The 243,640-nt window shown below is 45.0% G+C and overlaps 2 protein-coding genes and 1 pseudogene across 6 annotated transcripts in view; all 3 read right to left on the minus strand.

Moving 5' to 3' along the window:
• Positions 1-5,243, minus strand: part of Lypd6b (LY6/PLAUR domain containing 6B) — a 159,049-nt gene extending 153,806 nt beyond the window's left edge. For 3 of the 5 annotated variants that reach the window (XM_029474296.2, XM_029474295.2, XM_021157011.3), the window contains exon 1: positions 5,162-5,239. The gene's annotated coding sequence lies outside the window, so the exon portion shown is untranslated. Of the gene's footprint in view, positions 1-5,161 lie in introns of all 5 variants that reach the window. The other 2 variants (XM_029474297.2, XM_085830758.1) reach the window with 2 other exon arrangements.
• A 12,402-nt stretch (positions 5,244-17,645) lies between these two features.
• Kif5c (kinesin family member 5C) lies at positions 17,646-175,771 on the minus strand. The gene is made up of 26 exons (XM_021184624.3): positions 175,274-175,771; positions 120,458-120,548; positions 111,903-111,976; positions 102,448-102,552; positions 97,523-97,571; positions 97,216-97,271; positions 96,410-96,497; positions 93,135-93,259; positions 90,668-90,772; positions 90,168-90,316; positions 80,492-80,640; positions 69,339-69,511; positions 65,000-65,068; positions 62,729-62,935; positions 60,324-60,470; positions 57,569-57,757; positions 53,999-54,116; positions 51,795-51,871; positions 51,144-51,253; positions 48,715-48,816; positions 48,438-48,498; positions 43,576-43,647; positions 40,577-40,681; positions 35,536-35,752; positions 34,144-34,260; positions 17,646-21,271 (listed from the first exon to the last, which is right to left on the minus strand). Exons 1-25 carry the CDS (start codon positions 175,397-175,399, stop codon positions 34,151-34,153), a joined length of 2,874 nt encoding a protein of 957 aa, XP_021040283.1. The 5' UTR covers positions 175,400-175,771; the 3' UTR covers positions 17,646-21,271; positions 34,144-34,150.
• Positions 111,118-111,669, minus strand: LOC147005926 (large ribosomal subunit protein eL21 pseudogene; annotated as a pseudogene).
• Positions 175,772-243,640: the final 67,869 nt, after the last annotated feature.

Consider the following 243,640-nt stretch of genomic DNA (forward strand, 5'->3'; position numbering starts at 1 on the left):
GCATGTGACTCTCTTTGTAAAAACTCTGAATCGATCTACCAATATACAAGAAGCAATTTTAGCAAGTTCACTGAATATAAATTCAGTATACCAAAATAAACCACATTTCTATATAGTGGCTGAAGCCCCTAAAACTAAATACTTAAGGTATAGGCAGAGCCAAACCTTATATACAAAACCATCTTTCCTAAAATCTATAAAACATTCTGATGATAGAAACCAGAGGCAAATGACTGGTTATTTATGGGTAGCAAGACTCAAATATTATAAAATGTCAATCAATTTACGGATCGCCTACAACCCCAGGGAAAGTTTTATAGATAGCGACAGGCTGATTCTACCATTCATATAGAGAGGCAGAGGAACTAAAGAAGCCACAACGACCATGAAAAAGAACAACCCTGGTGAACTAGGCTGCCCACTTTCAAATGTTGGTGCTAGCAACATGTAATCCAGTTGAGTCAGGGTAAGATTTACACATAGTAGGCAGGATAGAACCGATGGTTCCAGAATCAACTAATCTTTATATTTACGAAATTTTATTTAATGCATTTAATATTTAAAATTATATATATACATATATATAAACTGTACTTTAATCATTACATTTATCTTTGTTTGTTTGTTTGTTTGTTTGTTTGAAGGTCTAAGAACAACCTGCTCGTGTCATGAGATACCAGCATGGTACCAGGAATCAAACTCAGGCCATCTGGCTAGGCAGCAAGTAGCCTTACACGCTAAGCCATGTCTCTGGTCCCTGCTTGATTTTCTTTTGAAATAACCAAGAAAATTGAGTTGGGAAATGTTGGTCTTTTTAACAACTTGTGCTAAAATAATTGGGTTTATACATGCCCAAAAAGCCTTTGGTTCATTTTTCACACCCAGTTCAAACCTTAACTCAAGCTAAATCATAAACCTAAGTGCAAAACATAAATGGATGAAATTTATAAAAGAAAACATGGACATTATTAAGACTTTGAGCACATCAGATAAATTTTATGTAAGGTCTTGGTAAAGGGATTACTTTCCCTATCAAACAAGATATCATTATCTTATCATTTTAAATAAGGTTCTTTAAAATACAGAAAAGGATACAGGTGTCTGAAGCATCAAAATTTATTTTCTCACTGTTTAAATAATGAGTCCTGAGCATGAATGAGCACATCTGTAATGCAGCCAAACTCCCTCTGTCTCTGCCACCCAAACTAAACAACTCTGGAGTGAACTGATGACAGGAATGGCCCTGATTTCCCTTCGCTCATGTCGCTCACAGTTCTCAGCTCATTTCTCATCACCTGGTATTGTTTTGCAAGTCACTATAGGAACAAGGTAAGATATAACAAAGAAAGTCTGTTTAAAAATAAATAAGTAAAAGAGTAGGGGTTGCGGAGATGACTCTGTCAGGAAAGAGCTCACCATTCAAGCATGAGGGCCCGAGTTCAAATCCCCAAATTCACACAAAACAGCCAGCTTCAGTGCTGTACACTTGCAGTCCCAGGGCTGGGGAGGGAGAGACAGGCAGATCCCTAGGGCTTCTTGCCTCATCAAACTAGCCAACCCCAGGCCAGCAAGAAACCCTGTCTCAAACAAACAAGATAGATAGAACTGTGTCTCACCAACAGTGTGCAACCTTAGGAGGAATCCTAAGGCTGTCCTCTGGCACACACTTGTGCACATTGTATGTGCAAGCACACATACACACACACACACATAAAAACACACATACACTTTAAACGAAAAATTAAATGTTCTAAGGAATTTAACATTTAACCCACCTCTAGGCAAACATTTATTCTTTTTTACATACCAAACCATACCTGCTCACTCAGGCAACAATTCTCTGCAGTAAATAAGAGAGAAAACTTCCAGCATGGTGGCCAGTTGTTTCAGTGACACTTTCAACCTGGCTCTCAACCCTCCTCGTTACATCCACGCTCAGCATCCAACACATTGTCTAAAACATAAATGTCTCCTCCTGGGGGGCTGTAAACTCCATAAGAACAATGACTTTCTCATTTTGAAGGATTTTGGGTTTCCCGAACTTTAAACAGTATGTGGCGCACAGTAGGTGCTTACTGCTCCTTTATTGAATGGATACTGGTCCCAGGCTTGAATCGTTATCACTTCTCTCTATTTCTGCACAGTGATCCTGACAATAATAGCTGAATGAGCTGGCCCTTCCCACCCACTTTCTCCAGGATTACAGATAACTCATCCTTCCAACTTCTGGACTAACTAGGTACTAAGGAGAGAGGATTATGGGAAGTCGCATGTCAGATTTCACAACAGAACACCAAATGTCCACTGATGTCCACCATGTCCAATGGAAACAAAGAGCATCATTCACCTAGCACTTCAATAAAAAGAGGTTAAATAAATACTTCAAAGCAGCCCTAGAGGTTACCCACTGAGTTCAGTATCCGGAAGCCTATTCACCAAGCCCTGGCCTGTTAGTTTGAAGGCAGGTAACAATGCTGAAACCAAGCCATGGCTTTGAGCAAGGGAGTGCTCTCAGAAAGACTGAGAAGGCCCTGGGCTAGGGTGGGTCGCTAGGGGAAGACCATAGACATCTGTGAGATTTCAACTACACATGGCCCCTCCTGGAACTCTTCCAAGCCATTACTACTCTGTAAATGACAAGGATACATAGAAAACTGTCACTCATCCTAAGGGGCATGTGGACAGCTTAGAAAGCCCTTTCCGGGTTTCATGTGTAAGTTTTCCAACAAATCACACCACACTGGGGTCCCAACGAAGGGTGCCCCTGTCTTTCCTGCTATGCCACACCCAGTTCTTTCCCCACCTCCCCCAGCCACAACCTATACTTTTCCTATTGAATTGAACTCTGGATTTGCAGGAGGCATGACTGGGTACCCACCCTTGCCTTGGTTCTTGCTTGCAGATTTCCAATGGTGCTAGATGCAGGGCTCAGGGAAGATGAGCCCCAGATGCAACTCAGAAGAATATCTGGCAAAAGAGTCCACAACCCCAAATCTGCTGTTGGCCAAGGGGTAGGCTGCCCATTCCAGCCAACGGCACATGGCCAATGACAAGAACTGTAAGAAAAATTAACTGCTCTTATTATCTAAAGGAAGACAGAGAAGTGAGCGCTGTCCTTTCCTCTGCTACGGATGCAAAGAAGGCAGTGGGATTCCCCCCTAGAGATCAGGGAAAGCTTAGAGAAATTTCTAGAAGGCAACCTATAGCTGTAAACTCCTTCCCTTTCCCCTCCCCCAGACATCCTGTGGAAAAGGTAATGTGACCTAACTAAAGCTGCACACACTAAAGTGTGACCTTTCATACACCCTACCCTGTGACTCAGACAGTACTGATACTGTTCCATGGCCTGCTCATCTCCATTTAAAGCTAAGCCCCACTTTCCTAGGGACACTTCACATTGTTCTATGTCCCCAGTGAGACAACCTCCAACACGGCTATCCTCACATACATCTTTCCTCAGAGCATCCACCCGCACTCTTGGCAGAGGCTCTGGCATACACTGGGCATTGACCAAACGTGGAATGACTGAATGAGTTAAGCACTAAATAAAAGCTGGCAGACTGGGCACCCAGGTTGTCCACACTGAGCAAGGCCTCCTTGAGGTGTCCTCAAAGAAAAGCAGACACGGCTCAACACACAGTCCTATTTTTGTCTGCCCAGAATCGAAACTGCTTCTTGAAAGCTGGCTTTCACATCGCCTATGCTTGAGGGAGACAGGTCCATCCCAGTAGCTGAGTTAATCCTCCACAGCACTGGTGGTATCTGGGTAATACAGATCCAATCCTCTTAGGGAAACCCACTCTTGATCTGCTGAGATGACTTGAACTTACTATGGTCCAGTGCTCCAGGAAGGTCTGCTGAAGGATAGAATAACGGAAGAGATCTCCATCTCTCTCTCTCTCTTTCCCTCCCACTCTTTGTCTTTACTCAATTTCCTTCAGTGGTAAGCCTGAAGATATGGTGCCTGCTCTAAGGACATGTTCTACAAAAGAACATGTCACCCTAGTGGGGAAAGTGCCCCTGAGGAGAGAACTTGTCCTGAGAGCTCATAGGAGTGATAAGATCTAGCTACACTGGAAACTGCAACCCTCAGACTTTTCCTTTGGAGGACTCAGCCAATTCCTACGTTGCTGCCTAAGACAACTTTCAAGTCACCAAACCCTAAACCCTAAGAAAAGAATTCTAACAGTTCACAATGGCAGGAGCAGGCTAATTACCCCCTGCTAGAAGGGGGACACTGCACTGACCAGTCTTGAGCTTAGCAGCTAGGAACAGCCCCGCCAAACCCACCCCTCCCCTTGCTACTATAGTCAGCTTGTCAGAAGGGTGCCACAACCCTCCCAGACACACAGACACTACCACACACACACACACCCCTCACCCCCGCCACGATGTCTTCTATTCTGAAAGATGCCCGGGACCTCTGGAGAGAATACTTTAACACCTGGGGACTAAACCGGGAGGAAAAACCCTCAAGCATCGTGCTAGGGACCCCATGGGCATCAAATAATTTAAGGCATCTGATGATTATAACACCTATATTATCTTTTAGGAAACAGGCTCAGAGAAGTTAAGGAGCTTGCTCAAGGTCACAGAGCTAGTAATTTAAACACCATAATGGACCACGCTTCCCACTCCATCACTCTGATCACCAGGCACCAGGCACCGGGAAGAGAGCAGCACCCTTTCACCCCACAACACCCTCGGGCACACAGACCAGCGCGGACTTACTACGTAGGTACCCCCCTAGAGTACCCAGCCGACCCCGCTTCACCGAAGCCTACGTAACTAAACTAACCAATGTGCTGGTTAGTGATTTAACAACAAAGTCAAAAGCCAGGAAGGGGAGACGGCGGCCCCCGCGGGCCGAGCTCAAGCGCCGCAGAGGGAAGGGCGGGAGCTGGCTCGCACTTGGCGGTGCGGTCGGGCCCCAGCCTTAGCCGTGGCCTCCAGCCCCGGAGTCACCGGGAGACCCATGCAGCTCCCCGAGGCGCCCGCTCGGCTCCCCCATCCAGATGTGGGCAGCTGCGCTCCCCTGCTGCTCGGAAAGTCCCCGTGCTCCGCTGGGCGTTTCGCAGTGCTCGCCGCAGCCGCGCGCCCCTCCCAGCCCCTGCTCTGCGGGCTCCGCACGCGGCCGCCCCGCAGAGCTCGCCCGGCTCACCTGCGCGGACGCGGCCGGCGGACCGGCTCCCGGCGCCTCGCTCCGCTCCGGGCCTGGGCTCCAGGCACCCGCTCCGGGCTGGCGGTGGCTGTGGCCGCGCGGGGCGGGGCGCGGATCCTCCCCGCCCCGAGCCACCTGGGTCGTCCGGGAGAGGCGGGCCGACAGGTGAGCGCCGCACGCCGGGGAGCCGCCCGGGTTCCCCGCTTGGGGACGCCGCCTGGGTCCTGCGCCCGGTGGCACCAAGCCCAGTGAACGCGAGTAGGTCGCTTATTGCACCCGTGCAAGGAGGAGCTGTTCCCACCTAGCCTGGCCGGCTGAGAAAAGAGCGCAGACACCACGCGGAGCAACTAGAGTGACACCGCAGCCCTTACAGAGTGGGGTGCAAGAGTCACTCCGGGTTGAAAACGATAAGGCAACGAGTGCCACTGACTTGAGAAACAGAACTTGGGCCTTTTAGACCGTTCGGTCGTACCCCTTCCTTGCTTCACCTACCCCTCAAGCGATGACTTTCCCTCTTTTAGTAAGATAATTTCCCGCAATGTCCTCCGCAACTCTGGATTGTAAATCCAACCTAGTTCCTCTGTAGATAAACCCCGAAAGCCTTGTACAAAGTCAGGGCAGCCCAGGGCTCTGTGAATAGCAAAAGAATGCCAAAGTATGGTCCCCAGGTCAAACTGGCTCTAGTGTTACTCTGTGTTGTCATTTGAAAGCAAGCTTCCTAGATTTCAAGTCACCCACCCCCCCCCCCCCCGCGCCCCGAGACAGGGTTTCTCTGTGTAGCCCTGGCTGTCCTGGAACTCACTTTGTAGACCAGGCTGGCCTCGAACTCAGAAATCCGCCTGCCTCTACCTCCAAGTGCTGGGATTAAAGGCATGCGCCACCACCACCCGGCTCAAGTCACTCTTTTTATCACTTTCCTTCCTAACACTTCCAAGGAGACAGCTGGATTATAGACCTACACTCTCGGGACGCCCGTGTAAATGGTCAGGCACATCTCTAACTTAGAAAGAGGTCACTCAGAGAGAAATTCACAGAATAGGATGGCATGTCTGTCAGGCTTGCACCAGTGGGAACCAACCCAGAGTTTGGACAACTGACCCAGGATGCAGCAGAGTTGACTCTGAGGCCCAGACCTGTCTCCAAAGAGAGCATGGTGGCCTGGAGGCCTGAGGAGCTTGTCCAGATGCAGATATCCGATAGAAAGTAGGCATGGGGTGACCACTCTAGAGACTTCTAACCATGGGCTTTGCAGGTCAAAGGACAAGGGACACCCAAGTCACAGACTCTAAAAGAGGAGAATTTTTTAATTTTTCCACTTAACAGACAGATGATCTTAGCACATATGCAAGGGGTATTGTGGTGTAGCTTTCCCCACTGGTTCCATTTATGGACTCACAGAGAAAACCTACCCAAATCTGCTACAGAAAGCAATGCTCATCTTCCAAGACCTACAGAGCCAGTCATTCCAATAACACCTTTAGGGCCCTGCCATGACTGCATACAAAACCTGCAAGGCAAAGGCTGAAGGCTCTCTGCCAAGGTGACATCAGGAACAAGTGAACTCCTCCATCCCTCCCCCTGACCACAGGTCCAACACAGTGAAAGCTTGGCCCCCTCTTTCATCAGCGGATCAGACATAGGAAGTGTTTCAGATCTGGTGCTCCTTGGCAGGACTGATCACACTAGATAGTCCATCCTGGAAAAGAGTTACAGAGGATGCCACACCTGGGTGTGCCTAACCACAGCTGCGACTCCCCCATGGCAGGTATGGAGGCTGCTGTCCCAGGTTGGAGCTGAGGCAGGGCCTGCCTAATGGGTCACCAGTGCAGGTGGGGCTGAACAAAGAAGCCGCTCCAGGTCCAACCCAGGAGAAGTAGGCTGAGCCCTCCTGATGTTTTGGTTTCAGTCAGTGAAGCGTGTGATTTAAGATCCTGTGTTGTGTGTGTGATCACGGATGGGCCAGCCTTGTAAGTGATGCCATCTGGAGAGGCTGCAAACCTTCCAGAAAACACAAGTTCTTCTCTAGAGCCTGCCCTTCCCTTTCTCTCCCTACCTGCAGTATTTCTTCCTTTTGTTTAGTTTCAGACACACACACACATGTTTTTCTTTATTATTGAGACTTTTGTCACGTACACAGTGAATCACGATCATATTTGCCCCTAATTCCCCCAAGTTCTCCCCCAGTGTTGCCCAATCATTTCATGTTTTTCTTTTCTCTTCTTTTTTTTTTTTTTTATAACCCACTAAGTCCAGTTGGTGTTGCCCTTGTGTGTATGGGTGTGCAGTTACACACGGGAGCATGGGAAATCTGCCAGTGGCCACCCATTTTAAAACAGAAGAATATTTCTCCCTCCCCAGATTCCAGAGCCCTTTAGTAAGGAATGGGGCTGGGAGAGCACCTCCCATACCTGTTTTGGCTGGATTAGTCTTGTGTGGGGTTTGTGCAGGTAACCACAGCTGGTGTGAGTTTATGAGCACAGTACTATGTCAAGGCTGGAAGTTTGCATCATACGATGCTCTGCTCCAGCCTATGGCTCTTAGATTCTCTTCACTTCCCCAAGCCAGGAAGGAGGGTGTAGACGAAGATGTCCCACTAAGGTTCTGCCTCTTATTCTCAGCATCCCGACTAGTTGAGCATGTTTCTATTGTGATGATGATGATGATGTTAATTTATGTATTTTATTAGTGGTCTGTCTCCATGTATGCCTGCATGTCAAGAGAAGACATCAGATCCCATTATAGATGTTTGGGAGCTGCCATGTGGGTACTGGGAATTGAACTCAGATCTGGTAAAGCTGCCAGCCACTGCTTAACTGCTGAGTCATGTCTTCTGACCACATTACTTCATAGGATATTTCTTCTGCTTGGAAAATATGAAGCCCCCAGGCAAGACAAGATTTCTGCTGGAAACCCTTTGCTGAAAAGTAGTTTGTAAGATCTGGAAGTCTGGTGCTGCTGCGGGGGGGGGGGGGGGTGTAAATAAGGCCGAGGGAACATGTGTGCGCATTTGCTGGTACAGTAAACGGGGCTGTCTCAGAGTTTCATTGCTGTGAACAGACACCATGACCAAGGCAAGTCTTATAAAGGTAAACATTTCACTGGGGCTGGCTTACAGTTTCAGAGGTTTAGTCCATTATCATCATAGTGGGAAGCATGGCAGCATCTAAGCAGATATGGTACTGGAAGAGCTGAGAGTATCACGATTCGAGGTCAGCCAGAAGGAGCCAATGTCTTCAGCAAGCAGAGAAAGAGGCTCTCTTCTGCACTGGGCAGAGCTTGAGCATAAGAGATCTCAAAGCCCACCCCCACAGTGACACACATCCTCCAGCAAGGCCACACCTACGCCAACATTGCCACACCTCCTAATAGTGCCACTCCTCATGGGCCAAGCATACTAAATCCACCACGTGGGCCCCAGCCACACTGTGGTGGTTCTGGCTAACAGTGCAGAAAGCCCACTTATGTCTACTAGATATTAAAGATCTGGAGAAAAGGACAAAACCACTGAAGGGCTTGTGAAGATTCTAGGATGAGGCAGGTAAAAATCGCTCTATTTGCTATTACTCTTTCTGGTGCCTAGGAAAATTATGATGCGCTCCATTCTGTTTTCCTCAATGTCGGGTTCTCTGATGGAATAATAAGAGAGAAACTGAGGCTGGGGGATGGCTCCATCTGTAAAGTGTTCGCTGCATCGGCTTGAGGACTTGAACTCAGACCCCCAGCACCCAGGTAAAAGCCGGGCCTGGTGACATTGGGTCTGTAACCCCAAAGCTGAGGTAGGAGGTTATAGAAACAGAAGCAGGAGGAGTCTGGACTAGTCAGCAAGCTCTAGGATCAGTGAGAGACTCAGTCACTAAAATAAAATAAACTAAGATGGATAGTAACTCATGGAAACACCCAACAGAGACTACTGGCCTGGGCACAAGCACACATGAGTCTCCCCTCAGCATGAACATGTACACACACACACAAACACACACATACAGTAAAGTATGGATGGACAGAGAAGGTATCTAAATAGGGACGGAATCTTTTTAAGATGAGCCCTAGGAAACATTTACCTTTTAGATTCATGCATACATTAATACTTTGTTATGTCTATGTACTTTTGGTTTGGTTGGTTGATTGGATGGTTTGGTTTTGGTTGAGACAAAGTCCCTCTGAATAGCTTTAGCTACCCTGGAACTCTCTATATAAACCAGGCTGGCCTAAAACTTGCAGAAATCTGCCTGCCTCAGCCTCCCAAGTACTGGGATTAATGGTGTGTGCACCAATCACACTCTGCTCTTGGTACATTTTTTTTTTTTAAATTGAAACTATGTGTGTAGAATTCTGGGCACTGAGTTAATTATATTTAATATGGGAGTAGTATAGAGAAACAGCCAGAAAGATTCAGATCAGAAAGAGGCAAGAGTCTAGGATTTAGCTTCCATGACTCTGGAGCAGAACATTTGAATTTAAATGAAAAGTTAGGAGATGGAAAACATAATGATAACTAACCCTAAGGGAGTGGCTACTTTGTGCCAGGCACTGTCCTAAATGCTTAGTCTTAGCCCAGAACCCTACACCCTGCAAATGGATTCAGTGTGTTGAACTTCTCCCCACCCGCACCTCCCGCCACTTTTCAATCCTTCTCTTAATTACACTTAGCATCACTATTGGAAGAGTTGAAACTCTTCATGTGACAAGTCTATGAAAGGTGACACATGCTAGCTACACTCTGAGGATATGTCAACACTGACGTGGGACTTCAGGGAAGGGGAGGAGACCAGTTAATGCCAGGGACTTGTATGATCCCCACCACCTGGAGAACCACTTTCTTCCCATGCTGGCTCTGACCTAAGAACTGAGCAGGCAGACTCAGCAGGAGTAATTATCAAAGCAACCTTTCCAGGGCTCCTGAGAATGTCAGCTCCTGAGGGATCAGAAGAAAAAAAAAAATCCAGAATCCTCTTACTGACTGTGAAACTCAACACATGTATCAAGGACAGGCAAGGATTGTGCCTTTCTTAAGACTTTTGATGTTTGTCAGAGTCCTGATGTAGCAAAAATAAAAAATTTGAAGTCACCTTCCTATAGTGTTTTGGGCATACATCTCACGTACTAGGGCAGCATGCAGAATTTTCAAGGTGGCATACTGTAGCTCTATACCCTTGAGGAGACTTTAAAAAGATGAGGGTCTCCCCCTGCTAAGGCTGAGCTGCAAACCTGCGTTACCATATCTTTCCTTCTGTCTTACTCTTCACAATCCCACTGGGGTCCAGAGTGAATTTGCTTGGCTGGCTAAAAGTCCAGCATCAGGCAACATCCTTATCTTTACCTGAATTCAGAGCAGCACCTAAGCATGAACTGCCAACCCAGGGTCTGCTCACCGAATTCTTGGCTAGAATAATATTCAAATGTCTTTCGGGGTTTTATGTGTCTTCTTTTGAGGTACCAGCAGTGAGACCCCAAGGCTCGGGAGAGCCCTCTCCCACAGAGCTGCATCACTAGCCCCCAGGGTCGAGTTCCTCGGCCCAGGAATCAATTCTTGAGCACTTCGATTTATGTTGCTTTGGAAGGCAACCCAAACACACTTATCATCCCCTTAATTGAGCGGGAAGATGAGAGACTGTTTACCAAACTAGTGTGGGGGAAACCTTTTGTGTTAAAAAACAGTTCTATAAGTGACTTCTAATACTCTTCCTTGGGGGCATTCACGGCTGGCTCCTTCGGCTACAGAACTCTTCCTCGCACCATATTTTCCTCGCAGCACTGGAATGTTCTAAGTTGTTTCACCGAGTACTGTTTCCCGGTTTGCAATTTACTCTGAGAAAATGAATGCTTTGTCTTATTTCCTACCATTCCCCAGTTCTACCGTACACACGGTGGGCACTTGTCCTAATGTGCTTTCTGTTGCTGTGATAAACACCATGACCAAAGCAGCTTGGGGAGTTTATTAATAAGTTTATTTCAGTTTATAGTACAGTTCATTGCCGAGGGATGTCAGGTCAGGGGCTATGAAGGAACACTGCACACTAGCTTCCTCTCATGGCTTGCTCAGGTGGCTTTCTTATACAATCTAGCACACCCACCCAGCGACGGCACTTCCCTATGCCACCAGTGATCTATCTTAGTCCTTCAACAAGAAAATGCCCCCTCAGACCTCTTACCCGCAGGCCAATCTGATGGAGACACTTCCTCAACCAAGGCTCCCTTGGCCCAGATATGTTTAGCTTTGTGTCAAGTTGACTGAAACCAAACAGCACTGTGTTCAGATGTTTGTGGAAAGAATAAGTGCTTGCACTTTTGCAACTTTCTAAAGTTCCCCACATGTGGAACTTACCTGCTCTTATGTGAGGCAGCTTGAATCTGAGGCTAAGAACTGATCTGAGAAGGAAGTAGGGTTTGAACTCAGTTTCCTTTAATCCCAAGCTGCCATGTGGCCACATGAAACTCTAGTTAAGAATGTAGACTCTGGCGCCCACGCCACCACTTCCTGTCTCTGCTGTCGGGAAGCTCACTCTGTGCTCTTCCCCTGGTCCTTTGGAAAGGATTCCAAAACACAGCATTAACTATTGAGTCAGGCTTGGTATGAGAACTTTGCCACGAGGAGCTCAAGACCGAAACATTTGATTTACAAAGGGATGGGGAACAGCTACTGGAAAGCTATTCTTTTAAACCATCTAGAAACTGCTCTCAGTCCCAGGATCCCTGGCCCATAGAACACACGCAACAAATGACCACAGCAAGGCAAATTCACAGCACGGATGTCCATCTCCATACGACTGGTCATGTCAGAGAAGCTTCCAATGCCGGGGTGTTTCTGAGATGCAACCAAAGCTTTGATCTTGCTGTGCAACGGTTTGTACAAAACAGACCCTGCCTGGACAGCTCTGCCTGCCACATGCAGGAAGTGATATGTAGGAAGTGGCAGGGGCCATGTGACCTGAAGAGAACATGGTGGTTCTGTATGCTCCTCCTCTATCCTGCTGTTCCGTTATCTGCCAGAAGATCCTCAAGTGGCCCCTACATACTTACTGATGTGTTAAGAACTCCTCCATTTATTTGCTCCATGTAAATAAAGGAGAACCACTTTGAAAGACATTGTTTATTTTATTTACAACTCTTAGGGGAAGTTGGGAGTAGCATTCAGTAATAGCTACACTCTGAACCTTTGAAATAGGCCATAACAGAAGGAAGGGCATGGACAGGTTCCTCCACCTGCTGCTACCCCGGGTTTCTCATAGGTTTCCAGAGATAACACATACAGGACAAACTCTGTGGCCACTGTTATCTCCTATTTATGCACAGCAGGCCCGTGGACACAGCACAGTGGGCTGGTGCAGTGTAGGGGGCAACTTCTTGTGTCTGCAGAGTCTGGAAGGGAGTCCTCAGGTACCTACCTGGACTTGCTATAGAAAAATTCTAGATTCTGGCAGAAGCCGAATGTGCTTTGTGTGCAATTTGGTTTAATGAGTCCTGAGTGTCTCTAGCTCCCTGTAGGGAATTTGCTAAGCTCCTTCAAAAGCCCCTGGGATTTCATCTCCTGGCATTAACGGTGATTACCACGATTCTTCCTCCATCCATGGGAAACAGCATGGACTTGGCCCATTATCCAAGGTCAGGACTCGACTCCTGACAAGCTCTCCAGCGTGAAAAGCCTCAAGGCACAGCGTAGAAATGAGCCTGAAACCTCACCACAGTTACTTACAGGCCATGGCATGCTCTCCACCCATGTAACATCTGAGCTGCTTTTCCTCTCAGGAAGGGAGGGTGGAGAGGTTCCCACCCCAACCCCAACACATACGCCAAAACTTAATTCCAGTGTGATGGTATACAGAGCCGGGGCCTATGGGAAGGTGTCTTAGTCACTATTCTACTGCTGGGAAGAGAAACTATGAGCAAGGCAACTCATTTTTTTTAAAGCATTTAATTGTGAGGTTGCTTACAGTTTCAGAGGTTAGTCCTCTGAAGGTGACTAGGTCCCCAAAATGGAGCAATCTTGAATGAGATTAGCTCTCTTCTGAAAAGGTCTCCAGAGAGCCCCTGTTCTGTGGATGTTAAGACACTGTGGTGAGGAACACTGTGGCAAACAGGCAGAAATGATACTGGAGAAGTAGCAGAGAGTTCAATATCCTGAGCCGTAGACAGAGAGAGAGGGAGAGGGAGAGGGAGGGAGAGGGGGAGGGGAAGAGGGAGAGGAGGGGAGTGGGGAGGCGGGTGAGGGGAGGAGAGTTGAGGAGAGGCAAGGCGAGGCGAGGAAGAGGGAGAGGGAGAGGGAGAGGGAGAGACAGAGACTCTGGGTTTGGCATGAGCTTTTGGAAACCTCAAAATCCACCCCCAATGACACACTCTCTCCAACAAGGCCACACCTTCTAATCCTTTCAAATAATGCCACTTCCTGGTGACCAAGCATTTAAATATATGAGCCTATGGGGGCATTCTCATTCAAACCACCATGGAAGGTGACTAGGTCCCCAGAATGGAGCCCTCATGAGTGAGATTAGCTCTCTAAGGAAAAGGTCTCCAGAGAGCCCCTGTTCTGTGGATGTTAAGACACTAGAAAAGTCAGAAGCATGCAATTTGGAGGCCTTCTTCACCAGACGGCAACCACACTGACATCCTGACCGTGAACTCTCAGGCTCCAGCATAGGGAGGAATAGACGGCACTGTGTATGTGACCTGGTCCCATGCCACTTCATTATAGCACCCCAGATAATTAGGAAGGAATGAGAGCCTCAAGACAGAGGGCAATAAAGAAATTTAATTTCATTGGGTAGAAGCCTTTACCAGTTCTTCTATGTGTTGGGGAAATACATGGAAGGCAATATAAAAAAGTGGAAATGTTTTCTCCCAGGTTGTCTGCCCCAATAGCGCTCACTTATATTTAAGAAGCACCATCACAGAGTACTTTCCTATACACTCTCATTTGACCCCTGCAATCCAAATAAGTATACAGTGGACAGTGAGCTAAACCTTTATGATCTGGGTATGGACATGAGATCTTTGAGCCTGCAATGTCAAATGCTTGATTATTATTCTCTAGCTGGTCAAACAGAAACTGAGAGTTAGCTCCATGGTGGAGTCTGTCTTCCTTTGGGCTGTGGAATAGCTCTGCTGAATCACTGCTCAATAACCTATACTCTAGGAATATCTGCTGTCTACAAGGCCTTTGGAGCTAAGATCTGGAGCTGTCTGATGAAGTCAACATCCCATCAGCCAGACACTCTATGCAGCCCTTGCCAACCCTTGGCAGTTCATCAGAAAAGTTCCCATAGGCCAGGCCCGGGTAACGGGAATCTATGGCTACATGGGGAGCTTTAAGGGAGCCCCACTCTGTTCCCACCCCTTCCTGTAGTTGGACTTGCGTGTGCATGTGTGGTATGATTGGCATGTTTGCTTTTTCTAAAACTTAAGCTCTAAAATGAAACCCTATTAATCATTGTGACAGGCCAGGGGGTGGGGCAGCAGCTCTCAGCAGGGGTTTCGTGGGCTGCCTCTAGAGGGCCTCCCACATCCATGGTGACAAAAGAACCACTATCCAGTACCATTGGACTTTCTTCAGGAGCCTGTTGAGGTAGGGCAAGCATGTGTTGGTCCTCCTGACTTAAGTATAAGTTAAATACTTTGTCTTGAAGAGAAAATTTACGCATAATGTCAAATTTTTACAGACATACAGTTAGCAAGTTATGACAAGGATTGATGCACGACTAAGTTATGTGTTGAGATTCTTCCAGGGACAAGGGTGCTGCTGGAGTATATATTCTTCCTTCCTAGAGCTCAGGTCTGAAGGCACCCTTGCATCCCACTCCATATCACCCCAAGTAACCCTGACTGGTTGAAGTGATTCAGACTATGAGGTCATCACAGTCTGATTCCTACGGAAAGTTACTGAAGTATGAAATTTTGTATCTATCCCTAATAAAATGTTCCTGAGGCCAGTCGCTGGTTATCGATCTGTGCCACACACACACACACACACACACAATCGTTGTGTTGAAAGGCAGTGTTATTAGCTGTTGAACACACAAGCCTTAGAAGCAGATTTTAAATCCTGCCTCCTCCCCTTGCCAGCTGGGAGAACTTGGACAAGCTATTTAACCTCTCTGTGCCCTTTCCTCACCTGTGAAAAGAAGATAACAGTGCCTAGCTCATGGGGTTATTAGGGGGATTAGATGGATTAATACATGTAACGCACTTAAAATAGTGTCTGGCGCCCAGCCAGAATGCTCTCCAAAACTCATTGACTGCTTACTGTGGCTTTCTGGGTATTTTAAGTTCCTGATGCTGTCACATGCCATCTAAAACTAGCTCCGAGATATCCCTAATTTACACATTCTGTAGGAATAACATTTTGCTATGCATAAATCTTCATAATAGCTGTACTATGAGAATCTTTTAAGAGTTCCATCCTGGGTATGGTGAGGGGTTAGGAAGTGCTAGGCTATTTGGGACTTGAAGATGAAATAAAAGCACACCTTTCACAAGGGATGGAGAACTAATGCAGAGCCCAGCCTTTGCCATTCATGGCGTAGTAAGAAAAGGCCTCCAACAGTGGTTCTGAGCCCAACTAATCACACAGAAACTGTTTTCTTTGCAGTCTGAAGAACCACCTAATGCCAAGGAGAAAGTACCAAGCCCACAGCTCGAGGCCTCTTGTCAGGGCTCCCACACTGTCATCTCAGGTGTCAGAGCAATGCCTCCTCCCACTTCTGTTCAGTGTATTATGTCCCTAAGACACATTACAAGACATGGCTGTCATGAATGTCACCAAGGCAGCACTGCTCATGTCACCAGTGACTGCCTTGGCAAATCGCTCTTCAGTTCACGATGTTCTGAAGATGCTTCAGCTCAGAGCTTCTGGGGAAAGCTTAGGGATATCTCAGAGCCAGGGATCAGAGACCTGGAGAAAGACCTCATCCTAAGGACTGCCATGGTAGCCCCACTGCACTGCAGGACCTTGTTCCTCATGTGTGGGGTCATCTTGCGAACACTCAAATGTGCTTGGCGATTTGTTTCTTTCAGAGGACTGCTCCCCATCTTAAACAAACAAGGGTGATGTTAACCACACCCATCTCTTTCATCAATGCCCTATCTGGACAGTATCTCTTCTGAGTTGTGTGCAGAATAATTTCTAGATAGCTGGACAGACATCATAAAAGCACGGTATTTGTGGGGCCCACCATTACCCTCACTAGGCATTCATTTAGCACTCCTCTTTTCCATTTAGATATTCTTTAAGTCAATTTATTATCTTGTATGGGTGATTTTCCTGCATGTAAGTCTATGAGCCATGTGCGTGCAGAGCCCTCAGAGGCCAGAAGAGGGCATCAGATCCTCTAGGACAAGATTTAGGAAGGGTTGTGAGTCACCCTATGTATGCTGGTAATTGAACCCTGGGCCATCTGGAAGAGGAGCCAGTGCTCTTAAATTCTAAGCCTTCACTCTAGCCCCATCTTTTCCATTTTTAATTGATTAAAGCAGAGAGGCTCACTGTCTGGCTCCCATACACCATTAACAACAGCAACAAAGATATTTTACACATGGAATTCCAGTTGTGGTCACATGACTCCAGTCACAGGAGGCAATGAGTTTCTTGTTTTAAAAAAATGTGATTAAGCAAATAATCCGGGGTCCTGTCATTGGTTATTCTCCAGAGGCCTCAGACTCTAGTGTCATCTCATGAGACTTCAGATCTGTACCTTAAAACTAAAAACCAACACACAGCAGGAGCACAAGTGGCCCCCAACGTTCTCAAATGATTCAAGGAGGCCTTCAGCATAGGCAGGACCTTTGTTTTCTCAGATGAAGGACGACAGTGTTCCATGCCTGCCATGAGAACAGGCGCTTTTCTCAGGCAGTCCAAACTCTCACCTGCTTGCTGTTTTGCTGAGTCATTGGCAGGTACCACCACTGCCAGGGTAAAGCTTCTTAGCCACGCTTTCCCCTAGTATAGCGGAGACACTATGAAACCATGAACCAAAATAGAAATCTTCCTCCATTAATCCTGCCACTCTGATGGTGGTGAGAAAACACACCTAAAAGTCCATATCTATTTTTTAGAGATAAAAATAGAATTACTATAATTTTAGTTTTACTGTGAAAGCAATTTTTTGTTTGTTTGGTTGGTTGGTTGGTTTGGTTTGTTTTTTTAAAGGCAGGGTTTCTCTGTGTAGCCTTGGCTTTCCTAGAACTCACTGTAGTTCAGGCTGGCCTCAAACTCAGAGATCAACCTGCCTCTGACTCCCGAGTGCTGGACTGGGATTAAAGGTGTGCACCACCACTGCCAGGATTGGGAAAAAAAAAAAAAAAAAAAAAAAGCACATACCTAGAGGGGAAAAAAACCCTCAACAACAAAAAGCCAGCAACAAAAAAGAACAAAGCTTTGACTTAGGTGGTTCATCTTGGAGTGGCTTCTTTCAAAACATGCTTCATTCCAATACACACTTCCTGACTTCATGTCAGACACCCTGCTGGGGCTCAAATAAGGACACCAGACCAGTCAAAGTTTAACTCAGTTTTATTGTCCAGTTTTGAGTATTTTCAAATTATACAACATGCAGTCTGCCAGAGTATCCATACATCTTCATTTTAGAACCTAGGAGATAGCCAGAGTTTTCCGAGGGCCAGGGAGGGTTACTTCCAGATCTTTGGGGACATTTCTATCTCACAGGATAGCTATTTAAATACACATCGCCATCTCCCCCATCAAACCACAGAAACAAATTTGTCCACAATTTTTCTTAATGAAATCTACTGTACAGAACATAAAGCCCAGAGAACAGACATCTGCAGTACACGTGACACTTTACACACTAGACAGATAGAATTCTACAGAAAGCCCTATTCCCCTTTTGTCTGCACACATGGGAAGTGTTTAAAAGCTGATAGACAGTTCTCAGTACATAAGCAGACTTCACAGACCAGTGTTGCCTTTGGCAGTTACCTGGTCTTACTCAACAGTTGTTAGGAAGCAGTTTTAAACAGTGGTGGTTCTTTAGCTTGCTCAAGAAAGTCAGAATGGGACAATGGAGTAAAACCTGCCCAATGACAAACTTCTGCCAATGACAAGCGTCCCCCAATGTCTTCTACCCAGAGTCCCCATGGTGCCTGCCCTACAAAGGAAGGGGGTGACTGAAGCTTTATGATCCTTTAGCTATTCTTCTAGGAAAGAGAAGCTGACACAAACCCCATTCCCTCAAGCTCTCGTGACGCCTTGGGAGCATACTGAGACGGAAAAATCACATCTCTGTATGGACTTGGAGGCTTCAAGGTGCCACTGGATCTACATTCTAGACAAACATTTTTAGCCCTTCATTTATTACAACACTTCTATGAATTCTTCACCATGTGATTCTCCATCTTTTAAAAGGCTAACACCTCTGACTGTTTTACCTGACGCCCACTAAAGCAAACTGCTCAGCATTTGAAGAGATGAGACCTACATTCAGGATTCTCTAAGGAGCTGATCAAATGCAGTCGGCGTTATAAGCCCAACCATAACCACTATCTTCAATAACATTCTTAATCATCACCCCAACGGCTGGCAAGCGGAGGTTATTTGTCTAAACCATCTGGCTGCACTCCTACGGCATCTCAGAGTAAACTTTCAAGAAGTAGGCATGAGATAGTAAATTATTCAGAGAACACACATTGGCATACATTCCAGCAATGTGAAACATGTGACAAAATGGAGCCATCCACTTGGCTGTTCAGAAGTGGGATTTTTACAGCTAGAATATAGGATGTAACAGCCTGTCAAACAATGAAAACTTTATAAACATGGCCTTTTAAAAAAGCAGACTGAGAGCACACTGTTCTGATAAAGGAATTAATAGACAATGTGAGATTAGGGATTGCTTGAATAAACCACATGATCTGTTCCAATGACATGCCTAGCTTTTAGTCACAGTGTGAGAAAATTCGATTAGAGGTCTTATAAAGACTGGCGCTAGATGAACTGACTGGCTGATCAGCAACTAGCAGAATTATCTCTAAAAGACATCAAAGCCAACTTTCTCTGTGAATAAAAGTACAGTGAATTTTGTAAGGCCCTTGTAGAGATCAAGTAATGTGAACTACAAACGAATGCTGCCTTTTAAAACTTGAAAGTGCCCCACAACTCTTCAGAAGTAGAAAATGGGAACCTAGGGGGAAAGTGCTTTAGAAAGAATCTAAAATCATCCATTTTACAATGGCTGCTAATGAAAGCCAAGAATGAGGTATTACTGACCTGTACCCAATTTCTAAACACAAGTCTAAAAGACAATAGCAGGTCCTCTAGACAAGAAGCATTCCATTGGTAGCCCTCTTAAAGGCCAACGTTTCAGTTTCCGAGTCAGAAGCAAACATAGGCAGCAAGCTTCTAACCCGGCATCAGTTGGTACTGATGGGGTTTGCAGACTTGCCCTGCAAAGGACCCCTCCATCAGACTCCAATAGCAGCCAACAGTGGCAACAACATGAAACAAAGTGAACACAGGTAAACACAAAATCATCTTTGTAAAATAAATACTTCAATAGAACTTGTCTTCTTTTCACACCTAATTAAAAACAAAACACTGTTATAAAGGGCAACATCTAACAAATAAGTTAAGTCAAATCAGTGTTAGGAAAGGTCTATACAACAGAATCCGGAAGGTAATATACACAATCCTCAGCATTTCCCACAAGCATGTGCATAAGCACACACATTAACTTTTTCTACCCCACCCTCACAGCCTTGAGAAAGCCTAGAGTCTCCCCTTACTCCAGGGGTACCAGCTTCAGAAGACAGTGCGAGCTCACACTTCCTGGGCACATAAGATGACAGGATGGGTCATTTCTCTGAGATGAATGGAGATGTTACTATCTAAACCACAAATTCATGAAAACAAATAGCAGCACATAGTAGTGACTCACTGAAGCCTGTCAGTTTCTCTTGAAATGCTTGACTACTTGGCAACTGATCCTTTTAGTATGCCCAACTGGACGTAGTCACCTTTCGATTCATGGATCTGAATAAAGTAATAATTAAATATACAAAAAACAAACAAAAAAAACCCCCAAACAAATAAACCCCAATCTAGTTATACTGATTTTTCCCCCCTAACTGTGCCTCAAAGAAGAAAAAGCCTATCTGGTGCCAAAGAAAGAATTCAAATCAGCAGTTTGCAATGATAGGTTACAATAAAAACAGACAAGGCATAAATCTCACCAATGACTTTCCCCTGAGGGAATTCTTTTCCAACTACTGTATTGACGCTGGATCTCTTTAGGAATATCTCCTCAAGCACGCGATGGTTTGCTAGAAAAAGAGGCTAGCCCAAGGCAGGTTCCAGGGCATCCGGAGGAAGCTGTGAGGAGGGGAGGCAGCCCCATCTCCACTCACCCAATTCTGCAGCATTTTCAACTCTTGTACAGGAATGATGTTCAAACAACTGGGCTGGCCAGGACTAGTCACTGCAGGTTCACCAGCGAGCAGCTTGGAGGTGAATTCTACGACTCTTCGTATTTTCATAGATGTGTCTGAATGAGCAAATTCTACACTGCTATTGTCAAACTGTTTTTCTGCCTTGGAGGAATCTGCTTTGCATTTTAACAGGTGCCATACTAAAAGGTCTATTTTACAGATCCAAAGATATGACCAGGATATTTAAAATGCTCTCTGGGGTTGGTTTTGGAAAAGTGTTCAGAATGAAAATTTTGAACCCTATAGCAGCACTTTTTTTTTGTTCCCTAAAAATATAAAGTAATGTGTTTATTTTACAGGAAACCAGACAGTCGAGGCAGAGCGTGGTCACTGGTTCCACTGCACTTGATTGTCCCTCTAGGATGGTACAGCAGGGCGTTCCATTCCAAGGGGCCAGTGCACTGCAGGGGCCTCCAGAGACCACACAACCCCGGAGGCTGAGAAGTGGCGAGGTCTGAGCAGGAAGTGGGTATTGCATAACCCCCTCCTTCCAACTTCTTAGGAGAAGGATCCAAGCACGTATCTGTGCACACAAATTCTACACAGCGCAAACACCTGAATCTGGTGTACTATAGACGGCTGGGCAAGCAAGTGTAAAAAGAAACGGAAACTGTATAGGAGGAGACAGAAAGGAACTGGTGACTAATACAGTCCTTTTCATGCTACGTGGAGTCATATCTGTTGAAAAATGAAAGAGAGAACACAGGCATTAGTGGTCAGCAGATTCACTCCTCAGACGTCTGTTTCAGTCTAGACATTTTGAGCAGAGCTGTCCAATACAAGTACAACTCGAGCCTCTTATTTTATTTCTTTCAGAATCTGCATTAAAAGGTAAAACTGAAGGGAAAACCTAATCTCAAGGATACATTTTTGTAGTCCAGTATTAAAATACGGCTTCAATATGTACGAATGCTGCTATTCTTCACAACAGTGTTGCCACTGAGGGACTGGCACATACTCCACCATGCGTGTGCTCAGCCTGGTGTCTCCCGCTCGCCCTCACTGCTTCTCAGTTGAGACTTGGCTAACATGGTGGATAATAGAGCTTCCTACATCCTGCATCTAAGGATTTTGTCCTGACACAGTCACAGTAGTCTCTTCCAAAAGTCAGTACATTCTGAATCTGTGTGCCATCGGAATAGCACAAAGCACTTCCTGTCCCAGGGGACAATCACACATCACTCATTAACCAGGACACACATCACCAGGCAGGTCAGGCATGGTCCTGACCCAGGCATTCTAGAAAGAGAGAACTGATTTGAAAGTGTGTTCCACACCAATGGCATCATGAAGATTTCAGTACAACACCCGCTTCCAGTTTACTCTCAGTAGAGGTCTGTCCATCTGACCTTGGGCAGGTCCCCAGGATGGGAGTCTTAGACCTCTCCTGATTAGAAACCAGCCCTGAGTCATCTTCCACTAACTCTTGTAAGCTTGACACTCAACACAGCAAAAGAGTCAATCCCTGGCAGCATCATGGGGCCCTGACCCATCTGTAATCTGTCCTGTGGGTTTCTGGCAGAGGTCCTGGAACCCTTGGGCTGAAGGGGTGGGGAAGGAACCCAATGGGCAGGCACAGCCTTGTCCTAGGAAGCCTAAGGAAGTGGAACAGGAAATATGATGGAGCCAAAGAAAAACTCATCTGCTCCCGAGTCTGAACGAGACTTCATAACCTGACACACTGTACTACTTCCTGTTTGCCTCCAGCCTCTGTCCACCTGTGAGGCCTCACAGCCCTGCCACAGTACTGTCTCCAAGTTGTTTCTCTACAGCCTCCTCATTCAGAATAGTGGAAGCAGCACCACATATTTTGTGTAAATAAACACAACATAAATTATGCGTGAATACAAAAAAAGGAAAGAGGAGCATGGAACAGAAGAGAAACCTGGCAGGTGAGGGGACAGTTCGTGCTTTCTAAGAATAGCCATTTCTCCTGGACCCACAGAGTAAATATGCAGGAATCTCAGTCTGTCATTTCCCATGCTTACAACCATCCTGATTAAAGGGAGTAGAAACAACCTTTGATGATAATCTTGTATTTTTAGAAGTTACAGAGAGATAAAGCAGTTTATAGGGAGGACGCGTCTCACATTTGACCTTTCTTGAGAGTTTGTGCTTCCTGCTGAGTGCAGATGACACAGTCATTTACAATCTACTCTGTGCTGAAAACCAAAGGAAGGGTTTTGGAGAGCAGCACCGAGATCCTACTTCACCTAAGGGTTCGTTCCTCCAAACGCACCACCCCACTGGGCAAAGGGATTGGTCTTCCTGGGTACCTGCAGGCAGGGAGGTGCTGGCTGCAGACCTTACTGGAGACTATGGCCTACAGCAATGACAACAGGCAACCCATGTTGACACAGGAAGCATTCAGCACACAAATGCTGTGGCCCAGCCTCAAGAACTCAGCAGACCATGAAGGGAGGAGATTTCCACTAGAAAGATGGTATTCAAGTCCCACACTGCACCCCCGCCCCCCAGTACAAGTTCCAGCACATTTGGGCTGACAGCTTGAAAGAAACGGGAGCCACAATGGAGGCTTACTTTATTCACTTCAGGGGCAGTGAGAAAGGTGGACTGTGACAGGCTGCTGAATGGAAAAGCAGAAGATCTGCTTCTGTTAAGCTCCTTGCCCAGGCCTGTAGAAGAGATGTTCTCTCACCCAGCGGTCAAGAGACCAGGCAGTGCACTGACCCGAGGCTCAGCCAATCTGCGGCCAGCAATTCAGAGTGGGGACATGTGGCCAGATTTAAAAGGAAATAAAATCACCTTGCTCTAGAAGGGGCGGAGAAGGCTGAAGAAAGAAGCTAATTATACACAGAAGGGTTTTGCAAGACAGATTTGGACTCCAACCCTCAACGTTGGCTTTTGAAACTGCTTGCAGTAGATTTAAGCTTAATCCAAACAGTACATAGTTTTATCTTTCCCTTCGCCTTTCTACAGTTCAATCCCCATTTATAAGAATTACCAGTTGCCTTTGCTTATCGTGGCGATACAATCTGCCACGGAGGAACCGTTCCGCATTTTTGACCAGGAGAAGTGCATAACCCAGACTACTGAAGCAAGGTCTTCCTGGTGCCACCGAGTCGCCGTCTGAGTTCTGGGTGGTAATCTCCAGGCCACCAGCACTGCCCACCTCAGGTCCCTCTGTCCTGGTCCCTACAGACACACTATTTTCCTTTTGACCTCACAACAACTGTAAGATTAGTACTCTAAAGGTCAAGTTTGGCTAAGTTCTTGTCTGAGTTTCCTTTAATGCCTTCCATATTGTCCTGTCAGACTCCTACATAAGGACCCTTGTATCCCTTGAATCCCTTCTCGCAACAGCCAAGAATCTTCTCTGAAGTGATAAGGGTGGCTGCTGTCTTCATATACTCCAGGCAAGGCCATGGAGAGCACAAGGCCATGGAGGCACAAGCAGATCCAAGAAGTAGCTGCTATCCATTAAAGGAGACAAAGAGGTCTACGAAAATGTAAAATAATGCCAACTTGCTGAGGGTTTTTTTTAAAAAAAGAATCTTTCCTTAAAAATGCTGGTTATGCCTGCACTCATATGCACATACCCACATAAAGACATGCAGACACATAACTAAATAAAAATCAATTGCTTATAAAGTAAAGGGGCTAGAGAGATGGTTCAGTGGTTAAGACCACATATTGTTCTTGCAGAAGACCAGAGTTCAGTTCCCAGCATCCACCTTAGCCAGTTCACTCACCCATCTGTCATTCCAGATCCAAGAGATTTAAATCCTCCTCTGGCCTCTGTACTCATGTGTACATTCCCACACACAGACATACACAAAATTAAAAATTAAACTTTTTATTAAAAAAATGTTTACTTCTGGTAACTTATGTAAGTGAATCATTCATGTAATGTTTTAGTTTTTAAATTGTATATGATACATATGACAAATAGATACTAAAGCCTCTGGTACCACTGATCCTCTCGAAGGATACACAAGGTATCCAAAGTCAAAACTTCAAGAACGGGCACACAGAAGCTCCAAGTTCCTAGTCTCAGGCCCACCTTAGTTTGGCCCTTCTGTTTGGAACACAGAATAAGAAGCCCTGGTTAGGTGGTGTGAGCATGCGCAGAAACAGCAGCGAAACAGGACCAGAGGCTGCTTCTTCTACTAACCACTGACTCTCCTGTGGACCCACGAGGTAACTGGAAAGCCGGATGAAAACATGGTGTCTGGGTCTTTTGTGCCTTCCTGCTTTCTTTTTTTTTTTTTTTTTTTTTTTTTTGGTTTTTCGAGACAGGGTTTCTCTGTATAGCCCTGGCTGTCCTGGAACTCACTTTGTAGACCAGGCTGGCCTCGAACTCAGAAATCCGCCTGCCTCTGCCTCCCGAGTGCTGGGATTAAAGGCGTGCGCCACCACGCCCGGCTGCCTTCCTGCTTTCTTTTGCATCCTCCACATACCTCTTCAGTTTGGCACGTTAGCTGCTCACAGAGCCCGTCTAACCTAGCTCATCCCCTTTCAAGACTAAAGGCACAGCGATGCCATTGTCCAAATGGAGTTTCAGGAAGAGGAAAACCCACATGATAACCCTCACCCCCTAACTTCCTACCCTGAAGCCCTGAAGCCCTGGACCCCCTTTTGCTACCTGAAGGCAACTTTCCATGAGGGTCTTGATGGCTATATTCTGAAGTAGAAGTGACCATCTTCTGAGAAACGCTGGGCCCGCCAGCAATAAGGGCCTCTGTGGATCTCCCTCCAGAACCAGAACTGACGCAAACCAGACCACACCTTGCCCAGGACCTGCCCATCTCTGCATACACCTCTCTCCTCCTGACCCAGTTCTCCCTGTGTGTAAATGTACAACTTATGCCAAGAACCCTGAGGAGGCAGTGGGACCTTATTTGTCCCCTTTCCTAGTGTGGCAACACTGAATAAATCTATCTCTGACTTTTATCATTACCATCTCTTTGCCTGGTATACCGGGAAGGTGGTCTAGCCTAGGGTACCAGGGCTGCCAGTGGAACCCGAACTTTTACCCTAAAAATCTGCACTTTTTCTCTGGTTATGAGGCTTGCAAATGCCTGGTCTAGGCACACAGACCCTATACCTTAATTTCACACTGACACACTTGGTCCTCCACGGACCTGTTAAGTAGCTGCTGACCACACAGTGGCACAAAGACAAAGTGACTTGGCCAGAGGGTAAGAACCAGGCTCAGACCAAAGAGATCCAGCACCACCTCGGTCGGAATCCAGTCACTGTTTCTGCCTGTAGTGAGCTCCTTGAATGATGAACCTTGCAATCATCCAGTTACCAATGGCTAGGGTTTTAGAGCAGCACCATGAATGGTCTGGAGGTTCAAGAGGTGGGCTGCACCTGTCTGGAGGATCCCTGCATGCCATCAGTAAGACTCAGTGTCACAGTCTCAGGGGCTAAGCTGACAGCCACATCTGGTCTGCCCTCCCGCACAGTATGATCCATTTCTGCTGGGAACAAGTAGCTGTGTGGGCATCTTGGGGACACACAAGATAATTTACTTGTGACTAGGTGTCACAAGGGGAGACAGTGAAGAGTCACCCTAACAGTGGAGCAAGACAAATGGGATTCGGGTGATTAAGACAAAAAGTCACAGATGAAAAGACAGGAGAGTGAGACAGACAAGGGCAGAGTGAGTGAGCGGCCTTTTGGGAAGCTCAACCCAAAGCCAAAATCCTGAAAGGAAGGGCTTTGGTGTTGGAGTAGCCAAGTGCTTAGAGAGGAAACGCCATTCTGCCTGGATGGAGGAAGGGAAGCAGTAGAGAAGTTGGGGGGGGGGGGGGTCTGAGGAGGTTGGAATTTCTTCTGATCAAAGGAAGACACACTCATACCATAACTGCGCCAGAAGTTTATGGCTCCAGCTTCAAGTGTATTAAGATGATGAAGGGTGGGAGCACTGGGAACCAAGAAAAAAATGCAAGAGAGGCCTGCATTAGAAATACTGACTTTCCTCTCCCTGCTGAATATCTGGAGTCTCCCTTGCACGAGCCCAGTTTACTGTGAGGAGTCTAGAAAGCAGTGTGTGCATTCTATGTCTATGGCTCCATCAGGGCAAGGCCAAGGTCTGTGCTGGAACAGAGGTGCACTGGCCAGGCAGCCCAGCAGTCAGGATTTCAGGATAACTACTGAGGCAGCAGACAGCAGTGAGCATTTGGTATAGCTTTATTGTACATCTCTTTGCATCCCGTTACCCAGCATGTAAGGATTTACACTAATAATTCATAATTATTTATTTTATTCACATTAGGGATCCTGAGGAAGTAGAATCTATATAGGACAGGTATCCTTCAATGATAGTCCATGGAATGTCACGTGGAACAAAGGCAGAGGGTCATAGCATGACCCCTAAGCTCCTCTGGAAAAGGCAGGCTAACCAGGGGTTCCTGTCAGGCTATGGAAGGGGCTGCTCGAGTGCTTTCCTTGTGTCTCAAACATAAAAGCAGAGCAGAAAAAAACACTTATTTGTTTCATTAAATATATGTCCCAAACACTACATGAGTCTCTGTAGGATACCATTATGGTTTCCAGAGATGGCACCAGACATTTCACCAATGGTCATACCACCCTACACCAGACATTTTATCAATGGTCACACCCTACACCATATACCTACAGCCTCACACTTGATTTTTCTCTGACCTGAACTGTCTCCAGCCTAGCCACTCAAAAGGAACGCGATGCACTCCAGACACAAGAAGAGGCATGGCGTGGTTCTAACAGAAGGAGTGTGACACCTTGGTCCAGTCAAGGCACATGCAAGCGAGGGCACGTCAGACTCACAACGGAAGCATACGGTCACACTGCACGTTTCTGTTTATTTTCGATGAAAACTCAATTCATCTTTTGTTAAATTATGATACGGTTAAGTGGTTTGAATTTCTGACTTGTGGTTTTGTTTTAATGTCATTTTAAAATTTGTTTTGACTTTATGGCTGTGTTAAATATGTAAGAACAGGGAACGTGTATTGTTTTGAATTTATAAATATTTAAGTATTGTAATAAAATAAGTTCAACAAATGTTGGGGACCTCTGAGAATTGTATTTCTTAGAAATATTCTTTTACCAGTCATGTTTAAGAAAATCTAACAGTTAAATATAAGGGAAATATGGGAGATAAATAGATTTTACCCACCTCTATATAGCTGTAGCTCGATAAATATCCCCTACACACATGCATGCACGCACGCACGCACGCACACACACCCTTGGGTGGAGGTCAGGGCACACATTACAGACAAATGTGTTGTTGAAGTGCTGCTGAATGTGAATTCAGCAATGCCCTTACAGTGCCATCTGGTGGATACATTGGAATAAGTCCTCATTTGCGTTGCCAATGCATTGTCAAGAAAAGGAGCTATCTCCAGGGCCCTCAGAACCAGAGAGCTGGATAAATATTTAACTGGGTGTCTACACTCAGTGTGGAGCCTCAGACAAATACTCCATGCTCCCTGAGAGGACCATTTCACACTGTCTCTCTTCTCAGGCCTACAGCCCTTCTCCCCTCCCTCACTGCTGATAATCTATGCTTCTTACTTGGAAAAAAAGGGAGGCCCATAGCAAACACAGAAGTGGATGCTCACAGTCAGCTAGTGGATGGATCACAGGGCTCCCAATGGAGGAGCTGGAGAAAGTACCCAAGGAGCTAAAGGGACCTGCAACCCTATAGGTGGAACAACATGATGTACTAACCAGTACCCCGGAGCTCTTGACTCTAGCTGCATATGTATCAAAAGATGGCCTAGTCGGCCATCACTGGAAAGAGAGGCCCATTGGACACACAAACTTTATATGCCCCAGTACAGGGGAACGCCAGGGCCAAAAAAAAAAAAAAAATGGGAATGGGTGGGTAGGGAAATGAGGGAGAGGGGGGAGGGTATGGGGGACTTTTGGGATAGCATTGGAAATGTAATTGAGGAAAATACGTAATAAAATATATTAAAAAAAAAAAGGGAGGCCCAGTGCTGAGCAGTTTGACCTCTGCCTACCCCACCTACCTTCCTGCTGCATCTGCACCTCCACCTCTGCCACCTTAGCTGGATGGATACCACCAGTTGATAACTGGAAACAATATCATCTGCTTTTTGAGATAGACACCTATGTCAACCTACATCCTCCACATCTCTGGCTTCCATCAAATGTAACTTACAGCTGCTGTCTCATTCCTCACTGTCACTATCATCAGCACCAGCAGCCACTCGCCATCCAGCTCCACACAGACTGCCTAAAGCTGCCCAAGTTCACCACCATCTGGCTTTCACCAACTACCTAGTCTCTGTCTCCCTGGAACCTTACAAACTCTTATTCAGATCTTACCCTCGTGCCACCTCCTTTCCATGACCTACTTGTCAGTTTTCAGGCCAGTCCACCTTCCACTCTTCCCTCTACCCTGGACTCTAAAACATCAGACTGTAAACACAATCTGTGGAGCTTCACTCTCTAGGCCTCTGACTCTGGACTCTGCTGAGCTCTAGACTCTTGCTCACCTGCTGTGGAGCAATTTCCTCCAAATTTAAAAGCTCCATTCTTAAGACTATGGAAGGAAGCAACCCACAAGTCTCAGGAAGTCCCTGAAACTGACCAGATATATAAGCATTCCTCCTAACCCAGCAAAGTTAGGTAAGTAGTAAGGACTACAAAGGAGATTCACTTTCAGTGAGGCAGATGTCTTTGAGCTACCTACAAATCATGCAGAGGACCAGGGTCCCAGCAGGAGTGGGCTTTCAGTGAGGCAGCTGTCTTCGAGTCATCCTTGTTCTTGTAAGTAACCCTAATGAGTCTCATTGGTTTACCAAGATAAAAATGGGAAAAGAACAAGTAGTAATCACTTGCCTTTATATTTGCCCTATTTTAAATGAGATGGAGGTATTGCCTTGCCACCTCTTATGGACGGGTACAAGAATGCAACACAGGCTGTTGAAGAGCACTTTGTGGGATCCACAAAGATGGAGCCCATGTAAGAAGTCAGCTAACGAGGGAGAAGAGAACAAGGTAAAAGTGATTTAAAAAAACAAAACAAAACAAAACAGCCCTTAGGTCTAACCATTAATACAGGGGAATGGCTCAGCATGTGCATGGGATCCTTTAGCATGGCCCGTGCCACCGGGTGCTGGTGGTGCACGCCTTTAATCCCAGCACCCAGGAGGCGGAGGCAGGTGGATCTCTGAGTTTGAGGTCTACCTGGTCTACAGAATGAGTTCCAGGGCAGTCACAGCTACACAGAGAAACCCGTGCAAGACCATGATACCCAGGAACTATCTGCCTCTCAGCTTCTTGAACTGGGAAAGATTTCTACACAGGCCATAAGAAGGGCCTGTCACGGCCTGGCCTGTAAGGCTGTGGGGCATGCGTGCAGATGGGAGCAATCTGAGTCCTGTAGCAAAGAAGCAGCTAAGCTAAGTTTCTTGGGACAAAAGCTGGGAACCAGAATTGTCAACATGACGGAAACCAATGTCTGATGGACTGGCTCATAGAGACCATTCAAACTCAAGGTTTTCATCAGGTGAGGTCCTCATGAATATGAGGGACCAGAAGATGATAAAAGGACAGGTGCCTGTCAATAAGAGAATTAGCTTGGGTCTGGTGGGCCTGTTTAAAAAAGAGACTGACTTAATGGGGACCCCAGGAAGAGCTGGGGGCTTTGGTGGCTTTGGTGACCCTTATGATGTAAGAGAGGCTCTGAGATCTGAACACAGTCAACACGTAAACTGGGTTCATAAAACACAACAGCAAAATCAACAAAGATAATGAGAAAGGAGGCAAAACAGAGAAGGGCACTGCACGGGCCAGCAACAAAAGCAAGATTTGTGTTAGACAAATGCTGTGCTACTGGGCTTCTAAAAGGCTGAGCAGGAGTTCACAAAGGTCATACCACATACTAACACAGTATCATGTTTGATTGCTTTTTAAGACAGAGTTTCTTTGTGAAACTGCCCTGGCTGTCCTAGAACTCACTTTGTAGACCAAACTGGCATCAAACTCGCAGAGATCTGCCTGCCTCTGCCTCCTGAGTGCCAGGATTAGAAATACACACCACCATGCCCAGTTTCTAATGTTGCAATTTTGAAGAAATAATTTGTAAATGTGATGAGATCTTTTTGTACTGTATTAGATCTTCTTAAGGTCCCTTTTCTAGTATGCCCTTAGCCACTTAAGACTGGTGGCACTACTTGAAATGGATGCCAATGGTCTTTTCAAGGGCTCTGCCTACTTCTGTAAAAAAGGCTTCGATATAGAACACCAACTCTTGAGTGTCTTACAGATGTATAAAAGCATGTGAGAGAACAGTTAAGGCAGCTGCTGAGCACACAGGACGGCATCCTGCATGAGCAGGAGACAACACTCCTATAAGCCAAAATACTGTTACATAATCACAATGAAAAATCTCAGTGACAGCATTGGGCTAACTCTCTAGTTGTCATCGGCTACAGAGAATTCCACCTCCCCACCCCATCCCACCCCAAACAGGGAAAACTGGCCACTGCGGCTGGCTCCATGCCAGAACTAAATGGTGAGACCTGACTGGCAAACAGGGTGCATGCGTCGATTACAAAACAGAGAAATCGGGCTGGGACTGAACTGAGGCTTCCCCCCTTGCTGGCTGGTTTTCATAATGCTGCAAGGTGCTCTGCAGGCTGTTGCGGGAGAATCGTCACCACCAGTCCTTCTGGACCCTGCATGCCATGCTATCAAAGTGCCAAGCAAGAGGTGACTACAGGTACAACAGCAGCACAGATGATTGGGGTACAACAAACTGCTTTCCAACTAGACTTAAACCCCACTCTATAGGGGAGAATTTGCTTCCGGTACTGTTAGAGACAACAAAAATCTGAGGCTGGGGATGTTCACAGGCCACAGTGGAAAATAGCTATCATGGTTTTATTAAAGATATGTGATGTGGCTGTCAAGCTGCTTTCTAAATATCTGTGCCAGTGGATCACTGTTGCTCTCAGAAGTTGGTCATAGAGGGAAACTTCCTTTCGTAAATGATGGCACACTACAGAAACTCAAAACCTCTGGTGGAGCTCTTAGTGACAACATACCGTTGCTGTGATATGGTAGCTTAATGCTTGGCATTAGATAGACATCTAGGTCACCCCTTCTGAAGTTCTGGGTCAGAGAAGTTGTGACTTTTCAGTCTCCAGTATAAGAGGTCAGACCAGTGACAAACAATCAACCTTTGGTTGTGTACACCTTACACAAAATGTTGAGTTTTAAATCTACTGTGGTAGCTCACACCTGTGACTCCAACACTCAGGAGGCTCAGGCAGGCAGCCTGTTGTGAGTTCAAGGTAAGTCTGGGCTACATAGCAAGTCCCAGGTCTACCTGGATTTGGGTAGGTTTGGCAGAGTTTTACTGAATTCCATGAGGAGGGATTTAAAACATAGTCTGGAAGCCCTGGGTCAGTGTATTTACTAAGAACTTGTTGGAAGGTCAGAGCTCACAAGGTGCTTTTATCAAATGACAAACTACACACTGCATGTTGCCCAGACTGCTAAGTATCCACCCCATCATCCACTCTTATTCTCTTAAAAGCATGACTCTTGTTGCAGTCTAAATCCCTCTCCCGTAGCCTATGCTTGATAAACACTTGGTAGTGAACTGTTAGGAGGTGTGGTCCTTGAAACCTCTCCCTATCCCTTCTTCCTGCCGCCTTCTCTGCATCCTGACCCTACATGATGTACAGTGCTCCTGCCTCCAGGAACTAAGCTTCTTCTACCACCGTCCCCTCTGTGACACTGAGTCTTCTAAACCAGGAGTCAGAAAAGATCGTTCACCCATTAGGTTACCATTGCAAGGATTATGCTCACAACAATAACTCCCTTTTGGGGTACCAATGTACCCAGATAAAGCTGCCTTTTCTAGTCTCCTATGTGGCCACATGCCTCTGATCCAGGCATGAGGATGTAGACTTCAGTTTTGCATGGGTACTCTGAGGGAGGCTGCTGAGGCCAGGAGAGCTGCCTTTGTCTCACCCTGGCTTCTTCTTGGGATACAACTCCTGGAAAGAAGACATGGAGCTGAAGGTCTAGCAGAAGTCATTCTGGAGGCCATGAGGCAACGCTGAGGAAAGGAGGCACCCACAGAGGACAGAGTCTAATAGTCTGAGATTCTGTGGTCTCTACAGACCTTACTAACTATACCCAGCCCTTGCACTTCCTGCCCATGAGAAACTATCATTGTATATGAGCCCTGCTTACTACAGAGAAGTAGGTATTACATTTTTGCTGGATATCAAAACCACTGGCCACTCTTGGTAAAAACAGAGAGGTCTGGGTAGGCCCCACTCCACTAGTAGCCTGGCCTGTTGTCCTTTACCCACCTAAGCTGGTACCTTTATTACTGTTGCATTGTACTGAACCCAGGTCCCTTACATGCTAAGTGCACACCCCACCCCTGCTCTCTGCCTCCAGCCCACACAAGAATTTGAGGCCTTTTTTTTTCCTAAATAGCCCCAAATAACCACTTTTCAGATTTTGTCCTTGGTCCTGACAACATGCAATCAAAAACAATTCAGTAATATCCAATTTGATTTTATTTCAGACTAGAAGCACAGTTTGGACTTGAATGGATGACTTACAGCCCAACTCACTGTGATACTCCTAGTGTGTTGCCCCAGTGCAGACTGCCTAGGCCTGCCCTTTGGTTCCCACTCATCTGGCCAGACATTGGCTAATTCCTGGCTGTTTATGTAAAGCTACACAGAAGCACCCTTCCTGAAGCCTGCAGCTGGGCCTTAGTAATGCCGTCATTCTGCCCTGGACCATTCACTTCAAATGCCGATTCTAAAAGCACTGGCAAAATCAGTTGCTCTGGATCACCAAGGCATGCCTTGATTGATGCTCCCCTGCTCTGTCAGCTAGCCTCCCTAGTGAGGGCTCAGAGCCCAGGAGTCACTTTGTGACCATCCCTTCCCATCTACACACTCCAAGTCTGCGGTTTTCTGAGCCCCCTACTATCCACTGCCAGCCTGACTGGGAATCTTTCTGTATTCGGTTACTAGGGACAGACATACCACTTCCTCTTTCTCTTCCAAAAGCATATCTCTCTTTTACTGTCAGAGCAATAATGAACATCCGAGTGGTAGGAACTTAAATATAAACTACACATTCTTCAAACCCCCACTTATCGAGGCTCACAATATTGATAAAAATATGACTCGTAACCCACTCGTTGTATCCCATTCCTGAGACTTAAAGCCACCCCTTACTTCTGTCTCGCTTTGTAGATTCAGCTGCGGAGGGAAGTCCCACAGACCAAACCCCAGATGAAGCACTCATCAACCCGAGAGGTGATCAGGCCATGCCTGGCTCAGAGTTGCACCAGCCCAGGAACCTGTGGCTAGAGGATGCTTTGGTTGTATGTGCTGGCAAAGCTAGGCCCAGATTTCTCTTACCTGGATCCCAGCCCTCTTCCTGGAACAGAGATGAACATATCTCTATTAGAGAATATGGCTAAAGGCCAGGGTGGGGTCTCAGAGTGTCAAGAGGGCAATGCCCCTAGGTAGGCCCCGGGGCTGCTGCAAAGAGAAAATACCCCAGGCTGCAGGACTCACTCTGCGTTTATTTCTGGTAGTGAGTAGAGTTTGAAGAGCCACCTCCTCCTCCTCCTCGGACAGCATGGACAGCTGTTGGAGATGATGCTGGATAATGTCCTGGGCGGATGGGCTTGGCTATATCCCAGAGAAAGGAGAGAGAAGAACGTCATTGGTGACGACCAGTCATGTGTTTATCAACATGCACCGCTTACTTACCCCAGACCTTCCTGGGCATAGCAGGTCTGGCCTCTGAGAAATAAACTAAGGGCACCCCACATAATTCAGGGAGAGAGAGAGAGAGAGAGAGAACTTATATATTAATAATCCTATTATTTTTTCTTTTTAAAAAACAAAGATTCTTTTTTTCTTTAATAATTTATTTATTTGTATTTTATGTACATTGTATATCTTTATATGCAATGTACATAATTTGTATATTTTTGCCTGCATGTATATCTGACCAATGTGTGTCAGATCCCCTGGAACAAGAGTTACAGACAGCTGCAAGCTGCCATGTGGGTGCTGGGAATTGAACTTGGGTCCTCTGGAAGAACAGCCAGTGCTCTTAACTGCTGAGCCATCTTTCTAGCCTCTAATCATCTTATTTTTAAGGGTGAAATTTTTAAATAAATAAATAAATAAATAAATAAATAAATAAATGCTAGAAGCAAGGGATTTTGGTTTTTATCTGCAGTAGATCCATAGTTCCCTATAGATTTCACAAGAAAAGAGGCCACAATTTTCTCAAAGGGTAAGAAACTGAATAAATTCAATGTATCACTAATCTAAGGGATTTTTAAGGTGGAAACACAAAGGGGCTGTCTCACAATATAGCTACAAAACAATATCTTATGGGAAATAATGTTGCAAGTTAATAAGGATGCTTCAATTAAAAATAACTCTAGACAACACCTGTAAGTCCTTTTATCCCTCTGGCTTTAGCTTGGCATCTATGATAGAGCATCTACGGCCACTATTCCTATTTGAGGAAAGCGCCCAGCTCCATAGGCCTTGGGGCTTGAACTCTAGCCCACCATTCAGCTTGCAACAACAGTACTCAGTGTTGCTGGCCTGACTCTGCAGTTATTTCCAAGCCAGAGGATTTCCCTGAAGCAGACAGATGGTATTCTTCATGGTCCTGCTGCGAGATATTCATAAATTATACTATTTCCAAGAGTGTGCCTCTGCTTACAGCCAAAAGCTCCAGCACAACTGGCTTCTGAGGCTCAGCACATGGTTCTGAAGAGCACCCTATACTCAGGAGGACAGTGGTGTCTGAATCTCATGCTTTTCCAGGATGAACACCAGGTCGCCAGGAATTCCAAGTCCCACTGGTTCTATCCTATCCTTTCAGGTGAGTGAAATCCCAAATAAGGTCACTGTTACTCCTATCCCTTGGTACACACATACCGATCTGAGCCGAATGTGCCCTCCTGGCCATGTTCTTGGCTCGCACAGCCTCCTTGATGCGATCCACTTCCTGCTGGTAGCGCTTTCGGTCCCTCATGGCATTCTCCTTGGCCTCTTTCAGTGCACTCTCCAAGGCCTTGACACGTTCTGCGGTAGCACGAAGCCTCTTCTCCAGCTTGGGGAGTTCACAACGCAAATCTGCATTGTCCCGAACCAGCTGCAGCAGAAAGGCAAAGAAGCCAGTTTTGAACAAGGCTGTGCTACTCCCTGGCAGGACAAGGACATGGAAGAAGAGACAAACCTGATGAGCAGCCGGACCATCACCCTACTAGGTTGTCTTTGATGGTCCATATAACTCCAACTCACAGGAGCAGTAATAAGGGGGATGCATTAAAGTAGAAGCCATGTCCAGCCACAGGGCAGGTGTATTCTTGTTTGAGTGTGTCTGGAAAGGGAAGAGGCTATGAGGAATTTATTACTCTAGGATGTACTTGTGAGCTGAGAAATTCCAAGTCAGTAAATGGGCACTTTTCAGAGTCCTCTGTAGACCTTGCAGATCACGGTCTGTACTGGCATTGGGTTAAAACCTAGCTCAGACATATCCTGAGGCTCGAAGGAAACAGGAGGGGACTGTTTGTTCCTTTTGACTTAGGACCCTAGGTAATGGAGGACTCCAATGCCAGTGCTACCATTCCTGCCATCTGACTTGGTGGAAGGAGCTGAGCCACTCCGAATCTTGGGTGTTGCCTACATAAAATGAAAGGACCATAGTGAGATAGTCACTTAGAAACTGCTCCCACTAAACAGTATTGATGCTTCACTTGAACTTTGCAGTAGTTCACTGTCATTGTCAACACAAGCCAATTTAGAAGCACATACAAGGTAAGTTATATGTCTCTGAGGACATTTCCAAAGTAGTTTAATGGAGGGAGAGACTCTCTCCATGCTCCATCATCAACGTGGAGAGAGTCATCCCAGAGGCTGGGGTCTCAGGTTGAAGGAAAAGGGAAAAGAAGAAAGCTGGATGAACATCAGTGTTCATCTTCTCTGCTTCCTGAAATGTCCAAATATGAACAAGTTCCTACAGCACAGCCACTAGCCAATTTCCATCGTTCTTTTCCCATCTTCAGGGTCTCTACCCTCAAGCCATGCCCTCAGGCCTTTCTCCCTTGACCTCTTTTTTGTCAGGTATTTGGCCAAAGAAATGAAAACAGTTACAAACCCAGATGCGGGAACCCAGAGTAGGAAGGCATCTCTGTGAGAAGCCTGCTGGGCTTCTGGGACAGTTTATGTGAGGAACGTGGAAGAGCCCTGCCATAGACCTGCAGGTTTAAGGGGCCCTCTGGGGCCATAAACACAGCTTAGTGGATTATTCTCGTGGGAGTTTGGAGAATGCCAATAGAAAGGAGGACAGTGATGGCCAAGCTCATGAAGTGACATGAGCATTATAGACTCTGTTGTGAACCAACCTAAAGAATACTCATGTTATAACATGAATGGCAAAAAGAAACAGAAAAAAAAAATCTAGCTGTATTCTCTGTGTATTGTATCCACTCAAAATGTAGCCTTGCCCCACTGGACTCCAGCAATAGTGATCTGTATTCTCTCTCTTGAAATCTTAAGCAGAGCTAAATTCAAAAGTTATGGACAAGTTAATTTGGGAAGAACATTTCAAGAGAGTGTAAGATTCAGGCTGTTGCATGATTATTGTTCTTTGTTCTTAGATTTACCGTGACAAGGAGTGGAAAGGTCTAAAAAGTTGAAGTCTGGCAAGGAAAGGAGCTGCAAAGGTTAGCGCTGGTACAAACAAGGTGGCTGTAATTGTTAAAGGGATTAAAGCCATTAAGGAAAAACTTCAAACACTGGAAATGGGAAAGAAGAAAAGTTGCCTTTAGGGAAAGATCCTCACCATACCCACAAACATGGTTGGAAAACTTTCCTTTGAAATAGAGTACTTGAACCAAGACAGCTTCTCGGGCACACTGCTCATGTAGGGCCACATAGGGAAGTGTTTCTTCAGGCTCAGCCTGGAAGACACACAAAGAACATTGTAGCTGGGGTCCATGAGGCAAAGCTACATTTTGAGTGGATAGCAGAACTTTGTATCATTTACAGGATACTAATTTTGAAGGCATGTAACATACAAAGCAGAGGGGAGGTGTCACAGAAACTTGCAACCAGTTTCCAAAGAGCAATGTGCATTACGGAAAGATTAGCTGTGTGGAACTTATGAGTGAGTTGTGCATAAAGCTGTGAAGGTGAAGCCTAAGCTTCCATAGCTGTGCAGGCACTGAGTACAGCCAGTCCAAGAGAGGGCCCACAGGTATCCATGGCAACAGAGTGTGAGGGATGGGGCTACACAAGCCTGCTGGAACATAGATGATGCTATCACAAACCCAAGATGCTGGAAATGGAGCAGTAGGGTTTGGTGTTTGCCCTGCTGGGTTTCTAACTTGATTTAGTCCAATCTTTTCATGCTTTTCCCTTGTTTCTTCTTTTAGAAATGTTGACTCTGAGCCACAGCATGTTAGAAACACACGTACCATTTTGTTGGTTGTGTTGTTCCCAGGCAGGTGCTCACAGTTGAAATATTACCTTGAGTCTCAGGGCAAACTCCAAACTTGGGCTTTCAAACAATGTTGGAGTTGGTAAGACTTAGGGGATTCCTGGAGGTTAACTAAACGCATTTGGCATCATGAGATGGCTACAAATCTTTAAGGACCAGAAGTGTAATATTTTGGTTTAAAGGTGAGCTGGAAAGTCGGCTTAGTGTTTAAGGGCACTGAGAATTTTGGTTTCTTAATATATATATATATCAGTATTATAAGACTGTGCTTTCGCTTTAATCCCAGGCGTGGGGATATGTGTGAGGCTGCGCCACAGCAGCTGATTATGGTGTGCCTTGTACTCTAGCAGGGGCGTGATTTTGCCAGGGGCAGATAGTTCCACAAGTATGTGATGTTTGGAATTCTGGGAGCTTTTCAGAGGATATATCAATGCTAGGGCCCCGAGAAGTGTGTGGGTTGTTGGGTTTTTGCTGGATGTTCTTGGTTGCGATTTGTTATGTAGTCATGTGCAACTCACAAACAACAAGAAGAAATTAGATGTCCTGACAATGAAGAGTAAAGTTTCCAAGGAACTTGATACCCCTAACCAGCAGGAAGTAGTCTAACAACACCTCCTTTCCCCTCTATCCTTTCTTCTCTCCCATCTAGTATTAGGGGGCTGAAAGAGCGAAAGAAAAAAACCCACAAAGTAGCCACAAGCCTGGTTACAGCCAGTACCCAGGGTTTTGCACTTAAACTACAATTACAATCGTTGGAATCCAGATGGATCAGGGAAAGGATCAAAAATCAGAAAAAGCTTTATCAAAGCAAGCTACGGCTGTTCTGGCCTGTTTTGCTTATGCCAGCAGCAGCTCCATGCCTGGAAGATTTGGCTTTTAATAAATATTCCTTGAATTCATGAATAAAATAATGAGTTGCAGAGCCAGATTTCAAGATGCCTGGCAGTCTTTGCTTCTGTATTTCTCATTATCAATTTGCTTGAATGATTTCACTATATTGATCTGCCATCTTCTCTCTGGGGAAAATGCCATCACCAGCCCTATGGAAACAGATCTAGCATGTCAAGAGAAGTGACATGTAGCCAAAAGAATTAGACCGTTTGTACCCCATACCAAACCCTAAAGAGGGAAGAGTCACAGACATGCTGGCATTTATAGAAAGGAGGGGCAAATGGCTTACCTAAATCACTGGTTTACTGGACATACTTATTCCTCTCTGTCACACTGGACAGATGTCAGAACAATGATTCTAAGGGACTCCCAAGATGGCTGAGGTGGGATTAGGACAACAGAGCTCAGAGGATGCTGGTTCCAGTCTCTGGGTCCCACCTGCCTTAGTCACTGTTCTATTGCAGTGAAGAGACACCATGGCTACTGCAACGCTTATCAAAGAAAGTGACTGACTGCGGCTTGCTTACAGCTTTAGATGTCAGTCCATTATCATCATGATGGGGAGCATGACAATATGCAGGCAGACGTGGTGCTGAAGAAGGAACTGAGAGTTCTACATCCTGACCCACAGGCAGCAGATGAAAGCTTAGGCCAAGAATGGGATTTTCAAAGCCTCAAAGTCCACTCCCAATGACATACTTCCTCCAATAAGGCCATACCTATATGCAAAGAGGCCTTCTAATCCTTCCAAATAGTGAGCCTCCCAGGTGAGGAGGCATTCAAATGAGACCACAGGGGCCATTTTCATTCAAACCACACCACAGCCTGTGAAAGGAAGCAAAGTCTCCTTAGATGTAAACTGAGGGACCTGCCTGATCAGCAGATGCACTCTATGGAGACTTCTGCTCTACAGAGAAGCCCAAGAGATGCCATGGGAGAGTACAAGGCCAGTCAGTATCCAAGGGTAGACACACATACATGGGGATATATGAGTATATATTCTTGCCTCATATGTGTATGTGTGGGCACATGTGCAGAGGTCAGAGGACATCTTGCAGAAGTCAGTTTTCTTTCTCTACTCTGTGGATTTCTTGGGACCAAACTCAGACCATCAGTCATGCAGCACATGATTATGTAATGAGCTATCTTGTTAGCCAGAGGATGTTTTTCATATATAAAGGAAGTTACTGAGGCTACAGGCATGGGCTTATTTTTTTTCCTGTTCTGTTTATTAATTCTTTTAGAACATATACAATGTATTTTGATCACATCCACCCCTCACTCCTCACCCTAACTCCCCCTAGATTTAGCATCTTCTTATCACTATGGTGCCCAGACTGGTCTTCAATACTGAAGCTTGACTGATCACCCCCCACCACCACCACCTCCTTAGTAGCCAGGAATACCTTTCCTGCAAAGATCCAGGGATTTTTTGAAGACTGCATTTTTTTTTCCAGCACACATTTTCTTTGACCACGAACAGACATCTGACATCAGAACTGTTCTCCCTGTGTTGCAGGCAACCAGCCAAAGCTGTGCCGGGAGAGAGCAGAGGCCGGGCCAGGGTGCCGAGGGCTCACTCACCTGCTTGTGCACCTTGGTAAGCTGTTCCAGGTTGTTCTCCAGGAAGGAGATCTTCTGCTTCTGGGCCGCACTGCCCCCTCCATCATCGCTGTCCAGCTCCACACTCTGTATCCACACATGACAGTCAGTGGTATGACCCGCTTCCCCTCCCCTCCCCAGTCACCTACCCAGTGTTTAAGATACACTATTACTTCTGAAAAAGAAAAATCCTCAACACCCAACACCTCCCCCCAAAGGACAGTCTGAAAGTGAAAATGAAGAGCAGTTGTCAAAGTCTCCAATCAGGGGACATCCGATACATTTCCCTGCTTTCCACCGAAGTGTTGTGAGGCCGTATTTTAGGATGCTGGAATAAGATTGCCTTCAGATCTGCTTTTGTATGCTGCACACGCATTTCTCTCTAACGAAATGTTCCTCTCCCCTGCAGATAAAAAGATTTCTCTTTTCAAAAGAAAAAGGCTCACAACTTATTATGAAGATCCAGTGTGAAAATAAGCATAAGGCTCGAGTTCAGCTTAGCCATCAAGATCAGATGAGAAATTGCCAAGCCTGTCAGCCAGCGCCATTGTTGCCACTGGGGGAGCCTAACGGCTTCTGCTTGTCTCTTAAACACCCAAAGCTATGCAGTTCCTGAATGAGTCAGGCTCAGCCCCATCACAGCAGCCAGGTGCTGAGAAAATCCTTCCGATTTATCAGATCGTGAAACTGGCGGCCGCTCCATACTCTTGACAAGCAAGGTGCCACAGATAAATTGGGAAATGCATGTGGAAACACAACCTGACATTCAAAGACAGCAAAGCATGCCTGTCTGGTGGAACAGCAGAAGAAACCACCCTTCTTCAGTAGAGTAATTGTTTCTGCCATCAGCTCAGCCCCCAGCAGGAACTCTCAAACATGACTGCGAATCAGGAACCCCGGGGCACTTACTAAAACTCAGAGTGCTTAGCCCACCTCCATCTCTGAGTCCAGCTCTGTGGTATATTATGTATTTAAGCAAATTCCCAGGTGATGCCAATGCAGCTGCCAGAGGCCCATAGAGCAGAAATCTAAAGCTAGGTCATCCTTAGGAAGTTCTATAAAATGAAGTCAGGAGATTCTGACTCCACCTCTCGACCTTCCTCTGGATAGCACCCTCCTCCCGCCAAGGTGCAGGGCTCTTCTTCACTGGTCTCCTAAGCTGGCATCAGGCGCACTTCCAGGCCATCACACCTATCCTGGCCTCATCCTCCTGCCTGGTGCAGGCCCCAGGGTAATATGTGCTTTGTAGAGTGTGCTCCTCATACAATGCACTAACCATTGCCACCCAGGCTTTGTGCAGGCTTTGAAAATCTCCCAGGAGTCTCTGCCTTTGCCTTTTGCATTAGCAAGATTTCAACTTGCTAGAGTCATGCTGTTGTAGCTTGTCAAAAGCCCCTCACTCAATGGGCCTCTGGCAGCTGCATTGGCAAAGACCACAGAGACCGCCATCGCTGCAAAACGCAGGAGGATTTTACCTATCCAACATGTTGGGGAACCCCTTCTCAGCACGCAGGCCAGAGGAGAGACCCAGAACAAAGAAAGAACACTTTGTATACCTTTGTAAGGGCCGGATATAGGCACCAGGGTAGTTTGGCTTATTTTAATTGGTGTAGCAATAACCCTTTTAGACATTGGTTGGTTTGTATAGGGTGACTCTTACTTTGTCTGTCCTTGTATCTTTAGTGTGAGGCGGGGCAGGGGAATTGTTAATCTTGTTTTAGAAGCTAAGTAATTTTGACCATTAAAACTATGTTTCTATTTATTTATTTAGTCAGCCAGCATTTTATCTGGTTCTGTACTTGGCCTGCTACTACAGCTTGGAAAGTCCTTTTGAAGGGGGAAGGTACTGGGTAGTCTTGAATTTATTTTGGATATTACAGTGCTGCCGTCAGAGGTGCTTGCCAATTGCACACTGCTTCCTGCTGGGCATGCACTGCACTGTTCAGCATCTCCTTGAACTTATCCCTCGTAGATTCTAAGCACAACTGGCTGAATCTCATCTCCCCGGGCTCCACCTTCTCCTCCCTCCTCCCTGACGACACTAGCCCATCAGATCTGGCTTCTTTCCACTCTGCTGACATTCCCTGCAAATGCTTCCAGCTCGACTCTCTCTGAACTGTGGGAAAAACCAGTGCTTTCTCTTTACCAAGCAGGACACACATCAGTGCTATTAGTTCTGTCCCTCTCACACCTGCTTCCGCCAATCATTCCCTTTTCACTCTATCTGACCTTGTTTCCTTTGCTCCTTCAAACACACCCATGTGTACGAGTACACACGGGTGTGCTCCCACCCAGCCGTGTGTGCCTTTACTGAACATCTGTGCATGCTTTAATTCCTTCCTTTAACCTGCCCGTGCCTCTTCTGCATTCACTCTTCTCAGTTAAGTTTCTGAGCTGAGCTATTGAGTCAGCAATCTGGAGACTCTCTAAGATCACGTGATTCCGAGACCTTGCAGACTTATGCCCAAGCCTTTTCAGTCCCGCAATCACACCCAAGCCTAGATTCACACCTGCAATGCAGGGATGCCAGAACCTACTGTGGTGGCTAGGAAAACAAGTACATTATGAAGGGTCTGGAGTTCTCAATACTAACGCACCCCACACACTGCATAGACAAACCTGAGTCTCTGTCCATCTCTCTTTTGTACGCTAGGGAACCATGTTGTCTTCTGAAAAGAATGCCAGACTTTTCTGGTCCGAAGCAGTGATTTTCACACAGTGGGGCCAGAAAAAATATATGTCATCATTTTAAATAAAGGCCAGCCAGGGATAACATTATAACTTCCTTTTGCTAAGAAGGGAACTCAGATGGCAAAATATTCTGAAGTGATTTCAGCCAGAAGCACATTCTTTTAATAAGGTTTTCTGGCATGAGGCAATTAATTTTTAAGCATAACCAGCCTTAATGTAAGCAAGGGATGATGCTTCACGGGCTCCAACTTTTCTCCTCAACTTGTTCAGAAATAACAGACAGGACTCACCTTTTTCACCCGGGTGGTCAAATCTTGGACGAAGAGTTTGCGCAGGTTATGAAGGGTCTGGAGTTCTCTAGACTGGAAGAGATTTTTGCACATAGTCAGTGGGGTGACAGACTGAATTGCTGCAGCGTTTGCTCGAGATGTCGTTACCCTCCCCCCTGCCCCGGTGATGTTGGAGCTGCCATTGATACTGTTGCTGCCGTGGTACCATCTGTGCCTTGCCCACTCTTCAGCTCACACGGTGCAGGAACTGGGGAACTCTGACTACTGGCTGTAAGCCAGAACACAGCCAGCTCCTCTACTCTGCTCTCAATGGAGCCAGACAAACATTCCTAGGATGTTACCTGCCAGAATAGGCTCTCCTTTTGGTTTGGTTTGGTTTACTCCCTATATAAATATTACACTTCATACCAGCATGCAAAACCAAAGGTAGCCATGATTGATCTGCACTGGCTGGGACTTCCCATGATTCTTCACCCACCACTGCCCCAGTCCACAAGTATGTTTCCTCACATCAGCAACTCAGGGATGAGCAGTTCCCAGACTCTCCACCTGGTGGCGCTGGGCAAGTCCTGGAACTTCCTGTGCCTTTTCTCATTTTTGAGATGAAGATTCACTGGCACTGAGACTAAATGGGAAGACCTAGAATCTCTTAGGACAATTTCTGGCCTCAGTAAGTGGTCAGTATGATGGCTAATATGAGCTCACAGCCCAAGAGCCAGCAACTGCAACTTCCTCCTTCATTTTGGATAATTTTCTATGAATGAACTTCTAAGACTATGAGTGAGGAGACAAGCGCCTGAACCAAACCTGCTGCTCTTTGGTAACAAAACCAGAAGATCTAAACGTTTCCTTCTATTCAAGTCTTTGTCTACATACATACATACATATGTACATGTAAGTATGTATAATTTATATATATATATATATATATATATATATATATTTTAGTTGGAAATACTATTTTCTGTAGCTCTGACTGGTCTGAAATTCATGCCTATGTGCATACATAAATGCAGGTGCTGGAGGGTTTGAGAAGGGGGCATTGGATCATGTGGAGCTGAAATTACAGGTGGTTATGAGCTGCCCTGTGTGCATCCTGGGAACTGAACTCTTGATTCTTGATATTTTTTTTTACACAAGCATGCATTAGTTTCATGTAAATTATTTCCTTATAAGTGAGGAGGAGACAGAGAATCTTCAATGTTTTCATCTGTATAAATCGACCTGATGTCAGGGGATGAAAATTACACAGGCTTAAATTAAAAAGGTTGAAACAGGACCCAGAGTTAAAGAAACACTAAGTTCCTTGGAATAAGGTTCCCTGTTAATTTAAGACCTTATTACCAGATCCAATTCTGTGCTGAAATAAGAAGCACCTGAAGTCAATTGCATCCTTGGCTGGGGTAAATTGGTTTCTGCAGGAAGCCAAGCAGGCCTGGTCTTATGACTAATGTGCACACAGTCTCATCTGTGAGTGAGCCGAGTCACAGCATAGGACCAAGACTGCAGGTCAGTGCTCCCCAGTATCCAGCCTGCCCCACACCTCTGCCAGAGGGAGTTCAGTCCTAGCATCCCTTAATGTTCACAAATGCCCTGCATGCTGTCCCTCCACCTCAGATCTCTTACTTCTGCCCACTCTGTGATCACAGTTGATATTTTCTGATGAAAAGCACCACCATGCAAAAGGGAGGCAAGAAGTCCTGACCCGTGTCCACGAGCCAGGCCTTGCTTTGGGACACAAATGCAACCTGAGAGTCCTGCGCTGGCTCCTTCCTCTCATCTTTAACCGTTTGGCAGGGGCGGTCAACACATTTAAGGTGGCTGACGCTGCTGTCCTTCAGCAGCTGTCACTTGAGTCCCTGCAGCAATGACCTTCCCTCCATCACATTCATAATTATTTCTACAACCTCCAACTTCCCTCAGGCCTCTTCCCATCAAGACGCTACTGACTTCCATGCAGGACCTCAAGGGTAAGCTTCCTATCATGGCGGAGAGTGAGGCTAGCACCTGAGAGGAAGTCCGTGTGGCACGAGGTGGGATGAGGAGGAAGTGCTCAGTGTCCTGCCATCAGCATACAACAGCATAGATGGCCAGTCTGGAGTGCGGTTCTCAGAGTCCAGTCTGTGGGCAGCGTCCTACTCCTCCCCACCGTGCTCAGGAGGCAGGGAAGGCTGGCACAGGAGGCCTTGAGAACAGAATGGACAGCCAAGGACAGCAAGAGCCTGTCTCTGAAGAATATCTACAGCTCAGCGTGGGAGGAATCCAAGGCTGAGGGCAAACGCTCAAGTCTAAAGCAGCAAACACTGCAGCAATCTAGTCCTGGATTTGGGGGGGAGGGGTGAGGGAGAGAGGAAGAGGAGCCACCACATCAGTGGATCTGTCCTTGTGTGGGGGGTGGATGGGCATGTCCGTAAGTGGGGGGCAGCCTGTGAGAGCGAGTGTGTGCAGGCACAGCCAGATTACTGAGAAAATAAGTAAATGAGCTTGTGGGAAGGATTGAGGGAGAATAACTGAGTAGGTGACAGAGGCTACTGAAGAAACGTGCTGTTTACTACACACTCGAGAGCCTAAGACAGCAAAGGGGGCTGCCTGTATTCATCCTACTCCCAGGGAAAGGAACAAGAAAGGGTAGGTGTGTGAGAAAATGAGTAAGTCAGGATATGAGTGGGGAAAGACGGGGGCATGTAGGGGAGAGAGGGAGAGGGAGAGAGAGAGAGAGAGAGAGAGAGAGAGAGAGAGAGCGCATTATGGTGTGTATGTAAAAGAGTGTGTGAGATTGTGTGTGAGAGAGAGATTCTATGTGCGAAAAAGAATCTCAGTGAAAGTAAGAAAGTGTGTGTGTGTGTGTGTGTGTATGTGTGTGTATGTGTGTGTATGTGTGTGTATGTGAGAGAGAGAGAGAGCGCGCATTATGGTGTGTATGTAAAAGAGTGTGTGAGATTGTGTGTGTGAGAGAGATTCTATGTGCGAAAAAGAATCTCAGTGAAAGTAAGAAAGTGTGTGTGTGTGTATGTGTGTGTATGTGTGTGTATGTGAGAGAGAGAGAGAGAGAGAGAGAGAGAGAGAAAGTATATGTGTAAGAGAGAGATAAATGTGTATATGAGAAAGTGTGTGGAAAAGAAAATGTGTGTGAGATTGTATGTGTGTGTGAGACAGTATATGTGAAGAGTTGTGTATAGGAAGGAGTGTGTGTATGAGAGAGAAATGTGAAAGAATATGTATTATATGTCAGAAAGAGCATTGTGTGTATATGTGGTGTTTGTGTGAGAAAGTGTATGTGAGAGATTGTGTGTGTGAGAGGTGGGGTGGGGCCCATGAGAGTGCAGTGTATGAGTGTGAGCCGTGGCTGGGGCTGAATGTACATGCATAGGTCTGAGCATCTGTGCATATTGGTCTGTACGTATGAGGAGAGTATGAGAAAGGCAAGCAAGTATGGGTCTGAAATACACAACAACTTGTGTAAAATGAACAGAATGCTTTTGAATAAAAAAAAAATCACTAGTGAGATGCAGCTGTGTGTGCGTGTATAGGATACATATGAACACCGTATGAACAATCCGATCCTGTGGCCAAGCCCAGAGGACATCACAAAAGTGAGTATGTGGCGTGCTGACAAGCTGTGTGTGCAGTTGCATGTGCCAGCTTTGTGTGAGGACAGCAGAGACACAGAAGGTAAACATGGGTGCACGGGTGTAGCGGTGCACACGGGGCACAAGCACAGAACATTTGGAATTATCACACAGCCAGGAGGGCAGGAATCTAGTAACCTTTCAATGTTCGCTATTTCTCTGCACTCCCATAAGAACATGCAGTTATGCACGCGTTGCTCTATTAGACTATAGAGATGAAGTGACTTCATGGCTTTGTGTCTGTTTTCCCTATAGACATCACCCTTGAAAGGTCCAACCTCCTGTCAGCACAGGCATCTGACCCCTGTCCCAAAGGCTTGTGTCCTCGTTTCTCTGAGGAGCACTTTGTACTGACCCAGGAGCTGGCATGCAGCCTCAGTTCCAGATGGGAGTAGCCATCTGCCTACAGTCTGAGTCTCCAGGTTGTTGTGGATGGGCTCTGTCCCGTAGACTCCCGTGACACGTGAGTGGGACCAGAAGGCACTGCTGAATTGAAACGTGTGCAAGCCTAAACACATTTTCACTGTGTTAACACTGTTAGGATGGTTTGTGATAAGCCACAGCTGTGACGTGTGACCAAGCTGCTACCCTGCACAGCCACCAAAACCAAAGCTGCCAGGGGAAGCCAGCAGCTATAGGCATAGCAAAGAAACCCAACAGTAATTTCAAAATCGGAGCCCCTTCAGAGGCAAGCAGAGCCTCCTGCTCTTCTTTCTGCCCCTCCCCCATCAAGGCACCTACTCTGGCACTATCCTCGTGAGCCTGCCTTCTACCCGCCCCCCCCACCCCCCCCCCACCCGCATCACCCAGTTGCACACTGATGTCCCTGTTGCTGCCACAAGTCACTGCTCCTGTTCCTCCCCTCTGCTCAGCACCTAGAGGACAAGACCTCTCTACAGTGTGTACTGATCAGCCATCAGGACAAGGGCCTGCCTCCATGCTCGCTAAATATCTGTTCAGAGTGGAGTGGAGTCACAAAGTGCAGACACTGCTTTACGATGGAGCTCAATTCTTATTCAAGTATCTCAGGATTACAACACTAATAACTGACTAAGTATCCAATGGATTAATTCTGTTAAGAAGTAATTCTACAAATCCCAGTCTGCCACCGAATGCTTAGTCTAAATGCTCTACAGGAAAGGGTGTGTGCAGATAAAATTTTAGATTAGACAATTCAGTAGATGACAAACAAATCAGGCCTCTGGGAGTGAGCTGGGTTGGGGAGTGACTCACCACAGTCTCCTCCAGTCCCTTGAGGTCCTCCCTGGCTTGCTCCCTTTTGTCATTGAGCAATCTGAGAGACAGAAAGGAATCGTGAGCCACTGAGGCAGCAGCACCAGAATTGGAGCAGATGCAGTTTGCACCTCAGGCATACCTCAGCAAGGAAGGCTAGGCAGAGAACAGCCCAAGCCACTGCTGCTTTTAACAGCAGGAGTCTCCAGGGCTCCACTAGGGCTGGTCCTGGGGGGGGGGGGGGGGTGACAAGTCAGGGAAGGGTTAAGGCACTCACAGGAGCTTCTCCAGTTTCACTTCTCTCTCCTGGTCCTCTATTTTCAGCTTGTTATAATCAGAGCTGAGCCTCTCCTGTTCCAGTTGCAGTTTCTGATTCAAACTGAAATTGAGAGGAAAAAGCAATATATTCCAGGTCAGCTTGAACTTCTGAGTCATCCGCCGAAAGCACTGGTTCTCTTCCAGCCCCATTAGTTCTGGGCAATAAAGGCAACAATTCCGGAGGATTTTGAGGGATCAGAGAACAACTTCACAGCTTCTTCTCTGCCCGAGTGAAAACTAATTTCTGGGGAGCAGCTCGGAAGCATGAAATGAAACAAAGGCTTTGCGGTTGTATTTATAGTTTGTTTGTGTGCAAGGGCTCTGTGGGGATATAATGACATTGGAGAAAAGATGATGCTTGAACATAGAGAGGAGGGAGGGAGGGAGAGGGAGAGAGAGAAAACGAGCCCTGTTATATACACTCTGCTGCTATACACACTCAGAGAACAGCTGTATACTCAGTAACTATTTGGCCATTCAACACCATCCCCCCACAAGTGTCGGAAGCTGTCTTCCATGGAGGACGGCAGCCGACATGGGGGCAGCCCTTGGACTACGGTTTTGTGGAGACAGAAAGTCAGCATCTGGCTGTGCTGGTCAAATTTATGTCAATTTGGCATGAAGTCATTTGGGAAGAGGGCTCTCAATTGAGGAACTGCCGCCACAAGATCTGCCTGAAGGCAAGTCTGCAGTATTTTATTGTTATTATTGATAAATGCTATGGTAGGAACAAGCTCTCCGAAGAGGTGCCATCCCTGGGCTGGTGGTACTGGGTGCTGTAAGAACGCAGGCTGAGCAAGCCATGAGGAGCAAGGCAGTAAGCAGCACCCCTCCAGAGCCTCTGTCCTAAGTTCCTGTCCTCACTTCCCTGGATGATGAACTGTCAACTGTTTAACTTGAAATAGATCCTTTCCTCCCCAAGATGCTGTTGGTCATGGTGTTTTCTCCAGCAACAAAAATTCTAAGACAGGAGGGTCTATTCCACTTCTGCCCCACGCCAGTGCTCATAAAGTCCTTCGAGAGGCTGAGACCACAAGACTGTGTGAAGGAAGCCAGAAGCACCAAGAGCCCAAGTCTAGAAAGCTCCCACAAGGAACTCATGTACTGACTTATATTATGTTCTCGCTATCTCCCTTTCTTTCTTTCCTTCTCTTTCAGAACAATGTCTTGAGGGATATTAATCAGAATTGTGTCCAGGAGAAGCTCAAGGGGTGTTGGAATGGGAAGGCGTAGAAGGGGTGGGGACAGGGCATGCAGAGGCCTGTCCTCAGACAGGCTGCACAGAGCCAGCACACCAGCTAGACTCCCACTTCCCTCCTCCTCTTCTTCAAGATGCAAATGCTCTTGCAAGCAGCTCACATACTCTGAAAAGATTTGGATCAGTAGCCTGGAGAATTAAACGCTTAGCTCCAGTCTGATTCCTATTTAGCCGTGTGACCTTAAGTAAATAATTCAACCTTGCTTCCTATATCTAATTCTTCATCTATAGAAAGAAGCAGTGGTGATGGTGGGAGGGTGGTAGGAGGGGTAGTGGAGAGGGTCTTGCCCTAGTTGGGGAGGGAGGGGCAGTGGGTGAAATTCTCTTCAGTATACATATTTTCGTTATAGTAGTATGCCTTTTAGGGGAGCATTTAAAAGGCTGTTCTGCAAAGGGGTTCAGAGACTGCCAAGAAGATCTACTATGTAAAGAGTATAAAGAACCCTAGAATAAGATCCCCCCCAGAAGCAAGTTTTGTAACCGGGGGACTTGTGCTACAGAAAAGGAAAGGGTACTGTGGAGCAGGGGGCTCCCCAAGGACTCTGAGAAGGCAGGATGTGGTCACAAGGCAGCATCCAGAAGTAAGTTGCAATGATGTCATCCCGATAGCAGCAGGAAGGGTTTATTGCCATCTATCACGCACAGACTCATACTGGCACAGGTCTTTGAGATGTACACACAGGTGACCAGGTGGCTACAGGTGCATAATCTGTTGGGCTGAAGAGGCCACAAAGCCAAACTGCTTCTCTGGAGTGTTTATTAATTCCTGGAGGAGGAATAGTCTTGTGGGTTTTTGTTTGGGTTTTTTTTTTTTCCTTCATACATTCATTTAGTCTTTCCGGCTCCTGGGTGTGTATCTTCCAAGCTGAGTCAGCCCTGAACTGGCTGGACTGATATGAAGGGGCAGCTGTCTTTGCATGCCACCTGCTGTACCAGAGCACTGGGGGGGACGGGGGGGGAGGACTGGGCTCCAGATGGGAGAACAGACCTCAGAGGCAGCACCACCCGGGCAGAACCCAGAGTCCAAGCACAGAGACAAGGGGCCCTGGCCAAAAGCCATGTCCTTTAAGTCTGTCACCAAAGGCTTGCCCGTGCCCGCCTGTATCCCATGAGCCCCCCAGCCCACTCACTCCCGAATCTCGTCAATGATTCTCTGCTTCTCCTCAATCTCATCGCGAAGTCTGGACAGCTGCTTTTGGTGCGCTTCCCGGTGACTCTCCATCTGCTGCTCCAGAGCTTTCTGCAAGCCAGGCCAGGAGAAATGTGGCATCAACTAGTCGGCACTCTGCCCCCTCAGTGACAAGCCCTGGATCCCTATCTACCTCCCTCAGATGTTAAACCCCCAAATTAAGGGTGATTCTGGCTCGTGTGCCCAAGCCTTGCTTCATTTGTACAGCAAAGCCCATGGATCTGTCACAAAACTGAGTGGGCCCCAGAGGCAAACCAGCCCAACGATGCACAGAAAGTCTGCCTTTGCCCTTCTACCCCCTCTCATCTGAGACCCGTGATTTTCCCAGTCAGGCCAGTCAGAACACAGCTTTCTTACTACCTGGGTGACTCCAGACAAGTCACTTAACCCCTTCAGGAGCTGGAAGCACAAAGACATTAGTGCAGGGTAGATGTATGCAGAGACACTTCTGGCTTCCTGCACAGTCCCATCAGCATCTTGCCGCTACATCAGGCCCAGCTGCATGGAAGGCCCAGTCATGGGTCCCATTCTCCCTGTCTGACTGACATGCACAGGTCTGGGGACAGCTGATTCCAGATGTGCACACACTCACCTTCACCTCCTCAGCATCCTGCAGCCTCGTCAGGTGCTCCTTTTCCTTATCTTGGAAACTGACTTCGTGCATTTTTTCTGTTTCAAACAGTAAAAAGTGACTGGAGTTTTAACTTGCAGGGCTTGTACCCCGAAGCAAAAATTCAGAAAACAAAACCATAACAGCACAGTGCAAATGCCAGCACGGAGTAGGGGGAGCCTGGCAAACACCCAACATCTTGGGTTGACTTCCTTTGGCCTGTCTTAGTACTTGGGACACCGAGTGGATTGCATCCCTAGGGAAAGGAAGGGGTTGCCTGGAAGCAGGCAGACCCACCTGGCCTCTGGGAGCCAGCCCTGAGGGTGCAGATTATAAAGCCCCTGTGAGCTTGAGGTGACATCTGGATTCATGTCACCTCGAGGATTCCACAAGGAGTTAATTTACCTCCCAGGAGTAGCTGTTGATTTTCTAAGAATCTGGAGCAGGAAAACAACCTAAAGATGAAAACTAGGGAAACAAATAAACTCTAACACTTTCTGGATTCACCAGGGGGCCCCAGGTGGGCAGGGCTGTGACCAGCACTCCTGTCTCTGTGCTCATGGGGTTCCCTGAGCATGTGTGCAAGGGCATCGAGCTGTGTACTGGTAGGTGGGGTGGGGAGCAAATGTCGTTTGGGCATTGACATCCGATTCATCATTTCTCTAGTCTATTTTACTTTATTTCAGGCCTTTTCTGTTTACATTTCTATTACAGTGTCCCCATTGCAGCAAATATATGCAAGACGGGAAAATGAATGCTTTTTTTTTTTTTTTTTTTTTTTTTTGTCCAGTATTAGGTGGCATGCTTTACTCCAAAATCCATTCCTTACCACAAAAATAAAATGTTACAAAGCTATGGCAGGGCCCTTTCTTCTTAATTTGCCTTTAGACCTGATGCAGCATGTATTTATCCAATAAATAGCTTGAAATGAAAATAAAAGGAATGAAATAATAACATCATCAATCCCACTGCTCATCAGAGTGATTTTATTTTTAAATATTAATTTCTAAGAATACAGGATCCATTTATCTTTAGTAACTGCAATAAAGATTTTATCCCTAACACTGTCATAACCATGGACACACACATACACACACACACACACACACACACACACGTGCTGTCTCAGACATGAAGACTAATAACCTATTAAAGTCTACTGAACTTTTAGATATTTTAGGTGGTTTTCTTTTCTCCTCTTCTCTGCATTCTTGCTTATGCTTTTCTGATCTAAAGCTTTGTGATGAGGGACTGGGAAAATGGCTTAGTATTTAAGAACACTTGATGTTCTTCCAGAGGACAGAGTTTAGGTCTCAACATTCATATCAGGTAGCTCACAAATGCCAATAATTCCACCTACAGGGCACTGAACACCCTCTTCTGGCTCCCTCAGGCACCTACACACATCATCATCATCGTCATCATCTTTAAAAATATAAAATCAAACTCTGCAATAAATGCTTAAAATTGGAGGCTCAAATGGCCTGAAGAACTGTTACAATTATCACATTGTTCTATAAAGAACTGATCTTCATTTCAGCCTTCAATCTGTGTGACTGCTCTCATTCTGCACACTGCAATGTTCTTAAACCCTGTCCTGGTTTCTGCATTCCTGATGGCCACTCAATATTTGCTTATGTTTACTCGGATTTATTAAGTGTTTCCTGTGTGTCAGGTACCACACAGCTAAGAGAAGAACTTGTTCAAAAGCCTAGCACTTAGTCCAAGTACAGAATCCTGAGGAAGGGCACAACCTATAGGGTTCCCCATAAGACAGAATTTGCATTTCAGAATCACCCCTGGGACACAGCAGAGTGACCAGTCCAGAGAAGACGGCAGTGAGACCCCTCAATAATACTGATTTAGCCACAATCACTAACTAGGTTGTTCCAAGGCAATCAGAACAGAAATAAGCAGCACCAGAGACATATCTGACAAGCCCAGGGACAAGCTTTGCAGAGCAAGAGGCCAATGGGGTTGGAAGGAGAGGATGCTGGCCCAGTCAGCTGGGTGGACAGAGGAAAGCTGGGAGGCAGCAGACACACAGTGGGGTAACATGTGTTTCTTTCCGTTATGCTGCAGTTCCCAGAAACGCTGTAGCTGAACAAAACTAAACATCAGACCTCAGCCAGCTCCAGACTGGCTCAGGCCAAGTGTCTGACAGCAGCAAAGGAGTCAGTATTTACCCTGGGCCCGGAGCTTGGCCAGTTCCTCGCTGAGGGAGTCCTGGGACTCTTCCAGCTGCCGCCTCTTCTGTTCCATGTTCTGCATGTAGTCTGTCAGAGACTTGATCTTGGCTTCATGCTTTGAAGAAGAAGACAGAGCAGAAGGAAAGGTGAGGACCTAGCATCTGATTATCTCGGCTCGTCTGGAGCTGTCCAACTGGAAAAGACATGTTAGAGACCGCCCCAAGGAATGGCACAACATTTCGTCCTTTGCCTGGGACTCAGAACTGAGGACCAAGGGAGCTCTCTGTCTCTCCCATGTACTCTGCAGCTCGCTGCCAGATGCTTCCAGATGCTGCGTGGCCATGTCCTTGTGCTTTCCCACTTGTCCCACATGGAGACCAAAGCCCGCCCTGGTTTCCTTCCTCGTGGTAAAAGCTCCCGAGCTAATGGTGTAGCTCCCTATTAGAGCACCTGCCCAGTGTCAGCAATGGTCTGGATTCGAAGGGAGCATCAGGGGGAGGAGGAGGAGGAGGAGGAACATCCAGGACTGAAGGCCTCTCTCTTTGGACACGTACCTATAGATTCAAACAGCACATCTGCTCTTCGTCTGTCCCTCAGAGACAGTTCAACTCTGGTCATTAGAGACTTTGCACCTTAAGGTTTCCTCTCTGCCTGTACCCTCCCTCCACACACGCACACGATGCCCTGGGTGACTCCTTACTAGGTTTTGTCATTTTCTCACAGCCCCTGGCTTCTGTTTAACATCACTGGCTTTTTGCTCATGACAGTATAGATACTTAATAAACACCAGTGGAATGAGTCAAGAAATGGGTGGGAGCTCAGGGGCTGAACAGGCATCATGTGACTTCTAGACAGATGGAATATGCAGACTGCTCCCCCTAGATCTGGGGACTCAGGTCTGGGCAGGACGACCCAGTCGAATGAATCCCAGTATCTAACTACTCCTCGGCAACCCAGTTGGAAGAGCTTTGGAAGGGATACGATATGAACAAAGAAGGGAGAATTTCAGTGAGGAAAACTCTTAGTTTTCATAAACCACACCAGAAAAGGAAGAGGCAAGGTTTCTGACCGAAGCAAAGGCTGAGTCAATGGCTTTCTGTATTGTGGCAGAGTGGGGAGTGCACTGGCTGCTAACTTAGGAAGGCTTTCCCGACTTCCGAAGCATCCTAGCTCTCATACACCAGTCAGTATCACCCCAAGGCCGGGGACCCCACACTTGAGAGTGAGTGCTGCTCCCCCTCTCCCTGGCTGCACTGGCTCCAGTGAGCAGCATCCACAGCCTGCGTCCTTGTCTAGGGAGTACTTTGAGCTCTGCAGACTGAGTCATGCCCTTGTCTACGGACTCTGCAGGCTGTACCGTCTCCTCCTCGCTCACCCACACAGGGCACAGCTAACCTGATCCAAGTAGTCCTGGCAGGGTACGGTGTGCAGGCGGGATTTGGGCATGGAGCTGCTCTGTCCAGCTGGACAGAGAAAGGGCTGGGCTCTGCCTATGGCTGACTTCAGTCCCCATCTGTTGGGAGTAGGAACAGCCCCCTAGCTCACGCCATAGTCTCAGAGGTGACCTAGAGACTAGAGTTGGGCTGTACTTTCCTCTCAGGTTTTATAAATTATAAACATGTCTTGCTGCAAATTAAAAAAAAAAGTTCTTGTTGCTAATGACAATATAGTTATAAAAAAACATACCAGCTTACAAATTAAGAGGCGTGTATGTGTGTGTGTATGTGTAAGCTCTGTTTTTGTTTTACCTTATTTTATATAATTACACTTTCCAAATGCCCAATTTTTATGGATTTTTGTCAGTGTTATGTAATATTGTTCCACATAACTTCATCATTTGTCTATTAACAGGTATTTGGGTAATGTATTGTACAATAATGTCAAATAATAGTGCATCCAGTAGTTTCCCTGTAAGCTTTTAATATTTTAATCAGAAAATTATAACGCCATATGACATTTAAAAATGTCATCTCCATTACCAATGAAAAATAGTATATATAAAATTACTGGACCAAATGATACTTCCGGGTTAGGGAAATGTACAAAGAGTAGCCTTCTGCACAAACATAATGGCCTACATCTGAATCTCCAGAAGGCATATAAAAGCTGACAGTGTTGGCGTTTGCCTACAGCCCCAGTACTGAGGACGGACAAAGACAGGTGGGTTCCAGAGGATTGTTGGCCAGTCTAGCCAAAACACAAGCACTAGACTCATCATCATGAGCATATATAGCAGTCAGGAAAAGCAGCAGAAGAAAGCACCCAAAGTCAGCCTTTGGTCTCCACATGTGCACATACATGTGAGCACACCTATATTGAGCTCACACATATAGAACACCAAATAGGTATTATTTTTCCTGGTTTTATATTTTACCAGTGTTTTCAAAAGGATTGCTAAATTATATCTCATCATGTTTATCAACATTCTACCACATACCAGCACGAAATAGCCCTTTAAATAATATTTCACTTAATATAAAAACAACCCATAGAATCCATTTTAGACAAGTAAGTTGGAGCTCTTTCTGTTACTGCATAATACGTTTAAAGCCATAGCACAATCTGATGCCCTCCCGCTTGGCACTGTTAGACATGCCAGTCCACACTGGTACCCATTTCCCCAAACGACTCAGGTATGAGGTGGTGAACAGTACACACTGGTACAGTTTCGGAAATCTCAAACCCAAATGTAAGCTTACATGTCCGTGCAGCCCAGAACTGTCCCATGGTCCTCTGAGCTACCTTCCTGAGAGGGAAACGCCATTCCAATGGGGAAAGAGCTGGCTTGTTAACTCATCAAGGACACATGCCCTGAGCTTGAGAAACCCAGACTTTACCATCGTGTATTTGGCAAAGTATTTAATCACAATCATACCTTTATTTGAAAAATAAATAAATAAATAAATAAATAAAATCTCCCTACAAAACTTTTTAAAGATCATGCAAGAAAATGCACATGAAATGGTTATGTTGTGTGTACATGTGAAAAACAGTGCAACAGCACCTGCCACCACCACCAAGCGTAGTTTCTACCCATACATCTTATACTGTTCCCATGGTAGGGATTTACAGATGTAGGAATCTTCCCGAGCTAATAGGAGACTTAAAGATACATCATATATGCTCAACTACAAAGTCACCCATGAGTGGGCAGAGAAATAGAGATACTTTGAAGACAGAAGCCTTGAGGGATTTGTGTAATTTACACAACAAAATCTAGGTTTAAGGATAAACCCAGAGACCAGGCTTGGTAATTCACACCAATCACCCATATTCGAGTAGGGGGTGAGGGGTGGGGCTGAGAAAAGAGTTCAAGACTAATCTTAGACTACAAGCAGCATCAGACCATCCCACTACAGGAGGAGGATGAGTTCAAGGATAATCCCAGCTACAGAGTAGAATCTGTGTTTCAGAAACACAACAGGACTGTGGGCTATCTTAAGGTCCACTCATATAAGGCCGAGTGCACTGGCTCTCCCTAGTACGCACTATTAACCCCGAGAAGGGCACCGGGCCAGGGGCAGACCTCAGTGGATGCTCGTGGACAGGATCAAATGGATAGCCTACCTGTGAGATAAGCAACTGGCACGCTGCCAGCTCGCGCTCACTGGCATTCATCTTCCTGTTAGAGTCCATCTGGGCACTCTCCAGCTGCTTGCTGCGGTTCACGAGAGACTTGACCTCCGACTTCATCTTGCTAATGTACAGGCGTGCCATGGTGAACTCCTCCTCAATGACCCCGTTCACATCTGCCAGCTGAGCACAGAAGGACACATCAGAGGTTTGTGAACCCTGACCATGGGTCCCTGAGACAGCCCTAGCTTTTGGGCAAACATTGTAGCCACAGGGGAAGCCAAAAACATACATGTCGAAGTCACCATCAAGTCCTCAGAGATTGCACACAAAAGAGTTCCCATCAAAACCCACATCAAACATGCTCCTCTGTTAACCATATACTTCCTTATAACCGATTTAAGGATAGAAAGGATGATACAAAAAGAAAAACTACTGAAGAATTTATAAAGGAGAACCCTCCTCAGAAGCCTCACCCTGCATGTCTACAACGGTGACCCAATGTCCCTAGTGGGGGCCCTTCATAATCTCGCCTGTAGAGAAGTTCCACCCAGCCCTGCAATTCTCTTCTCCACACTTTCCGTAGTGGTGAGGAGCCTGATGTCTACGTGCAATGGCTGGACTATAAAAGACTTTTGCCACACTCTTCAAACAGAACCTCTAATGCCAGAGAACGCACCAATTGCCCAGTGCCTCCTCATGTGAAGATTTCCATGCTTAGCCATCTGCGGCTACCCATCTTTTCCTTTGCCTTTTTGGAGCTGCCCTTCCAAGTAGACAGTAACCTACCTAATAAGATATCTAAGAACAAGCCTAAGTTAACATTGACAAGAGATGGTTCTGACAGAATTCCTGAATGAGGTATATCTGGCTTCTAACTTTCAGAACTCCACTGGAAAACAAAAATGGAGACAAGGTATTGGGTTAGACCCATCTGCTAAGATGCATGGTATACAAGCTGAACCATACAGAAAAGTAGCTTTGTGTGCACTATGTTTAACCACCAGAGGGCAGCCTTGCACCTTAGGAAGACTATGTCCCAGCAGAATCTAGCCCAGGAAAGCCAGCAATTTCTGATGTTCGGTGTCCTCCCACCAGTCTCCTCTCTACCCCTCCCACCTCTTCAAACGTTATCACTGCTGTCATTAAGTCACATATTTTTCTGTGTAAACATTTGAGAGCTGAGAGAAAATGATATTGGGTATGAGCCCTAAATATTGGTAGCAAACATGAAGTAGTTTTGTGTGCCTGTATTGTGATTTTTAACCATATAAGAATTCAATAATACCTAACAATGACTGCAGCACAATACTAAGTGAACAGCAAGAAAAGCTACAATTATCAGCTGTGAGTCCCCATCATGGAGGCCCTTGCTAAATGTAAGTTGGGTTTGTGACTGAGATTTGCCTCCCGATACTGCTCCCCATTCCATCCCTCCCATAATGTAACAGCACAGATACACTGGCAGCCTTTGTCATTGGTCCAGCATGGAAGGAGGCTCTCTGAGAATACTGTGATCTATAAGTGAGAGTCATCGATGAAATTAACTAGGGCATCTAGTGTCTGGAACCTAAAAATAATCCCAAAGCATGCAATTAAGTATTTAAAAATCCTCCCATCATACTTATGATTTCCGGCAAGAAGGACCTTTAATGGCGCAAAGCAGACAGGCTTTGCATTCACTAATGTGTTCCTCAGCTCAGTGTAAGATCTTAGCATAAAAATACCTTTTCTTATTGTTATCAGCAAGAGGTGCCAACGCCCCACAAATCAGCTCCATGAGGTCCTGCGAGCCTTTAATCAGCCCCAGGTCAGAACTACACTGCTCAACAGCAACATGTGGCTCTAAACATTAACCGTCAAGCACAGACCAGCCGAGCTGGGACTTAAAAGCTTAACCTGGCAGGGCCTGAAACTGTTGCCTTGCAGCTGCCCTAAGGCTACATAGATTGGGAATTTCTGGTATATAGTCCCCTCTCCTGGATAAAAGTGGTTAGTGATACAGTACACTGGATGTAAATGAATAAAGACTTGACAGCTGGTGTTACAGCAGTGATCTTGGTACGTGAGGCAAAAGCGTAAAGATATGAAAATGAAAGTAGCTAAGGATGGGCAGAGAGGAAACACAACAGTCGGGTCCTGTGGATTGTGGAGCCACTGCAATGAAACAAAATTGGGTTTTCTAACTTTAATAAGCCACGAATCATCTTGTTAAAACACAGAGTCCGATTCAGTATGTCTGAGGTCAGCCTGGGGTCTAAATTGCTAATTAGCCCCAGGTGATGCAGATGACCCTGAGTAACAAGGCTCAGCCTCCTCCTGTTACACATAATTAAGTGTGGTTTACTCTTTCAGCCCCTGCTAGCTGCCTCTTTCAGCTGGAAGCTTTCTCAATTCGGTACTGCTTGGCTAGAGAATTCTCACTGCATTGGGTTGGGGGCTGGGGAAGGGTGGGGACTGAGACCTGGCCTGCAGCTTCTCCCAGCTGAGCCCCAGTGTGAGAGCATTGCAGGTAAGGCTAAAGAAAAAAACCAAGTCACACAAAACCAACCAAGACTGGAAGATGCTCCCCAGATCTGAAAGGCAAACTGTTCCTCTCCATCCCCTCCCCCAGCCCCTGCTTCATGCACCAGCTCTCCTTTTTCAGCATGGCCCTGGTGCAGAGTACAGCGCTGAGCCTCAGGTGCTGCAGAGCTTGACTCGGATCACAGCAGTCAGGGCAGGGACAGAGAACACAAGCCTGGCTTACAGTCTTCACGTCGTTGGTGCCAATGATTCCACCGATCTCCCCCAGGTCCTTGAGTAGCAGGTTCAGGATCTCTGTGGCCCTCTTTTTCTGGTGGTTACTAAGCTCTTGCAGCTGACTCAGCTCTCGCTGCGTGGTTGTCAATGTCGTCTGGAAAACAAAGTCAGCCACAAGTTACCAAGGTGGCCCATGAATTTCCACCTGTGACCTCCCGAGCTCAACAGCCCATGCCAGACCCAGCTCTTTAGTCACTCCTCTGATCTCAGTGGAAAAGCTCTCTGAAGGCTGACTGCTGCTTAGCACTTGGCTCTGATACAGGAACTTAGTTCAGAGATGTTACCTTGTAAAACCAGATATGTATTATTATTATTATTGGTTATATCGACGCTAGCGAAGTGAGTTACTACTGTAAATGAATGCAGGGCTCACTGTGTCAAGGTAAGAACTGACTCCAGCAAACTGTCCTCTCACCTCCACCCATGAACCATGGTACATGAACATAAAAATAAGTAAATTGTAATAAGGCCTTTTAAATACATAAGAGGTTGGAGAGATAGCTCCGTCTGTAAGGTGCTTGCGGCACAAGCATGAGGACCTAGGTTTGACTCCTGGAAGCCGTATCTGGGTCTGGTGGTGCGCCATTGTTATCCCAGGACTGGAAGGATTCCTGTGGCCCACTGGCCAACAATCTACCATACTCTGAGACTGTCTCAAAAAAACGAGACAGAGCACACTTTAAAGAAGGATGCTGAGGGCTGACTTTGGTCTCTACCTGTACACACTAGCACAAAAAGAGGCCCTACGTTTATAGGATTTAACTACATTTTCTAACTTACCAAAGGTTGTTTCTCCCCCCCCCCTGTTCTATTTCAGGTTCTCCCGCTCCATGCTCAAACAAAAATCTCCTCCCTGGGTCCCATCCAAATACCCTGAGTAATGGGGTCTGGAATCAATAGCTCAGACAAACATTAATGAGGGCAGGTAACAACTTAGAACATCTTCTAGTCCTCAGGGAAGCCAAATTAAATACTATAATTCTTCAAAATTACTCAGGTTCCATAGCAGAGCTTCTTCATAGCAGCAAAAGCTCGATTTTCTCACCAAACTTTGTCAAATTAACCTCTTTTCTATCCCCCCACCCCGATTGTTAGCAGGAAAAGCAATGTCTTCTTCACTCGCAGCAATGGAATCGTACCTCTTCTAGCATCTTGGTACCAACAGCCTGTGCTGCAGAAGGGAGTCCTCTACTCCCCGGGCCTTGCAAGTTAATTCAAAGGCATTTGCAGTGAGTCGCTACCACTTACTAAAAATAGTATATTAAAGCAGTCTGATAACAGTTGTTCTGACACAAAACGAGAAGCGTACTATAGAAAATCTTGCCTTGCTTTCAGATGCACAACACAGAAGGGACAAGCTGTAGGAACCCAGGGGGACACTAAGTAGAGGCAGAGTGGCAGTCCTCTCAGTGAGTCTGCAGGGACTTACAGTCCATCAGCACTGCCAACTATTTATTTCACCTTATTTAATACCACAGACACAGCAGCCCTGTCTCCTGGAAACCATTAGGAAGGCCTTTCTTCCCCATGCAGTAGGATGTGGGGAGTAAATAGCACTTCCTGTCCGCTCCACTGCCAGCAGTCAGTGCTTTCCTCCCCACCTGCTCTGAGTGCCCGGGACTGATTTTCTATTAAGGTTTCTATTATGGCACAGTCCAGGACACCGGGACCTTCAGGCAGAGACACCAAGGACACCAGGCTATAGCCACTTAATTTCTCCGTGAGCCATCTCCAGGCATCAAAGGGCATGGCATCCGCCACATCACCAAATGCTCACCGGCCACAGCAGACTGCCTGTCACTAGCCCACCAAGTAAAACCCACAGCAGCTGTCTCTCAGGGAGGAACCAGAAATACAGCGATCCCTCGGCTGGAAGCCAGTGAACAGGGCTAGCTTACCTCTGTCCTCCCGACTAGGACAAGAGGCTGGGAAGTCGGGGAACACCATCATTCAGCAGGATGTAAACTGTGGACTGCTGAACTCCTGGGCATCCGGCATCCCCTGCCTCTGCTCTTTAGTAACAACACTTTCAGTGCTATTCAGTGACCACACACAGAGGTCCTTGCTAAGTGCTTTATGTAAAGCGTCACAAACACACAAAAAGTCAAACTTCTCACTAAGCTTTTCCTGGATCTAGCATCTGCATTTTACCCTTTCCAGAAAGCACTCTTGCTGATGTCATCAGCTTCCTGGGTGTAAAGCAGCTGTGCTGGGTAGTCTGTGGTGAAGGGACTGCAGGAGAGGCCTCAGGGAGCACACCAAGTCTTACACAGATAAGCACTCAGCCAACTGCCTTCCCAGCTAAGTCTGTCAACAGAGAAGCCCCGCCCCCTTTAACACCATTGCTCCAACCGTTTTCTGGGCCAGCTCATCAGTCAGTTGCTCGTTGGCCCTGGTCTTGTCCTCCACTTCTTGTGACTTCTGGTCGTAATTGACAGCCAGCTCCTCCAGGGCCTGGAGGACTTCTTTCACTTCGTCTTTAGCTGCCTCATTTTCGATCTGGAGGCGTGTCAGCTCCTCCTGGATCTTCTCATAGTCCCTTCTCGTGGAAGCCAGGAGCTGGGGCAAGGAGAAGGCCAGGTGAGTGCACTAATTATATGTCAACGGCCTGCGCTCTACCTGCACAAAGCAATTTTAAAACTAGATCCGGGAGAACAAGTTGGGAGCAGTCAGATTGTGGAGAACTCTCACTATGTGTTACAGATGCTAAACACATTTTCAAATGTTATTTCAAAAATCTTTTCTCTTTTTTTCCTTTTAAGAATTTTATGCTCTAAGTCAGACTGAGACACACACATACGCGCGCGCACACACACACACACATACACGAGCGCACCAGGGCACTACAGCTGGTTAGCTTTTTCATGTTAAACAAAAGATGGGAGAACTGCTTTTAATGAGTGGCAGTACACTGGCAGAGCCGCTGGAAACAGGGCCACAATTTCATATTGTATTTAAGTTGATTTCAAAATAACCCAGACAGTACTTGAAATGAAGTTACTTTCCTTTAATGTTTATCAGAACTGTATAGAAGAATATACCCTATAATCTATACACATGGTAAAATGAGTTCCTGGGTTTGTGGATGTTTCATGTAGCTGTTACCATTGTTATTTTCTGATTACCTTAATGGACGTTTATCATTTTGCAAGGAAAAAATGTTAAAGTTTGAATGGTAACAAAAGGAATTGATCCAAGGCAGTTGAACCACTCTTGGAGATGCAGAGAACATGTGGAAGCAGACAACAGAAAACATAAGTGGCCTCAGCCACAGCTAAGGTGTTAACCTATTAAATAGGGTTCACATGACTCCAAAGACACAGCCTGCCTCCCTGCAGAATCACAATCTTTACATTGGAAAGATGATGGGAAGCAGAAAGGAAGGAAATGGTTACAGTGCTCCCTGGGTGTGGGGGACTGAGACTGGGACATCGATCTCTGCCACCTGCCGGCACTGTATGAGCCAACCAATGGCACTTTAGCAACAAGGCATCTTAAAGAACAAAAGAGAAAAATACTTAGGTGATCTCAGCAAGAGAATGCTGTCTCTGGTAGATCGGCTGGCTGTGCTTGGCTTGGGTTCCTGTTTGTAAAATCCACTGCAGAACGGTGCAAAAAAGACATTTATGGTAGAAATGAATGCCGGCGGGGGGGTGGGGGGGGGTGGGGTGAGGGGGAAGGGCGGAGGGCCAGCCTGAAACCAGGTGGCCTCCTTTTTAGTGTACCAAATACAGAGTAGCAGCACTACGGCCCCAGCTGTCTTTCCTCTTTGATGGTCTACTTTTGATTTTGCTTGTGTATCCCGTGTAGGATAGAACAGGGGGACACAGTCTATGCTAAAACACACACCAGCCTTTTGCAACTGCCAGATTACAGAACCAGCCTAGGGGCCCATCAACGGACGACTAGGTAGAGAAAGTATGACAGACATAGACGGGATGAATGGATGACGGGCAAATCTCCAAGTAGGTAAATATATGATGGGTAGGTCGATGACAGACAGATGATTAATAGATACATAAATACACACAATGAAGTTTTATTTAGTAGTAAAAAAATAGGAGATCATGTCATTTGTAGGAAAGGATCTAAGACATCATCATGATAAGCAAAATAAGCCAGACTCAGGAAGACAAATGCCACATACTTTCTGTTCTATATGGACTCTTGAGGGCTTGGGAAAGGAAGCAGAGAAGCAGGAGAGGCCGGTGAGATAGGAGAGGCTAACGGGGTGAATATGATTAATTATACTCAGATGCCAAAAACCATTCTGTCTATGAGGCTGTTTGTAGAGGTGAAGTAGTCTAAAATAACGGTATGCTGCTGCACCGAGACTGAGCAGGCCCCACCGTCACCGGGACAGAGGTGTCTGCCTGTCCCCCAAAGACTAAGTGCGGCACAGAGCAACCCTGAGGCTAAGAGTACTACAGAGTCAGGAGCTCGCTGGCTACACATTGCCACAACCAACCTTTAGCAGGCACTGAGAGGAGGGCGACCAAGAAATCTCCATGCGCTTTAAGGTTTTAAAAAAAGGTCATTTGCAAATTGTATTTCTAGCAAAAAGTAATTGAGAAGAAAAAAAAAAAAAAACGTCTGTAAAAAGGAATTCATTGCGCCTGTTACCTCATCCTGATCCAGCATCTGTCGCTTCAGCTTTTCAGCCAGCTGGCTCTGCTGGTTAATTTCATCATCCTGAAATGAGACATCGTGTTTAATTTTTAGTTAGTTGTGTCGGTTTTGATATCCTGGTTTCCCTTCCAGAATCAGACACCAAGAGGCCAGTCCCGAGTTCACTCATTAGATGGGGAAAGTGCAGCAGGGGCCATTCCAGGAGCTTGGTAATCTGTGTATTTCGTCATGGAGAGTTCTTTCTAGGAAAGGTAACATCTGCCTGGAGAACTCAAATCCTGCCCATGCAGAAACCAGGGGTCTTATACTTCGGGAGTGAAAGGGACGACAGAGACATCCTTCCCCAAATAAAGATGTAAACTGGCCAGCCCATCTGTGACCAGGAATGTTGCCAAGTGACGTGAAGAAAGGGCTACTACACCATGCCCGTTTACTTAGAGCAAAACAACTCGAGCTTCCGTGGAGTTTTCTCCAATAGACAGCCCTCTTGACTGCAACCAATAGTCTTGCCAATTGAAAAGCAAAACAAGCAAAGAAGTCCTGCACCCGGCTGGGTGAGCACAGAGGACAACAGCAGCTCTCTTCACTGCCACTAGGTGTTGCTATTGAGAAAGCGAGAGTGCTCTGCCTGCCTCTCTCTCCCCCACCAGCAAGCCACCTCCAGTGAAGGACAGGCAGGCAGAAGGCTTGAGGCGGAACCACTAGGGAAGAATGTGGCTTTCCTGCACTGTTTTCATGATTTCAAAGGAAATTTTAAGCACACACAAAAAAATGACAATGTGGCTCCAGCCTCACATCTCCTTTCATTATAAAAGTCCTATTGGAATGCCCGTCTCGGCTGGCACCCCCAAGCAGTCAAATAACAGCTCAGTGTATTTCATTGTCTTTGTGTCAGGTCCTGCCTCGGTGTTTTCCTCATTGAAGGGCCCTTCTCCTGCACTTTGGATCCGTTTCAGAGGTGAGGTGAGACAGGTGAGTGGCGGAGCCTGGTCACAGAACCTGTTTGCTACAGACATCTGCGCCATGTATGGTGGAGTCTACGCCAGCACCGGCATGGGATTAAGCGGATGGTGCTCTTTGGAGAGCACCAGCACTCTCTCACGTCTGCAGGGAAGGCTCTGCACACCCTCGTCCTATGTCTCTGGTCTTTCCTATATACTTGGTCTCACTACTATGCTCAGGAAGCTCATTTGCACTGAACTTTATACACCAATGTTTCTTCAATGGCTGAATAAAATATTGATTATTTCCCTCCTTGCCAAATCCTTCTGGCAAAAAGAATCAGAGAAATTACAGCACAGCAAAACTGCCAAGAACTGGCGCTTGCACAGCTAACTCACTGTTTTCTAGGCCATGTTTTTCTTCAGCTTCATACATTTAGCGTGTCAGTTACAAGGACCAATTTTATATTTCTGCTCCTCAGCACAAGAAGAGTAAAGAGCTTAAAATAAAAGACCCAAAAAGTTCAACCTCATCACTTCCCCGAGGCAACAAAGCAAAACAACCCAAAATCCACAACTGCCCCCCAAGGGACGGACAAAAATAAGAAGGGACGGGGTGATGTGACTTGAGCTTGCACACTGCACTCTTGGCAAAGCCTGAAGATGTAGCCTTCCTCCCCAACAGATGACAAGCTAAGATGTGATGAGAAACCATCCAGAAAGTTACAACAGAGCTCTCCGAGAAGACAAATCAGTGCTAGAGACGCCTTCAAGTAGGCTTGCCCTTTATGAGGGCAACTTTCTAAGGAATTAGTGTTGTCTATCTGATTTCACAGTAATTTCCTAGGCCTTTCTGAATAAGGTGTGCTTGCTGTACTTTCTGCATGCCGAGTGTATCTCTCAGGACATGTTTAAGCATGCTCACTCTGAGATAAAAGATTTCAAGGCACTTTTCAGAAATTAATTTTGTACTTGGATTTTTCTTATACATGAAATGATACAGTCACCTCCGTTGTCAAAAAGTCACCAAATCTGGATATGTTTTTTGATAAACAGTCATTAGTACAGTGTGTAGTCAACTTACAGTTCTTGAATTTACTGCCTTCCGTGAGCAACACAAAGCCACCGTCTATATTTTTGTTCTAGAACCCAGCCCCCCCCCCCCCGCCCCACTGTACTGACAGCCTTTCACGGCCCCATATGAGGTGTCTTCTACATCAAGCAAAGGGAACCCACAGAGAGGACTGATGAGAACCTGGTATTTATAGCATACTGTTATCTACCTGGGACTTTTAGTCTCCATAACAATCTTTGAAGTGACATCTGTGAGCCCTCAGTTACAGATAAGAATAGTGTACAGGTAAGCATGGGCATCGTCCCTGCGCCTCTTATCATTAAGCTGCAGGTCTACTACAAAGTGCGAGCTTTTCCATCAAGGATCAGGACCTTGCGTTTATCTCTTCTTAGACCCATGAGGAATAGCACAGAGGGATTTGGAGAAACTATGTAATCTTTCTCCCACTGTGTCCTAGAAAGATGTACTGAGCTTAACCAGTTCCTTGGTTAAAGGGCTAAGGCCAAAATGAAGTGAGAGTGGGGTTCAAGGTCATGAACTAGGAAAACTTGTTCCTGCTCTATCAACTACAGGCTGTGAAAACTTAAGAAAGACATGCTATCACCCAGCGAATGCCCCACTCCATCCCAATGACTTCAATAACTGATGAAGACACTGCGTCCCAACTCATGCATTCTCAAAGGATCTAAACATCTAAATCATTGGACGTATGGGGCTTTCCTCTAGAGTCTGAGAGGTCACGTGAGAATAACGGCCAATAAGACACAGTCAAGCGGTTCACAGATGGCTGAACAGTAGACCGAGAGCTTTGATGTCCTCCAGGGCATCACCTCTGTGCTCCACTCTCTCCCATATCTCTCAGCATGATAGAACCAATTCTGACCTGCCATCCAAGAATCTGTACATGTGGGAATCTGTAAAGTGAGGAAGAGATTGCATGTGGCTTTTCCTAACTGTTGAAAACAATAGCAGTTCTTTGGAGAAATCAATACGTTTGCAAAAACTATTAACTTACTATTGATCTACTTTTGCATTGAGGTGTTGAGTACAATACCCAGGTTTAAAAAGGCAGGCGGGGGGAGGGAGGGACTCAGCATGAAGGGCAAAGTACCCAGTTCTCATGGGTATCTTCTGAGATGTGTTTGTGGAATGGTAGGGTCACCCTGCTTTAATGTTTGGGTGACATATAACATGAAGAACCACAGACAAGCAGAGGGGACTCCTCAACCAGTCACATTCAGCTTGCAAAGGTGACAGCAGACTCTGGGCTGTATCCCAAAGACAGAGCCCTGTAAGATTAATGGTGACATTCCCAGAACAAAACTATTACATCTGGGCCAGAGGTGTCCCCATAGCACCAAAGCCAAACCACCCCAAGAAAGATTAAACCAGACTGAAAATATCAGCAACCTTGATGAAATGAACTGAAAGTGCTTAGGATATCCCAAGGGCAATACGCCAGCATCACAGGGTGTACTGATTTAAGATTCTGGGCCTCCGGGATTCCTAAGTGGACCTTTACATCGATAATGGTCTGCAGCCTACCTCAGCTCCAGGGGGCTGACTGCACGTGCCACCTTCAGTCTTTGTGCCAGAGTGAAGACTACCAGTCTCTGGCTAGTGTATACAATAGGCACACAGGAGCTGCTTTCTGAGAGAGCATTGACCCCACGAGGCAAGGGAAAACAGGATAAAAGCCTACCATCTCTATCTTCATTTTGTATCTCTCTTTACTTTCTGCCAGTCACCTGATCAACTCTGCAGAGAAGCACGTTAATCCTCAGGGAGGGCCTATCTAAAACTCCATGATACCTAACCTATCGAATCCCCTTTCAAGGCACATGGTACAAAGAGTAGCCAAGGCACTTTGCAATGTGTCCTGTCCCAGAGTCCCTCAAAGGTACCTGAAGGTCTGTAGCTGCTAACCCAAACCTGTAGTGCCCTTGCATTCCAATAACAACAGACCCTGGGAGACACGTTATCACAGGGTGAGAGCAGTCAGTTAGGAACTGACATGTCCACACAAGCAATAGTTCTTGGAAGCATCCAGTAGAACCAAAACTGAGGCAATCCCCACACACTGCCTACCATCCCAATGTCTCCACTGTTTAAACGTAATGCTCAGGTCTGTGCCCTGCAGATGGGGTTGGGGTCATGGAGCCCCTTCCACATTCTTCCCCCTGATGTGGCAACACTATCAACTCTTGCTCTTATCTCTTCACCATTAGGAGATAACTTATCTCGTTAACTGGCCCACTGGGGCTGAGTGGCGTCTCTCGGGCCCACGGAGATGGGGCTCCTGCTCTGAACCACAGACCTTATCATCTAGCTGTCGGTACAGACTGGTGATCTCCTCGTCATACTTCTCTTTCTCGGCAGAGATGCCATCCACAACAGGCGTGATGTTGTCTATGATGGGTGTGTTGTCGCAGGGCTCTAGGCTCTTCTGGTCCTTGGCGCTGATCTGTTCATCCTCAGGTACAGCTTCCCCTGAGAAAATACAGCAAGCAGGATGCTGAGAACTGAAGACATCAAGCATGCAACCCTCCAGGAAGAGCTCTAAGAACAGTCGCTCCCAGTGCAAAGACACAGCAGACACAACAGAGAGTCCTTGTGTGGAGCTAACGTCCATTCTTTCTGCTTGGAAAGAAAGGTGTAGCTAATCGGCCACTGTTAGACCAAGAATGCATGGCAGAAATCAAATGGCTGCACTGGCCGCAGAGCTGATCCAACTGCTCCAACCCCAGCACTGCCTGGGAGCTCCTGCATACATTTTTCCTTTTGTGGAGAAATGCATTAGTGCTTTACTAGAATCATATTCTCTCTAGTCACCGATTCAAAGGGAAATAGACCTCTGAGGCACCCTAATTACCAATTAATTATGTTACTGTGTCATTAGTAGAAACAGCCAAAGCAAGGAACACAGCGCCACTGTTTAACCAGAACGCTGTGGGACTCCACTCCTCCCAATCTCAGACTCTTGGGAGCCAGTGGAAGTTAGGGCAACCTGGACTCAAGGACTGTATCGGTCCTTCGAGATCAGGAGCTCCACCACTGCACTCTCCCTGCAGGAAGCCCAAATTAATTGGCTCTGCAGGAGAGTTCAAATAGAATAATTTCTTGTGATGTCAGGTAGTCTCAGGGAAAAAAAAAAAGGCAGCCAATCTGGAATCTCCACACCACTTCTCAGTCCACCGAGCAGGGTCTGCTGGGCCTTCAAAGGAAGCACTCAATTTGACAATGCTGACAGGGGAAAAGACACGGATTTCAAGCTGGCCAGGGGCTGCCCCATCAGGAAAATCATGATGCAAAGACAGAATGTAGGAAACAGATTCTATGGAAACCACACAGCCTGACTCCATCTTTCAGCTTGAATACTTGAAAGCAAACCCACACCAAAGACAGTTCTCCACCACAGTGTAGCCAGCAACTTCACTCCAGCCCCTGAGCCTCAGGACACCTCAGACCTCACTCAGCTTCTCAGCTTGTAATATCTGTTCTGCAAACATTTCCCAGGAAACTGCCCTGAGCCAAAAGTCGGGGAAAGGAACAGTATATTTCATGCCTCCAGGAACCCACCTGAACACAGCGCACATTATCTCAGTATGCACAAAACACTGGGGTGCCCTGGCTTTAAGGCTTGTGTGCAGGCTTCTGCGTAAGCAAAGCTAATGCCAATGACTTCACTTTTGTATCAATTTCATCTAAAGCAGTAACAGGAAGCAAGCCCTAAATAAGCCATGCTTCACTGCAGGTAAAACAAAGTCTCCTTGTGTTTCCCTGTCAACTGGACTACACGCTATGTGGGAGCGTTCCTCTAAAATTATTGACCTGAAATAAAACCAGATCATGGTGACCTCTGAGCTGAACCTGAATCAAATCAGTATATCGCCCAGCTCCAATCACTGGTTCAAAATGTTCATCAACAACGTTAGTGTGAGGAATGAATTTCACTCATTTAAAGAATCTATATTCTCTACAGCCCGTTAAACCCATGGGCTATCAGAGATGCAAGATGGATGACGAGATGGATGAACAGACAGATGAGCGGGTGAGTGGATGGATGAAGACACAGACATAATTTCTAAGCACCCAGATAATTCAGAATGAGCCCTCGCACACTCAGGAAATGCACAGCATATATGAGAACCTTTTTCTCCTTTCTAATTCTGTTCTTAAGAATCTGACGCTGGCATTTGTGAAAGTCCTGCATATGGTGATTTTTTGGATTTTTCAGGAATAGTTTGTAAAATCTGGGAAACACAGCAACCCACTATTAATTTGACCTTCCTGCTTCAACCCGATGAAGGTGAAATTCTGAAATGTACTGACCTGACCCAGAAACCCTCCAAGCACCACCAGATTACCCACAGACACTCGCTGCAGAGAAAGAGATAAGACCCAAGACATTTGCAAGAGATGTATTCCCTGCAAGCTTTGGTTCCAAATGGCTAAGACAGGCAATGATATCTGTAAGCAAGATGAACTAACGGCTGCCCCCACCCCCTTTTAAATTCATCTGGGCAGACAGAGGCCAGGGATTAACTCCTGTGACCTACCAGTGACCTGCTCAAACCAAGTCCCAGATCTGATTCCCCCTAAAGCTGTCTTCTTCTGACAGCATCATTACTGAGGGGTAGGTGAAGCTCTAGGTTGCAGAGGTCCAGAAAGCTGACCCTGCTGCTCTGGTCCCCTTGAAAATGATCAATAGACTCTCAGAAACATCTCTGTGCTGCAGTGGGTTCCTGAAGCCGTGCTGCACATGTTCACAGGTCTGATTACTCGCAGGCATGTAGCCTGCTTAGCTTCTTCATTTGCTTTCTGTACAGAAGAGGAAGCAAGGCTCCTTTCATCATGAAATTGCTCTAAAGATGCAGGAAGACGGAGGATGTCAGGAGCACGGCCAGCATCACAGTCTGAAGTCCACCCCTGCTCTCTGAGGAGTGTGCAACTATGCATGCTTGGCAGTTCAGATATTCGTTCTGAGTCTCAATTAATTTTTCTAGCATATTCAAAATACCTTAGTGCCCAAGCGGTCTTTTACAAAGTAAAATACCAAACAGTTATGCAAGTCCATTTCAGGGTTATTTTTATCATTATGAAAACAGTGTTTGGAAGCCACAGCAGCCTTTCTGGTTTCTCCTGAGCACTTCTCTGAATCAAAGCGTCAACACATCTCCCACAAAGCTACATGTAAACAGCAAGCTCTCACCAGTTCATATTCTAAAGGTCAGGCAGGCAGAATTTTTTTTTTTTTTTTTTTTTTTTTTTTGCAACCACCATTCAGACAGAGCTGAACAAAGCAGCCACACACAGAAGCAAAGGCAGCACAGCTTCAACCCAGGGAGGAACCAAACACCACTGCCCTTCAAAGGGCAGGGGAATGACTTCCAGAAGCGACCCTGGTAACCACGATGTCCGGCTCACACCGGTGTCTAGGGACTGTAAATTCCGAACACCATGCAAGAGCTGACACCAGGCAATCTGTCTCCATGGCAATCTCGCCGTGTTAATCGAGAATATTCCCTGCACTGCAGTGTACTCCACGAGATGATTATGGAGTAACTGATTGTAACAGAGAGGAGGGCTGCAAACCAACCCTGGAGGAATAATGCCCTCAATCAACCAGGGAGAGAGAGAGAGAGAGAGAGAGAGAGAGAGAGAGAGAGAGAGAGAACGAACCAAGTGGAGATTAGCGGTGATTTTTATTTTCACTCTGGTTTATTAAAAGCAGATTTCTTTTAGTCCAGCCCACGAGGCTTGTATCTGCTGCCTAAAGAAGAGCTTCTAACCTTGGAAAACGTCTGGTGTCCTACGCTGAAAGGCCTCCTGTCCTTAAATAAGCATCCTGGCATTTACTATTGTCAGCTGTAATTACCTTTAAGGACTAAAAAGATCTGTGTTTACACAGGAGCATTCTGTTGGAGCATACCTATAAGGCTTGCAGAACCTTCTAATTATAAAACGAAAACCCCCAGAGAGCATAAATAACATTTCTGAAAAGTGGGGGTTGGGGGGTGGAGGGGAGAATCTATCAATTTCAGTGGATGAGAATGGCAGACTGAAAAAAAAAAAAGAACAAAAACCCTCATTAGGTCTATTAGTTAAAAATTCTAAAATGGATTTATTTGGACCTTTTTTTTCTTTAGGAATACTATTAGACTGCCAGGAAATCATTAAAATTTCACACATGAAATAGCAACAAGCTAGTAATTCTTTTCCTAAGTTGAGTCCCCAAAGCCTCTGGAGAACACAGAGAGGTAATTGCATTTTCTCAGCCACTCCAGGGCAGGGATTTGCAGGTCACTCACAGCTTCCACCAGAAACCACTGTAGATCTGGCAAACGAGGTGTTTTGTTTTAATACCAATTAAACGGGCCTAGTGGCAAACCTATCACTAAGCAATTTCTGTATCGAAGACACTAAAAGGAGATCTTTAAGTTGCCAGATGGGCAGGAACAGCTGGCAACAAGACGTCATTATATAAATGTGAAGTTTAAAAAAAAAAAAAAAAAAAGAAAGAAATCATTCCTTTATGAGGCTGTTTTGCATACAAATAGCATCCTTCACACTCTTCCTAAAAATATTGCAAGCAGCCTCTGCACCCCCTAATCCTGTCTACAGCAATTTCCTAACGCACAGGCTAACCAGATCCCGCGGCCTTCTTCACATTCATGGCCTTTTGAATAGGCCACATGGTTTGCTGAGCAGTCAGGATTTCTATTAGTTTAGCTGCACTCTCAAGGAAGGAAGAACACATAGCAAATTAGACATCTCGACTGAAATGCTAATTCCTGTGAGCTCACACCTATGAAGCCGAAGAGGGGACCAGCACCTCCCCCAGAGTGAATCTCAACAGGCACAGCGGTCCCCTCCTGAAGTTCCAGCACTGGGCAAGCTGAGGAAGGAGGATCAAAGGTCAAAGCCAGCCTGGACAACACAGCAAAATCGTGTCTCAAGAAAACCAAACCAAAGAAAGCATTTACTGTTATGATTTCCCCAGACAGCATCAATGGGAACCCACTACACTCACTGTATACAGTTGTTCAGCAGGAGAGACTGTGCAGACACACCAGACCACCTTTCCCTGACACCCCAACAGCTGGATTTTTGGGTCTTTTTTTTTCCCTGACACGAACCTCTGTAAAAATCTTGATATGCCTTAGCAGGTAAAGATGCCTGCAGCCAAGCTCATCACCTGAGTTCAGTCTCTGGGGCAGAAGAGTTAACTCATGAAAAGGTGTCCTCTGAACTCGCAAGTAAAGTGTGACAGGTATACACACACACACACACACACACACACGCATGCAAATAAACACGTGTCATCTGTAAAAATGTAAGTTGGGCAGTAATAATTAGCACACAAAGCGGCCATGGATTTGAAGAAGAGCTGGGAGGGATGTGGGAGGGGCTTGCAGGGAGGGATGTGGGAGGGGCTTGCAGGGAGGGATGTGGGAGGGCTTGAAGGGAGGAAGGGGCAGAAGAAATGATGTAAGAAAATTATAATTGCAAAACTAAAAAGTGCTTTTTAAATTTTAAACTTGGTTCTCTTTTTTTGGTTTGATTTCCCACTCCCGTTTATTTTTCTTAGAAATTACACTTATATTCACATATCCTTGCTTCCCCTCCCCCCCCCCAAAAAATGGAGTTGGAAACTAGAAAAATGAAGTTTTGTTTCCCCTTTCATGACTCTCTTTGAGGCAGGGTCTCTCTGCCACCCAGGCTAGCTGTAACTTGGAGTCTTCCTGCCTCTGCCTCTAGGATGCTGGGAGGACAGGCATGAGCTGTGAGGCTGGGACTTGATTTACTTTAAAATTTACACGTAGGTGTTTACTTAGCGCATGTCCATACACGTACATATATGTCATGGCCTACTTTTGAGGTGGATCATAATCTACCAAGTCAGATCTCTCCTTTCACCCAGGGACTAGACTCAGGCTTTACCTATCACACAGTTAAAGTAGCCTGCCCTTCACAGACTAGGCCACATAAAGCACGCTATGCCCACGTCTATCCTGGTCCTCCAAATCTCCAAAGTGCTTTGGGAAGCAAACACCTGAAAGGCGGCTATCCTCTGGTTGCTCTCCACTTCAGCCGTGTGTGCAGACATGTGCGCAGCATCTTTGGATGCTGTGTTCCCTTTATATCTTTCCCAGGCCTTCATTCCATTTAGGCTGAGCAGAGTTGGTTGCTGCTGCAGCTGCCACTGCTTGCAACCAGAGGACAATAACTGGTTCATTGCAGGAAGCCATGGCTGTGAGGTGACTCTCCCCATTCCTTCCTTAATAAAAGGTGTGTTCGGACAGTGGTGGCCCGCACCTTTAACTGCAGCACTCTGCAGGCAGAGGCAGGCAGAGGTAGATCTGAGTCCCAGGCCAGTCAGAGAACCAAAACCAAAACAAAAACACAAACAAGAAAAGATAGGGCCTCTCCTTTGTTCTCCATGCATGTGTAGAGGGCTAGTATGCCTCAGAAGCAATGCCAGAAAGAATTAGGCTTGCAGAATATACGCTCCAAGTCACAGGTCCTCATTTGAGATCCAAGGCCCAACTGTATGCAGGGGAGAACAGCCCAGCTTGCAGTGCTAAAGGGGCTGCCATCTCAGACTCTCGGAGCTGCTATGGCAACGCAGCACAGGATGTGGTCTACCGGGCAACAGAACCATTTCTCCTAACTCGGAAGTGAGAAGTTGGAGGTCTGTGTGTCGACACAGGCATCCTGTTCTTGGATGGGGTCAGGGAGTTCTTCTGGGTTTGCCGATGACACCTCTTTTTATCCTCAAATAAGCAGCAGCACAGTCTCATGGGGTGACAGAGGCAACAGTCCTCAAGAAATAGTCACCTCTGTGCTGGCTTGCCTTAGTTCACCTGATTCAGAGATGGGAACCTCAGTTGAGAAAATGCCTCCATAAAAATGGACTTCAGGCAAGCCCATTAGACATTGTGATGGACTGTATATGCTTGGCACAGGGAGTGGCACTATTAGGAGGTGTGGCCTTGGTGGAGTAAGTGTGTCACTGTGGGTGTGGGTGGGTTTAAGACCCTCACTCTAGCTCCCTGGAAGTCAGTCTTCCATTAGTAGCCTTCAGATGAAGATGTAGAACTCTCAGCTCCTCTTGCACCAAGCCTGCCTGGATGTTGCCATGTTTCCACCTTGATGATAATGAGCTGAACCTCTGAACCGATAAGCCAGCCTCAATTAAATGTTGTCTTTATAAGACTTGCCTTGTGTCTGTTCACAGCAGTAAAACCCAAACTAAGACAGACATTCTCTTAATTACTAATTAATGTGGGAGGGTCCATCCCATTGTGAGTGGGGCCACTTCTGGGCTGGTGGTCCAGGGTTGTATGAGTGACCTGAACAAGCCAAGGAGAGCAAGCCAGTAAGCAGCACCCCTCCATCACCTCTGCCTCCTGGTTCCTGCCCTGTTTGAGTTCCTGCCCTGACTTCCTTCAGTGATGAACTCCAATGTGAAAGTGTAAGCTGACTAAACCCTTTCCTCTGTCAGCTGCTTTTGGTTATGGTGTTTCATCACAGCAGGAGAAATCCTAACTAGGACAACTCCCAAAGAAACCAACACCCAGTACCTCAGGATCTGTGATTTCAACATGTGTCCTAGAGGGAACCTAAACTCACAGTGTATAGTAGCAATCAAGCTTCTAAGGCTGATACTTGGTCCAGGCGGAGGTAGGAGGGGTTAGACCTTAGATGAGCCTCTAGATATGTAACAGGGCATGCCTCTTTCTCACCTGTCACCACCAACTGGGTTAGACATGTGTCCTCATTTATCCATTTATCTGTCTGCACCTGATTTGTAATTGATTTCCTCCTGCCTTGCTTTGTCACTGTATTCGCTGTGATGGCAACTGCAGAAGACCAAGCATTCACGGGCACATATGTGTGCACACACTTCTTCCTTGCTCTCTCACAGCTGGAATGGAGCAGTGAGGCTTTTAAATTATACGCATACCATGCAAGGACAGGAGTATCTTCCATGCGGAAAGTACCCATCGTCAGGGCTCCTAGAGCGTGTTCAGATCCTAATGTAGTCATATCAGTACCCAAGGAATACTGAAGTAAATTAAGTAGCTGCCTCCTAAAAGTTTAGATCCAACAATCTATCCCATAATTCAAAAGGAACTTGGCAATATCCTGCCGTTCTGGTATGAGTCGGGAGAGCTGACACTGTGTCCGTCACAGTTTTCTTTTCCACATGGCTACCATGCCTCAGGAGTCAGGTATAGGGAGCCGAGAGTGGTTCGGGATAGCACCACTCGAGCCTCCCCACTCTCCCTCACTGCTCTCTGATCACCTGTAGTCTCTCCCATCAGTCCATGCTCTCTGCACTTACAAACCATTGCCTCCAGGAATGTCACCTTTAAAACACAAACACTAGCAGGCAAGGCCAGGTTCTCTGCAGAACACCTCCCATCCAGCTGCTCAGAGGTTACAAGGCCACAGGCTGTTGGGAGGAGTCTGTCAACTTCTACTTCCTTTCTTCCCTCTCCACTCTATCACCTAGAGAAGCCTTGCCTCAACCTATGCCTTCAACCACAGAAAAGATCAGTAATACTCAAGTTCCCCTCTTCCAGTTATGAAGACCCTCAGAACAACCTTCTCGTAGGACCCTCCTGTGGATGTTTTCTGGACACCCCAGGCTTCCTCTTTACTGCTCTGCTCCCCAGTCCGGCTCTTTTCCTGTATTTCTAGTCTAAGGGAACAGTTCTGTCTTCCAGCCAACTTAGCCAAGACAAAAACCTCAGAACCACCTTGACGCCGTCTTCCCTGCATGGTTAGTCCTCACCAAACCCTGCAAATTTCTGTTTCAATACCAATCCAATTCGTTCCATTCTACCTCCTATTTTTCAGTTTAACTGCCTTCTCCCTGCCTCTACCACACCTTCTTCTGCCTACCCCAGTCCTTTCTCCAGCACGACCTTTGAGACCTTCAAAACATAACTCTTCTGAGGTCTTCTATACCTGAGTGGCTTCTCATTGCTTGAAGAACAATTCCTATATCTACCTGCCAAGTTCACCCAAGACCACTGCTTCCCCAGCCCATACCCTACACTGGTCTTCCGCTCTCACCCTCAGTTCCACAGTCAATTCAGTTCCCCCCACAGGAAGCTGGAGCTCACCTTAAATCTCCTGTTTCACCCAGCTAACTGATCTCTCCAGTCAATTCTCTATATTGTTTATTCAAGGAAGCCCTTGCTGGCTTCTCAAAGTGGTTAACTGCCTGCTATAAAATCTCTGGACACACACTTTCTTTTCTTGGTGTGTAGCATAGACTATTACCATACATGTATTGACAGTGTCTGAAAGTCCCCTTACATTCAAAGCACAGGTCTCACCCAGCTGCCCAGATTCCATGTTCAGCACACAATTGTGTAATATGCACTTATTGTAGGTCTGTGATATACCAGAAACTATGCCTTACTTTCCCCAAATTATTTAGCTTAAGGATTTATGTAGAATTTCACCAAAAGACTCATAAATCATACTTTTTAACAGCCAGTTAAGGTGGTGGCATATAAAGAAGCCAATAGGATGCAGGACCCCAAAAAGACGCTAAGCAGGAAGTCAGGCACACGAGGCAGAGCAGATTCCACAAGGTGGCCCTGGGTATGTGTTGGAGAACTGGACTGCTAGAGTCGGGCAAGAGACGAGAAACGATTAAAACAAGGTTATTGTCCAACTCAGAATGCTTCTAAGGCCAGTGAGCCAACGTCACACCAAAGGGCTTTACTAAGTGACCGAGTCACCCCACAGGGAACTGACCCGAAAGGATTCCAGAGCCACCACAAAGCTTCCCATAGCCTCCTCCCATCCTGATTTCCACACACCCGACTCGGCTGCTCCTGCCAAACTGCAGGGATCATCATTCAGCGCAGGTGCTGAGTTATTCAATTATTCTAGCAGCTTTTGAAACACATGTGTAGCTAGAAATGCTTCCAAAGAGAAGAAAATCCTGTTATTTAGGCTACTAGGTCAGATTTTGATCCTCTCTTGAATTCTTGTTTGCCACGTAATTGCTTCTCAAGTGAATAAGTAGCTCGTTGATACCCAATCCTTACTAGCAAGGAGCAGCAACAAATACCATCACCAGCAATCGGCTTCCAGCTCACTGCGCAGCTGCAAACAGACCCTGCTACCTCCAGACCAGCTCAGCAATCCCCAGGCCCCCTCTCTCAGGGCACCACTGGCTGCAGTAGCTGCTGAAATACACACACCACAGGGAAGCAAGGGATCTGAGGAACAAATGACTTCTAGCTATTGCCATCCTCTGACACACAGCTCCAACTTGCTTTGCTTCCAGATTAAAAGAGACTGCTACCATCTGAGCTCCATCATGATGCTAAAGTCACCAAAATAATGTGTCTACCCGGAATCTGGAAGCCACCCCGGACACCTCCCCCACAACCCACCCACCCACCTCACGCCAGCTCTAGGAGATATTTTCTCCTATAGAGCAAACCAAAGAGACGGAAGAAGGGGGCTGAAAAACTGGTCATGAAGCAGGCCTGTCAGGGTCCATCTTAGCAAAGGGTCTCTTCAGCCCACTATGTCTCACTCTGAGGAACTGAATGGCGAGGCAGGTCAGAAAAGGCACGTTCTGGCCAGAGGTGACATTTACCCACAAGTAAATGGCAAGACTGAAGCAAATCCTAGTTTTCATTTAGCCAAAGCAATTGGTATTAGAAATAAAAGTCTCAGAAGTGCTCCTGTAATATGAAGCCAGGATCCCTGAAATGAAGGACAGCAACATGTAGAAACAGAGCATCTGAAACAGACTCTAGCCAGGCTGGGGAACTGCTCTCTCGGAAAAGCCCTTGATGCTCGACGCAAGGACCAGAGTTCTATCCCATGAGGACACATAAAAATGTCAGGCATGGTGGCATGCGCTTGTAATCCTAGAGTTGGGGAGGTGGAGACAGACGGATCCATGGGGCACACGAGCTAGTCTAACCTAATGGGTCAGCTCCAGGCAAAGGAGAAAGCCTATTGCAAAGGAGGGGGATAGTTGTCCTGGGTATAACACACATAGCAATTCTCTAGCCTACACACACACACACACACACACACACACACACACACACACACCTCCAGATACATGTATACCCCTACACATACATATACACACAAACATGTACCCCCTCCCCGCACATGTGCACCCCTCAATCCACACATGTACACATACACACTTAAAGAGATTAATTGAGCGACTGATCCCTGTCACTTGGTCCACCCCACTGTGCACAGGTCACGGGATGGAATGAGCTAGGCCACAGTGGCCAGGAATAATAAAACTTTAGTAAAACAAAATAATAAAACACTTGCCATCACAGGAACTGGAAAGGCTTGACTTCCACAGTCACCCCCCTTTCCCAAGAGTCCCCCAAGATGCCAACCATCCCAGGAAGGAGGAAGCATATGCCCCTGCCTCCTCTCCATTCCGCTCGCTCTCACCGTTCCTCCACCTGTTCAGCTCCATCTCCAGATGCTGGAGGACACTCTTCAAGGCCTTGTTCTTCTCTTTCTCTTTTTCATATTTCTTTTTCCACTCTTCTGCTGTTAGTTCCAAGTTCACAGAGACTGTATTCTTGATGGTCTTTGCTCTGGGATTAAAACACAGGGAATGAATTCCGAGAATAGCCATTAGCCCTTACTGATTTTATATAACAAGTCTCAGATTCCCTTCACATCCAAAAGGAACTGGAATGGCAAAGACTTCCTGTGGCACCTACCTACAGCCCTCAAGCGGCGTCACTGGCAATGCTTACTAGAGCTTTTTAAAAGGACTTATTTTTAGTATGTGTGTGTATTTCTATGTATGCATGTATATGTGACTGTATGTACAGGTGAGTGTGAGTGGGAGTGTACACACATGCATGCACACGCCTGTACCCTTGGGGACCAGAAGAGGGCACTGGATCCCTGGGGGCTGTGAGCTATCTGACTGGATGCTGAGGTCTAAACTCTGGTCCTCATGAGAGAACAAGCACTCTTAACCCCTGAGCCATCGCTCCAACCTCACACTGTTATTTCTTGAGGCTCCAGAGCCACCCTTTCCTCTTCTCCTTCACAGTTCACAGTCCAATGGACTTTCATTCAGATTGTGCCTCAGGGTTCCATCTTGTCTAACTTCCTCTGTGTCCTCACAGTCTGTCTTCAAGCCGTGGGTTAGATAGAAGCTTACCCCGGTGTTCAGCATGTTTAAGCATTCCACAGACTTCTGCCAGACTAGTCTTCTAAATAGAGTTCCCAATCAACTCGGTAAACACTTACAAAACACTAGGAACATAGCAAGAGGGATGAGCAAAGTGCCCCACCTCTTACAGTTTGGGGTTTCTTATGTCAGGGACACAAATTGAACAGTCAGCTACTTCTCTTAGTTGCCTTTGGTGCCTAGAACCAAAGTGTTAGGCACATGCCAACACATGGCTATAAGGTAGGTGGGCCACATAAGTGAGAGAGGGTGACTGGGGTCACCATGACTTCCTAATGATCCTCTCAGCAAAGGCAAGCATCAGCACACGAGAGTTAAAGGCTGGTTATTCTGAAATCATCTCACTGTATAAATAGCCAGAAGTTGGGATTTTTTTTTTAAATATTTGTATATCCAAATTTAGAATGTCTTAAAAATAACATAATGCATGACAAACATGTCTCAAGGGCACCAATTTTATTTAACGATCTCGTAGGGCACGTGGCTTAGGGGAGTGATGTCATGTGCATGATAGACAGTCAATGAAAGGAGAAGCTGGGAAGGAGAAAAAAATCAGCATCTGCATTAGGTGAGATTAAACAAAAGGCTAGGCTCACCTAGGCCTGCACAGAAACAGACAGGTTCAGCCACACCCAGGAAACAGTAAATTCCTTGCCTGTTTGCTCCCTGCTTGTTAAGCAGGCAAAGCTCAAGTGAAAATACATGGTGCTCTGTCTTCTTGCCACTGACATTCTCATTTTAATCTCCAAACAATTCTAGGACTGTCATGTTTGCTGCTACAGCTGATGTGTGATCCAGGTTAATTACTGTTGTCATCAAATGACATTTGGGACATGATTTCTATTTTGGTGCAAGTAATTCAACCGTCCTCCCCAGTGCTACAGATGCCATTGCAAAATTAATTTCTAGAGCAGACAACTAAATAACCCAACTGTTGAAAGAGGAGTTAAATGATATCAGTACTGGACTCATGAAAGAATTAGGATAATTCTCATTTGCTGTACCTTGAGGCTGCTCTCCCCAGAACTGCCTCAATTTTAATTCTTCAATAGCAGTAATTTTATTAGTACTTTAAGACTTGGTGCAGTCTGGCTTTCTCACCCTGCCTTCTAACATCCTCAGGCGGTGCTATGGCGGTGTCTGGGCTGCAAGCACAGGCATGGCTGTGTCCCCTATTATCAACTTAAGTCAGGAAGTAGGAGAGGAAAAAAAAAAGCCTCATAGCTAAGATGCTTGCTGTCACTGAAGGATACAATTTAAGACCACTGATTTTATTTAAGTCATAAATAGTGCCCTGAAGACTGCAAATGGTACCAGAGAGAAAAAGATGGAGCCCCTGTGCTGTCTCCAGGCAGTGTTGCTCAGAGACCTATCAAGTCTATTGCAGGGTAACTTTCTGAGATGCCCAGAAAATTCTTTTTCTTTTATTTCTATAATAAGCTGGGGCAGTGAAGCAATGACCCACTCAACTTGAGCAGTTTGCCAAGTCTAAGAAAGGTGTGGAAAGGTGCTGGGAAAGGGGGCGGTGTAATGCCTTCATTAGTAAACACGGTGAAGCCTCAGAAAGAGAGCTTGAAGACAAACCTTACTTATGGGAACTGTAATGACCTGTGCTCTAGAGCAATCCAGCTTACAATGAGCCTGCAGGGAAATGCGTGCCTTGTGCTCATCCCCTCTGTCCTTTATCCATCATCTGCTACCCACTTCCTTACTGGCCTGGCCTGACTACAGACCAGAGGGAAGGGAGCCACTGTAGTGATGCGAACAGGGCCCAGAGCTAGGCAGAGACAACAGAGTAAGAGGGGATGGAATAGAATACAACCCACTCTGGCCTGGTGCTCAAGCCACGGTAGGAAAACACTCTCACACTGGGTCCTTATAGAATTTTCTCTGCTCCAGATGGGACTTGAGCAAACTTGAACCCTGAGGCCAGGGGATGGAGAAATGAGCTAAGAAAAAGAGAGATGACTCTACCAAAATGGCTCCATAGATTTAAGTTATCTCCCATATCTTAGAGAGAGAGAGAGAGAGAGAGAGAGAGAGAGAGAGAGAGAGAGTGTGTTTGTGCGCGCGCGCGCGCACGCATGCGCGCGTGCACACATGCACGCACGTACATGCATACATATGAATATCAGTACTTAGAAAGCCATAATCCTTAAAGTGATTACATAGCCTGAATAAATGATCCAGATAGAAACTCACACCACTGCCATCTGATGTATGGGAAGTTCTCATACCACAGAGCAGGGACATGGTCCTTTCAATGTACAGTTAAAAACAAACAAACAAAACAAAACTCCACATAAGAATTCTATTCCTGATGCATCATAGGTGAAAATGGTAAAATGTCTAAAGCAAAATACTGAAAATATCCTCAAGACCTTGTGTTAGGTAAAGATTTCTTGAATACAACATAAAAGAAAGAAATTGACTATAAATTTAAAACTTCCCTCACTAAAAAGGCATGTTTTTAAAACAGGAGAAGGTACTAAAATACATATAGATAGCAGTTAGCTGGAATAACTCCCACAAATCAAGAAGGAAAAAGCAGAAAAAGACTTGAATGGGCAGTTCCTGAACGAAGTGCCAAGATGCACTGCAAAAAGAACACTAGATCCTTAGTTCTGGGGGAAAGAAAGGGAACTGAGGAGATGCCTTTCTGTGCCCACCAGAAGGGCTACCAGTGAGAAAGGGCAGCGACCTTACCTGACCTTACCTCTGACTGCCTGCTGTGAGTATAGGTCCTAACTGTAACTTTAGAAAAGTGGTTTGTAGCGTCTACTATAACTATGCCACGCCCTGTGACTCATATCTACACTTATCAACAGGTATGTCCAACAGGCCACAGACACTGTAATGTTATTGACAATAGCCCCTAAACGAAAGCAGTCAAACACCTACCAACAGTACAATGAATACATTCAATAGAATACTACATAACTATAAACACTAAACTGCTGCACCCAACAGTGCGAAATAATTTCCAGATACAGTGATGCATAAAGACAGCTGTATGAAAACAGTACTGTGTGGCCTTACACATGTGAGGTTCAAAAGCCTTACATGCCAATGCCAACCATGCGGGCTGAAGTCGTCGGGATGTGGTTACTCTTGGGCACAGAGCCTGGCTAAGCAGGCGCAAGAGGCAGGCTTCTAAGTCAATGGGAGATGCTTACGTGTTTGTGTGCATTTGTAAATGTTTATGACTGTATAATTATGTTATGCTCCTTACTATATATATTCTATAGTAATAAAAATGCATTATAGAAATAAACTTATATAGAAAGGCAGCATCTCTCCACCTATATGCAATTTCTGGATCTTTTGTTTTTCCCACATATTTACTGCCTACACTCCTATATACTTAGACATGATAAGTCAATACAGAACCTGGTGTCAATGACCCAGATATGTGTCTTTTAAATATATATATATATATATATATATATATATATATATATATGTATATATATACATATATATAAGATGTTACATATATACATATATATATATGTAAATCCCTAGGCTGAGTCTCATTTATTTTATGTTTTTTAAGGATTATTTATTTTATGTATATGAGTACACTGTAGCTGTCTTCAGACTCACCATAAGGGGGCACCAGATCCCATTACAGGTGGTTGTGAGCCACCATGTGGTTGCTGGGAATTGAACTCAGGATCTCTGGAAGAGCAGTCAGTGCTCTTAACCGCTGAGCCACCTCCCCAGCCCCAGATATGTGTCTTTATTGTCCAGCTTAGCTTCCAAAAGAATTTCAGTTAGTTCACAATCACACATGAACTCAGTAAGACACCAGGAACTGGGAAAGGCTCTAAAAGCCAATTTTATAATTTTGTCTGAAGTCTAACAGTCACGCATTGCTTAAAAATAAAGTTTATTCAGAAATGCATCAGGAAGCATTGTACTGCCTCGAAACAAAGTGTGATAATCTAATTAAGGTAGATTAGACCCCACTAGTGTAATACAGTCTCACATGATGGTTTGTTGTTATGCAAACAGCATGGCAAGAGCAGCAAAGTCCAGTCATCTGGGGTGGGGACACTGTCTCAGACACAGGTGACCTTTGGAGCTGTATTTACTCCTGAAGTGGTGAGACCCTGTGATTAACCCTAATGTGTGCTGACACGTTTGCAGATTTACAACTGGCACTCATATGAACAGCTCAGCTCACAGCACTGAGCAAAGTCCTACTCCATGGCTCCTTAGGGAAAAAGTCCTTGTTCAATATTGTTTCAGCCCTAACAGAAGATCCACTTGGCAAGAGGTAACCTACTGTGTGGATGCTATTATCATGGTGCCTGTTTCCTGTGTTGCCTTGCTGCGGAGGTTCAAATATCATTTCAGTAGTGTGTCATCTGGGTTTGCCTGGGTATTAGATCTCTTCTCCCTCCAGGGAGGAAATGAAGCTGGGGATTTTTGGGTTTGTTTTTGCTTTTTTTTTTTTTAAGACTTAAAGGTAACACCTTGGGGAAGAGTGTTATAGGTGTAGCCAACAGTGATCAGAGGACCAGCACACCTTCTTACATGTGGAGGCAAACGCCGATGTGGTTATACAAGAAACATCTACTGTGAAATGAGAAGACAGCCACCTTTCAGCTCTCAAGTGTCATCACCTTTCCCAGCTCCTTCAGGCACTCCATCCCAAATGTCCAGTATGTGCATGAAGAGGTACACACTTAGGTTCTAAGAGGACTAAGCATGTCTCCTTCAAGAGGCTGAGCACTCCCACCTAACACTCTTGAAGGCATTCCCATCACGTGCACTTGAAAAAGGCCCCCCTTGCCTGTCTCCCCACTGATCTCTTCTTGTACTTATTCACTGGCCATCGTTCTAAGTGACAAGCATACTGGATATCTTTTGAGTCTCTTCTAACTACTCTGACCTCCTTAAGGAGCCAGAAGATGCTTGCTCCTGGTACCTCTCGCTTTGGCATCTTTCCTTGATCTCCAGGTGTTCCAGAGAGTACTCATATTTGAATAAGGAGACTCTAGACAAGCAACCTCGCACCCTCAGTGCATGGGAAAAGTCTGTAATATATGCTCTACACAGGAAATGTTAGGAGAGGAGGGGAGAGAGAGTAAGGGAGAGGACTGTGGTCTCTGCAGACGGTAGTCCAGTATCCCATCTCCATCTATCTGGGTTTATTGGGGAAGTTGGTATGGCAGAGGGCAAGGGGGAAGGAATGCAGAGAGAGACAGAGAAGGACATACAGCATAGTCTCCTCTTAGTTTTCTAAGGAACGTGGCTCATGTGTCTGTGGGGGCCACAAAGCTAAGTCAAGTCCAAGCAGCCAGCTTGAAATGCAGGAGCGAGTGTGTTTTCTGGTCTTCAGTTCTCCCTGAGGAACATCAGCTTTTGCTCATCAAGGCCTCTCTCTGAATGATCGGAAGGGCCATGCTCATTACCCAGGGTCATCCACTTGACTCAGTCAACAGAGCGCAAACATTAGCCCTCTAAAAACACAGACGGCAGAGGCAGGCGGATTTCTGAGTTCGAGGCTAGCCTGGTCTACAAAGTGAGTGCCAGGACAGCCAGGGCTACACAGAGAAACCCTGTCTCGAAAAACCAAAAAAAAATAAAAATAAAAAAAAAAAAATAAAAACACAGACGACAGAGCAATAGCTGGATTCATGTTTGATTAAAGGGCTTAGCCATTTGGGTGCATCCAAACTTCCGATCTGCCTGAGTCTCACTGCTGTGTAACAGCTACACTTTCCTCGGAACTCATTTCTGCTCCAGGCCTCCGAGGAAAAGGTTAGTCACGAAGGAGGAATTAAAGCTCTCGTGACCAGTGAAGAACAGCATCTCTTCCTCCAAGGGCTATGGTTACCCGCTGGTGTCCTAGCAACAGGTTCTCTAGCAGAGATGACTGAACCCTTGGTTTCATGTCAAATGCACCAATGTGTGCACCTTCGCAAGTGGCTCACTCTGCCTCTGCAGGTACATTGTTCTCACACTCTTGTGACATGAATTTAAATGTACACTACTCAGTCTCTGCTGGGTCCAACTGTCACTGTGACAGGTGGCTTGATTAAAGTGGCGGCATGGTTTCCTTCTGAGAACACTGCACACCAGGAACACAAATACTATCACTCTCCCCGAGTCACCAACCCCCTCTCACAGTCAACAAAAAAAACAGACTGAATTATTCTTGCTGGACCGAGACATACTGATCTGGGCCACCTCCGCCTCCGCCAAACCAAGGCACATGAAACAGACTTCGAAGATCATAGAGTGATTTGAGTTCACACATCTGAAAGTCACAAGTATCTTTTCTGAAAAATGCTAGAAAAGAAAGTACTAGGAAGAGAGTAACTTAAAACTAAAGAATAACATGCTGGAACATAGAAAAAAAATCAACAAAATGTTTTAATTGGGCTTTCTGATTCTCAGGTATCTGGACTACCTGTTGCTCTGATGCTGGGCACTCAGAGAACTAAATGGGAAAGCTTGATCAAATAAGAGTCCATCAGGGTGTATTTCCCCTGAGAATGCAGTACTAAATCTAAAATCCTAACACAGGCTGCCAGGCTCTTCCCAGGGTGCTTCAGGCACCTGTGGACACTGCTGAGTTTCTACAACTTCAAAGCACGTGCTGTGATTAACTCAGCACATCAGTGCATTTCAGCCCAGCAGAAATATACACCTCCTCTGTGTCCTCAGGAGAACCACAGAAATCATGCCGCCCACAGTTCTGCAACAAGAATAAAATGAGCACTGGTTATCTGGCACTTGGGACGTAACCTGCAGCTTTTGGGTTCAAAGTGCTTGATCTTATTATTCTTTCTTAGCTTTATATATTTGTTATATATATGCACATTCTACCTGCATGTATACCTGTGTGCCAGAAGAAATCATCAGATTCCATGACAGATGGTTGTGAGCCACCCTGTGGTTGCTGGGAATTGAACTCAGGACCTCTGGAGAAACAGCTGAACCATCTCTCCAGCCCAGTATTTAATCCTGTTCACTCTGGGATCTCATGTCTAATCTGATGATCAGATCCATGTCTGCTGTATAGTGAACCTGAGGCTCGCTTGCTTCACTGTTCAATAAGCGTGCACCTACTGACCACTGCACTCGTCCCATGCTGGAAAGCTGACGTCGTGCACTTCAGGGTCTGGTACAAGAAGCAGACCAACTATTTCACCTAGAAACATATTTGATATTACATTTTATCTCCTGGAATCCTAAATTTCCTGTAGTATTTCTTTACCCATTAGTTCCAGACGTGAAATGCTGTTTCGTTCAAACTGTCTTTTATATTGCAACGCTGCTCCTTCTTTCTAGTCTAGTCTTACCCATTATCTTTCCAACAACCCTCAATACTGCCAGAGTATTTAAGGTGAGCTTGAAGTCAGTGATAGCCTCCTCTGTACCAGCCCTTAGGCAACTCATATCATCCTCCTCCCATAAGTCTTTGGAAGGAGCCACTTCATCTCTACGGTAGAGAGATATGAGGCTCGGAGAGAACTAAAGAGAGAGTGGATCGGTGGCCAGGAAACAAAGGTGTCACCTTGCTTCAATGCCACTACCTCAAGCCTGTATCAAATCAAAGAAGTCATTTAGGAAGAAGCAAAGGACCCCGATCCTTTAAGAGATAGATTAATCCTACAACGTCGCAACACAATTATTGTTTAGGCAGCCCACAGCCAAAGAATCCTATGTCCTGTTGAGACTCAGAAAATGTCTACGATGTGCGATGCAGTTCAAACAGCTGTAGCAATTTTCCATAGAGCACCCATCCCCATTTGAAATGACTTCTTGGGCATTACCATTCAACACACTCCCAGGTCTAAAGCAGGGGAACACTGGGAACCCCACTAACACCTGAGGCAGTAAAGGTGCACAGAGACAGATCAGCAGCTGTTCAGCACTGAATGTAATAATGATAGGAGAATCCACACCAGCACATCTGTCTGGAGTCAGCACAATGAGCATCAACGATGCTCAGACTATCCAAGGCCACAGTATCCCAAGCTTAGGTACCCAACACCCAAAAACACAGCTGAGAAGACAGGGTCTGGAAACTGAACAAACAAGACTGAAGAGGTCAGCTGTGGCAGCGGGGTAAGGTAGGTGAAAAGAACTGTGTCAAGAAAGACAGGAAAGCCAGGTGTAGTGGCACAAGCATTTACTCTCAGGACTCAGGAGGCCGAGGCAGGCAGATCTCTGTGAGTTCAAGGCCAGCCTGGTCGACAAAGAGTCCAGGACAGCCAGGGATGATTATACTGAATAAACTCTGTCTAGAAAAACTGAAAAGAGGGTGGGGGTGGGAGTAAGGAAGGTAAGACCCACCGACACATATGAAGACTGCTCTAGCTCCTTCATGCTTGCACCAGCTAACGTTCAGAGGCAGGGCACATTGACTCTGGCCTTTCAAACAGTGAGAATGTGGTCATCCCCTGCACTTTCCTCCACACACACCTCATGCCTCCCACCCTCAGGGTTAATGCATTGGGTTCCTTTCCTCCATTATGCACACCTCTACTCTGCCTTTATCTCAGTTTCTGATTGCTTTCCTGAATAACGTTGAAATGAATTTCAAATAACTGGAGTTAAAAGTGCTTATCAATCTTGAGATTTATGGATGCGAAATCCTATAGAGCTAAAGGTTAGGCTTTGAGTCCACAAAGAACAAAAGTAGCTGCAACAATGAGTTGGGTGTTTTGTTTTGCTTTGATCAATAGCATTCTTCAGACAGGCACATTCCTGACCACTACTGAAAAAAAAAAATGCAATCCCTGTTGCCTCCCTAAACAATGTCTCAAGTTTATAGGTCACCTGCTAGATGCAACTGAATAATTATTGGCCCTTTTGACCATTGCTCCAAGCCATTCACACCTATGCTCCACTACCTAGCTCAGAGCATGGCTTCTGAGACCCGCCCACACACACCTCTGTCCAAACATCAGCGTGGACTTGGTCTCGGCTTCATTGAAGACTGAAGGAGAACAGCAAATGACAATGGTGGTCCTACAGTTCCCACCCAGAGAGTCCTGGAGAATCCGAGTCATCTTGCTGTCCCGGTATGGTACATGTGTTTTCTATTTAAGAAAAGAAGGAGTATTGGTTTTGACAGCCCATTCAAAGAAAAACTACAGAAGCAAGCTGGCCAAACTTAGAAACACGTGGAAAGAGAATTTGCAGCCAGGTCTTTGGATCTTGCCAAAGACTATCCATGCTTTGACCCGTGTCACAGGAAGTTAGCAACACCATTCATACTTCCTGGTGGAGTGGAGCACCCAGCAACAGGCACTCCAGCCAAGAATCTCTCCTCCAAAGAGGAAAATAAATGAGCATCTGGGATGTGTGGCAATCCATCCCAATAAGAATACATAAATCCCAAAGGCAGCGTCCCATAATACTATTTAATAGATGGTGACAGGATTACTTACTGTCCCTTCTGCCAAGGCAGAGATCACATTTCCAAGAGCAGACAAAGACTTGTTGATATTTTTAGCTTCATCAAGAACAGCTCCCTCGGCACCGGTTTTGCTGACCTACCAATGGACAGAAAAAGCAGTGAGGACTGTGTGAGCACAGAGCAGAAAATCGGCGCGCAGAGGGGCAGCCGCAGGCCCTGCAGAAAAGCAGGCAAGGAAGGTAAGAACCACCCCATCCAGCGGTCCCTGGAGCCGGAAGCGGTCCCCCGAGCCGGAAGCTGAGGATCTGATCTCCCCCGTTGTCATTTTCCTCTCAATTGGGCTTTAGTGGAATGGCTGAAATGGCTCAAGTGGGAGAACTGCAGATACTTCCCTGGGGGACATCCATCCAGGAAACCAGGCTCCAGAAGTGCTGTCACCACTGTGAGCTGGATCCTAGGGGACTGAATCACAGCCTCTCAGTTACATGGGGTCTGGTGCAGCACAGTGAGGAAACCACTTATGAGCCCAAATTCCAGGCAAAAGACTAAAGAAGTGGGGACGGGTGTTCTGACTGTTCCTTCTCTACTTTTTTTCCAGTAACATGGAAGGAGGCAGTGGGAAGCAAAGAACGGAAAGAAGGGGTGTCTAAGATGCAAAAGGCTTGGGGAGACACACAAAGACAAAGATGTGTGTGTGTTACACTATAAATTTGGTTTTTCTTCTATAGCCCACTGTACACGGTGTCTCCTCCACTGCGTTAGTACAGATAATTTCACATTTACAGCACTTAATATAGATAGAGAGGTTTACAAACGCTGCCATTTTTTTAAAGGAGGGGAGAGGATTCAGTAAGATTTGTCTTGGTTTTCTGAGCAAAAGCAGGGTGAACAGCTGCTCTCCAAAAAAGAAAAAAAAAGGAAAGAGGAGAAATAACTTTAAACTGAACGGTGATGGACTCAAATATATATATATAAAGGAGAGTCCCTTCACTCCCCAACAACAGAGGGGAATGTTGTCCAGGAGCAAGGTTCTGAAAAATAGTACAGACTTCTTCTGCCCCAAAAATGTGGCAGGCAGAGACATCATGGGGTAATGGGCCACAAAAATCAGCAGCCTGTGACAGGCAGTTTTAGACGATCTCTAATTTGAGCATCTTAACTCCATGAAATATTCAAAGCAGGGACCATGCATCACCTTCCGCGGCAGGCAAGGACAATGAGCCCCAAAGATACAATTCTAGTACCCTAAGGGAAGAATGGCACTTTGGGGTGATGGGATGGAAATCCCAGAGCTCTGGTCTCAGGACAATACACTCATATGGACTCATCCATGGGGAAAAGAAAGAAAAACATGAATTAAAAACCAAGCAGGGACACTTGAAACACCTCATAAGTACCCTTAACAAGCAGCAGCAACTGCCAGCAGGAGGCAGCTACCAGGTGTATTTCAGCCCTAAATAACTCATCGCTACATGGCTCTCTGTATGGGCTTATACCCAGCATGGCAGTCCGTCGAGTCAGTGGTCCGTCTACAGCTGGACAACATGCTCCCTTCATCCTCATGAGCGGCTGAGAATGTAACCAGTCCACACACATAACATTTTGATGCCCAGCCAAGTAAGAGGACAATTCAAAAACCATGACTTACGGGGACGTTTGTAGCCATAGTTAGGGTTCAGGAACTTAGCAGTGTGAGGCCATGAGTGGCAATCACCTGTATAGCTAGGGAGACTGACAGCACTTCAGGACCTGCTCTGATGAGAACAACCAGCTGATGTCACTGATGATGGCAGAAATAGAAATTGTGCATGTATGCTGGCTCTATGATGCTGTCTACAGGGGTTGTGCCCGCCAGAGTATGGCCATGGGAACATCCCCTGGTGCTGTGGAAGGGGCTGGCATGGGAGAGTAGTGATTCTGGATGTGGTCTTAGCCGGTGCCAGGGAGCATAGAACAGAGCCCAGGTGTGGAAAGAATCACAACAAAACCAAAGAAGCCTTTCCAACCGGATGACCCAAGGTTGCCCATATGAAAGGTCACCTGTTACTTCAAACCCACTTCCAGGAGAATGGAAACACTGGCAGAGCCCAGGTTCCAGACCTTTCCTCAGCAAGGCAAAGGTACAGAAGCAGGGCCAACCATGTCCCAGGGGTAGAGCCCTCCTGAGCCTACTGTATGGGGTCCATGAAATCAGATGTCTCCTTCCATCCTAAGGGTGCCCATCCCACCTTTGTGCAGCTGCCTTGCGAGGCTAAGTCATACTAACACCTGCTTAAAGCCCTAGGCTACCAAGCATCAGTGACACACGTGCCTCTGATGGGAACTGGGAATTCTTAGCCCACAGGACAAATGAGAATGCAAAGAAACATGATAGTACCATGCCTCAACACTTCAAACTTCTTTAAAACCAGGAAGTAAAAGGCACAGAACTTCTACAACTGTACACCTGAGCAAGTAACAGGGAGAAATTACAGATAATATAAATAAGAACCAATTACCTTTTCACTCCCAGCCAAATCAACCAAATACAGCTTCCCGCTGAGTTTTTTTTCAGTCTCCACATTCTCTTGCTTAATATTAATCAGGAAGATACTGTGACTCCTAGAGCTGTGTTCGTTCATGTCTGAAAAGGAAAATAAACGGCTTACTGCTCCACAGAGAGCACGGCAGCACGGGCAGCAAACCTCTAGTCTTTCAAAACACAGCCAATCATGTCACCCCACTGCAGCTCTCTGCAGTCGGTGTAGCCAATTTGGGGACGTATCTGAGGCCACTGTTTCTTCTTTTAAAAAGAAACAAAACAAAAAAACAAAAAAAATTCAATTCATTGTAGAGAGGGCAGACTTATAGTGCCTTCAAGTAACAAAGGAATTAAGAACTCTCAGGGTCGGCCAGAAGCCCTACATCCCATACCCCACTCTCTCAACCACCAAGAAGCTCACAGCTTCCTTGCTGGTCCTGTGGAAGCCCTGAAGTTTATTACAGTGTAGTGCCTGATACAGTTTGTTCTGCCCATGTGTGTAGCCTGAACTACCAGAAGCTTCCTTCAGGGAAGATTAAGACACACTCCTCTACAACCCATATGAAACAGCACTGGCCTCCCAGGTTAAATGGTCAGGATACCAAGGAAAACGCTTCCCCTTACAGCAGACCCAGTAAAGGTCCCAAGCAACTTTCACCATTCCTCAGAAAACATCTCACCAGATTGTTTAAAAAAAAGAAAAAAGAAAAAAACCTCTAAAGAGCCCATTTTATTTTTATTTTATTTTATTTATTTATTTTTTTTTTTTTGGTTTTTTGGAGACAGGGTTTCTCTGTGTAGCCTTGGCTGTCCTGGAACTCAGAAATCCGCCTGCCTCTGCCTCCCAAGTGCTGGGATTAAAGGCGTGCACCACCACGCCCGGCTTTAAAGATTCCATTTTAAAAGGTCACAAATAAATAAATTTAGCAATGCTGCATGCTAGAAAAATCAACACGTAAAAACCATTTATGCTTCCATTCCTGACCTAAAAATATTAAGAAGATATTGGGGGCTTTGGGGATAGCATTTGAAATGTAAATGAAGAAAATATCTAATAAAAATAAAAAATAAAATATTAAGAAGACAATTTATTCACATTAGCAATAGGAAGGATAAAATAGAAATAAACTTAAAGAAAATGACAGATTTGTAGGCAAAAGCTACAAAATGCCACTTACAGATATTAAAGCAGATAGAGATGGATGGGAAACATAAGCTGTGATCATTTATTTGAAGATGAAATGGTGTTAAGATATCAAAATTGGATCTGCAGAGATGGCTTTAATAGCTAAGGCTTTGCTGAGCAAGCACGAGGACTGGAGTTTGGGATCCCAGAACCCATTTAAAGGCTGGTCAGGCATGGCAATTATCTGTAACCCTGGTACTGCAGAGCAGAAGCAGAGGGGGCTCAGAGCTAGCAGGATGAGCTGGAACTGATAAGGACTGTGTCAGTAAAGAGGCTGCCTCAACAAAAATAAAACGTGACGATCCAGCCAAAGGAAGATACAACATCAACTTCAGGCGTACACATACATACACACAGGCACACAAAGCATGCACATATGAATGTGGACCAGCCCACATGTTATCCTGCTTATACACACCAGACATTCGTACACATACAAAAAAAAAAGATGTAAATTAAGCCAAAATAATCTATCCAAATACAACTGTATAAAAATCTCAATGATATTATCTACAAAAGCAGAAAAGTCTACCCTAAACTTTTAAAAATCTCCAAACTCTCACAGCATCCTGAATCGTCAAGCTGATCTTGAAAATTAAAACCGGAGCTGGGAGATGGGACAGCCTGTGAAACACCTGCTGCAAAGGTCCCTGAGTTTAGGTCTCAGCTGCGGAAGGTGGAGCATTGTGGCGACACACGGTAAGATGTTGCCCACAATGCAAATAAATGGACTTAGCAACAGAGCACTGTTAAATATACTCACCCCACTAAAATAGAAACCGGAGCTGGTACGATGACTCAATGGGTAAAGATGCTTGCTGTCAAGCCTGGCATCCCAGTACAATTTCCAAGACCCACACGTTAGAGGAAAACTTTTGGGAGTAGGTTCTCCCTAGCTTCCATGTGCATATCTACATAGCATGCGTACACATGTAAGCATGCACACACGCCCACTTGCGCACACACATGCACACATACAAATAATGTGGAAAAAACCCTGACAGAATGCTAAGGACACTAGTAACATTCTACATGCTCAGCTCTGAAGCAGGTACACTGTAAATAATTCATGACTGACAGCTTAGGAAACACAGCAAGAAAGGTTTGTTATGTACATTTGAATTTCGGGCAGAACAGCAAGAAGCAGTGTTTCCTACACTGCGTGCAAGTCTAGGTCAGCTCTGAAAATTGATGCATATATAAGCATCATTTCACAGGCTGTGGGGTATAGAAGAGGATTCTGAGTCACAGAGCTGGAGCCCATCCACACAGGAGCTTCAGACCTGCTCCTAGAAGGGTCTAGACCAGCCACCAACTACTGCTTGAATCTCTTCTATACAATACCTTCTCTCCCTTCCTCAGCAGCAGGCTTTTCCAGGGGCAGCTCCCAGGCTTAGAGTCCTGACAGTTGGTCAAGCCTGCATGCCTAGCCTGCAGCACATTGCATCTTCCTCAACATCAGAACCCAGAGCATCAATGAACTGCAGCCCACGCATCCTCTCCTGATTTTTTTTTCTCTTCCGAACTTGAAATTCTTAGTTCCTTCAGCTCTGTGTGAACTTACACTCCTCTGTCCACATCCCTCTGAAAGGACAGTGCTAGTCAATTTAAGGAGCCTCTGCTAAACACGTGCAGCTCCCCGGGTTGAGACAGGCATCTTAGCTCATGTGAGTGTGCCTGCTGTGAGCTCTCCTGCTTCAGGGACTCCTTGGAAGCTGCCTGCTCTGCTCTGATGCCCTCTTTGCATTATTCTCCCTCTACAGAGGTAGAACTCCAACTGTTTTTCCTTGTGTTTGGCATGAATTTAGTAGCTTGGATTTTCTTTCTAAGACTTTGATCAGAACCCAAGGAATCTCAGGCAACTCTTCAAGACCTCAGAGTGCTGCATACACTCACGCAGCACAGGGCCTGGGATCTGCCTGCTCGCTGCTCTCTGCTACCTTCCCCACATCCTCATCACCCAGCTGTCCTGCACAGAGGGCAGATATTGCCGTGCTACGTAACAGCATAGACATCACACACACACACACACACACACACACACACACACACACACCCGCACTTACTTGTCACAGCCACATGTCGGTTTGCTTTGCCCTCATCGATCACGTCCATGACCTCCTCCGGGCTTGACACAAACCTCTCGGTGCACCCCTGCAAGAGTCAAAGGTAGAGCAGGTCAGCCATTACAGCAGTTGCAAAGCAACAGCATCTCAAAGCAGCTAAGCATCCTTTCTCCCCCTAAAGGTACAGCTAAACAGAAAGGCAGTGATGCTGACCAACAGTGCTTCCCCCTTGCCTGGGGCTTGGATTCTACATTAAAGAGAAGTATGAGCCAGCCCTGGGAAAGCTGGATGTAAAGCTGGAAGAAATGCTTTTTAAGCTCATGTTCATACCCTGAAGCAATGCTTTCAGGAGCCAGAAATTAAAAGAAGAAAACTTATGAGAGGGGAGGAAATGAGAATGTACTGCCTCACCCTCCATCATTCATCATTTCAGCACAATAGACAAGGCTACAATAGACTTCTGTGAGGTTCAGAGCATACACCATTGCATTCAATCCCAAAACCTCTTTTAAATACTAAATAGTAGTACTTAAATAATAGATTTCATAAAGAGGGCTGGGTATAATAGCTCATAACTTATACATGAAGCACTGGATTAGATTCTCAGCAACTAATAATAATAATAAAAGTAATTTACATACAGGAAAGCTACAGTTGAAGAACCTAAATACTGGTTGTTGGTTTTTTTATACTTATATCAATGTTATAGATAACTATGCCTTTTGGATACTCTTTATAGCATCTCATGCAGTATTTGCACAGTGACCAGAGAGAAGTTAGCTGCATTGCCCCAAGTCTTTGCATACCTTTACATAGGGGACTCTGTTTTTGTCTTCATGAACTGCCAAGTTGGTCTTGGACACTGTGGTGGTGAAAATGATGGCATGCAAAGAAGGAAAGGGAAGTTAAAAACCCTGTGCTCCAAGAAGAATAGCTATGGTTACAGACGAGAGGCAAGTTTAAGCTGTGGTTGGGAAGAGCGCACAGCCTGAAGGCAAACGTCACTCTACATTTTCATCAGCTGTCCAGGCAGAAGCATGCTAACGCATCTCAAACCCCCCCACCCCGGACTTCAACTACAGAGCAAGCACAATGCATTCAGGTGGAACTCACCATCAAGCAAGTCCCTTATTTTGTCCAAGTAGATCTCAAAATAGGAAACCTAGATAAAGAAAAATTGAAATTAAAATAGAAACACCATACCACATTTTAAAACCACCACTATCAAACTCATGAAAGCTTTCTCTGTGACCGAGAAGAGGGGACACTGAGGGAAAGGTCAGAGTCCTGAGCACAGAGCCGAAGCCACCCCTCGTGTGTTCCTCTTGCTTGGCCATTGTGACCTACCTATCTGTCAACCATGGACCATTCTCTAGCTCTACACTTCTGACTCGTCTGGTCCCAGGTGTTCTCTATATCAGCTGCTAGATAGCCTCTTACAAGAGAACCCAAGTTTAGCCTTGGCTGAATATCAAGCCCATGTCCATGTGTGGTAACAGCCATAAGAGAAAACATCCTAAACAAGTGTTGGTCAAACATAGCAGACTTCACCCAGCTGCATGATGCCACACCCTTGTCAGATCCACGGGAACAGTGCATGAAGGAGAGGCTAAGGATGCTTGGAACAACAGGAGTTCAGACAGGTAGCTGAGAAGGTACTGATGAAGACACCAGGTTTGGAGTCTGGGATGGACTGGAACAAATGTGGTTTAATAAAGACTATTGGCCAGGTGTGGTAGCTATGCCTATGTCCCAGATTAGAAGGCTGAGTGAGAGGATTGTTGTGAATCTAAGGCCAGACGGGGCTACAGAAGAAATTTTTTCTCAAAAACCAAACAAAAGACGATTAGACTGTGGAAGGAAAAGGAAGCCTTCTGAATAATCATGCTTAAGCTTTAGCCGACCCCACAGATATCAGTATCAGCTACAGAAGCACGGAGCCCTGGAAACTACCACAGTTCCACTGCATCAGAGCCTCAGACACCAGAACCCAGAATCAGCGTCTGAATTCCCGGGTGACTGGTCTGATAGCTGAACTAATGCGATGCTTAAACTAAGAATGAGTTCTGAGGAATCTAATGTACACATGGCCTCAATCTGGCAAATGAAGCTGTTAGTCTTTGAGATATGAAAAATTCTTTCCAGGATTTTACACACTGCCTATATCAGACTATTTCCTCCCAGATAAAATTTCCCCCATACTCATAAGCACCTTTGCAAAATAGGAAGATATGCAAAATGGAAATGCAGGGACAAAAATGGAGCAGAGACTGAAGGAAAGGTCATCCAGAGACTGCCCAGCTTGGGACCCATCCCTGGCACAGGCACCAAACCCAGACACTATTACTGATGCCATGCTGTGCCTACAGACAGAAGCCTCTGAGTGGCTCTACCAGCAGCTGACTGAGACAGATGCAGATACTTACAGTCAACCACTGGACTGAGGCCAGGGACCCCTATGGAAGAGTTAGGAGAAGGACTGAGGGTAGCTGAAGGAGATTGCGACCCCACAGGAAGAACAACAGTATCAACTAACTGGACCCCTCAGAGCTCTCAGAAACTAAGCACCGACCAAAGAGCGTTCATGGGGCTGGTCTTGGCCCCTGCTACATACGCAGCAGAGGAATGCCCTGTCTGGCCTCAATGGGAAAGGATGTGCTTAACCTTGTAAAAACTTGATGCCCCAGGGAAGGGGGAATCCTAGCAGGGTGAGGTAGGTGTGGGAGCATCCTCTCAGAAGCAAAGGAGAGGGAAGAGGGGTGAAGGGGGGACCTGGAAGGGGAGAGGGCAACATTTGGAATATAAATAAAATAATTAATTTAAAAAGGAACAAAAATATAGTTGTGAGCTACGTGATAATATTAAGCAACAGACCACATGCACGGCAGCAGTTCCATAAGATCGCATTGCCTAGCGATTTCATAGATCCCTAGATTTGCCTGTTATCTATGAGGCTTACAGAATGATACAACTATCTTACAACACATTTCTCTGGATATACCCCATCAGTAAGCCAGCCTCGATTGTCGCTGTACAGCTGTAAAGCTGGGCTGTGACTACCCAGGAGAAACTTCAGGAGTGGACCAACCTTACCTCTGATCTGGAGAATGTGAAGGCCCCTCTGCCCTGACACTAAACTCTGTTGTAGCTCAGCCCTGGCCTGTTATCTTGTGTGTGCCTTCATCTAGCACCACCCACTGGCCCAGTTCCCAGCAGCTTTGAGATTCCTACTTTGAAATCTACAAGCAGCAGCTGAGTGTCCTGGCACCTGCTCCTGGGTACCTGTACCTCTACTAACACCTGTCTGCTCATCTGCCCAATGCACTACTACATCTCTCTGGTCGTCTAGGGCCTCACACACCCAAGGCATGCACTGTACCACTGAGCTATCCCACCAGCCCCTAACCGTTCTTTCTAACCTTTCACGTTGCCACACTCACCTCTGTGCAGTCCTCAAAGCCCAATTCTAGTCATCTCTAGCCAGGCTCTCCTGAAGCCGGTCTCATTCTGGTGTCAGTCTATTCCAGCTCATAACTGTCTGACTGCCATTAAGATTTTCCACTACCCCTGATACTTTTTTAATGTTTTTCATACATGCACACAATGTATTTGATCATATTCAGTCAACTTTGGAGATCCTAAACATGTGATTTTTACTTCCACAAATTACAGAGAAAATCAATTACATCTAAAAAGTAGCCATGAACCATGTACTGCCAAGCCTGGCAATTAAAATCCTGTTCCTGTTTAATACAGGTTAAAACCGGATGCTGGTGTATTCGACTTTCTTGAGGTGTCAGATTTCATTTTATTATTTCAAATGCTTTGTGTGGCCAGGCAGAAGGGAAACCAATAGGCATTGTTCAGCAGAAAAACCACAGCACGATCAGAAATAATGTTCAAAACCCCCATGGGACACATTAAGGAGCAGATTTTCAATATTGCCTTAACCAGATCCTTTTGGTTTAACCTGTTAGCACATAAGTTTAGAATGCAGACACTGCTAACCTGTCCACTTAAAATTCTTATTAAGAGAAAATCAAATGCAACTAGGAAATGCACAATGGGAGCCTGGACGGTAAGACTTGATTCTAGAGACTGAGGGAATATTCTTCCCTTCCCCCCACCACCATTTCAAGCCAGCGCCATTCTTAATCGTAATAAGATTCTGACACAAGACACTATTTCCAGGGCAGTAATTGGTTTAATATCTTATTCAGGATTATCACTTAAGACCTCTACAGCAGTTTAAAGTGTGTCAGCATAAACAGCCGTAAAGAAGCACTAAGCTTCTAAATCTTGATCCCATCAAAGCAACAAGCTCTGTATGCTCAGACTTAAGGAAGCCTGGCGAGGTTGCTTTCAGCAACCGAGAGACCTGTGGTGTACCGGATGTAACTCATAATTGCACAAACAGCTTTTTGAAATGTAAATTTAGGAACAGCTTGCTGTAGAAATAAATAAGGGGAGAGGGTTAAGGTTTTTGATTGCTGCATTTATTTATTTATTTTGTGTGGATGTGGGAAGGGCCTGAGCCCTGGTGCACAGGTGGAGAAAACTTGTGAGATGCAGTTCTCTTCCACGTGTGATGCTCAGGGACTAAACTTGGATTGTCAGGCTGGGCAGGAAATGCCTTTACCCACGGAGCCATCTATCCAGGCCAGAAAGAAGCCTAATACAATGAAAAGGGTACCAAGTATCAGTTGGTGCTAGGGTCTACTTGTAACTTGGCCCATCCGTCTGTGTCTGAACTTCTGCTCCCTCATTACTCACCCACTGGGTCATGTGTACCAAGGTTCAAGCCTTCAGGACAGCCTCTCCACTGAGCTATCCTGCCTTCTTAGAACAGCCTCTCTCCTCCCTGCTCTGCAGCCCCTCTAGGCACAAAGATGGAGAAGCAGACATTGTGTGTATCTGGGAGCACAGAAGCAGGGCAGGGACTGCTCTAGGCTGGCAGCCATCCCCCTCCCCAGGAGATGGCAAGATTGGAAACCTAGAACATTCATCAAGGGGCTGCCATGCTGCCCAAGACGCTCAACAAAACAGAGAGCAAAATTTAGACTCAAAAGGCAAGTGAACACAGAGAAGAGAGGGGTACAAGGTAGTGTGTTTGGTGGGGTGTGTAGAAATATTAAAGATTTACACAAGAACGATGGTTATACAGTATGAGAAATAGATTAATCTAAGCTCCACAAAAACGTGTTTTTAAAGGATGAATTTTATGCCATATGAACTATCTCTCTTCTTTTTTTAAACTTAAAAACAAAGGAAAACCCAGGGCTGGAATTCCCTAATCTCCACGGCCTGTTCTACACTGGTCACACAGTCGCCACCTTATGACATGCCTCTCTGTTTAAACAAGTAGCCTTCTGGAATTTACAAAGAAGTCCAAATTTTATAATTCAACAGAAATAATAATAGAGTAGAGGTCTCTCTTTCAATTCAAGTTTAAGCAATATTAGCATTTCTGAGTTAAAATAAAATAATAACAAAGAGGAAGAGAAAAGAGGCAGGCGAATTGCCTGTCAACACTTCCCAAGGCGAGATGAACGTGTCATTATCCAGGGTGCATTCCTTCTGAGAACCACACTATTCATGACAGCATTTGAACTTGTGGTAAGTTTAGCCCTGGTCAAAAAAGTATTTTCCAAGTTTCTTTGGCCATACAATGCTTTTCTCTGGCAGCTTCCCTATTGGTAACATAAGAGATTATGTTCCAGGGAACTCACATGGGGATCGGTGTCCTGACCCCCACACATACATATTCATGGACTATCCTCAGAAATGCATTGAGAAAAGGGGAGAATCCAGGCAATGGGTATAATGATTCCATCCTAAAGGGGGCTTCTATGTTTTTATGTTCCTATTGCAAGCATTCCAAATGCTTGGTATTGACTGAAATTAATAAACAGTGTCTATTTCGCACAGAATGACACTTGATGAAAAAAACCATCCTGTATAGTTATATAGGAGGAGAAAGACTATGTAATAATACTTGGGGCCTAGTGGCCTGTCTTGTTCTTAGTAAAAGCACTTACCTTGATATGAAACTCCAGGTTCTCGTCCATGGAATAGATGTGATCAAAAATATCATGTGCAATCCTCGGAATGATGCCCATAAGCTGAGGATCATGCAACTTCCCCTATGAGTGAAAGATACAGAACAGTCAGGAAGTGCTGGGAAGCACGGGAGAGGAGTGAACGGGGCTCTGCCTTTTTCAAACAATGTTGTTTAATCTGTAAAACTCCAAGTTGAGTGTGTGGGTCATGTTTTGTTTGTTCCTGCACAACAAACAGAAGTTTCTAGAACGATTGGTAGATAAGGCTAGAAATGGGCATAAGTCCTGGCTCAACCTAGGGCTTGTTAAGCAAAACTTACAAAACAGAAAGCACACGCACACAGGCATGCATGCATGCACGCACACACACACATGCTGTTGGCTTCCCGAGGAGCTTCCCTCTGTTGCCAGCAGAGTACTCTCCTGGCTATGGGGAGGGGGGTCTGTCCTGGCTGGAGCAGGGAGGCCATCTCCCCTCCTGTGTGAATCCACACACAGAGAAGCAGTGAAACTGTGGGAAAGAAGAAGGTGGGAGGTGAACAGGCACACTTTAGTTTAACCTGCAATAGTGAGAGATTGGCCAGAAAACCAGTCCAGATAAGCTAATCCCAAATCAGATCTGCTGGAGAATGGATAGATCCAACCATTGTCCAAGATTTTCTAAAGCACTTACCCTCAAAAATACCTTCCTCAGGAGCATTTTACAGACCGGCCAAGAAAATCCATTCCAGTGATCTCATTTTGAAATCTAGAATTCTCCAACTGAATTGTTCTAAATATGTTTTTTACTTCTTTTAGTATTTAAATTGACTTGAAGGGTATTCTTATATTCCTTTTTCCCACTCTAATTTTACCAAACAGGTGGAGAGATAAATACTCTTTTTGAACATTACTAAATACACTTTTATGCCTAGAATTTCTTTTTTCCACCTCTGAGGGCTGTCAAGAGATGCCATGAGTATTGAGATGTTGATGCCCTGTGGGAGGGAACGGAAGAGACAATATCCAACAATTCCCACTAAAGGGATTCTGATGTACTTAAAGCCATGGCTAGGTTGTGTACCTTAAGGTACACAACTCCACAGAATCTTCTCAATCTCCCAGTGAAATGACTACTCAAGTCCTCTCCCAAGTGTTAAACAATCTATCTGCCACAAACATAGCCTGGAGATCTACAGTGATGGTGTACCTGAAGAAGATTTTAGACTTTTGGGAAGTTATAAAACTCTAGAAATAGTAACACAAAAGCCAGTTTTCTCCTCAGTCCTTGGAGACACCCAGCAACCTTTACAGATTCACACAGACACCTGGCCCACTGCCATGCACTCTGGTCGAGTCAGCTTGACAGGACGAGAGGCTTGGAAGCTACTCACGAGGCAGAAGAGTTTCACAGAAACTCACTCCTGGAGTCTGGCATCCTCTCTAACCCATACATTAATATTCCATTCCTGCGTATGGATCCACATGCTCTCTTTTAGTATTATCTTATTATAAGTGCCTTTTAAGATTGAATTCTGACATAGCTAAGCCTTCACCAGTGTTCCAACAGTCCTAGAAGTCCTTGAGCAGACCATGGGCTTAGAATTCAGTAAGAATGTTGCTATTCAGTGACTTTCAGAATTGCCTCTGGTATTACACTATCACTTTGAATAAAAGCTAAGTCACTGCCCTACACAGGAATTTACCATCATCTAGGAAGAAGGAAGTTTGAGACCTAAGGAGAAAGCAGAGTAGATACTTAGAACTATAGATAGCTGAGTTATACCCATACACACATATTTACAATGGCCTAAGGGAAAGGTGGACTATACAATAGACTAAAATAGGAACTATGGCAAGGGCACAAAGCCCTTGACCCTGGCTTCTAAGATTAAGTGAATCTTAGGTGGAGCTCTTGTTGATCCCAGTTGTTAACAATGAATTCTATCCAGGTGGTTCCTGTTAGACCTTCTGTGTTTGCATTCCTCTGTTTTATGTAAGATTCCAGTAACCTCTTTGTACCTTGTGAATATGTCACCCAACTTCCTTATTGTCTTCTGCATAAAAAGTCTAATGCTCGATTTGACAAATTACATTCAGATTCTACACAACCTCTCCTGTGTGCATCTGTCTGTCATCTCATCCAACGCTTTGCCCACCTGCCCCAGAGACCCGTTCCATGCAGACGAAGGGATCCAGAGGGTCTGCAGCAGTCCACATCTGCCCAGTCAGCAACCTTTACAGATTCACACAGCCACCTGGTCCACATCTGCCTGGCCAGAAATCTTTACAGATTCACACAGACACTTGGTCCACATCTGCCCAGTCAGCAACCTTTACAGATTCACACAGACACCTGGTCCACATCTGCCCAGTGCCCTGAAGGCCAACCACTTTCCCCTCGATTAATCCTCTTTCTCCTCCAGGTCTTCATCACATAGTACTCTCCTAAAAGGAAATTCCAAGTCAACATTTGAGTTTCCAAGAGCAAAACCCCATATGGACAGAAGCATTAAAGACATGCCACCAAGCACTTGGTATCCCAATTTCTCAGCACATCTGATTCCTACTCCCTTCTCTACTATAAGCAAAAGGAATGCAGAATTCAGATATGCCTGGCTACTCTCTCATCTGGCTCTTCTGGCATGCTGCCCTCATCTATCAAGAATGATAAATCAAATGATGTATTGTGTGTGTGTGTGTGTATATAAATATTTTTATTAGATATTTGCTTTATTTACATTTCAAATGTTATCCCCTTTCCTAGTTTCCCCTCCGAAAACCCCCTATCCCTTCCCTCCTCCCCCTGCTCACCAACCCACCTACTCCCGCTTCCTGGCCCTGGCAGTCCCCTATACTGGAGCATAGAACCTTCACAGGACCAAGGCCCTCTCCTCCCATTGATGAGTAGGCCATCCTCTGCTACATATGCAGCTAGAGACACAAGTCCCACCATGTGTTTTCTTTGGTTGGTGGTTTAGTCCCAGGGAGCTCTGGGGCTACTGGTTAGTTCATATTGTTGTTCCTCCTATGGGGCTGCAAACCCCTTCCGTCCTTCTTAGAAGGGGGAACAAAACACCCATGGAAAGAGTTATAAAGACAAAGTGTGGAGCAGAGACTGAAGGAATGACCATCCAGAGACTGCCCCACCTGGGGATCCATCCCATAGATAACCACCAAAACCAGACACTACTGTGGATGCCAACAAGAGCTTACTGTCAGGAGCCTGATATAGATGTCTCCTAAGAAGCTCTGCCAGTACATGACAAATACAGAAGTGGATACTCACAGTCATCCATTGGATGGAGCACAGGGTCCCCAATGAAGGAGCTAGAGAAAGTATCCAAATGATATATTTACACTGTGTTTTAGTTTGGTTCTAGACACATTAAAAATGGGGTTGGCCTAACACTCAGGGTTTACTGCATAAAATTAGTGCAGAGCTCAATAGAATATACAAAGTGTTCCCTGCTACGGGAAGGACTCAATACATGTTAGTGTATAACATTCATCTCCTCATAGGTCCTCGCTGAGTTGGGGTGGGGCTGACTTGACCTAAGAAGTTATAAGACAACGCCCTCTTCCAGGCTACTACCTCACAGTATCTTAGGAAAACGGCACCAAATACCTGATCACATTTACATCACATAGGTCATCATAAACACCAGCAAACAGACCACAGCCATGAGCTCTACACTGCAGAAACTACTGGCAAAAGAATCCCTAGGATTAAAGGACAGATTTTCTTGTAGTTAAATTGTACTACCCCACTCAGCCAATCAAGTCTTTTCAACAAAACCTCCAGGGCTCTTGAATAACCCATGGTAACCCATGGCATATTCTTCTCCGTGGTCCACTACCAGAGAATGACTGGTAATCTAAAAGTCATTTATACTTTACTCAAATGTGTTTTCCTAGATGGTTCTCTTCCAATAGACCATCTTTTACTGATTCCTGACTTAAAATCAGCCTGCCAAAAGTGTGTGTGTGTGATACTAAGTAGGATAGGCATTTGCTATGGCAAACATATATGCACACATGGAACATATGTGTGGTATATAGGAGGGGGACATATATGTGAGATATGTGTCTATTGTATGGCAGTGTGAAAAGAGTTGTATGTGTTTGTGTGTGTATGTGTATATATATGTATATATATATGTATATACATATATAATGTATTTGTGTGTGATGTATGTATGTAGAGGATGTCTGAACAGTAAGTATATGCTCTGTGTGACATATATGGAATGTGTGTGGCATATATTTAAACATGTGGCATACTCCTGTATAAGTAGATGTGTCTGTGTCTATATAATGTATGTGGGGGATGTGTGTGATACATGGAGAATGCCTGTGTGACATATATGGAAAGTGCATGTATACTATATACGAATGACTATCTCTGTGTGTGCATGTGTGTGTACGTGTGCGTGTGTATGTGCATGTGTGTAAAGATCATACTGCTTCCAGATGAAGCATATATACACAGATACAATGTGATTACCAGGCTATGAAAAAAGGTGAATTCAGTGATCATGAAGGCCCTTCCAGCTGAGGTAGTAAAGATGGATTCCTTAGGAGCCCCCAGAGTGTGCAGGATGATTGAGATCTAGGCTGGGCAGAGGCTCTGGACAGCAGGGGTGAGCTGGCAGCAACAAAAACAGGAACTGAGAGCAAGCATGCCCTATCCGAGATAGGCAAAGTACACTATGGCTCAGGGATGAGAGAGGCACAGTAAATAGGGTGGTTAAAAGAGAACAACACATCGCTCCACCACTCCACCGAGGGAATAAACAGGACACTTTACAGCTGTGCTCTGTACAACTCTCTCCAGAAACTTTTCCAACTGAATGCAGCCTTCCAGGAGCAAGTCCCGAAGGAGAACCAGGACATGGTCCACTGGTCACTCAACAAGACTCTGCGTCCTCTGCCGTGGTCTCCTGGATGTGCACAGTTTCCTCAAACACTGGAGATGGGAAAGCAAGAGGCCAGCAGCATTTGAGCACCATGTAGTCTTCATTTTGTTCAGAATCATTAGGAAGGTTTGTGAGGTGGCTGGAGAGACCACAGGATTCCTATGGCTTCCAGATGTCCCTCGAAACAGGAAGAAAACCACAAGGTGTGTCCAGCCATCTCTCTCAGCAGCTGAGTACAGGGATTCATCCCTTCCAAGCAACAGACCAAGTAGTGAGACAAGTTGCACCCTCAGCCTGTCTGCAGCCAGCCACCCGACATCCTCTCCACCGACCTGCACATTCTCCTGAAAAGTCCACCTTGCATGATGGTGCCTACCATCCTCAGGACCAATACTGCCCAGTGAGTCCTATTTTACCTGAAAATCCCCCTTAAATGCAGTATCATGAGAAGCTAATCTTTCCAGTGTGATGGAGGATTATGTGTTATTCTCTTTTAACAGAAGATAAGGGCAATACCACTGGATATCAGACCCAAAATTGGGGAATTAGAAGAAAAATGCTTTAAAATGTGACAGTCTGCTCACTTGAGAGCTAGCATCCCTTCTGAATGCTTTTGAAAGAGCTCTGTGTGTATGCTGAATATATAAATCCTCCTTTCAGAAGACACAATGCCTGCAGAGCATTTCTATTTAATTGTGTTCCAGGATCCTGAACTTCTGTTTCCTACAGTCTACATCTTTAGCTTGCAGCAATCCCCTTCCCCTGGCTTCCGCTTAACAGACCCCCTACCCTCCTCCTGCCTCTCAGCACCCACAGAACAACAGGATCCAGCATGGGGGCTGGGCAACACGAAAAAGGGTCAGCCAACTCCATCCAGCATCAGGCGAAGGTCACAACAAAGAAAGGTAACTCATGATGACTGACAAACATGCATAGGTGACAGAATCTGGGGAACTCAGATGACAGAGGCATGGAATGCAGCTCCTCTGAGGTCCCTCAGGAGTGTGCTCCCCCAAAGGCTCAAATGTCCCCACAGCAGCACAGGACCGCCACAGTCTTCCCCATTAGCTACCCCCACTCACTTTCCTCCAACATCTTCCTCTGCAGAGCAGTCTCTCTCAGTGTCTACAGTTTTTATGACACTTAGCCAAATACTTTACTTTGTCAATGATAAATTAATCCCAAAAGCTTAGAATTCATTTTTGTAAGCATTCTCTAATAGTTCGGCAATTTAAAATACTAAAGGGTTCTTCTTCCGTGTTACATAACACCTTACTCGTTTTCCAAAACCTAAAAACTGATGGGTTTCCTCTTGAGATCCTGAAGGAATACTCTCTCCCTCTCCCTCTCTTTCCTCTCGGTCAGTCCTCCATCCTCGGTCTTCAGCAGAAGTGGAGCTGGGAAAGTATGCAACTACAACTTCACTAGTACCTGCAAGGTCAAAGCCCTTGAGAGAAAAGGAGGCGGGCAAAGTCGGGTCACGGCAACACCAAGACCAGGTCTTCTGGAACATACTGCTTAGGGAGCGAGGTGCGTAGACAACTCGCTAACATAACCCATGTGCTGGGCACATGCTGTCCTGATGGAGAAGAGGAGGCAAATGGGCCTCACGTTTCTTTAATTTGCACAGTCTCCAAACCACTTGGTCTTCTGCAAAATGGGCTAAAGAAAGTCAACACAACAGAAATGAGATCCCCAGCACCCCAGCCCACACTCCAATCAGTGCACAGAACATCAGAGTGCCAAAGAATTTAGCCCCGTGCCTTTGAAATCTCCTCTTCAATAGGAATGATTCATGAGCTAAATCTATTCTGCAGCAGTTGTCTCAGGGCTGCTCCCAGGAGGGATTCATAAATGAAAAAACCTTAGTTTGAAGGATTAAGGATTCATCCTACCCTGCTGCTTATAAGCTGAATTCTCCAAACTTACTCTGTGGTTCCATTTCATATAATAACCTCCTTCTCCTCTCCTCTCCTCTCCTCTCCTCTCCTCTCCTCTCCTCTCCTCTCCTCTCCTCTCCTCTCCTCTCCTCTCCTCTCCCTCTTCTCCCTGCCTTATGTCATCTCACCTGTCAGGTAGGCCTGGCCTCTAGAACAGTAGCTTTCAACCTTCCTGATACTGAACACTTTAATATATATTGTCCCTTATGTTGTACGGATCCCAGCTATAAAATTATTTTCATTGCTACTTCATAACTGTAATTTTGCTACTGTTATGAATCATAATATAAATATCTGATATGCAGGATATCTAATGTGTGGCCCCCAAAGGGATCAGAACCCACAGGTTGAGACCTGCTGCTTTAGACAAATTAACCAGCACCAGAGACCTCAGGAGCTCCTGGTGAAAAGCAGAAAAGGGGGCAATAAAGAGTTCCTGTTTAGAAGCTAGCCTGAAGCCACAAGCTCCCAGTGAGAGCATGAGTGAGGCCATCCCTTCCACTGGTTACTCAGTCCTGCTGAGTACCCGACCAGTTCACATCAGAAGGGGCACATTGGTTCATAGTCATTCAGGCTGTGGGCCAAGTGGACTGGGACCTACTGGAGAACCTAGCCCCAAACACACAGGGTGGGCAGAGCCACCACACTGGTACTGTTTTAACAAATACTTTATGGGGCCTCTTCTCAGTGACAGCCACTTTTAACATGTGTTAACAAAAACTAACCAAGGCTATGAGCGTAGCTCAGTGGCAAAGTGTTTGCTTAGGATGCATAAGGCACTGGGTTCAAGTCCAGGCAATGAAAATAAAGAAAAAATCACAAAGATAAAAACAAGTACATGCAATGAAAATTCCTTGAAACTATGCCGGGGCCAAACAAACACAGAAGTGGATGCTCACTGTCAGCTATTGGATGGATCACAGGGCTCCCAATGGAGAAGCTAGAGAAAGTACCCAAGGAGCTAAAGGGATCTGCAACCCTATAGTTGGAACAACATGATGAACTAACCAGTACCCCGGAGCTCTTGTCTCTAGCTGCATATGTATCGAAAGATGGCCTAGTCGGCTATCACTGGAAAGAGAGGCCCATTGGACTTGCAATCTTTATATGCCCCAATACAGGGGAATGCCAGGGCCAAAAGAATGGGAATGGGTGGGTAGGGAAGTGGGGGGGTATGGGGGACTTTTGGGATAGCATTGGAAATGTAATTGAGGAAAATACATAATAAAAAAAAAAAAAGAAGAAAATTCCTGCTCTGGGAAATTGCAGTTTTTGCTAAATTCATCCAGTGCTACAAAATCTTCAGTGTTCAAAGGAAATGGAAAAACCACAATCGTGACAAAGTTAGAATTTTGTGAAATCATTCCATCTTAAAGATAAATTCATATATACAGACACCTAGATAGATTCAAACCGACAGACACCATGCAAATCAAATAAAAGTCTGCTTATGGTCCAAATTTGGTCTAGAACCCAACCTCTTTAAGTCTCTGACCTATAGGGTTTTGGTTTGGTTTGGTTTTAATTTATTCTTAAGAGACTGCCTTCCTCAGAGGCCCTCCACATGGCAAATGACCAAATGCTTTTTGCAGCAGGTCCTGTCTGTTAGGGTGAACTGCAGTTCATAAGACTCCACACCACTAATTACCTATTCATAATGGTTGTAGCAGCAGTGGTGTGTGTGTGTGTGTGTGTGAGAGAGAGAGAGAGAGAGAGAGAGAGAGAGATGCTCTGAGGCTCTAATCCAGGGCCTCCTGCAAGCTAGGAAACTTCTGGAACACTAAGCTATAATATCCCCTATATCTGACTCTTTTTTTTTTGTCCTGGTGCTGGTACTTTATTTTTTGTGTACATTAGGCCATGAATTCGTATGGAATGGGCTCCAGCAGCTCAGGCTCTTTTCCGTTAGTCCTCACAGAGTGTGCTTCTCTGCATGGCGTAGGCTGGCGCTTCAGCCAAACCCAGGTGCCCTTCTCTTTGGCTTCCTTTTTCTTCTGGTCATTCTCTTTCACCCGCTTCAGGAAGCTGTCCCTGCTCTTTGAGTGCTTGATGTGCTCAATCCACACATTGATCCTCTTGGCCAGAATTTTGCCCTTAACTTGCTTGTTTACAATGATGCCCACGGCATGCTGGGTGACATTGTAGACTCCTCTGGTTTTGCCGTGGTAGCACTTATGGGGCATTCCTTTTTGAACAGTGCCCATTCCCTTGATGTCTACAATATCATCCTTTTTGTAGATTCACATGTATGTGGCCAAAGGAACAATGCCATGTTTCCTAAAAAGCCTAGAGAACATATACCGGGTGCCTCTCCTCTTTCCCTTTGTGTTCGTCATTTTGGCGAGTTACTGGAAGATGGCTGCGGCGGCCAAAAGCTATCTGACTATTTTTTTAAATGAAATTTATTTCTTCACTTGGACAGACAGCTCAACCAAGGTTTTTTAAAAACTAAATTCTTGAGATTTTACTGCTCATTGGCACTTTAAAACTCCCCAAGGACAGGAGAGTCTGGCTGAACCTAACCACCTCTGCTGTCACACCCATCTCACGCTTTGCTGACGCTCTCGCACCTCAGACACCGACAGTGCAAACTTACCTCCATGGTATGAGTTTTTCCTGATGAAGTCTGCCCGTATGCAAAAATTGTCCCATTATAACCCTCAAGGACATCTGCAAGCACAAGAGAGATGAACATTAATTCATTATGCTGCTCCTGCACTGGCCTTGGTTGTATGATGTAAGGTTGCAGTTCCTAATGGCCCATCTCTGTCTTCTTACACAAATGATATGTGCCAACTGCATGTGCTTTAAGTATGATTGTGAAATAAGAAAAGAAAGGAGAGTCTGCTGTCTTACAAATAAGAAAGGGACTCTCATTTCTGCAGACTGCGGGACTCCAGGGGAAGAGTCTTTTGCGGCTACATGAAGCTTTCGCCTAGGTGTTAGTCTCTTGAGATTCTTGGGGAGGAAAAGCCAGCAGACTTGCGGTTTCTGGAGATTAGAATAGAATGTGGTGCCTGAAGGTTTGGTCTCGGTCAGCCTAACTCTGGATCCTTTGGACCATTTCCCATGAAGGCCTCACGGAAGTCCCATCACAACAGACTAGAACTAGGGGAGCGAAAGGCACCACACTGCAAACCGAGCTCCAATCACCCTGGAAACTAGCAGGCCTGACTTAAATTTAATGCCTCTGGTTTTCTTTCACTGCCTCACTAGGAGGATAGCCTGGACCCATCAGCATCAGGAATTTCTCTTAATTACACAATAAGTACACAGTGAAAGCTCACACTCGAGCCAGGCTGGCTTCGGTTTCACACAGGGAGGAGGGGAGCCGTGCTGGTGGGGGCTGCTTTATGTTGCAGAGCTGAAGATCATCGGTGGGAATTCTTTCAGAGCAGCAGAGGTGATTAAAACATATTCCCTCCTGCCTCCCCCTCCTCTCTACAACCATCACAGAAAGGGAAACAATGCATAATTAATATCCTTGACCCACCACTCTGCACCAAGGGAGGAATTCTTAATGTGGTTGACGGTGAGGGCAAGAAGTGCCCTGAATAGAGGATGCTACTTGGGGCCATGTGAGAAAGTGTGCCAGCCAGTCACCTCCATTTATTTCAGATTGGGGTGGTTCCCTCTCCTCTCTGAATCTTATTGTGCTGGCTGTGGTGGTGTGTGTGTGTGGGGGGGGGGGGTGGTTTGTTTTTCTTGCTAGGTTTACAAAAGGAAAAAAGGAAAATAAAAACATACCTATTTTACTATTCTGAGATTGTTACAATATGACTTGGGATCAGAGAAGAAAAGCATCGAGTTGGGGGAAGGGAGCACTCACATATATCTGTCTTCTACAAATGGTTTTTGAAAGCGGTTTCCCTAGTAACAGCAGAAAGAAGAGAGAAAAAACTGAAGAAGTCAGTGTTAGGGTTAGAGGTTTAAGCTTCAGTTTCCATGAAAATGTCAACTCCCAGAGAAAAGATCCCCCTGGGGCTGGGGTCACAGTGCCAGCTTGGTGCGCCTCCACACTAGCACGAACATGATGAACATGTACTTTGAGGGACCCAAAGAAAGAGGTTCCATCCTACAGTTGAGATTTTAAAGTTCAATACTCATAACACAAACAACTTCAGGCAGTTGGAAGGCCAGGCACTGTCACAACAGAAAGCTTTTTATTTACTGGAAACTAAACACCTCTCCTCAGACTGAAGGCCCTTCCTCCCTTCACACTCCTGTGTATGTAGTGCTCTAGGATTTACTGGTCTCGGCCAACATCCATCCAGCTTCTGACCTCGCTCCTTTCTTCTGAAGTGTGACAACCTGCCACACCCTAAAGGAAGCTGACTCCAGAGTCTAAGTCCAGCCCACACTCCTTCCTCTGCCATCTTCCTCTTCCTCCAGCATCTCCATGAGGTTTCAGGGCTGTTTTCACTGAGCACAGGACACAGTCTCACCAAGCAAGTTGTTTACAGTCTCTGTTCTCCTGTGCTTACAAACTGAGTCCCCGCATAAAGTCTGGGATCGACTGGGAGAGTGTTTCTTTAGAGGGCACAAACACTGGCTTCAGTCCTCAGCAGCCCACAGTCGAGGAGTGATGTCGCATACCTATAATCTCAGCTCTGATGAGACAGAAACAAAAGAATCAGACTTCAAGGTAAGCCCTAGCTCTGTGAGGGCCTGAGGATAGCCTGAGCTAAATGAGACCCCATTTTAAAAAGGGGGCAGGGAGGGAACATGCCTAAGTGGCATTGGCTCACAATTGGGCTGAGGTACTGATAGGCATGTGGGAGTGTACTCAGAGAAAATCCCTTCTCTTTAGTATGTCCACACTGAACACAATTTCCTTGCTTTTTTTTTTTTTTCATAGAGAGCATACAGAACCCACGAAAGCACATTCTGATTGGCCTTTAAAGTACCCAGAATCATCTTACACGTAATAATTTTAGAGAATATCCTGGACCAAAATTGAATGCAGCCGATGTTGCCCTCTATCGACTCAATTCTGAACTAAAAGATAATTTTAAAACATAAGGTCCTAGCCGGGCGGTAATGATGCACACCTTTAATCCCAGCAGTCAGGAGGCAGAGGCAGGAGGATTTCTGAGTTCAAGGCCAGCCTGGTCTACAGAGTGAGTTCCAGGACAGCCAGGACTACACAGAGAAATTGTCTATTTTCTCAGATTTGAGGGGGTGGTGCATTTGTTTATTCCATGTGTGTTTTATGGTTAGTGGGGAGTGCCGGCAGAGAAAGCCATGGGTGAACAGTGCAGTTCAAGGGCTGAGAGAGAAGCCAGCACAGGCTGCTGAGAGAAGACTCGAGCACTGGCTTGTGCTGGGCCCTGTGCAGAACCACATACTGCCTCCGGGACCAGTTCATAGCTCCCAACCAAAAGGCCTGCAAACTTCCATCACAGTAAATGGCTGATGGTTCCTGGGCTGGAGAAACACATTTGCTTTAATCTCTTCGGAGCAGAATGACTGTTTCCACACACAATGCTCTTCCAGACAGAAGCATCCTTTGTGACGGTGTCTGGCATGATGGGAGCCCCACACCTTTCAGGCCAGTGTCCGTCTATCCAGCAGCCCAGCAAACCCAGAAGCTTCTACTGCAGATGACAAGCGGCATGTTATCTCCCAAAGGGGAGGGGAGAGGACAGAGGACACTGGCCAGCTCCGGCTACAGAGTTCAGAAGCTCGAGCATGCATGCATCCTAGGTTCTGCTTACAGCTGAGCCCAGGTCTGACAGGAGCAGAAATGAGTGCTTTGTGAATCACGGATCTGGGAACAGTCCTTCACACCTATACATCGGTATTCCTAAGAGCCTGCCCAGCCTACTAACCCTCCCAGGGGAGAGGGTGTTGTGTCAGGGGCACTCACTAGGTTTCTGACAACAGCTAAAGGCTGTTCCATTGGGATCCCAAGGTTTGCCAGCAAACCAAAGAACTCAAGTTGCCCGTGCTTGCAGAATAAAGACCCAGGCTCCAGGCACCAAGGGCAGGAAACACACACTCCCATCGCAGTAAATGGCAGACAGTTCTGAGCTTGAGAAGCACATTTGCTTTAATCTCTGCTGAGCAGAGTGACTATTGGCACACACTGACCCCTCCAAAGCCTCTGCATTTCAGAGTGGAAGCTCACCCACGACTGACCAGCACAAAGCTCTGAGTCCACAGTAACTGTTCTTTCCCCTCTACTCTCTTCACATACTCATTCCTTCCTATCCCTAGCACTTTGGCCTGTTAGTTAATAGTCCATATGGCCTGACTCTAAAAGAAAGGAAAGGCAAAATAGCTCAAAGCGCAGGCAGTCGGCAAACTAGGTCTCAAGGCCCAGACCCACTCACTCCTCTAGATCTGGCCAAAGCGCTTTATTCTCCACACATCAAATTTCACTCTAATATGGTAGTGAAAGTAGTGTTCACACCTCATCGCTTTAGGATGCGACATCTAAGGTGCTCGAGAGCAGACATAATACAGAGCATACAGAACAATGAAACGGATCTGAGTGTATCTTCCTAAGCTTAAAGCTTTTCAGTCTGCCCACGTGGTCTCTGGGATACAGTCTAGCATGTCCACCAGAGGGATGCAGACTGCCTCTGGCAACCTCATTTGCCACTGTGTACTCAAAACCTTACACCACTCCTTCCGAACTACCCAAGCGTGCCACACCATTTGTATCTTCAGGCTCTCACAGTTCCTGCTGATACTACGGCTATTATCTATAGTCCTCGGGGCCCAACCTTTCAAAGAAGCTTTCCTCAGTTTTCCACTCCCTCCCTTCACCCACCAAATCGGCACAAAGTGGCAATCCTCTGTGTGGTCCTGGCATGGTACACACACCCATCTTAACCTACATAGCCTAAAAGCATGATAATGGCATATGAAATGCCTCTCCTATATTGAGAGCTCCCAGCAGACAGTCTTAGATATTTTGATGACTCCAGTCCCTAACAGTGCTTATCAGGTGATAAGCACTTACTATTACCTGTATACATAAATAACTGTAGCTTAGAGAAATCAACTGGAAAAATTTTTTTAAAAAATAAAATAAAAAGCGAACAAAACCAGCTCCTCTAAGCATTTGTTCAGTCCACAATTGATTGCTTTGGAAGGCAAAGAAGGTCCAGAGTGGCTCCTGCTGACAGGCACACGGTTACCAGGATCTCAGCAATAATATCTGGTAACCATGGAGTTTAATGCCTAGGCACCCACAGGAGCCTTATTTGCCGTGATTATAGTCACAAACCTTACAACCTCTTCCTACAGAGATGGAGAAATCTTCACACTCTTTCAGCCAACAGTTTGAAAAACACAACAAAGATGCAAGTGTAGGAAATACCGGGACTCTAAACATCTTTTTTTTTTTTTTTTAAAGATTTATTTATTTTTATTATATATAAGTACACTGCAGCTGTCTTCAGACACTCCAGAAGAGGGCGCCAGATCTCGTTCCGGATGGTTGTGAGCCACCATGTGGTTGCTGGGATTTGAACCTCGGACCTTTGGAAGAGCAGTCGGGTGCTCTTACCCACTGAGCCATCTCACCAGCCCTCTAAACATCTTAAATCAGGCTCTGTAAAGGTCTCAATAGACAAGGAGACAGAGCTCATCAGCCTATGACAGCATCACGAATCAGGTGACCATGCTGATCTTCAGAGTCATTTGATTCACATCTTAGTCTCTTTACCCCATCCCAATCCCAACTGAGGCAGGGCTCTGATGACAAGAAGACCCAGTGGCGCTCCATTGTGTACTCCAAGAAGGTCTTGCTTATGGATGTATGATTTACCTTACTGACACAGAAAGGAAAGTCATTTGCTCTCACAGGAGCCTTGGAGGTTACTTTTAAAAGTTCAATCAGGTATCTGTCAAGCCCGGGAAGATAGAAAGGGCCCACGAAAAAGGAGAGGTGAACAGGTCTTAAAAGGAAAAGTGGATAGAAGAAAACAATATGAAGGAGAGAGGATACAGGGATCTGAGTCTTTAAACAGGGATGGAGATAGGAAATGAAGAGAGAGGAATTGGGCAAGGTAAGCTAACCCAAACTAAGGATATGCAAAGAACCTCAATAGCAACCTACTACTTTGGAAATTGATTTAAAAAAAAACAAAATTAAATACACACACACTCACATATATACACACAGAGTTTGAACACAGATAACCTGCATGAGTTGACAATGATCCCCCTATAAGACATGAATTATTAAATGAAATCTCAGTACAAAGTACGGGATAGCTCACTACAAGTTATTGCTCAGGGAGGGTCTGAAGACCCTGAAACAATACAGGCTTCCGACTGTTCTTGGTTATGCAGCACAACCAGATGATAAGACCTTCTTGCTGAAGACACCAACGCTTTGGCTGTACAACATAGAGAACTCAGCTGGAAGCTTCCTCCCTGCTGGTTAGCTTGATAGTACCAGAAGGTGCTATGCAGGCCACTGAGGGAGAAAAGGCATCAACGCAATGCCTGCAACCTCCATGCTACAACACCAACTCGCCAGGGAAGACTCGCCTCCGGTACAATAGCAGCATGAAGTTATATGGATAATCAGCTCGTCTTGGCTTGGATTTGAGGCCTACTTCGTAGAAAGGCATTTAAGCCTGATGCTGTAAACCTGTGCTTTGTCCATAGCTCAGGAGGCCATCAGCCCTAGGGAGAAACATATTATTATGTGCTAACAAGTCCTACCATGAACCTGTCTTGTCAATAGTTATGCCTAAAGTAGAGACTTGGAGCTGATCAAAGTACTGAGAATAAGTACTTTGTATAAGTACTTTGTATAAGTACTTGAGAATAAGTGTCTCTGGGAGTAACTGCTCTGCCTTCGATGGCATATCTAGCACCCACGTTCCCAAAGAATGGGGCTCAGAATACAACTCGGGGAGCCAGAAAGAGCTGGAGAGAGAGTTGCTGTGAAATGCTGTCTTCCAGACACGACATGACCATTCCAGCCATCAACTCACTGCAGCTGTGAGATGAGCCAGCATTCCAACAAACATCACTAATTAAAGTCAGGGTTCAAAACAGGGGTGGGAGGGCAAGAAGTAGTGAGGGAGACATACTGGAAGTATGTGGGGTGGGGCGGGGGGGAGTTGAGGATTTCTCGGGAGAGTGGAAGGAAGAAGTTACAGGCACAAATAATCAAGGTGTATTGTTTCATGTATGAAAAGAATAAATAAGAGTCTATTTCTTTAAATGTTTAACAAATGTTCCCACTAGGCCTTTGTCATCCTAACAATTTCTTTTTAAGAAGAATAAGGTATTCTTTATTGCTACCAAATGAGTACATTCACATTATAGTCATCGTGCCCTAGAAACGTCTGCTTATCACATGCCGAGCCCTGTTCTTCCAAAGGGTTTTCTTTGTAGATCACCATCTATTTGGGGTAGCAGGTTACCTAGAGTTGGGACAGATATTCACAGAGACTGCTTCTTCTTAATTTAGTTTTTAGCTGACACATTAAAAAAAACAAAAAACAAAAAACAAACAAACAAAAAATGTCCACATTAACAGGGATAAGAATGTCTGTCTGACACCTCATATAAGAAAATACATAAGAAAATATCCAAACACTGAAAGAGACCACACACTAGTGAATGAAAACGCAAAGGCGATTACTATTGTTTGTTAATCACTGTTGTTTTTTAAATGGAGTGCATCCATTTCTAATTACATTGGCACAGAGGTAGTTGGATGTATTTAAATGGCCTTCATGCTTAGCACAGCATGTAGCAAATACTATTTGCTTCCGATAATAAAATTGAAGAGAAAAAAGGATGGGAATTCTGGCACATGTGATTAATCTTACTTTAATTTAAAAAAACAAAAACAAAAAACCTATGTCCACGCTCAGCCACAGGGGGAAGGCAGGCCTGAACAGGAGAAAGCCCAGGAAGACACACTTCAAAAACAGAAACCACTCAAAGAGAGGCAGAGGAAGCAAAAGACAAAAACTACGGCCCCCTGTCCACCAAAACTGTTCATCCTAAACAGCTAAAATCTAAGCTTATTTTTTGTTGTTAGTTTTCTATAATAATCTCGCAGAGAAGACCTTCAAAATTAATTGATGTTTGTAACAAGAGTGTGAATAAGCATACACCTTAACAGGGAACATTGCCTGCTGACGTGAGCCTCCCACACAGGTGTCCAGGGTCAGAATTCATCTAGCAGATGTACCAGGCCTGAATCTCATGAATTTCAAATAGGTTAGTCAGCCCGGCTCCCCGAGAACAGCAGATCGAAAGCTGCAAGATGCTTCTGTCTTTTAAACCCATGGCTGCCTGTATGGGTGGCAGCATCAAGACCTTTGAGCACATGGCTGCCGTGGCATTCCCATCTGAAGGCGAGGATTTGATGGAGAAGAGCAGGCACGCAGGAGATGCCCCTCAGCCTTGTCCAGATGGCAGGCCCCGCCACAGCATGCTCCAACCTGCTCCTGCTTTGAAATGGCAAGAGAGAGCAATGTACAAATTGCTTCTTCGCCCTGCTGTTATTTTGACACAAATCCTCCAGGGCCAAGGCCAGTCCCAGTGAAAAGAACTGATCTCTGCGGCACAAAGGCAAGCTTGAAGCTACCTGTTTGGAGGAACACATGTCGGGATGTGGTAGGATGGCTGAAAGTGGTAGGATGGTGAAAATTGAAATTAAGGAATCCTGTAGAGCAGACATGGCTGCACAGCTACCTCAAAGGGGGGACTTCATGACACTGTAGAATACCCCTTGGTGGCAAGAGCAACCTTTCATCTGTAAGACTACATTCTCTGAGTTATTAGTAAAAGAAACCAGCCAAACATGTACGGCTAGAGCATGGAGCAATCCATTTCCTCCCTCAAGCATGAGAGGAACACTCTCCCTGTAGTCCCCTGAGACCATGACGGAAATTCTGTGACTCCGCATACCTTGCTTTGTGAGCTCTTAGGTAACAGAATAACCCTACCAAAGAGGTGGCAACAGTAACAGAGAAAACTAATGCAGAGGTTGAATAACATGACTGAGGTCAGTCACAGCAAGGCAGGGCTAGAGCCAAGACAGCAATTTAGTGTTTCCAATTAACAGGCCTCTGCTTACAGTGGAGGCACACTGATTGCTAGGCTGCGAATGTCACTTAATGTTTTCATTAGTGACATCCCAGGAGGAAATAAAGGGGCACTTACCTTTGACAATCTGCTTTGCACAGGCATTGTAGACCTGCTCCTGGGTTGTGTTGGGCGGCAGCACTCGGTCAAAGACATACGGCTTCCCTTGCTGAAAGCAGATGAAAGAAAGGAATGGAGAAAACACATTAGGGGTTTGGGCCTAAAAAGCAGTAGTTAAGCCACAGGCAACTACATCGCCAACCCAGTTTTTAAGCCAGTCCTTTCCCTCACCACAGAACCTTTTACAGCATGAGCCACAAATACACCACACACACAGATGCTGGACGTCAAGGGCCTTGAAGGCACAGAGCTCTAAGTCTTTATCCACTTATCTGGATAAAAAAGTAGACAGGTGGAGCAAGTAGCTGATAGGCAATGATGTTGACACAGGAAAACAAGCAGTGTCCAGATATGCAGTAAGGTGACAGAGATGACAGAGCTGACCACAAGCAAGGCCTTCCTTGACCGGAGAAGTCTCAGCTCAGAGCATCATGGAAAGTTCAGAAAGGTCGATATCAGGAAAGAACATTCTAGGCACAAGATGAGTAGACAGCAAAGGGTCTGGTATATTCAGGAAATGAGGGGATACCACAAGCCCAGGGCAAGAAAATCTGGAGGCAGTAGGTAGGGTACTGCAGGACAAATAAGTAACCAAATAAAACTAGCCTGTGTTGTGTTTACTGGAGAGATGACATGATCAGATTGAAGGAGCCATTGTTAGTAGACACAGAGCACTATCATCCCGCAGAATTCAGTTCCCTGTCATACAGAAGCAATGTCTAAACTGGATGGTAGCTTCCAAAACAAAGGAGCCCTTCTATGCAACAAAAGAAGAAATGTGAGGGAGAGTGGTTGTCTAGAAGTTTGGCTGGCAGCTACATACGTAAACTTCAGAGAAACTGCTAAGTCAGGGGAAGGGAGACCTCTACCACAACACCAGATAGCTCCCACTACCTGTCATTCCCTATTCAGTAAGGACTAACTGGTATCTCAATGTCAGGCACAGCAATGAACACTGGGGTGTGGGGGAACACACCTCTGCCAACAGTGCCAAGGCAAATCAGCACAGCCTCTCACACAGCCTGGCCCACAAATCAGAAACAGAAGGACAAAGGACAAGAAAAGAGAGAGGAGAACTAAAACCACACCTCCTACGAGTCAGGGACAGGCTGACTCCTCGAAGAGACAACTACTCATCAGAGCTCCCAGAGAAGTCATGCTACATCTATAATCCGCCTACAAAGACACTCAGGCCTTTGGGCAGGCTAAATGGTCACTCATTCATCCCATGGCTACAGGCAAATGGAGGTGAAATCCCAGCTCTAGGTTGTATGTTTGACCTTTAGTTTCTGAAAACAGAATTGACCTAGCCAGGCAAACAAGTTACATCTAATTTTACCTTAGAAAATTGAGAATTTTTATAAAACATAAAAAAGAGGGGCGGGGACTAGGTGAGCCTCATTCACAGACATAGACCTACAGCCATTCTGAAAGGAATGGTGAGAAGGGATTGCTTCCTTAGTTTCATTCACAGTTCTGTACTTGTTTTGTACTTTAGTTAGTGAACCAGGTATTTATTTGGTTGAGTAACCAAAACCTATTCCTCACCAAAATACTCAACTAACTGTCTGTCTTACTAGCCTTATTCATTTTCATATTCAACCCATATCAGGGACTGGAGAGATTCAGTTAGGTTAAGAATGAATATTACGACTGCTCCCCAGAAGACACCATATCTGAGGCATCCCAGATCTGCTGCGCTCAAAGCATTTGGTAAGAATCTTCCAGAAGTCCCACAGCTGCCACTGGGAACTCAGTGGACTTGGGGACCCATCAAACCCAAAACTCCCACCCACCGAATACCACTCCCCTTCCACCCATCCCCTTTTGCTGAGACAGACTGCTAGCTAGTCTGCTCCACTGAAGATACCATAGCCAGAGACATCCCAGGAGATGTACTGTACACAGGGCAACTGAGCAACTGATCACCAGCTTGTCTGCTCCTCTGAAGATACCACAGCTTGAAGGCATCCCAGGAGTTTCTCTCTACACAGGGCAACTGGGCAACCAACACCACAATCCAAAGACCCCTGGTGGGCATGCAGAGTAACTGACCCAAAGTCATGCAGTAAACAGAAAGCCTCCCTGGAGTTCTGCTGCACACAGGGGAACAGAAACCACAGTCCATTGGCCCCCCTGGCTTCACACAAGACAACAGCTTAAGTGCCCCCTCTGAAAACCCCACAGTTGGAAGGTCCCACAGGAGGTCTGGTACAGCCAGGACCACATGCCTACCAGGAGACCTGAAGCAACTAAGAGACAAAAGAGTCAGACTCCAGACAGAGTCACCCAGAGCAGCAAACACCAGGGATAACCAGATGGTGAGAGGCAAGCACAAGACCATAAGCAACAGAAGCCAATATCCGTGGGCATCATCTGAACCCGGTTCTCCCATGACAGCAAGCCCTGAATACACCAACACACCTGAAAATCAGGAAGGTGACCTAAAATCCTAGAGATAATAGAGTCCTTTAAAGAGAATATAAATAACTCACTGAAAGAAATACAGGAAAACACAGATGAACAAGAAGAAGCCCTAAAGTAAATCCCTTAAAGAAATACAGGAAAACACAATCAAACAGGTGAAGGAATTGCATAAAGTGGTCCAAGACCTAAAAGTGGAAGTAGAAACAATAAAGAAAACAAAAATGGAGACAACTCTGGAAATGGAAAACTTAAGAAAGAGGTCAGGAATTACAAATGTTAAGTATCACCAACAGAATACAAGAGAAAGAAGAGAGAATATCAGGTGTAGAAGATACCATAGAAGAGATTAACACAACAGTCAAAGAAAATTCAAAACATAAAAAAATTCCTAACACAAAACATCCAGGAAATTCAGGACACAATGAAAAGACCAAATCTAAAAATAATCAGAATAGAGGAGAACGAAGATTCCCAGCTCAAAGGACATGAAAATATCTTCAACAAAATCATAGAAGAGAAGAAAACTTCCCCAACCTAAAGAAAGAGATGGCCATAAAGGCACAAGAAGCCTATAGAGCACCAAATAAATGGGACCAGAAAAGAAAATCCTCTCGTCACATAATTATCAAAACACTAATCACACAGAACAAAGAAAGAATATTAAAAGATGCAAGGGAAAAGAGCCAAGTAACATACAAAGGTAGGCCTATCAGAATTACACCAGACTTCTCAACAGAGACTATGAAAGCCAGAAGAGCCTGGTCAGAAGTCACACAGACTTGAAGAGAACACAAATGCCAGCCCAGGCTACTATATCCAGCAAAACTCTCAATCAACATAGATGGAGAAAACAAAATATTCCAGGACAAAACCAAATTCAATCAATATCTATCTACCAACCCAGTCCTATAGAGGATCCTAGAAGGAAAACTCCAACATCAAAGAAAAGACAAGATATTAAGCATCTCACAACAAAGTCAAAAGAAGAGAACCAGAAGCACATAAAGTCACCTACAAAATCAAATATAACAGGAACCAACAGTCATCTGTCTTTAATATCTCTCAATATTAATGGACTCAACTCACTTATAAAAAGACATAATCTAACAGACTAGACAGGCAAACAAGAACCAACATTTTGCTGCATACAAGAGACACACATCAATAACAAAGACAGGCACTATCTCAGAATAAAAGGATAGAAAAAGGTCTTCCAAGCAAATGGTCTGAAGAAACAAGCTGGAATTGCCATCCTAATATCCAATAAAAACAGACTTTCAACCAAAAGTTATCAAAGGTGATGAGGAAAGATACTTTATATTCATCAAAGGGAAAATCTACCAAGAGAAAGACTCAATTCTAAACATCTATGCCCCAAATGCAAGGGCACCCACATTCATAAAAGAAACTTTACTAAAGCTCAAAACACACATTGAACCCCATACAATAATTGTGAGAGACTTCAACACTCCACTCTTACCAATGGACAGGTGATTGAAACAGAAACTAAACAGAGACACAGTGAAACTAAAGAGAGGTTATGAACCAAATGGATAACAGATATCTACAGAACATTTCACCCGAAAACAAAAGAATACACCTTTTTCCCAGCACCTCATGGTGCCTTCCCCAATATCAATCATATAATTAGTCACAAAACAACCCCCCAAAGATACAAAAAGATTGAAATAATCCTATGCATCCTATCAGATCACCATGGCCTAAATAACAGCACCTAAATAATAACACCATGGTCTTCAATAACAGCGAAAACAACAGAAAGCCCACATACACATGGAAACTGAACAACTCTACTCAATAACTTGGTCAGGGAAGAAATAAAGGAAGAAATTAAAGACTTCCTGGAATTTAATGAAAGTGTTGATACATAATACCCAAACTTATGGGACACAATGAAAGCAGTGCTAAGAGGAAAATTCATTCACTAAGTGCCCTGGTAAAGAAACTGGAGAGATCTTACACTACCAACTTAAGAGCACACCTGAGAGCTCTAGAACAAAAAGAAGCAAACAAACTCACCCAACAGGAGTAGACAGCAGGAAATAGTCAAACTCAGGGCTGGAAATAAACCAAATAGAAACAAAGAGAACAATACAAAGAATCAACAAAACCAAAAGCTGGTTTTTTGAGAGAATCAACAAGACAGGTAAACCCCTAGCCAAACTAACTAAAGGGCCCAGAGGCCATATCCACATTAACAAAATCAGAAATGAAAAGGGAGACATAACAACAGAAACGGAGGAAATTTTTTAAAATCATTAGATCCTACTACAAAAACCTATACTCAACAAAACTGGAAAATCTAGATGAAATGGATGGTTTTCTAGACAGATACCACATACCAAAGTTAAATCAAGAGCAGGTAAACTATCTAAACAGGTCCATATCCCATAAGGAAATAGAAGTCATTAAAAACCTCCCAACCAAAAAAAAAAAAAAAAAAAAAAAAAAACAGCAAAAAAAAAAACCCAGGGCCAGATGGATTTAGTGGAGAACTCTATCAGACCTTCAAAGAAGACCTGATACCAATAGTCCTCAAACTATTCCATAAAATAGAAACAGAAGAAACACTACATAATTCATTCTATGGATCCACAATTACTCTGATATATAAACCACACAAGGAACTAACTAAAAAAGAGAACTTCAGACCAATCTCGCTTAGGAATGTCTACGAAGAAATACTCGATAGCCAGGCAGTGGTGGCTCACGCCTTTAATCCCAGCACTTGGGAGGCAGAGGCAGGTGGATTTCTGAGTTCAAGGCCAGCCTGGTCTACAGAGTGAGTTCCAGGACAGCCAGGGCTACACAAAGAAACCCTGTCTCAAAAAAACAAAAAATAAAAAATAAAGAAATAAAGAAATACTCAATAAAATTCTTGCAAATTGAACCCAATAACACATTAAAACCAACATTCACCACAATCAAGCAGGCTTCCAGGGATGCAAGGTTGGTTCAATATATGAAAGTCCACTAACATAATCCACTATATAAAGAAACTCAAAGAAAAAAAATCACATGATCATCTCCTTAGATGCAGAAAAAGCATTTGACAAAATACAACACCTCTTCATGTTAAAAGTAATGTAGAGATCAAGAATTCAAGGCCCATACATAAACATAATAAAAGCAATTTACTGCAAACCAACAGCTTTAACCAACAAATTTAACAGCAAATTAAATGTAGAGATACTTAAAGCAATCCCACTAAAATCGGGGACAAGACAAGCCTGCCCACTCTCCCCATATCTATTCAATATAGTACTCAAAATGATAGCTAGAGCAATAAGACAACAAAAGAGATCAAGGGAATACAAATTGGCAAAGAAGAAATAAAAGTATCACTTTTTGCAGATGATATGATAGTATATATAAGTGACCCCAAAAATTCCACCAGAGAACTCATAAACCTGGTAAACAACTTCAGCAAAGTGGCTGGATATAAAATTAACTCAAATAAACCAGTAGCCTTCCTTTATATAAATGATAAGCAGGCTGCGAAAAAAATTAGGGAAACAACTCCCTTCACAATAGTCACAAATAATATAAAATATCTTGGGGTAATTCTAACCAAACAAGTGAATGATCTGTATGAAAATAACTTCAAGTCTCTCAAGAAAGAAATAGTAGACCTCAGAAAATAGAGAGATCTCCCATGCTCATTGATTGGCAGAATTAATATAGTAAAAATGGCCATCCTACCAAAAGCAATCTACAGATTCAATACAATCTCCATCAAAATACCAACACAATTCTTCAAAGACATGGGAAAAGCAATTCTCAAATTTATCTGGAATGGCAAAAAACCCAGAATAGCGAAAAACAATTCTTAATAATAAAAGAATGGCTGGGGGAATCACCATCCCTGACCTCAAGATTTACAACAGAGCAATAGTGATAAAACCTGCATGGTATTGGTACAGAGACAGACATGTTGATCAATGGAATAGAAATGAAAACTCAGAAATAAAACCACACACTTACACACACTTGATTTTTGACAAAGAAGCCAAAAATATACAATGGGGGGGGGGAAGTATCTTCAGTAAATGGTGCTGGTCTAACGGGCTGTCTGTATGTAGAAAATGAAAATAGACCCATATTTATTACCATGCACAAAGCTCAAGTCCAAGTGGATTAAGGACCTCAACATAAAACCAGATACATTGAATCTAATAGAAGAAAAAGTGGAAAAGAGTGTTGAACTCATTGGTAGAGAAAGAAATTTCCTAAACAGAACTCCAGTGGCTCACATTCTAAGATCAAGAATTGATAAGTGGGACCTCATGAAACTAGAAAGCTTCTGTAAGGCAAAAAACATAGTCAATGAGATAAATCAGCAACCTAAAGATTGTGAAAAAATCTTCACTAACCCCACATCCAATAGAGAGCTAATATCCAAAATATATAAAGAACTCAAGAAACTAACCTCCAAAAAGCCAAACAACCCAATCAAAAAGCAGGGCATAGAACTAAACCGAGAATTCACAACAGAGGAATCTAAAGAAATGTTCAAAGTCCTTAGTGAGCAGAGAAATGCAAATCAAAACAACCCTGAGATTCCACCTTACACCAATCAGAATGGCTAAGATCAAAACCTCAGGTGACAGCACATGTTGGTGAGGATGTGGAGAAAGAAGAACACCCCTTCATTGCTGGTGGGATCGCAAACTGGTACAACCACTCTGGAAATCAATCTGGAGGTTCCTCAAAAATTGGAAATAGATCTACCTGAAGACCCAGCAATACCACTCTTGGGAATATTCCCAAAAGATGCCCCACCATGTCACAGGGGCACGTGTTCCACTATGTTCATAGGGGCCTTATTTGTGATAGCCAGAAGCTGGAAACAACCCAGATGTCCCACGACAGAAGAATGGATATAGAAAATGTGGTTAGAGAGCCGGGCGTGGTGGCGCACGCCTTTAATCCCAGCACTCGGGAGGCAGAGGCAGGCAGATTTCTGAGTTCGAGGCCAACCTGGTCTACAAAGTGAGTTCCAGGATAGCCAGGGCTATACAGAGAAACCCTGTCTCGAAAAACCAAAAAAAAAAAAAAAAAAAGTGGTTAGTTTACACAATGCAATAGTACTCAGCTATTAGGAACGAGGACATCCTGAGTTTTCAAGGCAAATGGATGGAACTAGAAAATATCATCCTGAGTGAGGTAACTCAGACCCAAAAGGACATGCATGGTATGTACTCACTAGTAAGTGACTATTAGCCAAAAAAAAAAAAGTACAGAATTCCCAAGATACAGTCCACAGAACTCAAAAAGGTCAACAAGCTGAAGTGCTCAAGTGAGGACACATCAGTCCCACTTGGGAGAGAGAAGAAAGCAACCACAAGGAGGAGAGAGGGAGGACATGGGAGGGGAAGGGGGGAACCTGGTCTGGTATCGGGTGGGGGGAAAAGGACTGAAACCCTGAAGACCAGTAGAAAGAATGGAAACAGGCAACCTCGGAAGATAGGAGGTTGGGGGAAGCCTCTAGAATGCACCAGAGACCTGGGAGGTGAGAGACTCTCAGGACTCAAAGGAAGGGACCTTAGATAAAATGCCAGACAGTAGGGAGAAGGAACTTATAGAGTCCACCCCCAGTAGAAAGTCAGGGCATCAAGTGAGGGATGGGGTTGCCATCCCACAGTCAAAACCCTAATTGTTCCTATCTGAAAGAGTTACAGGGATGGAAATGGAGAGGAGCCTGAGGAAAATAAGGTTCAGTGACAGGCCCAAAGTGGGATTCAGCTCAAGGGGAGGTCCTGACACTAATACTGAGACTATGGAGTACTCACAAAAAAGGGATCTATCATGACTGCCCTCTAAAAGACCTAACAAGCAGATAAAGAGTCAGATGCAGATATTTGCACCCAACCAATGGACAGAAGCTGCTGACCCCTGTGGTTGATTTAGGGAAAAGCTGGAAGAAGCTGAGGAGGAGGGCAACCCTGTAGGAGAACCAGCAGTCTCAATTAACCTGGACCCCTGAGATCTCTCAAGCACTGGACCACCAACCAATCAGCATACACCAGCTGACATGAGGCCCCCAACAAACATACAACAGAGGACTTCCAGGTCTGTGTTCATTCAGAGATGATGTACCTAACCCTCAAGAGAGTGGAGGCCCCAGGGAGTTTAAAGGTCTGGTGGGGTGGGGATGGGGGTGAGGACAGGGGGCAGGGAGGAAGTATGGGATGTGGAACAGTCAGAGGAGGATGGGCCAGGAGGGGAATAAAATCTGGAGTGTAAAAAAATTATTATTATTAATAATAATAATAATAGAATGAGTATTACCCTTACAGGGTACCCAAGTTCAGTTCCCAGAACCCATGTCAGGAACTTAACAATAATATGAAACTCCAGCTTCCTGGGATCTAAGACCCTCCTCTGGCTTCTTAAGTCACCAATACTCAGGTATACATAGCCACACACACACATACACCAACTCATAAACACTATTTAAAATGATTTTTAAAAAATTTTTTTAATTCAGCCGATACCAGGAGAGTAAAAAGTAAAGCTAAGCATTTACAGAGGGCTGTGGGTAGATCTGAGTGGCAGAGCTCTTGCCTGGCACACACAAGGCCCTGGGGTCTGTCACATGCACTGAAAACACAGGAGAATAAATATTTACAGAATTTGCCTAAGTCGTCCACTGAACCCTCTAGAAACTTAAAACAAATTTCCTGTTTCTCCTAGCTTCGATGGAGCACCAGCAAGGACTGTGCTATCTCCATGGCATGACCCTGCTTTCAGTTTTAGAGAAGATATATTTAATGAAGCAGGAAAAATGATCCACTGAATGATGGTGTACGGGACACACAGAAGGGATGCCCCAAGTTTGTCTTCCAGCTTAAATGCTTGCTGTAATGTGGTATACTTTCCTTTAAGAGAGATGGAAGACAAGAATTCATTATTCCCCTTTTAAAATATTATCAATTATTGTTGTCAAACAGCATGACACTTTTAAATGACCTAAAGTTAAATCCCCCAAAGCAACTGCCTGCAAGATTGTATGGCTGGGTTGACGCCGAGAAAGATAAAACTCTGAAAATCATTAGTTACAGGAACCATCTTGTCAGAGCTAGCACGTTAGTTAGAAATGTACACATTTCAATGTCCTTCATGCGCTCAGTAGTCTATACAGGCTTTTGTTTTTAAATGAACCTTAAAGTATTAAAAGAGAGAAAGATTAGAATGTTGTTGAATGTTTTCAGAGAACTGATTTGTACCAATTATATATACACTTGCCCCCTCCTCTCCTTTCCTCTCCCCTCCCCCCACATTTTTCTACTAAGAATATCTCACAAATTCTGATCAAAACAAGAACAGAGGCCCTTACCCAGAATCCCCAAGGAGACAAGCGTCTAGTGCTTCTGGTGCTGCAATGGCTGAGAATTCTGTAGGCAGACAACGAACCCACCTACTTGACCATTTGCAGCTAGAGGAAAAAAATTCAAATAACATTGCTGTGTAGGTGCTGGACCCTGGCAATTGGCCTGGATGGGGCCACCACCCACCAGCCTCTGAAGACTCGTTTCCCTGCAGGTGTCCTCTCAGCACATGGCCTCTCCATCCTCTCTGACGACACGCCAGAGTCCTCTGCTGTCATCTCTTTCAGACAGAAGTAGTCAAGAACTGGCCTAGACCCAAGCAAGCCTCTTGGTTGTGTGCTTGGCTTTTAGGAAATTGAAATGTCTATCTCAGCCTTCATCTAAAATTGAGGTTCAGGAGTTCCACCTACTAGAGAGTTCCACCACTAATGAGTGCCCCTTAGCCACCCAAACTTCACTAGAATAAAGAAAACCATCACGCTCTCCGTATCCAAGTATCCCAGCAATCACCCCGATAATTACACGCAGTATATTTATAAGGCTCAGTGTATGCCAGACATCCCATCTGGGATATAGCCTGAATCGTTATCAATTCGTAATATCTATACCACACAATTCTCTCCATCAATCTCTGATATGAAACAGCCAAAGCCCCTAGCCAGTCCCCTTGTTGTTCTTCATCCCTAATAATCCATTTCTATCACTGGCCAAAGTGAGTATTCTAAAAATAAGATGACATCACTTCCTCACTTGATACCCTCCTGAGGCTCCTGTTCCACTCACACACTAGACTCTGCCCAGGGCTGCCTGCACTCTCCCCTCTCCTGCAGTGTAGCCCAGTGGAACCTCCTGCACCCTATTCACTCCCTTCTCAGTCTTCGTTATCAACCTCCCTTCCCCTCACAGTCCTTTAGCTCAAACCTGCATTTGGCTACTCCTTATGAACTGCTGTCTTAATTTACTTTTATGTTTTTGTAATAAAACATTATGATGTAAAGCAACTTGGGAGGGGTTATTACATCTTATAGGTTAGAGTTGGTCATCACGGGGAGGTAAGGCAGGAGCTCGGCAGTAACCTGAAGGCAGGAAATGATGCAGAGGCCAAGGAGGATCCCTGATCACTGGCTTGCTCCCTGTGACTTACTCAGCCTGCTCTCTTATACAGGCCAGGGCCACCTGCCCAGGGGTAGCACTGTCCATGGTAGACTGGGCCCTCTCACATCAACCATCCTGGAGAAAATGCTCCCGAAGACACTCGCACAGACCGATCTGATAGAAGCATATTCTCAGTTGAGGCTCCCTCATCTCAGGTGACTCCAGTTTGAGTCAAATTGGCAAGAAGCCAACCAGCACGTTCTTCATATCTCATATTCTTCATCCTTCAGGGCTTTCATGGTTCTAATTCAAGCAACCCCACCTCACATTGACATAACCATCACCTAAAAAATTGGTTTGCTTCATGCCAAGGAGTGTAGCACCCATTTCCAACCAACCAAATGGTTTATTGTAATGAAAGTATCCCACTGAAACAGAAGTTGCAAATCCTAAGCAGACAGGTAAACCCACTGAACCTCATATGAGGGATCCGGGTGGCACACTCCACACTCATCACCAATAGCGAAGCTTGCCACCACTGTCACGAAGCCTCTATGCCCTGCAGTGCAACTGCACAGGCGCAGAATACTAAAAAAAAAAATGACCTACCGGGATCACATACAAAAAAAACATTAGCAGATGGTCCTTACACTTCTCTAGTTAAAATTAAAAACAAAAATCATGCCACCAGAATTCCTCTCAAGTTGTTGAGAGCAAAATGTCTGCGAACCATATGGCCTGCCTATTAATACATTGACCTGTTACCCAAGAACCGCTCCCTGCCTGCAAGCAACTCAGCTGCGAAAGACAAAGGGAAGAGGATGTTCCAAAGATGAGTAACAAGAATAAGGCACAGAAAATGAATTGATCTTATAAATATATTATTAAGAAACCCAGGAACAATCTTAAAGACTGAACAAGAGTTGTGACCAACAGTGGCCATAATCTGAATGCTTGTTTTCCCTATCTTCATTAAGAGGGATGGAAAGGCTACTGTTCCCACTGAGAGTCGCTGGTTGCTGAGAGCAATCATTAGTCACAGGTGCTTGGATGACTTCATTCCCGAAATTGCAGGAAGGGAGTGCAGGGGAGGATGAATTCTTTCTACTTCAACTCACTTGCTCCATGCTGACCGTCCGAGCCGCCCATTTACGCTCCATCTCACTCCTCATGAGGACTTTACAAGATATTACCGTCCGTGTGTCACAAAGTGGAAGCTCCTTTCAGCTCTGTGCTCTGCAAAAGTACCTCTGCGACTTTGATTTGCCAGTGTTCTTTCTCTACACAGTGCTATCTTCCTAAGAGATTTTTTTTTCTCTCCTGAAAGCAGGAGAAGCCAGTTTTTTTGTTTTGTTTTGTTTTGTTTTGTTTTGTTTTGTTTTGTTTTGTTTTGTTTTTTGAGATTAATAGGAAAGACTGAAGTAACTTGATCAGTGTGGTAGCAAAAGACAATAGGGCAGTTCAGCGTTAGGCATGGGCATGGTACTAACCTGGAGCCAGAGGAAAGGACTTGAGAACTGCCAAGAAGTTGGAAATGCAAGAAAAGCAGGTAACCATGCTTACGGCAAGGTCTCTTACCAACAGAGAAAAGCAAGACCGACATACAGACAGCCGTCAATCAGAGGCAAGGAAAAAGATGTAGGCTTCATATGAGATAGTGAGAAAAAATATTAAGAAATACTCTGGAAGTGTTCAGCACCCAAAGGTCCTTCACAAGAAGAGGCACTGGGAGAAGCAGCTAGGTAGGCAGCAGATCATACCTGAAGAGGGCAGCCAGGTAGGCAACCAGTGCATGCCTGGGGTCCAGACTCCGGGCCACTCCCTAGAACACTAAAATCTCTGCTTTAAATTGTTCACACTCTAGGAATCAAGGAGACAAAAGGTGTGAGTCTCTGGCCCTTTCTTAAAATACTTCCTCGTTCTGTTCCCAGTCAACTGTAAATGATTTCTGAGTACACACAACTAATTGGACCAATGAGCAAAGAGCCAGTGCTGTAGGCGCTTTAATCCAGCCGAACATGTGCGGCAGCCTTTGATCTGCTTACCCTGACCATGCCCATCTCCATGAGCCTGCACGAGACTCAGCCAGCAACATCCTTTAGCCCACCTCCCAGGAACCTGAAGCTTGGCACTGTTTCCAGAACAAGACAGATAGGGCCTGTCATGGTTTGAATAGGCTTGACCCAGCGAGTGGCACTATTGGGGGGTGTGGCCTTGTTAGGGCAGGTGTGTTACTGTGGGAGTGGGCTTTAAGTCAGTCATCCTAGCTGCCTGGAAGTGAGTATTCAGCTGGCAGCTTTCAGATGAAGATGTAGAACTTTCAGCTTCTCCTGGTCCATGCCTGCCTGGACACTGTCATGTTCCTGCTTTGGTGACACTGACTGAACCTCTGAACCTATATGCCAGCCTCAATTAAATGTTGTCCTTTTAAGAGTTGCCTTGGTCATGGTGTCTGCTCACAGCAGTAAAACCCTAACCAAGACAAGGCGGAAGTCTAGTCAGCTCTGCCTCACTTTGGAAGCTACTGTCTACCCTCCGAAGCACTTTCTTCCTGTGGAAAACAAACAGAGGGACAGGTGTACTTGTTTCTGAAAATTGTATGGGTTTGGTTTTAATTGAAGAACTCTAAAGATACCCACGATTGGGACATCAGGAGAGCGTCATATTAGCGTGCATGAGGAGAAACTGAACTATGAAGAGCTTTCCTAACAGTCTGAAAGGATATACCCAAAACATTAGCTAAGAAGCCCTTCCTTGGTCCTTAGGCTAGTATTGATGCCCACATTTACCAACATGAATATAGTCACCAGAAGCTTGAGGAGTTGTTTGTTAAAATGTAATTGCCGGGCTGGAGAGATGCCTCAGTGATTAAGAGCACCAACTGTTCTTCAGAAGGTCCTGAGTTCAAATCCCAGCAACCACATGGTGGCTCACAACCATCCTGAATGACATCTGACTTCCTCTTCTGGTCTGTCTGAAGACAGCTACGATGTACTTACATAAAATAAATAAATAAATCTTTTATATATATATATATATATATATATATATATATATATATATAATTGCCACACAATAAACTTCATTCCTTTGTGCAATACAGTGCAGAGAACATTCAAGTCCTACATTACCATCTAAGTCCAGAGCCTTCCTATCACCCCCAGAAGAACCCCTTACTGGATTAGCAGTCAGTCACCCCAACACTCTCCCTTGTTCTAGGCAACCACTAACTCTGCCTCCAGACTTCACAGAACTGCCTGTCGTCAGTATGTCACATAAAAGGGGTCATAGTGTGTGGTCTTCTGAGCAGCCTCCCTCACCGAGGATGTTTCAAGTTCCATCCACAATGTATCATGGCTTCATTTCAAGACCAAACAATATTCCACTGGATGGATATACAATGCTTTATGTACCATTCATTAACAGATGGGACCACTGTGTTGATTTTCCTTGGGGCTATTATGAATATTCACATACAAGGTTTTGTGTGTTCCCTTTGGGAGTGTATCTAGGAGTGGACCTGCTGAGCCATATAATAACTCTACATTTAAGTTTAGCTTTGAAGAACTGGCAAATTATCTTCCAAAGCGACTGAGCTAGTTACTATTCCCGCCAGCAGTGTATGCAGGTTCTGGTGTCGCTATAGCCTTGCCAACACTTTCTGTTGTCTGTCTTCTTTATTATAGTTCTCCTGCAGAGCCAACAGAAGCCACAATTCAGGCTTCCAGTGAGCATCAAATACAACTATGCAAATAGAGGATCTACCACAGAGCCTGGTGCTGGAGAAGACGCTCGAGATGGGAACAGTGTTATTCTCTATTGCAAGGTTTGAGGCCTGATGACCAACTTACACCAAGAACCGAATTGCACCAAACTTCCCATGCCATGAGCCTACACGGGAGAGATACAGAAAAGTGAAACTTTCCCTGAACCTGCTCAGAACTTGGCACCCTGTTGCCCTCTTGATACCCAAATCATATCTTGATATGGAATCATATTTTGGGCTCCCACAATCCCACAGGCCCATGACTCCAGGCCTTAAGGCTCAGCTCTTAAGAATGAGGAGGGGGGCACAGACACAAAACAGTAGCTTTTTTCTGAGAACAATTGTCTACATTATTTCTGAATAATTAGTGGCATGTTCAGTTCCAAAGCCCATGCAGGGAAGGTAAGGAACTGGGTCTGACTCAGGCGCTCATAGACTCAGTCACTTTACTCTATAGCTTTGGGGGCTTCGAGACACATGAGCAAAATACCCACTGCCACCGTGAAGCAGAGTTCTAGGAACCTGACTCCCCTCCCAGTCTTTACAGACTGGCCTGACCTTCCACTGCTGGCTCCTGCATCCCTTGGTCTGTTGGCTGTGCCAGTTGGTGGTGCTCTTAGAACTCCTAACGAACAGGCTGGCAGGGATGTCTAGGCCTCCAACCCAGCAGTCCTCAGCCTGACAGATAAAACTGGGGGGTCAGTGCTTCAGCTGTCTGAGCCAGGATTGGTGTGAAGGGGTCACCGGGTAGGTATTCCAACTGGCCCCTAGAGTTCCACGTGCTCACAGTAGCAACTCCAAAGAGACAACCCCAGGACTTCCTTCGCCCCCTGCCTTTCCTCTTTCCTCTTCAGGGTTTCTTGAGTTCACCTCTCAAAGTACTCTGCATGTTATTCTGGTTTCCCCCTGTGCTTCGAGAGAACCCCAACTAAGGTAAAACCCCAGATGCCTCACTCCCCTTTGCCTTTTACTTTACACCTGCGCTGGGTGCAATGGGAATTCAATGGGTGCCAAGTAAAATCACTGCCAAACATGTGGCCATTTCCCAAGGTGCACAGGCAAGGTACGGAAGTGAAGAGGGGAGGAGTGGAAACTCCAATCATTGTTAAGATCCACTGAGTCGATCCAGTGCAATGGCAGATGGCTGTAGTGCCAGCAATTCAAGAGGCTGGAGCGAGATCACCTCACCCCAAGATCCAGGGCCAGCCTCAGAACACTGCAAGATCTTGTATCAAGACAAAAAGAAAAAACAACATCAACCAGTTTTGCCCTAGACCCTGGGGGTTGGGGGAAAATGTGACTTTTCCTTCACAGAGGTGCTGGTCACCTGCCAAGCAGGAGACATGTAGGGCCACACCTGCCCAGAAGACCACTAAGCCCTAATTCGTACAAAAGCGCCCCACTAGCTGCTGAGGGTCCTGGACTAACATGGTACTTGGGCACCAAGGAGGCTAGAAGTGGGATGCTAGGATCTTATTATAGGATGTAGGGGTAGGAGATATGAGCTGTATCTCTTTGAAAGTCTACATTCTCCTTCCACCAATGCTAGATTTTAATAGTCCTAGGGGCTCCCTGTCTTCCTCTACCCATTCATCTCTCTTTACTGTTCATCTACCCTCTTGTTTGTCAGGAAGTTGACAGAAAGTTCCCAAGGCAAGGGGAGGAGGGCTCTGCACATTAAGGCAAACTCCTAGTAGTGACCAGCAGCTCGTTCATCCCCATCCTTGTCACACCTTCCCAGGGCCTACCAGTGTCTAGCTGCCTAACAAGAGGACTATAAAACCAGGCTATCTTCTCCACTCCAGCTGCATCCTCTCGCTTCCCTGCCTGCACTGGGACCACGCTCTGAATGTGGCCAGAAACACTAAGCCACAGAGCATCCACACTGCTGTCCCTCCCCACACTGGCTCTCTGCCTTTAGGAAGGTGGCTGGGGCCCGAGCTGGCTGAAGCCAACGCTGCTCCCAGGAGAGTCAATAATGAAGCAGACATCCACAAAGCAGTGCCCGGCTGGCTCCCAGTGGAGTTGGCAAGGCAATGCCCACCACTTCACAGACCGCAAGGGAACAAAAGCAGCAGACAAGAATGAATCTTGTAAGCCTTCTTCCTGCAGGAAACCAGGCTGCAATTCTCTCCCTCCTGCCAAACTCCCTGCTGTGTGGACACACAGGCCCTGTCAGGATCGTAGACAGCTATGGAAGAATATTCTTGGAGGCTCATTGCCAGAGCGATAATAAAGAAACACAGAATTATCGCCTGGCTAACAGGAGAATGGAAACAGAAGGATGACTTCTTTTAAGGAGAATAATGAAAACTGTTTCAAAGACATGGTGATGTTTTGCTTCCAATCAAAGCAAACCGCACTCCTTCCTCTCCCACCTGCCAGGATGCAGAGGAGAACAGAGGAGGTCGGAATGACTGGTCCTTCCTCTGAAGCTTGTGCCTCTCATTCTAGTGAGCCAAGACACTCACCTGTGCTTTCCATTTTCCCTGATAATGATGAATTTGTGTAGCTCTGACACATGGTAATAGTAATGGGAGGCGGGAGTCTCTAATGTTCTCATAAGTAGCTTCTGCCTCAGGCATGGGAAACTCCAGAGAAGGCAAGCTTTAGGCTTCAAGGGTTCACTGTTCACTGAGTATGTACACTCGGGGAAGGGAATACAAATCTCTGCAGTGGTTACCTCAGTAGATCTGGTACCAAGTCAAGTCTGTGGGAAAATCATTTTTTTTCCCTCGGAGGAGAGGCAGAAATTTTTTTTTCATTAAAAACAAGATGGAGACATTATTTTTGCCAGATACACAATAACAGGAAATGTCTACCTTCCTTTGAGGGCATGGCGGCCTCACAGGAGCTGCCAGGGCCAGCAACACATACTCAGTCTGAGGCTGCTGAGGCCTGTGGCGGCACACACAGCAAAGCCATGTGGCTGCACACGTGACGCTGATGTGAGAGCTTGTGCCCAGACCATCACCTGAGCAGCTCAGCAAGCCACACTGCAGGTGACCAGAGAGGAGAAATAGTCCTTACTCATTTTCTCACTGATGGGAAACAGCTCGCATAGTAATAATTCCCCAGCATGCCGGATGACAGCTTTACTGTCATGGTGTGTTCAGGTGCCTCATTTCTGGTTGCTTTTCTGAGCCGTGGGACAGAAACGTTAGCCTCCCTTTCTGAGAAAAAGGAATGGCTTCCTCAGACGTGTGGAAGGCGGTAAGGTGAGCTTATATAAGCACCAGAATTCTGGTTCCATGCCAAGCCTCCCACCCATAAGACCACCCATAAGAGGCATTTTGTCACTGTTCCTCCAGGATCACATATATTCCTCAGCTATGGATTTGCTAAGAATTTCACACATTTGACCAAATCTGTGACCTTATACAACTTATCTCTAGGCTCCTCCTCTATAGAACATGAAAGGTAGAATTCCTCTGGCTCTAACATGCTGTGATAATAGAACATGTCATGTTCAGAACACGACAGGGCATAACTCAACGCAATAGCTTGCTCTTCCTGTTAAGATAACTTCATAGTTGCAGAAAGAAGTCTCCTATGAAGATGACACCAACTAAAACCAGCAGAAATTAGCAGGCTCGGGCAGCTCTGTCTTGATGGCTAAAGGTACAAACAGACACACAGAGACACAGACACAAAGATACACACACACACACTTACACACAGTGAGGCTTCACGGATGCTCAAAAGGGAAGGCTGATGGATATAAACTGTATGCAGGACTTCTGTAGCTAATCGCATTTAGGATGGAAAGGCTGAATATGGGCAGCACGAAGCTTAGACATTCTAGCCCAGTGAGATGGCATCCTCACTCAGGAGACAGTAGGACACTTGGGTCCTCAGTGCAGTGGTACAATGCCCAATCAACAGATAAAGTAGTTAAAGCCCCTCTCCCTGCAGAAATCTCTATTAACAAAAATCAGTGTCCCTGAATAAAAACCAGTTTTCTAAACAAAAACATCCGAGTCCTCTCAAGAATGGACAGATCATCAGCCTTTTAAATTATTTTACCTTTTACTTGATGACAAAGCACTTCATATTCCAATGCTTAAAGTACTAGAAAGGCTAGGTGGCCACACACAAGAGAAGGCAAAATTCAAGTCCGCCCAGTACTCTCTGCCTTGCCTGTCTCTTTTCTGATCCTGGACTGGACTCCTTGAAGCACTAGTGGGTTAAACAATGTATCATCAAAATCAGAATTCCAATCTTCAGCCAGGAGCAGCATTTCACTTGGCAGATTCATTTCATTATCAGATTCATTGGTTAACAGAACTATGAAAAACCAACTGTTTGCTTCTGAGCCCCAGCCAGCATGTTGAAACTGTCGTCTCCCTGGATGCCAGATACTGTGTAGACCAGCTCGGCATCTTTCTTCTGACCACCCTATCTCAGTCACTCGTTCTCCTTCTTGTCAACCCAAGTTCCATCATGTCATCATGCTCTCTCTCATTCTGGGTCATCTGTTTTGTTCTGTCTGCTCTGGAAGCACTTTAAAGTGTATCTGTGGTTTCAGCCATAAGTCTCAAGAGAAGACACACAGTCTACCTCTAACTCAGGGCTCCAGACCCCTATTATTGTCAGACAGAAACAGATATGATTTATTATGCAAATAATCTAGAGATGATCTGAAGTGTAAGACATGTGTTGTTACTTGCAAACACTTCATGATTTCACACAGAGGACTCATGGATCTAGGAGGTTTGAAGTTTAAAAGGTACCTTGAAGCCAGTCCTGCACGGATGCTGAGGAGAAGCTGTAGGCTGAAGAGAGAACTCAACTCACCTCTCCATCTCCTCCGCCTCTTCCTCTTTCTATCCCTAGTCGCCTAGGCTGACACGGTCAGGGCCATCTTCTGCACATCAGGGTCAGAGTGGTCCCTCATGCCTCTGGTCTCTCTGGCTCACATTTCAGCTACTCCTACTATTTTTTGCCAAGCCACCGCACAAGCCTTCTAAGTGGTCATCTGGTCTCCCTTCCCTTCAGTACACCCCTGCAGCCTTTTCCAAAGGCGTCTTCCTTGGCCAGGGTGCTCAACAACTTGCTGGGATGTCTGCTGTGTGCCGCCCCACAGCCCACTGAGATGCTTCTCACTATTTGCCAGGTGGGTTCTTGCCCATCAAACATCTGGCAGTGAGCTTGCAACCTCCCTGCTGCCACCCCACTGCTTGCATCTTCCCCTTTAATTTGAACGTCATCTAATAGCTTGACCTTGTCTGTCAAAAATTCAGCCCATCCTTTAAGACTCATGCCAAATGTTCTCTTTTCCAACATAAGGATAACGTCTTTCTTTGAGACTCTTTGTCCCTCCCTCTTCCTCTTCTTAGAAACCAGTGGGATACATACTGCTCAGCTGTGTGACCTCTAGAATTGCTGTCATGTGTTCACCTAACACGTATCCTCTCTGTCCTTTGAGCATCCACAGCAGTCCTCCTCCAGGGGGTCTCTAATCACAGTCTCCTCCAGACAGCAGGCATCTGGAAGCGCTGTGTAGTGGAAAGAAAGCAAGACTCTGGGTTCCAGCACAAGGTAAGACAGGGCTGACATTGTATCAAGCACGCTAGTCCCTCTGCTGTGAACCACACTTTCATGTAATTGCTACTCTGCATTTTACAGGAAGCAGTTAGATTCAGAGAGCCCATGGCTTTCCCAGGGTCACGAGCCTACATCACTTGCTTCCCATGTTGGTTTGAGAACATGTAAACAAGGGACAGTCTAACGGAACCCTTCGGTTACACTCACTTTTAAGTGACTTTCAAACCACTGATCGCAGAGGTTACACAGCTGAGCACTGTATCATTTGTCTCCCCATAGCTTTGCTCCAGACAATACTTTGTATGTGTGGGTTGCGATGACAGCTGTTGCCTGGGTCACTTTCCAGAAACTCAAAGGCCACTTTTATGAAATCACTGATTCTTCTTTAGGCCTGCACAGGGATCTGGTAGATAAATAGACAGAAGTAACAACACTGAGATGAAGATATGGAGACAGGGCCAAGGTTTACAGGGACATCATGATCTGGTCACTGAGCAAACCAACTGCTCCATTTCCCAATGCCCCACTTCATACCATCACAGCAGCATACAGAGGCCCAGTCACCAGCCTCACCTAACCTAAGGCCCTGTCATCCCCTTTGCCTAAGGATGATCAGAGCCTGAAACTTAGGCTTCACTAGGATGCTTCTCTCCGGATGTCACTTCATCCATCACCTTACTTCACCAGCATTCCAAGGAGATCCTTTTTGCCTTGTGCCAATAACTTGTTCAAAACTACCCAGGCCCCCGTCATAGCAGTAAGGAAACCATCTGAGTCTAGTAACAAACCATCTTTAAAGGCGTATAAAGTCACTGTAGATGTTGCAGAGCATGTTACCAACATCACAATTTGTTTCTTGGGGCTGGAGTGATGGCTCAATGGTTAAGAACCCTGCCTGTTCTTCCAGAGGAGCAGGGTTCAAATCCTACTACCCATATGGCAGCTCACAACTGTCTTTATGTCTAAGATCTGACACTTTCACACAAACATACATGCAGGCAAAACACCAATGTACATAAAAAATAATATAAACATATAAAAATAAATTATAAAGTAAAAAGAATTTGTTTCTGACCTCACTCATCTCTGAGTGGAACCTTGCAGTGTTTAAATATTCATTACAGACTTTAAATAATATAGTCATTTCCAATGTCACTCCAAAATACTGCCAATAGAAAGTCTATGTGCCAAAAGGAGACTTCCATCTTGAATAACTATAGCAAGGCTCTAAGGTGAATATTAAACACCCATCTTAAGACACAGAAATTAGAGGTCAGAAATAATACTTGATTGACATTGGCACAGTAGAGCAAGGAACAGCGGCAAGAAAGTCTGATTCAGAGCCCACAGTTTCCCAAAGTTCTAGACTTCTGACCACACAGATCAAGTCCATTGCATTTCAATTCAGCACTTCTGCGTAGATAACTGTAACAGGGAGTTTCTGCCAGGTTGTACCATGGCTCTAGAGGATGTGACAGCAGAACCAAGGCCTGAAGGCTGGCCAGCCTGAGAAATCAAGGGCAGAACGTTCCAGGCCCAGGTAACAGGAAAGGAGCCCTACTTAAGGAACATTTGATCTGCTGCAAAGTGCATCACTCCATCCAGCAACAGCAAGGCCACCTGGTAGGAGCAGGTGGAGAGCTCAGAGGGCAGTGCTGAGATGCCCCTCAGTACATCCTTCAGTGATATTCTTTTAAGCAAAGGAATAGCCTGCTCTGGTTTCTATTTGCCACTCTGTGACGGCCTGATGCTTGGGAATAGAAACTATAAGATAAAATAATCATTAAGACCAATCAGGAGGCAACGGTGGGAATCCTGAGAGAGCTGGGCAGTTTGGCAAACAGAGGTGACTGGGTGGGGTTGGGTGGGAGACAACGAGGCAAATACAACAACAAAGAACCGTGACACAAGCTCTTGTAGAAACTAGGAACCTAATGAATTGGTCACCATGTTGAGCACAAGTCACTATCATTCTAGCATCAGTGCTGACTGGGACAAGAAAGGCTGTCCATCTTAATCTTACACATGCTATAGAGATTGTCTCTCTTCTTTCCACCTACAAGTTCAAGTGTGTCAACAGGAAACAAGGAAGAGAGAGAACCAAGAGATACCACAAGTTGGCAAGTTATATTCCTACAGCAATGAACCTCATATCATCACCTGTGATGTGACAGGGATAGCAGGTCAACTCCCTAATATAGTCAACAGGTAGGTGGCAATCCATACCCAGCCCAGTGTCTCTGACTCCAACACCCATTTTCCTTTAGCCACAGTCTGTGCAAAATATGAAGTCCTCTCTATAGTCAGAGAGACCTTCACAGTAGCTAGAGCAGCCCCAACCTGGCCAATATATTTTTCATACCACTCTGCATGCCAGATCTTAGCTCAGTTCCATTTTGTTTGGCAAGTTAGTCGAAGTACAAGTCTCTTTATCATTTGACATGTAGCTGCTATGCTCCCTGGTCAGGCAGCCTGCTAGATTCTAGGAAGCCAACAGTGAGGAGACAGTTCCCAGGGACCAAGTGTTCAGGGTCTGATGAGAAAGGCAAAGAAGCAGGAACGAGAAGCACATACTTCAAAGCTCTATAAATAGGTGACAATTCAGACGGTGTTTTTAAGGACTTCACTGCTTTCGTGCCACACTGGCCTCATTATGTAGATAACTTCACAGATTCGTTCCATTGTATTATTCTGTAATAGTGCTGTCTAATGGAAAAAGGTGTCAGTTTTAAAAATGTGAAGTCTCACATGAAGTAAGCTTCTATTTTGAGGAGGCATTCAGGATGTTGGCAGTGCTAGGCAGCACTTTCAGCCAGGGGCGGTTATGATGGAGGCTACAGACAGAGAGGGGACGACAGTGATGGAGAAGGCTAAGCAGGAGCTGCTCTGGAACCTAGCATGAGTGGGGTGAGCTAAAGAAACAAGCTCACTGAATCCTCGGATGATCCCACGGACTAGCTAATAGGATGCCCACCTCACAGTGGGAGAAACTGAGGCTCGGGTGGCTGTATGATAAAGTTGTTATCTAATTATGTGTGGCATGGAACATTCCATTCTTACCTCTTCTGTTCTGCTATGGTCAGGATGGACCTTTAATGTGATGAAAGGGTTAGAAATCACAAGCAGGGCCCGTGGGCCCAACTCTGTTCTGTGTGGGACAGAGTCACTTTGCAGGGTGCCTGGTGCTTGTTCAAAACATTTTAAAGTTAAGCTGAGATCACTGCTCAGCATCTCTCCTAATGGTAGAAGAAAAGGTCTTCACGGTCCACGTAGCCTGTGAGGATAGGATAAAGTTCCAGACATTTGGGTCTTGGGGGACTCAGGAGAACTGTGGTGTCTGAAACTGCTTAGCAACCATAAACTCCTCTTCTGATTCCTTCTCTGTCACGCAGCCCACCTGCTTCAAAGCCCTCTTTCGAGTGGTACTCCTCTCTGAGAGGACATCTTGCACATGGCAGCTAGGACTTTCTACCTAGTCTACGCCCAACCAAGTTACTGGGAAATGAGTATGGATAATAATTCTAAGACAGTCATGTAAGCTGCCTAGAAAGATTTATGTCCATCCCTGGTAAGTCCATGGATGCCTGTTCCAGATCAGTTCCACATCTGTGACTGTGGACAGCACCGATCAAAGCTGTGGATGGCAACAGTAGCAGAAGAGACTGAACAGGCTGGACAGATCTGAGATCAAAAGAATGACAAAACCTCCAATCGCGCCTCCCAGTCTGCGGATGATGGATTGGTCTCTCCATTAGTCAGACGAACATTGATTTTTAATCCGAGAGGGTCTGCTGACCCAGAGACTCTTTCATTTCCTGGTGAAGCATCTGAACAAGGTGGCAGGGTTGGGTACACAGTATTCCCCTTCCTTCCCTCACTGTGGGCCACTCAGACACAAAAGCCAACCATGAGTCAGATCTTCAGAGGTTTCCACTCCTTCCTGCTTTCTTCCGTCTTCCACTGATGTCATGGGACTTGGTTTGAGGTCAAGAAGCCCCAGACTTGGAATCACTCATGGAAGCCACCCCAGACCCAGACCCAGACCCAGACCCAGACCCAGACCCAGACCCAGACCCAGACCCAGACCCAGACCCATCAGATTCCTTCCAAATGACACTACTCCCACATTGGGAAGAAAACAACACAGGGGAGCGAAAACAAACCAAGCTAGACAATAAGAGACCTTAAGTTCCTCGATCAAAGCTTGAAGCCTATCATGCAATGAACAGGGTCCATTCCAGGGTGCCTTAATGTCACTGTGTCTAAAGCCCTTGACCTTCACAACCCCCAAGGTGAAGCCCCCAATATGACAGTGGCCAGTTGCCACTCACAGGCCACATGTCCAAGCAGATCATCCCTGTGACGAGGATCGCTGATCAGCTCCAGGGAAGGAAAAGCTCTCTGAAGCAACAGTGGACTAGTGGGGAGATTTAAACTGATACTTTGCAAAGACTGGCTTTCCTCAGAACCGCTCGACTCTCTAGTGTGCAGAGCCTTCCTTGGGAGAGGCCAGTCAGTTATAAGAGTATCCTTCCTGGGACTACACAACGACCAATGAGTGTGCACTGAGTTCCTTGTCTCTCATAGCCATTTGCATCCCTCCAGGCAACCAACCTCAGTCCCCACTGTCACTTTCTGCTGGGTTATTTAACATCAAGAATCGGCTAATATTTACTTTCAGAATTTACCAGTAAAAGAGGTGTCCTGCCCCTCTCTCGGCTGGCCTCAGAGACGGCCTCATCCTTCTCTCTGTCCTCCTACCTCCTTGCCCCTGAACTCTTCTCAGCCTCTCAGGGATACTTATTTGCACCATATTCCTCTCAGTTACCTAAAAGCATGCACACTTCTGTAACTCTAAAATACGTAAGCTTCCCATCTGCCTCTGCTCCACCATCACACACTCTAGATCCTATCTCCTAGCCAATGGTTCTCAACCCTTCTAATGCTGTGGCCCTTTAGCACAGCTCCTCCTGGTGTTCTGTAACTACATATAACTCATTCTACACTTCACCTAATGGTTTCTTTTTTTTTTTCTTAAATATTCATTTATTTATGTTATGTATATGAGTGCTCTGTCTTCATGCACACTAGAAGAGGGCATCAGATCCCATTACAGATGGTTGTGAATCACCATGTGGTTGCTGAGAATTGAACTCAGGACCTCTGGAAGAGCAGTCGGTGCTCTTAACTGCTGGGCCATCTCTCCAGCCCCATCTAATGTTTCCTTAAATTGTTCTTCCTTAAATATATTGCCAATGGAAATTTCACATGACTATCACCAGTGAAAATAATTAGGTGCTACAATGGGAGACATTAAAGATGGACACAATGCAAACAATACAACATTAATGAGTGTAGCTTCCTATCGCGGCTGAACATGGACTCCCAGCCTCGGAGTCCTTTCCTTCTATAAAGAGGGAAGTTCCAAGGAAAGACTAAAGATTATCAGCAAGCTGAGGGCTTATCCCTTTGATACATTCACAGGGCCTGAAAGAGAAATCAAAAGGAGTCTCTTTCCCTTTATGTTCCCATGTTACCTAAGGTCCCATCTATGTACTGCTTAAAATGATCAACCATCAAGACCATTGTCCATGTGTGCTAAGGTTTCCCTCCTTTCCCCCAAGGTTTTTAATCAAGAGTTTTATGGTTATACTTTCTTCAATGGTTAACTGAATGCCTGAGCTCCATTTCACATACCCTTAGGAAATGAGATTACAGACAACATTCTGAAACAGAAGAAATAATGAATACTCTACTGTCAAAAACCACAGAACCACAGCACTCCGTACAGGCTGGAATCTACACTTACCCCAGATGGGGCCACACATTGGGGCTGGAGCCTGGAATGTGTCCAAAGCCTGTGGTCACCTCATTATCAATAATAACAAACTAAGACAAGACGGGATATGCTACCTGTAGTTCCGGCATTCAGGAGGCTGGGACTAAGACAAGCCTGGGAAGCATAAGCAAAACCTGGCCTCAAAAAGAAAAGCAATAATTACTACTGATGATGATGATGATGATGACAATGATCATCATCATAGGCAACTCTGAGTGACTGGCATCCACTCACCTCACATACATACTAGCTAGGCCTCACACAACCCTGAGGTTGTCGCCATGTTATTCTCAATAAGAGGCCATCATTTATAGAAGTTAAGCCTGTCTGCAAGTGGCAAATTCAGGATTTGCACAAAATCTGCCCAATTCCAGAGCCTGTGCGCTTACCTCTTCTACTCCTCTGACTGCCACCCAAAGCCATTTTAAACCTCACAAACTGCAAAATAATAGCCTGCTGCTCTTAAGCACAATTAAAACAATGGGTTGGGACAACAGGAACACTGCTCAGTGTGCAATTAAACATAATTACTGGTGTCCTCTAATTGTTTGGGAAAATAAGTCCTTGGCTCTTGACAAGCTCTAATTCCGGAGTGTGCCGAGGTGCTAGCCCTCACTGAGATCTGTACACCTCCAGCAGCATTTACCATCATCAGATCTTGCAGTGGATCCTACAAAGGCTCAAGGGCATCCCCAGTGTGTGGCTGAGAATCAAGTCAACCGGAGCTGGGGTGAGATGTAAGCCATGACGCTCAATCTTTCCTTTTACAGCTGGGAAAATAGAAGAAAAAAAAGATACAACTTGCCAAGAACATACAGAGCTCTGTGTTGTAGGCAAGCACTTGAGGCACTGCGGGGATTACAATGAGCCAAATCCAGACATTCCAAAGATGGAAGCCAGGCTCCGCTATCTAGCATCTGAGTGACTGAGGCAAGTCACCTAACTGCTCTGAGCTCAAGTCAGGATGGTAATAAAAGTAGACACATATTTGTGTAGTTACTGTGACTAAAGGACTTGATGCGTCTGAAAACCTGGAAACCTGCGTGCATGAACCTGGTGCTGCCCCTGGCCATGCAATTTACTACCTGGAGAGCTTAGAGAAACTTGCCAGTTCTGTCAAGGCTAATAAGAGTAATGACAAAGGTTCAGAAAGGAGGCTTTTGAACCTTTGTTGTTTTAATTCTACCTGAATGAGTATGAAAGGTGGCAGCCTTGCTCCTATGACCAGACTTCCTGATTCTACTAATGGGATTCCAAAAGAACAAACTCCAAAACAGCAACATGAATGAGAATTTATTTAGCACGGACTTTGCACAGAGCAGCAAGTACTACCTGACACAAAAAGAGATTTCCAAAGGACTTCACCTAGCTACCTTGGCAAACAAAAGGTCAGAAATGATGTTGCCTTCTTTCCTGTTTCTCATGGCAGACATCACCCACCAATCACAAGCGAGAAGACACTCCTGATAGCTCACACGTTGAGTTCTGGAAATGAAGGCCTAAGCAAGCAGCCAGAGAATGAAGCCTGGGACTAAACTGCAGCATCCAGGTTACTTCTAATTCAATTCCTTTGATAAGACATTTGACTTGAAACAGTTAAGGATATGCTAAGCAATCCATCTTGCGTGAGTTGCAAAACAAAGATACAAAGGGTCCAAATTAATTACTCTGTCCATTGAGCAGAATAATAGTGGTGCGTTCTCCCCTATGGCTTACATGCAAGCCAGAAACAGGTTTATCTCCCAGTTAACAGTAACAAGCCTGGGGGACCATCTTGAGGAGAAGGCTTTAAAACCAATTAAAGGTGATTGGTTACTGCCATAATATTCATGCCACTGTTGCACTGGGCATATCTTGCCAGCCGGTCATTATTGTAGCTCACGGGGTTCACAGCTAGGTGAGACTACTGATGCTTTTCTTCTCCGGTAGCATGTGTAGAATACACTTTCCAGAACACGTATAGAACACTCTCGAGCTCTATGACAACTAGCCAGTAAGAATAAAGCATCCAGGTTGGTCCAAGCTTGAGTTCTCCATGTTCTATGACTCAGCAAGAGAGTGTTATCATCAATTGAGAGAATTAGTTGGATCGGTGAACACTCAGAGGGGATAGAGGGCATCCAGATGACCCCCACCCACCGCCATGAGGCATGGGCAGGACAGAGAACTGCTAAGATGAGTAAGTAAGTGAGGGAGAGATGGGAGAGAAGGAGAAGTGGAACAATGTGTGTGACGAAGAGAGGCGAACTGGAGACAAAAGGGTGGTGAGGATCAGCCTGATGTGAGCAGCCTACACTGCCACCTGAGGCCACGGTGAGGTCCTAGCCCATACTGCCCCTTAGGACCATGACCGAAGCTATGGCCCTGCAGCAGTCAGTGTCTAAGGTCTATGACACCACCAAAGGCCAAGAGAACATCCCTTTTTCTGCACTGCCACCGAGGGCCATGTTGGTGTCTGAGAACTGCAGGCCAAGAGAACATCCCTTTTTCTGCACTGCCACCAAGGGCCATGTTGGTGTCTGAGAACTGCACAAAGCGGGCCCCACCCCTCACTGGCTGCAGCACTCAGGAGAGCAGCCAGCACCTGTCCTCAGCAGCACCATAGAGCAGGCCCTGGTGGTCAAAGCATTGACTAAGCCAACCCTGAGGGCATAATTTAGGGAGAGCTGGCTGGCTGACCAACTCAGCAACCACCCAGACCCAGATCAAGGGCTTTAAGTTGGTCCACTCCAACACCTACCCCATCTGTGAACTGCTGGAGTAGGGCCGGTAGTCTCTCTATGACACAGAACAACAGCAGGATATCTGAGAGGAATCCCTTTGAGGATCTACTACTGATAGTATAGCAGAAGCCAGAGGCCCTGAACCAGACCAATGATTCACTGCAATAAACATCTGCAAGTGCAGCTATTTGGACAAAAGGGTATACTTTGTGACGCACTGTAACATACCACAGCTCCCACAGGGAGATGGTTTTTGTGTTGTTGTTTTATTTTATTGTTTATTTTCTTTTAGTGGGGAGGTTTCAAGGGAGGAGGGGCTGTCATGGAGAATGGGGAGGTGAGTGGGTTTCAGTTGCATGATGTGAAATTCACAAAGAATCAATAAAAAGGGTTTTTCTAAGAGAGAGCGAGAATATGCAAGAATAATGGCAATGGCCTGCAATATGTGGCTGCTTCCTTGTGCCGTAGATGACAATTAACACAGAGACCACAACTGCTCAACACGCTGAGAACTGGAGACTGTAGAGTATTCATCCCTAAATGAGACATCTTCATAGATCCCCTCCCCAACATGGTTCCGGGATTATAGCAGAAGAGGGGGCAGAAGAGCCAGAGGGAGTCTGCAGCAAAACAATATTTACCAGATGACTTTTACAAAGCTGTTATTCCAAAGAATTATTTTCCAGGCAGGACCATTGCGTGCATGAGCCCACAGCAACTGTGACTTCATACTTAGGACCTTCACAAGGTCAAGCCAGCATGTACAGAGGAGGAACTCATGAAGACCCACCCTCATCTGAGAAGCTATTGGCAAGTGATCGATTCTGGGAAATTCGGGGGTAGATCTCTTCAAAGATGTGGGCCCTAAGAGGTTACCCAGGCTACAGTAGAAGATCCCACAGCCATGGGCATACGGGCAGCACTACGTGGATTTAGCGAGTATTAAGGCAGACACGTGCACACACCTGGACACACACACACAGCTGTCAGCTGATTACTACCTTACAGCCCAACATTACCACCAGGTCCTTGCCTGTCACTCGGAGAGGCCTCTGGGTGAGCATTCTCTTATCCCTAACCCCCTCCAGCCATACTGTAAAGGGGCGTTTCGTACAGCTCTGCCCCCCATCCTGTTTTGTTTGTTTTATCTTAATGTATCTTGAGGATTTCCCCCTAGATCACTAGTCTAGGAAGTTCTGCATTTGGGAATTTACCCACTTACAGATTAAAATTATCTCTTAAATGTCTTTCTGCGCATGTAGGCTTTTTGCCATTATTCCCTTAGCGACAGAGAATAGCAACTAGTTTCAGAGCATTTACATTAGTATGTGTAAACAGCTGAGAGATAACTTCAGGTATACAGAAAGATTGCATAGGTAATATGCAGATGCTTCCCTTGCATATAAGGAACTCGACTGTGTGGATTTTGACGTCTGTAGAAACAGGACAGAGGAGGCATTCAAACCCACCCCCCACATCTGTAGACGGACAAATGTGTTATTACCCAGGAGGTAAGCATCTTCATGCTGATTTATTTTTAATTTACAAACAAGTGCATTCATATGAACGGCTCCACTGGATGCCTCTAACCACATACATCCTTTTGTAATAATCACCTCAAACTATGGTCCATGTCTTTTCTGATCAGCTTCATGTCAGCAATTACTCACTTTTACTTTCGATCGCATTTGGCAACGTGGAGTTGGTTTGGTTTGGTTTGCATCTTATAATACAAAGAATCCCGTTCAGAACCAGCCATGAACAGGAGACATTTCATCTCCAGCCAAGCTCCCTGCCGTACCCTGCCCTCACCAAGCGCCCTGCTGCTACCCAACACCTGTACTTCCCTCCACCATGAGCCATAAGCAGCCTCTGAAATGATCACTTCCTCCCAAGTCTGTAAATTTGAGCTCTATTTCACTGTTACCAAGCATCTCTGGATCTACTGAGAAAGAACCAACTAAATGTTTGTTAAAGTCCTTTCCCAAAGCCAGTTTATAATTAGAAAGCAGAAGTGTCATTCCCTGCTCCAGGTTGCTATGGAAATGACTGAATGCAAATGTCATCTCACAGTGACAGTCACTGTCAGAAAGGAGGCAGGATGCTTGCAAAGAGCCAAAGGTGCCCCTGAGGTGGGAAAGACACACAGGGGCCTGCCTCAGCCATCTGCCTCATGTGGTGGAAAGAATATTCTAAGAGTTGATTTAGAAAAATTTGGGGTGAACAGAAAGCTTACTCGGGACTCACATGAAACCATCACAGATAACAAAGGCATCCCGTGAGGGCCCAGACCACTGGACTGTGAGCTCAAAGTAAGACGATGAGGAACGGGGTACTCAGACCAAGTGTCCACAGTGATTATGTAGAGTGCTGCCTCCATTCAGTCATGAGATCGGGAACCGTGCACGGGGTGTGAGAGAGAGTGGAATCGATCTCGGGGTTCTGGAGGAAGAGATCCCCATGGCTTGGGCCACTCTGCTGGCCCCACTGTTACAGAGCCTATGGGAAGGCAGGTGAGGAACATGAACTGTCCAGATTGCTGCTTACAAGCAATGCAGGCCTCGGACGTCCTTCAACAGAGTCACAAAGCCTCTCGCCTATTTCACCTGTGTCTGCCCACGAGCTCAGAGTGCAGGGAAACTTAACCATAAAGCAGTCTGGAATCAGAAATAAAAATCAAAGCGGGGACAGTAAGATATAGGCTTTCTATGCTTTGTCACGTGATTCCATTTTTAAGTTTTAAACATCACTGTGTCAAAAAAAAAGTACATAGATCAGCAATTTTCAATTCTTAAACCAACTACTCTCACCATCTCACACACAGACGTTTAGTATAGTTCCCTACTGCACCAGCAAGGCACGCACACGGACACTCCCAGCACACAGGGAAGTCTGAATGGTGCCTATTGGTCGTTAAGGTAAAAACGAACTCTTCAAAACAATACTGTTCTCTCATCTCATTTTCATTTCTAGTAAATAAACATGTGTTTGGTTTATGAAAGATATAATACAAAGCAGTGGCAGACGGTACTCATTTCCCATTGCCAGCATAACAAGTTACCACACATCCAGAGCTTCAAAGCAATAATCTGAGCCGAGGACCGAAGCTTGATCCTTAGAAGCGGACATGGGGCATGTATGTGTCACCCCTTCACTCAGGAGGATCCCTGGGGCTTACTGGCCAGTCAGCCTTGCCTAAATGGTAAGTTCCAAGCCAGTAACAGATCCTGTCACAGAAAACAAAGTGGATAGCTCCTAAATGACCCAAGGTTGACCGCTCGCCTACACAGACACACAACACACAGACACCACAAATCTATGATCTTATAGTTCGGGTCTCACACACTGGTCCACAGTCTGGCCCAGGTCCTGCTGAGCTAGTATCAAGGTATCATCAGAACAGCATTTCTTTCTGGAGGCTCTAGAGGGCTACTTCCTCCTTCTCTTTGACAGTCTCTAGGCCCCCCTCTATCTTCACAGCAATGGTTTAACAGTTTCTAGGTCCCTCTTCTATCTTCGAAGCAATGGTGGCCCTCATTTCCTCCTCACAACGGTTCAAGCTGGACCCACCTAGTAATCCATGGTAATCTACTTGAAAGTAAGCTAGATATCAGCTTAATTCTATCTGCAATATTAATGTTTTCTCAAAAGGGAACATAACATATTCCAGTTCTGGATTAGGAATTAAACATGTATGGAGACCATTATTCTGCCTACCACAGAGAGGCATCTCATGAGCTACCCTATCAAAGACCTACATCCATATGCATCTCATACAGTGGCTCTCAACATATGGACTGCGACCCCTTTACAGGTAAACAACCCCTTCAAAGGGTTGCCTAAGACCATCGAAAAACAGAGATATTTGCACTACAATGTATAACAGTAGCAAAAAATAATAATAATTTTGCCTAAGACCATCAAAAGCCAGAGACATTTGCACTACAATGCATAACAGTAGCAAAAAAAAAATAATTTTATAGTTGGGGGTCAACACAACATGAGGAACTGTATTAAAGGGTCCCAGCATTAGGAAGGTTGAGAACCACTGAACCAACAGATGGTTTGGTGGTGACATTTAACATAAATCTGCCCATTCTGTTTCAAGTAAATTAGCCAGATTGGACAGAATTGCTTTTTATAGGGTTTTTTTTACTCCAGATGCCTGAAAGCTTCTATATCTCCATGCTAAAAGAGGTTCACCTTCTAATAGGAGAGAGAGAGAAAGGGAGGGAGGGAGGGGGAGAGGGAGAGAGTTAGTTTTGATATTCTCTGGTCCTTCAAAGGCATCATGGGAAATCTAGTACTTGACAGGGATCTATAAACCCCAACATTCCAATACATGCACCTGCTATGTGCTGATTTGCAAATCATTCCTTAGGTCATAACCAGTATCCAGACTAAATTTATGTCAACTTGATACAAGCAATGGTCATCTGAGAGGAAGGAGACTCAATTGAGAAAATGCCTCCAGAAAAGTAAGCTATAAGCAGACAAAGCTGTAGGGCATTTTCTTAATGGGAGAGGACCCAGCCCATTGTGGATGGCTGGTGGTCCTGGGTTCTATAAGGAAAAAGGCTGAGAAAGCCATAGAGAACAAGTCAGTAAGCAGCATTCCTCCATGGCCTCTGTCTTAGCCACTGTTCTATTGCTATGAAGAAATACCAGGACCACATCTTATACAGAAAAGCATTTAACAGTTTTGGAGGCTTAGTCCAATATCATCATGGCCAGGAATATGGTGGCAGGCATGGCATCATGGTGCTGGAGAAATAGCTAAGGGCTACACCCTGATCCACTGACAAAGAGGGAGAGAGGGCATGGCATAGGCTTTTGAAACCTCAAAGCCCACCTGCAGTAACACATTTCCTCCAATAAGACCACAACCCCCAATCCTTCTCAATCCTGCCAGTCCCTGGTGATAAAACCGTTCTTATTCAAACCACTACGGCCTCTGCACTGGCTCCTGCCTCCAGGTTCCTGCCCTGACTTTCTTCAATGATGGACTACAATGTAGAAATGTAAGCCAAATACCCGCTCCTCCTCAACCCACTTTTGGTGACAGTGTTTCATCATATCAGTAATAATCCTAAGAAAACTAGCATTCTTCACAAAGGGTGCATGAGACAGACAATAGGGAATATCAGACTATTAGTGTCATTTCATGAAACCAGCACGTCAGTTATGTATCTCTGAGCCCGTGTGCTAAGCTGTGACCTGAATTATTTCTTGGGTTTCTTAGTAGAATAAATAATGGTACCTAAAAACAAAAGGGAAAGTGAAAACAGCTACACTAGAAGAACTATTCTCTCAAGAATCCTGGCTTTTGGAAGCTGGGTCCTAAACGGCTGTTAATTCTCAGCTCCTTCACTGTGGTTGTCTTTTGTTCCAGACAGTTCCAGTGAGGCTAGGTAAGGGGATGATGCTGTAAGTATTATTATCCTCTTTCAAAGCATTTGTCTGGAATTCTCTTCTCTCCTTGAATAAAATAGTCAAGACATCACTGTTATGATGTTCCAGAGAGGAATGGCCTGAGTGCTATTGACCTATGTCAAGACAGGATATACCACACTACAACAGAAGCACCCATATTTCAGGGATGTGTCTCCAAAAACACAGGCCTTGAGGTCCAATAAACCCACCCCTGGAGAAATGAGGGAAGTCTGGCATGCCTCTGGCATGGCCCCATTGCTCCCTGTTGGCAGGCTCAGAACAGGTCTTGTTTGCATCACTTACACCAGCTAATCTCTAAGAGAGCTCACCTCAGGCTCTCTGCTCAGGAATCTTGACCATGTTATTAGGAAAAAGCCAAGAAGCCACCACAGGCTCCAGGGCAAGTCTGATCTGTTAGAAAATACAGTATATCTTGTTAGAGATTAAGGTGCATCTGTCCCCAAACTCGGATGTTGAAGTCCTAACCAGTGATGGGGTGTGTGGGGGGGGGGGGATTCCCAATGCAATAAGCTTCCTGTATCCTTAAAAGAGAAAGGGAGAATTACCAGATCCCCCTCCCCTCATACACACACACACACACACAGTGCTGGGGAAAGGACACATGAGAAAGTCTTTAAACCAGGAAATTAAAAAAAAAAACTTTTGCCAGGCATGGTGGCGCACACCTTTAATCCCAACACTTGGGAGGCAGAGGCAGGCGGATTTCTGAGTTCGAGGCCAGCCTGGTCTACAGAGTGAGTTCCAGGACAGCCAGGGCTACACAGAGAAACCCTGTCTCGAAAAAAAAAAAAAAAAAAAGAAAAAAAATTTTTTTTAATTAAAAATCAACTTTGGTACTCTGACTTAGGCTTCCAGAACAGAGAGAGAATAATGTTCTGTTGTCTCTGACTGCATGTTTTGATAGTGAAGCAGACTAATAGACTAATACAGTCAAGTCCAAGGGGTGCCATTCCCTCCCCAGAAGGGCAGGCCTACTAACTCACTTCAAAATTGAGTCAAACTCCAGCTTTATCTGGAGTAGAAAAGGATTTCTGACTGTTAAACAAAAGCCAGCATTCCTTGGGAACTTTTGGAACCGGCTCCCATCTGCCAAAAGGAGTCACTTCCCTTATGTCTGGCAGAAAGGACATATGATCCCACTAACATAGACCTGTGGCTGTATATCAAAGCCTATGTAGGCTCCAGCCTCCCTCAGTCCCCATACACAAGTACTTGTCATGCATTTGAAAGTTCCACTCTGGCCCTTCTCACCTCAGACTCATGCTCTCTACACTCTCTGTCCCTGGCTGCTCCTGATATTCTCGTGTGTGTGTGTGTGTGTGTGTGTGTGTGTGTGTGTGTGTGTGTACACGTGCGCACGTGCATATGTGTCCATCTGTCTTTCTGCAGTATTTTCTCTTCTCTTGCTTTTCTTCCTTCTTTCACAGATAGCCCAAGCCGTGGTCAGTCTGCTTCTTTTTTTCTCTCTGCTCTGGACTCTTCCAGATGCCCCTGGCTGCTTGCTTGCTCTTTCTTTCTTTCTTTCTTTCTTTCTTTCTTTCTTTCTTTCTTTCTTTCTTTCTTTCTTTCTTTCTTTCTTCCTTCCTTCCTTCCTTCCTTCCTTCCTTCCTTCCTTCCTTCCTTCCTTTCTTTCTTATCTACAATAAAAACCTTTCTGTATCATGAAGTGGGCATGTCAGCAGTTTCTTTACTGTGCCCATTCACATACATATACAACCTAAATAGAACTGGGTTTCAAGCCGGGTGTGGTAGCGCACACCTTTAATCCCAGCACTCGGGAGGCAGAGGCAGGCGGATTTCTGAGTTCGAGGCCAGCCTGGTCTACAAAGTGAGTTCCAGGACAGCCAGGGCTACACAGAGAAACCCTGTCTCGAAAAACCAAAAAAAAAAAAAAAAAAAAAAAGAACTGGGTTTCAATGCTCTATTATTTTCTACCATCAGATTTCTCAGAAACTACAAAAAAAAAATGAAACATGAATATTAAAATAAGATACAGAAAGCACACAATATCTGTAAAAAACAATTTACAGATTCAAGACAAGACCAAGCAAAATCACACACACACTCACTCACACACTCACATACACCCTAGAACTAATTATAGGTTAGTCCTGGAGTGTGCCCATACCTAGGAGGTACGGTTGCAGCTGGGGCCAAGGACAAAATGGCAAAATGCTGAGCCAATGTGGCTTTCTGGGTGTGGATTTTATTAGAATAATTCACAACTTATTTTTGCTACAGTTTTTAAACTGAAGACTGCTTTAGGATACATGCTTTTAAATTTTTCCCATTTATTTGTGTGTGTGTGATGCACACACATATGATGTCCTTCAAATTCAAGACTTACCCACTAAGCCATCCCACCTGCCCCTTGTTACATAGTCCTTTTAATTTAACTCCAATTCATCTTTAGAATTGAATTGATAAGCATGGAACTGAAATAATTTAACCCACATCAGACAGTTATTCAGAGACAAATTGGGAACATTTCTACTTTCCACATTTTACTCTCATGAATATGTTTACTGATCATAAAGAATATTTTATAATTTACATAAAGAGAGTAAAACAGAGTTAGAGAAAGGGCTTCATGGTTAAGAGTGCTTTCACGGACCCAAGTTCTAGTCTGGGTAGCTACATCAGATGGCTTACAGCCACCTGCGACTTTCACCACAGAACCAATGCCCTCTCCTGTCCTCTTGGGCACCTGAAGACCCATGTACATTCATGTGTGTATACCCACAGAGGACATACACACAAATGGAAGAAAAAAAATAAGAAAAAAACAAGCAAAATAAAATACTCATGATCAGTGAGAGATACTTCAACCCCTTTCTCTGCTCACCTCTGTTCCCTAAAATAAGCAAGCTAGGACAGGCCACCAACTATCCTTTTAAAAAGCATATTAGAGCCGGGCGTGGTGGCGCACGCCTTTAATCCCAGCACTCGGGAGGCAGAGGCAGGCGGATTTCTGAGTTCGAGGCCAGCCTGGTCTATAGAGTGAGTTCCAGGACAGCCAAGGCTACACAGAGAAACCCTGTCTCGAAAAACCAAAAAAAAAAAAAAAGCATATTAGTTGATTTAAAATTCACTCTGAATCTCAGACTTTGTGGCTCCGAGTGATTTTATTATGGGCATTGTATGTATGTTTATTCAGATGTAAGCACTGGCTGACATCAGCCCGCACTCCTTGGGAATGAAGCTAATAGCTGTGGAGCCGTAACAGTTACTCAATGGTGCTGCTCCCTGCTTATGAGGGGAGCACAGGGAACAGGCATCCAAAGGAGGAAGTCTCTTATTCTTTTCTTTTCAAGGCAATTTAGGTAAATTATAGACATTTTCCTTTCAGAGTAGAGGACTATCAATAGAATGTTAAGTGTAGCTCATTTATATTAATGTCTTCAATTTAGAGCTTTCTTGGTCTCATCTTCCTTTATGAAATCAGCCTTCAGTTGAAATTAAAATAATTTTTAAGATAGGATATTGCAAACCAAGAGAGGAGTGTTTGTGTGTGGGTTCCAGGTTTGAGTAGAAAAGGAAATAATTTCATAGCAATCATCTCCTGTGCTTAATGAATCTGAGTACATTCAATCTAAAACAATGTGAATGTATTCAGTATAAAGGAATTCTTATTACTTGGAAATGAAACCACTTTGCCAAATCTGTCATGTTCTTATGTTTCATCTTCAATGAAACTATTCAGTGTCAGTGTTCTCTCTGTGTGTGTGTGTGTGTGTGTGTGTGTGTGTCCCAATGTGCCTGTGTGTTTGCACAGCTCTCTTACTACACAGTGTTATTTTGGATCGTAGTTTTGAAGGTGTAAGTCCATAAATTGGCCCTATTGTTTTTGGGGTTTTGGTGGTGGCAGAACATGGCCAAGAGAAAGGAAGAGGCAGGGTGGCACAGACTTCTTTGAGGACACAATCCAGTGACCTATGATCTTCCAGTTAAGTCCCACCTCTTACTGCTTCTACCATCTTCCACAAAGAGCCACACTGGGAAGTACTCCTTAACCCACAAGCTTTTCTAGAACAATCTAGAAGCAAACTGTAGAGTGGAGAAAATGGACTATACTCCTTGAGGAATATCTGTATTTCCAGGTGGATCCTGTAACAGGGAAGCACACATGTATCATGCGTGTGCACATGGCCACAAAAAAAGAAACAGAAGAAACTCTGCTTCCCTCAAAATGTGGGGACGGAGCTCGGCGGGAAAGCATTTACTGCAAATGACCAAGGTGTGGAGTCCAATCTCCAGTTATTAGTAACAATAAAAAAGGCCAACAGACATAGTTTGAAGCTATTGTAGAGGAGACATGGCATATGCTAGATACCAAACTGGACAAGTCTCAGCCACAATGCAAGAACCTCCCAGGGACATGTATACCATGAGCAAAGCATTATGTGGAATGTGTCTCAGTTACACATACACTGTTGCACATGATTCTGGGACCATGGTGATCTATATACAGTTGCCAGTAAAAAAAACAACTGGATCCCTCAGCTACTTGGATTACATGAGATTTGCTCATCCTTTTGACATGAAGTCAAAGGCATCCAACAGGTGAAAGTCACTTGGGACTGATGGGAAATTGATGTTCTATATTATGCCGTCAGCCATAAAACTATGGAAAGCAAATATGAATTGTATCCTCCTTCCTGGGAACCTGAGGGGCCGAGGGAGGCAGCACTGAAGAAATATCTTGTGGAAGTTATTCCTAACCCAGGCACAAGGCACAGCAGTACAACAAGCTGGCCTAGACAAATTTCATTTCCTCAAGGCCACTTTGAAGACCTTGCTGTCTGGACTCTTACTGCTTCCTCCACATCGGCTTCCCAGGCCTGGCCATCGGCAGCTCTGCTGTCCTTTGGACATGGAGTGGTCAGCTGCCCTTCTTTCCTTCTCTGGGAAATGCTGACTGCATCCTTCTTTTCTCTTTATTTCCTTCGACACCATTTAGTTTGTATCTTCATTTAAAAGTAGTGATTTAACCAAAGTGCTAGATAACATTTTCACAAGCCAATTACTTGACACAACTAGTACTCAATGTGATAGTTAAGAACACAGAGAAGGATCTCTGGGTTTAAGTGACTAAACCAATGGAATAGAGAGCAGTATTCTGGGAAGGGAGGGAGGGAGGGAGGGAGGGAGGGAGGGAGGAAGGGAGGAAAGAAGGAAGGAAGGAAGGAAGGAAGGAAGGAAGGAAGGAAGGAAGGAAGGAAGGAAGGAAGGAAGGAAGGAAGGAAAACAAAGGCCTTCCAATCACACCCTCTACCTCCTACACTGCCTGGACCTCTTCACGTGCCTTCCTTCTATTTCTCTGACTCAATTCAGTTGGTTCTGGCTGCCTTTGCAGACCAGGGCTTGCCAGTGGCGCCCACTAGAAGATGGGACTAGTATACGCTCTCTTCCAGGACTAGAGTGCCGGTCTGGTCCCTACATGACACATAACCTTCAAAATGTGGAGTAATCTCTTCGGTGTTGTGTAGTGTGACTCCACCCTCCAGCAACATGAATTCCCACCTTGGTCAGCATGGCACACACCAGGTCATCTAGTAAAGCGCTCCCATGGGTGCTGCTGGATACAAGCTAATGCTTATCCAGTGCAATGGGAGAAACAACCGTATCTGAGGATTTGTGAGAAAAGCCTTGAGGTCACTGCAAATATAAATGGCCATCTCCACTCTGTTCTGTCAGCCATTGGGTACTGGGGATATGGCACAGTGATGCCCCAAATCTGTCCTTTTATATTGCCAGGATGGGAACTCACACATACACACCAGCAAAGACCAGGAGAGGAAATCCCTATGGATTTTCACTAGACCAGTGCCATACCAATCACCCTCTCAAATGATTCAGTTCCTTTACCTCAGACGTGGATTTGCTGCCAGACGGGCCAGTCACACATCCCTGAAGGCTGTAGGAATCAGTAGAGCCTTTGCAGAAAACAATAGGCTGATAGTTAATAGGATCGGATTTATGTGCTTGCCGCACTGGACCCAGGAAATCTGCTTCTGGTTAATGAATTCTGTAGAAATAACTGAGCTACTGAAAATAGCCCCACGCATAGAGCCGCTCAGCAAGTATGATCTGAAGTAAGTGCAAGATGAAGAATTCCATGCCACAATACACAGACAGTGAGCACACTGCTATGGCAGCCCAGTGGACATTAAGCAATCACTGAAAAGTAGCATTATAAAGGTATTATACCACATATACAAGTAACATGGGTAACTTGTATAACCAGGGTTGGTGTAAATTTTTTAACAATAACAAACCAACAGGAGAAGGGAGGATAGGAATATTAAATGGCAAATTTGCGATGATTTTTGCAGTGCCTGCATTGCCCTTATTGTGGTTTTCCACCATTTACAAAGAGGATCGATCAATCCTGCACTGATCCAGATACCAGGGGCCTGTGGGGAGGGGAGTAAATTTTCAACACTTAATTAGATTCCTTCAAAAAGCTATGCAGCCTTCTTCACTGTCAAGGCAAGCTCTTCCAACAGATGCACACACAAAGAAAAGGCACCAGAGAATGACAAATGGTTTCCTTGGCTTCCCACCAGTCCAGTTCTGCGTCCCCCACATCCTAATGGACGCTTTTATTCCACTCGTCAGAGTGACCTCATTAGAAGTCACCATGCTAATGGAAAATGCGGTTTCCAGGACAAAAGGTCTCATCATTCCTACATCAGCGACAGCGACAGGGCCGGGACAGAGGGTACAGGGCAGATTCCAGTCACTGTGGTGCTTCTCACCTGGAAATTGCAAGCAAGTCTCCCAGGGAGGCAACCCCAGGTACTCTCAGCTTACAGAGCTGTACAGGCACAGGCGAGGACCTAGGCCTGGAGTCCCTGCTGAACACTGGCTGCAAGGCTAATGCAGGGCTGACCACAGAGCCAGGAAGCAAGGCAGTACGGTGGCATTTCCTAGGATCCATGGGATTCAGTCACATTTTCGTGCTCTCTTTCATTGTTAGTCACCAGTCCCCAGAAATCTTATCCTTAATAGGGGCACCACCGTTGGGCTGCTGCTCCCAGGACTTCTCAAAAGTGACCCTCAGTCTCCCAGCATTATGGGATGGGAAGGGACACCGATGATTACAAACTGGAATGTAGAAAATGGTTACAGAGAACTGCTAAGTAACTAGAGCCAAGTTTATATTTGCAGAGTGGATTCCTCAAGATGAGGGACAAAGTGTTGGTCCCTCAGCCTGCTGTCCCCAACAGAGAACCAAGTGTTCTCTCTCTCTCAGCAAGGCTTCTCTAGACAGGTATTTACAAGGTTCATTTTTCCTTCCTGTTGATGGCAGGGCTCACAATGCTTAACTGAGCTGAGTATACAATAGGCCCTCCATACACCAAAGAGGAATGAAATCCTATGATTGCAAAGTCAGAACACTGTGCCTAAACGCTAGGGCAGTGTTATCCAAGAGAACTAATGATAGGCCCAGATGCAATCTTAAATTTCGTATTAGTCACATCTTCATAAAGCAAAAATAAAGTCTAACACATTCTACCCAAAATACCCCTGCAGGGTGTAATGTGTCTTATCCATGTTAACGATGTCTTTTACTGCGGGTTTTTTGTTGGTTTGGTTGAGGGAAGTGCTGTTTTATTGCGGTTTTGTTTAATACTGTTTTCAGTGTCTGGTATATATTTTGCAACTACCAAACATCCCTACATGGATGAGCAGTATTTCAAGTTGGTCAATAGACGGGATGTGACCAGTGGCCACCAGACTGGGCAATGTACAAAAAACCTCTTTAAAAATGGAAACAGGGCTGGTGAGATGGCTCAGTGGGTAAGAGCACCCGACTGCTCTTCCAAAGGTCCAGAGTTCAAATCCCAGCAACCACATGGTGGCTCACAACCATCCATAAAGAGATCTGACTTCCTCTTCTGGAGTGTCTGAAGACAGCTACAGTGTACTTACATATAATAAATAAATCTTTTTTAAAAAATGGAAACATTTTTGAGTGACAATGAATGTATTTAACATCAAATTCCCCATAATCTACTTGGTACTACTTTATATTTGGTTTATATAGACTTTGGAGTTGGGGGACAGGTGCACAAAATCACTTGTGTGTGCCAAAGTCAGAGATCATCTCAGGATGTCTTCCTTTGGGGTGCTCTCTCTCTCGCTCTCTGGTTTTTGTTGTTGTTGTTGGTTTGGTTTGGTTTTTTTTTTTTTTTTTTTTTTTTTGGTTTTCGAAACAGGGTTTCTCTGTGTAGCCCTGGCTATCCTGGAACTCAGTCTGTAGACCAGGCTGACCTTGAACTCAGAAATCCACCTGCCTCTGCCTCCCAAATGCTGGGATTAAAGGTGTGCACCACCACCGCCTGGCTTCTGAGACAGCCTTTTAACTGAGCTTGGAGTCACAGGTTTCTAGATCAGCCAGCCAGAGAAAATCAGAGCTCACCTTTCCCTGCTCGCCACCAGGGCTAGGAAGTGACAAACAGGGATCTATTTTCCCCTTTGCAGGTAATTTTTGGACAAATATCTAGATATCAAAAAAATATATAAAGTAAATCTTGAAGGAAGCCTTTGCCAAGAGCCATGTGTAGCACAGACATTCAGCAAGCGCATGTACAAGTAGCTTCTGTTTGTCTTCAAGAGTAGGCAGGATGCTGCTGCCTACCTGTCTACACAGATAATGGGTTTTGTTTAGCACTTTAGAAAGAGCTACACATTTTTCTTCTAAAGCCAATGTTCCTCTCATATATATTGTAAACATGAACTTATTGGATGTTATCATGAATTTAATGGATCATAATGATAGCAACAGCGATCCAGGAATACCACAATCCCCTTTAAAATTCAGCCGCTCCTTTACTTCACCCTTCCATGGGGATCCCATGACACACATGGTATGTGTCGTGGCCTAGGTAGAATCCCTGCACCCACCATCCCAACACAGACATAAAACTCAAGGTCAGCTGATAAGGATTAAACCCTCCTTTTCTCACCCCACCACCCTCCTCCCCTGGTGTCCAAGCCTACATGAACTTGACTGGGCCTGGAATTTGTGAGCTGCTCTGACAGCCAGTTAACAAGGAGAGAGAAACAGCCCAAAGAGCTAGACCCTGTAGAGGTCAGTTTACCTCAGTTTCCCACAGAAAGTCAAATAGAGAAAGTATTGATTCAGAACCTTAGCCATTGAGAAATCAAGTCTAAGAGAGGTCTAGACACCAGTCAATCAGATGGGCATCTGTCCCTCTCTCTGCAATACGTGGCAGCTGAAGAAACAAAGTCCCTCCCCCGGCGACTCTCCCAAGTTTCTGATGTCAGAGGCAGCAGTTTTTTGCCCCAGTTCCCAGGTGGAAATCAATAGCCTCTGAGGAGCAAGGTTCCAGACAGGTTTTGAGGAAAACTACAGGGGAACTTCCCCCAGAGAATTAAGCAGACAGCTCCAGGCTCCTCCAGAGGCCAAGGGCAAACCAGGACTGGAGCAAAGCCAGGTACTGAACCTGGGACAGGTCCCTGAGGCTTGTCAGTCTGGTGCTGTGGAACCAAGAGCTTCATAGAAAATGCTTCTAAAATAATATTACTGGTCTGCAGGTCCTAAGAATATTACCCTGAAAAGTGTCAAAACATACATTACCTGAATGTGCTTTTCTCCATTTTTCTTGTCTTTGAATGAGAAAAACAGAAACTACTGAACTATTTTCTTTATGTGCTGCACCAAATTTTGTTCTCAAATACCCACTTCACCCCTTGGAAATGTGTTTCCCAATATCCAACTCAAACCAAGGATGAAAAGATAAGATGAAAATCTCTCAAACATACCTGAATGAGCCTCTCCAAATCCCTGATCAGACCAGGCTGAGGACCACGGCTGGAAGACAAACAGTGTGCATTTGCCTGGCCCTGGCTATTCCAGAAGCTGACTCAAGCCAGGAAGTGTATGCAGCAGCAAGGCAGGGTTATAGAGTATGGCGCTTTTTCAGGTGCCTTGCGGAAAGGCACCACCAGCCTTGCTTTGCTTGATTAGAAAGGATAAGGTTGGCAGAGCTGGCTCTGGAAGTTTGATTAGCCCTCACCGCTGGGTGCATGGTCGAGCCTCCACAAAGGCTGGCTCCTTGTAGAGCCCCCACTTGTTTCAAGGTGAGGATGGGAAGAACATTTCTCTCTCTCCAGTGGAATCAACAGTACCTGCCAATCCAACCCAAGCACACTTTCGAGAAGAATTTATGAGGCAACGGGTGCTTGTCAGCGGGGAATCGCTGGTAGGATTTTAGTTACTATGGTGTTTCCACATTACATTATAGGCTCCTGACTTTTTAGAGATATGGAATGAAGTTTGGGGATTGGCGTACATGAAATTCAAGATTTCTGCTATAAAGGAAGGTTAGGAGGGGTCAGGTGGAATTGGCTACTTGGTGATGATGGTTAAGGTGGTCCAGGAGCACCTAGGAGTGGACCTGATTATCCTCTCCTCTCGGATGTACGTTTGAAATTTTACTGTTTTTTTTTTCTTCTTCTTCTTTAATAGTAGTAGTGACCAAGGAAAAAGAAAGTAATGTCCTCTTCCTAAGGCCTTTCTGATAGGAGTGTTTGATCCCCACTCAATGCCCCACTTCCCAGAGCTATCACCAGCCATCCAATGTCAGCACAAGAAGGCCAAGTACACCATCCTATTTCTCTTTAAGACTACAATCTTGGCCTCTATCTCTGTCGACCTCAAGAGAAAGATTTAGCTTTTGATCACCTGAAAGAAATAGCATCCTCTGGGATACTGAAAATGATGGTAGACCTCCTACAAACGGCAATGGTTCACACTGAAAGTCTGAAGACAGACAGTGCGGCGCTCTGGATCTAGGGGTTAACAGTGCATGACGAAGACACGCTCTGGTAAGAATTTAATTTAGCACAGACAGGACTGCCTGATGAGACAAACTGGCAGCAATTCCACAGGGCAAGCAGGGAAGCGAGACTGTAAGACACAGGACAAGATTCTCCATCCCGGAGCTGCTCCCTCCGCAGACGGAGGATACACCTCAGGTCAGAGCTAACCTGTATGCCACAATCTCAACTCCAGAAATACACTTTACAAAAATAACTGGGCAAAGTCACAAAGAAGGCTGGTGGGCTAAGGTGGATAACATCCATTTATAATGGGTGGAAAACGGAGAAAACCCCTCAGAACGAAGCAGTTAATTGATTAGAAAACACTGAAATCATAAGCAGTCTTCAAAATGGAGATGTCGGAAGTCTGCCACTTAGTAAGCTGGGTTCTAGAACACTCGCTATAAAACAGAATGTGTTTTAAAACCAAGTATACAGGAAGGAGAGGTATTCACAGGGAAGTGTTAAGTGGTATTTTCTGCTCAGTTGACAATGAGCTATTTTTGCTGCCTTCATGATTTTCATGATCTGACTTTTTTCAGTGAGCATATATTTTAAAAGCACCCTCAAAAACTATTAAAAACTATTTTCTTTTCCTTTCTGGGATAGAATCTCACTACACAGCCCAGGCTGGAGATGTTCCTGCCTCAGTCTCCTAGGTTCTAGGATTGCACATGGGTACCACCACATCTAGGTCAGAGAAAAGCTAGTCATCACAAGTGATAATATCAAAGCCATGAATGTAGCTAAGGCAGGAAAGGCATGTTTCCAAAGCCAGAGAAGTCAGGAGTGTGTCTCAAGCAAATAAGCACAGGCTCAGGTTGGCCAGCGGGGCTGTGTTTGCACAGACATCCCACTAAGCACCTCGGTCCCTGGCACCCTTCCATGCCCTGAGAACAGGGTGGATAAGCATGTCTCCTTGGCATTCATAGGGCTTTCAATGTCTCCAATGGGAGACAAGTAGATATTGTGCCTGACGGGGAAAATATAGGGAAAGGGCTAACCCTTCCTTACTGACAGGGAGAGGAAAGTTGGATTGGTCAGAGTACCTGAGGACGCGCTGAAGGAGCAGAAGCAAATGGGATTAGATGCTTGCAGGGAAGCAATGGAGGTAGTCTCTGGGGCATGAAGGTGTGAGAACCTGGAAGGAGGGGAGGGGAGTCACTGAGTCAGGATACAGCACAGCTGGAACATGGATGGAGAGGAGGTTTTCAACCTGTGGGTCATAGCCCCAAGGGATCACCGGAAAACAAAGACATTCACATCACAAGTCATAACAGTAGCAAAAATAGAGCTATGAGTAGCAATGAAAACAAGGTTATACTTGAGGGTCACCACAACATGAGGAACTGTATTAAAGGGCCAGGGCCAAAGCTTTGGGAACCATTGGAGGGAGGGGAGAGGCTGGGCCGGTGAGTTAACTCAGGAGGAGCATCTGGGTCCCTCCTGCAGACACCAAGTATCTCTGAAAGACCTGTGGTCTCCCACGGTGAGTCGGTCCCACAGGAGTACAGAGAAGCAGCCACTAGTTGGCCCATACGGGGAATGATTTCTGAATGCTTCAATACCAGCCTCTGAGTCTGTGGATTAAGTGCCTCACACCATGCTACCCCTGAAAGGAACTGCTCCCATCTTTGTCTTCCAAGTGAGGAAGCCGGAACTCAATACAGGCCAGCCAATTTCCACGCTAAGAAATGGCAGATCTGGGCAACCCTCCCAGGATGACCACATATGTTTGGGGCTAGAGACGCTCGAATGGATTTCATCTGTTCACTCCCATGCTCTCCATATTTACAAATGATCACAAACGTGTGTAACAATTTCTACTAAAAGAAATTTAGTTGATCTGGAATAAGTGGGAAAGGAGTGTGCTTTCTCAGCCACAGAAATAAGATATTTTTTAATTATTTAAAAAAGCCAGAAATAAGATGGAATTGGACCCATCTGGTAAAAAAATTGTTTTTTTTTTACCTCAAGAGAAACCATTTGGGAGCAGGCCTTTTTCTCTTCTTTCTTTCTTTCTTTCTTTTTCTTTTTTTAATAAAACACAGGTGAAACATGAGCCAAGGACCAGTGGGAAAATATAGAGGAGTGTTCAAACTTTAAATAGGGGGGATGGAAAGTGGAAACATTATTCTTAATATGCAGAGTTGGGCCATATGAATGCAGGTAGACAGAGGAATATCGTGATTCCCACGTTATTTAAAGAAACACAGAAATCAGCATTATGCAGACTTGCTGCCAAGCCGGGAGAAAGAACAACTTCAGTCAGAATACATTTACAAAGTGACGATGCAAACTACAGTACAGCAGACAAAATCACTTAAATAATCAAATACATAAATACACAAACAAGCAACAACCTCTGCCCAGGGAACTTATAATGCAGCAGGGGAAGACACATACACAACACACATGCAATCTGCACAGAAACTTATAATGCGGCAGGGGAAGATACACACACACACACACACACACACACACACACACACACGCAGTCCTGAGAATGATCGCCTAAAATGAAGAAGCAGCTAGTGACGCCTGTAACCACATGGAACGTGAGTTACCTTCACAAGTAAGACGAAGACTGGCTACTCAAGCAGAAGAAGGGGATGAACAGATGCCTAAGATGCAAGAAAGGTGTTCAGAGGAGAGCCAAAGTACGACAAGAACCTGCGGGAACAAATCTAACTCTGGAAAGGAGGGGATTTATACAGGGGACAGGAAACCTGGGCATTTTCTTTGAGCCACACAATGACCAGTTCATTTCAGCCCATTACCCTGTTACACAATTCTCTCTAAATATGAGAACACTAAGGCCCAGAAAAATTAAGGCCACTTGGGGAAAGTGCCACCACTAGCTAGGTTATCTATCTTAGTTTCTAATAGTTAGGTTTCTATTGCTGTGACCAAGGCAACTCTTATAAAGGACAACATTTAATTGGGACTGGCTTTAGTTTTACAGGTTCAGTCCATTCTCATCACAGTAGGAAACATGGTGGCATGAGAAGAAACTGAGAGTTCTACATCTTGATCCACAGGCATCGGAAGGAGACTATGTGTGATACTGGACATGGCTTGAGCGTAGGAGACCTCAAAGCCAACCCCACAGTGACACACTTTCTCCAATAAGATCATGCCTCCTAATGGTGCCACTCCCAATGGATCAAACATTCAAACACATCAGTCTATGGGAGCCAAACCTATTCAAACCACCACGGTGTCTGTACTCAGTTTTGCCTGACTTTCCAGCTGCCTCTACTTGGTTCTTCATTATGAAGCACCAACTGTATTCCTCCCTGGGAACAGGGAGTCCCTCTGAGGAGTATATGCCAGCTTATAACTACGCCCCTGAGTTCGTGCACTCCGATCTTACATGCCATTTTTATAGAAAATTACTAATCTATTTTCAGGAACTAAAAGCATCTCTGAATTTAGAGCACAGGGGATGAAGGGCTGATACATTGAGACTCTACTAGTTTAGCATGCACTTAAAGTGACTGACTAGGCTATTTAAAACTTTGGCTTATAATGTTACCACTTTTAGACAGGAATGCAAAATGGTCCAACCACTTTGAAAAAGACTTTGGCAGTTTCTTACAGAATTAAACATATAGTTACCAAATGATACAGCAATCCCACTTCTGGGCATTCAACCAAGAGAAACAAAAATGTATGCTCACACAAAATCTATATGCAAAAGCTTATAGTGGCTTTCTTTATAATCACACAAATTGGAAAAAATCCAAATGTCCTTCAAAAGACAAATGGGTAAGCACTACGGTATATCCATATACACAATAAAAAGTTATTGTGCAAAACAGCAACAAGCCATTTATATATGGATATATACAACAGAAGCAAACCACAAAGAGTTGCTAAATGAAAAAAAAAAAAAAAAAAAAAAACAAACCCAAGAAGATAGTTAACATTTTATGACAACCTGGCAAAAGCAAAATTACAGAGAGGAAAAATAATGAGTGGCAGATACAAGGGTGAATAGTTTCATTCTCTCTCTCTCTCTCTCTCTCTCTCTCTCTCTCTGTGTGTGTGTGTGTGTGTGTGTGTGGTGGTGTTGTTTTGATGAAAATACTTGATATCTTAGTATGGAGTTATATGGTAGGCAGATTAATGTTCCTCAAAGATGCCCACACTCCCTAGTCCCATTATATGTTATATGACAAATGAGACTTTGTACACAGAATTGAGTTTGATAACTGTCTTAGTCATGGTTTGCATTTATGTACAAAACATTATGACCATGAAGCAAGTTGTGGAGGAAAGGGTTTATTCAGCTTACACTTCCACATTGCTGTTCATCACCAAAGGAAGTCAGGACAAGAACTCACTCAGGTCAGGAACTTGGAGGCAGGAGCTGATGCAGAGGCCATGGAGGAATGCTGCTTACTGGACTGCTTCCCCTGGCTTGCTCAGCTTGCTTTCTTATAGAACCCAGGATCACCAGCCTGACTCACAACAGATTGATCACTGCCTTGATCACTAATTGAGAAAATGCCTTACAGCTGGATCTCATGGAGGCCTTTCCTCAAGGGAGGCTCCTTTGTCTGTGACAACTCCAGCTTACATCAAGTTGATACACAAAACCAGCCAGTACACTAGTCATCTAACAACATGATAAGAAAACCTTAGATGATCATGAAGTGGGCCTACAAACCACTGACTTCTCCCACCAATTTTGAGTGAGCAAAGCTATAGCTTCTACCTCCCTCCAGCCAGAGCACTGCCCCACCAGCAGTTAGGTTTGGACTCTTAAGAGACTCAAAATGGAGAAAACAGCCAACCTACTGGGTTTCTGACTTGTGTAAACTGACAAAATTAATCTGGGTTATGCTAAGTCCCTAAAGTTGCGGCAACTTGCTACTAAAGCAATACAAACCTAAAGGAAGATTCGTCAAACACTATTTTCAATTAGAACTATACTCTTAACAAAGTTCTAGTGCTGAATAGTATTTTAAATTCCTACTTTGAAAGATCAATAAATAGAGTGGACCAAAAGAAAAATTCTCAAGTACTGTCCCATCTCTTCACACCTCAATCTCCAGGCTTTGTCAGGTCCCTTCCTGTTCTGTCCATCAACTGTGGAAAGCTAATGCAAGCGACTAGGTCCCAAGGTCATTCTCCTCACCCATGGTCAGTTCTGGGTTTGAGACTGACTCGGAGACTCTCAGAGATGACACTGTCTCAGGGGAAAGTAGCCGTGTGGAGCAAGGCCTACATTCTCAGGACCGCAAACACAAGTACCCAACAAGAAGAAACTGAGGTGGGAAAGGCCATATTAAAGAACCAGTAAGAACTGGCCAACCCAGAGACCTTTCATCAGTACAGGCGCTTCGCAACCGAGAGGCAGAGCCCCCAGTAATAAGTGACTCACCAGGATTTTAGCAGATAATGAAGGTGTCCTCTGAGAAATCCTCTAACTCCAGTAATTTTCTCTGAAGAATTAATGCGATACAAGAAAAGGGCCCTTTTCTAGTCATGAGCCTTCCCCTCCCACTCTGGCTCAGCACCAGAGTCAGTAGCTCTCCTAAGCTTCAACAAGCTGAACATGGCATTTTTCCTCCAATTTTTATAGTCATTTAAGTATAATTAATTAAGTATAATTAATGTTCTCTGAGTATTTGTTTGCTATAACTATTTCCCACCTCCTGTTTATAAAATGAAGTCAGTGAGGTAAGTTACTCTAACAAAGTCAAGACTGGAGGGATAGTTTAGTCAGGAAAGTGTCTACTACACAAACGTTAAGACCTAACTTAAACCCCTGGAACCCACATAAGTTGGCGGGTGTAACAGCGGGCACTTGTCTCTGTGGTCAGCCTGTCCTGCCAGATGGGCAAACTCCAGGTTCAGTGAGAGACCCTGCCTCAAAAAATAAGATGGAAAACAACTGAGGAAAATGCCTCTGTCTCTCTCTCTCTCTCTGTCTCTGTCTCTGTCTCTCTCTGTCTCTCTCTCTCTGTCTCTGTGTGTGTGTGTGTGTGTGTGTGTGTGTGTGTGTGTAAAATATAATAAAAATATATTAAAGGTTCCCAGGCTAACAAAGAAATCAATAAATGCTGCAATACCTCTTATGGATAAGGCCCTAGAGCAAAACCCGGATGGGCCTTATCTCTACAGTAGCTAACAATATCACTAGATATGTAATCAAACTACTAATAATATAAGGTAAAACAAATGAGGTTATAGACAAAACAAACATATCTGTAATGGTTTGAATAAGAAATGTCCCCTATAAGGCTCACGTATTTGAATATCTGGTCTCTGGTTGGTAGGGATGTTTGGAGAGGTTATGGAACTTTTAGGAGGTGCGGCCCTGCTGGACAAAGTAGTGACTGAGGACTGGCTTTGAGAGACGGTTAGAGCCTCACCCTCACTTCTGGCTTGCTTTCTGCCAAAGTCTGTGTGTGAGGAGGTGCTCGCTCAGCTTCCTGCTCTAGATGTCAGCTCTCCTGTCTCTCCCCTGACGTTATGGACTCTCCCTCTGGAACCAGAGGCCCAAATAAACTCTAACAGAAAGTTTTCAGTCATGGCTTTCTATCACAGCAACGGGGAAAGTAATGACTACAATATCGTTCGTTCAAAGTAAAGAGACAGACAGGGTTGTGGATGGAAAAGTCAGGGCGGAGGAACAGCAGAGGGGAAGGATTTGCGCGGAAGCTCCAAACAGAGTGTGCGCATGGTGAGGAGACACTTCCAAGACTGCACATTTCCTTAAAGGGAAACTCAGAAATTCCGCCTGACCATCTTGATGTACAACTCCACAAGAACTAAACAGGACTTTAAAGGGGAGGAAAAAAAAGATCTCTGCTTCAAAACTAAGAATGACCTGAACTAACAGCTAACTCCACCAAACATCCTCCTTCACTTGTGTCTGCAGAGAGTGGAAGTGAGACTTCCGGGCAGTTCTAAGTTCCACGTTCTTGGGATAGCCTCACCACTGAGATCAATTCTACCCTATAATTGAGTCATACATGCTGCTGTCAACTTGGGGACATTCCACATGATGTTTAAGAACCATACATACTGCCAGGCTATATTCACATCTACATTGATAATTAGTGAGGGGAAGGGTCCCAAGGCCATGCCAACACAAATCTTAACACTTATTATCTCAGAGTGGTCTGTACTCATGGACCAAAAGATGCACACAGCAAGGTTCACAGCAGCCGCATCCAGAAGAGCCCCAAATGGATGCAGGGCAATTGTCTCTCAACAGCTACTTACTGGGCTTGGTGGCTCACACCTGTACTCCCGGTACTGTGAGGGCTGAAGCAGGAGGATCATGAGGTCAAAGCCAGCCTGGACAACAAAGCTAGACTCTCTTCAAAAATATCTAAGGAATAAGTAAGTTTTAGGCATATTCATATAGTGAAATACCACTACAAACAAGACCAATGTGACAAGCATTGCCAGAAACATAACAGACAACCTACTGTAGGGTTTTACGCTGAGAAAAAGAAGCAAAACTAATGTGTGGATTCAGAAATCAGAATATCGATGCCCTGGGGTGTTGGGGTCTGAAGATTACACTGAAGAAAGCTCTAAGATCCCGAAAATGCCTGTTTCTTTGAAAAGTCATCAAGCTAATGGTTAGTGCTTTTCTATGATGCTTTATTTCACTAAATTAAAGTAGTAGGATGAGAAAAAAAACCCACCTTACAGTTGAAATGCAATATGTGTATATTCACATCCATAACTTTTTGTTAAAGTATTTGTGTATGTTTGTTTTAACTTAGTATTATTTGTGTACACTTAGACTGGAACACTCACAATAATAGGGTGATAAATAGTAATAAAAAGCTAAGGATCTCTGCTTTGCACAGGGTATGTATTACTGATCCTTGTAGATGAGGAAGGTGGGAGAGGAGAAGGCAGAGGAAGGAGAGGGAAGCAGAGGTAGCTATGAGAAACACTTCAGGCCCTTTAAAGCATGGAGAGAGAAAAAACAAAACACAAGGTCACCAGAACATTTTCAGGCACTGAGCAATCAGTACTGTAAAAATTGTTACAAGCCAAGAGGGAGGGACTAGAAGTCCCTAGCAACTGCCACTCTAATTGAACCACACCTCACTGAGGAAACAGCAGATCAGACAATGATGGGATCTCAGTCTACTTGTAACCCTAGCTCCAGGCTGCCATGGCTATCTCACTAACCCATATATGCCATTAAGTATAGAGTTCCCTCATCAATAATTGTAGTGTACACCTTTTCTGCAGGTTAACCCTAAGCACAGAGGAGGAAATCCCTTCCCTTCCCCATAGGTCAGATATCAGAATAAGTGGTTGCTCATCCAGAGTATTCAGAAGTCTGCGTTTTCCTATAACTGAAAACGGGAAGGAAAAAGATCATAGTCTGCAGGGCGTGGGGGGAGCCTTCTTAAACATAATGCAAGATGAAGCCCCCAGGCCAGGGCTTGGCCTCTAATCCACGATGGTGGAAAATATAACTAGCACCTGCTGGTCCAAGACCTTTGCAGCGACTGCAGCAGACAACCTTGCCAAAGATGCTGGGGACAGACTAAGTGAAGAACCGCAGGGTTCGCTCTTGAAAAAGGCTAGGTGTCCTCTAGCTATACACCCAGAAAGCTGTCACCTGTCAATCACTTGACCTAAATACAACAGTCACTGGGGGAATGGGGGGAGGGGGTAGTCCGAGCATGCTCAGTGATGGAGATGACATCACTTAATCAATGCTGGAGACGGGAAGGCTGCATCAGCAGCCTGGAGCGGGATGCCAGGAACGTATCAGTGGGGACCTAAAGGCTCGCATTAACTCAGTCCCTCTCCACGCGGCTCGAATACAAAAAGGGCACCATGGGCCACACACTCTAGGGAGAGCAGGTTAAGAAAGGGGGCGCGGACAAGACTAGTTTATTTCCTTTGGTATATTCCCTTAAGAACTGTAAGGGAGTATTCCCTCCCTTTCCCGTAACCAGGCTGCAGAGAAGGAGCTAAGTTGGGGAAAACACAGTGGGAGGAACGGTGGGGAAAGGTGATCAAAAGGGAGACCCTGGATTTGCTTAAGTAACTTCTGCTCTTGACACAGAAGGGTTATTTGGGAACTCCCTCTCTTAGCAGATTGGAGACTCTGCTCTCCATCTAGAACGAAGCATATGAGTCTATCTGCAGACACTAGGGAGAAAGAACCTGGTGGGGGTGGGGGTAGTCCACAGAAAGCACAAATCCAGGACAATTGGGATGATAGGAAGCAGGAAACATAAGAGACCTTCCAGAGACACCAAGAGCACTCCTCACCTTCCACAAGGGAGCAAGGTGAAACCGCCTATGTAAGGCCCAAGAGATTTTGTTTTTCTTGCATCTTTCCTTCATACCTTTTTGACTAAGGTCTTGAGACAAATCGAACCCTGGAATGCCTGGATGCATCTGTGGGTTGTGGAGCTGACACTTTTGATCAAGACCTGGGTATCCTTACTTGCTGGCAAGCCTAAACACTGCCCACGCGGCGGCTAGAGTGGGAACAATAGGCCCACCCGAGCCCCCACCCGCGAACAATGGCGGACCTCGCACTCCCCCGCCGCCCCGCGCCACCACCGCCGCGGGGGAGTCACCGGGCAAGGGCTCTCTTAGGATCCACCCGCGAACCCAGCCCCGCTGGGATGTCGGAGGTAGCGTCCGGAAGATCCCCACTCAGGCTATGGTGCAAAGCCGGAGGAGGGGCAAGACACCAAGGCCACTTACCCCGATCACCACCGTCTCCTCGCCTTTGAATTTGGGGATGAATTTGTCCCCGCGGAGAATCTCCGCTTCGTTGAGGGGCCGGAACCGGCACATCACTTTGATGCTGCATTCGGCTGGATCCGCCATCTCGGGCCGCGGCAGGAGGGGGCACAGGGATGGGGTGGGGGGCCCGGTTGGGCAGCACCACCGAGGAGGCCGCGAACCAACCGCTGCCCGCTGCTAGGCCGCCTCCCGCAGCTTCTCAGCAGGTCATCTCAAGCCTGCGCTGGATGCCCCGCAGCTCCGCCGCTGGGAAGGAGAGCAGCGTATCAGGTGGGCCGCCCTGCTGCTGACCTCCAGCCCGGTCCTGCGCCCCCGGCCCACCTGCCCGCGACCACGAGGCGGGCGGACTAGGCGATGCTCAGGGAGCAATCCCCGCCCGGCTCAGACCTCCCGGGCTCCGTCGCGCTCAGCCATCCTGCATCAGCACCACCGTGCTCCGGCACCTCCAGGCCCGCCCCTCTGCCCCGCCTCGGCACGGTGACGTCACTGCAGAGATCCGCCTCACCCTGGGTGTAAGCGCGGCGCATCCCGGGACTTGTAGTCAGCCACTCTACCTGCAGGTGGGAGAGCAAGGCTTGGATTAGCTTGTGAGGACCACCGGGAACTGCAGGACCAATGGGGCTCCACAAGCCAAGAACAGAATGGAAGTCGTAATTAATATTCCCAGCTAAACTCTATAAAAAACCAGGTCACATCTTTTCCTGAAAGAAAAAATACTCATCAGCACAGTGTACAATTGAACAGCCACAGAGCGTTTCCCTGTGTTGTAGAGTTTTTGCAAGAGTCCTAGGGAAAGCAGGAAGGAAATGATATTTGCATGGAAGCCAGTTATAAAGGAAATGCTTGAACATAGGTAATTCAAAATTGTTCATATCCGATCAAAATCAAGGATTTTATCACTGCAAAACTAAGTCAGAAAACAAATTCACACACCCACGTATTTAGCATGCTACTTTAGAGCTTGAAGATTGAAGCCGGTTTTTTGAGTCCTAAGTCAGGAACATCTCCGTGTCGCGTGGCGGTGCATGCGTGGAATCCCAGAATTCAGAAGGCAACTTGGGACAAAAAATCCCAAAAACAAAAACAAGAAAAAAGGAAAAAGAAAACAAAAACAAGAAAAAGGGGGAAAGAAAACAGGATCTCTCGGTTATAAGCAATCATAGATCAATTTCTAATGATGTTTAGAATCCTGCAGAAATGAACAGATTGTATAGAAGATCAAATCTAAGACAAGTCTAGGTTCTCATACTCACGTTCTTTCTTCTTACTGTAGGCTCTCTCCTCTCCTATAATGTCCATGCTTACAATCTAACAGATTCTAACTGCTTGTGACTTCTTCCATTCCACTTGTCCTGCTTTGTTTCTGATATTGGCTCAGGGCCATTTGCCCTGCCGAACTGGTCCACTCCCATCCATCAGTCAGTAAGTATCTTGGGGGCCCTATGGAAGATGATAGGAACATGGCCAAAGCCACTGAAACAAATGGAGAGCTTAGAAGAGCACAACTTGTTTTGCTATATTCAAGAAGCTATTAAACTGCCAAGCCAGAGAACAGGCAGACACTAGGACTGCCTTAGGAACCATGGTCTCTGTACTGACTCTGTTCTTACTCAAGACCCATTCCCACCTATCAGCAAACTAAGTGCCAACAGTCTGTGGATATCATTCTCCAATTTAGATAAGGATAGATGGGTTTTCAAAGAGTTTGAAACCTATTAGGCTAGGTCTATGCATGAACTGGGGTTAGCCTAGCATCTACCTCTGGCACAATAACCTAGAGTCTAAAGCTTTGCAACTCTATGAAGGAACCTCATGGCACGAAGTTTCCTGAAAGAAACCTGATGTATTCCCACCTCCCAGGGAGGTGCATTCGCATTGGTCAATAGCTGTGCCCATTGGACTTTGTCAACACTAACTTTCAATCCTAAGACTTTCTACAGAAGGATTTCCCAGATGGCCTGCAGCTGGTTGTCCTTACTTATTGTTCCAGTGTCCTTTCTGCATCACTACATCTAGACAGTGAATTCCTCCTTGCCTTTGCTCCATCTGAACACAGAGTGCAGAGTAGGAAGCACACTGAGTGGGGAACTCGGCTGAGCATGGGTCCTTCCTCTGCCACTGTGGCCAGATATTTGCTTTCCTTCAGACCCAGTTTCCTATTCTCTGGCATTACAATAGCAATATTGCCTTGCAAATTTTTTTTTTAACGAATTAAAAGCAGTATTATTTGTAATGTGTTTAGTATGGTAAAGCATTTAGTGTGTGTGTGTGTGTGTGTGTGTGTGTGTGTGTGTGTGTATTATAAGCCAGATCTTTGGTAGTATTATTCTTACTGGGTACTGAATAAATGATTGTAAATAACAACTTCTTTAATTTTAGAAATATACCTATTGCATACATCTAGTTGTACTCAAGAGTCCAAGTTTCCTACCTACCCAAAAAGACAGAGGCACGGAAGTGAATGTTCTAAACCATTGTAAGCGATACCGATTTGATTTTCTCTCCTCCGCACAGCTGATGTAGAGAAAAAGAAGTCTCTGGGGCTGCTTTCTCATCTGCATCACACTAAGCAAGTCTCAGGCTCTGGCCCGCAGACCCCTTGTTCTTTGGGAAATCTGTGTCAAAACCTGCTTGAGAGACAGTGGGGTGTTTAAGAGGTGGTTTAGTCATTAGAAGGGGTTCAGAACTTTGTCACAGGAGTAAGCCCTTGCTCTCACAATACTAGATTATTTACTAGATTAATTAATACTAGATTAGTTACCATGGGAGTGTTCACTACTAACCACATCCAACTTCCTCTGCTCTCTTTTTGGTTCTCTCTCTCATTCACCGTGTGACCTTGCCCACAGATGCTTCCTCTGATTGTCCACCATGTGTGAAGCAGTGAATGGTCCTCACCAGAAGCCAGGAAGATGCAATCCCAGGTCTATGAGACAAGTCAAACTAATTTTTATAAATCACTCAACCTCAAATTGTTACAGCAACAGAAACAAAACTAAAACTCGGTATACCGGTGATAACAGTCTAATGATTTCCTTGGGCCCACTAGGGGATGTGCAGAACCCCATATACACTCATTTCTTTGAGAGTGCCTGAACTGTGAATAACCCAGGCTGCACAGAGATCCACCAGTGGGCCAATGAGCTCCCTCGTTGCTCATTAGTTCATATCTTCAACCTATTCTATTCAAGCAAATAACCTTGTTTGTTACTTCCCAGTTGCTAAGATTAGTATAAACTGAGCCCATATCAAGGAAGTTATCATATGAATCCTATTTAAGAGGTCACAAGATACAGAAAATAAAGTGTTCAGTGTGTCTGAGAAAATGGGCCAAGTAGGATTCAAGAAAAAATATGAAGGCCACCAGAGTAATGAGAAAATTTAATAAGCTTAACTACATAAAAATGTAAACTTTGGAGCCTGGAGAGATGGCTCAGAGGGTAAAGACCAGCTGTCACCCTAATGACCCGAGTGCAACCCCTCTCACTCACAGTGGTGGAAGGAGAGAACTGACTCCTGAGAGTCGTTCTTAGACCTCCACAGGGGCATCATGGCTGGCACACACACACACACATGCGCACACACACACACACACATGCGCACACACACACACACACATACAGAGAGAGAGAGAGAGACACACACACTCACACACACACAGAGACACACACACACACACACTCACACACACACAGACACACACACACAGACACACACACTCACACACACACACGCACAACATGCATAGACAAAGTAAAGAAATTAAACATAACGTACAACCTTTATGCATGAATGATGACAACAGCAGCAACAACAAAAAACAATGCAGAACAAAAGAATTGTTAAATGATATATGATATGGGTTATCATATATACAGTATATAAAAAGAACTCCTGCAATTTACAACCAAAACCAAACAAGTTTTTTTTTAAGTTGCCAAAGGAATTGAATAGACTTTCTCTGAAGATGTACAAATGACCAATGAGCGCATGAAAAGATAATCATCATACATCATTAGAAAGGAAACAGCAAATTAAAGCTCTAAGAGTCATCACTTAAAGCCGATTAGGATCATTATACCGCAGGAGAAAGGAAGAGAGAGGAGAAACAGGGCAACAGACAGGGAGACAGGGAGGAGGCGGGAGAAAGAAAGCATTCACAAGATGAAGATGAAGAAATCGAATCTCCTGTGCACGGTTTTTGGGGAAGAAAAAAAAGGTAGAACTATTGTGTAGAACAGAATCAACCCCTCAAAAATATAAGCATAGAATTACCATGCAGCCCAGGGGTTCTATTTCTAAGGTCATGTTCCCAGTCAGCTCATAGTCAGGAATTTGTACAGCAGTGCTCAAAGCAATGTGACTCACCAAAAGATGAAAACAACCCAGTGTTCATCCCTGACAAATGTATAAACATAAAGTGAAATGTTGTTGTCTTTGTTTTGTTTTGTTTTTTGTTTTTTGTTTTTCTAGACAGGGTTTCTCTGTGTAGCCCTGGCTGCCCTGGAACTCACTCTGTAGACAGGCTGGCCTCGAACTCAAAAATCCACCTGCCTCTGCCTCCCAAGTGCTGGGATTAAAGGCGTGCACCACCACGCCCAGCTTGTTGTTGTCTTTAAAAGCAAGAAAATCCTGACACATGATGCAACATGAATAAGCCTTGGAGATTCTGTGTTAAGTAAGATAACCAGTGACAGAAGATAACGGGCCACTTGGGGTTCCTGGGTCCCCTCCCTGAAGATACCAAAAGAAAGCTGAAAGTTCTTATAGAAAATGGCATCGTTTTCAGATACCACCTATACGCATCTTTCTGTGTACTTTAATTCATCTCTAGGTTACTCTTTTTTTTTAACTTTTTATTGGTTCCCTATGAATTTTACACCGTACACTGCCATCTCACTCATCTCCTCACCCCTTCATTCCCACCCTCTCCCCTTATAATCTCTCCCCTCACAAAGAGAAAAGAAATCTCATCGTGGAAGCTTTAGCGTATTAGTGTGTCCCACACTATACCCTTTTGTCCTCACTTCTTTGTTTATAAATGTCCTTTGGAATGAGCCATTGGTCTGGTTCTAGGCCTCTGGCTTCTGCGACACTATCACAGAGACTCCTCTCGGATATCCTGTTGCCTTGTCTCATGGAGATCCTTGCAGCTTTGGATCTGTAGGACCAGACACTTCCTGCATTCCAGCAGTTCATAGATGAGGTATATATTAGAATGGACTAGCTCAGAGCCTTGTATCTGGACCTGGGAAGCATCTGAACCAGTCAGCCTGCCAGCTCTCCCACCATACCACCAGGGTGAGCTCTCCAGCACAGCCCCTGCTAGCTCATTCAATGCCCCAGCCACAAAGGGGCAGAGGAAGCTATCCCACTCTCTTGCCATTGGGGCTGAATCACCCTCACCAGCGGGACCAGCTCTACTTTGCTGTCCAGGTAAGGTACAGGCTGAACTCTCCCATGTACTGCAGCAGGTGAGGGGCAGGGCCAGCTCTCCTGCTCTCATGCCCTCAGGGCCAGCTCTTCTACAACACCCAAATGAGGGATAGGGCCAGTTCTGCACAGCCCTTAGACATCAACATGGCTCTAGGAAGCACCCCAGACCAGAAATGCCTGCCTGACCTTTGGTGGTAACAGACACTCCCTACTGCAGAGCCACAGATCTAGACATGTCCCTCAGAGGCAGCATAGCCAGCATCTCACCATGGCCTTAGGAGGCATCACCAGCTATTCACATCAGTTTGTTCCTCACTACCCTCAAGTCCCCAGTTCTGCCTCTCTTCATTGTGCCCACATCCTTTTGCTTCTCTTTCTCTTCCATTTCTCCACCACTTCCTTGCTTATGTTATTGGTGCCGAGGGTCGCTGGATATCTGAGGTCATCTCAGGAATGGTCTCAGGAGTGCTATGTCCCACCCAAGCCATGTGGCATATGGAGGTCCACCTTGCCTGGCCTTCTAGGCCCTGGATTAATGGTTGGTTTATGTTTGCTCCTTCCTATGACCCTATGGCTCCAGACTGGTGGTCATCTCCGGTTTACTCCTCACTGGAGCCCTCTAGGTTACTGCCAATGTCTACTTCAACATAAACTACACAAATAGTTGAAAGACTGTATTATTCAGCAAACAACAGGAAGGAAAACTCTGCACAGCTTAATGCACACAGTTCTCGAGTGTTTTCCCATTGTAGCTAGACAGACATACAGACAGAGACATCATGGATACAAGAAGGAGCAATAATGCTGTATGACTTTATTTCTGTGAATACCTAGAATAGTGTTGGTTGCCAAGAGCTGGGGATGGGGAGGGGCAGGAAGTTATTTTTCTTGTTTGGTTTGGTTTAGGTTGGGCTGGCTTTTGTTGGGTGGTGGTGGTGGTGGTGGTGGTTTTTGGTTTTTCAAGACAAGGTTTCTCTGTATAGTCCTGGCTGTCCTGGAACTTACTCTGTAGTTCAGGATGGCTTTGAACTCAGAAAGCCACCTGCCTCTGCCTTTTGAGTGCTGGGATTCACCACCACTGCTGGGCAGGAAGTTATTCTTTTAAAAAGTAAAAATGTCGCTGGGCGTGGTGGCCCATGCCTTTAATCCCAGCACTCGGGAGGCAGAGGCAGGCGGATTTCTGAGTTCAAGGCCAGCCTGGTCTACAGAGTGAGTTCCAGGACAGCCAGGGCTATACAGAGAAACCCTGTCTCAAAAAAACAAAACAAAAAAAAAGTAAATGTGATGTGATATGACAAGAGAGAGAGAGAGAGAGAAAGAGAGAGAAGAGTTTCTGTTCAGTTTCATTTCTAGATTTTTTTTCCTTTTGTACTTTGTTCCATATACAGCTAAAGATCAATATATCTTTTTTTAAATGATTTTTTTATAACATGGGGGCTCCATAGGTCTCAGAGTGCAAGATGTCTCTCAGACCTTTGCCTGCCCCCTTCACCTGCTTATCCCCATCCCAGGGTAGCCTATAGAAATCATGATTCTCTTCCCCAGGATGTGCCTGATGGTTAATTTTGATTGTCAACTTGACAGGATCTAGAGTCACTTAGATGTCCACAATCTGCTGGACATGAATGTGAGGGGGGTTTAATTAGGTTAACTGAGGGGAGACAGCCCACCTTGAATGTGAGCCGTACCATTCCATGGGCTGGAATGGTACTGAGCTGAACTGTGGGGGTGGTAACTGAACACCCACCCCCCCCCATAGCTGCCCCCATCCCTAACACTGGATACAATGTGACCAGCATCATTACACCTCTCCTTCAAGATGCTTTTGTCAGATATTGTATCACAGCAGCAAAAACAAAACAAAATAACCAGTGCAGAAAATTCGTTGTTGCTAGTGGCAGAGACGTTGCTATGACAAACCTGGCCATGCACTTCATAAGCACAAAAGGCATGAAGAGGTTTGGGACGTTGAGCAAGAAAACTAAAGAAGACTATAAGCAGGGCTTGATTGGCTATTCCAGTCAGGGTTTGAAAGGGCAGAGTTTGAAAGGGAAAGGTGGACAGTCAAAGGCCCAGCTCATGAGGATTTGAGAGTTGGATAAGGACCCTTTTGGGAAAGATGCCAGAGGACATTCCATCACATCTTAGCAAAGAACCTGGCTACATTCTACCCACGCCCTGAGAACCTGAGTGACACCGAATTCAAAATAATAGACTAATTTCTTCGGCAGAAGAAATTTCAAAACTATGTAACATTTAGGCTATGGCATGGCTACTGCTCACTGCTCCTCTTCAGCAGAGAGAGAGAGGAAAAAGATAAGAAAAATATACTGGGGAAAGGTATATGAGCAAGTTTAAAATTGTAGACAAGAATATGTAAGCAAAGCATCTGTAACAGTTAACGAGATAGTCACGATTAAAGAGAAACCTTCACGGAGATACTAGGAAAGGTACCCAATTTAAGGAAATGCAAATTCATTTGCTAGGGGGAAAATGGAGCAGATAGTGCCATTTAAGGGGTTCTCTGTTTAGAACAAAACAAAACCAACTACTTATACAGAAAGAGGCTACTGCAATGATAGTCCAAGGGACAGGCTACACCTGAAGATGTCAGCTCTAGTATTGTCTGTGTAGTGCTGGTTCTACAGACGTAATAAACCCAAGAATAAAGGGTTCATGTTTGACAGTGGGTCTGACAGTAAGCCACTGAGTTCAGTATGTGGCAGTACTGAAGTACTTGAAAGGAGACCTTGAGAAGCCACCCTGTGAAACTATGAGGGCAAACCTAAGTTGCAGTGGATACCTGGGATTTTGGAGATGCCAGTACCATGGGATGGACTCTGAGAAGAGCTGCACGCATCAAGTGGAGCTGGCCAATGGGAGAAGCTATGTGTGCTGCAAGCAGCAGAACCAGAGGAGTGGCGCCAACCCCTTTGTAACCCAGATGATTTCATCACATGCCCCAGGTGGCTGGCACGAGGCTGTTGGATTTAGCATCTGTCTTGCTGGGGTTGTTTTGGTTTTGTTCAATCTTCCGATGCTATGACTCCCATTCTCTGTTGTCCCCAGACCTCTGATGGGGTGGATTCTGAATGAAGATTAGACTCTCAGGAGACAGGCTTCAGTGAGGCAGCTCATTTAATTGGGGGGAACAAGGGCTATTTAAACCTTTCAGAGACGAGTAGGGGCTATAGTGGTGAGTGTACATACATCATTAGCAGGGGCCAGGGTGCTGGGAATGCCTCAATTGCTTAAGGAGGAATTCCATACATGCTGCTGGACATGGCCTTATAAGGGGAAAGGAAGTTTTAACCTGGCTACAAGCTATGTGACCTCCTCTGGTGGGGCAAAAGATGGGGGCACAAATCTATGTGCACTAGGGCAGAGCGGGAGTGATCCTACTCCTGTCAATCTCAGGATGAGATTTTCTGGGTTTGAACACACCTCAACCTCACTCTTGCTTTAGGCTTCCTCTGCAAAGCTCCATTGATCCCCTGGCCCCACAATTCCTCTTAGGAATAGTAGATCATTGTCCTGTTAATTTCTTTGTTTTATTTTGTTTTGTTTTGTTTTTTATTACCTTGACAGAAGCTAAATTTGTCCTAGAAGAGATAACCAGTTAAGAAAATGCCCCAGTAAGATTAATCTGTAGGTGAGACTGTGGGTCATTTTAGTCATTAGTGAGCGATATGGAAGGGCTCACTAATGTGGGTGGTGTCACCTGTGGGCAAATGGTCCTGGGGTATATAAGAAAACTGGCTGAGATAGCCCATGAAGAAGGGGAAACCAGTAAAGTAGCATTCATCTATAGCTTCTGCCTCAGTTCCTGTTTCCAGGATGCTGTCCTGAGTCCCTGCCCTGACTTCGATATGAAAATATAAGAAAACTAAACCCTTTCCTACCCAAGTTGCCTTTTGTCATGGCATTTTATCATGGCAATAGAAGCCCTAAGACAGCCGTTGTGTTTAGAAGTATATAGTCTATTTTTGATTATACAGGATTGTACAGTTAAAGGATTGCCAGAGTCTTAGACTCTGCACTTTTACTGTGAGGACTTTTAAAGGTAGATTGAATGCATTTGCTTGTGAGATAGCCATGAGCCAATGAGAACAAGGAGTGGAAGGAAGACGGGGCTTTCATGTGCCATGACTGCATGTCAAGTTAATTCAATACTTTGCTTTACATGCTGTCTTGGTTATGATGCCGTGGTTATGATCCATTCTCTTCACAGCAATAGAACACTAAGACAACCCAAAGCAAAACAAAACAAAAACAAACAAGCAAACAAAACCACCAAGGAAGCAAACAACCCCCCCTCAAAACTATAACAACAATAACAACAAATCAATAAGACACACACACCAAAGTATAAAGTCTGTTTTCTATTGGCCGAGCTTGGGGTCTGCCCCCAGTGAGGTTGATATCTTAGTGACACTGCATTAGGGTCTGCCCCGGAGTGAGGTTGCTATCTCAGTGACACTGCATTAGGGTCTGCCCCGGAGTGAGGTTGCTATCTCGGTGACACTGCATTAGGCAAAACTGATTTTCCCCTTTCCCAGCAGATGTCAGTTGCAAATAGCGTCTTGGCTAAGGATGGGGCATCGTGCCCAGTTCCTCTTCTCTGTGCTGGGAATTTGTCTGGCTTGAATTTGTTCCAGTCTCAGTCTGTGACTCATATGTGCATCAGCCCTGTTGTGTCTGAAAGATGCTATTCTCTTGAAGTCACTCACCACCTTTGTCTCTTACAGTCTTCCTGCGTCCTCTTCCAAGTAGACTTCTGAGCCCTGAGAGGGAGGGATTGAAACAACCATCCCATTCCTGATAGAACCACCCCATTGCTGATACAACCATCCCATTCCTGAGTGTCGAAGTCTCTTGCTGCATGTTCTCCAGTTGTGGGTCTCTGTGTTAATTACCATCTATTGCAAGATGAAGCTTCTCAGATGAGTGTGGGGTGCAATAACCCAGCTGAGTGTATTGGGTGTGAGACCCTAGGAGAGAGTAGTTCTGCTGGTCAGAAGGAGTCACAAAGGAATCCTCTCTCTCTCTCTCTCTCTCTCTCTCTCTCTCTCTCTCTCTCTCTCTCTCTCTCTCTCTCTCTCTCTCTCTCTCTCTCTCTCTCTCATTGGCTTCTAGGAAAGCTTCTCACCCCCACCTCCACCCCAACTCCCCGAGACAGGGTTCCTCTGTGTAGCCCTAGCTGTCCTGGAAATCAGGCTGCCCTCAAACTCAGAGATCCACCTGTTTCTACACCTGAATATTGGAATTAAAGGTGTATGCTACCACTGCCCGGCTGAAAACCTTAAAAACAAATAAAGCATAAATGACTCACATGGTATTTTGATCAAACCACTGATCTGGCGGCTAAAATTCAGTTTGACCAATAAGTAAGCATGAGAGAGTGCATTGGTGAAGCACTGTGGGTCCCTTCCATGATCTTAGTTATTTGGACTCTGAGAAATTTTAAAATTACAGTGTAGTTTTAAACATTTCCCCTCTTATCAGGGTATTTTGCATTACTATAACAAAGGTCTGGGGCAGGCTTACTTCAGTTTTTAAACAATTATTTTTGCTCAGACCCTGGAGGTATAAAGTCACCTGCTAAGGGTCCTTTTTGCTATCAGAATCTTGATGGGGTACCCAGCATCACATGACAAGAGGTGGAGAGGGGTGTGTGTGTGTGTCTGTGTCAGTGTGTGTCTGTGAGTGTGTGTCTGTGTACTGTTCCTTCTTCATCCTCTTCTAAAGCCACTAGGGGCAATCATGATGCCTCCACCCTAATGGTCACCTCACTAAACATCACAACTAGATAGGTAAGTTCTAACTGTGTTTATATTCATACTAGAGATTAAATTTCAACACCTATATCTTGGAGGACACTCAACCCACATCTAAGCCATATAACCTCAGTGATGAAATTTTTATTCTAAATATCTCCACCCCCATAAGACTCAATATCCCACAAAGATATCAGGAAGAATGGCAGGTTGGGGCAAGGGCAGAGGACTATGTGCCACATCACTAACTACCTGAGACCCGCATGGAAACAGCAGCAGTGTAGCATATTGAAGGAGAAGCCGACCTGGAGCACTGGGGCTATGACAGGATGTCAGAGAATGCTGCTCAGCAGGGCTAAAGCAGTGCTTAGGAGTACACCACTGAGGAGATGTGCTGTTCCCTAAGGGAGGGATACAAACCCAATACCTGTTTTCCCAAACCTATTACTGGAAGGCATGCCAGTCATGGTGAAACACACCTTTATTCCCAGCACTGGGAGGCAGAGGCAGATAGATCTGCCTAATTGAAGGCTAGCCTGAGAGAGAGAGGAGTTCCAGACCAGCCAGAGCTACAGAGTAAAACTCTGTCTAATGCATACACAAACAAAAGAAACAAACATCTAATACTGGAAGATGATCCTGAGAGGAACAGGGCAAGACAGCACTGTTGACAGGAGGGGAGGATCCCCACAGGTCTGCCAGCCTCCCCTGTCATCTCTCTGCTTCAGGACCTGGGTTGTGCACACTCCTGACCCTGCTCACAGGGTCAGCTCCCAGTCTGTCCATGTCTGGAACTTTTCTCTCACCTCTCTAAACCCCAGATATTTAAGAGCCTATCAGATGGTCTGACATGGTGTCATCTGGAGCCATGAAAACATCCTGAAACTAGACGGTGGTAATGGCTGAACAGCGTCATGGATATTCTCGACGCCATTGAGTCGGGGGTCTTACGGTGGCTTAAGATGGTACGTTTTATGATTGTTTTACTTACTGCAGGGAAAGAACTTAAGAATACCTCACTCACTCTCTGCATCTTCCTCTGACGCAGAGCCTAACCACTGGCAGCCTCACAGTGGCTTTCATGGCAAATGCTCTGTGTGCATGTCTTGGTCCCTTTTGTATATTGTGGGAATTGTGAGCTATTTGCATGCTTAATAATTATTTTCTGAATGACTGGTCTATTTCCATTATACCAGTTCCATGGCAAGAACCAATGAACACCCGGGGAACCTGGAGGCAGTGATGCTAAGTTATATAGATGGGACCTTGGGCACAGGGTCCTTTGCTTTTCATTCCAAATATGCTGTTAACAAATTCTGTTGAGATAGTCTATTTTTTTTCCAAAAAAAAAAAAAATTTAGTCTATTTTTTAATCCCATCTGCTGAAATGGTACTAAAAATATCTATTCTGGATATACAAAGATTGAAAAAGAAATATTTGGAAAAAAAAGTACTTTGGAAATAAAATCTTTAAAAGATTATGAAAAGATTGAAAATTTCCCAAGAAAATTTGAGATATAGGAGGAATTATGAACAGATGTGTGCATACCTACATACATACATGCATGTATTTGAATATTTACCTGTATATACGTATAATGCATACAGCTTTCTTTCTGTCTCATTTATGATCATTGTGGAGGAGATATGACAACAGGACATTTTGTGGAGTCCGTTCTCTCTTTCCTCCTTTGTGTGAGTTTCCTGGGATAGAACTCGGGTGAGCACCTTTTACATCTGAGCCACCTCACTGGCTCCTCGTGTCTAAAGTTGGGTTAACCTCATACTCATTATACAGCCAAGGGTGACCTTGAACTCAAGCTTCTGCCTCCCAGGTGCTGCTGGAATTACAGGCATGAGCTGCCACAGCCGCCGCCGCCGCCACCACCGCCACCACCGCCACCACCACCACCACCCTGGCTCAAAACAAGCTTACACTAACATAAAGTTGTTTTTGTTCTTTAACTCTAAGGCCCAGCATAATGCAATTCCATAAATGTTGTCGCATTAATTCATTCACCATTTCAGCCTTTCTACAAATGTGGGTTTTAAGATGTTGGAAAACGGATCCAGGGGACCCTGCTCAAAAACGCGTTCGATGTGAAGGCTGAAGGCTGCCTTGGGTTTTGTTCATGGTTAAATTCAGTGTGATTTCCTTGAGGGCCACTTGTCCACCCTTGGGCTTCTGGATTTAGCAAGGCCTTCCAACCACAGGGATTTACAGGTGCCTTCGGAGGTTAACGAACTGAGGAACTCACAGCCAGCACGAAAAGGGCCTCAAGCAGACGGGACAGATGGCCCCTCGTCTCGCCTCACCTTTACCAGGAAGACTTGCACAGCCTGAAGCTTCATTGTTGAGATGAAACAGAAAATGGAGAAATATCTGCATTGCTCAGACAAGAGCAGTCGCACTTTGAGTGACTTGCATCTGATAGAAATCAAGGCCAAAGCATGTGAGTTTTTTCTACCCTCCTGATAACCCTGCTTTATCAGAATCATTTTCCAGCACTCTGCCTCGTTCTATTCAACCCACTCCTAGAGAATAGTTTCTGTCCCCATCTCTACTGCCAGTAAGAACTGTAAATTGAAGCAATTATCTGGATTGTTCAAGGAAAAAAAAAGCCTCAGAAATTCTTCTGCCTGAGTGATCCAGGTAATTGCTTCAATTTTCACGTCAGCTCCTGTCTTGGCAGTCCCCAGGATGGCCATTTAACTGAAACCCTGGGGTCTGCAGGATACCATGTGGGTCTAATCATTTCTGATTGCCCAGGCCCAGCCCCATTCTTATAAGTGTGAAAAGGAAAGCTCTGACCCCGGTGAAGATCAAAACCAAAGGAGCGGATGAACTAGTTTTAAAGATTTTTTTTTTAAATCCCTTTAAAACTTGCAAAAAACATGTGCTATCATAGATTAGAAAAATCTGTATGTCTTTTAAATTTTATCCTCAATGAGGAAGAAGGGACAACTATCCCACGCCAGCAGTGGGTGTGGGAGAGACCACTTTTCTCTTTCATGAGGACTGACACATTAGTTGAGATTTTACTGGATTAAACCCCTTAGTGTTCTAACAGAAACAGAATAAAGGCTATGGAAGAATTAAATGGGGGAATCATTGGTTCTAAGAAATGACAGGAAAAGAAACGTCCAGTTTCTAAAATGTGAGTAAAAGGCACCTGCAAGAGAGCACTGGCTATCAAGGGTGCTGGAATTACAGGAGGTGAAAGGCACCCAGACTCTCAGGGATAACCCAAAACAGTCAAATTTCTCTAATTTGCTCAAAACCCACTTGGATACAAAATTGAACATTGGTACTTCCTATAAAATCCACTCACAGGAAATCACTAAGAAGATCAGCTTTCCTAAACTGAACCACAGTTGGTTAAAGAAAGCAAATTGATATATCTGTTATACTCCCCACATCAAGCACCATAAAAATTCACTGGAAACTTCATATTGCTGAGTTTCTCATGCCCTGCAACCACAAGGAGTCCTTTCTCCTGTCATCCCTATGTGACTCCTTTCTTCTGAGAAGAATCCTCCCTGACAGAGTCAGTACCCAGTGGCCCAGCTCCATGTAGGTCCCAGGTTTGTGGCCCAATTATAATACCATGCTCTAAAAGACAACGTATGCTCTCAAGCAACCAATCAGCATTCTGTCTCCTAGATGGTGGGAGGAAGAAAGGAGAAGCATGAGTCTCTATTGCCCACTGTGGTGGTTTGAATATGCTTGGCCCATGGGAGGCATGCCCTTGTTGGAATAGGCCTTGCTGGAGGAAGTGCATCACTGTGGGGATGGGCTTTGAGGGCTTCTAGTTCTCAAGCTCTGCCCCCTTTGGAGTCTCCTGGCTGCAGTGAATCAAGACGCAAAACACTCCACTTCTTCGTGCCAAGCTTCCCGCCATGATGATTGTGGACTTAACCTTTGAAACTGTAAGGCAACCCTAATTAAATGTTTTCCTTTATAAAAGTTGCCCTGGTCATGGCATTTTTTTTTTCACAGCAATGGAAATTGTAACTAAGACGCCCACCATGAAGATAATGTGGCATCAACAGCAAACCGACTCCAAGTACACAGTCACAGACCCTGGAGACCAGTGGGGGTGGGGCTCCCCAGAGAGTATCCTTTTCTTTTTTAAATGATAAATGAGCTGAGGTTTTCTTCAGAGGAGGTCAAGGGGAAGCACACAGTTACAAGGGGCCTTTTGGACACTTGTGTTTGTCATCTGTTGCTGCTAACAAGTCACCTCAGCTCTCCAGGAAACACTTGCCGTTTTTAGGTCAGCAATCTTGGACCCTTGTAGCTCGGTCCTGTGGCTCAAAGCTCTGCCATACAGCTAGGCTGTAGGCGTTTTAAGGCTCAAATGGGGGAAGAATCCACTTCTAAGGTGCTTCATGGTCATTGGCAAGAAGCTACTCTTAGTTCCCCCTTATGTGGGTATCCCTCAGTAGTAGGCATCATTACAGTGGATAAGAAAATGGAAACCACTTTCAAGTTAGTATAAGCGTGTCATGGTTTAGTGGACATTCAATGGAAAGGCTTCCAGAGAGTGAGTAGTCAGGGGGCTGCCCACTGGGAACCATTTAAACAAGCAAGCACATACTCCTGGATCTCTTACACAGGATGGAGCATAGAGTAGAAGAATGAATATGACTTTGAACCAAAATACACCCTTTCCTCCAACAGCCTCGGTCTGAAGTATAAGCTATAGAAATATATCACCATTTAAGCAATATCATACTCAAGACAGCAGTCATAAAGGAAAATAGCAATATATACACCTCATTAAAAATGGAGTCCTATACATCAAAGTCCATACTAGGGAATAAATTTTAAAACTCAGCTGAAGAAGGTTTTCTTTTTGTAACATACATAACAAAGAGTCAATACCTTTAATAAAGAATTCTTACAAATCAATATGACAGTTGTAAATGCACAGGAGAAAAGCTAGCCTGGTGCACTAAAACGCAACACACAAAAGAATTATAAATTACCCGGAAATGCCTGGAAAGCTATTTGGCCTCATTAGTAACCAGGGGAATGCCTGTTAAATTGGCAAGGATGACAAAGAATAATAGGACTGTGCACTCCAAAGTAAGCAAGGGAGGCAGCCTTCACTTGTCCTACTGGTAAGGAGGTAGATTTGTGTGTGTGTTTTCTCTAGGAAGGCAACATAAATCTGAACTTGACACATGTACAGATATGAACCTCCTTCGGTCAGAGGCAGAAGCATCAGGGTATGAGCATGTGACCCACCCCCAACCCCAAGGGAGACAAGAATTGCAACATTATGTAAAAACATCTTGGAACTAGAGTTGGAAATTTTGCCAAGTCTTAGAGAGCCTTGAAAAGCAGGTGGAGCTGCTGGGAGCTTTGCCGGGCAGTGGAAAGCCCCTGGGAGTTCATAAATAGAATACACAGGTTAAAAACAAAACAGAACAAAAAAAGGCCCTAAACATTATTCAAGCCCTCTAGGAAATATTGGGATCTAGAAATAACATTTGGAAGACGTTTTCCTCTCCCTAATAGAACTCTGGCCCTCTCTCCTTGGTCTCACAATCTCTAGGCAAACCATGTTTAGTATTCAACCTTTGGGCTCCTTCTGACATTGACAGATGATGCCTATGGCCTTGTCGGCTGGATAGCATCATGCCAGGCCCAGAAATGGAGATCCCAAGAACTCCAAGGATGGAGAGTCCTAAGCCATGACAGTCAGTCAAGGGTCTTTGGGTCCCAAACAATAGAAGTATATGTAAGTTACCTAAAACAAAAAAGCACAGGAGTAGATGATACTCTTGAAGAGTTTTAAGACTAAAACTGCAGCTAGAGTCGGAAGTGAACTGGATTCAGGGAGCTGGGTGCCACAAAGTTTCTCCTCATCTGATCTTTGCTGCTTGCTGAGTGTATCCTGTCTTCCTCTCTTCTTACGTATGGGCTCCTTGCCTTCTCCAAGCAGTTCCACAGAAGATTCAGCTGCCATCCCTGCCACTTGGAGGGTGACAGAAGCTCATTCCCTCTGTTTTAGTGTCTCAGCTCAGGGCCAGCCAATCAATTCAGAACCAGGACAATGTCATCTTCAACACTCATGGGTGCCATAAGTGACCCAGTAATCTGTGGGTTGAACAGAGGAGGGTGGGGAGCCATGAGCCAGGAAGGCAAGTCCTGGGACACAACCATGCTGTTGATAACAGTGAGACTTAGGGAGTAACCTTGTCCCCTGGAATCCTCCCTCAGACAGACGCTGGGGCAGTCAGTGCTGTGTCCTCTACAATGCCAGTCAGTCCTAACACAAGCGAGTGCTCCACCTTCTAGATCTAAAGGAGTCCCGAAATGGCCACAGCCAACCTATGCTGGCAGGTTCTACTTTTACCAGCCGACTTACTTGTCTCTGGATGGCCAGCACTGGAGTGTGGCGTTAGTGTGTTTTTCCATGACCTGTTTTCATTTTGAGAGGAAAAGACCATTGGAATACCAAGGAGTTAACTAAATAAGATACTCTGAACTAACCCAGAAAACAGATGAAGTTGGATGATACTTGAAAAAGCCAACCCTGTCATCATCAGAGAGGACTGCAGACTCTGCTCGTGTAAGCACATAGTTGTGGGCAGTGCAACAGCTTGCAGTCATTTGGCAAGTATTCTCAGGCCTGTGTAAAGGACCCCTTACTCCTCCAGTACTTACATCAGCAGTGGGGGGCTCCACAACTCTGATTAACGAAAACTAATAGTCTGACCTGTTTATTTGTCCATTTTTACTGGCATTCATTTGGCACCTCAGCAAAACCTTAGCCCCACAGCGAGTTCTACTGTTTCACAGTGTGAGCTCTATGCTATAAGCACTAGGCTTATATGTTGATATGTGTAAATATGGGCATAGCACATTTACGTATAGGATAGAGATCTTGTTCTAGGGTTTTGAAAGAACCGCTCATTCGTTCACTCTTGGCTTATCTGTAAAGTTTCTCCTAAGTGCCAGCCACAGTCTTAGGTGATCAGATGGGCTCCAAGCCAGATGGAGCTAGCTAGCCAATAAACCCAAGAGTATAGGACATGCTAGCCAAGCAGTAATAAGCAGTAACTAGAGTAAAGACGTAAGGAAGGTAAACTGTCAGTGAGGAATGGGGTTCTAGTCTAGCTCAGGTGATTAGAACTTCAAAGGATTTGGAACTAAGCTCCAACTCTTAAGCTTCAACATACATATATACACAAATCATAAGAGAGGGAGGGATGAATGGAGAGAGGGGATTAGGAATTGCCATGTAGTCAACCACCCCAAAAGTTGACTCTGCATGTGTGTGTGCGTGTGTGTGTGTGTGTGTGTGTGTATGTGTGTATGTATGTATGTGTGTGTTCCTGTGCATGTGTTCATGTAAGTACGTACACATGTGTGGTATACACACATGCTTGTGCATGTGTGAGCCAGAGGTCAAAGGTCAATGTCAAATGTGTCCTGTTTCCCTCATCACACTCCACCTTAATTTTTGATCTAGGGTCTCTCAGTGTACCTGGATCTCATGGATCCAGCTACCCTGGCTATCAAGTGCACTCCAGGGATCTGCTGTTTTCACCTAACTCTCAACCACTACACAGGGCTTGTTTGTTTGTTTGTTTGTTTGTTTGTTTTGATACTGGGGATCCAAACTCAGTGCTTAAGCAGTAGGTATGTTTTTTTACTCACAAGCCATCTCCCCAGCTCCTTAAACAACTATTCATCTCTCACAATCCACAGGCTATCTGGGTAGTGTTGCTGACCTCTGCCAGGTCCCTCGAACATGGGCTCAAAGCTTTGGATGTCTGTCTGCTGAATCTGATGTGATCTTGGCTCCACAGGGTTGGCCAGGAACACCCTCATGCAGAGTCAGAGACCCAAGGCTGTCTAAGACAACTGGGCAAGATAACCAGTGAGCATCCACTTACACATTTACAATTTCTCTTGCCTCATAGTTGATAACCTTGATCAAATCAGGCCACATGACCGAAGTCAGATACACTTAGAGGAGACTAAAATATTATATAGCAAAGAATGTGACTATAGAGTATAGGCTGAATTGTGGTCTCCCTCGAGTTCATAAGCCATGAACCTCATGTGACTTCATCTGGAGACAGGGTGTGTAGGAGGGAATGACATTTCACTAGGTTGGTAAGTTTAGAGTCCTTTGGGATCCTTTGTGGATCATAAGTTCTGACAGTCCTGGAAATTCCAATTCCCCTGACACAGCCTCCTGAGTAGCTATGGTTATAGATCTGAGCCATCAGGCTCAGCAAAGTTGTAGTCTTTTTTTTTTGTTTGTTTTTTTTTGTTTTTGTTTTTTTCGAGACAGGGTTTCTCTGTGTAGCCCTGGCTGTCCTGGCACTCACTTTGTAGACCAGGCTGGCCTCGAACTCAGAAATCCGCCTGCCTCTGCCTCCCGAGTGCTGGGACTAAAGGCGTGCGCCACCACGCCCGGCCAAAGTTGTAGTCTTAATCCAATAGGTATATTGTTACGGAAAATGAAGAGAGAAAGAGTTCTCTACCCATGTGAACACAATAAGAACATTTGTTACAGGAGAGGAAGATGACCCTCACCAAACTAAACAACTTTGACCTTAAACTTCCAGCTTCCAGAACTGTGAAAGAAAATCACATTCTATTGTGTGAACCCTATACTACTTTGTTTCTTTGTTACCATAATAAAACTCCCTGGGGGGCTGGTGAGATGGCTCAGTGGGTAAGAGCACCCGACTGCTTTTCCAAAGGTCCAGAGTTCAAATCCCAGCAACCACATGGTGGCTCGCAACCATCCGTAACGAGATCTGGCGCCCTCTTCTGGAGTGTCTGAAGACAACTACAGTGTGCTTATGTATAATAAATAAATAAATCTTAAAACTCCCTGAACCAAAAGGAGGAAAGAATACACTGAGTCAAGGCCGGAACTCCAGGTGGGAACTTGGAGGCAGGAACTGAAACACTGATTGGTCAGGAATGCTAATTACTGGCTTACTCAGCTACTTTTCTCATACAGCCCTGCTTAGGAATGATACCGCCCACAGTGGGCAGGGCCCACCTACCTCAACTAGAAGTGCAAAAACATGTCCCACAGACACACTCACAGACCAACATGAGTTGGGCAGTTCCTCCATTGAGGCTCGCTAGTCAGGTGATTCTGATTTGTGGAAAGCTGACATTGAAACCATCCATCACTGGCTTTCTTGACATCTTGTTCTGGCAGAGTGAGCTCACTCAGATAGGTGTGGACATAGGGAGGTCGTTCATCTTCATCTACTTCCAAAAAGAGTGAGGGGAAGACCCTGGGGGTGGGGGGTGGGGGCACAGAACATCGGAAGGGAGAGAGAAACAAGGGACAGAAAAGGGAGGATGACTTCATTTAAACGTGAATAATTGAAAATATAAGCAAAGCCTTCCTTCTCTTATCTGGTAATCAGGTTTGTGACTTACTTGCAGTCTCCATCTGTGACCAGACACAACCAGACGGGAAAGAGTCTTGGAACCAGGGACAGAGAAGGAGCCTGGGACTGGCTCACCCTGTTCCAAAAATAAATGGAGATGATTTGGAGACATTCCATGCACGGAACAAAGAGTGTGTGAAAAGCTATGGTTCTGCCTGAGGACTCTCATCATAGCCTATTCACTTTCTGTCTCAAAATGACAGGCAAGCTTTAGGATTAGATGTATTTAAGAATATCTTTCTGAGTAATGGAAGCAGACAAAGAGACACACAGCCAAACATCGGGTGAACAGAGCCCAGGGAGTCTTGTGGAAGAGTTGGGGATAGAACCGAACAAGCCAGAGAAGTCAAAGACACCCCAAGAAGACCCAGAGTCAACTAACTTGGGACCACTGGGGCCCATTGAGCCTGGAGGAACATGGAGGAGCTGGACATAGACCCCCTATGCACTTGTAGCAAATGTGCAGCTTGATTTTCATAGGCACTCCCAAACAAGTGGAGCAGGACTGCTTCCGTCTCTGTTCCCTGTCATTGGACTCCCTTCCCTCTTCATGGACTACATGGTTGGTCCTCAGTAGGAGAGGATATGTCTAGTCCTGCTGGGACTAGATGTCCCAGGGTAGGATGGTACCCAAGGCTCTGACGGGGAGGAGGGTGATGGGAGGAGGGGTTTGTAAGGGTGGAACTGGGAAGAGAGGAGGAAGGGGGCTGTTATTGGGTTGTAAAGTGAATATAAACAAACAAACAAATAAATAAATAAATAGAAAAATTATCTTTATGTTCAATAGAGGATACTTGTAGGTTTCCCTACCCTACAATATCAACAGAAAATGGCTCTAATGAGAAAAGCTTCTTTAAGATACTTTGGCTTGAGCTTTTACAAGATCTTACAAATGAAAAAAAATATTCATTTACATATTTTGCTTTAGAAAGTTGTACTTCATACCACTGAGGAGTGTTTTGTGTGTTGGGGGAGAAGGTTTGACTGGGAATTGAACCCAGGACGTCACACATGCTAATCAAACATTTTACCACTCAACTATGTCCCCAGCCCTCTCTAAGGATGCGTTTTTAACTAAAGCACAAAATAAAACACACACAAATGTAAACCCAGTGTTACATCCTTTCTATTATGAAGGCCATTAAGGTAAGTAACACATCGTTCCCACCTTCCTAACGTTTACAATCTAATAAACACACAACTGCAGAGGCGTGGGCCAGGCAGAGCATTGCGAATGTACTCCTCTGCAGTAAATGTGGGACTTTCTTCTGTGCATTCAGAGGAGTGAACCTGTGCCAATCACAGGAGAAAAATAAATCCTAGCAGGTGACAGGCAGTGTCTAAGAGTAGGGAAGGGAAGACAAGCCCATAATTGACCTACTGGAAGAGAAGGCAAGTCTGAGAGAGGCCCAGTTCTAATTGGAATTTTCTGGAAGTTGGGTGCCAAGTGGTCAGGTGGTAGTGGATCCCTATCATCTATTGCCCAGTGAAGCTCGCAGCCTTTCCTCCGGTCTGCTCAGGCATTCAGATTAGGAGAACGGGGCCAAAGGAGTGACTATTGCTCACCAAGGCATGAAGGCTCTGTGCCCAAGGCAGGTTTCCTTAGCTCTCAGGGTTGTCTGAGTAGCTCTCAGGAACACCCATTTGTGGTGCCTCCTCCAGACCTGCAGGCCTGCCTGACTGGGGGTTTTCTCTTTGGATGATGCAATCTGCACTTAGGAGCCTCTGCAACTCCAGAAAGGGGGCTTTCCTCTAGTGGGAAAGCACTGTGGAAGGACAGGACAGAGGTACACAAGACACACCAGGCCTGGAGTCTGTGGTGGGGCAAAAGTGTATGCTGCTTGTATTCTTGTGAGCATGGTTCCTTAGGGAGTGGAACAGGACCCAGAAGGAGGCAAGGAAGGGTGTGGCTCTTCAGGATCCTACCCTCAGCCTGCCCCTTGAGGAAATCCTAAAATTGCATCACTTTGAGGTGTGGCTTTCTATCTTGTGTGGTGTGTGCTGCTTTATTCTTAGCTCTTCAGAGGCAGGTAATTCATTAGAAAAAGAAAAAAGTGTGTGTGTGGGGGGGGGGGGGAGAGTTGGGACACATGGCATCCAGAGTGGGGGACATACTCAGTTGAGAGAAGGACCATCCTGTATAAAGAGCATAGCATGTCCAGAGCTTCATCCACTGGTACCAGTGGAAACATGGAATGCCTTGAGATGACAGCCAACAACTCCAGATCTATAATTCTTGCAGGTTTGATAGCAAATCCAGATGAGGCAGAATAAATATAAAGTGTTCTCTGTAAACTTGTTTCTTTGTTCAGAGAACAGTTGTTAATGTAGGATCTCACAACTGGTCAAAGTACAGAGAGTAAAATGTTTGTGGTGAGCTCAGCAGCAAAGGGGCATCTGGATCATACCCCTCCCCAAAAGCTCAGAGACAACTGAAGGAGAGGAATAAAAAGATCATACAAGCAAGAGCGAATGGAATGGAGCGAATCAAAACAGTGTCTTCCAGGCGAGACAGGACTACTGCACTCATTAACTCACATCAGGTATGGTTACCTGCATGAGACCTGCATAAGCTCAAGCCAGTAAATATTCATTAGCAGTGGGGGAGGGGCTCGCCATCCTCACCCCTAGCTGAGAAGCTAATGACAGTGGGTAGCTTCTGAGAAAAAGAGAGTTTCTTTAAAAATGTAGTCCCTGGTAGGGGGACCATTCTCCAGTGGATGGCCTCACATAGGATGAGTTCATAGGCTGCAAAAATTGTACTCAGTGGGTTATTTTTTAAAAAGGCATAACATTGGAAGGGAGTTGGAGAAGGAAGAGGTAGGGAGTGGGTCTGAGATGAGTTGGGGGAGAAATGAGAGTAAATATGATCAAAGCACATTGTGCACATGTATGAAATCATCAAAGAACAAATGCCTGGTTTTTAAAAAGACCGTTTGGGTAGCCATGAGTACATCATATCCATCAGGGATAAACATGATGAGCCTCCTGGAGCTTAGGTCCTCCTGCCAGTTTAAGTCAGGGACACAGAGCACGCAGTCATGTAAACGACAAACTGTCATCAGTAGAAGACATCAGAAAGGGGAAAGATAGTGAAACTGGTCCCTGCGCTGGAGTCATACTGAAGGATATCTTGGGCAGGGGCCATCACACCAAGATGGTGGAAGAATAAACACCAGAATTGGGTAAAACACTTAGAAGGAAAAGATGGGTCCAGATAACGAGAGCAACTCATGGGTGATGCCAGCAAGTGAAAACAAGGACAGATAGGAAAGAAGACTGAACCGTGGTGCTTAAATGGTAAAAGCTATGGTTCGTATCTAATATCACCTGTAATCCCAGAACAAGGGAGGCTGAAGCAGGTGGATGGGGAGTTAGAGGCCAGCTTGGACAACACTGTGAAACCCTGTCTCAAAACAAAAGACAAATGCTAATGCTATCCCTGATGGAGACCTGACACTCATCCTCTGATTCTCACCTCTGACTCTCACCCAGTCACATGTTCTCAATAGATCCTGACATCTGTTAGGTGTTAGTGTCCCGTAGATCTTTTGGTTTTAGGTAGCAAGTATTTATTTTATTGCTCACCCACAAGGTAAGGTTATTCTTTTTTGTTGTTGTTGTTTTGTTTTGTTTTGTTTTGTTCTTCGAGACAGGGTTTCTCTGTGTAGCCCTGGCTGTCCTGGAACTCACTCTGTAGACCAGGCTGGCCTTGAACTCAGAAATCCACCTGCCTCTGCCTCCGGAGTGCTGGGATTAAAGGCGAGGTAAGGTTATTCTTTGCCCAAACATCTTTCAAATGTGTCCTTAGCAGTCATCCTGGATAAACCACTTGACATCACACCCAAATTCCTGCAGTAACCTTGTGTCCCCTTATCTCGTATGGGTCGGTCTGACAACACCAGGAAATTCAGTTTTATTTTCATCTTAAGTTAGAGCTGATGTGGTGAGCCAGAAAATAGAATAGGGAAACATAGTTACAGAAAAAGTAGGAACAAAATCATCTGAAATTACAGGAAAGATGATTATCACCACCACACAACACAAGAAAGTTAGCTGAAAAGATAACAAAACTAATATCTGAGTATGCAGTAGGGTGACTGGGTGAAAAACAAGTAGGTGAAAATATGTTTGGCTTTTCTGTTCTGTATGGATATTCAGCTTTGTAGGGGACAGTGACTTCCGCTGCTGAGAGCTGCCGGCACTCAGGGCTACAGTCTGAATGTTTGAGGCCATTTGAGATTTGCATTGAAATGTGACCCGTCCAGCAGGTCCAGTTATTCGAGGGTCTCGAGAGGACCTTCTCCTAAGAACCAAATGGGGGGAGGGAGAGACGGACACCAAGTGCGACACGGAACCAGACTGAGTAGCATCAAGGTGTCACTGTATTCAGCAAGGCTCAAGGCTTAAATGCGCAAGCAAAAGGGGAAATACTTCTCAGTAGGAGGAATGGGGCAGCGGAAATGCACAAGCAAAGGAGGAAGTACTTCTCAGCAGGAGGGATGGGTCAGCGGAAATTTTTCTTTTGGCAGCTACACGGGGAAGCAGGAGCTTGGTGGTATCAGGGTGTGGTCAGGACATCTGGCGCTGATTTAGGGCTGGAACATTCTGTGGTTGTTCTCGGAAAGGTGTGTCAGTGGCCCACTTTTGACCCCGTTTTCTTCTGGGGGGGGGGGGAGAGGCCCTATTCGGAGATCAAGACAATAGAGTTGTCTTAATAGCTCCCAACAGAAATGTAATCACCTATGTGGTGGTGTCAGCTACTGGATCATTGGGAAGTGATTAGGAGATTTGGACAGATTGCTCATCACTGAGCTTACAAAATAACCCCAAGATAGTATGTCTCTTTTGTCAAGTGAGGATGCCAGAGAGAAGATGCAGATGAAGAAGGGAACCTTTGTTATATATCAAGTCTCAGAGGCTTGACCTTGGACTTTCCAGATTCTAGAACTACAATATTTCAGCTGTTTATAAACTTCCAAGTTGATGGTGTTTTATACCAACTCATAACTATGATCTTATGTAGCAATGGGGAGAAAGGGCTCTTAGCAGAGTGGTCTTAATAGGGCATGGAAGCACGGACTCTGGAGTCCCTCTTGGTCTTAGTTGAGTGACTTTGTGGAAGTTTCCTAGTCTCCCTCTGCTTAAACTTCCCCATCTGTAAAAGAAGAACTGTACTGTGACTGTACTGTGATGCTTAGTGACGTAGTGGACATCAATTCAGAGCCGCCCTGACAAGGAATAAGCACTACAACATTTGTTGTTAACATTACCAATTAATGTTACTAGGGTTTGACCACATTTTGTCACCTCCCTTGAAAATTTACCCTCCACAGAACTTCAGTGTCACAACCTCTCCCATGAACGTCTTTCCATTATCTCCCAGCCTCTGGATACAGCAGCTCAGCCAAAAAACCAAGGTCAAGGACCAGGTGCTATTTAGTTTTCCACCATTAAAGCAATCAAGGTCCAAAGAAGCATAATGCCACCTCCAGCGAAGGAGAAGAGTTCATAATGTCAGCCTGGAGAAACTCTCATAGCCCTTATACTCGGACAGGAATCTTAGTCTTACCAGAGACCAGCTAAGATCTCCGTTTGCTGTCAGAGCAGGACCAAAGCATTACTCTACATGCAGATTTTTAAATGATGGTAACTGTTTCAGTTCTATGATGGCTGATCTTCACCATCAACTGATTAGACTCACCAGGGAAACACAACTCCACACATCTACCGAGCATTTCGGAGAGGTTATACTAAGGAGGGAAGACTCACCCTGAAGGTTGGTTGGCACCATCCTATGGGTTGGAGTCCTGGACTGAATCAAAAAGGAAAAAGTAAGCTGAATGCCAGCATTCCCTTCTCTTCAATTCTTGACTGCAGCCTTACTGTGAGCCTTACATTCCTACCGCCATGCATTCCCCATCGTGATGGGCAGTGCCCTCAAACTGTGAAACAAACTAGAACCTCCCTTCCATATGTTGTTTTATCAAGGATTTTGTTATACTGAGGAAGGTAACTAATAACATGTTTGTTTGTTTGTTTGTTTGTTTGTTTTTATCTTCTTAGTTACCAGACTTTCAAAGATGTTAGGATCTGGGCTGGAGGGATGGCTCAGTGGTTAAGAGCTCTAGATGCTCTTGCAGAGAGGACCTAGGTCCCACATGGTAGCACATGAGGCCCATAATTCAAGTTCCAGAGGATCCAATGCCATCTTCTGGTCTCCATGGATACCAGGTGGACACACGAGCATACCATGTAGGCAAAATCACTCATACACATAAAATAAAAGCAAGTCTTCATTTTTAAAAAATTAAAAATAGATATTAGGACCCAGAATTCAACACGACCATGCCAGACACACATTCCCACTCCCTTCCTGGTCCAAAAGGCTTTGAGATAAGGAACTGACAGTACCTGTGACCCGGAGGCAGGAAAGAAGGCAGCAGAATCCCTGAGCTGGAGATGACCAGTGAGATAGATTGCCCAATGCCTTTTACTGTCGCCATGTGTTTCTCCTCTGTTACCCCGGGGTCTGGATTAGCTTTCCGCCTGTCCTTAGCTGTTCCAAATGGAATTAAGCAAAAGGTCCTGTGCCTTCATACATGGACTAAATGCTCAAAAGGAAAGCAGAGGTCCCTGGGGCCAGCCTGTGGGCAGGAACAGTAATTGGTGAGAACTGGGGGAAAAGTGAATCTGGAAAAGGAGCTGGGCTTTGAGGTCCAGCCAGCACTCCATACTCAGTGACTCTTCTCCAGCAGCAAGTCTTAGAGGACCTGGGCTGGCCATCTGGCTTCCTTATAGCCTAGAACCTAGAAGCATTAATGTAAAGAAAACTGCAGTTTTGAGAATCTGTACCGCAGGGAAGTCAGGGGCACTAAGAAAACTTAGAAGAATGAGAAATTATTCTCTGTCTGGAGATAAGGCAAAAATTTCAGGGGGACGGTGACATTTGAGGGAACAAAACAGTAATTTAAACAAACATAGCTTTACACTCGTCATTGAAAAGCAACTTAGCATGAGTATGGCAGCTTTGCAAGGTTACAAAGGACTGTACATAAACCAGAAGGTCTTCTGTTTCTGCTCTGCCATCCTTAGCAAAGAACTTAAGGTTGCTTCTCTGCCCAGGACAACTGCGAGTGCAGCAGCTCCAAGGCCAGATGCTGGACAACAAGAAAGACCAGGGTTCACCTTCCTGACCGAACAACTCACTCCGGCTGCTTTCAAGACACAGGCAACATTTTCACTTCGAACTCCCTGACTAAAATGGATTTTTACAACCTCACCGAGCAACTGTGATCTTTAGGAGGTACCTAAAATAGATAAGCCTCAAATAATGCTGAGATTCTGTGTGTGAGGGAAAAGGGGGGTGTGAACATAAAATCTTGATCAGTATTCCTTAGCACTGAAATTCTGAAGATTGAAAAAAAGGGAGAAAAGAAAAGAAAAGAAGAGAAGAGGAGAGGAGAGGAGAGGAGAGAGGAGAGAGGAGAGAGGAGAGAGGAGAGAGGAGAGAGGAGAGAGGAGAGAGGAGAGAGGAGAGAGGAGAGAGAAGAAGAGAGAAGAGAAAACAAAAGAAATAGCAATCAATATACCCCAAATACAGGGCCTGCACAGGTACAAGCCAGCTAAGGGGTCCCAGTGCTAAGGGAAGCAAGCATAAGCCCTCATCCCCAACCCCAAAGCAATCTCCAATTGACAACTATTTGCGAAGGAAAAATTATTTCCCTCCCATGATGTCTCACTGAATATATAAACTACTCTTAAGGACAGGCCTCCTGCCCAGTAGTCGATGGCCAAGACAAAATGAGCTCAATGGTATTTCTGGATGGTTTTGTTTCATAATGCTTTGTGTGCCCCTCACCCTTTTAATCTTACAGGTCTTTTGCTTGTATATTATGGTTTCAAATTTCATGTTTTTCATGGAACTTCTGTATGTGTGAATGTGTGTACCTGTGTCTATATTTGTTTTATCCTGTTCTCATTTATTTTTATTTTATATTAGTTCATCTTATTCTAATATTTTTAGGTGCTTGTTTGTTTTCTAGTAAGAACGAGGAGAGATGGATGTGGAATTGGATGGCAGCAAGAGTGGGGAGGATCTGGGGGAAGTTGAGGGAGAGGAATCTATAATGAGAATATATTGTATGAAAACAACAACAAAAAATATGCCCTAAATAACAATGCCTTATGAGCAGGTGATAAAATGAAAGTTTGGATGGGAATTCTATTTCCAATGTGCTAGCCCACAGAGTTCCGCAGCATTCTCCCATTCTCCAGCAAAACAGGTCAACTGGGACAAAACAAAACAAAACAAAAAATCATTTAAATTCTATGCAAAGTGTCCTAAAGACACACAACATACAGACATTTCCCCGGGGCCATGAATTAGACTCCAGACCACAGCCAGCACCTAAGGCTTCTGAGTAGACCTTCCCTCTCCTGTCTCTGGGTTAGCTGGATGAAAGCTGGGCTCCCAGGAGGAGTGGTCGAGAAAATAAGGGCTCCTGTTTCCAGATGCGGCACCATGCCTCCCTGGATGCACCAGGCCACCCCAGTTCTTATCTTCCCTAGCTCCAAGTAGAAAGTTCACTGGCTACAGAGCTTCTCCCCAGCTTTTCAAACCAAGAACACCACAGGCTCTATTGCTTTTTATCTTACTTTACTCACTCATAAGGATCAAGGCAAACTGAGAAGGCAGAGGCTGACACACTGCCCACTCAGCTGTCAGGAAAGAGGCTTGGAGAGGCTGTTCAGTGGGAAAAACAATCCATAAGATAAGAGAACTCCGGCCAAAAAAAACTGACACCATTTCAAACGGTAACAGGTAGATCAAGCCTGAAAACACTCATGTTTTACTGAAGAGCGGTAAGCAAAACCACAGGCTAGCCACTTTACCACAAATAACTAAGGAAGAGAGCCCTCTAGGATCAGAGAGTGTATCAAAGACTGGCCCTCAAACTTGTTCCTGGAGGATTCTGGGAAACAGTGAGGGAAAGAAGCAACAGAAAGCTATCTCTATCCCTAGACACCCCAAGAATCTAACTAGGGTACTGTTTTGGAACCCCAGAGTCATTGTAGGTCTTAACTTCTAGAGGAAGGCCTGAAAGGTAGAGTGAAGCTAAGTAAGAACTAAGTTTGGTTAACATGATGGTTTGTATATGCTCGGCCCAGGGAGTGGCACTATTAGTCACAACTATGGTCATGTTGGAGCAGGTGTCACTGTGGACGTGGGCTTTAAGACTCTCATTCTAGCTTCCTGGAAACCAGTCTCCTGCTAGCAACTTTCAGATGAAGATGTAGAACCTCCTGTACCATGCCTGCCTGGATGCGGCCATGTTCCCACCTTGATAATAATGGACTGAACTTCTGAACCTGTAAATCAGCCCTAATTAAATACTGACCTTTATAAGACTTGTCTTGGTCATGGTGTCTGTTCACAGCAGTAAAACCCTAACTAACACAGTCAATTTCTGCTGTTATCATGGTAGTGATCAAAACCAAAGTCCTCGGGAACTCCAGGAGAAGAATCCGATCAGACTTCTAGAATAAACTATAAAATCTAAAGGACAGATTTCAACAAAAATATCATATAGCATAAACAATAGAATGGGTTATTCAAAGGCAGAAAATGAACGGAACTGACCAAACCTAAAAGGAACAAAGAAAAGTTTTAGAACTAAAGTCAGAATTCGTTATAGGAACTGAGGGGCAAAGTGAACAAGAGAGGGAAGAGGCAACAATTTTTTTTTAATTAAATATGGGAAATTGAAAGAAAAAAAAAAGCTGAAGAAAGCTGAAGGTGACCTAAGGAAGCCGTGGGGCATGTCAGCTGGACGAGCTAACAGCTGGATTACAGATGTCCCATAAGAACAAGACAAAGCAAAGCATGAGAGAATAGCTGCAGAACCCATGGCTGAAAGCGTCTATTTGCTGAAAGACATGGGCTTCTAAGAAGCTCAGTAAACTTCAGCCAGGGCAAACGCATAGAGCCCGGCTAAAGTGCACTATAACCAATCAGATGTAAGGTTTTAGACAGCAGCAAGAGAAAGGACTCATCACTAACAAGGAATCCTTTTAAGACGGTCGGTTTACAGCTCTACAGAAACAATGGAGGAGAAAGGCTGAGGTGTTCACAGAGCTAGACACATTCTTATAAAGCTCATCCAAAGAAGAGCCTGCCGAGCAGTCAGGCAGGGGTGACACACGCCCTGAGTCCTAACACCCGAGCAGAGGGAATGCTGAGCTCGAGACCAGCCTGGTCTACAGAGCGAGCTCGAGGACAGCCAGGGCGACACAGAGAAACCCTGCCTCGAAAAACAGAAAAACAAACACAAAACAACAACCCAAACAAACAACAGCAGAAGCCCACCCTGCCAAGCACCCAAAGGACAGAGAGAAAATATGATGAGAAAGAGAGCTGAGCCTCATAAAAAATATGAGCATGTTTAAGCACATTAATATGTTAAAAAGGAAGAGGAAGAAGCAGAGAAAACATTTAAAGAAATAGTGGATGAAAATGTCCACAATTTTTTTGTGAAACATGAAGCTGCACATTCCAGAAGCAAACTTCAAGCAGGGTAAATGCAAACAGCCTCAGACAGCCTCATCATGATTTTTTAAAAAAGGAAGCAAAACGTAGGAAATAAGCCTGAAACCTATGAAAAAAAAAAGAAGAAAAAGAAAAAGAGAAAACAGCATGCGAGGGAAAGCCGATGATGGACAGCTGACTTCTCGGCAGGACCGGCGAGGGCTGGAAGCAGTGGAGTGATGTTCAGCAAGATAAAGAAAAACAGCTGTCAGCTGAGAGTGTGTGTCAGCAAAGCTGCCTTTGCAAAAGGGAGAGGAAATAAAGGCATTCTCAATGAACAGAGAGACTACTGCTGGCATATCTGCGATAGAAGAAACACTGTGTGAGGCTCCTTAACCCGGAACTAAATAAACCAAAATGGAAATTGTGATCCATATGAAAAACAAACAGAACTCATAAAGTCAACCCTGTAACTATTAACAGATAGTATGGGTTGATTATTTTCTACCTAGCTGTAGGAATTAGGTGACAGCAGAGTTGGACTGAAGTAAAGAAATTACACTAGGTGGTAAATCAAACCACAGGCATAGAGGAAACCAGACACAGCAAGTGTACTGGCTATTTTTGTGTCAACTTGACACAGCTGGAGTTATCACAGAGAAAGGAGCTTCAGTTGAGGAAATGCCTCCATGAGATCCAACTGTAAGGCATTTTCTCAATTAGTGATCAAGGGGGAAAGGCCCCTTGTGGGTGGGACCATCCCTGGGCTGGTAGTCTTGGATTCTATAAGAGAGCAGGCTGAGCAAGCCAGAGGAGGCAAGCCAGTAAAGAACATCCCTCCATGGCCTCTGCATCAGCTTCTGCTCCCTGACCTGTCTGAGTTCCAGTCCTGACTTCCTTTGGTGATGAACAGCAGCATGGAAGTGTAAGCTGAATAAACCCTTTCCTCCCCAACTTGCTTCTTGGTCATGATGTTTGTGCAGGAATAGAAACCCTGACTAAGACAGCAAGTTTGAAAGTGAGTATATTATGCTTTTTAAAAGGTATAAGTATTTTCTTCTTTTAGACTCTTTAATAAATGTAAAATTAAGTACATAATAATTTTAACAATTACTGGGTGTAATATATATATATATATATATATATATATGTATATATGTGTGTATGTGTGTGTGTGACACATACCAATACAGTATAAAAATACAGAAGCATAAATATGAGTAATGTTTCTATATTAAGTAAATTTTGGTACGTTTTTTAAAGCATGCACGTAGAAAGCCCTACAGATGAGAGCAGGGACAATGGATTAGGGTCTGGAATAAGAATTATGGCATCAGAAGTTGGTTCTGCAAAAAAGATTAACAAAACTGACTTCATCAGTTAAGCTGATGAAGAGCAAAAGAGAAAAGGCCGAAGGTTTTCAGAGATGAGAAGGACATTGCTAGTCAACAGAAAGGACATAAAGGAATACTGGTGGACTAACCCAATCACTTGAGGAGGTGAACAATTTCCTAAAGAAATGTAAGCCCCAGGCACTGAGCCTAGAACCGGTTTATCTGTGGACCATGCACACAATGGAGTACTGTGCATGGGTCATGAAGAATGCTAAGTATTATATCATGGGATATCCATGGAAATACTGATGAGCAAAAGTATTTTTTTTTTTAGTCACAAAGACCACAAGTCATATTATTTTATTTGTACAAATGCCCAGAATAAGCAACTCCACAGAGAAAGGACTGGTAGCTGCCTAGGCTGGAAAACATGGAGGATCTGTAGGTGAGTGTAAAGTTCAAAAGGTATAAAATGTCCTTGGGGCTTACAAAAATATTCTAAAATTGGTTGTCATGATGGTTACTGCCCATATCAACTGTAATAAATAAATGATATAAATGCCTCAAAAAAGTTCTGTTCAGAGCATCAGAATATAAGAAAACAACAGTATTGGAAACAACAAACCACATGCATTTATGAGAATTTGCCACAGGGCTATTTGATACTGGAGAAAAGGGGGATGGTGGTGGTCTGTGATTAGGAGGGAAAGATAGCCCTAGTAAGGAAAACTGAAGCTCCTAACGGAGGCAGATATCCTCAGGTATGCACTCACTATTGAGAGTCTGCCATGAGTGGCACTCTGGATTTACTGTGCTTAAGAGCCAGCTAGCTTCATGGAGATTCCAGTCGAGCACAGAGAGGAGAGAGTAGGTACACAAAGGAATGCAGCATTCGGTAGAGGAATAAATGCTAAGCGAATGAGGGAGACAGAGCAGAGAAGTCTTGTGCATCACGCAGATGCTCTGAGGTGACATATGTGAAGAGGTGAGACATATAGTCCTGTGACTACACAGACCAGGCATCTCAGAAGAGGCTACTATAGACAGGAAAGAACTGGAGAGCTTGAGAAACAAGAGCAGCAGGCCAATGAGCGGAGTGGAGACAGCAGGTGGAGAGTCATAGAAGCCAGCAGGGACCAGGTTGTGAACTAGAGCTATAGAAAAAAAAATGTAGTAAAAGTGTAGAGTATGGGGGCTGGGGAGAGGTATCTCATTAAAGTGTTTGCCTTGCCAGCATGAGGATTTGATCTTAATCCCCAGAACCCACATTCTTATGTAGTTACACCATTGGGGAGACAGAGACCTACAAGTCTCTGTGGTATGTTGTCCAGCTTGCCTAGTTGAATTGGTGTGCCCTGGGCTAGTGAGAGACCCTGTCTCAGAGAAAATCTTCAGCTCCTGAGCAGTGATACGAGGTTGAATTCTTGCCTCCACATATATACACATATATGCACGAGTGTGTATATATATTTTTAGTTTAAATATATAGATTCTTTTTTTAAGATATTGATACATACCGAGAGTAGTGTTAACAGGTAATCGCTGATTAGGTTGGGTAGGCTGACGCAAAATTACTTGGCCAGGAACATGCTTGAGGAATACTCTAAGACCAGTAAAGAGACCTTTGAATATAGAGTGTCCAAGGGAAGAGATAGAGCGATGGAAACTTTTGAGGCTGTGGGGGTATGAAGACCTTATGAGGTGTCCTTAGCCACACGGGGACATGGAACATAAGGGCTTAGGGAAACCTTGGTTTTCTGTGGCTGCATAAAGATCCAAAGTCAATCCCAGGTGCCCAAAACTAACAGTCTCCCCGCTGGAGGCCTGAGACGTCTACTGAACTTGTTTTGGTAGTGGTTGGTGGAAGCGTGCAGAGTTCGGAAGAGTCACAGTGGACGATTGATAACTTGCCATGTGCTAACAGTATGATACCAATTTTACATTTGGTTAGTGTCCCCTGAAAAGCACAGCTGTTTCATTTGTACAGCTAAAGAGACTGGAGGGGTCAGAAGAATCTAGTACTTGTCCAGTGTCCCTGCCTCTGTATCCCTAACAGCACTGCCAAGCATTCATGATGAGTTGCTGTGGCTATAAAAAGGCAGTCACAAGATGGAAGCGGCCAAGGGACAGTGTCACTGAGACTAGAGGAGGACTGTCCATCTGTCACCAGGCCAGAAGAAACACATCAGCTATCTTTACCCAGCCCTGGTCTAGCCTCTTCTGTATAAGAGGTGATGATGGTGCCCTCCCTCAGCAGTACACATCATTGCACCACCAGTGCCAGCTGATATGTTTGGTGCACAGTAGGTGCTCAGTTCTCCTCAGCTATCAAAACCAATGCTGGCAGAGAAGAGAGACACACAGGAAAGAGGCTGCTACTGGAAGAGGTAAGCTGAAGGCCACACCTGCACTTGGCCTGAGGCAGTCCCACTGATCTGCATTCCAATCCATCATCATCCTTTAGAACAATACGATGTCCTCAGCAACTTGTGTTTTTCCAAATTCTGTATCGGGAGCCTAGCAATTGTGCCAGCACTCCACTTTCCTGCATTAAACATGTCTCTTCAATTTGTGATGACTGCTCAAGCCACCAAGGCAACTTGAGCTCTAATGAGCATGGAGTGGCTGAGCTCAGAGGACCAGCAAAAATTTGCTTTCTGAAGTACACCTGTGCGAGAGTCCCTGTGTTTTCTACCCTGGGCCCATAAGCTTGGTTCCCATCCCCTATGTGCACCTGCCAGCTGCCCTCTTATGACTGCTTCAGAGCACAAACATGACTGGTGGACAATGTGTTGTCCAGAGGAACATCTGTCACTTGGTGAGGTTTCTGGAAAGTGAAGGTCACCTGAGGATGACCAAAAAGACCCAAGACCTCACACCCAGCATAGCCAGCCCCTGCTATGGGCAAGAATGTCCTCAGAGACCTGCCTCTGGCTGCCTGTACATCCCTGGCTGCCTATTCTGACAGCCTGTCCAAGCCCCCACAGATATAGATGAATAACAGGCCATGTACGTACGACCTGTTCTTTTCTTCCACCCATGCAGGACTATGTGTGCCTGGATTCTGAATCCAGTCCTGGCTGGAGTCCTTGAGATTTTTCCATTGCTTTCTTGACCCCAGATTCTCAGCTCAGCCTGTGAATGTACAGTGTGTTGTACAGCTGGCTCTCCTGTTGATTGTTTCTGCATCCAAGAATCCAGTCAACCGTAGGTCAAAACCATTTAAAAAGCTGCACGCATAAAGATGTTCAGACTGTTTCTTGTCCTTTTTCTCTAGACAATACAACATAACAAGTATCTGCACTTCATTTATGTTACCTTAAGTGGTATAAATGACCTGGAAATGATTTGAAGTATATGGAGGATGTGCAAGGTTGCATCTGTGAATTTTGGTATTTATGGGTTCCTGGAACCAATACCCTGTGGTACTGAGGTTCGGTGCGTACCATTCTCTGCATTTCCAGGCATCTGCACAGCAACTTCTTATTGTTCTAGCTATCAGTCTTCTCCCTGTCCGGCTAATTGCCTAAGCCCAAGCCCATTGAATGCTATAATCAATCTGTGTTCAACTTCTGGGCAAGTGGCGATGACAAGGAAGCTGCCCTCCCTTTCCTTACCTGTGCCTGCATTTCTGTGGCCATTTATTTCAGGCTGATTGATAGGCACATCTTGAACAAAAGTCATCAGTCGTGTATAAAAACTGGTACCTCGTCAACTTTCTTGCATAGCAACATCCACCCTGTATTGCACTTCTGTCTATTACTTTTTGATCTAACCCAGGGAAGTTGATCTAACTGTATAATCAGTCTACAAGACTCTTGACACCCATAACAGACACAGACTTGGCCCATGATTTTTGTGACTTTGGGTAGGTCCCCGAAAATGAAAAGGTGGCTGGAAGAAAGTTGAATAGAAACCTTTTTCCCAGCGTCAATTAACCTTGATGTCCAATATCACAGATAGTCAGCAGTCAGAGCGGGAGACTCAGTGTGAACCAGATTACTGAAGAGTGAGATCAGGAGCACCCAGTGCACAGCCTGACCTGGATGAGGGAAAGCTCTGCTATCCTTTTCTTCAACAACTTAGAACCTGTGCTAGTCGGCTCTCCATCACTGTGACAAATGCCTGGTATAAGTCAACTTAAAAGGAACAAGGGTTTGTTCAGATTCGCAGAGTCAGCATTCACAGCCCATATTTGGCTCCATCGGTTTAGGGTTTGGGAAGGCAGCACATTATCATGGAAGTTATGTGGAAACTAGCTGCCTCATGGCAGCCAAGAGGGAAAGAAGACAGGAAAAAGCTGGAGTCCTAATATCCCTTCAAGGACATGACGCCAATGACCAAACTTCCTTCTAACTAGGTCCTAAAGTTTCTAACACTTTCAATGAATGCCACAGGCTGGGGGCCAAACAATTAGAAAACACAGCACTTAGGAGACGTTCAAAACATAAACTAGAGCATATCCCAACTCGAGTAAACTTCAGACAATAGAGGTGACATAAGAAGTTGTTTCCTTGGTGACAGAATAGGCTGAGGTAGGGGATGGTAGGATTATTTCTAGCCTGGGGTACCAGCTTAAAAGCTCAGAGAGAAGAGACAAGGGAAATAAAAGATAAATAAGGCAGGAAGGACTTTGCTAAGTTAGAAACGATGGGCACAGAACCAGGAGAAAGTACATCAACAAGAGAACATTGAATGAAGTCCATTAGGCATCAGCAAGACTCGGGTTTGGTCTAAGTGCAATCAAAGGAATGGACAGAGAATTATGGTTAAAGCCAATAGAATGGACACACTGCCAAGGCTGGACACCTTCCTGAGCTGTGTGACCTTGGATATGTTGGTTTGTCTTTCTACACCTCAGTTTCCATGTGTGGATGCTACTTGCAGTATGTTGCAGAGCTTTTGGTGGCTTGCCCACATACAGCAGCTGCCTTTGGTTTCAGCTGAGCTAGTGTGGACACTTCCATTCTGGGAGAGTCATACTTGTGCCAACATTTTTACACCAGATGCTCAGGCCGGAGCATCATAGCTAGGATCTTCACCCTGTGCGGAAGCATCCCTGAAGCAAAGGGATGGCTGCTCTGGGGATCCAGGAAGAAACACTCCATGGGAGACAGGGGTTGCTGGGGTGGTCGCAGGTAGGTATTCCTGTGACTCCAGGGGAGTCAGGCTGTTCTTGACTGTGATAGCTGTCTCTATAATGCCTCTGAATTGACACCTCTCATGTCACCCCATCATTACATCTCTCTGCCATCTTTGGCTTCAGCACTTACTTTCCAACAGGTCTTGGAAGGCCAGGTGTCATTCTTTTGATGGCCACACTCTTGACAAGAGTCCTTAAGTCTTTGCATACTCACTGCAAGAGTTACACATTTACTTCTTTTTTGTAAATGCCAAGCATGTGGTATGGTCTGTGGTCAAGGGCTCAGTTTTATCTCTGTGTGCAAAGCTGTGCTTGACAGCATAAGGAGAAACATCCAGGAGGAAGCTACAACCCAAAACAGGCTCCCCTTTTTTTATTAATTAAGCATCTGGAGGCTATTTCTAGGTATGTATTGGCCACCTACAGTGTGTAGAGTGCTGACCAGCTTAGGTTGGTGCTGAGCTGCAAATCAATACAGAAAGGCACAGACCTCAGCCCAGAAGGTTGCAGGGCCTTATGGAGTAGACAGATCCTATGTGCTTATAGGAAATCTCTTGGATCTTTCTTTATATGTGGTAAAGAATAAAGTTCCCACCCTTGGTTCTTTACTCTTTCAGTTGTCTTCTTACAAGACTCTATGAAATCACAAAACTATACCAGGACTAACTTAACTAATGTAATGTATTTATTTCTTTTTTTTGTCTCATTAAAAAGAAAAAGACATTGTATGCTACTAACTTGTATTTAATAATGTCTCCTTGGGCTGTATTATGACAACCTCATTTGGCATTAACATGTCTGATGATCAGGTTCAACATCACCAGTGATGTCGTGCTGATGGTTGATACCCTTGATTGACTCCATGCTGTTGTGGATAGCCCTGGGGCTAATTATATTTGATGTTAATACCGGTCTCCTGTGAGGGACTTCGAACAAGGAATGAGTCAGCACTCAGGTGATTTTCTGTAAACCTGCTTTCCACTTAAATTGTAAAATAAAGGAAAGCTGATGATTGGGCAGATAAAAGGGAAGGTGGAGTGGAAGATTGAGGGACAGAAGAAGGAGAAAATGGGAGAGAGAGAACGCAGAGGAAGAGGAAGAAGAAAAACGGAGCAGAAGCACGTGGCCTGGAGAAAACGCAAGTTCTAAGGGGTCTCATAGATGTGGAAGAGGGTAGTGTAGTGGTAGATCTGCCCAATCTAAGCGCACAGCATGTATATCATATTAATTGAGTTGTGTTTTCATTTTTTCATTGCTGGGGCATATTTGGGCTGGAGATTTACTGCAACACCATGTACTGTGGATGACTCTACACCTAAGTGATGATCCTCTCAAAAACCCACAGTCACATCAAACATCCAACCATGAGACAAACACTGGGGGACATTTTATAAAACATTTAATCAATAATTCTCAGAACTTCAAAGGTCAACCAGAAGAAGGAAAGTTTGAGAATGTCACAGCTGAGAAGACTCTGAAGAGACCTGTGTGTCTTAGTTGCTGTTCTATTGCTGTCACCAAGGTGACTCTTAGAAAAAGCAAGCATTTAATTGGGACCTTGCTTGCAGTTTCAGAGTTAGTCCATTATCATCACGGCAGGAAGCACACAGGCATGGCACTGGAGCAGGAGTGAGACCTTTCCAACCTGAGCCACAGGCAGCGGGCAGAAAGAGACCCTGGCCCTGGTGTGGGCTTTAGAAACCTCAAAAGTAACACACGTCCTCCCACAGGGCCATGCCTCTTAACTCTTCCCAAACAGTGTATCAACTGGGGACTAAGCTTGTATATATGTGAGCCTTTGATGCCTATTCCCATTCAAACCACCACACCTAGTGACTAAATTTCACAAGTAGGATGCTAGGATAGAGTGAGAACACTTGGTAAAAATAGAAGAAAATAGTAGCTTTAATTATGAGTATCCACACTGGCTAATCAGCTGTGATAAACAAACCATAGTAACATAAGACACAAATAGTAGTGGAGGCTGAATGTGTGGGAGGTAGGAACTCTGTGAATCTTTGTGGTGGGAATAAAAAGACAGTACATGGACCTTCTCCAGGCCAAGCAGTCCCTGCCAATAGATAAAATTAGTCACCTGTTTTGGAAATATTTTAATACCATTCCCAAAGCTAATAGCTCTACATAAAAAACTTAACATAATGTTACGGTGTATTGAGGTTCTCCAGAGAAATGGAACCAATAGATGGATAAATAGATGATAGATAGATAGATAGATAGATAGATACATACATACATACATACATACACACACACATAGAATCAGATAGATAATACATAGATACATAAAACACAGATAGATGCTATTGGATTGATTAGGGGAATTGACTTACTAAGTTATAGTAGCTGAGAAATCTTTCAATATGTGAGAAGTCTTTCAACAGTGAGGGTACTTGGTCCACCAACTTGGAAACACTCTCATAGAAATATCAGAAATAATGTCCTCCCAGATGTCTAAGTAGCTCTTAATCAAGTCAAGTCAACACCTAAAATTAGCCATCACTCAGGTTTATAAAGGAAGATATGTGAATACCTTTATTCCGATGGAAAGCCTACATTTCCCCTCAGAATCAAGGATCTGGGTTTCCTTTTTTCTCCTTAGCATTTTCAAACAGCCTTTGTAACACAAAGACTCACTTGAAAGCATGAGAAAGCTTTCCTCACTGTTTTGCTCATGAAGTATATATAAAGTATCCTGGGTTCTTGCTTGCCCTGTGATAGTTTTAATTTTCAACTTGACACAACCTAGAATCACCAAAGAATAGAGTCTCAGCGAGAAGCTGTCTATTTTGGACAGTCCTTTGGGGTATTATCTTATTAAGTTAATTGATGTGGGAATACCCAGCCCACTGTGGGTGGTACCATTCCCTAGGCAAGAGATCCTCAACTGTGTAAGAGCAGAAACAAGCAGAGGACAAGCAAACAAATTAGCATGAATTGTTTCCTCTCTCTTCTTACATGTGGATACTTTCTTTTCTTTCTTTTGTTCTTTTATTTTCCTTTTTTTTTTTTTTGTTTGCTTGTTTCTACCTTGATTTTCACACAATAAATGAACAGTAACCAGGAACTGTGAGCTAAAATAAGCCCTTTCTTTCCAGTATTGCTTTGTGACAAGATATTTTAATACAACAGAGCTGACACTAGGATACCCTTCCCTAATGATTTGAGAAGTATGTATTTTATTTCTAACTATAGGATGTTGTATTCTGATAATAATATTTAAATAGTTCCTGTCAGTGTTGGATAAATATATATCCATACTTTTATAATCCACAATGCCAATAGTACTAGTATTGCTTCCTTTAAAAAAAATGTCCTATGGGGCTGGTAAAGCTAATTCATCAGTTAAAGATGCTGTCTCCACATGAGGTGACCCAAGATGAATCCCTATATCCCATGCGTGTGGGAGAGACACAACTCCTGAAGAATGGTCCTCTGACTTACACACACAAACACACACACACACACACACCCCAAAACTTTAACAAAGGCTTCTTCCTTTTCTATTTGTAACCCTTTTATATCCTCCACTTGTCTCATTGCTCTAGCTAAACTTTCAAACATTAGATGAAAAGGAGTGGAGAGAGTGGACATCCTTGTCATGTTCCAAATTTAAGTGGAAATGGTTTGAGTTTTTCTCTGTTTGGCATGATGTTGTCTGTGGGCTTGTAGTTGTCTTTGTGATGTTGAGATTTTTTTCCCCTGTATTTCTACACTCCTCAGGAACATTTTCATGAAGTGATGTGGAATTTTGTCAAAAATCTTTTCTGTACCTATTGAGATGATCATGTGGTTTCAGTCCTTTAGTCAATTTGCATAGTAGATTACGTGTATGCTGAACTATCTCTGGGATGAAGCCCACTCAATTATGGCAATAATGTTTATAATGTGTTTGTGGATTTGGTTTGCAAGCATTTTTGTGTCAATATTCATCAGAGAGATTTTTCTTTTCTTGTTGGCTCCTTATCTGTTTTGGTATCAATGTAAAAATAGTTTCATAAAAGAATTTTTAAATGTTTCTTCCTATTCTATTTTACAGAATAATTTGAGAAGTATTGGTGTTAGTTATTTCTTGAAGGTCTGGTAGAATTCCATCTGGCTTCCCTTAAGTGGAAGACTTCTTAATTGCTGTCATGTTTCTGACTATTTCAGTGGTTGGTGTATGTCCATGTAAGGTATATACTTCATCTTAACTCAACTTCAGTCGGTTATATGGGTCTAGAAGTTTGTCTATTTCTCTTAGATTTTCCATCTTAGTTAAGTGGGGTAGAAGATGGAAAGGTAAAGGAGACGGGGAAGTGTGGAGAAGAAAAACTAAGAAGACTTTTGAACATGGAATCCTTCAACTCTAGAAACTTCCTAGAATATATATGCATATGTAGTTCAAGACAGGGTTTCTCTGTGTAGCCCTGGCTGTCCTGGAACTCACTTTGTAGACCAGGCTGGCCTCAAACTCAGAAATCCGCCTACCTCTGCCTCTGCCTCCCAAGTGCTGGGATTGAGGTGTGTATCACCACTCCCTGAGTATATACATCTATGTTTTAAAGGGTTTAAAGTGGAGTTACCCTATGACAAGGGGACAGCAACTCCTCCAGACACAATAGGCTATCAAGAATAAAGCCCAATGACAGCAGCAAGTCACCTGTTTAGGAGCTGTTGGTCATTGGGGTCCCATAGACCCTCAAAAATTACAGGCTATTGCCATTGCTCATTCTTTACCTTCAGCACTTGAGGGTGAGACCATATTGCTGACACCATATACTTGAGTCATTACACATGGAGAAATCAAGCTGGTACAGACCCAGAGGCTTCATTCATACCTACTAGCTAGCTATCATAGCATTAAAAGGTGTTACATGTGCTACCAAGGGAGGAAATTAATCATTAGTCTTACCCAGCTGTCAGTCCTGCACCTACAGTAATGGAACAATCTGACAAGAAATGCACAATAGGGGCTGGAGATATGGCTTAGTGGTTAATATCACTGGCTGCTCTTCCATAGGATTGTTTTGTTTTGTTTTTTTTTTTGTTTGTTTTTGGAGACAGGGTTTCTCTGTATAGCCCTGGCTGTCCTGGAACTCACTCTGTAGACCAGGCTGGCCTTGAATTCAGAAATCCACCTGCCTCTGCCTCCTGAGTGCTGGGATTAAAGGCATGCGCCACCACGCCCGGCTCATAGGATTTTTTTATAGCTCTAAATATGATACCAAGGTTATACCTATGAATCAATGACATCAGATAACCCAGAATCCCAAGTGTCACATAAATGCCATTGGGTTTTTTTCCTGTAGCTTGTTTGAGTTGGAAGGCAAAGGTTACATATTTTGTTGTTGCTGTTGTTGTTCCATTTTTAGGGTTTTTCCCATGCCCTCCCAAACCTTCCCTCAATTCATTTGTTGAAAAATACAGGTTGTTTGTGTCATGGTTCCTCAAGTCTGGCCTTCTTTGAAGGTTTTTTTGTTCTTCTTTTTTATCTGTGTGAGAGTTTTGATTGCATGTATGTGTATGTACCACATGTGTGCCTGGTGTCTCAGGAAGTCAGAAAAGGGCATCAGATCATCTGGGCCTGGAGCTTCTGGTAGCTGAGAGCTTCCAGGTGGGTGATGGGAATTAAGTTCAGCTCTTGAATAATAAATGCTCTTAACAACTGAGCTATCTCTCCAGCCCCAAGCCTGGATTTTGCTGGTTTCATTCCTAGAATGTCAGGCTGACTATTCTTTCTTCATAGCTGGAATACTTTGATAAAAGTAACCTCCTGTCTAGTCCTGTTTTGACTCGTGTCAAGTTAGTAAAGATAAGAGTGGGTAACAATTTAACTCTTTCTTTTACTTAACAGTTTTCAAAATAATGCCTGCATTTCCCTCCATCCTCCAATGATGGCCGATTAAATTTATTCTGCTGTCCTTACCATTTTCCTATTACACACTCATGCATTTAAATATATGTGGTGTGCTTTTGGTCCACTGTAGTTATCATTGTGGGTGTCATTGACACCGAGATTGTCCAAGTGGTGCCTTTTGCTGTGCTCCCAAGAACAGACATCAGCCAGTATATCACTGTTGTTAGTCCTGGTCAACATGCGGGGTGAAAATCCACATGGGAGGTGTTCACCCTAACAATGATTTTACTTATACAAACCTTGGCTAACACAGAGGCTCTTAGCCTGCCAGAGGAAGGACTGTATGACTCAAGGGCAGGCTATGCTCTCGTGCAGAGACAAACACATTCCTTGGATTAATGTTCATATAGGTGAATATACTCCTTCTCTTTTCTCTGGATCTGGGCAAATAGCAAGTCATGAACACAGAATCTAAACAGTCTTCTATTTTCCTATATCTGTCTAGTCTTTGCACTGGTAAGAATCTCTTTGTGAAACTTTATGGTCTTCTGATATTCTTTCTCAGGAATGCACAGCATCCACACACAGGTCTCATGTGTGGACAGGTTGATAGTGATTTATTTTTTAATAGAGGCACGCTCTGTGTGTCTGTTGCCCTGTCTCCAGCTACAGAAGTTTCCCACTTTTGACTCTTCCCGGTCAATCCTACCCTATCACTCAGCACCACTGCTTGTTTTTAATCACTGCAGACATGTTTGTTTGCTTTGGACTTATAAATGGGAGTCCGTAGCACGGACTCTGCAGGTTTCGTTCTCTTCCTCACGTTTTTGACGTGCATTCCTGTTGTCTGTGGTCTGTTTCTTTTGAACATGGAGTTGCTACACATCAGAATCTATTAATCTTTTCACTCTCTCATGGTCATTTGGATTGTTCCCAGGTTCTGCCTGTGATAAATAAAGCTGATAGAAGCACAAGTCTCATATGGCAGACACTGATCTTCCCCCTGGATGGAAACTGGGCTTGGATTTTTCAGAAGTATGTTTTTAACTTTATGAGATAGTTCTAAGGGTTTTAGAAAGTGACCACACCACAGCAAATTCCCACCCCACTATGTAACATTCTAATGGTTCCCCATCCTTCACCCCAACACACACACACCCCGCACTGGGCAGTACCAGACCATTGAATTCTGGCAACTATGGTAGGTTTGAAGTGGCTTTCCACTGTGATTTACATTTGCATTTCCCTACTGATCCTCTTGTGGTGCTTTTCTAGGGCTCTCTTTTGTGATGTGTCTGTCCTTTGACCCTTGGTTGATGTGCCTTCTGTATCCTAGATACAGATTCATCAGTTGAGAACTTCTTGAAATCCACTGATTGTTTTCCTCCCTCCCTCTTTCTTCTGTCTGTTCATTCTGGCAGAGACTGGTGTTGAATCCCTAGCCACACACATACCAGGTACCTGTTTTTAATTTTACTTCATGTTCTTCTTATACTCCAGGGTCTTCCCTCAACTGTAACCCAAGTGCTAATAGATTTTCCATTTATTGAGCAGTTACTTTGGATCTTCTACTCTGTTAGGTTCTTTGTTTGTTTGTTTTTGTTTTGTTTTGTTTTATTTCAAGACAGGGTTTCTCTGTGCAGCCCTGGCTGTCCTGGAACTCACTCTGTAGACCAGGCTGGCCTCGAACTCAGAAATCGCCTGCCTCTGCCTCCCAAGTGCTGGGATTAAAGGCGTGCGCCACCACTGCCTGGCTTCTGTTAGGTTCTGAATATCTAGGAACCACATACTGTACTTTTGGGAGACAAACAGCCACCGTGTGTGATCAGTCAGAGAATGGGGTAAACAGCCCCCCAATGTCGTGTAGTCAGAAAGTGGTCGATAGGCCTTGAGCAATGATCCTCAACCTTGTCTACAAGTTCAACCGTGAGGCAGCAAGTGAGGTAAAAACCGTCTGGTACAGAGCGCTGACCTCAGCAGTTCGGATTTAATTGGCCCTGGGAAAGCACTCAGGCACCGATATTTTAAAAATTTCCTTAGCTGATTCTGATGACCAGACATCTGATTTTAAATGTACTCTGAGTCCCCCGCTCAAGGTTTGGCTCCTAAGAGCCGCTGGCCCAACAGCTCAGGAAGAATTAAATAGCAGACCATCCTGAGCCTGTATCAGCGTCATCCCCAGACTGCGCACAGAAAGAGCGCCTGGCTGACGCAGTTCTCGCTGTGAGACTGGAGAGGCTTTAGGTTTTAATTTAAGAACTCTTTTTAAAATCCACTCTGCCTTCCACCCCCACCTCCCAGGAGGCAGCACACCCAGACGTCAGCTCCAGAAACCAGGTCCAATTCTGGAGGCTGCAGCAGCCTGGGGAGCCATCCAAGGTGTCCTTGCGGGCAGACAGTCCCAGTTGGTAAATCCACACTTGCAGAGGGGTCTCAGTGTTTCATGCGAACAGCTCTCTCTCACTGACAATTTTCAATTTGCTCTCATTTAATGAGGCTTCAAGGAAAGCCGCTGTGTGGTGGGGGAGGGGCCCCACTCTGCTGTGCAGTGTTCGACTGACAGATCTGTGCCTTAAGAAGCCTGAGCGTATTCCCCAACCGCCAGCAAATAGCTTTCTCTAAAATAATACCTCTTGATGTTCCTCCCTGTGATCTTTATAGCTCCTTTTGACGAGCCCCAGTGATCCTTATTTATTCTAGAAGCAGATCCCCGCTATCACTTGGTTGAGGTAGGGAGGAGAGGCATTTCATGAATGACTCCACGGAGCATAGATTGCCATCGTCACTGGAGTGTCAAAAACATTGTATGCTTGATTCCAGCCATCAGGCTCTGCAGAATAGAACATAAGGATTGTTTCCGGGAAACCAAACAATCTTCACCAAGAGCCACTCTCTCCAGAAAGCTCAGGACCCTGTTCATCAGAACAGAGCCAGGGGCTAGGGGTATCTCAAGGATGGGTGGGGTCTTGAGGGCACATGCCCAGAGCAATGACTTTCAAGCTGGTCCATGGGCCGCTGGCATGAGCATCACCTGGAGCATGGCAGAAATGAAACTCCTCATCCGATCTCAGATCTCCTACAGCAGAGTCTCTGGGGCTGGGGTCCAGCCACTAGTGTTTTCACAAGTCCTCCAGGGGATTCTGAGGGATTCCGAGCCACGGATAAAGTCTTGGAACATCTATCTGTCTTGGAAAATGTGAGGCCCACCCCTAACCCCCGATTTACAAGCAAGAGACTGGTAGGGAAGAGCCCAATGTAGTTAGTTACTGGTCATTTCTTTGCTGGCATGTAGGGGTGTGTGTGAGCTGGGCAGGTGAAAGTTGAGAACACAGCTTGGCTGACCACTGGCTGCTGTTCCAGGCTGGAAGAATGAGTCAGAGCCAGTGACAGTGCCCCTCCTCCAGATGCACCAGGTCTGTAGACACACAGAAAGGATACTGGGTGAATGGAAGTCAGGGAAGTAGAAGGGTGAGAAGCGGGTAGGGGTGGGGGTGTCAGGAAGTCTTCTCAGCCCACAGAAACAGACTAAATACCAGCTCTTGATGACTGCCCAGAGCAATATACAGAATGTCACAGAGTCTTGTGTGAAGATGAACCCCCCCCCCCACCCAAATCAGGGTACTCTTACAGTGCTAGGCTGGTTTGGAAAGATGCATAAACACAGAGATGACTACAAAGAAAACGAAGTTTACTGGACCTGTGGATCCCAGGGGGTGGGGAGCTAGGGGTAGGGGTGGGGGCTTGGTATCATATAAGGACTCTGGGAATCCAGGAGAGGGATAAAGCCTAATTAGAACCTTCCTTGGACTGCCTGCCTTTCTGCATGGTGTGGTGGGTGGGGCAAGGCCCGCAGCCCTAGACCCAGCTAGTGTGAATCATCCCCCTAGAGAGCAGGATCTGGGGCTGTCCTTAGTTCTTTGCTTTGTGGCCCTGCAGTGGTTAGAGCAGGTGAAAGGTCCTGAGCTAAGGAAAGGGATATGAGGTGGCTTCTGCCTGACTGGTGTGTCTGCAGAGTGACGCTTCCCCATGGGGGCCTCTCTAGGAACTCACACAGCAGAGCATCTCTTTCCCTGCGAAAACGAAAGGTGGGGGTTAATAGATGACGTAATGAAGTGGGATTCTGAAAGGCTCCTCCACATTGGCCACTGCCATCAGGAGCTGTATAATCTGCATGGTATTCGGCTGTCACACATCTGGGGCATGAGAAGCTTGACTGGGGGCCTGGATCTTTTGCATCTTGGTCTAGCTTGTATACACACAAACGGGACAAAGGAAGCTGAGGGGAACCCAGGCTGAGCACTGGTCAGGAGAGGTACTTGGAAAATGGCATACACATCAGGATCTGAAAGGCTCTATGGGGGAGGTGGATGGTGAGAGGACTGAAGAGAGATTTGCCTCAGTTTATACAGCTTGACAACATCTGTGAGGCACAGGCACAGTTCACAGTGTTCTCAGGCTGCAGTAGCCCGAGAGGCAGCAAGCCTACACGGAGTCCTTTGCTTCTCTTCTCTGCCAGAGGCTGAAACTCTGAAGAGAACCAAACCAGCAAGGAAGAACTGACCACAGTCTTCGACAAGTCCAGGGTCTGGGTACCCAGCACCCACATTTGAACAGTCCTCTCCCGGTTGTACTCTTGTGTGGCCGCCAGTTCTGGGGAGAACATATGCTCCACAGATGTCCTCAAGGTTAGGTGTGCATGGCACCGTGAATAGAAATTAGCACAAAAGGTTTCTTGGCATGGGCTCCCGGAGCCTTGGCACCACGTCAGTAGCAGGAACACAGCTCAGCTGATGGGGGTGTGGGAGACATTGCAGGATGAAGGAGCGGGGAGCCAGAGCTTTTAGAGCAAGGGCAGAGGCCATGTTTTTGCCAGGCGCACTAATGGAACCCCAAGGTTGAGGAGGGCTGGAATGGGTGACCTGTAGGAACCCCAGAGGAAAGGTGTCAGGGCAGGCACCTCACTTTCTGTCCAGAGGTGAGGCTTGGGGAGTCTGGCTTTGTGGCTGGGAAACCTGTATAACAGGCAATGAAGTTGTTCTTACACCTTAGGCAAAACTCATCCAAACAGATCAATAAGCGGAGAGCCGATGACCACAAAAATCTGACCAAAAGCCATTGGATAAAATCTTCGTGCCTTTGGCATTGATAGTGTATTCTTAGATAATGGGACCCAAATGCACAAGCAACAACAATGATAATAAGCTAAACTTCAAATTTGAAGACTTGGGCATTGATGTTCTCAAGGAAAGGAAGATGCAAGCTGCAGAGAGGGTAATATGACCCATGAAGATCTAGTATGCGTTGTAGGATGGACTGTCACAGAGCCCAGTGTGCGGGCAGAGGCCTGTACCTTAGCCAGTCTTACGATTGCTAATGAAATACCATGACCAAAAAACAAGTTGGGGAGGAATGGGTTTATTTGGCGTACACCTCCATATCACTGTTCATCATCCAAGGAAGTCAGGACAGGAACTCAAACCAGGCAGGAACCTGGAAACAGGAGCCGATACGGAGGCCATAGAAGGGTGCTGATTACTGCTTTGCTCTCCAGGGCTTGCTCAGCCTGCTTGCTTGCATCTCTCTGTCTGTCTCTCTCTCTGTCTCTCTCTCTCTCCTCTTCTTTTTCTTTTTTTTTTTTCTTTTTTCTTTTTTTGGATACAGGGTTTCTTTGTGTAGCCTTGACTGTCCTAGAACTCACACTGTAGACCAGGCTGGCCTCTAACAAGTTCAGACTGCAGAAGCCTCCCTAGTGCTGGGATTAATGACATGTGCACTTCCACTGCTGCTGGCTAGGCCTGCTTTCTTATAGAACCCAGGACCACCAGTCCAGGAGTGGCCTCACCCACAATAGACTGAGCCCTCTCCGATAAACCACTAATTAAGAACATTCCTTACAGGCCTGGCTTTCGCCAGACTTTATGGAAGTATTTTCTTAATTGAAGTCCCTCCTCTCAAATGACTTTGGTTTGTGTCAAATTGACATAAAACTTTCCGCCAGAGCCCGTGAGCCAACACTAAGGAAGCCGACATGGGATGGCCTTAAATTTGAGGCCAAACTAAGGCTACATGGTAAATCTTGTCTCAGTGAACAGACAAAATTCCCATAATTTAACCAAAATAAAAAAAGCACGCAATGTAGCCTTTAAAACAGGCAGAGGACTTGAACAGACCTTTCTCCAAAGAACACACAAAAATAGCCAGCAAGCACATTAAGTGTATTAAATTTCATTACTCATCAGGGAAATGCAAATTAAACCCATAGTGGCCATAATTTTTTTTTTAAGTAAATCTTGGCAAGGACATGGGGAAATTGGAAATCTTGTACATCAATGCTAACAACGTAATATGGTTTGCTCATGGCTAGAAAGAGCTCCATGAGTCTTCAGGAAGTGAATTAACACAGTCAGAAACAAATACACATGTCCATGGTAGCATTATGCTAAAGGTAAATGATCCGATATCCCTCAACACATCAGTTAAAAATTATATTACATATAACATAGAGCTATATAGAGGATGACTGTGCTGAGATATGTCACGATGTACACATATTAAGAACATTGTGCCACGTAAAAGGTGAAGAGAGCAACAGAAAATAGGTAAGGGGATATAAAGTGTCCCTTAAATGTGAAAAGATACTCAATCTCTTTCATTATAAGAGAAATTAAACCTACAGAAGAAACATGCCTAGCCTCTCAGACAGACTGTGATGGTTTGTACATGCTCTGCCTAGGGAGTGGCACGACTGGGTGAGGCCTTGTTGGAATAGGTGTGTCACTATGGGTGTGGGCTTTAAGACCCTCATCCCAGCTGCCTGGAAGCCAGTATTCTGCTAGCCTCCTTCAGATGAAGATGTAGAACTCTCAGCTCCTTCTGCACCATGCCTGCCTGGATGCTGCCATGTTGCCGCCATGATGATAATGGACTGAACCTATGAACCTGTAAGCCAGACCCAATTAAAGGTTGTCCTTTTAAGAGTTGCCTTGGTCATAGTGTCTATTCACAGCAGTAAAACCCTAACTAAGGGGATCCATCCCATAAACAACCACCAAGCCCAGACACTATGGCAGATGCCAACAAGAGCCTGCTGACAGGAGCCTGATATAGCTGTCTCCTGAGGGGCTTGGCCAGTGCCTGGCAAATACAGAAGTGGATGCTTACAGTCATCTATTGGATGGAACACAGGGCCCCCAATGAAGGAACTAGAGAAAGTACCCAAGGAGCTGAAGGAGTCTTAAGCCTCATAGGAGCAACATCAATATGAACTAACTAGTACACTCAGAGCTCCTTGGAACTAAACCACCAATCAAAACAAAAACAAAAACAAAAACCAAAACATGGTCAGACTTGTGACTCTAGCTGTATATGTAGCAGAAGATGGCCTAGTCGGTCATCAATGGGAGGAGAGGCCCTTGGTCCTGTGAAGGTTCTATGCCCCAGTATAGGGGAATTCCAGGACTGGGAATGGGAGTGGGTAGGTTGGGGAGCAGGAGAAGGGGGGAGCGAATAGGGGTTTTTCAGAGGGGAAACTAGGAAAGGGAATAACATTTGAAATGTAAATAAAGAAAATATCTAATAATAATAATAATATCCTAACTAAGACACTGACAAAGATTTCAAAGTTTAAAAAAATTCTGTTGGTCATGATCTGTAGAGTAGACACAAAAATATTACTGTCAAGTGTATACACTGTTCAGTCCCTCCCAAACTGCAATTGTATTCATCCTCTTAACTCACAAATCCTGTTTGGGAGCTGCCGCAGTCAGAACCATACACACTGGAACTTCATGAAGATGGAGCCAATGAACAATAGCCTGAGGTCTTTTCTCATAAGGCTGCTGGGAACACCCTTAGGGCTCAACATTTCTATCTGGCAGAAGCAGAGTTTGAGACCAAGCCTAAGGCCAGCTAGTGTCCATTGCATTCTCTCCATTGGTACGTATTCAACACTTCCAGGGGGGCCATGGCTCTAAAACCTTTGTTGTAACAGTGCCCCAGGTGTTTAAACACAGAGAATAGTCAATAGGTGCTGGATAAAATGATAGACAAACAAATAAACAAAGGAAGAAACAAGTCACTTTGGCCTGATTTCCACCGTGATCACTTCGTCAATTTTTCCTTCTTTGATGTTTGTTATCCAGGAGGACTCTCATAACACACCTCAAACTGGTCTGTAACTTATGTGGCCAAAGCTTACTTTGTCTTTTTTTGCCTGTTTATTTAATTATTTATTAATCATCATCATTATTAATTTTTTATGGATCAATCTAAAGCTTTTCATATACTAAAGAAATATTTTAGTGATAGTCAATATGAGTGATTGCCTAATTTTTTATTGGGTATTTTATGTATTTACATTTCAAATATTAGCCCCTTTTCCGGTTTCCCTTCTGCAACCCCCCTATTCCATCCCCCCCTGCTTCTATGACGGTGCTCCTTTACCCACCCACCTACCTACTGCAGCCTTTGCCCTGGCCTTCCCCTACCCTGGGCATCAAGCCTTCACAGGACTAAGGGCCACTCCTCCCATTGATGTCCAACAAGGCCATCCTCTGATAGATATGCAGCTGGAGCCATGGGTCCCTCCATGTGTACTCCTTGGCTGGTGGTTTAGTCCCTGGGAGCTCTCGGGGGAGGGGGTCTGGTTGGTTGATATTGTTGTTCTTTCTAAGGGGTTGCAAACCCCTTCAGCTCCTTCAGTCCTTTCTCTAATTCCTCCTTTGGGGACCTCACGCTCAGTCCAATGATTGGCTTCGAGCATCCACATCTGTATTTGTCAGGCTCTAGCAGAGCCTCTCAGGAAACAGCTATATCAGGCTCCTATCAGCAAGCATTTGTTGTCATCTGCAATAGTGTCTGAGTTTGGTGTCTATATATGGATCCTCAGGTGGGGCAGTCTCTGGATGGCCTTGCCTTCAGTCTCTGCTTTACACTTTGTCTCCATATTTCCTCCCATATTTTGTTTTCCCTTCTAAGAAAGACTGAAGCATCCACACTTTGGTCACCCTTCTTGAGCTTCACATGGTCTGTGAATTGTATCTTGGGTAGCCCAAGCTTTTAGGCTAATATTCACTTATCAGTGAGTGCATACCATGTGTGTTCTTTTGTGACTGGGTTACCTCACTTAGGATGATATTTTCTAGTTCCATCAGTTTGCCTAAGAATTTTATGAAGTCATTGTTTTTAATAACTGAGTAGTATTCCATTGTGTAAATGTACCACATTTTCTGTATCCATTCCTCTGTTGAGGGACATCTGGGTTCTTTCCAGCTTCTGGCTATTATAAATAAGGCTGCTATGAACATAGTGGAGAATGTGTCCTTGTTATATGTTGGATCATCTTTTGGACATATGCCCAGGAGTGGTATAGCTGGGTCCTCAGATAGTACTATGTCCTATTTTTTGAGGAACTGTCAGACTGATTTCCAGAATGGTTGTACCAGCTTGCAATCCCACCAGCAATGGAGGATTGTTCCTCTGTCTCCACGTCCTTGCCAGCATCTGCTGTCACCTGAGTTTTTGATCTCAGACATTCTGACTGGTGTGAGGTAGAATCTCAGGGTTGTTTTGATTTGCATTTCCCTGTGAATAAGGAAGTTGAACATTTCTTTAGGTTCTTCTTGACCATTTGAATTTTCTCAGTTGAGAATTCTTCGTTTAGCTCTGTACCCTATTTTTAATAGGGTTATTTGATTCTCTGGAGTCTAACTTCTTGAGTTCTTTGTATATATTGGATATTAGCCCTCTGTTGAATGTAGGATTGGTAACAATCTTTTCCCAATCTGTTGGTTGCCTTTTTTGTCCTATTGACAGTGTTCTTTGTCTTGCAGAAGCTTTGCAATTTAATGAGGTCCCATTTGTTGATTGTTGATCTTAGAACATAAGCCATTGGTGTTCTGTTCAGGAAAATTTCCCCTGTGTCCATGTGTTTGCAGCTCTTCCATGCTGTCTTTTCTATTAGTTTCAGTGTATCTGGCTTATGTGGAGGTCCTTGATCTACTTGGATTTGAGCATTGTATAAGGAAATAAGAATGGATCAACTTGCATTCTTCTACATGTTCTCCACCCGTTGAACCAGCACCATTTGTTGAAAATGCTGTCTTTTTTCCACTGGATGGTTTTAACTCCTTTGTCAAAGAGCAAGTGACCATAGGTGGGTTCATTTCTAGATCTTCAATTCTATTTCATTCATCTACCTGCCTGTCACTGTACCAATACCATGCAGTTTTGTTTTTGTTTTTGTTTTTTGTTTTGTCACAATTGCTCTGTAGCATAGCTTGAGGTTGGGGATGGTGATTTCCCCCAGAAGTTCTTTTATTGTCAAGAATAGTTTTTGATATCCTGGGTTTTTTGTTATTCCAGATGAATTTGCAAATTGTTCTTTCTAACTCTGTGAAGAACTTAGTTGGAGTTTTGATGGGGATTACATTGAATCTGTAGATTGCTTTCAGCAAGATAGCCACTTTTACTATATTAATCCTGCCAAGCTTACTTTGAACTTATGTTGATCTGCCTGCCTCAGTTTCCTGAGTCCTGGCTTTATAGGTTGGGCCATCACATCTAGATATTTTATAAATGATTCTAAGGTTATTAGTTGGATTTCCCCTTACAGTAATTTACCTCTTTCTCATGAATTTGCTAATTTGAAATCTATACCTAATAAAGATAAATGCAAAGAAGGCCTTCAATCCAACAAAATTAAGCGAAATCGTTGAATATATTTAAATGTCTAGACTTGATCTTGATATTTGTTTAAAAATTGCAGTTTGGCCTGGTGTGGCAGAGCACACCTATCTCTCGTGTACTTGGGAGGCAGAGGTCTGGGGAGCTCAGGTCTGAGGCCAACCTGACCTACATAGGGAGAGCCCAGATGTCAAAAAACAAACCTAGACAAATGAACCTAGGGAATTTGGTGAGCTTCTACTTAGATATAAAAATCTTAAATATCACCCTAATAGCAAATGATCATTTAAAAATACTGATTTCAAGGCAGACGATATTTAAGAAGCATCTCTAACCCAGTAGTTCTCACTCTGTGGGTCAAGACCCTTTTATGGGTGGAACATCCTTTTCCAGGGGTCGCCTAAGACCATGGGAAAACACAGATAGTTACATTACAATTCGGTAGCAGTAGCAAAATAACAGTAGCAAAATTATAGTTACAAAGTAGCAACAAGAATAATGTTATAGTTGGGGGGGAGGGTCACCACAACATGAGGAACTGTATTAAAGATGGTTGAGTTCCTAGGCAAATGGTTGGATCTGGAGGGCATTATCCTGAGTGAGGTAACCCAATCACAAAAGAACTCAAATGATATGTACTCACTGATAAGTGGATATTAGCCCAGAAACTTAGAATACCCAAGATATAAGTTACAATTTGCAAAACACATGAAACTCAAGAAGAACGAAGACCAAAGTGTGGACACTTTGCCCCTTCTTAGAATTGGGAACAAAACACCCATGGAAGGAGTTACAGAGACAAAGTTTGGAGCTGAGACAAAAGGATAGACCATCTAGAGACTGCCATGTCCAGGGATCCATCCCATAATCAGCCTCCAAACGATGACACCATTGCATACACTAGCAAGATTTTGCTGATAGGACCCTGATATAGCTGTCTCTAGTGAGACTAGGCCGAGGCCTAGCAAACACATAAGTGGATGCTCACAGTCAGCTATTGGATGGATCACAGGACCCCCAATGAAGGAGCTAGAGAAAATACCCAAGGAGCTAAAGGGATCTGCAACCCTATAAGTGGAACAACATTATGAACTAACCAGTACCCCGGAGCTCTTGACTCTAGCTGCATATGTATCAAAAGATGGCCTAGTTGGCCATCACTGGAAAGAGAGGCCCATTGGACTTGTAAACTTTATATGCCCCAGTACAGGGGAACACCAGGGCCAAAAAGTGGGAGTGGGTGGGTAGGGGAGTGGGGGGAGGGTATGGGGGACTTCTGGGAGAGCATTGGAAATGTAAATGAGGAAAATACCTAATTAAAAAAAAAAAAGATGGAGAACCACTGCGCTAACCTATCAATGTATACAGCAAAGCACCTCAATGTTATGATAATAGTGTCACCTGACACTTTCAGATTTTATGACTAAAAGCCGAAAGCTGCTGAAGCAATTTGTGGCACTGCCCTGTAAGTGACGCTCATGGACCTGGCCTGGATTGGGTGCCACTCAGCTCTGATTCAGACAAGCGTTCACCTGTCGGCGGACACCCAGCTGAGGAACAGATGACCTCATTCAAAGAGTTCTTTTTCAGCTCTAAAAGTCTTGTGCCGTCTATTCCCCAAGACACATGGAAAAGGGCAAACGCTTGGAGAAGGAGTTTTTCACTCATTTGTAAACATGAAAACATCTCCTCGAAGCAGCCAGAGCAGATCTGTTTATAGATGACAAATTAGCTCAGTCCAAACTACCTCTGGATAATTGGTGTTGAGCATCAACCTCTGGAGAGAGAGTCCATATTTCACAATCAGATATGGGTCTGATAGCTGCAAATAGCCTCCTTCCGAAATAGCTGAGCTGGAAAGCTGACAGTTCACTGACTGATTACTGTTGACAAATCACCTGGACACCTCCATGAAGGAGGGAACACAGAAGACACTGGTGCTGGCGTGTCTCACAGTAACCATTGATGAAATGTTACAAGCTTACAACTAGGATGGCCACAGGGCTGCTGTTAGGCTGCTCCTGGATTCTCTCATGCTTGAACACAAGTACTTACTCATATAAATATGCACCCAAAAACCACTTCGGGACATTGTAAATCCTATTTTCTGCCACTTGCCACCCACAGCCATCTGCCAGGCGGTGACTGAGGGATTAGTAAAATGGTCACTACCTCCCAGGAAGGCTTCCCTAGGAAAAGCAAGTTGTGACTGACGCAAGGGTCAGCCTGTTTCAGTAGAAACTATTTTTGATTTCAGATTCATTGGGTTAAGATTTGAAGCCACACTTGGTGGCCACTGTATTTTTAGTTAAAATGATAATAGATGGGACACAGGGAATCTCCTATGCTTACTTAATAGCACCATAGTTACTCTTTCATTCACTTATTCAAAAGCATCGCAATAATTACCTTGTGCCAGGTCCTGTGTCAGGTGCCTGAGATGCGATGGAGAACAAGTACCATGATGAGGCTCAGGTGACAGATAAATGGACCAGTGACCTCACAAATAAAATAGGCATGTCATTCCTAGCATTCCTAGTAAGGACAGGGACAGAAAATAAGGTCCCACACTCCTAGGGGAGGATGGCCAGAGGGCAAGTTCTTGAGCTAAAACAAACATCAGATTCTCTGAAGAGGGGGATCTGCGAGGACTGAAAGATAAGAGAACAAACAGGAGGGTGCTCCAGGCAGAACAACAAGGCAATAAAGCAGGAGAGTGGGAGAGTTAAACACTGGAGACCTCAGGAGAAAGATGTCGAAATAGATGCTAACCCAAAGTCAGAAGACATAAAGAAAGAAGGCCATCCGTACTGACTAAGGCAACAGGCTACCAGGAGCACATTACAGTTCTGAATATCTGCACGCTGAACCCAGGTGCAGAGGACTTCATGAGACAAGTAAGTATTAGACATACAGAGTCACAATCATAGAGAGTAGCTTTGATATCGCATTCCCACCAACAGACCAGCTCTGAAAAGTTATTCGTCTCACCTCAACACCCTCGCCATTCTATGTGCAACCCATGCACACACACACACATACACACACAGACAAATGTAAAAAAGAAAAATGAATGAATTTCTAGATGTATATGATATAACACAATTAAGTCAAGATCATATTAATAAGTTAAACGTCAATAAGACTGAAGCACTAATTATTATTTTTTTCAACTTAAAGAAAAAGAAGAATCCAGGTCCAGACAGATTCATTGCATTATAACACTCAGATACTACTTTAAAAAACTAACACTGAACCAGGTGGTGGAGGTGGCAGCAGTACACACCTTTAGTCTCAGCACTTACTACAGAGGCAGGCAGACTCATCTACAGAGCAAGTTCCAGGGCAGCAGGGATACACAGAAAAACCATGGCTCAAAACACCAAAACCAAAACCAAAATAAAGAAACAAAAAATCAAAAACCAACCAACCAAAAACCTACTACTGAGTCGTGATACTTAACTAATACTGAATCCATAAACTACAAAAGAAGAGAATGCTTCCAAACTTATTTTAGAAAGCCAGTATTAATTACCTTAATACCCAAACCAGAAAAAGGCACAGCAAAGAAAGAAAATTGCATACCAATTCCCATGGCAAACATAGACACGACAATTAGCAATAAAATTCTTGTAAACTGAGTGCAAGAACACGCTGAAAAGAGCACTTATTTCTGGGCATAATAGCACATACCATTCTCCCTGCATGAAGTGACAGATTGCTGTGACTCTGAGGCCAGCCTGGTCTACATAACGAGACCAATTATGATGAGATAGTGAGACCTTGTCTATAAATAAATAAATAACAAAAATAGTAATATTAAAAGAATTCACCATGATCAAATTGGCTTCATTATACAGATGCAGGGATGGTTCGGGAAGTGCCATACATCACATAAGTGTGTAAGCAGGTGAAAAGCTCCACAGTGAAAGGCCTGATGATGAAAACCGAGGCAGCCTCGAGAGTATGAAAGGGCTTCCCATGCTCGTGGATTGAAAAATATACTGTGAAAATGATGATCCTCCCAAAAGCAAACTAGAGATTCAATGCAGTCCCCATCAAAATCCCAATATCATTCCAATATCTCCAAAGTATACTATGGAGCCGTAATTAGAGAAATAGTTTGAGCTGGGCAGCAGCGATGGTGCATGCCAATCCCAGCACTTGGGAGGCAGAGGCAGGTGGATTTCTGAGTTCAAGGCCAGCCTGGTCTACAGAGTGAGTTCCAGGACAGCCAGGGCTACACAGAGAAACCCTACCTTGGAACAAACAAACAAACAAACAGTTTGATGCTGGCATGAGCAAAGATATACAGAGCAAGAGAACAGACCAGAAGACTGGGTGTAGACCTGTACCAAAACACACCCCAGAGAGAAGATAGCCCCCTCAACAAATGGTCCTGGGAAAGCTGCGTGCCCATCTAGAGAAGAATGAAACTAGTCCTCGCCCCTCAACCATGTTCCTGTAGGTAACCCTGATGGAACGCACTGGATCACACACACGCATGACAACACCCAGGAAAGAAGAAGGGGGAGGGTTAGTTGGGACAAGGTGGGGGTAGTTAGTGGGAATTAGAGAGATGTGATGGATTGAATGAGAAATGTCCCCAATCATCCTAGGCACCCTCAATCAATAGCACTGTTGGGAGTGGGATGGCTAGGAGGCGTGCCCTTTTGGGAGGAAGTATGTCACTGGAGGCAAAATTTGAGAGTTTAAAGACTCATGCCCTGTGGCATGTGCCCTCTCTGCTGTGTCCTGTGGTTTAAGATGTGAATTCTCAGCTTTCTGCTTCAGCTACCACGCTTGCTTGCTGTCCTGTTTCACTGCCATGACAGACTCTTACCCCTCTGTAACCGTAAGCCAAATAAACCCTTCCTTTGTTGCTTTGTTCATGGGGTTTTATCACAACAAGAGGAAACAAATCTAATACAAGAGGGTAACAGGGTGTGGTTGTTTGAATGAGAATGGTCCCAAATATATGAGCCCATATATTTGAATGACTGGTGTGCAGTTGATGGAACTATTTGATAAGGATTAGAAGGTGTAGTTTTGATGGAGGTGTGATAGTGGGGATGGGCTTGAAGAATTCAAAAATCCACCTACTCCCAATTACTTTTGTCTCTCTGCCTCGTAGTTAAGGGTCAACTACAAATTCTCAGCTACTGCTCTGCAACATGCCTACCTGCTGTTGCTGTGGTACTTGCCATGATGGTCATGAACTGTAATACTTTGGAACTGTGAGGCCCCAAATTAAATGCTTTCTTTTATAAGTTCTTGTGACCCTGGTGTTTTGTCTGGAAATAGAAAAGTAAATAAGACACAGGGTGTGTGTGTGTGTGTGTCTGTGTGTATGATTGGAATGTATTCTGTACATGCGTGACAATGGTTTTACAATGAAACCCATTATGTAAAACTAATATGTGGTCAAACTTTTAAAAAGATTTATTTCGTATGTATGAGTGTTTTTGCTTACCTGCATGAACATACCATGTGCATTCCTGATACTCATGGAGGTCAAAAGAAGGCGTCAGATCCCCCTGGGCCTGGAGATGCAGACAGTTATAGCCCTCATGAAGGGGCTGAGAATTAAACCTGGATTCTCTGCAAGAGCAGCACCTGCTCTTAACCACTAAGCCATCTCTCTAGCTTCCCCGAAACAAAAATAGATCTTGAAAAAGACTTGTGTGTTCCCAAATGACATAAGCTGTTGCTCCCAGCTTACTTTACTTTTTTTTTTTTTTTTTTTGCTGTACTTTAGTTGGCTCCCCGAACTTGAAGGTAAGACCTCATTGTTGAAGACACCAAACATTTTGGATACAATCCTTGGAACAAGTGAACTGGAACGGGCCTGGGAGCCTCCTTCCTGAGAACTAGCTGCCACAGTATCTGAAGGGAGAAAAACTACCAACAATCCTATCAGCTGGATAGCCTACAGACCACAACAATGACCAACATGTCCAGTAACAGCACTTACATTTTTGGGTTAATGAACAGCTAGCTATCTCACTGAACTTACAGGCCACTCAACAGGAGGGGTTTGAGCCTAGTACTCTAAACCTAGTCAGTTATCTGTAATTGGAGATAGATGAGAACTTAGCTCTCCCACTTTCATAAACCAGTATAATTCCTAACTGCACTCTAAAGTTCAGGCCTCATCAAGGAACTTTTGGTTTTTAGCAGACAGAGACCATTAAGAAAGCCACAGTTAGTTAAAAAGCAAAAACCAATTGACTGTGGGTTGCCTCACCCCTATCCATTTGTCTACAGTACCTCTACACCTAAGGCTCAGGCAACACTGTGAATGAGGAGGTGGCAGTATTTTAAGAGATGGAGGACTGTACTGGCTAGTTTTGTGTCAACTTGACACAGCTGGAGTTATCACAGAGAAAGGAGCTTCAGTTGAGGAAATGCCTCCATGAGATCCAACTGTAAGGCATTTTCTCAATTAGTGATCAAGGGGGAAAGGCCCCTTGTGGGTGGGACCATCTCTGGGCTGGTAGTCTTGGGTTCTATAAGAGAGCAGGCTGAGCAAGCCAGGAGAGGCAAGCCAGTAAAGAACATCCCTCCATGGCCTCTGCATCAGCTCCTGCTTTCTGACCTGCTTGAGTTCCAGTCCTGACTTCCTTTGGTGATGAACAGCAGTATGGAAAGTGTAAGCCGAATAAACCCTTTCCTCCCCAACTTGCTTCTTGGTCATGATGTTTGTGCAGGAATAGAAACCCTGACTAAGACAAGGACCAAGACATGTCAAGTGGCAACTTAAGGGCTCTTTGGAAAGTCAGTGTGTCGGATGGTGTTTTGCTGGGGCAAACACATAAAGGAACATTTTACTGAAGTGGACACAGGTGAAAGGCTAAGGCAGACTCATAAAGGAAGGATTAGCTGAAGCCAACACAGGTGAAAGGATGTTGTGCTAAAGCAAGCACGTGAAACGACATGTGATGAGGGAGTCTTCACTAACAACACACATGTATTTGTCCACCTTTCACCACATACTTGAGCTCTATTGGTCAGAACTCCATAGAGAGAAAACCCACCAAAGACTTCTGGTGGTGTGTGTAGCTTCTTGCTGCTTCTGTGGACTCCTGCTGACTGACAGATGATGTCAGCTGAGACAGACTCCTGTACTGAGACAAGACATGTGCTGAGGCAAGACGCGTGGAAGACACAAGATGTTTGGAGGGAATATAAAAAGGACTCTACGGACAGTGATGGGAGCTGAGCTTAACTTGCTTGCAGAGCGAGCTGTGCAACACTTCTTCGCTGATCTTCGTTTTGCTGAGAGAGGCACAGCTGAGTTTTCCTGGCATTCCTGTTGGCCTTGCTCCCTCCTGCTAACTCGTGCTCAGGCTGAGACCTGGCTGTCTCTGCTAGGTAGTGCCACCACTGCTGATTCATGTTTGCTATCCTGACTCTACCGAACTAGACTGCTGGTAATTCTGTGAAGTGTTTACAAGAGGATGGAGCTGCCACTGCTAACCTGTGAACTGAACTGCCAATTTCCAGGCAACACAGACAGGGGTTGCTCCAAAAAAACCATTTCTAAACAGGTTCACTTCCCCTGTAACCTTTCTTTCCACTATGTCTGGTGGGTGGTGGGCTAGACGGGAGGTTGAAGTGTTTAGGAACTATCATTAAAAATAAGTTTTAAAAAATTAAAGTTACAGACATGTTGTGAGATGGTGTCTTCTGTGTGTGCTAGGGAAGCTGCACCATGAAATCTAAACAAATGTGGTCATTTAAATATGACAAGCTAAACGATAACACCTTCACACCAGTGGAGGTGGGGGGAGTCTCACAAGGTTCCGCACTTAGAGGAAGAGCTACAGGAAATAAATGACTGCTGAGAGAAGGAAAAAATGTCTTTGCTGTTTGGTTATCCAATCCCAAGAGACCATCCCTAAACACACACACACACACACACACACACACACACACACACACGCAACACTAAATGGCCCCAGCAGGTTGTAGTAACTATACATATGTAGATATGTAGATATATAGAGAAAGAAGAGGTCATGGATTTGAAAGGGAGGGGAAAGACAAGGGAAGAGTTTGATATAGGGAGAGGAAGGGTAAATAACATAGTATTCATTTGTAACTCTCAAAAACAAATAAAAGCCGGGCGTGGTGGTGCACGCCTAAATTAATCCCAGCACTCCGGAGGCAGAGGCAGGCGGATTTCTGAGTTCGAAGCCAGCCTGGTCTACAGATTGAGTTCCAGGACAGCCAGGGCTACACAGAGAAACTGTCTTGGAAAAAAAAAAAAAGACAAAACGAAACAAAGGCCTGTTCTCAGCTGCTGAAAATCCAATCACTGAGGTGTGATTGGATCCTGAGGGCTCTGACATCATCAATGGAGGAGTCCATTGTTAGATTCCCACTTAGATGGCATTACTGAGAGGTGATCAGCACTTTTGGAGCCAGGGACCTATTTGGAGAAAGTAGGCTATTGGAGCTGTGCCCTTGGGACCATATCTTGTCTTGGGCCCCTCTTTGTCCTTACCTACATGAGGTGAGCAGCTTTGCCCTGCCATGTCCTTCTGCTCTGGTGATCTGTCTTGCCCAGGCCCAGAAACAACACTGCTGGCTGATCATCCATGTCTTCTTTTACGTTGTTTCCAAGGCATGTGTCACAGTGGTGAAACACAGCCCCCCCCCCATGCCTTCCACACAAAGGGGCTTCACTTCTTTGGATACAACCAACCTAGGGTCAATTAGAAACACTATTTCTGCTCTCAACTAATACAAACTTCCTTCGTGGTTATCACCCAAATAATTTACAATAGCTATTATGTAGTGCTGACCTTGTATAGGATGCTATAAGCAATCTGGACACGACTTAAATGTATGTGAGAGGGGACATCCTTCACCAGGGTCTGGGCTAGGTAAATGGAGAGAATTAAAAACGTACTGAATGAGGTAACCCAGACTCAGAAAGACCAATGTCACAAGTTCTCTCTCATCTGAGGCTCCTAGCTCCAAGTCTTCAGATGAGTGCACACCTTGGACTAACTGCAGAAATCAGGAAAGTAAAAGGAATGGGGTGAGAGAGAGGCGAATAGCAGACTACAGAGATTTGAAGGGACCATGAGAAAAATGAAGGGGCTTTCGTTAGGGCGTGGGGATCAAGATAAATGCAAGAGGGGGAGAGATGAGGATAAAATACCAGCAAGGATGAGTGAAAAGGTGTAAGGAGTCAAATTATAACAAATTATTATTCACTCCCACAAAATTACATATAATAAATGTGCATATACATTACAAATGACAATGCTACCCCCAAGAGCAACAGACAGACTGTATAACAAAAACCCCAACACCGGGCGTGGGAAGCATCCTTTTTGAGTTTTTGGTCAGAGCTGAGAGACTCCGAAAACATTCCAGGGTATTGTTGTTGTTGTCCTTGGCTGCCTCCCCAGTAGAAGGTAAGTCCCTACTGCAGAAGACAGCTTGCATCTTGGATGCAAGACCAGAGGACCTGAGCTGGGTGTGAGATGAAAGCCTCTCCCTGAGGACTGGCTTTCCTAGTACTAGAAGGTTCCATGCAGGCTTCCAAGGGAGGAAAGCACCCAATATTCCTATCCAGCTATGGAACCAATGAACCGCAACAACAAAGGGAGAAGTGAGGTAATTATAATCTCAAAAAGTAGTATTGTTTAAAAAAAAAGTCTACTGGAGAATGTGTGTCAGCCAATGCAAATCCTGTGCCTCTTTAGAGTTGAATCCTAAATATCTATGGATTTTGATACCCACTCGGGTTCTAGAACACCTTTCTTTTAGATAACTGATGCCCTGAATAGATTCCATGCTCTTCTGGGCCTCAGACATCCACTGGAGGTCTTGGGATGTATCCCCATGGGTCTACCACAGTGTCACACACACACACACACGCACACACACACACACACACGCACACACACACACACGCACACACGGGAGGAAGTGGTCTGGAGAGGCTGCAAACCTTGAACAGTAAATAGATGAACAGATAGAATGTGCTCACCCCACTGGCATGGAGGGATGATTCTTGGAGAATATGCTCTGGAAGTTACTTGGAGCCTGACTTGCCTGAGATGGTCAAGGTATGAAGTCTGTCTAGGACTTATGTAGAAAATAAAGGATCCTATTTAAAATCTGCAGTGAACTGCTGAAAGAGAACCTGCCCCCCCACACTCTTACATGCTTAAAGGGGTAGGCAAAGAAAAGCAGCTGATACACACACACACACACACATGTGTTTGAAATCTGCATGATTTCTAGTGACTGGAAATATGCCTCGTCAGAGAAATGTTTGTATTTTAGGGAAGCCATTGAAGCTGGGAAAATACTTTGTTGCACTTAATTGCCTGTGCTTCTAAGCAGTTGCTTGCATACTATCACAACTATAAAGCAGAAATGTTAACTTCCGCTGCAGTTATTATGTGGCAAGGAAGCTTGGGAACAACCAACCCATCGACCCGCTCAACTACAGAAGCAAAGACATGAAAGGATCTAAGCACAAAATAATATCCCAACTCAATTCTGGTGACCCCAGCCCAATCAGCCTGGAAGGCACGAGCACCTACCTTTACTTTCAGGAACTTTCTGCCACTTGGACTGGTATCACTGTGGCCCAGCTTCAGCTTCCTAAGTAGCTGGGACTCATGGCCTGCTATGTAGTTCTCAAATCTCAGTTCTTGAGGCCCAGAAACACTGAATGGAACCATCCTCGGGCTTCCTCACATCTCCTCATCTGACTCCCTACAGCCCGAGGATTTCTATGCCCGTCTTCTGAGTGCTCCTCTCTCCCCCACACTCAGCTTCTGCATGGTTCTCCGATCATGTCTGCCCTCTTCCTTCCTTGGCTCCTCCCCCACCTTGCCCATGTAGCCAGGTGCTCAGGTCCTGTTGGTCACTGTTCTTGAATCCAGCGTCTACAAAGGCTTCAAGGTTGCTGATGTGCCTTTTTCAGCCCAGACCTGATAGCTGGCCCAGCAAAACAGCTGTTAGTACTTGAGAGGCTTAAATCGTTTTTCGTTTTGTTTTTATACAATCTGGCAAATAATTTCATCACCAGGCAGCAGACATGATCTTCAGTGATGGCTTCATAAACATGAATTTCATGGCCATCTGAAGATGAAATGTTACAACCCAAGGAGCTTGGAAACGGAGCTTTCTCCATTTGAACAACTAGATTCGAATGAAGCCCAAGTACCAGGAGACTGCAGCAATTACAGACCTGCAGAGTGACATCAGTCAGCAGTGTTGACATATGAGTATCCTCTGCTGAAACCCAAAGCCTTCATCTTGCCTATCTTATTTAACCTGACCTCACTTTGTTGATGACCAAAATCAAGTTCCTACAGTGAGACAAGTGCATTCAACACATTTTTTTAAAGTTGTGTGCCCATGTGCCCTAGTAGGCCAGAATTAAGTATTCTATATATGAGTGGTTATGTCACTGTTTGGGGAATATGATTTTCTAAAACGGTTTGGATTTCTACACTGAAGGTAAAATATTTGATATGGCATCAGACTCTGTTTTGGGACAATCTAAAATTCTGTACCAAATAAGCGATTCAGGCAGTCTGAGGCACAGGAAGGAGGCACACATCTAACTTGCTATTGATACTATATAGTTAGTGAGGCAATACATACTGACGAGGGCAGGGAAGAGAATGTTTCTGGAGAGCCTTGAGAAAGAGCTGCCTAAATAATACTAACTCAGGGTTAAGACTAGAAAAGGATTAAAGCACCCATCTTTGTATTCTCTTGATATAGCCACTAAGTTGGTTACAATTATTCTGTATGAGTTGATCTAAATGTTTGCTGCAATACACTCATAGTTGTCAGCCTCTGACATGACTTGAAAGAGCTCTAGACTAACCTGACTGACAAAGCTTACTTCCTTGGTAAACAACCAGTGGCACATGGGAGCCTCTACCAAGTTTATCAGTGAGGCCTCTTTTACAGTTTCAGGAACTTTCTTATCTTACAGACGGGGAAACAAAGATCCAGAAACTATTGGCGTATGCAGGCTGGGAGTTTTGGAGCACTCACTGGTTAGGTCTGGAGAAACAGAGCATGGCGAGAAACCAGGCTTTCAAATGCATGTAGCTTGGCGGTGGAAGAGTGCGGGTGAGGTGGAGGTTGTCTTCTGGGAGCAAGCTTTGGACTGCTGCAGATGGGAGCAAGCACAGGGCAGCACAGCGAGGCAGCTCCAGGAGACTGCCACACTAAATGGGGAGACAGTGCTCAGAACTGCAGTGACTACCTAGCTTGAATACCTGGCTCAGAAACTCAGATTGCTCCAACCCTTTTCTGACCTGTAAAATGAAATAGTGCTTTCTAAAACTGTTTGCCAAAGGGGTTAAGGGACAATAAAACACATATTATGTTGAAAAGCACAGCATCATACTCAAATGCAGCTGAATATACTAAGTCAAAGTTTCTAAAACGTTGGCCTTTACTATCCTCAACGCCTTCCAGCCCAAGTCATATTAACAATAAAATACTAAACACGCTTGCAAAAACTGTACTCTATTTTTAAAAGAGCTACAATGCTATATGCATACATTTAAAAAATATACACTGATAATAGTTTCTTTTTTTTTTTCTTGGTCTTCTGCAAAAGAAACACACATTGTGTCTTCAAATATACTTACAGCTGTATGGTAATACTGACTGACTTTGACTAAGAAAGGGGGTACTCCCTCCAGTAAGGCAGAAAAGTGCAGTTTGTCTGATATTTTGCCTACACCAATGAAAGGATGACCCAGCACACAAGTCATTTTGTATTTTAAACAAATGCACACATACAAGTAAAACCTCTCTTCCCATGCTTACTGCCTCCAAAGGAATGCATCTGCCCAGTGTTCTGAAAAGTTCCAAGACACAGCAGAGCTGGCAGCACACAGAGCAACCGCACAAGCCACCCTTTAACTTTCAGCCCTGGTGAAGTGCTGGAACTGTGCGCATGGGTAATTGACATGCATCCTATGAAGCAGGTACAACCAGCGAAGGAAGGCTGAAATTGTCTATTTTGCTTCAAAAGGAACAAATCAACTGGCCATTAACCAGTCTTTTGTAAGTTCTGGACTTGCTATCACTTCCAGAAACTGTACAAATACATAGTTCTCATTTCACTTATTTATAACACACACACACACACACACACACACACACACACACACACACACACACATATATCACATAAGGCAAATTAACTTCATGCTTTACTTCAGCAAAATGGGGGGAGGGGAGAAGCTTTCTCTGAAATTAGCACTGAGTTGTTTCAAATTCTTAATAGCAAGATACATCCAACTGTAAGCAGAATGAACATAGTCATATACATAGCAATCAAATTATTTCCTTTATATCATCAGCAGTGAACCCCAGAGGTAGTATGGCAAAAACGAGCATGGATCCTATCAGGTCACAACCGACAAAGTAATTAAATTTATTTTTCCCCTGTGGTTTTGACCATAAATTGCTTTACATTTAGGATCTGAATAAACCACTCTCAGCAGAAATCCTGGCCCATTAATTTAAGTGACAATAAGTTTACAACTTTCAGGACTGCAGATATAAAAAAGGTATAAAATTATGTTCAGTTTGAAATGGTTTTTAATCGTATTCATTAAAAATATTTACATTTCCCAGGACTTCCAAAACCCCCTTGCAATATAATTCTACACTATACTCTATATATTTATAAAATGAGGCTCATTTATGAGATTTCAATGACTGCTATACTGCAAATTACTTACATTCTGTAAAATATTTTAAGAACTTTCATAGCAAAGGTAGTTTATATTGGATTATCTGAAACCCAATGGAGCCCAGAGGCAAGCCTTCGCCTTCTCCTCACGCCTGAAGGCCTGGGCGACAAGTGCTGTGCGGGCTGGCCTGTCCCTCCTGTCCTCCCTCACTTGCGCTGTGTGCACATGGTGAAATAAACACATATGCAGCATGGCCGAGTTTTGATATGTATTTTTTATTTCCCTGCAGTTTTCACTTATCAAGAACAAGTAACAGGGAAAGTTGTCTGAACTAGTGCATAAACAAACATTCTGAAACACCACTACACGTATCTAATTTACAAGAACCGTATAAAAAAGTCACTAAAACACTACACT

Source organism: Mus caroli, unplaced genomic scaffold, assembly GCF_978045245.1.
Source record: "Mus caroli unplaced genomic scaffold, Mus_caroli_1 scaffold_2, whole genome shotgun sequence".
NCBI classification, from domain to species: Eukaryota; Metazoa; Chordata; class Mammalia; order Rodentia; family Muridae; genus Mus; species Mus caroli.

Coding starts and splice junctions, on each gene's coding strand:
- Kif5c (XM_021184624.3), bottom strand. CDS start 175,399: ATGGCGGATCCAGCCGAATGCAGCATCAAAGTGATGTGCCGGTTCCGG. Junction 51,254..51,794: donor AGGATGCTGAGGAGGTGAAG/GTGAGTGTGTGC, acceptor CCTGGCTTGCAG/AAAGCTCTGGAGCAGCAGAT. Junction 40,682..43,575: donor TGACCACCCGGGTGAAAAAG/GTGAGTCCTGTC, acceptor GTGTGGATACAG/AGTGTGGAGCTGGACAGCGA.